This window comes from Copadichromis virginalis, linkage group LG16 (assembly GCF_057382275.1).
Source record: "Copadichromis virginalis isolate Kocher_CV1m ecotype Utaka linkage group LG16, C_Virginalis_male_GT1.1, whole genome shotgun sequence".
NCBI lineage: Eukaryota > Metazoa > Chordata > Actinopteri > Cichliformes > Cichlidae > Copadichromis > Copadichromis virginalis.
This window is the reverse complement of record NC_140633.1, coordinates 11,405,512-11,693,869: the sequence shown is the minus strand read 5'-3', so window position 1 is coordinate 11,693,869 and position 288,358 is coordinate 11,405,512. Positions and strand designations below refer to the sequence as shown.

At 41.7% G+C, this 288,358-nt stretch overlaps 20 protein-coding genes, 4 long non-coding RNA genes and 2 pseudogenes across 26 annotated transcripts; 8 read left to right on the top strand and 18 right to left on the bottom strand.

Moving 5' to 3' along the window:
* Positions 1-2,979: 2,979 nt before the first annotated feature.
* Positions 2,980-3,927, bottom strand: LOC146690321 (olfactory receptor 6N2-like). Its single transcript, XM_085434919.1, has one exon. It carries the CDS (start codon positions 3,925-3,927, stop codon positions 2,980-2,982), a length of 948 nt encoding a protein of 315 aa, XP_085291045.1.
* Positions 3,928-18,254: 14,327 nt separating this feature from the next.
* Positions 18,255-29,655, bottom strand: LOC146690320 (uncharacterized). The gene is made up of 6 exons (XM_085435073.1): positions 29,125-29,655; positions 28,305-28,430; positions 28,059-28,221; positions 27,709-27,940; positions 24,807-24,912; positions 18,255-18,581 (listed from the first exon to the last, which is right to left on the bottom strand). Exons 2-6 carry the CDS (start codon positions 28,405-28,407, stop codon positions 18,316-18,318), a joined length of 870 nt encoding a protein of 289 aa, XP_085291199.1. The 5' UTR covers positions 28,408-28,430; positions 29,125-29,655; the 3' UTR covers positions 18,255-18,315.
* A 1,670-nt stretch (positions 29,656-31,325) lies between these two features.
* LOC146690319 (olfactory receptor 6N2-like) lies at positions 31,326-32,240 on the bottom strand. Its single transcript, XM_085434918.1, has one exon. The coding sequence runs from the start codon at positions 32,235-32,237 to the stop codon at positions 31,326-31,328; it is 912 nt and encodes a 303-aa protein (XP_085291044.1). The 5' UTR covers positions 32,238-32,240.
* Positions 32,241-40,292: 8,052 nt separating this feature from the next.
* Positions 40,293-41,240, bottom strand: LOC146690318 (olfactory receptor 6N2-like). The gene has a single exon (XM_085434917.1). It carries the CDS (start codon positions 41,238-41,240, stop codon positions 40,293-40,295), a length of 948 nt encoding a protein of 315 aa, XP_085291043.1.
* A 12,892-nt stretch (positions 41,241-54,132) lies between these two features.
* Positions 54,133-55,059, bottom strand: LOC146690317 (olfactory receptor 6N2-like). The gene has a single exon (XM_085434916.1). It carries the CDS (start codon positions 55,048-55,050, stop codon positions 54,133-54,135), a length of 918 nt encoding a protein of 305 aa, XP_085291042.1. The 5' UTR covers positions 55,051-55,059.
* A 21,317-nt stretch (positions 55,060-76,376) lies between these two features.
* On the bottom strand, positions 76,377-77,294 carry LOC146690316 (olfactory receptor 6N2-like). The gene has a single exon (XM_085435009.1). The coding sequence runs from the start codon at positions 77,292-77,294 to the stop codon at positions 76,377-76,379; it is 918 nt and encodes a 305-aa protein (XP_085291135.1).
* An 11,911-nt stretch (positions 77,295-89,205) lies between these two features.
* On the bottom strand, positions 89,206-90,147 carry LOC146690315 (olfactory receptor 13C2-like). The gene has a single exon (XM_085434914.1). It carries the CDS (start codon positions 90,136-90,138, stop codon positions 89,206-89,208), a length of 933 nt encoding a protein of 310 aa, XP_085291040.1. The 5' UTR covers positions 90,139-90,147.
* Positions 90,148-93,390: 3,243 nt separating this feature from the next.
* LOC146690314 (olfactory receptor 6N2-like) lies at positions 93,391-94,937 on the top strand (annotated as a pseudogene).
* Positions 94,938-98,128: 3,191 nt separating this feature from the next.
* Positions 98,129-99,071, bottom strand: LOC146690313 (olfactory receptor 6N2-like). Its single transcript, XM_085434913.1, has one exon. The coding sequence runs from the start codon at positions 99,042-99,044 to the stop codon at positions 98,145-98,147; it is 900 nt and encodes a 299-aa protein (XP_085291039.1). The 5' UTR covers positions 99,045-99,071; the 3' UTR covers positions 98,129-98,144.
* A 10,977-nt stretch (positions 99,072-110,048) lies between these two features.
* LOC146690312 (olfactory receptor 13C2-like) lies at positions 110,049-111,000 on the top strand (annotated as a pseudogene).
* An 11,655-nt stretch (positions 111,001-122,655) lies between these two features.
* Positions 122,656-130,259, bottom strand: LOC146690311 (olfactory receptor 6N2-like). The gene is made up of 2 exons (XM_085435072.1): positions 129,341-130,259; positions 122,656-122,732 (listed from the first exon to the last, which is right to left on the bottom strand). The coding sequence occupies exons 1-2, from the start codon at positions 130,248-130,250 to the stop codon at positions 122,656-122,658; spliced, it is 987 nt and encodes a 328-aa protein (XP_085291198.1). The 5' UTR covers positions 130,251-130,259.
* Positions 130,260-141,202: 10,943 nt separating this feature from the next.
* Positions 141,203-142,126, bottom strand: LOC146690310 (olfactory receptor 6N2-like). The gene has a single exon (XM_085434911.1). The coding sequence runs from the start codon at positions 142,121-142,123 to the stop codon at positions 141,203-141,205; it is 921 nt and encodes a 306-aa protein (XP_085291037.1). The 5' UTR covers positions 142,124-142,126.
* Positions 142,127-152,138: 10,012 nt separating this feature from the next.
* On the bottom strand, positions 152,139-153,101 carry LOC146690309 (olfactory receptor 6N2-like). The gene has a single exon (XM_085435071.1). It carries the CDS (start codon positions 153,096-153,098, stop codon positions 152,139-152,141), a length of 960 nt encoding a protein of 319 aa, XP_085291197.1. The 5' UTR covers positions 153,099-153,101.
* Positions 153,102-163,117: 10,016 nt separating this feature from the next.
* LOC146690308 (olfactory receptor 6N2-like) lies at positions 163,118-164,080 on the bottom strand. The gene has a single exon (XM_085435070.1). It carries the CDS (start codon positions 164,075-164,077, stop codon positions 163,118-163,120), a length of 960 nt encoding a protein of 319 aa, XP_085291196.1. The 5' UTR covers positions 164,078-164,080.
* A 6,133-nt stretch (positions 164,081-170,213) lies between these two features.
* LOC146690307 (uncharacterized) lies at positions 170,214-170,921 on the bottom strand. Its single transcript, XR_014915792.1, has 3 exons — positions 170,746-170,921; positions 170,467-170,672; positions 170,214-170,387 (listed from the first exon to the last, which is right to left on the bottom strand). It is a non-coding gene; the product is annotated as an uncharacterized LOC146690307 (long non-coding RNA).
* A 4,485-nt stretch (positions 170,922-175,406) lies between these two features.
* On the bottom strand, positions 175,407-175,960 carry LOC146690306 (uncharacterized). Its single transcript, XR_014915614.1, has 3 exons — positions 175,902-175,960; positions 175,623-175,828; positions 175,407-175,543 (listed from the first exon to the last, which is right to left on the bottom strand). It is a non-coding gene; the product is annotated as an uncharacterized LOC146690306 (long non-coding RNA).
* A 6,043-nt stretch (positions 175,961-182,003) lies between these two features.
* On the bottom strand, positions 182,004-182,963 carry LOC146690305 (olfactory receptor 6N2-like). The gene has a single exon (XM_085435069.1). The coding sequence runs from the start codon at positions 182,961-182,963 to the stop codon at positions 182,004-182,006; it is 960 nt and encodes a 319-aa protein (XP_085291195.1).
* A 6,223-nt stretch (positions 182,964-189,186) lies between these two features.
* Positions 189,187-190,146, bottom strand: LOC146690304 (olfactory receptor 6N2-like). Its single transcript, XM_085435068.1, has one exon. It carries the CDS (start codon positions 190,144-190,146, stop codon positions 189,187-189,189), a length of 960 nt encoding a protein of 319 aa, XP_085291194.1.
* Positions 190,147-199,952: 9,806 nt separating this feature from the next.
* LOC146690303 (olfactory receptor 52D1-like) lies at positions 199,953-201,341 on the top strand. Its single transcript, XM_085434985.1, has one exon. The coding sequence runs from the start codon at positions 200,189-200,191 to the stop codon at positions 201,116-201,118; it is 930 nt and encodes a 309-aa protein (XP_085291111.1). The 5' UTR covers positions 199,953-200,188; the 3' UTR covers positions 201,119-201,341.
* Positions 201,342-211,520: 10,179 nt separating this feature from the next.
* Positions 211,521-235,205, top strand: LOC146690302 (MAGUK p55 subfamily member 4-like). Its single transcript, XM_085434910.1, has 20 exons — positions 211,521-211,542; positions 212,493-212,614; positions 212,702-212,779; positions 213,589-213,672; positions 219,374-219,505; positions 223,082-223,163; positions 223,638-223,723; positions 224,037-224,108; positions 224,362-224,558; positions 224,864-224,922; positions 225,264-225,281; positions 226,078-226,119; positions 226,234-226,254; positions 231,254-231,292; positions 231,586-231,753; positions 232,294-232,374; positions 233,810-233,903; positions 234,083-234,191; positions 234,318-234,452; positions 234,629-235,205. The coding sequence occupies exons 1-20, from the start codon at positions 211,521-211,523 to the stop codon at positions 234,812-234,814; spliced, it is 1,827 nt and encodes a 608-aa protein (XP_085291036.1). The 3' UTR covers positions 234,815-235,205.
* Positions 235,206-240,672: 5,467 nt separating this feature from the next.
* On the top strand, positions 240,673-247,331 carry LOC146690301 (CD209 antigen-like protein C). Its single transcript, XM_085434909.1, has 5 exons — positions 240,673-240,776; positions 241,572-241,673; positions 242,908-243,209; positions 244,314-244,423; positions 246,200-247,331. Exons 1-5 carry the CDS (start codon positions 240,707-240,709, stop codon positions 246,354-246,356), a joined length of 741 nt encoding a protein of 246 aa, XP_085291035.1. The 5' UTR covers positions 240,673-240,706; the 3' UTR covers positions 246,357-247,331.
* A 965-nt stretch (positions 247,332-248,296) lies between these two features.
* On the bottom strand, positions 248,297-249,611 carry LOC146690300 (uncharacterized). The gene is made up of 2 exons (XM_085434883.1): positions 249,091-249,611; positions 248,297-248,680 (listed from the first exon to the last, which is right to left on the bottom strand). The coding sequence occupies exons 1-2, from the start codon at positions 249,553-249,555 to the stop codon at positions 248,342-248,344; spliced, it is 804 nt and encodes a 267-aa protein (XP_085291009.1). The 5' UTR covers positions 249,556-249,611; the 3' UTR covers positions 248,297-248,341.
* Positions 249,612-252,332: 2,721 nt separating this feature from the next.
* On the top strand, positions 252,333-256,371 carry vtcn1 (V-set domain containing T cell activation inhibitor 1). 2 transcript variants are annotated; one of them, XM_085434951.1, is made up of 5 exons: positions 252,333-252,476; positions 253,031-253,095; positions 254,388-254,738; positions 254,980-255,231; positions 255,469-256,371. In XM_085434951.1, exons 1-5 carry the CDS (start codon positions 252,445-252,447, stop codon positions 255,585-255,587), a joined length of 819 nt encoding a protein of 272 aa, XP_085291077.1. In that variant the 5' UTR covers positions 252,333-252,444; the 3' UTR covers positions 255,588-256,371. The 2 variants fall into 2 exon arrangements, with proteins under 2 accessions (XP_085291077.1, XP_085291076.1); XM_085434950.1 differs by lacking the exon at positions 252,333-252,476 and having other exon boundaries at positions 252,842-253,095.
* Positions 256,372-257,708: 1,337 nt separating this feature from the next.
* On the top strand, positions 257,709-259,294 carry LOC146690298 (uncharacterized). 2 transcript variants are annotated; one of them, XR_014915765.1, is made up of 3 exons: positions 257,709-258,092; positions 258,770-258,851; positions 259,030-259,294. It is a non-coding gene; the product is annotated as an uncharacterized LOC146690298 (long non-coding RNA). The 2 variants fall into 2 exon arrangements; XR_014915764.1 differs by lacking the exon at positions 257,709-258,092 and having other exon boundaries at positions 258,638-258,851.
* A 43-nt stretch (positions 259,295-259,337) lies between these two features.
* Positions 259,338-261,433, bottom strand: LOC146690297 (uncharacterized). The gene is made up of 2 exons (XR_014915763.1): positions 260,777-261,433; positions 259,338-259,904 (listed from the first exon to the last, which is right to left on the bottom strand). It is a non-coding gene; the product is annotated as an uncharacterized LOC146690297 (long non-coding RNA).
* Positions 261,356-283,314, top strand: trim45 (tripartite motif containing 45). Its single transcript, XM_085435341.1, has 8 exons — positions 261,356-262,368; positions 264,224-264,512; positions 264,785-264,930; positions 266,922-267,238; positions 279,994-280,123; positions 280,679-280,793; positions 281,930-282,056; positions 282,693-283,314. The coding sequence occupies exons 1-8, from the start codon at positions 261,881-261,883 to the stop codon at positions 282,845-282,847; spliced, it is 1,767 nt and encodes a 588-aa protein (XP_085291467.1). The 5' UTR covers positions 261,356-261,880; the 3' UTR covers positions 282,848-283,314.
* Positions 283,315-288,358: the final 5,044 nt, after the last annotated feature.

The following is a 288,358-nucleotide window of genomic DNA, read 5'->3' as shown; positions in this document are numbered from 1 at the left end:
TGTGATTTCTTACATGTTCACCTTTCTCTCTCTTATTTACACACATGTATTCTGACTTTTTTCTACCGACTTTCATTCCTCTTCTAACCAGTCTATACCGCCATCTCTCCAGACTGTCTTCCAGTTATTCTCACTACACATCACAATGTCATTTGCGAACATTGTAGTTCATCCTGCCTTGCCCCATTTACCAACCTACCTATTCTTGTTAACAAGAAAGTGGCTCAGAGGTGATCCCTAGTGCAACATCCACCTTGGCTTGACCATTGTCTTGATGTTTTCCAAAAATTGTTTTCAAAATCTTTGATTAAATTAAATAGCAAAATGTTCCTTTAGAGTTCTTTGAGCGCTTTCTTTTTAGCACCACTCCTGTGGGTGGTGGCCTGTAAGCTCATCACATGCAGGAGGTGCCGTCTCCTGTAGTCCCACCACGCGCAGTAGGTGCCATAGGGGTCAGGTGCAATGTGTGCTGGGCAGCAGCCAGGGGCAGAGACCCTCAACTCTCACTCTGGCAGAGCTTCAACAGCATTCCTAGGGAGGTTGGAGACATTGAGTCCAAACGGACAATGTTCAGCACCTCCATTACTGAAGCTGCTGTACTGAGCTGCGACCACAAGGTGGTTGGTGCCTGTCGTGGTGGTAACCCCTGGACCAGATGGCAGGCACCAGAGGTAAAGGGAACCATGAGGCTGAAGAAGGAGTCCTCTTGGGCTTAGTTAGCCTGTGGGACTTCAGAGGCAGCTGATAGGTACTGACGGGCCAAGCGGAACGTGGCTTGGGCAGTGGCTGAAGCAAAACTGGGTGCGAGAGAGTTCGGAGAGGCCATGGAAACAGACTTTCAGACTGCCTTGAAGAGATTTTGGCTAACCAACAGCAGCTCAGGAGGCAAAAGCGGTGCTCTACTTGCACTGTGTAGGGGTGGAGGTGCTGACTTCGACTGAGGATATTGTCGGGCAGTGGAAGGAGTACTTCAAAGACCTCCTTAATCCCACTGAGACTTTAGGTACAAGGGGGATGCCTTGTCTATGTCCAGGAAAGAGGTCACGAAGGCAGTTAAAAAACTCCTTGGTGGAAGGCCCCTTGGGGTTACCCTGAGTTCCTGAAGGCTCTCAGTATTGTAGGGCTGTCTTGGTTCAAGGGGCCTCTGGATTGGCAAACCGGGATGGTGGTTCAAATGTTCAAGAAGGGGGACCAGAGGGCATGCTCCAACTATAGGAGGATCACACTTCTCTGCCTCCCCGGGAAAGTCTAGTCTAACTCCAGGGTGCTGGAAAGGAGAGTCGGTTCATTAGGCAAATCTCGAATGCAGGAGAAACAATGCAGTTTTTGTCCCAGTCCTGGAACCTTGGACAAGCTTAACCTCTCGAGGATACACGAGGGTGCATAGGAATCTGCCCAACCAGACTATATGTGTTTTTGGATTTGGAAAAGGCATTTTGGTATACTGTTGGAGGTGCTTAGGGAGTATGGGGTATCTGGCCCAATGCTACAGGCCATTTGATCCTTATACACCTGTTGCAAGAGCTTGGTCCCCATAGATGGCAATAACTTGCATTAATTTCTCCTGGGTGTTGCACTTCGCCAGGGCTGCCCTTTGCCCTTTTTCTGTTCATAATTTTTATGGACAGTATTTCTAGGCATAGCCAAGTGGCTCCCACTTGGGTGGTCTCAGAATCTCAATTCTGCTTTTTGCAGATGATGTGGTTCTGTTTGCTTCATCAGGTGATGGCCTCCAGCTCACACTGGAATGGTTGGCAGCCGAGTGTGGAGCGGTGGGAATAACAATCAGCACTTCCAAATCTGAGGCCATGACCCTTAGCCAGGAAAGGTTGGAGTGCCCACTATGTGCCAGGGACAAGTTCCTGCTTTAAGTGGGGGAGTTTAAGCATCTTGGGAGGGGCACAGAGTAGAGTCGCTGCTCCTTCACATTGAAAGGAACCAACTGAGGTGGTTCAGGTATCTGACAAGGATGCCTCCTAGATGCTTCCTGGGTGAGGTGTTCCAGGCATGTCCCACTGGGAGGAGGCCCTGGGGCAGACATGCTGGAGAGATTATATTTCTCGGCTGTCCAGGGAATGCCTTGCTTTTCCCCCAGACAAGCTGGGGGTGGCTGGGGACAGGAGGGTATGGGCTTCTCTTTTTAGGCTGCTGCCCCCATCACTCTGCCATCGATAAGTTGAAGAAAATGGATGGATGGTGGATTGCTTTTCCAGCCATTTTTTTGCTCACATCCTATCTTTTTTTAGGATGAGCTAATATATTGTAAAATAAGTAGTAATCTCATGTTAAGCATTTTACACGTTTGTTACTGTGATCTATGAATAATTAATCGGTGGTAAATAATCTGCAAATTATTGGATTCTTTTCTTATATGACAACTTTTTTGGAATTAGGATTGTACTTTTTCAAATGTTTTATGCACATTCAAGATAGACGGCAATAAATTACACTGGCCCATGATTTGTGACAAGGGAGGAAGATGTAGTTATTATAAAGCTATTGCAGCTATCACAGTTTTATAAAGTGTTACCACCCATTCCTTTAGTGGAAAATCTCTATTACACAGCATATATAAGAACCACCAATAATGTTATAAAAATCCAAAATAAAATATGAAAGTCTGACAAAATTAATCTGATAGTTTATTTGATTACTTATCCTCTTACCTATCTTGGAATTGGTGCACCTTTCATAAAAGAAGGCAATTTATATTTGTATTTAAATACGTCACCAAAAGCTGTTAATGTAAATTAACCATAGGTCTTAAACCCTATTCACATGAGCATTTTACTGAGCATAACAACAGACTTCAATACACTTTAATAATAATATTATGTTCAATTTATTTACAAATACAGATGAACACGGCATGGTTTATTTTTTCCTGTACTTTTCTGAATAATAGTTTGAATTACTTTATTAAATGAAAAGCATTTTCAATGATGGCAAGAAAATTATTACAAAACAAATTGTGGCACCTTAGCATTCAGAGTTAATACATGAAATGATTTTAGCATGATAGAAAAATCTTTTTAGCTGTTTAGAAATTTCCTTCATTTTGAGCCCATAAATGAATGGATTAAGCAATGGATGATAGAGCACTATTTGTAATGTCATTATTAATCGCGCAGTTTTGGGAAAATCTGATTCTACTCGAGCTATGCTTACATCATAGATACTTAAACAGGAGAAGCTAAATAAAACTAACAAATGGGGTAAACAGGTCTCCAAAGCTTTCTTCCTCACGTCTTTACAGCTTTGATAAGTGAGGATAAAAATGTTTGAGTATGTAAAAACTATGAAGAGCATAGGTAATATTACAAGATCTATTAAAGCAACTACTCCAAATACAGTAATTAATCGTGACTTGACACACTGAAGAGTGTAAACTGCATTATTACAAAATATTCCTTTTAAGTTAAAGTTACACAATGTTGCTTCAGCACTCCCAGCTGTTAAGACTGCAATGTGACAAACAGGTACAAGCCATGCTACAGCCAAGAAAATACTCACAGTGGTTTTACTCATGATAGTTTGATATTGCAGAGGTTTACAAATAGCCACATATCTGTCATAGGCCATGGCTGCCAAGAGAAAGAACTCTGAACTGCCTAAAGTGTAAAACATAAAAAACTGAAAGAGACAGGCTGAATATGTTGTGACTTGTTTTTCAGATAAAAAGTCAATCAGCAGTTTGGGGTAAACAGTTGTGCTGTAAAGAACACAGTTCAGCAGCAAAGCAGCCATGAAAGTGTACATCGGCTCATGAAGGTTTTTATGAATCCAGATTATGTACACAATAGTAGAATTACTGCAGATTATTAAACTATATAATATAAAGAAAATGAAAAAATAAACATATCTGTACTTGTTAACTTCAACATACCCATCTAGAGTTAAATATGTAGCATTTAACACCTCATCCATTAATACTTTGAAAAAAAATTATAAAACCAGCAGTGTTAATGAAGAATAACAAATAACAAAACAAAACTGCACCAATATGCAACCTATGTTGTCTTTCCTTCATTCATTTACAGGTATTTGAACTTGAAATATATCTTGGAGTACATTCATCAGTCAAATGTGCACAGTGAATCATCTTACTCTGTGAAAGGTTTTATTAGGTTGCTTTGTCCACCAGGGAATTGTACTGTGAAGGTCACAGTAAATCAAAACTGGATTATAGATGGCAGACAGTTGGTGTCGTAAGCCACCGCCTCTGTTCAAAGATGGTCGCTCATAGTGGACATAAATGGCTTCTTTCACTACTCTTTCAAACCATATGTCTTCTCTGTCCAAAAAGAGAAGACAGATAGATTTCTGTCTATGTAAGCTGCTACACTTGTTTTTCGACAATTTACCACACATGACTTTAGCATATACCAATGTTAAACATTGGAGTAGTTCTTACAGAACAAAGCATACAGTTAGGGCTGGATCAGGTAATACAACATCCTCCCTTTGTTATGCTGCAGTAGGCCTAGAATCTTGGGGGCTTTCCATAATGCACTTTTCCTTTACTCACCTCTTTTCACTCACTATGTGCTTGTACATCACTCTGCATTTAAAGAGTTATTATTAATCTCTGTCTCTCTTCTACAGAATGACTTTTGTACTGTCTTCCTCCCCTCACCCCAACCGGTAATGGGTAGATGGTTGCCCCTACGTAAGCCTGATTCTTCTTGTTTAAAGGGGGTTTATTTTCTTCCTGTCACCAGGTGCTTGCGCATAGGGGTCACCTGATTGTTTGTGTGTATTGTTGTATTGTATTATCTTTACCTTACAATATAAAGCATTATGGGGCAACTGTTAATATTGGCAAAATCTGAATTAAATGGAAATGAGACGATTCTAGGGAAGTGAGTGACCGCCTGTCAATTCTGAACTCCTTACAGGAACACAGGACAAAGTTCAGATGGGCAAGCAAAAAGTTTTGAAAGTTAACTAGGAAACAGGCAAGGAAAGCAGACTGCACAATGGAAAATGGCAGGACTTAGGAGATTAGAATCAGTAAGTCTATTTGCAGGCAACTATAGTGGTGTAAAAAGTGTTTGGCCCTTCTTGATTTCCCATTTTTTGTATTTTTGTCACACCTAAATATTTCAGGTCATCAAACCAAATGTTAATATTAGACAAAGATAACACAGATAAACAAAAAGGGAAGTTTCCTAAATATAGGTGGCCCCCTTCAAACTCGGGTCTTCTACAAGAGGCCTGGAAGCTTCAGGGTCCTGCACAATATCTTTGCTGTTCCTATGATTGCACTCCTAGGAACAGCATCTGACAGAGATCTCAGATGATGTTCCCAGGATCTGCTGGAGCCGCTCGCCTAGCTTGGGAGTCACTGCATTGAGTGCTCTGATTACTACTGGCACTACTGTTACATTCACCCTCCACATCTTCTTAAACTCTCTGAGCCCTTGGTACTTCTCAAGCTTCTTGTGTTCCTTTTTCCTAATGTTGCTGTCATTTGTTATCATTTCGACTATCACTACGCCTATTTTCTTCTGCTTTTCTACCACCTCTATGTCTGGTTGGTTAGCCATCACCATTTTGTCCGTCTGTATCTGGAAATCCCACAGGATCTTAGCTTGGTCATTCTCCAACACCCCAGGGGGCGTCTCACATTTTGACCTCGGGACTTCGACGTCATATTTGGCACAGATGTTTCTGTTTACTATGCCAGCCACTTTGTTATGGGGGTCCATATATGCCCTGCCCGGCCAAATTACATTTGGCCCGCAGGCCAGAGTTTGACACCTATGTGCTAGATTGTCTCAGGGGCATCTTTACACTTTCTGCATCTGAGGTCTTACCTTGTGCAGTAGACCCCAGCCCGATGGATCTTGTGCTCAGAACTTGTTCTTGTGCTGCCACAGCGGTGTTCTTAGCCCTCAAGCTTTTTTGTCTGGTACTGAAGGGCCAGCATTTCCTAGTCAGGACCAACAATTCAACAGTGATCTTTTACATAAACAGGCAGAGAAGAAACCTGTTATGGTGCATGGGTGTCTCTAAGAGTCACCCATGCTCTGGGCCATCTGAACCTGGGAGTAGAGGGAATGGAGGTTGCACCCTTTGATAGTGGCCCAGATTTGGGATCTTTTTGCCTCCCTCTTCAGGTAGGAGGAGAAGTGATTCATCCATGCACAGATCTGTGGTGTTAGAAATGACTGAAAGAATAATAGGCTCTGTTGGATCAGGGAAATTATTTTACTGCTATTGTTGAATAATTGTCATCAGTACCATTGCATTAATAATATAATCTGGAGTTTATATTGCATTCAGGGGTTAAACAGTGTCTCTTTCAGAAAGACTGAGTTGCAGGCTGACAGGAAGTTGTATGCAGAAGTGAAAGCAGGAAGTTATTTTGAGCAGCAGGCTAAGACGAGGCTTTAACAATGTAACAGATAGCTTTAAGAAGGCTTTAAGGTTTTATGCACACAGGTATTAAATTAACTTTGTATTTCAGGTGCAGTTATAACTATTTTATACATATTGCATATCTGTGCTTATTTGAGTTGATGTTCAGGTTCTTTAAAGGTCTTAAGCTTCATCTAGTGAGAGTGTCTAGATGATCCATGCTGAGGGAAAACTAGAACATAGAAGGAATTGCAATACATGCTTACAAAACACTTATATATCAGATCATTTTATATTAAGGTTTTAGTAGAGGTTCTTGGTTAAAACATTTATTTAGTAGAAGACATACACATAGTCTCAGTGAGCCTCTGTCCTGGTGAAAGGTCAGAAGTGCAACAGGTGAATTGAGAAAGAGCATGTGAGGTCGTGACACACACACATGAGTTAGATTTATTTAGAGGAGAGAGAGGTTACTCATGTCTGGCTGTAACTGCAAAAGTGTCTCGGTAAAAGAGGAACCGTTCCTTGTTGTCTCGGCAAGAAAGAGGAACAAGACAAGAACTGAAAGGTAGACAGGAAGGGCCAGCCATGAAAATAGAAGATGATCTTCTGGGTTAAAAGTCTGATCTATGTATAAAATGTATCTGTGACGCATGAAGGGGCGTCAGTAAATCAAACCCTGATGCTATAAAATATCTGTTCATGCTTTGATTAAGTCGAGGACTACTGGCTGTCTGCGTACAGAGTGTCTTCCCACACGTGTGTTCATTAAAATCATTGTTGGACCAAGATCCTCTGGACCAAGAGTAGTTTGTACTCTCCTTCCTCAATTTTGAACCTTAACATTTGGGGGCTTCGTCCGGTGGTTGAGGAGGGAGAATTGGAGGTTTAGATGGAGAAATTTGGTGGTCTCTGAGGTGGTCTGACGGGCAGACATGAATTCCAGTGGTCGAAGTGAGTGGGCATAAGCCGGCTTATCCAAAAGGTAAGGCACTACCTGTTGAATTATTTCCAAAGTGTGCCAAATTGGACATGATAAAATTTAAGTCTACTCACTGAAGTTACTGGTGGATGTCTGTTTTGATTTTGATGAAAAATCTCATGAGTTGAAGCAGTTAGAGTTCTGCTAAGAAGAAATGAAAGCAGTAAAGTCTGCTAAAGCAGTTAGAGTCTGCCAGGAAAAGTTTAAATACTGGGTTGAAGTCCCAAAGAAATTGAGTTAGAGTCTCAAGTAGTTTGGTAGGGAATTGGTTATTGTGTTGGTTAGAGTCCAAATTTGGTCATAAGAGTGGACCTGAGCGGTCATTTTGTGAGTTGGAGTCTCCATTGACCACTAGGTTGCACCTGCCTCAGTTATACACTTGTTTCGGGTGTTGATTGTTGTTTCAAAGTATTATAAATTATTCTAGAACGGCAGTTCGAGTCTGCTAGGAAGCGCAGAGCCCGGAGGTTACGCTCCCTCCTTGTCGTGGACGCGCGACATTGACCTGTCGGCGAACAGGGTTAGTTCAGTTTGGCTTAACTGTGGGGTACAGGGCATCCTGGAATTAAGCTAGGAGTTAGAGTCTCCTTACCGTTTGGAACGGTACCTGCGCTTTTTTGGTCAGAAGAAGTTGGACTTCGGGCGTGTAACTTTAACCTAAAACTTCAAAGTTTGGGTTGGTTGACGCTTTTAAATTGAGTTAGGGATTTTAGAAATGAGGCCAGAAACAGTTAAAGTCTTGATACTGGTTAATTGGTCGCAAAAAACTCAGGGAGTTTATCCGCTGGGCGGTTATTTTAAATTTGTCTAAATTGTGTAGGCGCTAAAGCTGACAGATCTGACAGTGGTTGTAAATGTAAGACGTCGTTGTAATATAGAATAAGAAAATTTGGTGTGAGAGATCTCTGTGTGTCGAGTCAGTAATGCACTGACTGCCTGCTGCTATTTTTAGACGGTGTGTGTGAGTGTGAAAATGCAAATGAGTAAGCAGTGAACTGTTTAAGCCACCGTTGGTTTTACAAATACTGCTGCAAACATTGTTGAGTGTGTGTTTAAAATGCCATTTATGTTTATTAGAGGACTATAAATAAAGTTTTGAGTTGCCGTAGGGGATGTATAGTAATTGACTGAAGTTGGATGTAGATATATAAATATATTGAGTGCACTGTGTATACTTAAGATTAACATATTACTTTCAGTAGTAACTTCTCTCCAGCAATAGTTGCTGGTGTGTTTTATTTTTTCAATTTCTTGTGTGAATGCGGTGACTAGAAGGTTTTGAATGATGAATAAAGGTGTGAGAGGTATTTCTTGGGTGATGTAAAGTAGGATGTTTTAAAGTTTGAAAGTGTTTTTAATTTAAGAGATGCATGAGTGATGTTATAAGAGTTTAGTTTATTTAAAAGGTGTGTGTGTGAGAGGATTATGAAATCATTGTGTGAATGATGCTACATTTTAGATCAAAAGTTAGTAGAATTACAGAGGGTTTGTAGATTGTAAATACAAAATAAGTTTGATTAGCCTGAAGAAACAGCAGAGCAGCTGCGTGCTGTGTGTGTGTAACAGGAAATGGTGTGGGTGACAGGAAGTTTGCATGCCCATATAAGGTGACGAGTGAGCACCCAGAGAGAGAAACAGATGAGTTAAACTCTAGGCAGATAAAGCGAATGGAGGTTTTGAGAAAAGAAATGAAAAGGATATTAATTGTATGTTTTAGTGTGTCAAAACAGATTACAGATAAATAAAGGTGGACTTCTCTCAACCTGGAATTTTGAGTACGGCGCCAAAACCACTAGAGTAGCATAATTGGGAGAAAACAGGCCAGATTTTGGCTTAAAATTTTACAGCTTGACCTCGCACTTGTCCCCATCCTGAGAAGAAGCTCAAAGGACAGTTAATCTCCTGATGAAGACCGACAGAACATCGTGGACTTGAGAAAAATTAATAGCAGGCAAAAGACAGTGCAACTGAAACCACATTGACGACACCAGCAGCAGCATGTAAGGAACCACGAGGTGGAAACATGTACTGTAAATTACAGGCTGGGCAGTTGAACAGTGGGATAATGAACGGTGGTAAAGCACTGGACACTGATTGTCAGATTTGTCTTGCTTGGAGTAATCTTGAAAGGGACGAGTGAAAGGATCAACAGAAAAGAAGAAACCACGTGATGAAACATGCACGGTGGACAGCAGGCTGGTAAGAACAGTGTGACATGACTGTTTAAAGGCACTGAATGTGGTATTTTGCCAGGCTGGGACTTGATCCAAAAGGAAAATACTGAAGAGAAACAGAGAAGAAACAGACTGTGTTTGCTGGAATTCAAGACAACAAAAGGACACTGAGAGAAGAGGACAGTGACCAGTGAGAGGTGAAGCCGGACGAGTTCGACTGTGAGAATACAGGGTGTAATTGGACTGAAAGTGAAGCCTGAACTCATGATGGTTTAGAGATGTCCACCGTCACAAACAAAGAGGTAAACAAGAATAGAAAACACACATAGACAAAGTGTTACATGTGAAATTATTTTTGGAAAGAATCAGAAGTGAGATAATTTTGAATTAAGAAATCAGAGAAAAGATGCATGAATTAAACCTGACTATAACATACAGAGGCAATGAAGAAAGCAGCTTACACTCACTGAACATTAACAAAATACATAGGAAAAGCAATGAAGACCTGCTTACACGTATATACATGACATAAGTTGGGATTTCTGACCAGAGAAAGGGAAACGGGTAGTTTAAGTACTTATGATAATAATGAAAATGTCTCAGTTGTGTTTCTTTAGGGGCTAAACAGACCTGGATCAATTCTCCCATGCAGCGGTCGGAAGAAACCTGTAGGTTAACTTGACTGGACATGCCAAGGCAAGTTTCTGGTTGAATTGTTTACAGCGCCATGTCTCCATAAACCTGACAAGTGGGCCCTAACTTCTGGCTGAGGAGCAGGGACGCGGTTAATAAGGTGGGAGCTTAAAATTTGGGTTAGCAAATTTGGGAAAGAAACTGACGGCTTAAGTGGAGAATTGTGCAGGAGTCTGACACACTGCAAAAGCAACATATGCAAATTCACACACACAAACAGAAAATGCATTAACCTTATAAAGACAAGACAAGCTCATGGAGTTTAATGCATAGACACTGATTAAACCTGGCTAAGAACACAAACATATGCAATGAAGAACAGCTTGCTATTTTGTATGAATGAGTTGGGAATGTTTAAACATATGTTTCTGTTGTTACAGCAACTCATTGAGAGATGACTCAGTATGCAAATTAGTTGGAGTGAGTGGTGACGTAGGAGCTTCCTGTGTGTGTGTGACTGAGGAAGTGACTTTCAGAAGAGGAAGCATAGCAGAGACGAGAAGTGCAGATTGGGGTAGGGAATTTATAGTTTAGTGATTATATGATGTCGTAAGGGGTCTTATGCTGAATTTAAGAGCATAAGGGGGTGATTTTTGTGTGCAAATTGTGTGGTTTTAATGAGACTTTCGGTGTATTGAGGAGGTGAAATTATGTGGTGGCAAAATACTTGTGTGTTTAAGGTTGTTGAGGTTGTTGTGGTAATGGGTTGATTTTGTCAGTTAGGTTTGGGTTGGTGTTTTTGTTTTTAATAGAGGGAGTTTTAGGAAACATGGACATGTCTGGGAGGGGCCCATTATTTTGTAACAGTGCACTTAAAGAAAACCTGTCAGGTGATTTTGTTTTGTTTTTATGAGCTAACAATCAGCTCTATTTTTTCATTTCTGTTTTAAGCAGGCCTGCAACAGTGAATAACGGCGCTGAAAATTCTCGGGAAGAGCAAATATAAGGCGGCTTTCCAGATTACAATTGGCTGAGGAAAAAGCTACCTGGGGACGATTCAGGTCGTAAGTCCCTGTAAAAAGGATTTTATGCGAGTCAATCCAGTCCAAAAGCATAAAGAAATATTTTCCTATGGAAAATAAAAATGACTGAGCTCATTTTGCTGAGGGTGGAGTATCTGATCGTGCGGGAAGCTCCACTATCAGCAAATACATGGTGTGACTGCATGTGAGTGAATGTGTGACTGCATGTGAGTGAGGATGAATTAATGTGGACAAACAATTGTTTTTACCAGAGAAAATTTGTTGACTGGGGTTAGATTATGGGATTATAGTATATTGTTGGGAGAATGCCAAATGTTAAAGGGGAAACATTTTAATGTAACTCAGTTACCATTAATTGAAGAAACACATGACTGATAACTGTTCTGTTTTAAGTTTATTTTTATGACATAGATTGGATCATGAGTGGGGAAAACTGAGCATTTTAAGTTTTGTATAGTATCTTGACACATGAAATGTATCAAGATAAAGGGGGGTTTAGGGTTTAATAATTTAATTGTTTAATAATTTAGGATCATTTCAGGACCTTTTGGGTTTTTGATCATTTGGATATGGTAAAACTGAAACTGTTATTTTTAAGTTAAGGTTAAAGGATTAAAAGTGAACTTGTCACGGTTTGCGGGCCAAGCCGTGTGGAGTTGTAGAAAAGGACCCAAAAGGCGGCAGCTCTGGTGCAGGTGAATATTTATTTACAACGGTGGGCATAAAACTGTACTGGTGGAAAAACAAGAAACCGGAAACCTAAACTGGGTAAGCTAATAACACGAACCAGAAACGAGGATGCAGGGAGGTCCGGGGAAATACACAAGAGACGCAGGGAGACCGAGGGGAAACAACACAGACGAACCAGCAACTACCATAACAGAAGACACAACTTAAATACACCCAGAGAACACAGGGAGATTACACACAGGTGGGGAACACAGGTGACACTGATAAACATAACGAGACAGGGCAGGAGTGAACACAACATTACGCATACTGACGAGAGACTGTCAAAGTAAAACAGGAAGTACACAGAGGTTCAGACAGGAGGAGAGAAAGCACGGGGAGAACACAGACATAACAGGCTGGGGGAAACATGGAATAAACACAAAGAGAGACGAGAGCTCATAAATACACAGAGGGGCACAAGGGGGTAAGAGTCACAAAGGGAAAAAACACTTAGGGAACACCACAACAGGACACCTCAGAAAACCTGGCCTAAATAAGGAGCGAAAATACAAGGAACCAAGAATACTGGGCCAACATGGCCCAGGACCATGACAGAACTGAATCCTGTTTAGAAGATACAATGCCGGTTTTTCAAAGCTGTGAATAAGTCTTAGAGGGAAAATTAGTGAGGGTTGAAGGAGTAGAACAGCTTTGATTTCTTTTTGATTTCTAGAAGTAGTGGTTATAATGTAGGCTTACACATACAGATATTACATAGGAGGTATTTTTAGGATAAAGGGGAGAGCTTATAAATAGAAATGATTTTTATACATATTGCATTTTTGAGATGAGTTATTGAAGTTATTGAAGGATTGCACACGCTTACAGACACAGAGTTAAGAAACACACATGACAGTATTGATTCCAGGCAAAAGGCCCTAAATTCATTTAGCTTTTGACTGAACTTAAAAGAAGGACCAAAGAGGAAGGAAAGCATATATTTTGGTTAAGTCCGATAAATTGGAATTAGAAGGTATTGTTACATTAAAAGGAGCAAAATGAAATAAAAAGGCTATACCAAAATGGGTTATAACATAGGAAATGTGAGGTTTTAAAATGAAGTTAGTGTTAACACACAGGAGTTGTTTCAAGGCAGCAGTTAGCTATGTTGAAATGTATGCAGGAGTAATTGCTTATATGCTTAAACTTAATTGATTAAAGTGGTTGTTTTCTTTTGGAGCTTTTAGTAGAATAGGCGCTTATAATGATTTTCTTGTTAAAAAGGTGACTTAAGATCAGAGTGAAGGCACTTGCAGCAGCGACAGTTTGTGTGTACAGGATGTTGATGATCAAATAAGGGAAAATAGAGCAAGCAACCGGACGTGAAAGCAGCGCTTTAAGAGTTTTAAAGTGATGAGGAACGTTGAAGAATATACATAGATACAAGTCAATAAGTTAAGAGCATAATTAGGATCATGCTTTTGATTAAAGAGTCCCAAATAGGATAAGTTAGGGAGATGCAGGAAAAGGTGTTTTGTTTCCTTTGCAGAAGATCGATCTCGGCGACCACAGGAGGGGCAAGGATCCTGGAGATCTCGAGGCCTGCTCAACCACCAGAGAGGGTCTGAGCGAGGACACAATGTATTGCGACCTCTGGTGTTCCAGAGGTCGAGAGAGGGAGTGTGGATCAGGGAAATTATTTTACTGCTATTGTTGAATAATTGTCATCAGTACCATTGCATTAATAATATAATCTGGAGTTTATATTGCATTCAGGGGTTAAACAGTGTCTCTTTCAGAAAGACTGAGTTGCAGGCTGACAGGAAGTTGTATGCAGAAGTGAAAGCAGGAAGTTATTTTGAGCAGCAGGCTAAGACGAGGCTTTAACAATGTAACAGATAGCTTTAAGAAGGCTTTAAGGTTTTATGCACACAGGTATTAAATTAACTTTGTATTTCAGGTGCAGTTATAACTATTTTATACATATTGCATATCTGTGCTTATTTGAGTTGATGTTCAGGTTCTTTAAAGGTCTTAAGCTTCATCTAGTGAGAGTGTCTAGATGATCCATGCTGAGGGAAAACTAGAACATAGAAGGAATTGCAATACATGCTTACAAAACACTTATATATCAGATCATTTTATATTAAGGTTTTAGTAGAGGTTCTTGGTTAAAACATTTATTTAGTAGAAGACATACACATAGTCTCAGTGAGCCTCTGTCCTGGTGAAAGGTCAGAAGTGCAACAGGTGAATTGAGAAAGAGCATGTGAGGTCGTGACACACACACATGAGTTAGATTTATTTAGAGGAGAGAGAGGTTACTCATGTCTGGCTGTAACTGCAAAAGTGTCTCGGTAAAAGAGGAACCGTTCCTTGTTGTCTCGGCAAGAAAGAGGAACAAGACAAGAACTGAAAGGTAGACAGGAAGGGCCAGCCATGAAAATAGAAGATGATCTTCTGGGTTAAAAGTCTGATCTATGTATAAAATGTATCTGTGACGCATGAAGGGGCGTCAGTAAATCAAACCCTGATGCTATAAAATATCTGTTCATGCTTTGATTAAGTCGAGGACTACTGGCTGTCTGCGTACAGAGTGTCTTCCCACACGTGTGTTCATTAAAATCATTGTTGGACCAAGATCCTCTGGACCAAGAGTAGTTTGTACTCTCCTTCCTCAATTTTGAACCTTAACAGGGCATCTTTACACTTTCTGCATCTGAGGTCTTACCTTGTGCAGTAGACCCCAGCCCGATGGATCTTGTGCTCAGAACTTGTTCTTGTGCTGCCACAGCGGTGTTCTTAGCCCTCAAGCTTTTTTGTCTGGTACTGAAGGGCCAGCATTTCCTAGTCAGGACCAACAATTCAACAGTGATCTTTTACATAAACAGGCAGAGAAGAAACCTGTTATGGTGCATGGGTGTCTCTAAGAGTCACCCATGCTCTGGGCCATCTGAACCTGGGAGTAGAGGGAATGGAGGTTGCACCCTTTGATAGTGGCCCAGATTTGGGATCTTTTTGCCTCCCTCTTCAGGTAGGAGGAGAAGTGATTCATCCATGCACAGATCTGTGGTGTTAGAAATGACTGAAAGAATAATAGGCTCTGTTTTGAGTTTTGTTCAAAAGTTATGCAAAAGTTATGCAGGCTTGTTGTGCAAACAAGCCTGCATAACTTAATAAATATGGAATTTGAAAAATAACAAACCTAAAAAGAAACACTAGGTACGAGATACATGAGTACCTATGATACGGTGATACTTTTGGTAAACAACCATTTGACTAACATGTCTGTCTCACCTGGCTCTTGTTCCCTCTCTGTTCTGTCCTCGTTCTCCATCTCCCTCTCTCTCCCTCTCTGTTCCTCTCTCTCCCTCTTTGTGCTGACAATCAAGCCAAACACCAACATCATTGAAACCAGATATTTACAAACTCTTCAGATAAAAACACAAACACTTTTTTAATTGTAACATAAAATCAGGCTAAATGTTTATTTTTTTTAGGTTGATAAATATAAAAAGCACATTTGTTAACTTTAAGAGTAAAGAGAGAAACTATCTGTATTTCTTAATTGTAAATGGCACCAAATTGTATTCAAAATTGAGCCACACTTATGGAGCTCCACAGTTCTTTCCCTGGTGTTTTGGTTGATATCTCTTGATTTTCCTATGTCAAAGAAACAGGCTCTGTGTTTTGCCTTATATGCATCCACGGGTGTGCCACCAGTTTACTCACATGGACTCTACTAACCTATCAGAAGCTTCTTCAGCTCAGAATGGAATCGTCTGGAGTTTTCTTATTAATTAACAATAAACTTAGTGTATACTCCTAAATTTGATGAAAGTGATAAAAAACATAGACAGCTCTCTTTATTCTGACATGTAACTAATTCAAAAGATATTTCAATATTTATTTATCCAAAACAAAACAAGTTTACTCTAAATTGATGTTGTACAGTAAAAAAATGTTCTTGTTTTATGTTTTCCATAAAGTGTATGTAAATATCTGGTTTCAACTGTGAATATCCTGCTGTGTATTGAAATTCCTCTTGTTTTGCATAGAAATATACTGAACAACATACAAAGCATAATATATAAAATAACATCTACCTGAGTGTTTTCTTTGAAAGAAGCCCCTTATGTCCATTCTTGTATTCTGAAACCAATTTATTTAGCCGTGGAGGGTAACAACTGAAAATATGAAATAAACACAAATGTAAGCTAAGACTCTCTAAAGAAACAACATTGTTGTTGTTCGGCTTTTCATTTCGCCATTTGTTGATTCACTTGAAGAACAAGTAATGTAATATGGGTCAAGTGATCAGTTTGATATCAATCTTTCGTGATACACTGTCATATTTACATTGTTTGTACAGTATGAATGATTTGCTTTGGTACCTGGTCAAACTTCAGTTCTCCTCTGTCTGCCTGGCTCCACTTCTCCAACAGCAAACTCGCAGGCAGCAGCTCCCCACAACCGAGATGACAGACCTTGCCGACCGTACATACAATACACAAACATCACATTGGGGAGACAGGTCAGGCTAGGTAGCAAGGAAAAAAACATCAAAATGCGTAACACAAAAGGATAATACAGGAATGCACAGATATTAACACACCATAGCACAATAAACACAGACAAGCAACACGGGAAAGTGTTCCAGTGTGTACATCTGATCTGGGACCGCTGCAATCTTCGACTGCGCCTCCAGCTGACCCGATGTCCACATCAGAGGGGAGGTAAGCGTTGGAGGTGGCGTTGGATCCGGGGTAGGGAGGGTGATGTGTCAGCGAGTGCTTATCAGTATCAGTATATGTATGTGTGTGCGTGTCCATAGTTCAGCTGAGACCGCGTCCTTCGCCCTGCCAGGCCCTGCCAGGCCCTGCCAGTGTGCACTATGTGCTTCAAATATTGTGTGTAGTTTTTGTTTTATACAGTTGTCAGCCAGGCATCTAACTATGAAAAAATTACACTCCAAAAGACCCTGAGCTTCTGAAAAAACAACCCGGGCTTAAGCCCAGTAAGCCACCCCGCCACTGGTTAGCACATGTGATAACTTTGACTTCAGAAGGTAAAACTTGTTCAAAATCTGTGCTTGAATCACATCTTGTTTATTTAAAATCCATTATACTAGTTTACACCATAGTCAGGTACGCTTTGAAGGCTACTCTTTAAATCTCCTATTTCTGATAATTAATACCAAACTTTTTAATACAAGGCAAGTTTAATTGCTCTCTTAGGCCAAAAGACAAAATGGCTTGTTGACCACTTTATCCTTTTGACAGTTACGTCTGTGATAGTTACAACTTAGTGACACATTGTGGAGGCCATTGAAATAATAAATTCTCTCCTTCTCTCTCTTCTCTCTGGTGTGAAGACCCAAAGGTACTGGATGTTTGTTGTGATATACTACATTAGATCAGGTTCACGGATCCTGCTAATGACAGTGATACATGGGAAAACATCCCAAAAGTCCTTCATAGTAGCTACTGTGAGATAATTAGTTGTTTAGAGACTGGCTGTAGTCAGGCCACTCCTCTGAGGCTTGGCCTGTTGTTTTACACAGTGCAGGTGGGATGCAAGCTCACTAATGATACTCATTACAGTAACCTTATATCACCTATGGACTGTCAACTTAATTTCTGTCACCTAATCCTGAAGTAAAATTGCATAAACATACAGTTGGAACTTACTTTTTTCTTCTAAGACCACACACACACACACACACGGGTCTATGTGGTATGGAGGGACTATCCTACGTCAATCCGCCCGGTGGTGGTTTAAGTGGACTACCCTTTTCAAAGGACTTAGAGCCAAGGGAGTGAGGTTAAAGTGTTCGAAAAAATCTGAAAAAAATGTGGGTCACTTCAGACCTCATACACTCCCTATAGAAGTCTAGATACACTGATACACACCAACCAGACTCTATTGTGTTTTCTGGAGACATTGTCCACTTGACAACAATGTGTTTTATGAGGTCCAAAAAAACAATATTGGGTCTTTAAAGGGACAATGATGTAATATTTAAATAGCTCATCATTACCATAAATACACATCTGACAGGACACAGGATTACTGGAACATCATTTTATTAGTGTTCTTGGATCTGAACATTAATTTTAACCATAAATAAAAAAAGAAATCTATGGACAAAAATGCCCACGCTTCCCACAGAAATATAAAAATATAGAAAACATAAAAATTAAAAACATTTAAAATGAATTTTAATAGTTTAAAGGTAAATATTAAGGGGAGAAAATATGCATTTATAATTTTTTATTTTAAATATAACCCGTCAAAAAAAAAACCCTAAATAAATTAAATGTAAAAATTATGAAATACAAACTGCTTCTGTATTTAACAAGAACTTTTTTTTTTCTTTAAACAGAACATCAGTGTTAACAACAATTGGCAATCTGACCAAGATGTAAAACCACATCTGGCTAAACAGTTATTTTAGTTCATTTTTTTTCTGCCTTTTTGCAGTTAATCCTCTGTTTCTTACAAAATCTCTTATGTTTTGAACTGTTCTTCCTGCCAACACCGGATCTTCTACCAATTTGCAATGACTGCATTCATTTTTGGTGGCTAGTTTCCCTTCGTTTATGTGGTCTTTAAAATGCCTCATCACTGCAGCAACCTCAGCCTTGGACCACATGTTTTTGGGAGCTCTTCGGGAATTGTTGTTGCACGTTGTTGTTTGATGTTTCTCAAGTACTTAAACTCATACTGTTCACAGATGACACCAACATATTTTTCAGTAGCGATGATTATACTGATCTTGTAATGACTGTAAACAGGGAGCTAAAATTAATAAAAAAATGGATGGACATAAATAAATTATCATTAAATATAAATAAAACTAAAGCAATGTTTTTTGGTAATTTAAAATATAATGTAGAATTACCAATTATCATTGAAGGTGTACCAATTGATAATGTGAGTGAAAACAAATTTTTGGGAGTTATAATTGATAACAAAATTTCATGGAAACCCCACGTCAGACACATAAAAACCAAAATTTCCAGAAGCCTCGCAGTTTTGAACAAAGTGAAACAATTCCTTGATAAAGATGCACTTCGTACTCTGTACTGTACCCTGGTTCTTCCATATCTTACATATTGTGTGGAAGTGTGGGGAAATACATATAAAAATACAACTAATCCATTAGTCACAGTACAGAAACGAGCACTGCGTATTATTCACAAGGCTGGTTATCTAGATCATACTCACAAATTCTTTCTTCAGGCAAAGTTACTTAAATTCCAGGATCTGGTTAATTACAATACATCCATAATTTTGTATAAAGCTTTTACTAAACTTTTACCGGCAAATTTACAAACTAGATTTGAAATTCGAGAAAAGGTTTATAATGTGAGAGGCTTTGGAGAATTCAAATTACCCAGAACTCGAACAACCCGTAAAGGCTTTTGTGTGTCTGTATGTGGTGTGAAAATCTGGAACAGTCTGAGTTTACAATTGAAACAATGCAAAAATATTCATAGATTTAAATTTCTCTACAAACAGTTGGTCTGGTCACAGTATACTCAATGATGGGTTTTAGTGTGCTCTGTAATGTCTGTCCTCTTACCATTGCTGATATGGATTCCAAAATAAAAAAAATAAAAATAAAGTGTGCGTATGTATGTACATATATGTACTTGTGTGTGTAGATATATATGTATGTATATGTATGTGTGTCTGTTACTTGTAGTTATTACTGCCTGTTACCTGTGGTAATGCAATTTATAATTTATATATTCTGTATTCAGTTATGAAGGCTCTAATTGTTGGTTGCGAGCTGCCGCTTAGATGCTTGTATCTGCCCGGGGCTGTTGATGGGTCTGTATGCAATGATGGGCGTAGCTGCGGGAAGTTTATTGGTTTTTTTTGTTGATGAGTGAGTATAGGGGTGGGATTTAATAAGTTTTCTTCGTCCCACTCCTTTTTCAGGCAAGTTTTGTTTTTTGTTTTGTGTATTTTATGTTCAATATAGGTATTTGTTGTGCCTGAAAATGAATAAATAAATGAAATGAAATGAAATGAAATGAATTGTGGGATTGAGCAGCATTTTTCTCTGGAAGATATATAAAGTAGTAGTAGTTAAAACAAACAAAAAACCAAACAAAAAAAACAAAAAACATTTGCTTGTTAAAAGAATGGATGCTACCCTGTATTAACTTCTGAAATGTGTTGCTACCATCAATATCAAAACGAGCTAAAATTCTCTTTGAAAATTTATCAAATTTCTAAAATGAGACAACATTTAGTGTTCCGCTGTGAATAAAAGACTAAATAAAAAGTTGAATAAAAGTCTCTTGATGCATGCTCAATCATCCAGGTAAGTAAATCCCAAAACGTTGATTCTGTTAATCTGGACGTAGCGTTTTCAGTGGGAGAAACATTTTGTCACTCATCCAAGTGACTTTTTGCCACCACTCTGCAGTTTGCCATATGTTGCAAAGTGATGAAACAATAATACGCTTAGAGAACCAACTGCACCCCTTACCTTCAGAGGGAGCAGCAGTCTCACTTGCTGCAGGCATTGTGAGTGGTCCTTCATCTGCTGATTACACAATTTGATTAAGTTTTAATATTTGTAACAAACATTTTATCCACAGAAACCAAGCTAGTGGTAACTTACCACAATCTACAGTGTCTTGGAGCTGCGCTGTGTTTGTGGAATCAGCTACTGCATGTACAGGCTCACTGGTGCCACACGCCGACATTGTGAGTGCTGTGTCATCATCATCTGATTCACTCTCACTGTCCTTTGTTTCAGCATCACTTAATGCAATTTCATCTGAGAAATTGTGGGGGGGGGGGAAAACAAAACAAAAAAACAAACAAACACAACCCCCCCAAAAACCTCACATTAACAACGAGATATGACAAAATACAGAACAAATACTGGAAATTATAGTACATAGTTTTACTATTTAAGGCCACCACTCTGCAGTTTGCCAAATGTTGCAAAGTGATGAAACAATAGACTTCAAGAACCTTAAATCATGGACATTTAACAGAATGGTCTGTGCTTTTAGGTTTTAATTCTGTTGATAAAGCATAATATTCAACTACTGCCCTAATATTTGCTCCTTTCAATACAAACCTATTTTGATCTCATCCAGTGATTTCCCCTGGATCTGGGAAAGATGTCCTTTTTCCAGTGTTAAAAGCAGTTTGGAAATCTTGGCCAGCTGTGTTGTGGGAACTGGTAATCTGTAGAATTCGCGGTGAACGCGGATATCATGACCCAGGAAATCTGCAACCTGATCAAGTTCGTTGTTTTTCAAATTAAGGACTTGTGAGAGTGTGGCAACATGTTTTCTGAGCTGTGTCGATCTTAGATACTCAGGCTGCTTTGCTCCACACTGGTGTGCATGAACACGCAAGGAGTCCATTCCTCTGTAATGACTCATTGATCGGGGTCTTGCAAAGAGGTAGATATTAGTGGCACAAATACCACAGTCAGGCCTCCTACTAACCAGTAGTGACAGAGCATCCAGCATGCTTGGTGTTAGCAGAACCGGAACATTTCTGTCCCTTTTCCCCATTATTTCTATTCTACAGAAATAGTTACAGAGTCTCTGTTCCATTTCTGAGAGCCCCATGGCAACATCTGTGTGGAGTGCTGTTTTGTCTCTTTCAAGAAAACTTTTGAGGCGCATCTTTGAAACCTCTCCAGAACGTCTTCGGTTGAACACAATGATTTGTGAGAGTGTAACTTGTGCAAGTTGGGCATAATTCTGAGCTGTGGCTTCGTTCTCCAAGCTGCAAAAGGCACTTTCTGCAGATTTTTGAAGGTAGTGATGGAGAATCCGAACATCTTCTGTAAAGGGCAATGTTGATGGCTTGTTAAACTTTGCCTCACTCAATGTGTTCAAGGCACGGTGAGACACCATCTCGGACCATTTGGAGACATACAACTTCTTGAACGCATCAGTGGACTTGATTAGGGCTTCATCCTCTGTCATGAGGGCACGACAATGGATAATGTCAGACATTTTATGCAGTGTATGTCCCAGTTTCAGCGCAAGGCTTGGAGTTTTGTATGACAGTGTCTCTTCATCAAAACCTGAAACTTTCTTTACTGCTTGCACAACTCTCTGGAAATTAGCAGGCTTAATAGCTTCTTCCATGTTATGCACTGAGAATTCTGTGCGCAGACACAACAACAAACGTCCCGCTTCACGAAGCTTCTGTCGTATATAATCATACTTTGTAGGGTCTTGTCCATGTTTATTGTAGAGGGACTGGGCAAAGTGAATAACAGTAAAGTCATTTCGCACAGCTGAGGCAATCTCATCTTGTTTCATAACAGCAAGAACCTTCCAGACTCCACTTGACACCTGCGGATAACACTGAGACTCCAGAGTTAAAGCCAGGCCGAGTACTTTGGTTCTTCCAGGTTCTTTATCCGTGTCATCTTTTGGTTTGTTCGGACATCTGCGGACATGTCTCCAAAGATCCTTGCGAACATACATCCCTTGACAATAAAAGCAATGAGCAAACTTTCCCTCTACTGCTTTAATCTTGGGTCTTCTCTTCACTTTCAGTGGTCCCACTCCACCATGCAAAACTGCAGCATTATGCTTAAAATTTCCCTTATTTCTCAATTTCTCTAACAGACTTTTACGCTCGTTTGAGTCTCTAGGCAGGGAAAATGCATGCACAACATCAGGAGCCGTTTTGTGCGTTTTCAGGTGGCGGGAAATTTTAGCTTGTGGTTTGCCACAAAAATAGCAGTAATTTCTTTTACTTAAAGTCATTTTTTCTGATTCAGTTTCGCAAAGCTCACTTTTATCTTGTGGCTTGTCCTTTGTCAAGTTGTGGATTAAATTCATTGAATCTGATTGTTCATGCGCTTTGGAGATGTCATTTTGGCATAGCAGACCTTTTGATGTGCTTGGCAATAATGAGATGTCTTCATCTGAATCTTCATCATATGACTCTGAATCTGGCACATATTCTTCTTCTGATATGCTGTGGTTGCCATCATCATCACTTGATATTTGATCCTGAACTGAATGTGGCAATCCATCCTCCCCTGAATATTCAGAAATTTCTTCTTTCTGGAATGTAAGAACAAAAGTTATTTTAATTGATCAATACTTTAGACAGGTAAAAAATAAACTGAAAAACAAAGTCAAGCCAAATATGAATGGGATACACACCTGTGTTGACTGGTGGCAATTCTGATTTGCCAATTTTGCAAGGCAAGATTTGTGCCAGACCCCTAAACAAACTGAAACACATTTTGATAGACTTAATTTAGCTTTGCAGTTCTATTTAAGTGAAGTAGTTTTTTGTCAAAGCATTGCAGTAATGTCAAATGCTGAAAAAAAAAAAAAAAAAACAAACTGTTCACACTTAAGGATATTTTAATGACTACACATACACTGCTAATCCCCCCCCCCCCCCCCAAAAAAAGGACATCCCAGATGTGAATGAAGGAATTATTCTTATTAAATACTTTGTTCTTTAGGTAGTTGAATGGCATGAAAGTGTGTAGTTGAATGTGTGTGGCCTCCAGATGCCTGTATGACTTCCCTACAATGCCTGGGGATGCTCAGGATGAGGTGGCGGATGGTCTCCTGAAGGATCTCCTCCAAGACCTGGACTAAAGCATCTGCCAACCCCTGGACAGTTTGTGGTGGATGGAGTGAGACATGATGTCCCAGATGTGCTCAATTGGATTCAGGTCTGGGGAACAGGCGGGCCAGTCCATAGCATCAATGCCTTTGTCATGGAGGAACTGCTGACATACTCCAGCCACATGAGGTCCAGTGTCGTCTCGCATTAGGTGGACCCCAGGGTCAAACGCACCAGCATGTGGTCTCACAAAGGGTCCGAGGACCTCATCTTGTTACCCAATGACAGTCAGGCTCTCTGGCAGGTACAGAAATGCCACCCCTCACCATTACTGACCCACTGCCAATATGATCATGCTGGAGGATGTTGCAGGCAGCAGAACGTTCCCCACGGCATCTCCAGACTGTCACGTGCTCAGTTTGAACCTCCTTTCAGCTGTGAGGAGCATAGGGTGCCCGTGCCGAAGTTGCCAAACTTTGTGTTTTCTGGCAAATGCCAAGCATCCTGCATGGTGTTGGGCTGCAAGCTCAATCCCCACCTGTGGACGCTGGACCCTCAAGCCACCCTCATGAAGTCAGTTTCTGACCATTTGAGCAGACAGATGCACATTTGTGGCCTGTTTGAGGTCATTTTGCAGGGCTCCTCTTGTTCCTCCTTGCACAAAGGTGGAGGTAGCGGTCCTGCTGCTGGGTTGTTGCCCTCCTATGGCCTACTCCACATCCAGGTAGCACCTCCATGCTCTGGACACTACACTAACAGACACAGCAAACCTTCTTGCCACAGCTCACATTGATGTGCTACGCTAGATGAGCTGCACTACCTGAGCCACTTGTGTGGGTTGTAGACCGTCTCATGCTACCACTAAAATGAAATCACGGCCAGCATTCAAAAGTGACCATAACATCAGCCAGAAAGCATAGGTACTGAGAAGTGGTCTGTGGTCACCACCTGCAGAACCAGTCCTTTATTATGGTGAATTGACTATAATTTCCACTTGTTGTCTACTCTATTTGCAAAACAGCATGTGAAACTGGTTGTCAGTGTTACTTCCTAAGTGAACAGTTTGATTTCACAGAAGTGTGTTCTGACTTGGAGTAACATCGCATTGTTTAAGTGTTCCCTTTATTATTTTGAGCAGTTTATGTTATGGAATGGGGAATTGAGGACAATCCCAAGTATACCATTTTTACAAGGTCCTGCACCAATGAGGTAATACTACATTTCTTTAATTAGACGTGACCACCCATTAATTAAAAAGGGAGCAGTGTTCATTTCAGCTAGTCTTAACTTGTTGAACTCTATTAATGCTTTTTACTATACACTGTACCTATTCACTAAATGTCTCACCTTTGCACTTATAGCCAAGCCACTTGAGGGAGGAAACCGGTCCCACACACTGAATGCACTTGTCCAAAGATGATATTGTTGTGCACACCAGACGATGATTGTGAAACTGTTAGCAAAATATTGCAACATTTATTTGTTTTGGACAGTTGGAAAGGTGAGGTGTTTTCAATTCAGTTGCAGATATCAACTAATAAACTTCGTCCATGTAAATCACATCACACCCAGGTGACTGCCAAACACACACACACAGCATCCATAAAGAATGATGATAGATTAAATTATTAGTTCATTAAGTGGTACACTGGATTATATTTACCCTTTCAGGCTCTGGATGTTTCAGGTCCAGATCATTGTTTGGAAAGCTGTTTGGTTGCGGCTTTAGGCAGCTCACAGTCTTCTGAATCTGGCTGGTCTCAGTCTTCGTGTGTAACAGATAGAAAATGAAGACAAAAGAACAGTAATCTGACAGTTACTAAAAATGCATCACTCAAGAGGATGAATAAACCATTTCACTATCGGCAAATAGCGTAGGGTACACATCGTGCATGAGAAACATTCATTAAAATCTGTCCTAGGTCAATGTTACCTCTTCAAAATCTTGCACTGAAGAAGAATGCATGGCTTCTGAGCCTTGCTGAGGCATTTCTTCATCAAGATCCTGCAACAAAGAAAAGATGGCACAAAGATTAGACCAAGTGCTCTTCTTGCAACTGTACTGGGCAGGCCTGTGCTTCTGTTTTTAATTTGCATGTGTGTGTGTGTGTGTGTGTGCGCGGGGGGGGCTTTCCACTCAAGAAATGTTTTCTTCTGAAAAAAATACTGGCTACAATAATTAACAACTGATTCCTTTGCAATCATCCATCCTCTTCCACTTATCCTTATCAGGATTGTGGGGTAGCAGGTTTGGGGCCTATACCAGCTACCATAGGGCAGTACAACCTGGACAGATCACCAGTCTAACATGGAAGGACAAGCATTTGCATTCACACCAAAGGGCAGTTTTGAATCACCAGTTAACCTAACCCCATAAGCTACATCTTTGGACTGTGGGAAGAAGCCAGAGTACACAGCCAGAGAGAACCCATGCACTACAGCAGTAAAAAGTGCCTAAAACAAGTTAAGAAGTTGTATAGTACTATCTATCTTAATGTTCAAGCCTGAGTTTCAAAAAATTTCAACATAGAAACAAAGCACATGCAGTCAGTTCTGCATGCTGTAGGTCAAACTGTCAAAAAATACGAGAAGACCCCTCCTAAAACCAGAGTGATGTCACCATGAAGCAAACTTTGACAGAGTCCCCCAATAACAGTGTGGTCCTCCTAAGTCACATTTGGGTGGTTAACACACACACACTCAGATGTTATCCAGACTTGCACTTTGAAACAATGAAAAGGACCTACAAGCCACGGTCCATGTAAATCACATCACACCCAGGTGACTGCCAAACACACACACACAGCATCCATAAAGAATGATGATAGATTAAATTATTAGTTCATTAAGTGGTACACTGGATTATATTTACCCTTTCAGGCTCTGGATGTTTCAGGTCCAGATCATTGTTTGGAAAGCTGTTTGGTTGCGGCTTTAGGCAGCTCACAGTCTTCTGAATCTGGCTGGTCTCAGTCTTCGTGTGTAACAGATAGAAAATGAATATACAGTGCATTTTTGAAGACGCTTTTGAAACATTAAATAAACTGTATGAGAAAGATAAGTTTCAAGCTAATGTCTTTAAAATATTCACTGTCATGTATAGAGAATTTAAGGCCCTATGATTAAGAGACAAATAGTCAGTGTGATTTCTTTATTTTTTAAGCCATTGCTAAAGGAGTAAAACAATCACCTGTAGCAGCAACGAACTGTCACTAGGGCCCATTTATCTTCGAGGGCCAAAATTTAAAATGAATCTAACTAAAGAGGCTACACAGCAAAATCTCCAGTGTTAAATTAACACTAGAGAGTGTCTATATGGGTCCACACAACACTGTTGAGTGTTAAATGAACACTTTTGACAGTGTTATATGTTTAAAAGTAACCTAGTCAGTTTTGAAGATTAACAGTGGCTAACACTGAGCAGTGCTGATTTTCTAACACTGGAATATTTCTAACATTTTGAGTTATTTTCCAGTGTTAGAAAATCAGCACTGCTCAGTGTTAGCCATTGTTAATCTTCAAAACTGACTAGGTTACTTTTAAACATATAACACTGTCAAAAGTATTAATTTAACACTCAACAGTGTTGTATTTAACACTCAGAGGTGTGGACCCTTATAGACACTCTCCAGTGTTAATTTAACACTGGAGATTTTGCTGTGTAGAATCACATTAAACATCAATCACTGTTAAAATTTAGAAACCAAAAGCCATTTTTTATTTCTGCATACCTGCTGATATTTTTTTAGTGCTTTTAGAGGGCTTTGATGTGGCAGCCATCACAATTGCCTGTTTTCCATTAGTACCTACCCCTGTTTTTCCAGTAGGTTATAGTACCATGTAGTTTTTCAGTAACTACTGCACCAAGGTTCCAAGTGAAAGTGATCAGAAAATTTGACATAGACTGAATGCCACCAGGTGGCTGGTCAATGGTGTCACTCGATAAGTTATGAGTGCGCCTCCTTCGTGAAAATCCAAGCCATCATTTTTGAAACTCTGAAATGTTTGAAATAGCGACCAAAATTAACAGCGTGATCCCTGAATTGAACACTAAAGTATAGACTGAGCAGGCATTTTGTCACCTTGACGTCCATGCTTGCTGTGGCATTTATATCACTGGATGCTCGGCTGCATTGCTATAGTGACCCCAGGCACAGTAGGTGATACTCAATTTCAGTGAAAAACTAGATGCCCTAAGTCACGTTAAGCCAATTTGAGTAGGTACAAATGTAAAAATGGCTTAGGGTATGCAATTTATCAGTTCCAAAAAGTACAATTGTAGAAATACCTTGCATCTCCAGAGCCAATCCGAGTCACCATAATTATAGTCTATTTCTTCGCCTGGACTTATGTCTCTGCTTGCAAATAAGCATAGATGGGGCTTTCCATTGATATTTAATATTTTCATCTTAGCACTTGGACTGATGTGGTTGTCGTTGACAAGTCTGCCTAATGACCCATCTTCTTGAGATGCATCCACACTGTGGGGTTAGGCAAAAAAGTATTAGCTTAACTAGTTATTTAGGAAGCTTTTTTTTTCATAAATCAAAAGCAATGTGTAATTTAATCTTAATCAAACTACACTGATATAATACGCACCACCAGAGTTTTCCATCAAACTTGAATTCAAACATGAACACCTTCAGGCTGTCATGATAAACTCTGGGTCTCCGCTCACATTCTTCTTTTGTTATGAGTTTACCTCTGTATTCCAAAAGGAAGTCTCCTTTTTGGAATGGAACAGTCGTGAAAATGCCCCGACCTGAATTGCAGAGGCATACCAAGTGAGTGACAAAAGACAAAGTGACAAACTCCAAATCTAATCCAAACTAAAGACCAACTTACCTTTGAAGGCATTTATGTAGTGGATATCAAGTCCCAGTTTGTCCCTTCCAGCAGAAACATGACAGAGTGCATCCTCCCGTGGAGGAATGCGTCTCCTTCGCATGTTCTCCTGTACGTTTTGATTGGCTGCATTACCAAAGCATATAAAGTATTACGATTATCGTCATCATTGTCATCATCATCAGTAGTAGCAGAACTAGCAGTAGTGTAGTTTACAGCATAAACACAGCTGACTTATTCATAGTCCTAATTTATGCCTTCTTTTAAAATGTTAAAGGCCTAGTACTCAAAATGGCGACATGTGACATTTCTGTAATGGCGACTGCAGAGAGTGATACAAGTACTGAGAAAGCTTAGGCATCAAAACTGTAAGAAGTTTTTTCTTCAGGCATATAAATAAATACACGACTAAATACACTTATACCCTTGCTTTTATTTTAGGGCTGTCAGCAGAATGGACAGACATTGGACAAACTGCCCGAAATTAGCTAACAGCGACATCAGGGATTTTGACTCAGACTGCGCTGGTTTAATTGTTAATCGCGTTAGTCGCGATGTCGGCATTAACACGTTTAAGCCACAATAATGCTTTAACACCGAGTAAATCCTAACACGGGTTAGCCCGCTTTATCGCGTTGACGCGGTTAGTCGTCAGCCCTATTTTATTTACTCAATGACAAACGCTGGGGCCGTTTTACTTCTTCAAAGACTCACTAACAGTCCATAAAGCATAAATTAAACCAGTTTAATACAGGCCTGTGCACCTATAATTTCATATAGTATTAAAGTCATGGTGCATTTTACATTAAAAAAGGCTTACCTTTGTGTTTTTAATCCGTCTTCGTATTGCCGTCGACATACACTTGTTAAAGGGCACGCGCGCGAAAGTTGTGGCGCCGTTTCCTGTAGGTACCGCCTATATATATAGCCTACCAATCACAATGACTTCCGGCCGTGTGTATTGAAAATGTGTATTAAATTGCAGTACCTACACACATCCACTCTAACTCGAAACGTCGCTGTGCAATACACTGGAATACACAAAAATCAGGTGAGGGGTATAGGTGGACTTTTAAGAAAATCAGAAAATCTTTTAATTATAGTTTAATAAATGAATTTACACTACAGTTTAAGCAAATACAGGTCAAAAGATAAATAATGACCTCATAAGAAGTAGAAAAAATTATTATTTAGACACTTAAAAATGCATTTACAAGTCATGTTTTAGGGGGACACATGAATACACAGCAAAAAGTCGAAATGTCCCCGGAGCCCAGGTACAGCGCAGGTCAAATGTCAATCCATACCACATAGACGCACTCACACACACACACACACACACACACACACACACACAAACCACAAGCGCACACAATATAACCTTACATAAGAATATATAACCTTTGTTTGGCTCCAAAATTTTATAGCCCTACAGGAATAAATCTAAAAAAATCATCAATTCATCAGTGGAAAAAAATAAAAAAATGAAACTAGTTGTAAACCAATTACATAAAAAGAGCACTGATCGAAAGAGCGTCCATTTAATATTGGAAAATTATTTGGTGATGAGTATATTATGAGTATTATGAGTGATAACCTTAGTGTGTGAAATTTAAATTTACTGCATTGAGGTAAAGCAGGACAACCACAGAGATGAGTTGACTGTCAGAGGCCATTAGAAAATAATTTGTAACCTTCACCAAAGCTGTTTCTGTCTTGTGATGAGCTCTGAAACATGACTGAAACTGTTCAAATAAACAATTTCTCTGACGATTAACAGTTACATATTTTACAACTATTTTTTACAATTACGACAATTTTTGAGATAACAGTAAGGTTGCCTATTAGTCTATTATTAGCTAAAACATCTAAGTGAAGAGATGGTCTTCTAAGTACTACTTCCAGCTTAGAGGTCTGTGGTACACAACCGATTAATAGTGTAATACTGAAATATATCTAACATTCATTTAGAAACTTCTTTTTATTATAGTTATTTTTAGACTGTTTTTTCCTGTATTTGATTATGTGAATTTAGAAATTCAGTAAAATATATTTACTGGCTATATTATAAAATGTATTTAATTCAAATGTTTACTTTCATGTGAGGTAATTAAAACAAAATCCTTTAAACTACTCTGAAGAGTTACAAGATTTGACCATTATATCTCCATAAAAAAAAACTGCTCATTTCGCAATAGTCACACCACATAATGAAATTCAGAATCACATAAACCTACATATAAATCAAACGGAAAATATATACTTTAGTCAGACCTACAATTTTTTGGTGATGTCAATCCATATGTTTTCAATATGCATTCTGAACCCTATTTCATTTACAGAGGGCTGCAATACAGATAAAAAAAACCTCGGCATGTTAATTCTCTCGCTTCCTTATGTACTTGTCCTCATGTCAAACTACTTCCTCCATATTTTCAGTTATCTTCATACATAGTCTCAGCTTTTGGATTTGATTGTGAGAACCAATAAATATGAAATCACAGTATAAAATTATGAACACATTTCTTTATTCAGAAATCTATATGGGAAAAGTGATATCAGACAGGTAGGATCTTGCTATTTTCTTACTTTCATTTAGAATTTTAAATAATGATCCGCTCTCTGTTGCACAAGGAAAAGGCCCAGTTTTTGAATCTCACACTATGACCACAGAAATCTGTGATATTATAATACAAAAGAGAAAAAGCTATATATTTTTGGTTTTCATTCAATCAATCATTTCAAATGTCCTTAAACTGTATATGAAGAAACAATATTATGAATAGGAGTAATGATAGTAATATTTTTTAATGAATAATCCAAAAATTACTGAACAGAATCACATGCTTTGAATAGCTGGAGAAGTTTATCAGTTTTTACACTGAAAAGAAAATGTCTCAGAAATGATAGGTCTTATTAAAGACCTACCAAAGATCAGATATCATTTAACACCTCTTAAATAAACACTAAAAAACAATTTTTAACAAAAGACTATAAAAGTCTACAATAGTTTACATTAGTTCAAGAGAACAACCTTTTGAGGTTTTTAGAGATTTCTTTCATTTTTAGTCCATATATTATTGGATTGCAAAGAGGGTTATATGTTATAAATTGCAATGTAATTATAAAACGTGCAGTTTTAGGAAACTCTGATTCCAGTCTAACTATAACCATATCATAAGTAACCAAACAAGAATAGTTAATTAGAACTAGCACATGAGGCAAACAGGTTTGTGCAGCTTTTTTTCTGACATTTCCACAACTCTGATAGGCAACTATAATTATCTTTATGTATGTAAAAAGTATAAAAAACATAGGAGAAAGGGCAACATTAAATAGAACAACCATACCATATATAGATAATTCTCTTGAATTGACACAATAAAGATGGTTGGCCGAATTGTTACAAAAAATACCTTTCAGAGTAAAGTTACAGAGTGGTGTATTTGCATTTCCTGCTATTGGCACTGCAACCTGAATAGCAGGTAAAAACCAGCACAAAAGCAGGAAAATATTGACTCTTGTTCTTCTCATTATAGAAGGATATTGCAAAGGTTTACATATAGACACATATCTGTCATAAGCCATAGCTGACAGCAGTAAGAATTCTGAACTGCTTAAAACATAAAACATGAATACTTGAAAAAGACAGGCGTGATACAAAATAATCTGTTTTTCAGATAAGAAGTCAATCAAAAGCTTCGGGTAGATGACAGTGCTCAAAACAACAGAATTCACTAACAAAGCAGCAATGAAAATGTACATAGGCTCATGAAGGCTTTTTTGAACTATGATGACCCACACAATAGTGGAATTGCTGCAAATTATTAGACCGTATACCATAAACATAATTACAAAATAAATATATCTGTATTTCTCCACTTCCACATGACCACCAAAAGTTATATATGTTATATTCATTTCAGCATTCATGAAAATCAGATATTACAAACTAAAATTTTAAACAGGCAGAATGTTTAAAACTAGTACATATAAAATATTATTATTCATAGATACCTAAACTTGGTGTGTGTTCATCTTTAGAAAGTGAACTGTTCAAATCAGACCAAATATGTGATGAAATGAAACTTCAAGCTCCATATATCTCATTCAACTCTCCACAAAGACCTATTACCATGTTCAACCTCTGGAGACATAAGCCGACAGTGGTTAGCCCTTACTTACACGGGTACATTTTCTGGCTCCTCCTCTTTTACTACATACATATGTGGGTATTTTTTTTTTTTTTTTTTTTTTTTTTTTTTTTTTTCCTAAATGACATCAGAAACAGCAGTATGCGACATTACGTGATGGCAGAGCTTCAGTTCATCCTTTGTCATTTTTTTTTTTTTTTTTTTTTTTTAATAAATAGGACAGGGGGAATGAATGAGAGAGAGAGGGGGAGAGAAAGAAAGAAAACCAAAGGGGAGAAGAGACGGTGAGAAGGGGGGGGAAGAGAGACAAAAAAAAAAAAAAAAAACTCCTGGGTCACCTGTATGGAGAAAAAAAAAAACAAACAAACTGTTACGTTTCGGTGTTGTCAGTTTTTTGTTTTTTTGCGTGACTGTCATGTATTTCCTGCTTTACTTTGAAAGTCTGTGTTATCTTAGTGTGTTCAGTTTACATTTTCCCTGTCTCGTCAGTTCTAATTTGCCCCAGCTGTGTTTCCCTCCTGTGGTCCATTCCCTAATTGCTCCTTCTATGTATTTAAGCCTTGTGTTTCAGTATGTCAGGGTCGCGATCTCCCCCCCCCCCCCCCCCCCCCGTTGTAAATAGTTCGACGTCTTGTGTTTGGTGATGTAAATAAATGTGGTATCTTGCTTTAAATCTCGTTTTGGGATTATTTTTGTGGAAGTCCGTATTAGTTTTTTCTCGTGTGTTTTTGCCTTATTTTTATTTTCCCGTGTTGCACTCCGGTTGCCTAGGCCGGGGTGTAACATATGGGGGCTCGTCCAATCGCTGAGGGGTCCGAGGACCGCTTCAGCCGTCCGCCGTCGCTGGAGGGTCTGAGGGAGGGACCGCTTCAGCCGTCTGTCTTCGCTGGAGGGTCCGAGGGCCGGTCCAGCCTTCATCCGCCTTCGCTGGAGGGTCCGAGGGACCGCCCCAGCCTTCGTCGTCTGCTGGAGGGTCCGAGGGACTGCTCCAGCCTCCATCCGCCTTCGCTGGAGGGTCCGGGGAACCGCTCCAGCCTTCTGCAGCTGGTGGGCTGCGTGTCCGTGTTTGCAGCTGGTGGGCTGCGTGTCCGTGTTTGCAGCTGGTGGGCTGCGTGTCCGTGTTTGCAGCTGGTGGGCTGCGTGTCCGTGTTTGCGGCTAGTGAGCTGCTCGTTTGTCTTCGCTGGAGGATCCGAGGGACCGCTCCAGCCTTCATCAGCTTCGTTTGTCTTCGCTGGAGGATCCGAGGGACCACTCCAGCCTTCGTTGTCTGCTGGAGGGTCAGGGGGACCGCTCCAGCCTCCATCAGTTTCATCTGCCTCCGCTGGAGGGTCCGTGGGACCGCTCCAGACTTCATCCGTCTTCGCTGGAGGGTCCGGGGGACCGCTCCAGCCTTCGTCGTCTGCTGGAGGGTCCGTGGGACCGCTCCAGCCTCCACCAGCCTTCATCCGGTTTTGATCAAACATTTCACTTGGGGTTACATGTTTGATTTTTGGGTGGGGGGAAATGTTACGTTTCGGTGTTGTCAGTTTTTTGTTTTTTTGCGTGACTGTCATGTATTTCCTGCTTTACTTTGAAAGTCTGTGTTATCTTAGTGTGTTCAGTTTACATTTTCCCTGTCTCGTCAGTTCTAATTTGCCCCAGCTGTGTTTCCCTCCTGTGGTCCATTCCCTAATTGCTCCTTCTATGTATTTAAGCCTTGTGTTTCAGTATGTCAGGGTCGCGATCTCCCCCCCCCCCCCCCCGTTGTAAATAGTTCGACGTCTTGTGTTTGGTGATGTAAATAAATGTGGTATCTTGCTTTAAATCTCGTTTTGGGATTATTTTTGTGGAAGTCCGTATTAGTTTTTTCTCGTGTGTTTTTGCCTTATTTTTATTTTCCCGTGTTGCACTCCGGTTGCCTAGGCCGGGGTGTAACAAAACAAACAAAAACAAACAGAGGAGACAGCAAACAACAAAGAGCAACATAATAATAGAGAAAACAAAGCACCATCACAATAAACTAGCTAGTCATAGATATCAGTATTTACTAAGTAATAAACGATATTGTGCAGCACGCAAGATAGACAGCGCACAGTGTGCTTTGAGGCAGCAGCCAAGAAAGCTTTAGTCCGCGTCTGTGAATACCCATGTGTGCATACCTGTGTGGATCAGCATGCTTGCATTCCAAAGGTTTCTCCATGTAATGATCTGCTAGGGAGTGTGGGGGGGCCACAGCCCCGTCCTCCAGGGTGTGAAGCGGGTATGGAGGAGATCAAAACTCCAGACATCCAGAGGCCCCCAGAACACAAGAGACCATGGAAGACCAACAGAGGGGCAGCCGCGCCACTGTCCCAGTAAGAGCTGAGGAGAGTCCCAGATGAGGGCTCGCCCAGCAGCCGCGGAGCAGAAGTCAGGGGGAGTTGCAGTGACGCGCCCGTGAGCTCCGCCGGCCCCCAGCTGCGCCTGAGTGACCGAGCCCTAGGCCGAGAGGCCGGGGGCACCCCACCTCCAAAGGGGCCCGAGCGAGCCCCAGGCCCCAGGCCCCGACAAGCGGCCGCCAAGGAGTGAGCCGGTGTGTACCCGGACGCCCACCCCCAGACACAAAGAACCACCAACACACCGACACCTGAGGGAGTCCGCCACCGGCAGGGGAAGTGGTGGTGGGTGGAGATAGGCCTCCAAACCTTGGAGGGCCTGAGGTGTCCCCAGAGAGGTGGCGTCTGATACCCAACCTGACATATAGACACAGACATACAGGCACACACAGACACAAACATCCATTCCCACCCTCATGCTCTCATATGCACTCACTCCACACTCAACCAACGTGGAGACAGACATAAAGAGACGCTGTACACACAATCACACTCCCCAAGCGTACTCTACAAACCGGGTCTAGGTACCCTTGCCCCTGGAGGGGGGAATTGCACCCAGACCCAGGTGGTGTTACCCTTTTCCCTGCGGTGGGGAGAGGCAGACCACCCCGACTCCGCAGCAGCAGGGAGGCCCCACACCCCAGACCGCAGTCGGACGGCCAACTCCTCCTACTAGCCCTCCCGCTCCAGCAGGCCGCAGAGAATGGGGGTGGGAGAAGACTCCAAACCTCCCTCCACCCGCTCATTGTAGTGTTGATGCATATGTGTTCTAAGGTGCAATTAAAACCCAGGAGGGCATGGAGCTACCTGCCAAGGAGCAGCAGGTAAGCGCATAGTCCCTCCTGCTAACCCTCAATGACTAAGTGTATTTAAAATTGAGAGGTGGGCAACGACGTCAGGGGTGAGGTATACACCCTGATGGTGATTTGGACTCCGTGATTGTGCCCATATGTGGGTATTAATTGAAAAACAAATTTTAAAGAAGAAAAAATTAGTTGACCGGCAGAAATGATAATAAAATAACAACAAATATAGTCCTATATTTAAATATGTAATTCTGTTCAGGCTAAGAGAATTTCATGTAGATCGACATCATGCACACTGCAATGCAATGTGGGGAGAAAAAATAGTTAATGCACTTTAAGATAATTTCTGTTTCTGTTTTCTTTTTTCCTATTTCCATTGTGTTTTGTGTGCTTTTACAGCGTTTTTCTTATTGCTGGTGTTTTCTTAAGTTGCAGTCCGTTTGGCCTCTCAGGGCCACCATAACAATTCCATAATTTACACAAATTTACTTTAGAGAATATAATTATTTGACAAATTTATAGAACAGTGAGGGTTCTTTTTAGAACACACCAATTTTTTCAATTATTTATTCCAATTCAAGTCTTTCAAGTCCAATAAATAGCTTGAAAGGTTACAAAGGTAAGTGATGAACTCCAAGAGGTTAAAAAAAAGGTAGGGTTTCCCAAAATCCTGTGTTGCAGAAAGTAGTGTGTTGCACAAAAAAGGTGAGAAAAAAGCAATTAACAGTGGAAGAGAGACAGACCAGCATAACACTTAAAAATTTAGGTCTTTCCTACAAAGAAATTGCAAAGAAAGTCAAGGTGTCAGTAAGTACGGTTCCCTTCACCATCAAAAGGCACTCAGAAATTTGGGGCAAACTCTGACAGGAAGAGGTCAAGCAGACCCCAAACCACAACTGAATCAGAGGACAAGTTCCCTAGAGTTAACAGCTTGCATGATAAGTGGTTCAATGGACAATAGCTTCAAGCACAGCTTAGTAGTAAGCTGTAATAGTAAGCATGTCTCCATTTCAACTGTGAAGAGAGGACTTCGAACTGCAGGTTTGACAGGACTAGCTGCAGCCAAAAAGCCATTGCTAAGACATCAGAATAAGACAAAGAGGCTTGCCTGGGCCATGAAGCAGACTACTGAAGACTGGAAGAAGGAATTATGGACTGATGAATCATAATTTGAAATACAGTACATCACGTAGGATCTTTGTCTTCTCTGGGCTACTCCATTTTGGGGCTGCCAGTGTCGATTATCTGTCTCCACCTCACTTCATTTTGAGCAAGATCCTCTGTCACACCAACCCTCCACATATCCTCCTTCACTATATCCAAGATCCTTCTCTGTGAACTTCATTTTTGTGTTCTGGCTGTTAGCTCCACATTCAACATCCCCTTTCCATCCTTTTATATCCACTATCCCTCCTCATCACATGTGCAGATCATCTCAATCTTGAATCTCTAGCTTTGCCTCCAAACTGCTTAACTTGACCTGTCCTTCTAAGATACTCATTTCTAATTTTGTTGCTCCTGGTCATTCCCAGTGGAAATCTTAGCATCTTCAACTCTACCATTTCACCTTCTGTCTTTTTTATCAGAGCCACCATCCCCAAAACATACATCAACTCTGCACTCTCTTCTCACCTGTCTTGGGTAGTGCCCATTGCTTTGAATGGTTGATCCCCTGTATTTAACTTATTTATCCTTGTAATTTCTTACATGGTCACCTTTCTCTCTCTTATTTACACACATGTATTCTGACTTTTTTCTACCGACTTTCATTCCTCTTCTAACCAGTCTATACCGCCATCTCTCCAGACTGTCTTCCAGTTATTCTCACTACACATCACAATGTCATTTGCGAACATTGTAGTTCATCCTGCCTTGCCCCATTTACCAACCTACCTATTCTTGTTAACAAGAAAGTGGCTCAGAGGTGATCCCTAGTGCAACATCCACCTTGGCTTGACCATTGTCTTGATGTTTTCCAAAAATTGTTTTCAAAATCTTTGATTAAATTAAATAGCAAAATGTTCCTTTAGAGTTCTTTGAGCGCTTTCTTTTTAGCACCACTCCTGTGGGTGGTGGCCTGTAAGCTCATCACATGCAGGAGGTGCCGTCTCCTGTAGTCCCACCACGCGCAGTAGGTGCCATAGGGGTCAGGTGCAATGTGTGCTGGGCAGCAGCCAGGGGCAGAGACCCTCAACTCTCACTCTGGCAGAGCTTCAACAGCATTCCTAGGGAGGTTGGAGACATTGAGTCCAAACGGACAATGTTCAGCACCTCCATTACTGAAGCTGCTGTACTGAGCTGCGACCACAAGGTGGTTGGTGCCTGTCGTGGTGGTAACCCCTGGACCAGATGGCAGGCACCAGAGGTAAAGGGAACCATGAGGCTGAAGAAGGAGTCCTCTTGGGCTTAGTTAGCCTGTGGGACTTCAGAGGCAGCTGATAGGTACTGACGGGCCAAGCGGAACGTGGCTTGGGCAGTGGCTGAAGCAAAACTGGGTGCGAGAGAGTTCGGAGAGGCCATGGAAACAGACTTTCAGACTGCCTTGAAGAGATTTTGGCTAACCAACAGCAGCTCAGGAGGCAAAAGCGGTGCTCTACTTGCACTGTGTAGGGGTGGAGGTGCTGACTTCGACTGAGGATATTGTCGGGCAGTGGAAGGAGTACTTCAAAGACCTCCTTAATCCCACTGAGACTTTAGGTACAAGGGGGATGCCTTGTCTATGTCCAGGAAAGAGGTCACGAAGGCAGTTAAAAAACTCCTTGGTGGAAGGCCCCTTGGGGTTACCCTGAGTTCCTGAAGGCTCTCAGTATTGTAGGGCTGTCTTGGTTCAAGGGGCCTCTGGATTGGCAAACCGGGATGGTGGTTCAAATGTTCAAGAAGGGGGACCAGAGGGCATGCTCCAACTATAGGAGGATCACACTTCTCTGCCTCCCCGGGAAAGTCTAGTCTAACTCCAGGGTGCTGGAAAGGAGAGTCGGTTCATTAGGCAAACCTCGAATGCAGGAGAAACAATGCAGTTTTTGTCCCAGTCCTGGAACCTTGGACAAGCTTAACCTCTCGAGGATACATGAGGGTGCATAGGAATCTGCCCAACCAGACTATATGTGTTTTTGGATTTGGAAAAGGCATTTTGGTATACTGTTGGAGGTGCTTAGGGAGTATGGGGTATCTGGCCCAATGCTACAGGCCATTTGATCCTTATACACCTGTTGCAAGAGCTTGGTCCCCATAGATGGCAATAACTTGCATTAATTTCTCCTGGGTGTTGCACTTCGCCAGGGCTGCCCTTTGCCCTTTTTCTGTTCATAATTTTTATGGACAGTATTTCTAGGCATAGCCAAGTGGCTCCCACTTGGGTGGTCTCAGAATCTCAATTCTGCTTTTTGCAGATGATGTGGTTCTGTTTGCTTCATCAGGTGATGGCCTCCAGCTCACACTGGAATGGTTGGCAGCCGAGTGTGGAGCGGTGGGAATAACAATCAGCACTTCCAAATCTGAGGCCATGACCCTTAGCCAGGAAAGGTTGGAGTGCCCACTATGTGCCAGGGACAAGTTCCTGCTTTAAGTGGGGGAGTTTAAGCATCTTGGGAGGAGCACAGAGTAGAGTCGCTGCTCCTTCACATTGAAAGGAACCAACTGAGGTGGTTCAGGTATCTGACAAGGATGCCTCCTAGATGCTTCCTGGGTGAGGTGTTCCAGGCATGTCCCACTGGGAGGAGGCCCTGGGGCAGACATGCTGGAGAGATTATATTTCTCGGCTGTCCAGGGAATGCCTTGCTTTTCCCCCAGACAAGCTGGGGGTGGCTGGGGACAGGAGGGTATGGGCTTCTCTTTTTAGGCTGCTGCCCCCATCACTCTGCCATCGATAAGTTGAAGAAAATGGATGGATGGTGGATTGCTTTTCCAGCCATTTTTTTGCTCACATCCTATCTTTTTTTAGGATGAGCTAATATATTGTAAAATAAGTAGTAATCTCATGTTAAGCATTTTACACGTTTGTTACTGTGATCTATGAATAATTAATCGGTGGTAAATAATCTGCAAATTATTGGATTCTTTTCTTATATGACAACTTTTTTGGAATTAGGATTGTACTTTTTCAAATGTTTTATGCACATTCAAGATAGACGGCAATAAATTACACTGGCCCATGATTTGTGACAAGGGAGGAAGATGTAGTTATTATAAAGCTATTGCAGCTATCACAGTTTTATAAAGTGTTACCACCCATTCCTTTAGTGGAAAATCTCTATTACACAGCATATATAAGAACCACCAATAATGTTATAAAAATCCAAAATAAAATATGAAAGTCTGACAAAATTAATCTGATAGTTTATTTGATTACTTATCCTCTTACCTATCTTGGAATTGGTGCACCTTTCATAAAAGAAGGCAATTTATATTTGTATTTAAATACGTCACCAAAAGCTGTTAATGTAAATTAACCATAGGTCTTAAACCCTATTCACATGAGCATTTTACTGAGCATAACAACAGACTTCAATACACTTTAATAATAATATTATGTTCAATTTATTTACAAATACAGATGAACACGGCATGGTTTATTTTTTCCTGTACTTTTCTGAATAATAGTTTGAATTACTTTATTAAATGAAAAGCATTTTCAATGATGGCAAGAAAATTATTACAAAACAAATTGTGGCACCTTAGCATTCAGAGTTAATACATGAAATGATTTTAGCATGATAGAAAAATCTTTTTAGCTGTTTAGAAATTTCCTTCATTTTGAGCCCATAAATGAATGGATTAAGCAATGGATGATAGAGCACTATTTGTAATGTCATTATTAATCGCGCAGTTTTGGGAAAATCTGATTCTACTCGAGCTATGCTTACATCATAGATACTTAAACAGGAGAAGCTAAATAAAACTAACAAATGGGGTAAACAGGTCTCCAAAGCTTTCTTCCTCACGTCTTTACAGCTTTGATAAGTGAGGATAAAAATGTTTGAGTATGTAAAAACTATGAAGAGCATAGGTAATATTACAAGATCTATTAAAGCAACTACTCCAAATACAGTAATTAATCGTGACTTGACACACTGAAGAGTGTAAACTGCATTATTACAAAATATTCCTTTTAAGTTAAAGTTACACAATGTTGCTTCAGCACTCCCAGCTGTTAAGACTGCAATGTGACAAACAGGTACAAGCCATGCTACAGCCAAGAAAATACTCACAGTGGTTTTACTCATGATAGTTTGATATTGCAGAGGTTTACAAATAGCCACATATCTGTCATAGGCCATGGCTGCCAAGAGAAAGAACTCTGAACTGCCTAAAGTGTAAAACATAAAAAACTGAAAGAGACAGGCTGAATATGTTGTGACTTGTTTTTCAGATAAAAAGTCAATCAGCAGTTTGGGGTAAACAGTTGTGCTGTAAAGAACACAGTTCAGCAGCAAAGCAGCAATGAAAGTGTACATCGGCTCATGAAGGTTTTTATGAATCCAGATTATGTACACAATAGTAGAATTACTGCAGATTATTAAACTATATAATATAAAGAAAATGAAAAAATAAACATATCTGTACTTGTTAACTTCAACATACCCATCTAGAGTTAAATATGTAGCATTTAACACCTCATCCATTAATACTTTGAAAAAAAATTATAAAACCAGCAGTGTTAATGAAGAATAACAAATAACAAAACAAAACTGCACCAATATGCAACCTATGTTGTCTTTCCTTCATTCATTTACAGGTATTTGAACTTGAAATATATCTTGGAGTACATTCATCAGTCAAATGTGCACAGTGAATCATCTTACTCTGTGAAAGGTTTTATTAGGTTGCTTTGTCCACCAGGGAATTGTACTGTGAAGGTCACAGTAAATCAAAACTGGATTATAGATGGCAGACAGTTGGTGTCGTAAGCCACCGCCTCTGTTCAAAGATGGTCGCTCATAGTGGACATAAATGGCTTCTTTCACTACTCTTTCAAACCATATGTCTTCTCTGTCCAAAAAGAGAAGACAGATAGATTTCTGTCTATGTAAGCTGCTACACTTGTTTTTCGACAATTTACCACACATGACTTTAGCATATACCAATGTTAAACATTGGAGTAGTTCTTACAGAACAAAGCATACAGTTAGGGCTGGATCAGGTAATACAACATCCTCCCTTTGTTATGCTGCAGTAGGCCTAGAATCTTGGGGGCTTTCCATAATGCACTTTTCCTTTACTCACCTCTTTTCACTCACTATGTGCTTGTACATCACTCTGCATTTAAAGAGTTATTATTAATCTCTGTCTCTCTTCTACAGAATGACTTTTGTACTGTCTTCCTCCCCTCACCCCAACCGGTAATGGGTAGATGGTTGCCCCTACGTAAGCCTGATTCTTCTTGTTTAAAGGGGGTTTATTTTCTTCCTGTCACCAGGTGCTTGCGCATAGGGGTCACCTGATTGTTTGTGTGTATTGTTGTATTGTATTATCTTTACTGTCATGGTCCTGGGTCGGTGACCCAGTGTTTTTGGTTATGTACTTTTACTTTTGATAGTTTTGTATTTTCTAGCATTTAGTGGTGTTCCCTCTGGTTGATGTCTTCCCTGCTTGTGCATTTCCTTAGTGTAGTAAGTCTCTGTGTTTAGTCCGCGTCTTTGAGTCTGTGTCATTACGTGTATCTGTTTCCTGTTTTACTTTGAAGGGCTCTGTCTTATGTCAGTGTGTTCTGTTTACGTTTCCCCTGCCTTGTCAGTTATCATGTATTCCAGGTGTGTTCCCCTCCTGTTTCCCATCCCCTGATTCCTGGCATGTGTATTTATAGTGTGTGTTACCGTGTCCTCGTTGCTGGTTCGTCTGTGTTGTTTCCCCTCGGTCTCCCTGCATGTATTTCCCCGGACCTCCCTGCACCGTCATTCCTGGTTTGTGTGTTAGTTTACCCAGTTTAGGTTTCAGTTTCATGTTCCTAGCGCCTTTGTTGTTTGCATTTTTGTTGTTAATAAACACTCACCTGCACCGGAGCTGCCGCCTTTTGGTCCTATATATATTCCACACGGCTTGCCCCCGCAAACCGTGACAGAACGAACCAGCCACCATGGACCCAGCGGCTGTAAATCCGTCCGAGGAGCTCCAGGACGACATCACGTACAATGTGGAGATCCTTCTCAGCCTATGGCTGGAACATCCCCCGGAAGAGCTTCGCCGCGCAGCAGAAGACCGGCTGCAACGGCTCTTTTCCGGCCTGCCATGGCTATTGAACTCGCTTCCTCCGACCATGCAGGCTTTTCTCCGGCTCACACCGCACCTTCTCTCGGCCACTCCTGCCTCGCTGCCCGACTCGCCGGATGTGATCTTGCCCGGCCCGTCGGAGCCGTCTGCGGGGAGGAGACGCCGATCGCCACCATCTGCTACGCCAGCTCCAGCCTGTGCTTCGTCTGCTGCAGCTCCAGCCTGTGCTTCGTCTGCTGCAGCTCCAGCCTGTGCTTCGTCTGCTGCAGCTCCAGCCTGTGCTTCGTCTGCTGCAGCCTCAGAGCCTTCGTCTGCTGCGGCCTCAGAGCCTTTGTCTGCTGCGGCCTCAGAGCCTTCGTCTGCTGCGGCCTCAGAGCCTTCGTCTGCTGCGGCCTCATCAGAGTCTTCGTCCTCGTCTGGTCCGGCTGCCTCTGCCGGTGCTTCTGCTACGCCTGGTCCAGCCTCTGCCTGTGCTCCTGTTACGCCTGGTCCTGCCTCTGCTTCAGCGTCGCCTGGTCCTGTGCCCTCCAAGCCTCGGCCGGTGCGCCTGACACTTGGGCGCCGCCGCTGCCTTCCGCGCGGCCGGCCCCCTGATCGCCATCGCCTGAGTGGCCGCCGCTGCCTTCCGCACGGCCGGCCCCCGGACCGCCATCGCCTGAGTGGCCGCCGCTGCCTTCCGCACGGCCGGCCCCCGGACCGCCATCGCCTGAGTGGCCGCCGCTGCCTTCCGCACGGCCGGCCCCCGGACCGCCATCGCCTGAGTGGCCGCCGTTGCCGTCCGCACGGCCGGCCTCCCAAACTGTATCCACGTCGCCGCCGTTGCCGTCCGCACGGTCGGCCCCCCGAACTGTTTTGGACTCCTGTGCTGTCGGCCCCCTGGCCGGCCCCCCCGAACCGTTTTGGACTCCTGTGCTGTCGGCCCCCTGGCCGGCCCCCTGAACTGTTTTGGACTCCTGTGCTGTCGGCCCCCTGGACTCTTCTGTTTTGGACTGTTTTTTTTTTTTTCCTGTGTTTTGGTGTGCTTCGTTTCTTTTGGTTTTGGGCTCGTTTTTTTGTTTTTGTCTTTTGGCCTTCTGGTGCTCCGGTTTTGTTTTGCTTCGAGCCCTCCTTCCTGGGCCCCCGCCGCCCGCCCTGGTCGGGTTGTTTTCTGTTTTTTTTTCTGGCTGTTTTTTTTTTTTCCTTGTTGGGCTGTCTGGAGCCAGCCTTTGAGGGGGGGGGTACTGTCATGGTCCTGGGTCGGTGACCCAGTGTTTTTGGTTATGTACTTTTACTTTTGATAGTTTTGTATTTTCTAGCATTTAGTGGTGTTCCCTCTGGTTGATGTCTTCCCTGCTTGTGCATTTCCTTAGTGTAGTAAGTCTCTGTGTTTAGTCCGCGTCTTTGAGTCTGTGTCATTACGTGTATCTGTTTCCTGTTTTACTTTGAAGGGCTCTGTCTTATGTCAGTGTGTTCTGTTTACGTTTCCCCTGCCTTGTCAGTTATCATGTATTCCAGGTGTGTTCCCCTCCTGTTTCCCATCCCCTGATTCCTGGCATGTGTATTTATAGTGTGTGTTACCGTGTCCTCGTTGCTGGTTCGTCTGTGTTGTTTCCCCTCGGTCTCCCTGCATGTATTTCCCCGGACCTCCCTGCACCGTCATTCCTGGTTTGTGTGTTAGTTTACCCAGTTTAGGTTTCAGTTTCATGTTCCTAGCACCTTTGTTGTTTGCATTTTTGTTGTTAATAAACACTCACCTGCACCGGAGCTGCCGCCTTTTGGTCCTATATATATTCCACACGGCTTGCCCCCGCAAACCGTGACATTTACCTTACAATATAAAGCATTATGGGGCAACTGTTAATATTGGCAAAATCTGAATTAAATGGAAATGAGACGATTCTAGGGAAGTGAGTGACCGCCTGTCAATTCTGAACTCCTTACAGGAACACAGGACAAAGTTCAGATGGGCAAGCAAAAAGTTTTGAAAGTTAACTAGGAAACAGGCAAGGAAAGCAGACTGCACAATGGAAAATGGCAGGACTTAGGAGATTAGAATCAGTAAGTCTATTTGCAGGCAACTATAGTGGTGTAAAAAGTGTTTGGCCCTTCTTGATTTCCCATTTTTTGTATTTTTGTCACACCTAAATATTTCAGGTCATCAAACCAAATGTTAATATTAGACAAAGATAACACAGATAAACAAAAAGGGAAGTTTCCTAAATATAGGTGGCCCCCTTCAAACTCGGGTCTTCTACAAGAGGCCTGGAAGCTTCAGGGTCCTGCACAATATCTTTGCTGTTCCTATGATTGCACTCCTAGGAACAGCATCTGACAGAGATCTCAGATGATGTTCCCAGGATCTGCTGGAGCCGCTCGCCTAGCTTGGGAGTCACTGCATTGAGTGCTCTGATTACTACTGGCACTACTGTTACATTCACCCTCCACATCTTCTTAAACTCTCTGAGCCCTTGGTACTTCTCAAGCTTCTTGTGTTCCTTTTTCCTAATGTTGCTGTCATTTGTTATCATTTCGACTATCACTACGCCTATTTTCTTCTGCTTTTCTACCACCTCTATGTCTGGTTGGTTAGCCATCACCATTTTGTCCGTCTGTATCTGGAAATCCCACAGGATCTTAGCTTGGTCATTCTCCAACACCCCAGGGGGCGTCTCACATTTTGACCTCGGGACTTCGACGTCATATTTGGCACAGATGTTTCTGTTTACTATGCCAGCCACTTTGTTATGGCGGTCCATATATGCCCTGCCCGGCCAAATTACATTTGGCCCGCAGGCCAGAGTTTGACACCTATGTGCTAGATTGTCTCAGGGGCATCTTTACACTTTCTGCATCTGAGGTCTTACCTTGTGCAGTAGACCCCAGCCCGATGGATCTTGTGCTCAGAACTTGTTCTTGTGCTGCCACAGCGGTGTTCTTAGCCCTCAAGCTTTTTTGTCTGGTACTGAAGGGCCAGCATTTCCTAGTCAGGACCAACAATTCAACAGTGATCTTTTACATAAACAGGCAGAGAAGAAACCTGTTATGGTGCATGGGTGTCTCTAAGAGTCACCCATGCTCTGGGCCATCTGAACCTGGGAGTAGAGGGAATGGAGGTTGCACCCTTTGATAGTGGCCCAGATTTGGGATCTTTTTGCCTCCCTCTTCAGGTAGGAGGAGAAGTGATTCATCCATGCACAGATCTGTGGTGCCTTCATGTTTACCTGCTGAGAGGCCACATTTGATAGCTAAGGGTTTGGCCCCAACTGTTAAGTATGTGGATATGAAATTTCTGTACTGCTTATTTACCCAAAGTCATTCCTGCAGTGGTGGAATTTGAGCTGCTGAGCTTTTGCTCCCCTCCTTTCAAGTGTTGTGTGGAGGAGAGGAGGATGCATTCTCTGTGTTCTACGTAACTACGCTGAGCACACTCAGAATGTGTGCTTATGTGACAAGTTGTTTGTCTGCTTCGCTAATCCAGCCAGAGATGAAGCTCTGTCTAAACAGAGGCTGCCCCACTGGATTATAGAAGCTATCTCACTGGCGTACAGCACCAGGGGTCTTGCTTTGCCCCAGGGGGGTGAGAATTCATTTCACCAGAGGAATGACAACCTCATGAACTCTTATTAAATGGGTCCCCATAGGTGATATTTGTGCTGCAGTTGGACATGACCGTACATTTTTTGTTCAGCTCTATTGTTTGGATGTTACAACTCATGCTGTCCTCTCTGCTGGTTCTACCACACTCTAAGGTGCTGGTGGTCCAACTTCCGTTTGGTGGTTGCTCTATGGGATGTGTATATATATCCTTGGGCAAGATACTAACCCCATGTTTGCCTACTGGTGGTGGTCAGAGGGCCCGGTGGCGCCAGTGTCCGGCAGCCTCGCCTCTGTCAGTACGCCCCAGGGCAGCTGTGGCTACAATGTAGCTTGCCATCGCCAGTGTGTGAATGTGTGTGTGAATGGGTGAATGACTGAATGTAGTGTGAAGCGCTTTGGGGTCCTTAGGGACTAGAAAAGCGCTATACAAATACAGGCCATTTACCATTTATATGTCCCATATATATGTGTTGCACCGAGTGAATCATCTGAAAGGGAACAAACAGTTTTCTCTATAACTTGTATTCCCTGCAGGAGAGGAACAATGTTAAACACAAGATTTCCGTGCCTTGCAGCTTGGCTCAATGAAGAGCAGCTAACTAAGAGATGGCTGTAATAACAGGGGGATATATGCAGGCATAAAGATCTGTGTGGATGTCATCACAGGTCATTTGTCTTAAAGCCGTGAATAAAAGTTTCTTTCTGAACACCTTGAGAACAGACGAAGAAAAAAGTCACCTATAATTTTCAATTTTGGTGCATTAAGTATTTACTAAAAATCGTGCACATGTTTGAATTTCAGTGGCCTTGACATGAGGGAGCACAAAGTCAGGATCAAATTTTCTAAAAGTCTTGTAATCACAATAATATAAGAACATACAAATGACTTTAAAAGTCTCTGACAAGTTTGAATCTCTGTGACCCTTGCCCTCAAGGTCAGAATTCATGTTTTTTTTTTTTACTTTTTCAAATTTATCCTGTAACGCAAACTGGTGTTCATTCTGCCCAGCACAATGCACCCACCCATAGTATTTCAGTGTTCGGTAATTTATTTAATTTCAACATTCTGTGTCACCACACGCAGCTCTCCAATCTCAGCTTCCTCCTTCTCCAGATCCTGGCACAATTACAGGGGGGCATGATCCGAAGATGATCTACCCCTGGCACTGCTGCCTGAATGTACTGCATCACCCCTACCCTGCAGCTAAGCCACAGACCATACTCCATCATGGTCTGTGGCTTAGCTAAGAGTCACCCATGCTCTGGGTGACTCTGCATGTTTCCAGTCTTAATATAGGTACATAGTAGGAGGCTAAGGGGTAGTACTGGCGACTTCCAGTATTTGTAAATATAGTGATATGAGTGCATTTATCTTAATTTAATGATCAGTCAGTAACAGTAAAATCACCAACAACAATCATTAAAACTAGAGCAGAAAGGGAAAGTATAAAAAGTCTATGCGGGTGTGATCACAGGTACGTCAGTTTGGTGTGTGGGCAAGAATTCGACCCAAGTAACTCCACCCAAATACTGCTACACAGAATACAACTGTGTGTTTGCATCTTACTTGGCAGGTGGAGTGTGTGTCGGTCAGGGTGGCGAGGTAATGGCCAAGTGAGCATCCTGGAAGGTGGGTGATTGGAGAGAGTCCAACCTGGTTTATCCAGAGAGGTGCAAGGACAGGGGGCAGACAGGTGTAAAGAATTGAGAGTCTTAACGTAGTGACCAACATCCTTAGAATGTAAGCCTTAGCTAAGTGTGATGATGGCTTCAAGAGATGACTAGAGGCACAACACAGAAACAAAGAGTATGAAGCAAAGGCAGCCTGTTAGTAATGTGAGGTTAGCTGACAAACTGGTGGAGAAGACTTGGTCCTAAATACTACTGTGCTGATCTCTATCGGGTGAGCTGAGCAGGTGGACTGATGAGGGCTCCACCCAGAGGTGGATACACTGGGAAACAGTGGAAAAACACAGGTAGCTCATCATGACACTTATCAGCCAAGGTGGAAGCTGAATCATGTATACACACATAAAATCTAGACATTAGAATAATTTAATTTACTCTGCATTTCTTATTCAACATACTAATTAGACTTATACTATGTATTTTTGAATAAAAAGATGATCTACTATTAGCAAAAGCACATACAGATAGACCCTGTTGTAGCACTCTGTATCACTTTAACATTTCACTAGCTGGGCCCACATCCTCAATTTAGGTTTAACAGCATTTTAGTAGGTAAAAGTGAATGCTTTGACATGAATTGAGCTGCGGTTCGGGGAAGGCCTCGAAGGGGACTGGCAATGGCTCCCGGGCCTGGCAGATCCCCGTGTACTAAATAGAAGCGAAGAAGTTAAAGAATAGAGAACAAGGAGGGAGGGAGGGTGGGGCACGTAAACAAGAATGATCAGCTTGCAGAACGGGGGAACCTAAATTGATGACAGCCGGAAGGAGCATGTTTGGAGGTGTGGTCCCTGTGATCAGATGTCACTGATGGAGACCACCAATTGCCCTAGTGATTTTAACAGAAAATACAAATTAAAGTTATTGTCACATCAGTATGAGCAGAGTTTTCTAAAGTGCTGTCATACATCCGTTTCTGCTTTTAAAACCCTCTACATGAGTTCTGGAAGTCTGAAAGATCTTAAGGTATTCAGCTGTATCTGCAGTTTACCTTTCGGCTCAATATGCCCCAAGGCCCTGAATGACACAACACAGCACAGCAGGTCAGTTTAAGATTTTCACACATCAGCAAGATAAATAAAAACATTCCTTTATTTCAGTTTCAGCAGGCCAGACTATATCACAATGTCCTTCAATCAGGCAATCAAAAAAGACCAAAAAGACCTTTCAAACTTCAGTGAATTAAAATAATATTTTACTCTGTTTAAAGCCTGTGTATATTTAAAATATATATTACCCTCTTTGGTTACTCTGTGTCATGGTTAATTACTGTACAGAAAATACCAGTTACATGATTGTATGATCTCTTTTGATTTTTTTGTCTTCAATTTTCTCAGTAAAACAGCTACAGCATATGTGCAGAATAGCATAGCTTTTGCACTCTTTCACTGGTTAATTTTAGGGTTATTACAAAAGTATTCAAATATTTTACAAAAATGTGCATTTGACATAAAGAGTGGACATATAGCACCACCCAGTCTTTTGTCACTGGGTGGTGCTGAGGTCTGAATCTGAGAGTAGCGCCTATATTCACAAAGAGAAAAGAATCATTACAAACAGCTGTCAAGTTTATCTCAAACCAGAAAAAATCTGATCCTTTCTTATCCCGACAGACTTCAGGTTGTAAAGTTCTGCGTTTTCAACATACACTTCTGCTGACAACTGACATAACAGTATAATATCCAGTATAATATTTAAACTTTGAGTTGTTGGTACTTTTTAAATGTAGCTAACTGACAGTGCATGTCTCCAGTCTTAATGCATTGTGGTCACCTGCATGTAAATGGAGTGGTTCTTACTTAGCAAACCACATCTCACAAAAACCTCTTGAGTGTATTTGTAACACCAAGTGCTGCTAAACAGACCAGGGAATATTTAACATAACTTTTCTAGATGTCATTATTTTATTTTGGATGCTTAGATTATTTTACTTGGCATGCAGAAACAAAATATTTCACAAAACTCAGAAACTGCTAGGGTAAGCATCATTAGCCCTTTAGATCATCCCACAGATTTTCAATGGGATTCAACTCAGGGATTTCTGCAGCCAGTCAGTGCCGGTCAATTCAATACCTGAATGCTAAAGCATTCATCATTCAGGTAGTAACTCACCAGGATTGATGTACGTTTGGATTGTTTCATGTTGGAAGACAATGCGACGACCCAGCTGTCGCCTGCTCCAGATTTTCACATTTCTTTCTTTCTTCATGATTAGTTCCACCTTGATGAGATTCCCAGTTCCAGATGCACTGAATCAACCAAACAGCATAATACTCACTCCACTTTTTTAGTGTGGGGATGGTGTTCTTTTTGGGTTGTACACCTCTCCAGTATGAATAATTTTTCTCCAGGTTGTCTTTAGCATACGTCAGACTGGCTTCAACGAGTTTTTATCGGTCCGCATGCTGGTCTGAAATAATTCTGTTATTGTGCACAAATAAAAATAATAATTTGTGCTTTCTAAAGAAAACCTTCAGGTTTAGAAATGTTTCTTTGAAAAATGTTTGCTCTTTTAAAAAAGCACTAGGAAAATTTATAAAACCTTAACTTTAAAATGGAGACATAATTGTGACCTCATCTGCTTATGAAGAGTACATTATAATTATATTCTAATACATTATAATATAGTAATAAGAATAATATATAATAGACTGCTCAATTTCTGAAATACTTTTTAATCAGAGTAAAATATCAAGTCATTTAAATTTTTTGTATATTGATCTAGTCAGTTAAGTAGCAGAGGAGGTTGTTAATCAATTTCAGCTTCTTTGATGTTAATACTGTTAGCAGTTATTAGAAGTGCAACAATGAGACAAAAGCCCTGGACTTTTCACAGATGAGAGCAGGTTCACCTTAAGTACGTATGACAGGCACGCAAGGTTCTGGAAAAACCATAGAGAATGTTATGCTGCCTGTAACATCATTCAGCATGACTGTTTTTGTGGTGGGTCAGTGATAGTCTGGGGAAGTAAATACACAGGGGTACTCACTGACCTTTACAGGTTTGGCAACAGCACACCAACTAACATTAGGTTTTGGGATCAAATCCTGGGACCCACTGTCAAACCCTACACTGTTGCAGTGGATCCTGGGTTCCTATGGGTGAACAACAGTGTCTGGCCTCATGTGGCGAGGGTATTCATGCAGTTCCCCGACGATAAAGGAATTGATATAACTGGCTGTCCCCCTCGCTCACATGACCTAAATCCAGTAGGCCTCTCTCTGGGAGATTATGTTTCAGTCCTTCCCATGCCACCAGGTTGAACCTTAGACTGTCCAGGCGTGTGAGAGGCGTGTGGCCTGGTGAGATATGGAAGGAGATCTCACCTCCTTCCCACAGGACACCAAACCTCCTCTCATTATGTGTATATGTCAACATTATCAGGCATGCATGCAAGTGGTAGTTGTATACATGCCTGAGTTACTACAATGTTCCAATGAACTTTCAAAATGGACAAAATGGATTAGTCTGCGTTCAGCCCTTTGTATATTGATAATTTTAATTTCCACCGAATGTGTTCTTTTCCTAAAACATTACCCAGTCCATATCAGTACAGAGATCCAGCATGATTTCTTTTCCTTTGTCTTTTGTTTTTGTTTTAGTAGTGTAAACACTATATTGCCAAAATAATTATCTCACCCATCCATATCATTGAATTCAGGTGTTCCAGTCACTTCCATGTCCACAGGTGTATAAAATCAAACAGCCAGGCACGGGCAGTAGCAGGAGCTCATGGAATGTCAACATGGCTGATAGAATGAAACCTGTGCAACACGTCCAGTCATGAAGTTTTGTCACTACCAAATTCTCCACAGTCAACTGTTGGCATGGTGTTGCTCTTAGGCAGCGAACCAAATTTTTGGTTATTACAATGTCCCTTTATTAAGTATTTACTTATTTTGTGACACAAAATACCTCAGTGTTGAGTAAAATGAGGAGTAGCAGATGATTTGACCTTTGACCAGGGGTAATGTGCCAAATCTGCACATGGCACAGTGCTAGCTACTGCTAAGACTAAAACCATTTTTATTCATGTTTAAATTGAATTAACTGTATTTTTTTTTTTTTAATATGTGCATGTAGAAGAATATGTGATGAATTATTTTCAGTTGTTTATAGACAGATTTACCAAAACAGCATGTTTTGGTTTGCTGCCTCAGTGCAAAATTATGCAGTTAGGCCACTTTTCCTCTAGCAATACAAATATACACAATGGTTTTAAACTCTGCTCCTTTCCACTGCTTGTTTTAGGTTTTTAGGTTTATAATATTGTCATAATATTTAATGACATTATATGACCAATGATGACAGCAGTAAGATTTACTTGATTATTTAAACTTTTTATACTTTTTTATTAGTACTTGTTTTAATGAGCCACATAGTCAAAGTAAACAGATATTATAGACACTAATTTTATTGTTGTTGTTGAAGGGTACCCAAGCTGAAGTTTAATTGCTCTCTAGGGCCAAAGACATAATAACCTGTTGACCATTTTGACAGTCTTAACTTAGCAATTAGCTGTTTAGAGACTGGCTGTAGTCAGGCCACTCCTCTGAGGCTTGGCCTGTTGTTTTACACAGCGCAGGTGGCACCAATGCATGCTCACTAATGACACTCATTACAGAATCCTTATATCACCTGTGGGCTGTCAGTTTACTTTTTATACCATCACACAGTTATTATTTTTTTCATTCTTCTAAGGAGCTCACCCACAACATTTATTAACTGCTGAAAATGCATCACAAATCCTGTCCTGTCATCATAGTTGTCCAATACTTGTAACAGCACAAGCAATAAACAGGACATACTTATATGAAAATGATTTTCAGATTTGGAGTTATTAAGTGAAATTTGTTAAGGTATAGGTGAAAAATTCCTAGCAGCAAAATGATTTGTTGACAAGGGATTTCAAAATCCAAGACTGTTTACCCCATAATCATTTTGAAAATCTTTTTTGAATCCTGGAACAATTATACAAATAAAATATCAATGAAACTCAGGCAAATGATAATAAAAAAACCCATATTAGTGTGTCTAAATGTTAGAAAGCACTTAGGCATATGTAAAAGTGCTGTTATGAATTGTGTGCCTACCACCCTAGGCAAGACCCGTGGTGCAGGGTGTGCAAAGATGCACCTGAGACAATCCAACACATAACAGGAAGGTGCAAAATGCTAGCAGGCAGGGCACACATATCATGCCATAACCAAGTGGCCGGCATATTATACAGAAATGTCTGTGCCGTGTATGGCCTGGAAGTCCCGACGTCAAAAATAAAAAGACTCCCCCTAGGGTGGTCAAGAATTAGCCAAGCTAAGATCTTGTGGGACTTCCAGAAACAGACAAAATAGTGATGGCTAACCAACTGGACATTGTGGTGGACAAGCAGCGGAAGGGGGCTGTAGTGATAGATGTGGCGGCACCGAATGACAGTAACATCAGAAAGAAGGAACACAAGAAGATGAAGAAGTACCAAAGGCTCAGAGAAGAGCTCGAGAAGATGTGGAGGGTGAAGGTAACAGTGGTTCCAGTAGTAATTAGAGCACTTGGAGATCCAAGATCTCTGTCCAGAAGAGTGCAATCCAAGGAACAGAAAGGATACTGCGCAGAATCCTCAAGCTCCCAGACCTCTGGTAGAGGACCTGAGCTATATGTATATGTAATATTTTGTTATAATTTATAGAATTTGAAAAACTTTGAAACTTTGTTTTTTCTTTCATTGATATTGATATGTCAGTTACAATACAAAAAATGCTTGTCAGCATAATAGACTGGTAGCAATTGATTCATTTTACTAAATTGTATTTATTCATTTACACAATAGTAAATTAGAATCTGTGACAAAACAGACAGGAAAATGTGAAACGCGGGCATATGAACTATTTAGACTTCAAAGATTACCAGCAACAGTTTAATAAATTGTTTATCTTTGTATAATGACCATTATGTTCGCTATCAATCTTGCATGTGAAATCAGAGCTAAAGTACTCCATTATCTGAAATGCCATTCATTTGATAATACCAATGCAGTAATACCAGTTTTATTAAACTTGACACAACAATGACTTGATATGTCTAAAAATCTCATTCATTTTGAGTCCATATATGATTGGATTTAAAAGAGGATGGAATAAAATTGACTGAAACGTCAATGTCAAGCGAAGAGTTTTCGACAGATCGGAATCCAGTCTAATTATAACTGAATCAAAAACAATAAAACATGAAAAGTTGATTAACACCAGCAAGTGGGGTAAACATGTCTTTAGAGCTTTTCTCCTTGTTTCTCTACAACAATTGTAAGATATTCTAAGAATCCTTATATATGTAAAAAGTATGAAAAGCATTGGTAGAAGGGCAATATTTATCAACGTGACCACACCATATATAGATATTGTGACTGACGGCACACACTGAAGCCTGTAAATTGAATTGTTACAAAAAATTCCTGTCAGAGTAAAACTACAGAGTTTTATATTAAAATAAAGCACAAATGACACTGCAATCTCAAAAGCAGGTATAAGCCAAGCTAAAATCAGAAACACATTTATAGTTATTCTATTCATAATAACTGGATATTGCAGGGGTTTGCATATAGACACATACCTGTCATATGCCATTGCTGCCAACAGTAAAAACTCTGACCCAGCTGAGGTGTAATACGAAAATCCTTGGAAAAGACAGAGTGGATACGATATAGTTTGTTTTTCAGACAAAACATCAGATAAGAGCTTCGGATAGATAATCATGCTGTAAAGAACAGAGTTGATTAACAAAGCTGCAATAAAAATGTACATTGGCTCATGAAGGTTTTTGTGAGTCCAAATAAGGTACACTATAGTGGAATTAAAGCAGAGTATCAGAATATATAACGTGAATATAACCACAAAATAAAGGTATCTGTATTTGTGCAATTCTGCAAACCCACCAAGAGTTAACAATGTTACATTTAATTTAACATCCATTGATTAAAAAATGTTACTGACTATAGAATTTGATTGCATAAATGGTATTCAAGAATAACAAACCAAAAGATAAGCCTTAAAGTACTGTATTAATATATTTCCTGCACCGAACTGAGAAGGTAAGTGACTGACTCTGTGGCTTTGTTTTATCAGAAAACCTTCCATCCTCTATGGGACTCATTAAGTTCTCCACTAACATGTAAACAACTTCAGGGAATCTGACGAATTGACGTTTATAGTCCTATGCCCTTCATTTTGTTTGCCCATGCATTTTTTTTTTTAAATCCGCGGAACTAGTATAGGCTTAGTATAAAAGCAAAAAAGCCACGGAAACCACTACTGCCTTTACGCTCAACATTTTCTCAAGCTCTCTTCTCAGCCTATGATAAGTCTCAAGCATATTGTGTTCCTTCATCCTCATGTTGTTAACACTTGATATAGCTATATCTATCACTACAGTCATCTCCCTCTGCTTGTCCACCACTATTGCGTCTGGTTGGATAGATATCACCAGTTTGTCTGTTATATCAGGAAGCCCCAGACTTAGCTTGGTCATTTTCAGCTACCTTGGGGGATGTATCCCATTTTGACCTCTGGATTTCCAGGACATTGCTGCACAAATGTTAATTGATATACTTCCAGCCAACCTGCACCTGCTGTTATGTACTGGATTTTTTCAGGGGCATCTTTGCACAGTCTGGGGGTTTTGCCTGGGGTAGCAGCCTCTAAGGATCTTATGCTTAGAGCTTGTTCTTGTGCTGCCATGATTCATGCCTCTGTGTTTTGTCTTTCGGTTCAGCCTTGTCCAGCCACTGGTAGGATTTCTGGATGTCAGCCATGTTTTCTATCTGCTGGTGGTCCATACTGTATGGGGATCTGTCCTTCCATGATGGTTCATCTCCTTGCTCCTCTTCTTTCTAAGGTTTGGCTGCCTGACGTATTCACTAAGCACACATGGCCATCTTCCATATGTACTCATGGATGAGCATTGACTCATCCTGGATTGTGGTTCTGATACTCACTAGTCCTCAGCTCCTTCCTTCCACTTAGCTTACAGTCTCAGCCAGCCAGAAACAAAACACCTGTATATTCTGTGAGTGTGCCGATCACAAATCGGAAAACTGCCCAAATAATGACACGCTTCAAAGAAAGGGCAAGTTAAAGAGAATGGGGAGATGTTTTGTGTGTTTGGGACAGAAACACATTGCAAGATTCTGTAAGACCAAGAATGTGTCCTGTGAGAAATGTGGACGGAGACATCACGTTGCTGTGTGCGGTGGTGAAAGGGTGGATGTACAGGCCCCATCCCAGAAGCAGTGGTCTTCTCCGTGCTCCCTCATTCAGTAAGAGTGAAACCAGGTGAACAGAACACTGTGTTCCTAAAGACTGCAAAGGTGTGGATTGAAGACCCGTCAGGCAGAAGGGTAGCTCGTTGCTTATTAGATGGAGGCAGCCAAAGAAGCTTCATACATGAAACGTTGGTGAAGAGCCTAAATTTACCAGTAATAAGGCAAGAGACATTGACACTACACACATTTGGGTCCTCCTTTCCCACAAGATCACAGCACGGCATAGTGAAAGTTATGCTACAAAATATCTGGGATCCTAGCCAGAGTATTGTAATAGAAGCTGTGGAGACCCCACAAGTGTGCTCGGCAATAATGAAGGTTCCTGGTGAACAGATCCAGCATGAGCTTAAGAAAAGAGTACTACAACTGGCTGACTTCCCAGGATCCAATGAGGAACCAGAGCTTGCTGTCCTCATAGGAGCTGACTACTATTGGCAGATCATGACAGGAAGGGTGGAGAGACTTACAGAAACATTGGTGGCACTGGAGAGCACCTTCGGATGGTCTGTTCAGGGTCCAGTCTCTGCATCAACTGTTACAGAGGCAGCCTGCATGTTCATTCCGTGTGAGGAAGAGAAACTCCTTTCCAAGCAACTGAAAGCATTCTGGGAAATAGAGTCTCTGGGTATTACAAATGAGACAACAAAGAACCCAGAAGATGATGAGGCTCTGCAGATGTTTGAGAGAACGACTATGTTTAAAGATGGACGATATCAGGTGGAGTTGCCATGGAAGCCAGAAAAGGTAGAGCTCTCAGACAACTACAGAGTTGCCAAAAAACGGCTGGAAGGTCTGAGTAAAAGATTTAAGAAGGATGTCACACTCTTCAGCAGGTATAATCAAGTGGTGGAGGACTACTTGGACCAGAACATTGCAGAGGAAGTGGCACCAAACCGCAGCACAGACTCTAATGTATTATATGCCTCACCGTGCAGTGCTGAGAGAGGACAAAGCAACTACAAAATTAAGATCGGTCTTTGATGCATCGTCCCATGAAGAAGGCTGTCTGTCGCTGAATGACTGCTTATTTACGAGGCCAAATTTGAATCCAGATCTACTCAGTGTTCTCCTTAGATTTAGGGAACACAAAGTCGCCTTTCTGGCGGACATAAAACAAGCATTCCTGCAAATACGTCTTGCAGAAAGGGACAGAGATGCAGTCAGGTTCCTGTGGTTCTCAGGTGCACCGAATGGAGAAGTGAATGACCACCTGCGCATTCTGAGGATGACGAGAGTGGTGTTTGGAGTTACGCCAAGCCCGTTTCTGCTTGCAGCGACAATTCAAAGACATCTAAAACAATATGAAACAAGCCAACCACAAGTGGTGAATACAATAAGGGAGTCACTTTACGTAGATGACTTCATTTCAAGTACACGCTCAGTGGAAGAGGCGTATCACATAACAACAAATGCCAAAGAAATACTGGTGCTGGTATGGAGCTTTGCAAATGGATGACAAACTCAGGCAGAAATGGGGCAGAAATGGGAGAAGAGCTCCACAAACTACATGATGGCACCTGAGACGAATGGAGTAGCATTAAAGGTGCTCGGATTAGTGTGGAGGCCAGAGCCTGATGATTTCACCTTAGTTCACTAGTGAGGCTTCTAACAGAGAAGAAAGGAACCAAACGAAGCGTGCTGCAGTCCTCAGCACGAATTTATGACCCACTTGGGTTTCTGAACCCCTTCACCATTAGGGTCAAGTGCATGTTCCAAGCAATGTGGGAGATGGGGCTCTCCTGATATGAAGAATTGCCACCAGATCTGGCACAAGAATGGCAACAGTGGTGTTCAGAGCTTACTCAGTTACACCAGCTCGCCATACCAAGGTGGTACCAAATCAATATGCAACAAGAAAGCAAAGAGGGCTTGGAATTACATGTGTTTTGTGATGCCAGTGAAAGGGCATACAGTGCTGTGGCCTATCTGCAAGGCAAAACACGAGAAGGAGAAACGACAATGAGCTTGGTCGCATCTAAAGCCAGGGTGGCTCCCCTAAAGAAAATGACGTTGCCACGTCTGGAACTCATGGGAGCCGTGATTGGGGCCAGATTGGCGAACAACTTGATCATCTCGCTGAAGATGGAGCAAGCCCAAATAAAAATGTGGACTGACTCCATGATCATTTTGCAATGGATTTGCAGTTCGGCACAAAGGTGGAAATCGTTTGTTGCAAACCGAGTGACTGAGATCCAGACTCTTACGAGTCCATCTTCATGGTCACACATCCCAGGGAAGGCTAATCCCGCTGACCTGCCCACAAGAGGACAATCAGTGGAGGCCCTACTACAAAACCAGCTATGGTGGAATGGCCCCAGTTTTCTTGTATCAGAAGATCGGATACATGAGTCTGAAGATGAAAACATTTCAGACGAAATGAATGTAGAACTTAAATCCAGTTATCAAATAGCCATGCAGTTTGCTGTTAATGACACTGACATCTGTGAACCAATACTGAAGCTTGAGAGTTACGGCAAACTGAAGAGAGTGCTCAGAGTGACAGCATGGATTAGGAGATTCATAGCTAATGCAAAAACAACGATGCAACCAAAGATGCGAGGTGAGCTGACAATGAGCTTCTTGATGCTGAGAAGTACTGGATTAAGGTTGCACAACATCATAGTTTTCACCAGGAGGTCCAGAGACTGAAGGTAGGAAAACCTATGATGAATGACAGTAAGATTCAGGAACTGAAACCATTCCTTGATGAAGATGAGCTGCTTAGTGTTGGAGGCAGGCTGCAGCAGTCGGACTTCACATTCAGAGAGCAGCATCCTTGGATTCTGCCAAACAAACACAGATTTTCAGAACTGCTGATACAGGACTGTCACAAAAGGGTGATGCATTCAGGAGTGAGGGACACTCTTGTACAAATAAGAGAGAGATATTGGATCATCCGGGCACGGCAGCTGGTTAAGAGCATTGTGACCAGATGCACTGTGTGTAAGAGGTTTAAGGCAAAGGCTGGGCATCAGCTAACTGCACCTTTGCCTAGGGACAGAATATCCGAGTCACCACCATTCGAAGTTGCAGGTGTGGATTTTGCTGGGCCGCTCTATGTGAAAACATAGGATTTTGTGAAAAGATCCTATATTGCCCTATTTACCTGTGCTGTGACACAAGCGGTCCATTTAGAGCTTGTGTCAGATCAGTCAACTGAGACATTTTTGCTAGCGTTGAAGAGATTCATTGCCAGGAGAGGGCTATGCAGAGTTATCTATTCTGACAATGCCAGAACATTTAAGAGAGCAGACCAAGATTTGAAGGAGCTGTGGAGTTTCTTCACTCCACTTTGAAGACATGTGTACTGTGTTGGCGGAAGTCGAAGCAACTCTGAACTCTAGGCCTCTCACCTTTGTGCACAACGAGGTAAATGAACCGCAACCACTTACTCCAGCCCACTTTTTGGTGGGCAAACGATTGACATCTCTACCACCCAAGTCAATCCCGAAGGACACACACCATCCAACACCTAACAAAGAGGACATTACTCGGAGATGGAGATAACGGCAGAAACTCATGACCAACTTCTGGAACACCTGGAGAACGGACTATCTGTTGGAGCTGAAGTCAACTCATTGCTGTGACGCTTCAAAGCCTACACCCCTAAAACTAGGGGATGTTGTGCTCATTGGGCATGACAACCTCCCCAGACAAGTGTGGAAACTTGGAAGAATTGAAGAAATGTTTCCTGGTCGAAACGGTCTTGTTAGATCTTGCTTAGTTCGCACGACAACGGGGACTCTGTTAAGAAGACCAATTCAGATGTTGTATAACCTGGAGCTTTAGATGAACAGATTGTTCATCGGGGGGGAGGATGTTGTAACTTTATTGCAGTTTATTGTTTGATAACAGCATTTTGGTTATTTTGTAAGTGATTTAAGTGTCACATGTTTAGTGAGAGCTGTTAATTATAGATTTAATTTTCTGCTAAAGGGGAGCATTTAACAGGTATTTTCATTAGAAAACTGCGTTTCCCAGAATCCTTTGTGGTAGACGAAAGTTACTCTGGGTTTTAGCTAGCAAAGAAAGTTTCGGGAAGCCATTATATGTTGCTCTGATGTCGAGAAGTTTATTTGTTGTACATTCCCCTTTTTGAAGCCTTATATAAAGACTATCGTTTCTACAACTGATGTCCGATCCATTTTTTTGGCTAAGTGGATTCGCCACAACATATTCAGCTTTTTACTCAGTGTTTGACTCTGTGTAAAATTTTTGTAATACATCTCGTATTCAGGGTTATTGTTTCCCACTGATAGTCACTTGATAGTTTTAATTTTGTTGTTTGATACTCATTTGTTTCCTGTGTTTTGTTTTGCTTCCATTACCTCATTATCCTCATTGGTCTCCTTACCTTTTTACATTCACTTCCACTGATATGTGCATTTATAGCTCTGAACTTCCTTTGCTCTCTCTTAGTGTGTGTTTGCATCCTTTTGTGTGTTCATGATTTATGTTGAAGAATTTGTTTCCTCTTACTTGATTTGTTTCTTGCTGCTCAAAGGACTCCTGCATTCAACCATTTCTGGTTTAATTGTATTCTATATCTCGTTTAAGTTCTCATTAGAGTCATTGCATTTGTGTCTTCTTCTTGCACCACCTCTGGAAGTTTATACTTGATTATACTTTTATTTTATGGAAAATAATTTGTATCTTATTGACACGTCTGTTTTCTTTGACATTTAGGCGAGTTTGTTTGATGTTTTTAATTCACTTATGAGGCAAAAGGGTGGAACTACTGAAACACTACAGGCTAAAGCAATGGCATTTTATGTAGCAAATCTCTTGTCTTTACATTCACTCCTTCTGTTAAAATAAAAACATTTAAAATGCTTGCACCCATTTGACCTCACAGCAGCAAAGGTACAAAAAATATATTTGAGCAGCTTGGGGAACTTTTTTTGACAGATATGCTAAAAAAAAAAAACTACAATTTAAATACATACATTTATTCTTTTCTACTTCCAGACAAAATCACAACAAAAATTTTTGGCACGACTTCACCTACTTCCAAGGTGCGTGAAGAGGATGAAAAAAATTACAATGCAGGAACTCCAGCAACACTTGACGGGAAGAGGAACAACTTCATTGACTGACCAACACGTTTCGGCTTGTGGCCTTCTTCACGGTCATAGTAATACATAGAAGTGTGCTTAAATTAAAAACAGGAAACAGAAAAAAATCAAATCAAACCAATCACATCTTCATGGATAAACCAGCTGACATATAACAGGTTAGTATTAGTTAATTGGTTAAGTCACGCCCAAGTAAATAATGGACTAGGTCATTAATGGTGAAGACATGGGTAAGGACACATAATCCCCACCTGTCTTAAAATAATACATGCATGACATACATAAAAAGAATATTACAAATATACAAAAAAAAAAGATTACAAAGAGAAGCATTTATTAAAAAAGAAGGCAGTGCAGCAATTAGATTAAAAAGCAAGAGGACATCATCACATGGAAAGACATTTGTGGAAAGGTCCTCATTTAGCTGACACACTCACCATGGAGCAACAACATTAGAATTACACCACGTCCTACTTGACCACAAGAGACGATGACATTCAAGGAGCATCAGCTTTCTGTTGCTTCAATCTTATAGAAGTTTTGAGGAATTCCTCACTCTTTGAACAAGACACCAATCAGGAATCAACAGATCACCTGAGGAAGTTCTACGTCGCAGATACTCAGTAACAAATGGCATGCCATCACCTTATCAAACTACATCAGCAAGGATCCCAAGAGGACTACGTATTCTCAAGCCGCCATCTTTTGGTAAGGACAATCCAGGTTTCACTACTGCATGGAATAGTGTCCTCAACTAATGCTTCTGTGCGTTGATGGCTATTACTATTAGGTATTTGAATGAGGAAAATGAAATATTACAGACTGAACAGCACCTCGAGGTGATGGCAAGAGACAAGAATGATGTACTGAAACAAATGGAGGAAATTGATCTAAGACTAGCGGAATATGAAAATGAAATAAAGGATGAGAGAGACTACAAAAAGGGATTCATATACCCGTGGTCCAAAGATACCCATAACTCAGTTATCAATGCTGCCACAACCACTGAACCACGCCAAACAACAGAAAGTTTGGTTTAAGAAAACACATCCAAGACCAAGACTTCCTTCAACTACCACAAATAAGAAAAAGCCACAGCACAAATTACCCAACCAGTCCAAATATGCTTTTTTGGACCAAACAGAGTTTCCCCCCGTGGAACCTCCATCCAGAAGAGGCCCAAATGCAAATGCACATGGCGGGGAAAAAGGAAAAGACTCACTGAACCGTCCATGGACGATCCCAATTCTGGGGAAGAAGTCAGATGTTGTCATCTTGAGTAACACTGCTTTGACCCCCGCTCAACTATCAGTGCTTGAACTTGGTCTATCTTTTGTAAAACTCTTTTTTATGTTTAGTGCTGTCCTTGCTTTTGTTATTTTCACCATCCGCAGAGACTCTTAAAGACACAGACAGGCAGAACAAAAAACAGCCACCAAGACACATTATGGCCAGGTCCGTAACACCCCCCTTGCCAAGACCAAACATCTCCCCTATAGATGTTTGGCACTTAGGAATGGAGAAAACCATGCGAAAATGTACATTTACCATTACACTCTCGGTTCCTTTTTTGTGCTGGATCTCCAAATTAAAATCCTGCACTAAGAGGGACCATCTCATGAGCCTCTGATTAGAATTTTGCATCCTAGTCAAAAACACGAGGGGGTTGTGATCGGTGCAAACAATGATAGGTGATGAACTAGAGTCGACATATACTTCGAAATGTTGTAGTGCAAGCAACAGGGAAAGAGCTTCTTTTTCAATAATACTGCATTTTTGCTGATGAATGTTGAACTTCTTTGAAAAATAACCAATTGGGTGATCGACACCATGCTTGTCCTTCTGCAACAGCACCGCACCTGCACCGCTGGTGCTGGCATCCACCTCGAGCTTAAAAGGATGTGTGAAATCAGGAGTGGCAAGTACCGGTGTGCTGCAGAGGAGAGCTTTGGCAGACTCAAAAGCATTCTGGCATGTGGGTGACCACACGAATGGTTTTGACACACTTGTGAGACTGGTGAGAGGTGCAACTACGTCTGCAAAATTTTTGCAGAAGCCACGATAATAGCCAGCCATTCCAAGGAAACGGCGAAGCTCATGTCTAATGCGAGGCACAGGGAAATCTAGGATAGCCTGAATTTTGGCCAGAAGGGGGTGCACCTGACCCTGGCCCACCTGCTTCCCTAGATAAGTCACAGTGGGTTTACCAAAGTCACATTTGGCAAGATTAAGGGTAAGGGATCCCTCTTTTTTACCTTCCAAAAATTTCAGTGAGTGTTCAAAGGTGTTCTGATCAGGTCTCTGAATAAGCTACAATGTCATCTAAGTACACTTCACAATTTTTGACACCACCTAATACAATGTGCATAATGCGTTGGATTGTGGCAGGGGCATTTCGAAGGCCAACCGGCATGACAGTGTATTGGAGAAAGTGATCAGGGGTGACAAAAGTGGAAATTTCAGATGCACATGGAGTGAGGGGGACTTTCCAATAACCCTTTAATAAATCCGGCTTGGTGACAAACTTTGCGGAGCAAACCCTATCAACACAGTCTTCCATGCGGGGAAGAGGATAGGAGTCAGGTTTGGTCACACTGTTCACTTTTCGAAAATCAGTACAAAAACGTGGGGTTTTGTCTTCCTTCGGCACAAAAAGGCATGGGGAACTCCATGCTCTCGGGAGAACTCGGGACAGCTAGACCATTTTCCAGCAAGTAGGAAACTTCTTGCTGAAAAAGTGCGTTTTGGTAGGGTTCACACGATAAGCGTGTTGTTTGATCGGAGGGTGGTCACCTACATCCATGTCATGTTCGAGGATAGTAGTGCGAGAGGGAGTGTCAGCAAACAGGGATGGGTAAGTGTCAGCAAACAGGGATAGGTAAGTGTCTATGCAGACGCTCCCTAAAACAACTTAGGTAATCTAGTACGTTCTGCTCAGGGATAGCTTTGTCGGACAGATATTGCTCTTTAAGCAGCCGCAGGGGACCACGCATTGTGTGTCCAAACACCAGCTCAGCGGGACTGAAACCCGTGGACTCCTGCACACTCTCTCTCTCACCGCTAGAAGGAGAAGTGGCAGACCCTCGTCCCACTCTCTTCCTGACTCAAGGCAGAACTTCCTCATCATGGCTTTTAATGTTTGGTGGAAACGCTCAAGCGCACCCTGTCATGAATCGCTGTGTGGCAAACAGGAATTGAACCCAAAATGCAGGCTCTTAAACTCAAATGAACTCAGGAACCACAGCTTTATTTGCTGGCCGGGAAAAGCATACAAAAGCAAACTAAACTAAACTAAACTGGAAAATGACAAACTAAACTCACAGGGAGATCCACACAGCATGAGGGACGATGCGACTCAGAGAAACACAGGGTTTAAATACACTGGGAAGTAACGAGGGGAATGAGACACAGAAGGAGGGCACAGCTGGGAGAAATCAGAACTGACGAGACAAGGAAGCAAAGCAGGACACATTCACATAAGACACAGACCTTCAAAGTGAAACAGGAAGTATAACACAGAGACGCGAACTTGTCATGGTGGAGACAGCAACTAAGAAACACAGACATAAACCATAAGGCAGAGGACTCTAATAACCAAAATATGCAGAGGGAAATACTAAGCTTGGAACACAAGAAATTAGACTTGAGGGAGTAATAAAAGACCCACCATGAGAACATAATTCACAATACAGAGTGACAGAAAACAAGAAGCTCAAACATGCAAAGACACAGACGTACACAGAACAGAGGGGGCACCGAGAAACATGAAGGGCAAGGGATTAAAACTAGAAACCATAGAATAAATCACACGAGTACAAAATACAAGAATCACAAAGAACTAAAAACGCTGGGTAAGGAGACCCAGGATCCTGACACACCCTGTGATTCGGGATGATACGCACTGGATTTTTGATGCTTGATGCAGAGTGATTTTAAGACCTGAGCAAATATTTTGGACATAAAATTAAACCCTTGGTCCGTTTGAACAGATTTAGGCAAACCGAAAGTGGAGAAAAAGTTTACTAATGCTCTGACAATGGCTTTGACTTTGATAGTGCGTAGCGGAATATCCTCGGGGAAGCGTGTACATCAGGACATCAAAGTCAAGATGTACTGATTTCCTGACTTTGTTTTTGGGAGAAGACCTACAAAATCAATGATTTTGTACGCAAATGGTTCCCCTAAAGCCGGGATCGGATGCAATGGAGCGGGAAGATTAACCTGGTTGGGTTTTCCACTGACCTGGCAAATGTGGCAAGAACGACAATACTTGGTTACATCAGTTTTTAACCCTGGCCAAAATAAGTGATACAGAATACGATGGTAACAGAGAAACTGTCATGTGCAAGACTGAGTACTTGGGGTCAAAGTTTTTGCGGTACAAAGTCCAGCCAAGATCACTAGATGAGGGAGGATGCCATTTAGGCATTAACACGTCATTTTCAATGCTGTAAACACGGGGATTCTGATCGCTGGCTAGTTTTGTGGCCAGAGTTGGGTCATTCTGTTGCGCATGGAAAAAAATCTGTTTTGTTTGCCTCAAAAGACAGGTCAGGTGTAGCAGGTGGCAGGCTATCAGACACACATTTTTCAGTTTTTTCCACAGGCAGTTCAGCTTTCTCAGGAACAGCTTCAGAACATAGAAAAGAGTCAGAGAAGTCAACATCACCGTATTTGTTAGGGGTTGTTCAAATTACAAATTGTGCAAACAAAAACAAGATATTGAAAATAAGCAGACCTCAGTGCAACGAAATGTCTTTCCAACACTGGCAAGCACAAAGACCAACTTTAACATTAAAAGGTGTAAAAACAAGTACAAGATGTTGAAAATAAGCAGACCTCAGTGCAAAAAAGTGTTTCCTACACTGAAAAGCACAAAGGAAAACTTTAACATTAAAAGGTGTTCAAACAAGTACAAGTTATTTACAATAAGACGACCTAAGTGCAGGAAAGTGTCTTTCCAACAATGAAACACGCAAAGGCTAACTTTAACATTAAAAAGTGTAAAAACAAGTACAAGACATTGAAAATAAGCAGACCTCAGTGCAACAAAGTGTGTTTCCTACACTGAAAACCACAACGGCAAACTTTAACATTAAAAAGTATAAAAACAAGTACAAGATATTGACAATAAGCAGACCTCAGTACAGCAAAGTGTCTTTCCAGCACTGACAAGGACAAAGTCCAACTTTAACATTAAAAGGTGTAAAAACAAGTAGAAGATATTTACAAGAAGAAGAATTCAGTGCAAGAAAGGGAGGTGAGGGTGTGTGTGTGTGTGTGTGTTTGTGCGGGGGGCGGGGGTTCTCACCTTCCACTTCACTGACATGCATCACCATCCAGTTCTTCATGAGAAGGGGGGGGTTGAGAGGGCGATGTACTCACCTTTACTGACACGCTTGGTATCAATCAATCAATCAATCAGTCTTTATTTATAAAACACTTTTCATACAAAAAATGTAGCACAAAGTGCTTTACATAGTTAAAAACAGCCCACCCCCCCTTCCAACTCACTCCCCACACTCTCATTAACATAAATGATGTGAATACACACATATCCCCCCCCCCCCCCCCCCCCCACACACACACACACACACACACGCACGCGCACACTTAAAGAGTAAAAATTGGGCTGGGTTCGCATGAGCCAAGTGAGGAAACACTATAACAGGGAGCCGTCTGCACCGGGAGCCGGTCACAGACCGCAGCCTCCAGGCTGGGCACACAGCAGGAGGGAGGCAAAGGAGCCCCCCAGCCAGGCTGAGAGGACCCCCAGAGACCCAGCAGCCACGGTCGATCACAAACCCGGTGCAGAGAGCCCCCTCCGAGGAAACACTGGAGATATGACACAATAGGATATACAGTGGGGCAAAAAAGTATTTAGTCAGCCACCGATTGTGCAAGTTCCCCCACCTAAAATGATGACAGAGGTCAGTAATTTGCACCAGAGGTACACTTCAACTGTGAGAGACAGAATGTGAAAAAAAATCCATGAATCCACATGGTAGGATTTGTAAAGAATTTATTCGTAAATCAGGGTGGAAAATAAGTATTTGGTCAATAACAAAAATACAACTCAATACTTTGTAACATAACCTTTGTTGGCAATAACAGAGGTCAAACGTTTAATATAGGTCTTTACCAGGTTTGCACACAGGTTAAGATACTTTAAGTGACCTATTTGGGTTTAAAAATTGTACTGATATCTGGAAGGCAAAAGAGCATCAGGCAGGAAATCTATGGAGCAGTCATCCTGATAACCTCAGCCACATCCCTCTTACTTTGTTTAAGGGTATTTTATTCACTTAGTACCACATGACTGTGGCCTTGTGTTATACCCACTCTGCTGCAGTGATGCTGCAGTCAAACACAAACATTGTGATTAGACATTCAAGAAGAGCCTCTTAAAGATACTCTGTGTCTCTTGACCTAAACACATAATCTGGTTAAATCCGATTTATGTTCATTAATGCCCCCAGTGTAAATTAAAGTAATAAATTGGTTACTGATTAATTACAGAAGTACGTTGGTGACCATAAAGATGTAAGCCTTTGACCATCGGGATAAAATGTGGTTGGAAAACTTAACAATCATTGATAAAGATTCATCAGTAGCTCGAGCAAGACCAAATTGTTCAGTTTGCCTTTTTGCTCCCCATCAGGTCACTTTCACCATGTGACAAAAACAACTCCCCACTGTACACACTCAAGCCACCAACAACTTTCTAAATCCTCGATAAAAATCTGACAGGTTGCAATGATGCTCCAAATAACTTTTTGTAAAAGAAATACACAGAAAATATTGTGAAAATTGGTTTATTTTATATCTCCTAGTTTTAACTGAAGAGATAAAAACATGTATGAAATATCACAAACTGCAGTATTGTATAAATGCTTACATCCTGCTGATGCAATGGAGACATCTTCTAGTGACGGTGTACATCCGTGTGTGTGTGAGGAGGTTCCTAAACTCACTGACATAGAAATGGATGTCCACAACTCCCTCTGTGCAGGCGGGGTCAGGACCCTCCTCACGTTGGGTGAAGAGGGGTGGTGCTGGGGCCGGTCAGATATAAAGTGCTGAGAGTGGATCTTTGGTCCTCTGTGCAGCTCTGTCCACTCTCAGCTGTTCCAGGATTGCTAAAGACACTGCCCTGCAAAGCAATAACACAAGAAAGTTGTCATTTGAACACAAAACAGATTTTCATTGTTGGTAGTTGCAGTATGTTGTTAAACACAATTTAAATCCAACATACACACATGGAAACTATAAATAAACTTAAACCTACAGTGCTGCTGACATCAAACCATGATTTATACCAACTACTGGAAGAATTTAGTCTTCAAGACAGTTTTTAGTCAATGTGAGGTGATAACTTACATAGTTCGAAAACAGCACCACTCTCCAGTTTGTCCTTTGGTCATCCATCCTTCTCATCAGGTCATGGTAAGGCTGTCGTCTGGGTGGGGTGTTGAGTGTCTGAAGTGCTGAATGCTGGGAGATGAAAAGTGTAAAGCAGCTTTATTGAATTTAAAGACAAAAAAAAAATGAATTCACAGATCACTGATTTGTTAAATTTACTTTTCTTCTCATGTGTTTTTATCTTACCTCTGATCCCTTAGCCACAGGCTATACCTTATGTAAAAAGAGACTACTGTCAGTTCACTACATCATTTTTAAACCTATTCTACTTATTTGTGTTGACATTAAGTATGGGCTGTCATGGCTAACCAATGGACACACCTGCAGCCGGAGTTCTGGCAAGCAAAAGGTGACAGTTTATTTACAAAACGGGAATCCACACACGCGCTCTCCTCTTCAGCACAATAACCGCCGCTACTCATGCTGCCACACTCAGGGATCACAGGGAAGGGTACATCACCAGCTCCGGGGAAATGTGTACACAGAGAGCACGATTAGATCCAACAGGCAAAATACACAGAGAGAGTTTGCTCAAGCTGTGATTCAATGTTCCAGCGAAGACTGCTTCGTGCCGAACACTCATACGGAGCTCCAGCAGATCAGCAACAGATGGAGGCAATCACCGCAGGTGCATGGGTCAAGAGGGAGAGCCCACAATGAGCTGCGCCCAGGCAAGCAGGAGAGATTGATTTTCAAAAACACATTTATTCACTTAATAGTGAATCATACAAAAATTCTGCTCAAACCAACACATTGCTAAATAAAAGTTCAGAGTTATTTAAAGTAAAGAGACTACCTTTATAGTCCCAAAGATTTTGAAAAACATCCAGGCCATCCATTTTGAAATAATATTTATACTCTAACATCACTCTTGCTCTTAACATACTCTTGAAGATCTCTACACAATCAATATTTCGTCCATTATAAATCTTATATTTTCTACTCAAGTAAATTACCAACTTTGCTTGACCCAAGAAAAAAATGATACATCGTCCCTTTTTCTTTTTCCTTTTGTCATATGAAAAGCCAAAAAAACCCCCACTCTTTTGTAAAAAAAAATTAAATTCTACAAAGGATTTCCAAATACCATTAAGTACTGAAAATGAATCCATTAACCTGAAACACTGTACGAAACAATGAAAAATAGTTTCTCTCATTGAACAAAAAGGACATTTATCTGAAACCCCATGATGGACACAAGAGGCAACTGGTGAAGGCAATTGTAGCTTGCCTTCACCAGTGTATGAATGTGAGAGTGAATGAATAGTGGTATTGTAAAGCGCTTTGAGGGGTCCCGAAAAGCACTATATAAATGCAATCCATTATTATTATCATTATAAGAGCATTAACCGCACTGATACCATGTAAAATTCGCCACTGTAAATCACCTGTGTTCTTAGTCAATGGTGGCTTGTACAGCATCCCCCATACAGGTGTCACATCAAAACCAACCTTAAAATGTTCTCTCCAAGGCGTATGATTTTTACCTTTTAACTTTATTCCAGGAGCTTTACCATTTTCCATACTCGACAAAGCTTCCTGCAGTTCTTGCAGAGTTGAGGCAGGCTCCAACACGATACTGTCTTGCTCTGAGACCTCTGGCAAGTTACTGAGAAACTCTTCACTAGCCACGGAATCTTCTCTAAACTCGCTGACATACAGCTTTGAAAAATAATCAGCAGCCTTTTTCTGTAATTCAGTGGGTTCAGTCAGCTCTTTCCCATCCTCAGATTGAATACAGTGAATACGACGATTCTGTCCATTGTTTTTTTCCAAACTAAAGAAGAATTCTGAGGGAGCATCCATTTCAGCAACATTTGAAAACATGAATGGACCAGGGCGGCCTGTGCTCTAAACCCTAGCACATCACCCAAAACAGCGTTTTTACTTTTGAGTGCCTGAAAATGGTCTCGATCTCCTGTGGACTCACTCAAATTTTGAAGATCCACTACATCAGTCTCTAATTTTTTATATAGATTTTACCATCTCACTTATGTGTATTGAACACAGAACTGCTGAATTTCTATTTTACCAATATCCCACCATTGCTGCAAGGAAGCAAACTGACACTTCGTAGTTCTCCATTGATAAATGAGGACCTTTCCACAAATGTTTTTCCATGTGATGATGTCCTCTTGCTTTTTAATCTAATGACTGCACTGACTTCTTTTTCATTAAATGCTTTTCTTTGTAATCTGATGTATGTCATGCATGTATTATTTTAAGACAGGTGGGGATTATGTGTCCTCACTCTGTCTTCACCATTAATGACCTATTTACTTGGGCGTGACTTAACCAATTAACCAGTACAAACCTGTTATATGTCAGCTGGTTTATCCATGAAGATGTGATTGGTTAATTGGAAATTTTTTCTGTTTACTGGTTTTAATTTAAGCACACTTCTACTATGTAGCACAGATTAACTAATTTGTCTGGACCTGTCATGGTCCTGGGTCGTTGACCCAGCGTTTTGTTTTGTGATTATTTCCCTCTGTCTAGTTATTCTGTGTCCTCCCCCCTTGTGTCCGGTTCGGGTTCTAGATTTCCTGTTTTGTTCTGAAAGTCTGTGTCTGTTGTCATTGTGTTCAGCTTGTGTCCTCCAGTCATCATGTGTATTCAGATCAGCTGTTCTTCCCTCCTGTGTGCGATTACCTGATTACCTTGTGTGTGTATATTTAGTGGGTGTCGGTCTGTGTTTGTTGTCGGCTCGTCTGCGTTCATCCATGTATCACTGCGTTAATCTACATTCATCTGCGTTCTATGGTGTTCCTGTCTCTGCGTCTCTCTGCCCCGCACCCCTTTGTATGGTCCCAGGTTTGTCACTTAGTTTCTCCCAGTTTAGGTTTCCGTTTATAATTACTCGTGCTTCATTGCCTGTTTTTGCCACTACCACCCTGTAAATAAAACGTCACTCGTATCATCAGTTTGCTGCATTTTGGGTCCTCCTTTTCCTCCACACCACACGGCTCCCTCCGCCAGCCGTGACAGGACCTGTGGATGACCTGTGTGAGGTGGTGAGAAGACCCAAACACAGGAGAAAAGGAACTACTTAGCAAAAAGCGAGCTGTTTATTTAGGCTGAACATTAAGGTACAAAAAAATCCCCCAACCAACCAACCAAACAAACAAACAAACAAATAACCTAAACTGGGAAAATACTAGGGACATGGACCCTGAGAGACACAAAAACTGATGAGAAGAGACTCGGACAAGGGTCAAGAGGCCACTGAGAAAATGTATACACAAGGGGAAGAATAGACGAGTGGAGACAGCTGGGAAACACAGCAGAAACAAATAAGATATAATGAGAGACAAGGAGTATCGAAATAAAACAGCAAGTACCACGAACATATGAACGTCACACTAGGACAGGGATTAGGGAACACTGCAACATGACAGACTAGAGAGACAAGGACAAAACACAAAAAGAGAGGAACATGGGAACAGGTAAGAGAGACAAAACACAGAGATATGAGTAAGACCTAGAGCGAGAGAAATAGAGAGAGACCGCTAGAGAGGGAGAGCGATAGACAGAGAGAGAGAGAGAAAGAGAGAGAGAGAGAGAGAAAGAGAGAGAGAATGAGGGTCACACAGAGAGGCAAAGTGAGCAAGAGAGAGCGAGAGAGCGAGAGAGTGACACAAGGAGGTACATTAAAATGGAGACAAGACACTGAGGACAAGACAGACTGAGAAAAGCTAAAGTAAACTAAATACCCTAAAATAAACCTGAATCAACAGGGATAAACTGCATAATCAGAAGAATATAAGAACAAGAAAGATTAAAGATTAAATTACCAAAAATCATCCCACAGATGTAATATTATCTACAGCTACTCTTAGTACCATTGATGTTAGGTTAGACTCTTTTTCTCTAATTGATCTTTCTGAGTTAAGTCATAATTACTTCCTCCAAACCATCAACATGTCTTTTAGACCCCATTCCTACAAAACTGCTCAAAGAAGTCCTGCCATTAATTAATTATTTGATCTTAAATATGATCAACCTATCTCTAATAATCGGCTATGTACCACAGGCCTTCAAGGTGGCTGTAGTTAAACCTTTACTCAAAAAGCCATCTCTAGACCCAGCAGTCTTAGCTAATTATAGGCCAATCTCCAACCTTCCTTTCATATCAAAAATCATTGAAAGAGTAGTTGTCAAACAGCTAACAGATCATCTGCAGAGGAATGGTTTATTTGAAGAGTTTCAGTCAGGTTTCAGAGCTCATCACAGCACAGAAACAGCTTTAGTGAAGGTTACAAATGATCTTCTTGTGGCCTCTGACAGTGGACTCATCTCTGTGCTTGTCCTGCTAGACCTCAGTGCAGCGTTCGATACTGTCGACCATAATATCCTATTAGAGCGATTAGAACATACTGTAGGTATTACAGGTACTGCACTGCAGTGGTTTGTATCATATCTATCTAATAGACTCCAATTTGTTCATGTAAATGGAGAGTCCTCTTCACACAGTGAAGTCAATTATGGAGTTCCACAGGGTTCAGTGCTAGGACCAATTCTGTTTAAATTATACATGCTTCCCTTAGGCAGCATCATTACAAGACATAGCATACATTTTCACTGCTATGCAGATGACACCCATGAAGCCATGAAGCCAGATAACACACACCAAAACTGCAGGAATGTCTTAAAGACATAAAGACCTGGATGGCCGCTAACTTTCTGCTTCTTAATTCAGATAAAACTGAAGTTATTGTACTCGGCCCTGAAAATCTTAGAAATATGGTATCTTACTCTGGATTCTTACTCTGGATGGCATTACCTTGGCCTCCAGTAATGCTGTGAGGAACCTTGGAGTCATTTTTGACCAGGACATGTCCTTCAACGCACATATTAAACAAATATGTAAGACTGCTTTCTTCCATTTGCGCAACATCTCTAAAATTAGAAATATCCTGTCTCAGAGTGACGCTGAAAAACTAGTTCATGCATTTATTACTTCCAGGCTGGACTACTGTAATTCATTATTATCAGGATGTCCAAAAAACTCACTGAAAAGCCTTCAGCTAATCCAAAATGCTGCAGCAAGAGTGCTGACAGGGACTAGAAAGAGAGAGCATATTTCTCCTGTTTTGGCTTCCCTTCATTGTCTTCCTGTTGAATACAGAATTGAATTCAAAATCCTGCTCCTCACATACAAGGTCTTAAATAATCAGGCCCCATCTTATCTTAATGACCTTGTAGTACCATATCACCCTATTAGAGCACTTCGCTCTCGCTCTGCAGGCCTACTTGTTGTTCCTAGAGTATTTAAAAGTAGAATGGGAGGGAGAGCCTTCAGTTTTCAGGCCCCTCTTCTGTGGAATCAGCTTCCAGTTTGGATTCGGGAGACAGACACTATCTCTACTTTTAAGATTAGGCTTAAAACTTTCCTTTTTGCTAAAGCATATAGTTAGGGCTGGACCAGGTGACCCTGAATCCTCCCTTAGTTATGCTGCAATAGATGTAGGCTGCCGGGGATTCCCATGATGCATTGAGTTTTTCCTTTCCAGTCACCTTTCTCACTCACTATGTGTTAATAGACCTCTCTGCATTGAATCATCCATCCATCTTCATCCGCTTTATCCGGGGCCGGGTCGCGGGGGCAGCAGCCTAAGCAAAGAGGCCCAGACCTCCCTCTCCCCAGCCACCTCCTCCAGCTTATCCGGGGGAATACCAAGGCGTTCCCAGGCCAGCCTAGAGATGCATTGTATCATATCTGTTATTAACCTCTGTCTCTCTTCCATAGCATGTCTTTATGCTGTTTTCCTTCTCCCACCCCAACCGGTCACAGCAGATGGCCGACCCTCCCTGAGCCTGGTTCTGCCGGAGGTTTCTTCCTGTTAAAAGGGAGTTTTTCCTTCCCACTGTCGCCAAAGTACTTGCTCATAGGGGGTCATATGATTGTTGGGTTTTTCTCTGTATTTATGAAGCGCCTTGAGGCGACTTTTGTTGAATTGAATTGAATTGAATTGAAAGCTAAACTAAGAAACTGTTGAGGGCTTTTTTATGAGAGAGAAGACAATATGCTCCAATTTTAAGTTTTCACAATTTATCATCGAAATATTTAGAATTTTTAATTGTTTTACATGGCGCCATGGATCTCCTTTCTCTGGCTCAGAGACAAAGGCACTGTGCCAGGGCGGTATACACTTTTATGAATCAAAGAAACTGAATGTTAACATGATTGGTCAAATGAGCTGAGAGTGGCCTTAGGTCTCATACCAGCTCATGTTTCTTCTTCTGCAGCTCTCTGGGCATCTCGCTATATGGAGACGCCCTTTTGCAGGCAACACCCTCGTTACCATGACAACCACCTCTTATGCTCTGGTCAGGCCTGTAGAGTTAAAGAAGGGGTGTAGAGTGCATGCCATAACAACAGATTTATGATCAATGCCACATTCCTGTGAGGGTTTGTGAGGAAGTGCTGTATCTGATAGTATCAGAGTAACACTCTACTTCCAAAACTTACCTACAATACACTCTATACAGTATGGAAAAAAACAGAAATTTGCAATGCCAATCATGAGGTATTAGCCCTAAAGCAAACAAACATTTGATATGTTTCTCATGTTCTATTGTGAGTAAAATATGGGTTTATGAGAATGGCAAATTATTAAATTCTGTTTTGTTTTGTTTTTTTGTTTTTTACATTTTACACAGTGTCCCCAGTTTTTGTAACTGGGATTGTACTTTTCAAGATTGTTTTTCTACATACATCTGTTTGGTTTATAACCCACAGAGAACAATAATATGTGACAAGAGATGAAGATGCAGGGCCTTAAGCAACAGTTATAAAGTGTTACTACTTATTCCATCTATGTTGCACTTGTAGCATATTGCAAATAAGAATCAGTAATAAAGTAAAAATGAAAAAATATGAAAAAGTTGAAAAACATTTATCTGAAAATGGATCATGTTGATCATCCATCTTGATTGATGAAAATATATAATTAACACCTCCATTTTTGAGAGCATTCTTTATTTACAGCATTTTTTTCTCACCTGCCTGAAACTTTTGCACAGTACTATATATATATATATATATATATATATATATATATATATATATATATATATATATATATAGAGAGAGAGAGAGAGAGAGAGAGAGAGAGAGAGAGAGAGAGAGGTAGCAATTGATTAACTAAATTAACTAAATTATTTTTTGCGCTTACAACCCACAATAGTAAAAGATAACCTGTGACAAAAAAGAAGGAAAAATGTGAAATGCAGGCATATGAGCTGCTTAGACTTCAAACATTACCAGCAAGAGTTTAAGAAATTGTTTATCTTTGTTTTATGACCATTATGTTTTTCGTCTTGTTGTCAGTAGAAGGACAGAGATCAACGTTTATATAAATGTTGAACTCTGTCCTTCTATCTTGCATGTCAAATCAGAGATAAGAAACTCTTTTAACTAACTCACATTACAATGAAATCCCATACATTTGATAATGGTGCAGTAATACCAGTGTTGTTAAACCTGACACAACAACATCTTGATGTGTTTAAAAATTTCATTCACTTTGAGTCCATATATGATTGGATTTAAAAGAGGATGGAATAAAATTGACTGAAACGTCAATGTCAAGCGTACAGTGTTTGATAGATCAGATTCCAGTCTAACTATAATTATATCAAAGAAAAAAAAACAGGAAAAGTTGATTAACACCAGCAAGTGGGGTAAACATGTCTTTAGAGCTTTTCTCCTTGTTTCTCTGCAACAACTGTAAGATATTCTTAGAATTCTGATATATGAAAAAAGTATGAAAAGCATTGGTAGAAAGGTCATATTTATCAACATGACCACACCATATATAGATATTACAACCGAGGGCACACACTGAAGCCTGTAAAATGAATTGTTACAAAAAATTGCTGTCAGAGTAAAGCTACAGAGTTTGACATTCGAATACAGCACAAATGACACTGCAATCTCAAAAGCAGGTATAAGCCAAGCTAAAATCACACATACATAAATAGTTATTCTATTCATAATAACTGGATATTGCAGGGGTTTGCATATAGACACATACCTGTCATATGCCATTGCTGCCAACAGTAAAAACTCTGACACAGCTGAGGTGTAATATGAGAATCCTTGGAAGAGACAGAGTGGATACGATATAGTCTGTTTTTCAGACAAAACATCAGATAAGAGCTTCGGATAGATAATCATGCTGTAAAGAACAGAGTTGATTAACAAAGCTGCAATAAAAATATACATTGGCTCATGAAGGTTTTTGCAAGTCCAAATAAGGTACACTATAATGGAATTAAAGCAGAGTATCAGAATATATAATGTGAATATAACCACAAAATAAAGATATCTGTATTTGTGCAATTCTGCAAACCCACCAAGAGTTAACAATGTTACATTTAATTCAACATCCATTAAATAAACAATGCTTTAAAGTACTGTAGTAATATATTTCCTGCACTGAACTAAGAAGGTAAGTAATTGACTCTGTTTTGTGGCTTTGTTTTATCAGAAAACCTTCCATCCTCTATGGGACTCATTAAGTTCTCTACTAACATGTAAACAACTTCAGGGAATCTGACGATTTGACGTTTAGTCCTATGCACTTCATTTTGTTTGCCCATCCATTTGTTTTAAATCCCTGGAACTAGTATAGGATTAGTATAAAAGCAAAGAAAAAAAAAAACACGGAAACCACGGAAACCACTACTGCCTTCACACTACATTTTCTCAAGTCTCAAGCTTATCGCGTTCAGTCATCCTCGTGTTGTTAACACTTGATATAGCTATATCTATCACTACAATCATCTCCCTCTGCTTTTCGACCACTATTATCTCTGGCTGGATAGCCATCACCAGTTTGTCTGTCTATATTAGGAATCCCCACACTTAGCTTGGTCATTTTCAGCTACCTTGGGTGATGACCTCTGGACTTCAAGGACATATGCTGCACAAATGTTAATTGGTATACTTGTCCTGCCTGCTAGCATCTTGCACTCTACTCTTATGTGCTGGAGTGTTTCAGGCCAGTCTGCCAGGGGTCTTACCCGGTGTGGTAGAACTAAGGTCATGTCCAAATTCATGGGCTGCATCCTCCTGAGGACCTTCGCGGTCTACGTGGGCCGGGTCCTCAGAAGGTCGGGTAGGCCGGAAGTAAACGGCTGGGGAAATTGGACGGTCTAGGCTTCTGATTAGCGTCACCGCTATCTCGGTGGAGTTTAATAAACTCGGCCGTCTGCTCCTTGCTATCTAAAATATAACAGGACACTGGCGGAAATTCTCGACTGTCTCATACTTCTGTTTAATCAGTTTTCTGTTTGATGTTTATTCAGCTGTGTAAAAAACAAGGAGGAAACCACCAGGGGATTAATAAAGTTTTATTCTAGCTAATCTAATCTAATACCTTTAATCTCAGCCAAACCAATTGACTCACGAACAAATAAAACACTGAAAAAAGCCCAGCAATAAAATTTTTAGGTTGTCTAAGTGACTTATATATTACGTTTAACCTGAGTAGTGAAAGTCTGCGGTGATCTGAAAATGATGTGCCGGGAGTTGTGCCGTTCTCGGCCGCATCAGTAACCCTCGAGCTCCCGGCTAGCTATCGAGCTGGTGGGTAGCAGACGTCTCCGAAAACGTCGAAGCACTTTTGCAAATATGCGATATCTTGATAAACCGAGCAGATATTTGATGTTTACACAGCTACTTTCTTGCCTGAAAATATGTTAAAAGTTTATTTTGTGACCCAGAAAGATTAGTAAGAGTAATTTTAAAACTTAGTAACGGCCGCCATTGTTGGAAACTGGAGTTTGGCTGTGATATGGTAGGCCACGAAGGACACACCCGACCCATCCTTCAAATTCGGGAAAAAGGAGGACGCGTTTGTCGGCTGCATTCGGAGGAGTCTACGAATTTGGACAGCCTTCGGCACGTCGCTGCGACATAATTGGTCTACAAATGCGGCCTCAGGAGGATGCAGCCCATGAATTTGGACACGACCTAAGTGTTTATGGATCTTTTGCTTAGAGCTTGTTCCAGTGCTGCCATGATTCATACCTCTATGTTTTGTCTTTCAGTCCAGCCTCGTCCAGCCACTGATAGGATTTCTGGATGTCAGCCATGTCTTCTATCTGCCGGTGGTACATACTGTGCAGGGATCTGTCCTTCCATGATTGTTCGTCTCCTTGCTCCTCTTCTCTCTCAGGTTTCTGCAGGTGTTGATTGCCCAGGTATTGTTCTTCTCATTCAGCTCCTTACAACTTGCCATACTCTCTGCAAATATTTGGTTGTTGCAGCTTTCCTAATTGCCTCTTTATGGTTTCCATTTGGTAAATGGTGAATGAGCTGATTCTTATATAGCACATTTCTACTTTTCTGGAGCACTCAAAGTGCTTTAATACAACATGCCACATTCAGCCATTCACACGAGCACTTTCCTCTGGATGCAACATAGAGCAACTTAGGGTTAATATCTTGCTCAGGGATTTTTGGCATGCAGACTGGGGGACCCAAATTAAAATACCAACCTTCTGATCAGTAGAGGACTTACTCTACCTCCTGAGCTACTGCCAACCAATTTTCCTGTGGGACTCCCAGGTACTTGTAGCTATCCTCGATGTCTGCAGTGTTGCCTTCTTATAGTGCAGTCCCCTCAGTTCTGACTACTGTCCCACTCTTAGTTACCATCCAACTACACTTCTCCAGTCCGAATGATATTGTGCTATCATGTCTGTAGATCCTAATGGTGTGGATAACTGAACTGATGTCTTATTCACTCCTGGCATATAACTTGATATCATTCATGTAGGTAGTAGAGGATGGTTGACAATGGCTTCATTCCATTGTCAGTATATGGAGCTAGTCTTGTTGATGAGCTTATCGAGGGGTTCAGGCTTATGCTGAACAGTAGTGGGGACAAAAAATCTACTTGGTAAATCCTGAATTTGATGGTGACTTGTACAATTAACTTAATTAAATTAATGAGATATAGGTATAAATAGTTTAGTGGGGATGTGGTCAAGTAAATAAACTGTAAGATCATGAGAGGTTCAAAGAATTAAAGACATTTGGATTTGTGGTATAAGAGAAAGAGTTTTCCAGGTCTCTTGGAAACCACACATTACTTATGTTAGGGGGAAACTGGCATGGGAAAAATAAAGCAAATCTTGAATCAGAAAACACTGCACATATTATACTGTGCTTTACTATTACCTTATATGAGCTATTGTGTAGCGGTCTGGTGAAACACATGCAAAAGTAATACACAAACAATAATTATAAAGCAGACAAGACAGGGCAATTAGATTAATAAATAATGCAGGGTACCTGTACCACGTTCCCACGCTACCTTCCTGGCGAAAACGTCATCGTCACAGGGGTAAACAAAGCAGTCAGCTGGTGAAGGTAAAGGTTTCTCTAAGGATTTGTTCTGCTGTTTTCCAACCAGGGCATGGATTATTCCCAAGATTGTTTGTGTCTTGGCATTTCCTGGATCCTCTTGATGCCTGCTTGGTGCCTGTGGTCAGCTTTGATCATGGTCCTCAGCCTCACTGCCCATGCCCTCCCAGGCTAAACCTCCGCTGTGAACATTATTGAAACCTGAGATCGCTGCGTCTGGTTTCTCAACTTACTGAACCCCGTGCTGCAGCTCCAGCTCCTGCAGCGATTGGCCTGGTAAATGCCAGATCCCTTTAAACAAAACTTTTATTCTTCTGGACTTTTTCAGTTCCCATGATCTGGATTCTCTGTGTGTGACTGAGGCGTGTTGGTGAGTCCAGTGCTCTATCTGAACTTTTAGAAAGAAAAAATACTGGGCTAATATGACATTTGTTTATACAGGGATATGCATGTTAATGTGATCCCTGTCCCTGCTTTGTATTTGCCAGTTGTGTTATCTGGGGGTCACATTTTGTAACTTTAAGGAGCACACAGGTCTCTGAGTGTCCGGCAGTCAGACGGCAACGGGAGGCGCTAAGGACACTCTTCATGTGAGAGAAAATTGGCTCACACAGATAGGTAAAGCCAAATACTGTCAATAGGGCCTGTGCAATGTTCTTAAGACAGTTAAACTTGTCTGGTAGTGATGTCCAGCAAGTGAAGATGCAAGCTCCAGGTTCACGCGCAGCTGTGGATTCTAGCTGTGTTCGTAGTTCTGCGAACTTTGTCACCCACACAGTCGAGCTTTTCAGTTCAATCAGCTGCATTTCCATGTCATCTGTGTCTAGCCATTTAAAAAGAGACAAATCCAGCTGCTCATTAAAGCTTTCTGGCTTGATAAGAAAAGAAAACATCGGTCCATACACCTGAAAGTCCAGAAAACCCGTTCAGAATTCTTTCTTGAGTCTTTGGACGTACCCGTGTATTTCCGAGGTGCTGATGCTGCGCTGAGCGGACAGCTCCCTGAGGCGTTTGAAGTAGCAGAACATGGAAGTTTCAACATTGCTGGAAAAAACTGCCAGTTTTTGAACGAAAGCTTCCCACGTGTCACGCATATCTAAAACAGTTTGTCCGGATCCCTGCAGTTTGACATTAAACTCGTTGAGGTGTCCCGTTATATCAGCGAGAAAGAAAAAATTTTCAACCCACTTCTCATCTTGGAGTTCGGAATGGCTTTGCCCCTTTTTTGCCAGGAATTTTTTTACCACATCAAAACAATCCACAAATCATTCCAGATCCTTTCTACAGCTAAGCCATCTGACAGCACAGTGGAGCGGGATGTCTTTGCATGAGCTATCCAGCTCCTCGAGCAGAGACTGGAATTGGCGGTGAGTCAAAGGAGATCGCTTAACTATAAAGTTCACGACTTTTGCCACTGTGGGCATGACGTCATGAAGATCTGAATTTGAAATCTTGGAACACAGGTTTTCTTGGTGTATTATACAGTGTAGTTTCATGATGGGATCGCCAACTTGTTCCTCAATTAAGGTAACAGCGCCCCTGTGTTTCTCAACCACAGCTGGCGCACCATCAGTTGTCACAGCAAAAATCTTTGTAATGTCAATGCCTTGCTCATCAAAACACTCCTTAAAAACTTTGGCAATATCCTCACCTCGCGTTGTTTCAGGCATCGGGGTTAAACAGAAGAGTTCCTCTTGTACTGCCACATCACAGTATCTTACCATAACAGCCAAACGTGGAATGTCATTGATATCAACGCTTTCGTCCAAAGCTACACCAAACACCTGGGCTTCTCTCAAACCAGCTGTTTGTTGGGCTCTGACATTGTCACCCATTTCCTGGATACGTCGTTCCACAGTTCTGGCTGATGCAGGTATGTCTTGTATCCTTGCTTTAATTGCATCTTTGTTTGGAAGCCCATTAAATAACACTTCTGAGCTTGAGAGAAAAGTCTCCTTAACAAATTCTCCGTCTGTAAACGGTTTTCCATGTTTAGCAATACAGTGTGCAATACGATAACTTGCTTCAGTTCCATGATGTTTTGCAGCTGTAAAAACTTTTAGAGTACTTGCTTGCTTCTCATATCTTGACACAGACGTGTAATTGATTCAACTTTCTCTGCCTCATCCTTGAAGGTTTTTTGATGTTTCGTCTCAAAATGTCGTTTAACACTGGAAGTCCGGCAAACAACACTCTCGAGGCAAAGGGCACATACAGCACGATCTTTCTGTTGCGCAAAACCCTAGTCTTCTCTCCAATTTGGCATAAAAGACCAGGGATCATCTTTTTTAGCTCGCTTCGATATAATTCACAGAACTGGCTACATCCCTCTCGTCTGTGTAATTTTTAGCCAGTTACAAGTAAAACAAGGAGGTGGGGCTGTTAGCTTAGATACTGTCATTAAGACTGTCATTAGCTGTATTGTCATTAGCTCTGTGTGAACTAATTTGTGATGTGCATTGGTGGCCCAGCCGTAGATATTTATTTTTAAATACACCTTCTCAGATTATTTCACTGCATGCTGCGCCATCACTTAACCCTTCGCGTGTCAGCTGTGGCACACGTGCCCAGGGTTGCCTGGTGTAGCTGAAGGAAGTCATCTAGCAATTGGTCATGTGGTCAGCTGTAGACTAGTGCATGTTTTTTTATTTGGCTCTCAGCTCTTATCTTCTGAGCTCTCCTGCCCCTATCTTCCCTGCTTAGCTTCTTATGTCCTTGTCTTGTCTTGTGTTTTTTCTTACTTTTCCCTGGAACACTCTCTCACAGTCTGTTCTCTAAAACCTAAAAGAGGAATTATGGATTTGATCAACTGGTCTCTGAATGCAATTGACACCCCTTCTCAACGAGAATCTGGGCTCAGGTGAGCCTGACTGCTGAAGATATCTACCTATTCGGAACCATAATAACAGGGTTCTTGTTGATCGGAGCTGGCTTGGCCCTGGCTTATCGAAGAATTAAGGAAGTGGAACCAGCTGTTCAAACCCCCAAAAGGCTGCCCACTGGGATTGAAATGATGGGACGAGGCATGAGTTTCTCAAAATGGGCTCATTGAGTGCAGCACGGAGAAGATCTTGGAGAACGCACGGCTGCCGTGAATACTCAGAACAAGACATCTGAGTGAAAAACTGGATTACATCTGGAGGGGCTAGCTCGAATAACACCTTTGAGCGCAAATTCGATCACATCTTGGCGAAGTGCACTGCGGTCATGAGTTCTCAGAACCTGCTCTTTGAGCAAAAAGAATGACAACATCACGGAACGTAAGTTTGGATAACATCATAGAAAGCTCACGGCTCTCCAACGGCAGATTGAGAGACCAGTGTTGGACTGTTAGAACAGCTTTGAAATTCATATGAGTTGATCGCACTAAAGTAAAAACCATCATCACTTCATGCGGAGACCCCTTCGGCGCCAGCTGCGGCCTCAAGGCTGGAGCTGAACAAAACACCCTGATAACGACTGTGTTTAGACTGTTCCCCCCATTCCATGCAAGGCCACCTGGGTTGGCTGGAAGACTGTTTACTTATCCTGGCGGGGCGAAGGACACTGTTTCAGCTGAACTCTGGACACACACACACACACATACACTGATATGCACACATTGATCCCCCCTCCCTGTCCAAACGCCTTCGATGCTTGTGCTTGCGCCATTAGCGTGCTGCTTGCTGTAACCCTAATTTCCTTCGGGATTAATAAAGTATTCTGATTCTGATAAACAAGCCACAATGTGAGTGTGTGTTATCGATCCACTACAAATACTACTGCAACATTTCATGCTGAGAGACAGCAAAAGTGGTGAATGTTAGCCACTTCCTCTATCTCCAGCCCATGCAGGGGCCTATCCTTCCATGATGGTTCTTCTCCTTGCTCCTCTTCTTTCTTGGGTTTCTGCTGCCTGAAGTACTCACTAAGGAATTAACAACCCTAGTCTGTAACAAAGTCAGCAAAGAAGGATGTAAAGCTATAAAACTCCACTGTATTATTCACCAACAAGTACTCTGTGCTAAACATTTAAAATATGACCATGTTATGAAACTGGTGATAAAGGCTATTAATTATATTCGCTCCAAAGCCCTGTACAACCGCCAGTTTCAACAGCTTCTACTCAACATCCAGAATACGGAGATGTTGTGTATTATAATGACGTAAGATGGCTCAGTAGGAGGTCTGCACTGCAGCGGTTCTACTCTCTTATGGAGGAAATCGGACAATTCTTTTTTTGAATTTCACAGTTCTTATTTAAACAGCTGACTTTGAATTAAATCTAACATTAAAAAATAGTTAAATTCAGTAGGAAACATTTTCATAATATAACTGGTGAAATTCAAAATATACTGACAGCTCTCCAAGCAAGACTTCAGTATTAAATAAAACAGTCTAGTTATGAAGTTGAACTTTAATCTGAGCCAAAACCGATTTACTCAGGAACAAATCAAACACTGAAATAAACCAAACATTGACATTTAGAAGTTATCAGAGTGACTTATATATCATGTTTAACCCGAGAAGCGAAAGACCGTAGGGGGGTTGGGGGGGGGGGGGGTAGGGGGGTTGGGGGGTTGAAAATGATGTGCCTTGAGTCTGCGCCTTGACCACCTGGTCAGCTGGAGTGGGACAAAAAGTCAGTCTGGGCATTTTGACTAGAGACAGGCCCACCAGGTTTTATAGGAAAAACCATAAAGCCTTTGGATGAAAACAAACGCTGTTGTGACAGTGATGTACACTGTCTTGTTGGTATATACGTATGAGTTCTAAATAGTTTACATCATATGACCACTGAAGGACATCTCTTGATTTCACCTTCGTGTTTCCCTCTCACCAGATATCCAAACCGACATCATGACAAGCAGCTTTTACGGCTGTGGCTCCAGTAAACATCAGCTGATACTAGAAAGTAATATTAAATGAATTCTAACAACAGCTGATCAAGCTTAAACGTGCTGCTGTTGTTTAGCGCATGTTTTCATGTTCATTCCGTTTAGTCTAGCTTCCCCTGTCTTGTTATGGTTATTCCTATCAGTTGTGTGTGTCCTCATGTCCCTGTCATCCCTCTGTGTATTTAGGTCAGCGTCTCTCTCAGTTTGGTCCTCCCTCATGGCTCCGTGTCTCTCCCCGTGTTTCCCTAAGTAATTAGATTAGATTAGCATTAGAATTTCCCAGTTTAGTTTAGCATTGTCTTGTATCTTTTTTCCCCGTTCAGTAATAAAGCTGTATTTTGAGTTAAGTCCCGTTTTCCATGAGTTTGTGTTTGGGTCCTCTCCTGCCAGCACACAGACGTTTCATGACAGTCAAATGAGAAGCTTGGCTCCTAGTGGTCTGCAACACTGCAAAGTAAACACAGGTTCAGCATTACTGTTGCTGAGTACAGATTTTGATACTTTTAACTTATAAAGGCAGCTTATATGGCAGAGAGCCGTGTGTCTTGATTTATCAAATAAATCATCATCAATTTGAAAATTCTGAGCACATTTTAATGACAACTAAATCACCTTCCACAAGAAATAGTTAACACAATAAAACAGACATAAAACAGACAAGTCAGCTTGCCATATATTTAGGAACTGGGTGTCTTTAAGACTTGGAATGTAAATGTAAGTGTCCAGGTGCCCAGGGCAGCTGTGGCTACAACTGTAGCTGCCTCCACCAGTGTGTGAATGTGTGTGTAAATGGGTGGATGACTGGGTGTGTAAAGCGCTTTGGGGTCCCTGGGGGGGACTAGTAAAGCGCTATACAAATACAGGCCATTTACCATTTTTACCATTTTTCTTCTTTTGGTCAACTTCTGTTGATTATTGTGCTATATAAATAAAGTAAACTTGACAGTCAACACAAAAAGGTTATTATATTCAGATATTTTTCATAATTCAAAATGGAGTAAACATGGGAATGACGGAATAGATTGCCTGAGTACAATTCAATGGCCCATCTTGGTGGAACGGAACCAAAGCTATGAGAGGGATTACAGCAGGACCCCTCGGAGCCAAGATGCTGGTGGTGGAGATTGCTTGAATGGAAAAGTGGGAGTGATAAAACTTAGATTTAGCTGGCAGCACCTGGGAATGCACAGATATGAATATTCACCTATATCTTGTCGTGGAACTTTTTAAAATAAAATGCAAACACTTGATGGGTGTCTTTGAAGTGAGTTTTATTCACGTTGCAGCAAGAGAGAGAGTCCAGTCTGAGTGTCTGTCCCACTATGCTTCAAATAAACATGTTATATATGTGTTATTGTCAGAAAAGGTGAGGATACACTAAGGAAAAATACATTTCCATTACAATCTCTACACATTAAAATATCAACAGCTATGATGACTAATTGGGTTGTTATGATACTAGAATTTCGAACTCGATACATATTAACCAGGAAAATACTTGATACCATATTTGATATTATGGGGAAGATTCTGAACCCACCCTGCAATGACAAAAGTAATGGCAAAGATGTCATATCACTAAAAAAAAAAAAAAAAAAAAGTTTTAATTTTCATCTACTTTTCCCAATTATATATTTAGTTAGATCTGACAAAAGAAGAACTTAAGATTGAGTTTAGAAGTTTCATTTGTTTTACAAATTATTTATATAATTTAATTGCAGAATGTGAAGGTAGATTTTAGAACCTATCTGTTGTAAGGGTGTTAATATTTTTCATGAAATGGTAAAATATTGAACTTTCATTTCAAAACATTTGATATGTTTTTGATGTGCTATTGTTAATAATATTGTGGGTTTATGACATACATACATACATATATACATACATACAGTGGGGCAAAAAAGTATTTAGTCAGCCACCGATTGTGCAAGTTCCCCCACTTAAAATGATGACAGAGGTCAGTAATTTGCACCAGAGGTACACTTCAACTGTGAGAGACAGAATGTGAAAAAAAAAAATCCATGAATCCACATGGTAGGATTTGTAAAGAATTTATTCGTAAATCAGGGTGGAAAATAAGTATTTGGTCAATAACAAAAACACAACTCAATACTTTGTAACATAACCTTTGTTGGCAATAACAGAGGTCAAACGTTTACTATAGGTCTTTACCAGGTTTGCACACACAGTAGCTGGTATTTTGGCCCATTCCTCCATGCAGATCTTCTCGAGAGCAGTGATGTTTTGGGGCTGTCGCCGAGCAACACGGACTTTCAACTCCCGCCACAGATCTTCTATGGGGTTGAGGTCTGGAGACTGGCTAGGCCACTCCAGGACTTTCAAATGCTTCTTACGGAGCCACTCCTTTGTTGCCCGGGCGGTGTGTTTTGGATCATTGTCATGTTGGAAGACCCAGCCTCGTTTCATCTTCAAAGTTCTCACTGATGGAAGGAGGTTTTGGCTCAAAATCTCACGATACATGGCCCCATTCATGACATTCTCCCAATCCTCTGCTGTATCATCCATGTGCTCTCTGGCAAACTTCAGACGGGCCTGGACATGCACTGGCTTCAGCAGCGGAACACGTCTGGCACTGCAGGATTTGATTCCCTGCCGTTGTAGTGTGTTACTGATGGTGACCTTTGTTACTTTGGTCCCAGCTCTCTGCAGGTCATTCACCAGGTCCCCCCGTGTGGTTCTGGGATCTTTGCTCACCGTTCTCATGATCATTTTGACCCCACGGGATGAGATCTTGCGTGGAGCCCCAGATCGAGGGAGATTATCAGTGGTCTTGTATGTCTTCCATTTTCTGATGATTGCTCCCACAGTTGATTTTTTTCACACCAAGCTGCTTGCCTATTGTAGATTCACTCTTCCCAGTCTGGTGCAGGTCTACAATACTTTTCCTGGTGTCCTTCGAAAGCTCTTTGGTCTTGGCCATGGCGGAGTTTGGAGTCTGACTGTTTGAGGCTGTGGACAGGTGTCTTTTATACAGATGATGAGTTCAAACAGGTGCCATTCATACAGGTAACGAGTGGGGGACAGAAAAGCTTCTTACAGAAGACGTTACAGGTCTGTGAGAGCCAGAGATTTTCCTTGTTTGAGGTGGCCAAATACTTATTTTCCACCCTAATTTACGAATAAATTCTTTACAAATCCTACCATGTGGATTCATGGATTTTTTTTTCACATTCTGTCTCTCACAGTTGAAGTGTACCTCTGGTGCAAATTACTGACCTCTGTCATCATTTTAAGTGGGGGAACTTGCACAATCGGTGGCTGACTAAATACTTTTTTGCCCCACTGTACATCTGTTTGGTTAATAACTCACACTGACCAATAAAATGTGACAAGTGGTGAAGATGCAGGTCCTTGGGCAACAGTTACAAAGTGTTACCACTTATTCCTTTAGTGGAGAATCTATGTTTCACTATGTTCCACTAGCATATCCTAAATAATATTTAGCAATAATGTAAAAATGAAGAAATACAAAAGTTTAAAAACATTAATCTGAAAATAGACTTAATTACCTATCATTTTACCTATGGCAGAATGGATATGTTTATGTTAAGACAACTGCATACATTTTTCATTAATTGCTTCCCAAAAGCTCCTAGGTTGTAACTTACCAAAACTCTGCAGCTCTGAAACTGTAGGTATTACGTTAAGATGAGCATTGTACTGAGTACAGCAACATACAACTTGAAAAAACTAAAAAAGAATTGTGTGAAATGAATTAAAACTAATGTCATTTATTTTGCTCATATACGTTTTCTTTAAAAAGATTGATTACTCTGTTAGACTTGTAATTATGAGAAACTAAAGAAAAACTTGTTGAGGAATAGTATATTTACAAAATAAACTTAGAACATGTTTGTCCTATTATCAGTATGGACTTAATACACCAACAGTAAATCATAGCAATAATTTATGAATAATTAAATAAGTAAAAATGACATTTTTATGTTTTACTTTTTGATTATGTTAAAAAGTGTTTTCAGTAATTTCAGCAAACTGATTACATAACAATTAAGGCACATTAGCATTGATAGTTAATACACGATGATTCTGGCATGACAAAAGAATCTTTTTAGCTGTTTAGAAATTTCCTTCATTTTGAGCCCATAAATGAATGGATTAAACAATGGATGATAGAGCACTATTTGTAATGTCATTAGTAATCGTGCAGCTTTTGGAAAATCTGATTCCACTCGAGCTATGCTTACATCATAGATACTTAAACAGGAAATACTGATTAAAACTAACAGATGGGGTAAACAGGTCTCTGCAGCTTTCTTCCTAATTTCTTTGCAACTTTGATATGAGATGATAAAAATGTTCGTATAAGTGAAAACTATGAAGAGCACAGGAAGTATTATAAGATCTATTAAAGCAACCACTCCAAATACAATAATTAATCTTGACTTTACACACAGAAGAGTGTAAACTGCATTATTACAAAATATTCCCTTTAAATTAAAGTTACACAATGTTGCTTCAGCACTCCCTATTGCTTGGATTGCAATATGAACAGCAGGTATAAGCCAAGATACGACCAGGAAAATGATCACAGTGGTTTTGTTCATGATAGTTGGATATTCAAGAGGTTTACAAATAGCCACATATCTGTCATAGGCCATGGCTGCCAAGAGAAAGAACTCTGAACTGCCTAAAGTGTAAAATATAAAAAACTGAAAGAGACAGGCTGAATATGTTATGACTTGTTTTTCAGATAAAAAGTCAATCAGAAGTTTTGGGTAAATAGTTGTGCTGTAAAGGAGACAGTTCAGCAGCAAAGCTGCAATGAAAATGTACATAGGCTCATGAAGGTTTTTATGAATCCAGATCACATACACGATGGTAGAATTACTGCATATTATTATAATGTATAATGTAAAGATAATACAAAAATAAACATATCTGTACTTGTTAACCTCAATGTATCCATCTAGAGTTACATATGTGGTATTTAACTCCTCATCCATGAATTTAAAAAAATGCTACAAAATAAATATATAGCAGCATAAAGATATCAGAACTTCAAATACAAGTACACTCATCAATCAAATGCTTATAGTGAATCATATGTATGTGGACTGAAGAAGAGTTTTATTGGTTTGCTTCAACCTTGAGGGAGCTGAACTGTGAAAGTCAGTTACATCATTGTTCAGCCTCTTTTACTTGAGGCTTTAGTAGTTAGAGCTAATGGATCATAAGTTGCAGCTAACAATGACAATGATCAGCCAACTTCTATTAATCTAGTATAGAATTTTAATAATGTAGCAAGATTTTATTGTTGAGTGTATCCTGGCTTTTTTGCACTCAGGTCCATATCTTATTTCATCAGGAGTTTTTATTTGGTTTCCAGTTTAGGTGGTGTGGTTTTATGCCTTGTGTACATTTTCAGTGAAAAAAAAACTTGGATAACTACCATACTAAATAATAATAATAATAAAAATAATAATTAAAAAAAACTTTAACAAAAACAAGGACATCAAGCTTGTGCATTACGAATGTCTTTTCATACATTATTTTATTTATAGCCTATAAATAAAGCCTATATATAGCATACATGGAAAAAATTCCCCCGCTGACCCCTGCGGGCGGTCTATCCTTCAAGCTCCGGTCCTCTACCAGAGGCTTTGGAGTTTGAGGGTCCTGCACAGTATCTTAGCTGTTCCTAGGACTGCGCTCTTCTGGACAGAGATCTCCAATGTTGTTCCTGGGATCTGGTGGACCCACTCGCCTAGTTTGGGAGTCACCGCACCTAGTGCTCCGATTACCACTGGGACCACTGTTACCTTCACCCTTCACATTTTCTCAAGCTCTTCTCTGAGCCCTTGGTATTTCTCGAGCTTCTCGTGTTCCTTCTTTCTGATGTTGCTGTCATTGGGAACCGCTACCTCTATCAGAATCAGAATCAGAATACTTTATTAATCCCGAAGGAAATTAGGAATTATCACTATGGCCGTCTCCTTCTGTTTGTCTACCACCACTATGTCCGGTTGGTTAGCCACCACCATTTTGTCCATCTGCATCTGCATCTAAGTCCCACAGGAACTTAGCTCGGTCATTCTCCACCACCCTTGTGGGCGTCTCCCATTTTGACCTCAGGACTTTAACGCCATATTTGGCACAGATGTTTGTGTATACCATGCCAACCACTTGGTTATGGTGTTCCATGTATACCCTGCGTGCTAGCATCTTGCATCCTGCTGTTATGTGATGGATTGTCTCTGGAGCATCTTTACACAGCCTGCACATGGGGTCTTGCCTGGTGTGATAGACCCCAGCCTCTATCAGTCTTGTGCTCAGAGCTTGTTCCTGTGCTGCCATGATTAGTGCCTCTGTGCTGTCTTTTAGTCCAGCTTTGTCCAGCAACTGGTAGGATTTCTGGATGTCAGCCACTTCCTCTATCCTATTGTCCCTCTATGATGGTGCCTCCTCTTTCTCGGGTTTCTGCTGAGCATGTGGTTGGTTAGGGCCATCTTCCTGATGTATTCATGGATGTTTGCTGCCTCATCCTGGACTGTGGTGCTGACACACCAGTCCTTGCTTTTGCTTAGCATACAGCCTCAGGGTGCTGGATTTGGGGTGAAACCCTCCATGCATGGTCAGAGTCTCCTGATCATGATGTCACTGGCTTCTATCTCCACCTTTGGCCAACTTATTATGCCAGCAGGGTACCTGATCAAGGGCAGGGCATAGGTGTTGATAGCCCAGATCTTGTTCTTACCATTCAGCTGACTCCTCAGGACTTGCCTGACCCTCTGCAGGTACTTGGTGGTTGCAGCTCTCCTAGCAGCCTCTTCATGGTTCCCATTTGCCTGTGAGATCTCCAGGTACTTGTAGCTGTCTTCAATGTTTGCAATGTTGCCTTCTGGTAGTTCCATCCCCTCAGTTCTGACTACCTTCCCTCTCTTTGTTATCATCCACTTTGTTCAAGACAGTCCAATGAAATCTAAAAACCATTGCATTCTTCAGTTATTCAGTTCTCACCCCACGCTGCCCAACTGAATCCAGTTCTGGGACTGATAGAGTATTACCACCCAGGAGCTCTGTGTTGGAAAATCCATGAGAAGACTTTAACAAAGACGCTCCCTTTAAATCAGTATCAGAATCAGCATACTTTATTAATCCCTTGTGAAATTATGTGGGTTACGGGTTGCTCCAGTACAGTGACATTAGAAAAAACAATAACAAAAACAAAAACAGACTAGACTATTAACAATAGAATATCTTAAGATCTAAGGAATAGCACAATATATACAAATCACCAAATAATAAATATCCAGATGTGATTGCAAATAAATATCAAGAAAATAGACGGCAACATTACAGAGTAAGAAAAGAGTGTGTGCAAAAGGATGTAACTTTTGCAGTGTTTACAGTGTATTAGACGGAGGAGTTCTACAGGGAGATGGCCACAGGCAGGAATGATTTCCTGTGTCGTTCAGTGGTTTTTGGTAATTTCAGTCTCTCACTGAACGTTGATGTGATACTACAGAACTTTAATAACTTTTATCTGAGTAGACTGAGTTTCACTTTAGTGGACCTAAGCCTCCTAGTTTTTTCTCATGAAAGACTGAATAGGTTAATCAAGTTTTGGTTGTTCTTTTTTCTTTACTTTCTTTTCTTTTTCTGGATACTGGTTCCGGGTCGCTACTCGTGCGGTCCACCGGCCAGTCAGCTGAAAAGTTTTTTCAGTCACTTTAATTTTAAAACTGTATATACTGTATATTCTGTGCATTTATTATCTCACTGTTATACCCTGTTCTTACTGTCCTTATCTTCAACGTTATGCTGCTCGGTTGTCTGTTAATTGCCCCTTGGGGATGAATAAAATCTTCTGATTCTGATTACTACCCTAAGAGATCAATTGTCAAAGCACCTTAAGTAGATGGTATAATAATTTCGAGCTTTGAAGTAAATTTTGATTCTATTACTTAATGTGCAGAAACAGAATTACAATTTAGCCACACTACTTGCATGCTGACTTGGGGTATCTTTGCCACTGTTTATTAGACACTGAACTTCTGGACTGCAAAGCCGCCTTAAAGTCAAAACAACTCTTCACAGTTTAAAAAAGGTCACATGAATGCATGTTGTGGTGGAGGGTTTGCTGAAATCCGTGGAGGGTGAAGTAGAGTGATTAAAAACATACTGCATGGTCAGAGCAGGACGCATTAGAACTGTGGATAGGATCTTGTAAATACAATTCCCAGCCAGGTAACTCAATGGACAATAAACTAAATTTAACTTACATAACACTTAATGGGTATGTAGAGGTGGAAAAGTACAGATATGTCTATTTTCTGATTATTTTTACAATATATGCTGCAGTAATTTTCTCTAATTCCACCATTATTCGTCTTATTGTGTTTCATCAAAGCCTTCATGAGCCCATGTATATTTTTATTGCAGTTTTGCTGATTAACTCTACTTTTTTTTGCACAACCATCTACCCAAAGTTTTTGCTTGATGTTTTATCTGAAAAACAGATTATATCACACACAAACACACAATGTGTCACTTTCAGTATTTTGTACTTTACACTTCAGGAGCTTCAGAATTTTTAGTGTTGGCAGCCATGGCCTATGACAGATATGTGTCTATATGCAAACCTTTGCAATATTCCGTAATCATGAAAAAAAACTACCATCTCTGTTTTCTTGGTCTTAGCGTGGCTTGTGCCTGCTTGTCAGGTTGCAGGAACAACTGTCAGGGCTCTGTGTGCGGGCAGGCAGAGATGAGGATCCAAATGCAGGACTCGAACACAGAATTGTAACTCACAAAACCTCAGCTTTATTGCTGGCAGGAAAACAAACATGAAGTGAGGATGGAACACTGAGACCAAGGACACACAGGCATAATCTGAGGGTACGACGCGACACTGGGCATGGGAAAACACAGGGCTTAAATACACAGGGTAGTAATGAGGAAATGGGCCACAGAAGGGAGACACAGCTGGGAGAGATCAGGGCTAACGAGACATGGGGAACAAAGCTGCACACACTAACATAAGACAAAGACTTTCACAATAAAACAGGAAACATGAATCACAACTCAGAGACATGGACTCAACACAGAGACAGAAAATGAAACATGGAACTGAACTATACATGAAACCACCATTCCTAAAACATGGATAATAGAAACATGAAACTCTAATAATAATAATAATAATAAACATCACAACAAGAGAATGAGAAACAATCCAAAACACCAAGATAACTGAAACACAAAGTACCAGAGAAACAAAGAATAATCCATGATGCAAAAGTGAACCAAAACATAATAAACTCGAAATACTGGGTCCAACGGACCCAGAACCGTGACAACAACATCACTAAGTGCTACTAGAAAAGTGTGTAACTTTACTCTGCAAGGGATATTTTGTAATAAGTCAATTTACAAACTTCATTGTGTGAGTTCAAGAGTTTTGGCTATTTATGGTGTGAATGTTTTGCTCAATATTGTATTTTTTCCCATGCTCTACATAGTTTTCACTTACACAAAGATACTTATAATATCTTATCAAAGCTGTAGAGAAGTCAGGAAAAAAGCTACACAGACCTGCTTATTTCACCTGCTGGTTTTATTCAACTATTCATTCTTCTGTACATGTGAAGTTATTATACTTCGACTGGAATCTGATATTTCACAGACTGTACGTTTAATAATGACTTTGCAAGTGGTTTTATATCATCCACTGTTTAATCCAATCATATATGGACTAAAAATGAAATATATTTCTAAACACCTAAAGAGATTGTTCTGCTAAGAAAAAAGTATAGTGAGATGTTTGATTTTGATCCCTGAAACAGATTTATTGTTTATTTCATCAGATATTCTTTATATTGATATATCTCCTATATAAATATTGATTTATCTCTCTTTGTACTTAACAATTTTTCTTTTATCTATTTATTTAACAATCTCTCACTTTGTGTGAGAATCAACATTTTGTTCATGTGATGAACTCTTCTGTTACAAATTGGTGAGGACTTCTACACTAACAGTCACATTTATAGCTACATGTTGACAGACTTTTCAAAATCATCTGCAATAGAAAAAAGTAAAGACAAAAAGAAAATTAATTAAGAAAGCAGCTCTTCAAGTGGGCACTGATAGGAAAAGAAACATAGCTGTTGATAATAATGCAGATTTGGGTCCTGCTGTTAAATGAAACCTTCCCCTTGTATATGTAAGTATTCTTTTGCCATGTTATCAGACTGTAGAGTGACAAATTAGTCAAACATAATAAGAGTAGCACATGGGTGTAGAATTGCTAGCTAACAACAAGCTTGTAATATAGTGTGTTTTCACCATTGTTTTTTCCTGAAATTGGCTTTATTTTGGTATTAAATCAATTTGTTCTAGAAGTAATTAGTGTTACCTTAAAACTTCACACATCACCTACAGCAAAGTGCAAAAGCAACCCAAGAGTTCCTTATGGCAAAGAAATTATGTTAATGTTAAGATATTTTAAGCTCTTGGAGAGATGGTTGAACCTTTGTGTCCTTAAAAGACCAGAAAAGTTTTCTGGTGTCGAATATATTTACTAATAAAAGCTTGAGGAGCTTAAGGGTCCTGTGCAGCATCCTTGCTGTTATTTGGACTGCACTTTTCTGGACAGAGATCTGGGATGTCCTTCACTACCCCAAGTCCTAAAATTACTATGTGAAACACTGTTTCTTTCACCCTCCACATCTTCTCACGTTCCTCTCTCAGCCCTTGGTACTTCTAAAGCTTCTCATGTTCCTTCTTCCTAGTGTTGCTATCACTTGGTAACACCACAGTACATCTATCACTACAGCTAATAGACCCCATTCCAACAGTACTGCTCAGAGAGGTCCTACCTTAAAGTATACCTCAGTCTTAAATATGGGCATACCACAGGCCTTTAAAGTGGACATGAAACACTTCATTTATAGAGGCTAATTTACATGATGGAGCCCAGCTCTCACAAACTGACACAGTGTGTGTTGCTGGATTTAGGAAAATAGTGCTTAAAACGCTAAAGAAGCTAACTAGAGTCCATGATCGTCTGGCAGCACAAATGAACAGGTCACCACCATGAGGGAGAGGTCGCCACACCACATGATCCTGCTAAGATGAACAGACATATGGCTCAATACACAGAAGGGAATAAGCAGGAATTCCAGAGAAACAACACACCAGCTACTGGTACAAGGTACCCAATACTGCAAGACCAGGCTCAGCAACTTATGCATCACCTGGATTGGCAAGAAAGCCTATGACTCGATGCCCCACACACAGATCTTGGAACGCATAGATTTGTACAAGATAAAAAGGACACTAAGAGCCTGAATCAGAAATTTGATGGGGATGTGGCGAACTTCAAGCCTATAGCACAAGTCGCCATCAAGTGCGGGATTTATCAAGGAGATGCGCTGTCCCCACTCGTGTTCTACATATGCCTGAAACCCCTGAGTCATTGACTGTAACAACATCGGAATGTAATTTGTACTGGAAAAATGTAGTTGGATGTACCTGGGAATCCCACAAACAAATAACCATGAAGAAACTGCTAGGAAAGCCAGTCTCCAGCAGTGTTGATTGCCTGTTGTCTCTGGTCCTCTGGGACTCACCCTTTGGCAGTGGGCAACCCATCTGGGCCTTCCTGATAAAAAATATCTAATATAGTAGAATAGAATAGAATAGAATAGAATAGAATAGAATAGAATAAACCTTTATTATCCCATGGATAACAGATTTTGACATAGATTGTTACACAACTGTACACACAGTAGCTTTTTCACATTTTAGTTCAAAAACCAGAACCTCAGAGATACATACTTCATCAATCTTAAAAAGTGAACATTTGATAAATGCCACAGCCAAAACTTCACCCTGGCCACTTTCTCTGGGACAATTAAAACAATCATAAAGGGAGGGCATAGTTCACCAACTAGGCAGTCCTCTCCAGAGTTTATTCACATTTCTGTTAAAAATATAAAACTATCAAGGGCTCTAACATTAAAAAGACTAAACTTAGCAAGGTGAATGGAGGTAGCAAAGAAACTGTAGGTTGTAGATGAACAACATTTAAAAAACTGGATGAGGCAAGAGATTCCCTACGCCTTGCAAAAACTGTCCTATTAGTTATTAAGGCCAAAATACCAAAAACGTCACTTGAGGGTTCAAGTCCAGCTGTATTGTATATCAGTCTATTATAATCAACAGGTATGGTTGTTCATGCCTGAGGTTTTTGTTTGTTTGTTTGTTTTTGTTTTGTGTTTTGATACTGCATTCTGTGTCAGTGAAGGGCCTGTACTATTTCTTCAATTGGTTAATACTCTGCGTAGAAGCCTGGCTGGTCCTGAAGGCCTCTATAGATTGAAATCATCTCAACAGAGACTTCAGGTTACACCCATGCCTTACAGAACAAAAATAGTAAAACTGACCAAATAAAGGATCCTTTCCAGAAAATGAAAGTGAACTACTAGCTAAACTACATTTTCTTGCACTCCAAAAGAAAACAAACTGGAAAGAAAATCCTGATATATAGTTTTCAACTGTAAAATAAAACATATTTTGAGGTGTCTGAACTGTATGTAACACAAGATTGTAATGGAATTTCATTTACACAGAGCCACAAGATAAAAAGTGACTGGCATGATAACTGTCTCATTTTTTAAGTACTCGACCTTATGTTACTCTACTTCATCCCTTTTTCATTTCTCTTGATGTTGTGTTAGTATCCATTAAGAAGGATATTCACGTTTAATTTCATTGTGAAAATCAATAGGGGCAATCACATTAGATGAAACTATTAACAAATGTATTATTAATGAGGAGAGTGATATCAAACATTCATTTTAATATTTGTTTACGTTTCATTTTGGTTTTTAAATATTGATCAATTCTCAGTTGTAGGAGGAAAACATTAAGCCAGTTTTCATAAAATTCATAAAAAATGAGTAATAAAAAAAGACTATAAATTAATAAATTGGTTTGCTTGCAATTAACTGAACAGTATTTTGAGGTGTTTAGAAATTTCTTTCATCTTTAGTCCATATATTATTGGATTACAAAGAGGGTTATATGTTACAAACTGTAATGTCATTATAAAACGTGCAGTTTTAGGAAACTCTGATTCCAGTCTAACTATAACCATATCATACGTAAGCAAACAAGAATAGTTCATTAGAACTAGCACATGAGGCAAACAGGTTTGTGCAGCTTTTTTTCTGACATTTCCACAACTCTGATAGGCAACTATAATTATCTTTATGTATGTAAAAAGTATAAAAAACATAGGAGAAAGTGCAACATTAAATAGAACAACCATACCATATATAGATAATTCTCTTGAATTGACACAATAAAGATGGTTTGACGAATTGTTACAAAAAATACCTTTCAGAGTAAAGTTACAGAGTGGTGTATTTGCATTTCCTGCTATTGGCACTGCAACCTGAATAGCAGGTAAAAACCAGCACAAAAGCAGGAAAATATTGACTCTTGTTCTTCTCATTATAGAAGGATATTGCAAAGGTTTACATATAGACACATATCTGTCATAAGCCATAGCTGACAGCAGTAAGAATTCTGAGCAACTTAAGGCATAAAACAGGAATACTTGAAAGAGACAGGCTTGATACAAAATAATCTGTTTTTCAGATAAGAAGTCAATCAAAAGCTTTGGGTAGATGACAGTGCTCAAAACAACAGAATTCACTAACAAAGCAGCAATGAAAATATACATAGGCTCATGAAGGCTTTTTTGAACTACGATAAGCCACACAATAGTGGAATTGCTGCAAATTATTAGAATATACACCATAAACATGATCACAAAATAAAGATAACGGTATTTCTCCACTTCCACGTGACCACCGAAGGTTATATATGTTAGATTCATTTCAGCATTTGTGAAGATCAGAAACTGAACTAAAATGTAAAACAGGTAGAACGAGTAACAAACAGTGTATATATAATATTTGTTTTATGTAGATTGTCTTATTGATAGCTACCTAAACTTGGTGTGTGTTCATTTTTTAAAAGTGAACAACTCAAGTTACATCAAATATATAATGAAACTTCAGTCTCTATGGATCTCATTAAACCGTCCACATGGACTTGCTACTATGTTGACCACTTTAAGAGAGTGTTAGCTGTTAGACCTTACCTACATGGGTGCACATTCTTTTTTTATCTTCCGAACCACACTTTGCACTTTGAAAAAAAAAATTCAGCGTTAGGTGCACTAAACACAACAAACCATGCGATTCTCATAAGTAAATGTATTTTAAGAAAATTCTATTGCTTATAGGAATTTATTATAGAGAGCAAAACACTTGGAAAAGGTAGTAAAAAAGTGTGGGCTCTAAATAATGGAACACTTTGGTTTTGTCAGTCTATTCTGCCACAAAGAAACTACAGCCTTTATAGAGTTTGCAATAATAGGCCCAAATTTGTTGTCGTTGCTGAGCTTTTTGGTGTGTATATTGTGGTACTGCCTTAGCGGATTCAATCATTTTCCATGCAGTAGAAGCCTCGTGAACAACCCCCTAAGCACCCTGATTTTGAATGACCAGTAGTAAAACTCGAAGTACTGCCAAACCACCAAGTAATTTGGCCTGCTGCAATGTTGACAAACGTATCCTAGGCCTTTTCCCATTCAAAATAAATTTAGACACCACAGAGTGTATATCCTTAACCCTGATGCACCCGCCAGGGGGAGAGCGGCGGGGTCGGGGGATGCGGGTCCCCCGCGGAGGGAGGGAGGAGGTTGGGGTCGCGAGATCCCCCCCGAGGGGATGGGATGGGGATGGGATGGGATAGGATGGGATGGGATGGCGGGCTCGGGGGGGGGGGGGGGGGGGGGGGGGGGGAATGCGGGTCCCCCGCCGATGGGATGGGGATGGGATGGGATAGGATGGGATGGGATGGGATGGCGGGCTCGGGGGGGGGGATGCGGGTCCCCCGCCGAGGGAGGGAGGGAGGGAGGGAGGAGGTTGGGGTCGCGAGATCCCCCACCCCCCCGAGGGGATGGGATGGGGATGGGATGGGATTGGAGAGAGAGAGAGAGAGAGAGAGAGAGAGAGAGAGAGATAAAGTCTTGTAAAAAGGTGGTCGAGAAACACCCCGGCGAAAGCAGAAGAAGACGAAGAAGAAGAAGAAGACAATGTCACGCACTAGACCGTGGGAGCCAAAGAGCACTAAGGTCGGTACAGGCGGATCGCAATCGCCAGCGGTGTCCTCCTCCTCCTCCTCCCGCTCACCATCACCGTCGCCATCGCCATCGCATTTGGCGTACGCTGCGTGGTCGGCTCCGGTGGCTCCGTTGTTGCGACCGGCCACGTTTCGCTATCGAGGGCTAGGGGTCGAGGAAGACCAAGAGCAGCGGCAGCAGCAGCAGCAGCAGCAGCAGCAGCAGCAGCTACAGGAGAACTTGGAGGAGGACGAGAGCGAGGAAGAGGAGCAAGAGGCCGAGGGGGACGACAACGACGACCCGACGGCCCGAACGCTCGCAGACGAGGAGGAGGAGAGCCACTCGGAGGATCAGGAGGACGAAAACGATGGGGTGGCAGACAATAGGTATTTCGGGGAAGAGGATCGCGGTTACGAAATGGCGTCGCAACTCTGCCAGGATGGCGGCTCGCAAGGCGAGTCGAACCGCCGAGAGGGAGAAGAAGAAGAAGAAGAAGAAGCAGGCGCCGACCCACCGGGGCGGGGGACTCGGGAGATTTGGCAAGAGGACGACGCCGGCCGCGCTGCAGGTGGCGTTCATGATCCTGGGCGCGATCGCGGCCGCGGCGCTGTCGGTGAAACTCGCGACGCTGATGTAGCCGACGATTACGACTACGACGATGACGAAGAAGACAAAGACTATGAAGAAGAAGAAGAGGAAGAAGAAGAAGAAGAAGAAGAAGACGTCCTCGCCGATGATGATGATGATGATGATGAAGAAGAAGAAGAAAAAGAAGAAGACAAAGACTATGAAGAAGAAGAAAAAGAAGAAGAAGAAGAAGAAGAAAAAGAAGAAGACAAAGACTATGAAGAAGAAGAAGAAGAAGAAAAAGAAGACATCCTCGCCAATGATGATGATGAAGAAGAAGAAGAAGAAGAAGACGTCCTCGCCGATGATGATGATGATGAAGAAGAAGAAGAAGAAGAAGAAGACGTCCTCGCTGATGATTATAACGATGACGATGAAGAAGACAAAGACTATGAAGAAGAAGAAGAAGAAGAATTAGAAGAAGAAGAATTAGAATTAGAAGAAGAAGAAGACGACGACCTCGACCCGCCGGGACGAGGCCCCACCGAAGAGGCCGTGGCGGCGGCGCGAGACGAGGCCTCCGCGTTCATGGCCTACTTCCCGCCGGAGATAGAGGACTCGGTGATCGCCATGACCAACCTGGAAGCGGGCAGGCGCAGGCCCGCCATCGACGGATTGAAGCCCATGGGCCGCGTCGAGTTCCGAGCCTACCTGGGGCTGCTCGTGCTCGCCGGCGTGTACAGGTCCCGGGGAGAGGCCTGCGAGAGCCTGTGGGACGCCGAGAGCGGCAGGTCCGTGTTCAGAGCCACGATGCCGCTCAAGACCTTTCGAGCCTACTCGAGCGCGCTGCGCTTCGACGACAGGGAGACCAGAAGGGCCGGGCGAGGCGAGGGCGAGGGCGGCGAGGGCGATAGCTGCTACGACAAACTGGCCCCCATCAGAGCCGTGTGGGACGAGTGGTGCGCGAGGTTGCCCGCCATGTACCGCCCGGGACCGGAGGTCACCGTCGACGAGAGACTGGTGCCGTTCAGAGGTACGTACGTACTATGTGGTGTGTGTGTGTGTGTGTGTGTGTGTGTGTGTGTGTGTGTGTGACTGGGGGAAGAGAGGAGGAATAGGAGCGGGAATGGCGAAAACGGGCTAGCTCGCTCTGTTGTATACTCGTGTTGGGTTCCGCGTTTGTGCTGCTTTCGCATGACTCTTTATGTCTATGAAGCTATGAAGCTATGAAGTCTATGACTCTTTATGTCTTTGTATCTATGAAGCGCCTTGAGGCGACTTTTGTTGTGATTTGGCGCTATATAAATAAAATTGAATTGAATTGAATGTCTTCTCCTTGCGTTTCTGCCCCAATCTCCCCCACACTTTCCCACATCTATCTCTCTCTCTCTCTCTCTCTCTCTCTCTCTCTCTCTCTCTCCATCCATCAGGACGGTGTCCGTTCAGACAGTACATGCCCAGCAAGCCGGCCAGGTACGGGATCAAGATATGGGTGGCGTGCGACGCGCGTTCCAGCTACGCGTGGAAGATGCAAGTCTACACCGGCAAGCCTGACAAGCGCGGCCCTCCCGAAAAGCACCTGGCCACTCGAGTGGTCGTGGACCTCACCGAGGGACTGACTCCGGGACGCAACGTCACGTGCGACAACTTTTTCACCTCGCGCGAGCTCGCCGATAGGCTCTATCGCGAGAGAGGCCACACCGTGCTGGGCACTCTGCGGTCGAACAGACCCGAGATCCCCAGAGAGCTGCGCTGCGTCAAGGGCAGGGCCGTGGGCTCCGTCGAATCCGTGGTACTCGCCGGCTCCGCGGGACGAGGGGGAGGAAGAGGAGGACGGCGAGAAGGAGGAGGAGGAGGAGGAAGAGGACGAGAAGGAGGAGGAGGAGGAGGAGGAGGGCCCGACACGATCATCCTCTCCTACGTGGCCAAGAAGAACAAGAACGTGCTGCTCCTCACCACAGCTCCTCGTTACCACCATCGCTCCGGCCCCGAGCCCCGGCCTAGCCGCCGCATCAGCAACAGCAGCAACAGCAGCGGCAGCAACAGAAGCGGCGCGAAACCGCCCTTGGTGCTGCATTACAACCGCACCAAGGGAGGAGTGGACAACCTGGACAAGGTCGTGAGCACGTACAGCTGCAGGAGAAAGACCCGCAGGTGGCCCATGGCCCTTTTCCACAACATGGTCGACGTGGCGGCCTACAACGCGTTCGTGCTGTGGAGGGAAATTCACCCCGACTGGATGCCGGGCAAGCTCAACAGACGACGGCTCTTCCTCGAGCGACTGGGCAAAGCGCTCGCGCGCCCCATGCTCGAAGCCAGGGCGGCTTTAGCGCGAGCACCGGGAGGAGGAGGAGGAGGAGGAAGAGGAGGCAGAGTCGCGGCCCGAGGCGCTACCGCCGAGGCAGCCTCTAACAACGCTACGCCACGCGACTCCTCTCCGGTCAAGAGGCGAAGGTGCCGCGTGTGTCCCAGGAGCAAAGACGTCAAGACCAAGATCCTGTGCCGCGAGTGCCGAGCGCACGTGTGTACAAACTGCGCCGTCACGTACTGTCCCAACTGCGCCGCTTCTTCTTCTTCTTCTTCCCGCGACGCCGCTCCCCGGACGCCACCGACGCCGTGATAACACAAGCGCCCCAATGGTGGTCCCCTAGCGACCCCCCCCACCCCACCCCACCCTATCATCATCATCATCATCCTGATCATCATCATCATCATCATAACACAATATATGCCCCCCCCCGGGGGGGGGGGGGTCCTAGTGACCCCAAACCTATCATCATCATCATCATCATCATCACATATGCCCCCCCCCCCCCCCGGGGGGGTCCTAGTGACCCCAAACCTATCATCATCATCATCATCACCATCACCATCATCATCACCATCATCATCATCATCATCACATATGCCCCGAGGGGGTCCTAGCGACCCCCACCCTAATCATCATAAAACACACATATCCCCCCCCCAGGGGGTTACCAAGACCCCCCATCGCCACCACCACCATCATCAGGATCATCATCATCATCATCATCACACACACACACACACACACACACACACACACACACACACACACACACACACCTCGGGGGGTCACCACGACCCACGCCCCGAGAACAGGCGGGCGCACAAGGGTTAATACATTCTTCATAAGGCAGATTATATGGTAGCAATAAAAGAATCTCTGAATCCCAACATTACAAAGGTTCAACAATCTCACCAGCAGCACATCTTAACATAAACACCATTCCTTTGCCACAAAAAAGTCTTGGGTTGCTTTTGCACTCTGCTGTAGGTGATGTGTGAAGTTTTAAGGTAACACTAAAGTACTTCTAGAAAGAAACTGTATTAATACCAAAATAAAGCCAATTTCAGGAAAAAACAATGGTGAAAACACACTGTATTACAAGCATGTTGTTAGCTAGAAATTCTACACCCATGTGCTACTCTTATGTTTTATTAATTTGTCACTCTACAGTCTGATAACATGGGAAAAGAATACTTACATATACAAGGGGAAGGTTTCATTTAACAGCAGGACCCAAATCTGCATTATTATCAACAGCTATGTTTCTTTTTTTCTTTCTCTTTTTTTTTCTTTTTTTTTTCCTGTCCCGTTTGGTTCTTTTGCCATCAGAATTATTGTCTAAAGGCAAAGAAAGATGCCCAACGGATTTACTTTACCAAATGGACCATCCCAGCCTTGCCGTAATGGTCCATTTGATTCACCTTTTATTGTTTATTTTATTTTATTTTACTTGTTAAGTATGGGACAGACTTGACCGGGGAAAAGAAAAGGGACAATGAAAGAGGGAAAGAAAAACAGCAGGGAAGAGGGACGGGGATAAAGGGCAAAAAACAATAAAATAAGCAGACAAAAAATACATAGATCAATCACCTGGATCACCTGTTGAGAAAGAAAAAAGAGAAAATAAGCAGAAGAAAAAAAAAAGAGCAACATAATAAACAACATCACGATGATCTATGGGAATGTAACAGTAAATACTAAATATTAAACATTATTGTGCAGCACGTAAGATCGACAGCGCACAGTGTGCTTTGAAGTAGGAGCCAAAAAGGGTGTAGTTTGTATGTGTGATCACCCGTGTGTACACTTGTGAGCATGAGCGCGGTTGTTTTTAAAAGGTTCCTTCATGTAATGATCTGCTAGAGGGTGTGGGGAGCCACAGCCCCATCCTCCAGGGCATGAAGCAGGTATGGAGGAGATCAAGACTCCAGACATCCAGAGGCCCCCAGAACACAAGAGACCAAGGAAGACCAACAGAGGGGCAGCCACGCCACTGTCCCAGAAAGAGCTGAGGAGAGTCCCGGATGAGGGTCACTCAGTATCCGCGGAGCAGAGGCCAGGGGGGATTGCAGTGACGTGCCCGTGAGCTCCGCCGGCAGCCAGCTGCATGTGCTACTCTTATATTTTTTATTATGTTTGACTAATTTGTCACTCTACAGTCTGATAACATGGCAAAAGAATACTTACATATACAAGGGGAAGGTTTCATTTAACAGCAGGACCCAAATCTGCATTATTATCAACAGCTATGTTTCTTTTCCTATCAGTGCCCACTTGAAGAGCTGCCTTCATTTTCTTTTTGTCTTTACTTTTTTCTATTGCAGATGATTTTGAAAAGTCTGTCAACATGTAGCTATAAATGTGACTGTTAGTGTAGAAGTCCTCACCAATTTATAAAAGAGGAGTTCATCACATCAATAAAATGTTGATTCTCACACAAAGTGAGAGATTGTTAAATAAATAAGTAAAAGTAAAATTGTTAAGTACAAAGAGATATAAATCAATATTTATAACTGAAGAATGCAATGGTTTTTAGATTTCATTGGACTGTCTTGAACAAAGTGGACATTGGCTGGGTGGCCAAGCCAGGAATGCATAGATAATCAAGCGTCTAAAACACTGTGCTGCCGAGCAGAATTTCAACAAGTTAGCATCTTGTCAGGACCATACTGTTTGTTAGTTAGAAGCATACCACTGCAACAGGCCAGACTTAGACAGTGAAGTATTAGCCGAACCTGAAGCAGCTAACTTCAGTTTGGTTTCACCTCTAGGTTCAATTGAGGAACCATCCTGCATTGTCTGAAATGTCCAACTCAGGATGCAGCTAGGATAGATGTTTTCACTGTGAAAGAGAGGACATTTTTACCCATTTGTGAACATTTTCATCATGCATTCTAGATTAATTTAGTTACTGGTCTATTAAAAAACAAATTATCATGGTCCAGGTGAGTGCTGGGTTTTTACACAATGCTGGGATCCCCCTTCGGCAGAGACTCCAATCAGCCTTCACACCTGACTGCAATCAAGTCACCGGTATTTAAGTCCAGCATTCACAACAGACCTCTGCCAGATCTATACCTAACTCATTTTAGTGCTAGGCCGTCAAGCTCTCGTTAAATCCTTTAATGTTTTGTGGTTTTGCTCATGCAGTTGGATAGTGTAGTGGTAAGATTACACACCTTCGGAAAGGGAATCGCATGTTCGATTTCCACCCAGTATAAGGGTCCTGGCTAGACCTCCCATGCTAAAACCAAGCCCTGGAATGGCACGGCTACGTCTGCAGCTCAGACACAAATATTTTACTACATGTTGTACTTTTTATGTGACAAATAAAATTTGAATTTGATTTTTGATTTCATAGTATTTTCTCTTTGCCGTAGTTACCCACTTGGTCATCATGCTTTACAGCTATACTCACAACAATACTGAACAATACTCACCTCTGTTTGGACGCTGGTTTTCTGCTATCAGGTCAGACTCCCTTCATTGTGGCGCTCCACCTGCCTGCCTCCCTGCCAGCCTGTTGGATCACGTACATTCTGGACTCTCTCTGGATCACTGCTCACCCAGACCCCTTGGACTCCCTCCTCCCATAACGTCTTCACCTGCAACTCGTAAGCCATTACAACATCGTTTAACCAACTGGCCGTGATTCACTGGATTTCCACCCAGGATCCGTTCATGGACTTTTTGAATCTAGCCAAAGTTCATAGTTTAGGTTTCACGTTTCATAGTTTTGTCTCATAGTTCATAGTTCTCAACCTCACAGTTCATAGTTCATAGCCTTCAGAATTTCTTGCAAAATTACTATTCATTGTTATCAAATTAGTCACTGTAAATAAATGTATCCACGTCAATCTTTCCTCCGTCTGTGTCTGCACTTGAGTTCACACACAAAGCCTGGCCTTTTCGTCGTAACACACTCCATGTTTTCAAGCTTACACTCTTGTGCTTTTTTTTTTTGAGGTAGTTCTGGCATAGCTTGGACTTGGACTGTTTCGGGTCATTATCTTGCTATAGGATGAATCCCTGACCAACTTGGTGCATACCAGAGGGGATTGCATTGTGCTGCAGAATGCTGTGGTAGCCGTTTTGGTTCAGGGTGCCTTTCACTCTCTATAAGTCACCAACCACGAATAAAACAGCTCCAAATCATCACACTTCCTCCTCTATGTTTGGCAGTTGATGGTACACACTCTGGAACCATCCTTTCACTGACCCAATGGCATACAAAGACTTTGCATAATGAACAGAAGATTTAAAATTTTGATTACTCAGTCCAAAATACATTCTTCCAGCCTTCAGTTGTCACCACAAGGATATACAGCAATGACATCGGAATTTTGTTCGGACTGGATAAGTGTAGTTGGATGATAATGAAGCGAGGGAACGTAGTCAGAACTGAGGGGATGGAACTACCAGAAGGCAACATTGCAAACACTGAAGACAGCTACAAGTACCTGGAGATCCCACAGGCAAATGGGAACCATGAAGAGGCTGCTAGGAGAGCTGCAACCACCAAGTACATGCAGAGGGTCAGGCAAGTCCTGAGGAGTCAGTTGAATGGTAAGAACAAGATCTGGGCTATCAACACCTATGCCCTGCCCTTGATCAGGTACCCTGCTGGCATAATAAGTTGGCCAAAGGTGGAGATAGAAGCCAGTGACATCATGACCAGGAGACTCTGACCATGCATGGAGGGTTTCACCCCAAATCCAGCACCCTGAGGCTGTATGCTAAGCGAAAGGAAGGAGGTTGGGGACTGGTGTGTCAGCACAACAGTCCAGGATGAGGCAGCAAACATTGAAGAATACATCAGGAAGATGGCCCCAACCAACCACATGCTCAGTGAATACCTCGGGCAGCAGAAACCTGAGAAAGAGGAGGCACCATCATAGAGGGACAATAGGATAGAGGAAGTGGCTGACATCCAGAAATCCAACCAGTGGCTGGACAAAGCTGGACTAAAAGACAGCACAGAGGCACTAATCATAGCAGCACAGGAACAAGCTCTGAGCACAAGACTGATAGAGGCTGGGGTCTATCACACCGGGAAAGACCCCATGTGCAGGCTGTGTAAAGATGCCCCTAAGCAATCCAGCACATAACAGCAATGTGTACGATGCTAGCAGGCAGGGCATACGTGGAACACCATAACCAAGTGGTTGGCATGGTATACAGAAACATCTGTGCCGAATATGGCCTTGAAGTCCCAAGGTCAAAATGGGAGATGCCCCCTGGGGTGGTGGAGAACGACCGAGCTAAGTTCCTGTGGGACTTCAACATACAGACGGACAAAATGGTGGTGGCTAACCAGCCGGACATAGTGGTAGTTGTCAGGTTTATATTGTTGATTGTCATTTATGCTTAGAAATATTTAACCATATATGCTTAGAGGTGAGGGGATTGTGTAGTGATAGGATGTGTGATCCTTAGTAGTCTGCAAAGACTTTGTGTGCATTCCAGAGTGTTCTGGCATGCACACTCACATCTTAGGGTCATGGGAAGAGGTCGTCTCTTCTCTTGCTGATATATGGTATAGCAAACTCATTTATATCTGTTTTAGTATAAGTGTCTTTTGTTTAGCTGGACTGCTGGACTTATAGACCAGCAAGTTTAGGGAAGTCGTTTATGGGGTCACATTCTGCCCCCCCCCCCGCACACACACATACATACCTACACACACACACACACACACACAGACGGTACTCTTTGTTCACATGTGAACCTATGTTAATGAGCCTATGCATATTCACGTAACCTTAATAAAAGAGCAGTGTTACGAGGGAGCAGAAAAGAGCAACTGGGGTCAAGCGAAGGAACAGCGTTTGTCCAGTTGGTCTTCCTCGTATACGAGAAACATAAAGGACTTTGCCTGCTTGTGTCTTGCTTTACCGTGTAGTAGAATCATCTGAACATTCCAGCAAATAGGTTTATGCTACAAACCTATCAGTGGTAGACAAGTAGAAGAAAACGGCCGTAGTGATCGATGTAGCAGTTCCAAATGACGGCAACATCATGAAGAAGGAACACAAGGAACTTGAGAATTACTAAGGGCTCAGAGTAGAGCTGGAGAAGATGTGGAGGGTGAAGGTAACAGTGTGTGTATATATATATATATATATATATATATATATATATATATATATATATATATATATATATATATGCTTTATTTATAGGCTATAAATAAAACAATGTATGAAAAGTTGGACATTTGTAATGCATTTGTAATGCATAAGCTTGTCCTTGTTTTTTTAAAGTTTTTTTAATTATTATTATTTTATGATGATTATTATTATTATTTAGTATGGTAGTTATCCAAGTTTTATTTTACACTGAAAATGTAAACAATGCATAAGACCACACCACCTAAAATGGAAACCAAATAAAAACTCCTGATGAAATAAGATATGAACCCGAGTGCAAAAAAGCCAGGATACATTTAACAATAAAATCTTGCTACCTTATTAAAATTCTATACTAGATTAATAGAAGTTGGCTGATCATTGTCATTGTTAGCTGCAACTTATGATCCATTAGCTGTAACTACTAAATCCTCAAGTAAAAGAGGCTGAAAAATGATGTAACCGACTTTCACAGTTCAGCTCCCTCAAGGTTGAAGCAAACCAATAAAACTCTTCTTCAGTCCACATACATATGATTCACTATAAGCATTTGATTGATGAGTGTACTTGTATTTGAAGTTCTGATATCTTTAAAAGAATAATACCTAACACAGGTTGCATTTTAGTGCAATTTTGATTTTATGTCGTCATATAAACTGGTTATGCTGCTATATTTGTTTTGTAGTATTTTTATTTTTTTAATTCATGGATGAGGAGTTAAATACCACATATGTAACTCTAGATGGATACATTGAGGTTAACAAGTACAGATATGTTTATTTTTGTATTATCTTTACATTATACATTATAATAATATGCAGTAATTCTACCATCGTGTATGTGATCTGGATTCATAAAAACCTTCATGAGCCTATGTACATTTTCATTGCAGCTTTGCTACTTAACTGTCTCCTTTACAGCACAAATATTTACCCAAAACTTCTGATTGACTTTTTATCTGAAAAACAAGTCATAACATATTCAGCCTGTCTCTTTCAGTTTTTTTATGTTTTACACTTTAGGCAGTTCAGAGTTCTTTCTCTTGGCAGCCATGGCTTATGACAGATATGTGGCTATTTGTAAACCTCTTGAATATCCAACTATCATGAACAAAACCACTGTGATCATTTTCCTGGTCGTATCTTGGCTTATACCTGCTGTTCATATTGCAATCCAAGCAATAGCGAGTGCTGAAGCAACATTGTGTAACTTTAATTTAAAGGGAATATTTTGTAACAATGCAGTTTACACTCTTCACTGTCAAAGATCAAGATTAATTACCGTCTTTGGTGTGGTTGCATTACTAGATCTTGTAATACTTCCTATGATCTTCATAGTTTTCACATACACAACAATATTTATTGTTTCTTATCAAAGTTGTAAAGAAATTAGGAAGAAAGCTGCAGAGACCTGTTTACCCCATCTGTTAGTTTTAATCAGTATTTCCTGTTTAAGTATCTATGATGTAGGCATAGCTCGAGTGGAATCAGATTTTCCAAAAGTTGCTCGATTACTAATGACATTACAATTATTGCTCTATCATCCATTGTTTAATCCATTCATTTATGGGCTCAAAATGAAGGAAATTTCTAAACAGTTAAAAAGATTATTTTGTCATGCCACAATCATTACGTGTATTAATGCTAATGTGCCTTAATTGTTATGTAATCAGTTTGCTGAAGTTACTCAAAACGTTTTTCATTCAACATAATCAAAAAGTAAAACATAAAAATGTCATTTTTACTCATTTAATTATTCATAAATTATTGCTATTCTTTTTCGCAGGTATAGTTCATATCGATAATAGGACAAACTTCCTCAACAAGTTTTTCTTTAGTTTCTTATAATTACAAGTCTAACAGAGTAATCAATCTTTTTAAAGAAAACATATTTAAGCAAAATAAATGACATTAGTTTTAATTCATTTCACACATTTATTTTTTTAAGTTGTATGTTGCAGTGCTCCGTACAATGCTCATCTAACCAGGATGTAATATCGACAGTTTCAGAGCTACAGAGTTTTGGTTACAACCTAGGTGCTTTGGAGAAGCCATTAATGAAAAATGTATGCAGTTGTTTTAACATAAACATATTCATTCTGCCATAGGTAAAATGATAGGTAATTAAATCAATTTTCAAATTAATGTCTTTAAACTTTTATATTTCTTCATTTTTACATTATTGCTAATTCTTATTTACGATATGCTAGTGGAACATGGGTGGGTTCAGAATCTTCCCCATAATATCAAATATGGTATCAAGAATTTCCCTGGTTAATATGTATCAAGTTTGAAATTGTAGTATTATAACAACCCAATTAGTCATCATAGCTGTTAGTTTATCAGACCGATTACCTTACCGTAATTATCTTAGAGATTCATATGATATTTTAATGTGTAGAGAGAGATAATGAAAATTAATTTTTCCTTAGTGTATTGATCACCTGTTCTGACAATAACACATATATAACAGGCTTATTTGAACCATAGTGGGACAGACACTCATCACAGCAAGACCACCCTAGAACATAATAATCTGCAAAACATATCCCTCTTTGGGTATGACTGTTATTGCTTTACTGCTTTCAAGGAGTAGATGCTGTGTATGTTCTGTCACGGTTCTGGGTCAGTTTGACCCAGTATTTTGAGTTGTTATGTTTTTGGTGTGTTTTTGCATTTTGGATTCTTTTCTTATTATGATGATAATGATGATTATGACTCTATGTTTCGGTTATTCTTGTTTAGGGATTAGTTCGTAGGTTTTTGTGTTCTCATGTTTATTGCAGGTTTAGTTCAGTGTCTAGTCTGTCTCTCTGTGTCGTGTCTGCGTGTTTGTTTAGTGGTGTTTTGTTTCCTGTTTTACTCTGAAGGTTCATGTTCCCGTCTTATGTCAGTGTTTCTAGCTTTGTTCCTCCTGTCTCATTAGGTCTTATTCCTCCCAGCTGTGTTCCCCTTCTGTCTCTAATTCCTTGATGACTGCCTCAGTGTATTTAAGCCCAGTGTGTCTTTGTGTCAGTGTCAGATCGTCTGTTATCCTCACCTCGTATTTTCGTAGTTTCCCTTATTGTGACACTGTGTTTCATAGCCTGCTTAGTTACTCTGTGTTTATAGTTTTTTCCATAGTTCCTTCACAGAGTGTCTTAGCCTTTTTAGTTTACACAGTGTTCTCTGTCTTCTTAGTTTTCCCAGTTTCAGTGTTCTCTAGTGTTTTTGTTATGCCTTCAGCCACAATAAAGGCTTGCCTTATTTTGGAAACCTAGTTCTGTCTCCACCATGTCTGCTCTTGGGTCTACCTCATTCTTCACACCGGCGCGCCCCGCCGTGACATGTTCCAAGGAAGAACCGAGGTATAAACCATCAACACTTTATATGGAAATGATAAGTTGTGCTACAAGTTATGAGAGTTGTGTGTCTGTGTACCTGACTGTATAAGGGAAGCCCAGCTCTGCTTCCGCTTTAGAGACGCTGGCTTGACTTTGGCTGACTGGACTCTCTCTCTTGCTGCAAAGTGAATAAAACTCACTTCAAAGACACTCATCAAGTGTTTGTATTTTATTTTTAAAAAACTTCCACGACAAGATATAGGTGAATATTCATATCTGTGCATTCCCAGGTGCTGCCAGCTAAATCTAAGTTTTATCACTCCCACTTTTCCATTCAAGCAATCTCCACCACCAGCATCTTGGCTCCGAGGGGTCCTGCTGAAGAATATCTGAATATAATAACCTTTTTGTGTTGACTGTCAAGTTTACTTTATTTATATAGCACAATAATTAACAGAAGTTGACCAAAAGAAAAAAGAACACTTACATTTACATTCCAAGTCTTAAAGAAACCCAGTTCCTAAATATATGGCAAGCTGACTTGTCTGTTTTATTGTGTTAACTATTTCTTGTGGAAGTGATTTAGTTGTCATTAAAATGTGCTCAGAATTTTCAAATTGATGATGATTTATTTGATAAATCAAGACACACGGCTCTCTGCCATATAAGTTAAAAGTATCAAAATCAGTACTCAGTATCAGTAATGCTGAACCTGTATTTACTTTGCAGTGTTGCAGACCACTAGGAGCCAAGCTTCTCATTTGACTGTCATGAAACGTCTGTGTGCTGGCAGGAGAGGACCCAAACACAAACTCATGGAAAACGGGACTTAACTCAAAATACAGCTTTATTACTGAATGGGGGGAAAGGCGATACAAGACAATGCTAAACTAAACTGGGAAATTCTAATGCTAATCTAATCTAATTACTCAGGGAAACACGGGGAGAGACACGCAGCCATGAGGGAGGACCAAACTGAGAGAGACGTTGACCTAAATACACAGAGGGATGACAGGGACGTGAGGACACGCACTGCCAATACGAATAACCATAACGAGACAGGGGAAGCTAGACTAAACGGAATGAACATGAAAACATGGGACCTTTACAATAAAAAAGGAAACATGATGTGTAAGTGGAGGAGAAGCAGGCTAGATGGAGCACGGGAAAACGAGGGAGAGCACAGACATGGCGGGCTCTGGAAACATGATGGATTAAAACACAAGGATGGGAAACAAGGCACAAGGACTCACACAACTAAATAAACACAGATGCACAAGGGGAGACAGAGGGCAAAGACACAAGGGGAAATCTAATAAACCTGTCATGATTTGGCTGTGTGGCAGGCAGGAATGGACCCAAACGCAAACTCAGGGGGACAGAACTTAAACTCAAAAGCACAGCTTTATTGCTGGGAAAACAGATCATACCAACAATACAAAACTAAACTAAACTGGGAAAAACTAATTATAATGTGCACCAGGAGATACAGGGAGAATCACACAGCTATGAGGGAGAACGCAACACAGAAATGAGGGAGACGCGGACATAAATACACAGAGGGTCAACGAGGAAAGTAGTAGCACATGGGGAACACAGCTGACACTGATAATCATAGCAAGACATGGCAGGAGTAACACAACACTGACTCATGCTGACGGGAGACTGTCAAAGTAAAACAGGAAGTACACAGGGGTGCAGACAGGGGGGCAGGAGAGAACACGGAGAGAGCACAGACATAACGGGCTGGGGAAAACATGGGATAAAACATAAGGAGGAGAAACAAGGCATCGGGACTCACAGATGCGTGGACACACATGGAGTAAGGTCACGAGGGGAAATCTCATAAACAAAACTGAACAACCTAGGAATCACAGAATAAATAAAGAACAGAATACAAAAACACAAAAAAACTAAGAACGCTGGGTCAAAAGGACACAGGACCATGACAAAACCATAGTGAACAGAATAACCTAGGAACCAAATAATACAGAATGATCAAAAATATATGAAAACTAAAAAAAACTGGATCAAAAGACCCAGGACCATGACATTAACCCTCTGGGGTCCAGGGTATAATTGGCCACTTTTCACTACTTTTGATTTCATCTCAATATTTCTATGGCATTATTTTAGTGCCTCTATTCTGAGCGCACCTAAAAAAAAATTGCAAGCGCAAATGTTGCATGTTGAGGAGAAAATTATTTTGCCAAACAAAATTCATTTCTGTGTACAAGAAATATATTTTAGTGTTTGCGATTGTCATTACACACAATAACAGCATTTTGTCCAAAACTCAAATGAGGCAGTGGCAGAGGAATGCAGAATGGCGGAGTTTAAAATATTAGTCTTTCTGGATCATGAAATAAACTGATGTTGCCGTATAAACTTCAAATATCTGCTCAGTTTATCAAGACATCACATATTTGCCAGAGTGCTCTAACTTTTTCGGAGATGCCTGCTACCCACCAGCTGACCCCAAAGCTGGACTGGAATCGGGCATACTGGGAATTTGCCCGTTGGGCCAATGGTAATTTTATGTTTTTATGTTTGTTTGTTTGTTTGTTTTTGTAATGGTATAAACAATGAAAGGTGGTGGATTTGCCAATTGGTCATGATGGACTCTGGGCTGGACCAATTACAATACATCCGTATTGAGATGAAAAGGAACGCAATTTGTCCTGTACTTCTGCTAGAATGAAAAACAGAAAAGCTGGAGTTATTCTGTGTCTTTACGCTGCACAGCTGCCTCTTCTTCTTTCATTCTCCCCCCTCCTACTCCTGTTGCTACTTCAATCATGAAACTAGTCAATGATCAGCTGATCAGCTTTTTTCTTTTGTTTGTTTATCGCCCACTTTGCACCAGAAAGAGGAAACCAGCGGATGTCGCGCTAAACAACAGCAGCACATTTAAGCAGCTGTTGTTAGAATTAATTTAATATTACTTTCTAGTATCAGCTGATGTTTACTGGAGCCACAGCTGTAAAAGCTGCTTGTCATGATATGGGTTTGGATATCTGGTGAGAGGGAAACACGAAGGTGAAATCAAGAGATGTCCTCAGTGGTCATCTGATGTAAACTGTTTAGAACTCATACATATATACCAACAAGACAGTGTACATCACTGTCACAAAAGCGTTTGTTTTCATCCAAAGGCTTTATGGTTTTTCCTATAATACCTTGTGGCCACTCTCTAGTCAAAATGCCCAGACCGATTTTTTGTCCCAGTCAAGCTGACCAGGTGGTCAAGGTGCGGACTCACAGTCTCTTGCTTCTACAGCCGAACATAGCAGGTGGGCTAAAACTTTGTTATCGGTAAGCTGAAGAAATTAATCTCTAACGAGTTAAAATACCATCAGACTTTATGCTGCTTCCTGCTTAATTTTTTGATGTCAATCAGTTGTTTTACAATACAGTGGAACCTGGACTTACGAATACCCCATTTAACGGAAAATTCAAGTTACGACGGCACTTAACAGCAAAATGCCCGTGTAACGAAAACCGCTGGCTCTGATTGGCTGATCCTAGAATGCCTACAATGCCCACAATGCCTTCCAAATCATGTGACAACCCCCTTGGCTTTCGTACTTGCGCTTCGCTGTTCCACTTGAACGACGTATTGTTGTTGCAGTTAGCAGTTAGCAGTTAGCAATTAGCCTATAGCCTATCGTTCACTCAAAAAGCGCGATGGGTGCTTCGACTAATTTCGTAAGTCGGGGTTCAACTGTACTCAGTATTGAATACTTGGAGGTAATTTTTAGTGTATTTCCTCTTGTACTAGTAGGCCTATGATACAAGCGGGATTAAGCACATCTATTCTAATACTCCAATTCGTGGACTGAGTCCTTGTGTTTACATGTTATTGAAATTATTTGCACTTTGTTCGGTTTCTGATAAGCGTTTGTGTATTGCTCCAACAATGACTTTATATCTGATGGATCTAATGAATGTTTACCATGAAAAGTGAATTATATGGTGACTATAATTCCTGAATGTTTGAAGCCTTGTAGATAATCTTTAACATTGCTGCAGGTTACAACTAAATTTTGAAGACTGATACTTTCAACTTTGAAACTTGATATCTTAATGTTGTTCAACATGACTGAACTGATAATGATTGAATTGATGATAGCTGATCGGAATAGTAGTTACTGCAGTGTGACACTACTTTAGTTTAATTTGTGAGAGTTATTCCTAAATTGTTCGTGACATATATTGGACCATTGTTTATAGGTCAGGTTTTTATATGGGACAAATCCAAAGACCAGGTCAGCGATTCCAGAACCCAGAGTGTTCCGGTGTTCACTGGACGGCGAGACAACCCAAGATCCTAGGAGACGATATACATACACACGCACAATCATTTGCACATTGATCGACTACAATCCTCTACTGTACAAGTAGTACGGTAGGACAAACAATCACACACACACACTCCTCATCGGATGGACTCTATTGCAATACACCCGTTTGTCATGGGCCCCACCGTTACCATTTGGACTTAAAAAAGACTAATTCTTTACTTGTGCACAATTTTATTTTATTCTATTTTTTTGCTACTTTGGGGGAATTTTTTATTTTTGAAGATCTGTTAAAACCTGTTGTAATTCTGTGTTGTTAAAAAAATAGTTGCTGGTCCGTTTGTGTATCCACCATGCTTCATCTGTGTGTTCTCCCTGCTGTCATCCGTCGTCATTCTCCACTGATCATCCTCCTTCATGATTGTAGAGTACACCCAGCACAGACACACGCACACACAGGCAGGTATAGCCAACTTCCACGTTTATTGATATATTTGTATTTTGACAGCTGACTCAGTCGCACCGTCTGACAGCTCGAGCCCAGCTGATCTCCCCTGGCCGCTCCTCCTCGTCTCACTATAAACACAGCGGAGGAGACCATCATCAGTCCATAAACAATATCAGCTGTTCTTACCGGCCTCGCGGCGCCGCCCCGTTGAGCCTTCCGCTCCACTCCTCCCCTGCAGCTGCGCCCGGGGCCACGCCTCCGCCACAATGATCATGTCCTGGTTTGTGTTCACTAGTTTAGTTGTTCTCAGTTTAGATAGCCTTCTGTTCCTTTTGCCGTTTGCCCATTTTTATTTTGTGTTTAATAAACCACCTTCACACCTTTAGTGCCTGCGTTTGGATCCTCCTTTTCTTTCTTCCACACGGCTCACTCAACTCGCCGTGACAGTACGGACCAGCCAGATATGGATCCAGCGGCATTCAACCCACCCAGCGAGCTTCAGGAGGCCGTTATCGACTCCGCTTCAAGGTTAATCAATCTGTGGGTAGAGCATGAGGAAGGAGCGTTTCTCTATGCTGTGGAAGACAAGCTGCAACAACTTATTTCCGGTTACCCCTGGTTATTGGGCTCACTGCACCCGATCGTACAGAATTTTGTTCTTCACAAGCTTCACCTTCACCCTCCCGCCGCTACCGCTTGCCCACTCGCTTCGATGGAGGACGTGCCGTCCGACCCGCCGGACAAGGAGTTTCCCGGCCCGTCGGAGCCGTCTCCAAGGAGGAAGCGACGTTTGCGCCGCCGGCGCGGCACTCCACGGCCAGATGGTTTTGCTGGGTAATACAGACGTTTTGTCCAGGGATATTCAGCCATTGTCAAGCCGTTGCATGATCTCACTGCTGGTTATTCACCTTCCCAGAGGAAACTGAGACGAACTGTAAAGCCAGAGAATTACCTCAACCCCAAAGAGCCATTTGGAAGACAATGGACGCAAATGTGTCAACAAGCTTTTGAGTCCATTATTGACAAACTTACTTCTGCCCCAGTTCTGGCATTTGCTGATCCCAGAAAACCATACACACTCCACACTGATGCCAGTGCCACAGGTCTTGGTGCGGTGCTGTATCAAGAGCAGGATGGAAAAAACAGAGTTGTAGCATATGCCAGCAGAGGTCTTTCCCGGAGTGAGTCAAAGTATCCCGCCCACAAATTGGAGTTTCTTGCTTTGAAATGGGCGGTGACTGAAAAATTCCATGACTATCTTTATGGTGCTCAGTTTACAGTTGTGACAGACAGCAACCCATTAACATACCTCTTATCATCAGCAAAACTTGACGCTACCGGTTACAGGTGGCTTTCAGCTTTGTCCACTTTCACCTTCAAATTAATCTACAGAGCAGGAAAGCAGAACTTGGATGCTGATGGTTTGTCTCGCCGACCTCATGGTGAACTGTCTGATGATCCTCTGTCACAGAAAGAACGTGAGCGAATCTGGAGATTTGCATGGCAACATCTCAATGAACCAGATTATGTCTCTATTGACCACCATACCGTCAAAGCAGTTTGTGACCGTCATCTGGTGTACAGTTCAAGCACTGATCCTGATCTTGCTCTGGTGTTATCCATGTCTGTCAATGTCAACAGTCTGCCTGACAGTTTCACGGACGACATCCAGTTCACCTCCATGGTACTCCCCCGAATCTCAACAGCTGACCTTGCAGCCAAACAACGCCTCAACCCTGTCATTCGGCATGTCATAGCTCAGGTTGAGCGAGGAGAGTCACCACCGCCATTCCTGAGGGAAGAACTTCCCGATTTACCTCTATTACTGCGAGAAGTAAATAAACTGGAGCTCTATAACACCCTTCTCGTCAGGAATAGACAAGTGGGAAGTGACTTCACATACCAGCTAGTGCTACCCGAGGAATATCGACCAGTTGTACTACACCACCTACATGATCAAATGGGTCACATGGGAATTGACAGAACACTAGACTTGGTCCGTTCCCGGTTTTATTGGCCTAAGATGACAAGTGATGTGGTCCATAAAATAAGACACTGCAAAAGATGCGTGAGACGCAAATCTCCATCTGAACGAGCCGCACCTCTGGTCAATATCAGAACCTCTCAACCCATGGAACTGGTGTGTATGGATTTTCTCTCTGTGGAACCAGATCGTGGAGTCAAAGACATACTTGTCATAACTGAACATTTCACAAAATATGCCATTGCTGTGCCAACACCAAACCAGAAAGCCAGGACTGTTGCCAAATGTTTATGGGACAACTTCCTTGTGCATTATGGTATCCCAGAACGCTTGCACAGTGACCAAGGCCCTGACTTTGAATCCAGAATCATCCGAGAGCTTTGTGAAATGGCTGGGATCCACAAAATAAGAACCACTCCATACCATCCAAGAAGCAATCCTGTTGAACGGTTTAACCGAACATTACTGGATATGATAGGAACACTCACAGCTCAACAGAAATCTCTTTGGAAAGATTTCGTAAAACCCCTGGTGCATGCATGCAATTGCACAAGAAATGATGTTACAGGTTTCTCACCATATGAGCTTATGTTTGGCCGCCAACCTCGCTTACCGGTGGACTTGGCCTTTGGACTACCCCTTGCCAAAGAAGGATCAACATCCCACACACAATATGCGGAAAAACTAAAGTCCCACCTAGAAGAAAGTTACAAGCTGGCCATCGAAAACTCAGAAAAGGTGATGAAACGTAACAAAAACAGATTTGATAAAAATGTCACTGCGTCACAGCTGAATGTTGGAGACAGAGTTCTTGTGAGGAAAGTGCGGCTAAGAGGCAAACACAAGCTTGCAGATAAATGGGAGTCATCTGTGTACATTGTAGTGAAGAAAGCCGGCACTCTTCCTGTGTATACAGTTCGACCCGAAGGCCAAGACAAGCCCCTGAGAACTTTACATCGAGACCTCCTACTGCCCTGTGGGTATTTACCACCTTCTGAAAAGGAAATGGTTACTAAGCAGAAGAGAAAAATGCCTGTCTTACCCCTGTCTCCTGTACGTGCTGATGCTAATGGCAATGATGAAGAGGAACTCATCTCATACCTACCTGTTCCTTTCTCTGCTGAACCTGTCACCTTCACAACAACCATTGACTTACCCAATACTCTGCAACCTGTTCCACTTATCAACCAGCCCGATGTCCCTGTAGTATTGGCTACAGAGGTAGAGAACGCTATTCTCTCAGAGGAACCTGTACCTGTTGAAGAGGAACAAGTTATTGCTAACGGAACTTTGGAAGCTGGCTTTGAGCCAGTTGATCTTGCAGAAACTTCTCATGATGAAGAAAGTCTGTCTTCTGATTCAGAAGCATCCAGAAATAACTTGTCACAACACTCACCTACTGAATCAGAGCCTCTGATTCCTGAGGCAGAACCACCCTTGAGGCATTCAACCCGCCCCAGGAATCCTCCTGATCGGCTGCAGTACATCAAGCCTGGTAAGCCTCTGTTAAAGAGCGTTCAGACCTTTCTGCATGGGTTAAGTTCTGTCTTCTCCTCGCTCTTCAAGACGATGAAGAAGAGGAGACGATGCCTTCACACCTCAGCAACCAGTCATTCGCTGCCAGCCTAGTCCATGTACGAGGATGTCCATGAGATTAGGGGGGGGAGAGTGTAACCACGGTAACTTCTGACCCCACTTCTGCCAGTCCCTTTATTGTGGCGGGAATAAACCCTGTATAAGTTCCGGGTAAATCAGCTGCATGTTCCCTGCTCTTCTAGCTGCTGTTGTCCCTGTGGTTGGCGTACTTGTCAGATATCGACAAATTTTACACTACAGACCAGTTGACAGCGTGCAATAACCCGGCCGATTCATTCATCTTTACACTACCTCACAATCGACTCAACGGTGAGTTATTTGTTTGTTTTGTTTTGTCACAATTAATGAAAATGCAGAGCCGCGATCGCACATCCTAAAACGCCGGTAAGCTAATGCTAGGCTAGCGACAGTAAATCAAATCAAATCAAATCAAATCACTTTTATTGTCACATCACATGTGCAGGCACACTGGCACAGCACATGCGAGTGAAATTCTTGTGTGTGAGCCCCACAAGCAACAGAGATGTGCAAACACAACAACACAAACGAGCAAAATACAAGAATGGCCAACCTGAAACTAATAAATATATGTACAATATATAATAGTGTATGCATTTCTGGATGTGTATACTAAATATTTTCCTACGTGTGTGTGTGTGTGTGGTGTGTGTGTGTGTGTGTATGCACATTTTTACAAATTAAATAGTTAAAAAAAATAAAAAATAAAAAAAATAAATAATAATAATAATAATAATAATAATAATAATAATAATAATAATAAAATATATAAAATATACAGAGTTGAATATGTGCAAAACAAGTGGCATTTATATACAGTGTGGAGTGCATAATGTTAAAGTTCCAGTAGTGAAGCTGAGGTGTCTATGACGTGTTCAGCAGTCTGATGGCCTGATGGAAAAAGCTGTCTCTCAGTCTGCTGGTACGGGACCGGATGCTGCAGAACCTCCTTCCTGATGGAAGTAGTCTGAACAGTTTATGGCTGGGGTGACTGGAGTCCTTGATGATCCTCCCCGCTTTCCTCAGGCACCGCTTCCTGTAGATGTCTTGGAGGGAGGGAAGCTCACCTCCAATTATCCGTTCAGAGCACCGCACTACTCGCTGGAGAGCTTTGCGGTTGTAGGCGGTGCTGTTGCCATACCAGGTGGTGATGCATCCAGTGAGGATGCTCTCAATGGCACAGTGATAGAAGGTCCTGAGGATGCGGGGGCTCATGCCGAATCTTTTCAGTCTCCTGAGAAAGAAGAGGCGCTGCTGCGCCTTCTTCACTGTTTTGTTTGTGTGTACTGACCACGTAAGATCCTCAGCCAGATGTACTCCAAGGAACCGGAAGCTGCTCACTCTCTCCACAGCAGCGCCGTTGATGGTGATGGGGGTGTGTACTTCTCTGCACCTCCGGAAGTCCACTATCAACTCCTTTGTCTTTGCGACGTTGAGGGTGAGATGGTTGTCTTGACACCAGTGGGTCAGGGCGCTGACCTCCTCCCTGTAAGCTGTCTCATCACTGTTGGTGATAAGACCCACCACTGTAGTGTCGTCCGCAAACTTCACAATGATGTTGGAGCTGTTAGTGGCTGTGCAGTCGTAGGTGTCGAGTGAGTACAGGAGAGGGCTCAGTACACACCCCTGTGGAGCACCAGTGTTCAGTGTGATGGGGGATGAGGTGATGCTGCCCAGTCTGACCACTTGGCGTCTGTCAGACAGGAAGCTAAGGATCCAGCTGCAGAGGGAGCTGCTCAGTCCTAGATCCTGCAGTTTTCTGTCCAGCTTCGAGGGAACGATGGTATTGAATGCTGAGCTGTAATCTACAAACAGCATCCTCACATACGTGTCTCTCTTCTCCAGGTGTGACAGGGCAGTGTGTAGTGTCAGGGCTATGGCATCATCAGTGGACCTGTTGTGGCGGTATGCAAACTGTAGAGGGTCCAGTGAGTCGGGTAGTGCAGAGCAGATGAAGTCCCTGACCAGCTTCTCGAAGCATTTGCTTACGATGGGGGTCAGGGCTACAGGTCGCCAGTCGTTCAATGAGGAGATGGTGGAGGATTTGGGTACAGGGACGATGGTGGCCATTTTGAAGCAGGCTGGGACTACAGACAGAGAGAGGGAAAGGTTGAAGATGTGTGTGAACACTCCAGCCAGCTGAGCCGCGCATGACCTGAGGACGCGGCCGGGAATCCCGTCCGGACCAGTAGCTTTGCGTGCGTTCACCTTCCTGAAGCACTTCCACACATCCTCCTCAGACACAGTGTGCGCACTGACGTCATCCGCGGTGCGCACACTGTCCGGTCTCATGGTGTTCGCTGTGTCGAATCTAGCGTAGAATACGTTTAGATCCTCACATAGAGAGGCCGTGGTCTGCGGTGTGCTGGTTTTCCCTCTAAAGTCTGTGATCGTGTTTAGTCCCTGCCACATACTCCGAGGGCTGTCAAACTGTTGCTCCACCCTGTCCCTGTACTCACGTTTGGCTGCTTTGATCGTCTTCCGGAGTTGGTAATGTGCGTGTTTGTAGTCCGATGTGTTCGCGGAGGCAAAGGCGGTGTTCCGTGCCGCGCGAACATCTCCGTTAATCCAGGGTTTTTGATTTGGGAAGGATTTGACTGTTCTGGATGGGACGACATCTTCCACGCATTTCCTGATAAATCCACAGACTGAGTCTGTGTATTCATCAATGTCTCTGGCGGCCACGTGAAACATTTCCCAGTCCGCGTGATCAAAACAGTCCCGCAGCGCAGACTCCGATTGGTCCGTCCAACAGTGCACCGCCCTCCGGGTTGGAGCTTCCTGTTTCAGCTTCTGCCTGTAGGCGGGCAGGAGCAGGATGGAGCAGTGATCTGATTGGCCGAATGGGGCGCGGGGGAGGGCTTTGTACGCATCCTGGAAAGAGGTGTAACAGTGGTCGAGTAGCCGGTTTCCACGTGTGTTGAAAAGGATGTGCAATTACTAGTTTTATTTATTGAATATTGTTGCTTTTGTTTATTCCATTATGGCCGAATGTTGACTTAACGTATCTAGAGTTGAACGAGTGATTTGAATTTTGTAGTTTTGTCCGTTTTGGATGTTTTTTGTTACTTTTCTGATGAAATGCCAAAACGGCCTATGAGATTTTGCATTGAGTTAAATTCCACTGATATTATTGAATCTGTTGCGCAACACCTGTGATTAAATGAGTTTTGTAAATATATTTGATTAACTTTGGATAATGTTTATTAGCTTTATTGCTGATATACTTTGATGGGACCCATGAGAATGTTTTTCTATAATAGTATTTTGAATGAAATTCATTATAAGAGATGATTGTTTATTGATTATTGTATGAAACATGGCATTAATTACTTGTCTTTGTTATTTATGGATTTATGTATTTTGTCACGGCAGTAGAATGCTGTTTCATTTTCTTCTGTGATAATTTATGTTTTTGACCTTGTTTAGGTCAGGTTTTTTTTTTCTCCCGCGATCAGCCCTGATCAGCGCGGGATGGCGAGCCACCCGACCACCGCTACGTTGCAGTAGGAATCGTAAACCTATGGACTGAATTAAACTGTTGACACATGACCTATCACAGGTCCATGGAACTAAACTAAATCTCATACTGGATCACACCTCATCCCACCTCCTTTTGGAACCTAATAAGCTGTTTTGTATTGTCAACATTATTTTTGTTTGTGATATATATGCATATTTTTTTAGCTTTTTGTACATCTGTCTATACATTTCTCAAAAATATATATATTTTGAGCTCTACTTTGGTTTCCTGTGCTTTATTCACACACTCAGGCTCCATAGTCGAAACTAATTCTGATAGCTCATTGTCTATGAAGCTGCAGTCAGGTGCCCTGGTCCTTTAACCGCGTTACATGGGACATATAAGCAGCCGGCTGTGGTGAGTGAAAGGGACACTTTTTTTGCTGCGTCAGGTTCTGTGACTGTGTTTTCTGGAGCTATTTTTTGTGTGTCTTCTGAAGATAACAATGATTTTTCCGTCGCACCCATCGCCACTGTTCCAAAGACTGCCTTTGCTGAGCCCGCATTCAGGGTTAATGACTGTGTTCACGCTATTGTTTCTAAACCTGGAGTTACTGAGTTTAGCACTACGAGTTTAGGGAATGACTATGTTAGGGGAGCCTTTTCGTCTGCATCGGTTCCTTACGGTAAAGCAATAAACTTCCCTGAAACAGTTTTTCCTGACCATATCCCCCCATCCACACCTTCACCACAATTCAATGTGGGGTCTGTAACACAGTTAGCAGTACAGTTATTAGTTCAGTCAGCAGCCCAGCTGCCCTCAGTTCAGTATGCAGCCCAGCTGCCCTCAGTTCAGTCAGCAGTCAGTGTCTGTCTCCACTGGAGGGCCTGAGAAGCCCTTCCAGCCTCAAGTGTCGTCTGCTGGAGGGCCCGAGAAGCCCGTCCAGCTTCATGCCTTGTCTGCTGGGGGGCCAGAGGAGCCCGTCCAGCCTCAAGTGTCGTCTGCTGGAGGGCCCGAGGAGTCTGTCTAGCCTCATGCCACGTCTGCTGGAGGACCCGAGAAGCCCGTCCAGCCTCATGCCTTGTCTGCTGGGGGTCCTGGAGGACCCAGCAAGCACATCCTCGCGTCAGCTGGAGGGTCCGGGGAAGTTTGTTCAGCCGTCACCTGCTGAATCATCCCCTGCGACTTCTACACCGTCACCGGCAGCATCCACATCTCCGCCTGCAGCATCACCGTCAACTGCAGCATCACCGTCAACTGCAACATTACCGTCAAGTGCAGCATCACCGTCTGCAGCATCACCATCGTCAGATTCCGCAGCCATCCCGCTGCCGTCAGGTTCCGCAGCCGTCGTCCCGCTGCCGTCAGGTCCAGCCTCTGTGTCTTCATCCAGCCTCGCCTTTCCTGGTCCAGCTTCAGCCTCGCCTTCGCCTGGTCCAGCTTCAGCCTCACCTTTGCCTGGTCCAGCTACAGCCTCGCCTTTGCCTGATCCAGCTTCAGCGTCTGGTCCTGCCTCGTCTGGTCCTGCGGATGCCACACCGTCATCAGTTCCAGCTCGTCCTGTTCCGCTTCACCTCTGCCGGCCGCTTTCCTGGTCTCTAGCTGAGCGTCATGGCCGTCGAGGCCAGCCTCCTGAGACAGTTTGTTGCCGTCACTGGTATCGTGGCCAGCCTCCTGAGACAGTTCGTTGCCGCCGCTGGCATCGCAGCTGACCTCCGGACCTGCTCTGTTTCCACCACTGCCTTCCGCGTGGCCGGCTTCCTGATTTGTTTTGTCTGCGCCGCCCCCATTGCCGTGTGCACGGTCGGCCCCAAGAACTGTTTGCCCGTCGCCGACGTTGCTGTCCGCACGGCCGGCCCCCTGAACTGTTTTGGCTCTTGTGCTGTCCCTCCCTCTCTGTCTTTCACTCAATAGACACGCACACCACCACCATCAACTTTGCTAAATTGCTAATGAAAAACGTTGATCAGGCAGCTGTGATTGAGTAGCAATGTCCATCCAACTATATTCACAGTTGTTGTGGTCATGATGATATTGTGAGGCCACACTGAAAAGGCTCGGATGAGCTTGCCAAAGTTCTACAAGTTGTGCCTCCATCACTTGTGTCCAGCTCACACGCTGCACTGCTGTGCTGCCCCATCTTTTCACTTTCATTACTGTGTTTGCACGTGCGCAGTGTGAGAGGCTGCGTTGACACCCTCACAACGGCCAACAGGATTTCAAACAGGTTTGATTTTCTTACGACCAAACGACTGATGATCGGGAGCTGGTCGTGAGGTGTTAATCGCTTCTCGTTACCCCACGTATACTATACGATGCACAACACATGATGAAGGCGAAACTCGGGCCGATCACCAAAATGGTTGCACGACTGAAAAATCGTCTCAAAATGAGCCAAAAATCGCACAGTGTATGCCCAGCTTTAGGGAGATTAGCCTTGATGTAGCCAACAGCCCTCTGTCATTTCTGGTAAGCCAACAAGTCCGACGTTATTCCTGCGACCCCTGTGCTCCAGATCTGTGAGCTTTGTAGCGAGTTGGTCAAGTTGTTTCTTTAGATTGATAGTCAATCGTCTGTCCTCTCGTGCAGCTGCTTGCACTGAATCCACTCGGTCTTGAGTACACTTAGCCACTGTAGCCACTCTCTCGAGTTTGCCGCTAACATCATTTACCACTTCATTGGTCTTTTGAAGCTCTGTGCATAAGTCGTGTAAAGCAGGGACTGAGACAGAGTCCATAGCTTCTCTGACTGCCGAGGCAACTATTGCATTGAGGGACTTTTGTTGTTATTGAAGTGCTAGCTTTAAGCCATTAGCAATAACCTTGTTGAGGTCATCCTTAGTAACGGAGGATTCTTTAAACTTCTTTAAGGGAGAATGAACAATCTCCTTTTTCCATGAGTCTCTGGTTAATGAAGTGTCCATAGTAGGATAGGCCTCAAAATAACTAACTTGTATGACAGGATGCGTGAAAAACTGTGACTATGTGAGCAGAGCTAGAAACTATGCTGGCGAAGGGTCACGTCACAAACTTAATTTCTTAATTGCTGAAAATGCATGACAATTTCTGTCCAGTCATACTTGTCCAATAATTTGAACATCACAATCAAAAAACAGGACATGCTCAGATGAAAATGGTTTTGCAGATTTGCAGTCATCAAGTGAAATTTTTTTAAGGTATGGGTAAAAAATTCCTAGCAGTAACATGCTTGTTGACAATAGATTTTAACCATAAGAAATTTTTTAAAAAGCACTTCGTCATGGTAAAAGTGCTGTATGAATATGTTATATATTCACAATATGTTATTTTGTGAATAAGACTTCTTGTGGAAAGTGCTTTGACTGCATAGAAGGGTGCTATAAAAGTACTAGTCCATTTATGCTTTGTTAAGGTTTTTAACTATATTACATTTATAAATAATGAGTTATGGAAAGTTCAAAAGAATTTTCATTTAAAAAAACCTATTTTTTTTAAGTATTGTAAACTTCATGTAGTTGATGGAGGTGATTTTACAATTGGTCATGCTAATTTTAATTACCTTATTTAGCTGCATAAATATATATAACTGAGAAAACAGTTATATGGCTGGTGTGGTTACACGAGGTCTGCGGTTGTGAGGCCGGTTGGATGTGCTGCCATATTCTCTGAAACGCCTGTGGAGACGGCTTATGGTTGAGAAATGAACATTCAATGCACGGGCGACAGATCTGGTTGACATTCCTGCTGTCAGCATGCCAATTGCACGCTCCCTCATTGCTTGTGGCATCTGTGGCATTTTGCTGTGAGACAAAACTGCACATTCCAGGGTGGCCTTTTGTTGTGGGCAGTCTGAGGTACACCTGTGCACTACTCATGATGTCAGATCAGCATCCTGATGTGGCACACCTGTGAGGTGGGATGGATTATCTCAATATAGCAGATGTGCCCACTACCACACATTTGGACTGATTTGTGACAACTGTTTGGGAGGGATGGTTATATTGTGTATCTGGAATGAATTTTAGGTCTCTACGTCCATCCCATGGGGAATGGGAGCAGTAACAAAGGTGTTGCGTTTATATTTTTGTTGAGTGTATATAATATATATATGGTCGCCCTTAAATATATATAACTGAGAAAACAGTAAAAAATATTTAAGGGCGACCGTGGCTCAGGGGGTTGGGAAGCGCAACTGTAAGGATAGGTTGCCGGTTCGATCCCTGGGCTCTCTGTCCTGGTCGTTGTGTCCTTGGGCAAGACACTTTACCCTACTGGTGTTGGCCAGAGGGGCCGGTGGCGCGATATGGCAGCCTCGCTTCTGTCAGTCTGCCCCAGGGCAGCTGTGGCTACAACTGTAGCTGCCTCCACCAGTGTGTGAATGTGAGAGTGAATGAATAGTGGAATTGTAATACGCTTTGGGTGCCTTGAAAAGCGCCATATAAATCCAATCCATTATTATTATTATTAAAACAGAAGACACTGTGATGAATATTCACATGCTTGTCAGCATCAAAGAGAGACTTCTACTAATTGATTCATTCTACTAAATTATTTTTATGTGAATATACAATAGTAAATACTAATCTATGACAATAAAGAAGGGAAAATGTGAAATGCAGGCATATGAGATGTTTAGAATTTAAACATTACCAGAAACAGTTTAAGAAATTGTTCGTCTTGTTTTTTATGACCATTTTGTTGTCATTAATAGAAGAACAGAAATGAACATTTACATAAATGTCATGACATTTCTATAAATTTGATCTCTTTTCCTCTGTCTAGTATGTAAAATCAGAGAAAAGGTACTCCATTATCTAGTTTGCATTACAATTTAAAATTATATGCCATACATTTGATAATAGGGCAGTAATACCAGTGTTATTAAACTTGACAACAATATTTTGATATGTTTGAAAATTTCATTCATTTTGAGTCCATATATGATTGGATTTAAAAGAGGATGGAATAAAATTGACTGAAACGTCAATGTCAAACGAATAGTTTTTGATAGATCAGAATCCAGTCGAACTATAATTATATCAAGGAAAATAAAACAGGAAAAGTTGATTAACACCAGCAGGTGGGGTAAACATGTCTTTACAGCCTTTTTCCTCACTTCTCTACAACAATGATATGATATTCTAATAATCCTGATGTATGTAAAAAGTATGAAAAGCAAAGGTAGAAGGGCAATGTTTATCAACGTGACCATACCATATATAGATATTGCGACCGAGGGCACACACTGAAGCTTGTAAAGTGAATTGTTACAAAAAATTCCTGTCAGGGTAAAGCTACAGAGTTTGACATTCGAATACAACACACCCAGCACTGAGGTTTCAAAAGCAGGTATAAGCCAAGCTAAAATCAGACATACATAAATAGTTATTCTATTCATAATAACTGGATATTGCAGGGGTTTACATATAGACACATACCTGTCATATGCCATTGCTGCCAACAGTAAAAACTCTGACCCACCTGAGGTGTAATATAAAAATCCTTGGAAAAGACAGAGTGGATATGATATAGTCTGTTTTTCAGACAAAACATCAGATAAGAGCTTTGGATAGATAATCATGCTGTAAAGAACAGAGTTGATTAACAAAGCTGCAATAAAAATATACATTGGCTCATGAAGGTTTTTGTGAGTCCAAATAAGGAAAACTATAGTGGAATTAAAGCAGAGAATCAGAATATATAACGTGGATATAACTACAAAATAAAGATACCTGTATTTGTGCAATTCTGCAAACCCACCAAAAGTTACCAATGTTAGATTTAATTCAACATCCATTGACAAAAACAAAAACGTTACTGAGTATGGAACTATATTACATAAATGGTATTCAAGAATAACAAATGAAAATGCAACTGTTACTGTATTGGAATAATATATTTTCAGCACTACACTAAGAAGGTAAGTGACTGACTATATGGCTTTGTTTTATTAGAAATCTTCCATCCTCTATGGGACTCATTAGGTTCTCCACTAACATGTAAACAACTTCAGGAAATCTGACCTATAAACATCTGATCTGATGTTTATATCACTGTGCAATTCATTGAATTTGCCCATGCATTGTTTTTAAATCATTGAACTAGTATAGGCTTACTATATACGCAAAAAGTTCGAGTGTATGAAAAAAGGCTAAAGAAACCTCTTGAAAAGGAAACATTTTCTTTTTCTGTTTTCCATATGTGAATGGACATATCTCTCTGGGTTTCCGGACAGAGATCTCGGATGTTGTATTGGTATCAGATCATTTCCCCGAGTGCCCCGATTAACATAGAAACCACTGTTGCCGTGACCCTCTACATTTTATCAAGTTATATGACTATATAACACTTTAGTTAATATAAAGCATAGAATTTAGGCACTTCAGGTAACTTCATTCTAACACTTGGGTTTCTGCTGCCTGAGGTATTCACTAAGCACACAGTCTGTCGGGGCATTTCCCTGATGTATTCGTGAATGTATGTTGTCTCATCCTGGACTATGATAATGCATGGTCAGGAGCCTTCTTGTCTTGATGTCACTGGCTTTTGCCAGCCTTTTATGCCAGCAGGATACCTGATCACAGGCAGGGTGTAGGTGTTTATAGCCCAGATCTTGTTCTTATCATTCATATGACTTCTCAGGATGTGCCTGAACCTCTGCAGGTACTTAGTGGTTGCAGCTTTCCGAGTGACCTCTTTGTGGTTCCCATTTGTCTGCGTGATCCCCAGGTACTTGTGGCTGTCCTTGATGCTTGCAATGTTGGCTTTTGGTAGTTCGATCCCCTCAGTTCTGACTACCTTCCCTCCTGTTGTTATAATCCGACTACACTTATCCAATCTGAGTACTGACATGGACTAGAAATAGAGTGCATATTTCTCTTACGGTGTGTTCACACCGAACGCAATAGACGCGACCAGAGCATCAGGTTTACATGTAAAGTCAATGGAGGAACGCCATGAAGCGTGACTGGGGGTCCCGCGAAAATTCAGAATCAGATTTGCATCGTGAAAACGCATGAGTCGCGCGAGTAGCGTGACTGACACGTTTGAAGCACGAATAAAAATACATGCGGCAGTTTGTGTGCTGCATTTTGTGCATTTGCGCGTATCCAGCTTCAAGCCGTGCCACGACAACCAATTAGGAGCCTGGTGACATGATGCTCTGACCGTAGTTCAAAGGGGCAGGTCCAGCCAAAGCCACTTATTCTTCATTCAATATGGAGGAAAGGCTCATCAACGCCGTAGCAAACCACCCGGAGCTGTACGACACCAGCTGTTTTCTCTACCGAGACAGGAATAAAAAAGGCCTAGCTTGGAGGAAGATGTGTGAAGAGATCGGGCAACCTGGTAAGTTCATTCATTTCTCTTTTGAAATTTTTAACTGACCCGTGGAAGCTGCACAAAAGCTAGCAAGCCGCCTACTGTCCTGCTATTTTCCTACTGATGTACAAATACCTTTCTGCTAACGAGATTATGTACTTATTCAGAGGACATCTGCAGGAGAAAGTGGAAGAGCCTCAGGGACACATACTCCAAGTAGAAGAGGATGGAGAAGAAGAAGAGGAGCGGGTCTGCAGCAGGATCGGGATGAGATGGAAGTTCTTTGTGGTCATGGGGTTTCTGGCAGCAGGGGAGTCCCAGTCAGAAGGTATGTTTACAATGAATTAATGTTGGCAGTTAATTTATGCATGTTGTCATATAGGAATATATGTTATTGTTAACATATATGGGCATCAGTTTCCTCATGTGCAAATGGTTACTGGACTTCCTGACCAACCACCCCCAACATGTCCAGCTGGATAACCACTGCTCATCTACAATCACAATGAACACCGGTGTACCACAAGGCTGTGTGATGAGCCTTTTCCTCTACTCCCTCTTCACCCATGACTGGAGACCTGCCGATGGTTCTAACACCATCATTAAGTTTGCAGATGACACCACGGTGATTGGCCTCATCAGTGACAACGATGAGGCCGCCTACAGGGAGGAGGTGGATCATCTGGCTGAATGATGCGACACAAGCAACCTGCTGCTTAACACTGAGAAGACCAAGGAGCTCATCGTGGACTACAGGAGGAATGCTGACCCACATCCACCCATCTACATTAAGGGGATGGCTGTGGAGCGTGTGAGCAGCTTCAAGTTCCTGGGAGTCCACATCACCGAGGATCTCATCTGGACGACTAACTGCTCCAAGCTGGTCAAGAAGGCTCACCAGCGCCTCTTCTTCTTGAGGACTCTGAGGAAGAACCACCTGTCCTCAGACATCCTGGAGAACTTCTATCGCTGCACCATCGAAAGCATCCTGACCAACTGTATAACAGTCTGGTACGGGAACTGCTCTGCCTCGGACCGGAAGGCGTTGCAGAGGGTAGTGAAAACTGCCCAGCGCATCGCCAGAGCACCACTTCCTGCCATAAAGGACATCTACAGGAAGTGGTGTCTGAAAAGGGCTGGGAAAATCATCAGAGACCCCAGTCACCCATCACAAGGACTCTTCACCCTCCTGCCCTCTGGGAGGCGCTACAGGAGCCTCCGGACTAAGACCACCAGGTACCGAAACAGCTTCTTCCCCACAGCTGTCAGACTCCTGAACTCTGCCTCCTGACATCAGGCCCACATTAAACACATGGACTGGACATACACACACCCACAACCACCTACACACACAATGGACAACTGTACCCTCATACACACAATAATAACATGGACTGAACCACCACTCTCAACCACTAGCACTTTATATAGCCTTTGTAGAAATTATCCACATATCTCACTCATCTTAACTGCACTACTGTATAATTCTGTATAAATAATCATTCTGTATAATACGATAATTTTTAATTCTACAACTGCTTATAACTTGCACAGTTCACATTTCTGTATAGCTGTATATCTCATATTTCTGTATAGTTTTTTTTTAAATTTCATATTTGTGTATAGTTTTTTCATATTTATATCCTGTTCATAGCCTGTACTTAGCTTGTACTTAGGGCTAGGCCATATTATACCGTTCACGGTAATACCGATACAATGTTAGGCAACAATAAGAAAATGAAATATCGCGATAGGATATGGGTAAAACTTTCACGGACTGCCGGGGTAGACCATGTGGAGTGAGTAGAGGACCCAAGAGGAGACAGAGGCGAGGACACAAAACTGGACTTAACAAAAAGCGAGCCTTTATTTAGGGCCGAAAACTCATGGAAAAAACAACAACAACAAAGTAACTGAGGGAAAACCTGAACATAAACTGGGAAACTATGACTCTACTGAGATTTAGACTATGACTAAACAACATAAAAACTATGACTTACTATCATTGGGAAACTGTGACAAGGGGTAGGGGAGATAACACAGACGACGCGACACTGAACACAGCAAGACTGAGGACTAAATGAGGTGATCAGAGGAAGTGGAGACATATGAGGACACAGCTGACACACATAACCTAATGACAGGACAGGGGAAGTGAAAACTAAATGCAATGAACAAAGAACAGAGGACTCTTTCAAAATAAAACAGGAAACATGATGAGACAGACCAGACAACATGGGCTTGACAACACGAGACGTGGAACACAAAGGGCAAATGAGACTAAGATCCAGGGGAAGGGGAAATGAGGAGATCCACTAAACAGAACTAAGGCTGAACAACTTAGGGGTTTAAGAGAGGTGGATGAGCTTAACCCAAATAATAAATGACAATACACAATATATAATGAACTCAAAATGCTGGGTCACAGACCCAGCCATGACAAAAACGCGCATGCGCAGTCCCTTAGTTTTCATATGCACATGGCCGAAAAAGCCAAAAGAGGCAACGGAGAATGAGAAGGGGGAAAGTGGATTTTTGAGTGAAACAGATGAACCAGAACTATTTTTTAAAAATGGTGCAACTTCACTTGTGTGGTGTTTGTCCGTCAGATACACAGAAAAGTAAATTTTTTTGTAGAACATGCATCGTTATTGCCGTATTTGTCGGACTAAGGTGCTCGTTAATCTGGGTGTAATCGGGGTTCTAAACCCCGTCCTTTCAGGTCCCAAAGTTAAACGATCACTGCAGCATCACTGACAGTTAAAAACTGTCTAAATTCTTTCGATCAGCATTGCTGCTTTACCAGGTGTAACTATGAAGTTTAACATACAGGCATCCATGAAAACAGAATTTATTACATTTAACGGAGTTAGAAGCTAGCAGGAAATTAGCGGAAGGTAGCTCGCTAGTTTCGCCAGTTACCTAAGCATGATATACCATGTTCTGACTGAGAGAATTCTGAAAAAATTCAAACATTAGCTTTCCTATCACTTCCAACATAAATGAAGACAGGAAAATAAACAGCAGCAGACGTTTGTATGGTTACTGAAGTTGGGCTAACTGGTATATAATGATGTGCTACGTATCGCTAGCGACACAGCTATGTTAGCATAATATAAACAGCGAAGCTGGAGGATGAACGCTAACATTTTTCCACTCGATAAAAGTTAACATGAAGCTTCCTGACGGTTAGAGACACATGCAATTGCATGGCAGGATGCTGTAAGCGGACCAACTTCAGTCAGGAGAACAACTGAGATAATCCATCCACAATACGAGGTTAGTCATTAATATACTGCAACAACATGGGAATGGAGCAGCTGTGATAGAATACAACATAAATGAATCAATGGTACAGAAGTGGAGGAAGCAAGAAGAATGAGTTGAATAAAGTTTGATTTATCTGACTGCTTTGTTTCGCCTAATGTGCCTTATAATCCCGTGTACCTTATGGTCCGAAAAATATGTATTTGACTTTTTTATTTGGCACACTGCAGTTTAAGGTTGCAAAGCGCCTCTTTTGAACTTCAGTGGATATTACATACATGGTTATGCTGAGGATATGTCAGCCCATTTCTACTGGAAATGCCTTTTGGTTAAACTTTCAGCAAGAAATTTGCACTGTTAAATGTTTATATGGTTTTAATGCACATAAAAAACAGCTGCTTATTTAACTGAAAATAAATGGATGGGGGTTTTTTTTGTGCTAGTAAAGTTGTGGAGTTGTATTTTGTCTCGCAGAAATTATATTGTCAGTTATATCAATATCGCAAATTTTCAAATATATATCGTGATATATTTTTTTGGCCATATGAATGAATTAATGAATGAATGAATGAATGAATGTCTTTCATATCACCCTGCTCTACTTGTACTCACTACAGCCTGTACATACTTATAGTTATAGCATATTCATAACATACCTTCATACCGTGTACATTATAACATACCATAATAGACCCATTTCTGTAATATACTTACATATCTATATTTTTGCTAATATATATTTGTAATATATCTATATCATGGCTAAAGCACTTCTGGATGGATGCAAACTGCATTTCGTTGCCTTGTACCTGTAACATGTGCAATGACAATAAAGTTGAATTCTATTCTATTCTAATATTATTTCAAATAATTCTTTTTTAATAACTATTGTATCAGTTCTACTACACAGCAAAATATTAACACACAACTTGACACATGTAGAATTTTTTTCATAGTATACTAATGAAAAAATATACAACTATATAGGAACATAGTGAAGACCAATTATTTAAGACAATAAAGAGAGGTTAGTTTATTTTGGAGGCAAGCTCCATTTATTAAGTAAATTTTAAAAAGGCAGGAATGCACTTTAGAGGTTTGTGGGTTGCTCTTAAAAGAGCCGTTCTGGGGAAGTCACTGGGACGTCAAATAGGATATTCTTTTGGCTGCCAAGACACTGCTCCCTATGCCGAGAAGTGGGCCATGAACTTCTCCCTCACCATCAGGACCTTTCGAGTATCACTAGAAATATTATAAACAGTCATCTCCATACCACAGTTTGCTAACAGTAAACACCGACGACATTCACAGATAGCACACCATATCCATGTTATCAGTGTATAAACTGATAGTTTAACATATATTAGCATAGGTATCAATAAAGGACTACTGTATTAAACACTTTTACCAGGCATATGGACAGGCGCTCTGCAGGTGGGATTGAGCACCTGTAGTTGGTGTCCAGGCGGGTGATGCTTGGACTGACGCGGGACAGCAGCTCCTCAAATTGGGCAAGGGTAAGACAGTGGTACCGCTGAAAGCGGCCATCATCCAGACAGAGCTCCTGAAGCAAATGGTGAAACTCACCAAACTGCTCACGCTTCTGGAGGACCTGATGGTCCCAGGTACGGCGAGGACGTCCTTTACGCCGCTGCTCTGCTCTCTACAGTTAATAGAGAAGGGAGACTCTCTCTTCAAACACTAGATCAACAGCTGCCATCTTGCAAACATACCATCTGGCACTACTTCCTCCCACATTTAGAATAGAATAGAATAGAATAGCCTTTATTGTCATTGTACAGAGTACAACGAAATTGGAGTGCCACTCCCTTGGTGCAAGTTTCAATAATAAATATAAATGTAAAATATAAAAAGTACAAAAAAAACAATCGTAAGTACTCAAACAATAGTATGTACAATATATACAGGATAGCAGCATTAATATAATGACAGTATGAATAGCAGCATAATATAATGACAGTGACGGTATGGAATAGGTTCAATTGTTTTTGTGCTTATTTACTACGGTGATAGCTCTGGGAAAGAAGCTATCCCTGAATCTGTTTGTCCTGGTTTTATGTGACCTGTACCGTCGGCCTGACGGTAATAGTTCAAACAGTTGGTTGCTGGGGTGAGAGTGGTCCTTGATGATATTGCCAGCTCTGCTGAGGTACCGAGAGTTTGCAGTGACCTCCAGGCTGGGCAGAGAGCAGCCAGTGATCTTCTGGGCTGTGTTGATGACCCTCTGCAGTACTTTCCTGTCTGCAGCTGAGCACCCTGCATACCATGTTGTTATGCCATACGTTAGGATGCTCTCTATGGTGGCTCTGTAAAATGTCACCAGCAGCCTCTCCTCCAGGTTGTTCCTCCTGAGCACTCTCAGAAAGTGGAGACGCTGCTGGGCCTTTTTAACCACCGCTGTAGTATTTGCAGTCCAGGAGAGGTCATCAGATATCTGCACGCCCAGAAACCTCATGGAGTGTACCCTCTCCACACAGCTCCCGTGAATGTAAAGTGGGGCCGGGTCTGCTCTGCCCTTCCTGAAGTCCAAGATAAGTTCTTTAGTTTTCGTGGTGTTCAGTTGGAGGTTGTTAACTGAACACCACTCAGTCAGTCTGTTGACCTCATCTCTGTAGTCCGACTCATCCCCCCTTGAGATGAGTCCAACCACTGTGGTGTCATCCGCGAACTTTATGATGGTGTTTGAGAGATGGGTAGGGGAGCAGTCGGATGTGTAGAGCGTAAACAGGAGGGGACTCAAAACACATCCTTGTGGAGACCCGGTGCTGAGTGTGATGGTGCTGGACCGGTGGGGGCCGAGTCTGACAGACTGTGGTCTATTTTTCAGGAAGTCCTTGATCCAGAGGCAGATGGGGGTGGAGAGTCCCAGGTGAGACAGTTTCTGGACCAGGATCTCTGGGATGATATGATTGAATGCTGAGCTGAAGTCCAGAAAGAGCATTCTCACATAGCTTCCTCGGTGCTCCAGGTGACTCAGCGCAGTGTGGAGCGCTATGGTGATAGCGTCCTCGGTGGAACGATTTGTCCTGTAGGCAAATTGGTGGGGGTCCAGAGTGGGAGGCAGACCGGCCCTGATGTGCTGACAGACCAGTCTCTCAAAGCACTTCATCACTACAGGCGTAAGTGCAACAGGCCTGTAGTCATTTGGGCTGGCCACGGCTGTCTTCTTGGCGATGGGGATGATGGTGGAGGTTTTGAGGCAGGGCGGGACGGTGTTTGATGACAAGGAAAGGTTGAAGATTTTAGTGAAGACTCCGGTCAGTTCGTCAGCACATGCTCTGAGAACCTTTCCATGTATTCCATCAGGACCTGCCGCCTTCCTGGGATTCACTGACCTTAGAACACACCTCACTTGGTGCTCCCTAAGTGTTAGTGTGCCAGTGCTGGGGGCGGGTGGAAGTGGTGTGGCAGCTGAGGGCTTGGTCGTCTCAAAGCGGGCGAAGAAACGGTTTAGATCCTCAGCCAGTGAGGCATCAGTCCTAGATGTTGCCTGGTTATTGCTTCTGTAGTTGGTAATGTGATTGATCCCCTGCCACATTTTTCTGGGGTCGTTGTCAGCAAAGTCATCTTCAATCCTCCTCCTATAGGCAGCCTTAGCTTTCCTGATGCCTCTACTCAGGTCTGCCCTGGCCGCCCTATACGCAGCCCTGTCCCCTGACTTGAAGGCAGTGTTGCGGCTTTTTAGGAGGGATTGCACTTCGCTATTCATCCAGGGTTTTTGATTTGGAAACACCCTGACCCTTTTGTTGACGGTGACATTGTCAACACAGTTCCTGATGTACGAGAGTACAGTGTCCGTGTACTCCTGGAGGTTGTGGCTGGAGAATAAATCCCATACAGTTGTTGAGAAGCAGTCCTGCAGTTGAGAAAGGGCTCCTTCAGGCCAGGTTTTTATTGTCTTTGTCTGGGGCTTTGTTTTTCTCAGCAGGGGGGTGTAGGTGGGGGTGAGGGACATGCAGAGGTGGTCAGATCCAGCCAGGTGGGGGAGGGGTGTCGCTCTGAAAGCATGCCTGATGTTTGAATAGACATGGTCCAAAGTGTGTTCTCCTCTCGTAGCAAAGTCCACGAACTGGACAAATTTAGGAAGCACAGTCTTTAGGCACGCTTTGTTAAAGTCGCCGGCGACAATAAAAACCCAATCGGGGTGGGCAAGCTGTTGTTTGTTTATGGTGTTGAGCAAGAGGCTGAGAGCTGTGCTAACGTTAGCATCCGGCGGTATATAAACAGCTATCACAATAACTACTGTAAACTCCCTCGGGATGTAAAAAGGTCTGCACGAGACTGCCAGAACCTCCAAATCAGGAGAACAGTGTGTGTGAATGATCCTGCTGTTACAACACCACTCGTTATGCACGTAAACACATAGCCCCCCTCCTCTGCTTTTACCTGAGTTGCTGTTTCTGTCATGCCGGTGTAGCGTGCGGCCTGCTAACTCGACTGCAGCGTCGGGAATCAGCGGGTGAAGCCACGTCTCCGTAATAAGAATAATTTCCGCTTCACGCGTGTGAAAATTGCATATTTTTAAGTGCGACCAGTTTGCGTTGGACGCGCTTCGAGGTGCGAATGTGAACGTGACCAGCTTGGGGCTTCTGGCGCTTTTTAGTCGTGTCTATCGCGTTCGGTGTGAACGCACCCTTATACTGCCTTCCCTTCACTGGCTTCCCGTTAATTCCAGAATTGAATTCAAAATCCTACTCCTCATATACAAGGTCTTGAATAATCAGTTCCCATCATGTTTTAATGACTTTATAGTACCATATCACCCCATTAGAGCACTTTGCTCTTGCACTGCAGGCTTCTTTTTCCCAGAGTATTATAAAGTAGAATGGGAGGCAGAGCCTTCTGTTTTCAGGCTCCTCTTCTATGGAACCAGCTTCCAGTTTGGATTTTGGGGACAGACATTATCCCAACTTTTAAGATTAGTCTTAAAACTTTTCTTTTTGCTAAAGCATATAGTTGGGGATGGATCAGGTGACCCTGAATTGTCCCTTGGTTATGCTGGAATAGGTGTAGGCAGCTGGAGGATGATGCATTGAGTATTTCTTGTTCAGTCATTTTTTTCACTCACTGTGTGTAGATAGATAGATCTCTCTGCATTGAATCATTACGTCTTATTAATCTCTGGCTCTCTTCAGCATGGCTTTTGACCTATCTTCCTCATCTCACCCCCACTGGTTGCAACAGGTGGCCGCACCTCTCTGAGCCTAGTTTTGCTGGAGGTTTCTTCATGTTAAAAGGGAGTTTTTCCTTCCCACTGTTGCCAAAGTGCTCGCTTATAGCGGCTCATATGATTGTTGGGTTTCTGTCTTCACACTCAGGCAACGGTCGTTGGGATTTGTATAAAAAACATTGAATTGAAACCAATATGAACTGTTAAAATGTATCCCAGTTTCTGTTCATTCACCCTAGTTATCCAGTTCTTGCTCACCATATGTTTTACACACATATAAATGAACAAAAGATTACTATACATTGTACAATAACTTGTCATTTTATCCAATTTCGACTTTTTTCTATCACTCACATTTACATTAAATCAGAGAATGAACCTGTTGTATATCAAGAAAGTCATTTCCTTTATACACTCACACCCAACAGTCCGGTTTGCTGTCCTCGTGGAGACATCTCATTGACATATTGCTTTCTTTCGCAACTTACCCTAACCCAGTGATTCGCAAACTGTGGTAAGTGTACCAGTGGTGGTACTTGGGCTCCCTCTAGTGGTACCCGGGAAGTCCAGATTTTGTGTGTGTGTGGGTGTGTGTGTGTGTGTGTGTGTCTGTATGTATACATATATATGTATAGATGTAATTGGCATGTGATAGATATATTGATTTGCTGTAGTAAATTACAGATTTTGGTCCCCACAAAGTAAAAACCAGTACACACAAACACACACAAAAGGCCAGCAGAATTTGACTCTATTTACTAAATCATTTTCATAACAGCGATTAATAATCTGTGATAAAGGGAAATGAAGGAAAAACCTGAAATCCAAGCATGTTTAGACTTTAAATATTACCAGCATCAGTCTAAAAAGTTAAATATCTTTGCTTTATGACCATTACATATGTCAGCACTAAGAGAATAGACTTGAACACTTACATAAATGCCATAAATAATAGTGCAGTGATTTCAGTGTTATTTAACTAGACACAATAATATCTTGAGATGTTTAGAAATTTCATTCATTTTGAGTCCATATATAATTGGATTTAAAAGAGGATGAAATAAAATCAACTCAAAGGTCAATATCAAACGGAGAGTTTTTGATAAGTCTGTTTCCAGTCGAACTATAATTATATCAAAGGAAATAAAACAAGAAAAGTGAATTAAAACCAGCAAGTGGGGTAAACATGTCTTTACAGCTTTTTTTCTCACTTCTCTACACCTTTGGTAAGATATTTTAAGAATCTTGATGTATGAAAAAAGTATGAAAAGCAAAGGTAGAAGGGCAATGTTTATCAACATGACCACACCATATATAGATATTGCTACTGACGGCACACACTGAAGCTTGTAAACTGAATTATTACAAAAAATTCCTGTCAGAGTAAAGCTACAGAGTTTGACATTAGAATACAACACACCTAACATCAAGGCTTCAAAAGCAGGTATAAGCCAAGCTAAAATCAGACATACATATATAGTTATTCTATTCATAATAACTGGATATTGCAGGGGTTTACATATAGACACATACCTGTCATATGCCATTGCTGCCAACAGTAAAAATTCTGAACCAACCGAGGTGTAATATGATAAACCTTGGAAAAGACAGAGTGGATATGATATCATCTGTTTTTCAGACAAAACATCAGATAAGAGCTTTGGATAGATAATCATGCTGTAAAGAACAGAGTTGATTAACAAAGCTGCAATAAAAATGTACATTGGCTCGTGAAGGTTTTTGTGAGTCCAGATAAGGAAAACTATAGTGGAATTAAAGCAGAGTATCAGAATATAAAGTGTAAATATGATCACAAAATAAAGATATCTGTATTTGTGCAATTCTGCAAACCCACCTAGAGTTAGCAATGTTACATTTAATTCAATATCCATTTAATGAACAAAAATGTTATTTACTATACAACTAGATGACATAAATGGTATTCATTAAAAATCAAATGAAAAGACAAGTCTTAATGTATTGTAGTAATGCTTTTCCAGCACCGAACTAAGAAGTAATTGGCTCTGTGGCTTTGTTTTATCAGACAATTTCCCATTCTCAATGGGACTCATTAAGTTCTTCAAGAACATGTAAACAATTTCACCAAACTTTATCAGTTGATATTTTTGTCTGTGTGATCTATCATCGTACAGCATACCTCATAGAGAGGTGAGTAGACTTAGTAGTGTAGATAAAATAATAATAAAATATCATTATTATTATTATTATTTGTGTATAACTTTCTATAACCAAAGTGCTTGCTGGTACAGGAGAAGCACTTCTAGTATATATTCTGAGCCCAGGCCATGAAGGACAGGTAATTAGTAAAATCTTAAAATCAATTCTAATGCAATATGTAAATTTTTCTTAGTCTTTAGAAGATGTCTAGCTGCTGTATTTTGCACGATCTACAGTCAATTTAATGCTTTCTGAATGATACCTGTTAGAAGACCATTACATTACTGTATTTTTTGGATTATAAAGGTGCACTTTAAACCCTTGATTATGTTGAATGATGAATTGAAGGCAAAAAAATACTGAATGCAATTCTAACAAGCTTGAAAGTCAATATGTGTTCAACACAGCTTAAACTCTTTTGAGCAAATTTTACTGAATGTCTTTAAATAGTCTTCAGGAATAGTTCTCCAGGCTTCTTGAAGGGTATCCTAAACCATTAATGTTGAGGTCCTGGTGCTGTAGACATCAGTCCATAACTGACAGTGTTCTGCAGTGTTGTTGTTTTTTTCGTTGTTGTTGTTTTTTAATTCCAGGTTATTGAAAGCCATTGCTAATTAGATATTTTCTAAATTATATCACATGGTGGATCAAACTCTGACATAACTTATGAAAGTGACCAACATTATTAGAGACAAGGAAACAGAAGCAGGGCTACAGAGTAGGGCTGAACGATTATGGAAAATAATCTAATTGCGATTTTTTGCCCCAATATTGCGATTGCGATGCGATATGCGATTATTTTTTAAGGTCTTTGTCTTCTGTATTTTAAACAAAGACAAGCAATACATCATATAGTATGGCCAATACTATATTACATTAATTTTAAACTGTTCTTTCCTGGAAGACAGACCTCTGTTATGATGACATGAGGTGATGCATGAATTGATGACTGACATTTTTATTTAACTTCTTCAATCACAACAGTATATTTGAACATACACAATAGTTTATTTTTAGCTTACAAACATCTGAGCATAAAGTGCTGACAAGGAACCCTGGTGTAAACATTAAAATGAAAGTCAGTACAATGTGCAGATTGCAGAAATATACATAAAAAAAATCAGTGGCTTTACCACACTCAGTTTTTCGACATCTGTGAACTACTAGACAGTCATTCAATTAAAAAATAATATTAAATAAATAAAACTATCCATCCATCCATCCATTTTCATCCGCTTTGTCCGGGGCCGGGTCGCGGGGGCAGCAGCCTAAGCAAAGAGGCCCAGACCTCCCTCTCCCCAGCCACCTCCTCCAGCTTATCCGGGGGAATACCAAGGCGTTCCCAGGCCAGCCGAGAGATATAATCTCTCCAGCGTGTCCTGGGTCTGCCCGGGGGCCTCCTCCCGGTGGGACATGCCTGGAACACCTCACCCAGGAGGCGCCCAGGGGGCATCCTTGTCAGATGCCCGAACCACCTCAGCTGGCTCCTTTCGATGTGGAGCAGCAGCTGCTCTACTCTGAGCCCCTCCCGGATGGCCGAACTTCTCACCCTATCTCTAAGGGAGAGGCCAGCCACCCTTCGGAGGAAGCTCATTTCTGCCGCTTGTATCCGCGATCTCGTTCTTTCGGTCACTACCCACAGCTCGTGGCCATAGGTGAGGGTAGGGACGTAGATCGACCGGTAAATTGACCGGTAAATAAAACTAATAAATAAAAAATACACACATCTTACTGATCTCTGCAGTCAGTAACATTACACATAAAGTGCAAACATAATAGCAATTGTATAAACACACACACAAACACGCCTTTAAAGTTTAAAGGCGTGAAATTGGACGGTCTAGTTCTGATTAGCGTCACCGCTGTCTCGGTGGAGTTTAATAAACTCGGCCGTCTGCTTCTTGCTATCTAAAATATAACCAGACACTGGTGTAAATTCTCGACTGTCTCATACTTCTGTTTAATAAGTTTTCTGTTTGACGTTTAGTCAGCTGTGTGAAAACCAAGGAGGAACCCACCCGGGGGATTAATAAAGTTTTATTTTATCTAATCTAATAACTTTAATCTCAGCCAAACCGATTTACTCACGAACAAACAAAACACTGAAAAAAGCCCAACAATAACATTTTTAGGTTGTCTAAGTGACTTATATATTACGTTTAACCCGAGCAGCGAAACTCCGCGGTGATCTGAAAATGATGTGCCGGGAGTTGTGCCGTTCTCGGCCGCATCAGTAACCCTCGAGCTCCCGGCTAGCTGTCGAGCTGGTGGGTAGCAGACGCCTCTGAAAACGTCGAAGCACTTTTGCAAATATGGGATATCTTGATAAACCGAGCAGATATTTGATGTTTACACAACTACTTTCTCGCCTGAAAATATGTTAAAAGTTTATTTTGTGACCCAGAAAGATTAGTATGAGTAATTTTAAAACTTAGTAGCGGCCGCCATTGCTGGAAACTGGAGTTTGGCTGGGCCGCGCTATGAATTCTGGGATATGGTAGTAATTTGGACAGCCTTCGGCGCGTCGCTGTGACGTAATCGGTCTACAAATGCGGCCTCAGGAGGATGCAGCCCATGAATTTGGACATGTCCAGAGTATAATCGCAGCCTTTGCGGTTAGAAAATTGCACTTGATCATGTCGCGATATTATCGCAAATGCGATATATCGTTCAGCCCTACTACAGAGTCAGAATACAAACAGACTAAAGAAGTCTCTCCAGAAAAAAAAGAACCACTGCCCAGTATTTACATCATACCCTGAAGTATACCTTGAAGAACCTGGAGAGGTTAATTCTCAAACATCTCACAACTCTGGTGAGTAAACTGCTGGATCCCCTGCTGGTCACTTACTATCCTAGTATTGGGGTGAATGATGCAGTCATGTACCTCCTGCACAGATCACTGTCACACCTGGAGAGTACTGGAAGCACTGTGAGATTCATGTTTTTTTTTTCTCCCTTCCTAACGGCCACCTCCAGAAATTCTCTGATGATACAGTCATTGATGGATGTCTGAGGGGAACGATCTAGAGTATAGGAAAATCATCACCGACTTCATCATCTGGTGTGAATTCAACCAACCACCATCCATCGCACCAGTGAACATCCATAGTTTGGATATTGATGTGGTCGACACATACAAATTCCTGGGTGATCCAACATATCACCCTAATTTAATTTAGCCTTCTGTTTATTTTACTTTATACCTCGTGTATTTATATTTATTCAGTCGGATCTGTTTCCAGCCCTTTTTAAACTACTTTAAACCACTTTGATCTCTAATTTTCACTTGGTGAGGGATTATTATGTTCTTCCTAGTCTGAACTGCTCTCTTCACCTGAGCTGCTATCCTGTTCTGAGTCACTGTCTTCTTTGTTTCTTACAGTCACGTGCAAAATGTCCCTTTTTTCCACACTCCCAGCATGCAGCGCTAAAATTACTGTTTGGTGTGTATCTAAGTCTGCCTTTACCTCTTGCTCTTCCAATATGCATTCCTCTCCCTTTCTTTTGGATTATTCCTGCTCCAGCTTATTGTTTTTCTAAACATTTCTCATCAGGTGTTAATTTTACTTGTTTATTTCCCATTTTCAAAGATTTTGCTGGGCCGTCACTGGCACGCTTGACTTCAGAGTGGTTGCTGATACTCCCTTCTACTTCACTTCTAAAAAATGAAGCGGTATCAGTTTTATGAGATAAAACTCAACCGTTGTCCTTTGTCACCAGTACGTGAGCCTCAAGCAAAGAAAACAAAAAATGGAAGTAGTTCAGCAGCATATTGTGCTGTAAAATCAACTTACTTCCAGACAAATACACATAGACATTTGCGCCCTTCTACAATTTGTTACGAAGTAATTACGACTACCTCTAAAACCTAAGTCTAATTTGGTTCGTTACGGCATAATTGCGGCTACTTCTAACCTATTTTACGCGTTTCATTAAACCTTTGCGGTGGTTTTATATACCAAAATAATGTTTCTCACCCTCAGATGTCTCACTGGTGGTTCGGATCGTCAGACTGAATCCCACCGCCGTGGACCAGACTATAAACACCTGCCCGCACCCGAATTCACGTCCCGGGGCTTTCTTCCTCGTCTAAGAGGAAAACCTTTTGGTGGCAGTGGTTATTATTATATTCACATGCTTCCATCTTCCATCAGTGGTCAGTGACAACTCGTACTTTTCGACTCTCCTTCTTCTCCCTCCTCGCGCTCACAGAAACATAACAGGTATTGCAGTCCATTCTCCCTGCAGCACAGACTACACTGCCCATGAGGCTACTTTCTTCTGCAACACTCTGCCTATTGCCTTCATAATAAATTATTTTGAATAATAATTTTTAAAAATATTTCTTCAAGTCATTAGGCGGCCGCAAGTACAGGTGACATGGGGCGCGAGATTCAGACACAGGCATTAGAGCCTCTTAATGCGTGCTTTCTTTGGGTTTCCACTGGCGTGGAATTACCAAAAATAGAGAGGGCATAGCCTAATATATGAAACAGGGAAAGACCGCCGTGTAATCCATTTATTTCAATAAGGTAACTGTATTCTGAATACCACCTTTTAAAACGGTAACTGTAATGGAATACAGTTACTCATATTTTGTATCTTAAATATGTAACGCCCGTACAATTATTCCATTACGCCCCATCACTGCCGGCAGGGTGCAGGTGTTGAGTGGCCAGATGTTGTTCTTCCCATTCAACTGACTATTCAAAACTTGCTCTAGCTTGAAGTTGGCCTTTAGTGTTGTTCTGTCATGGTTGGCTGTGTGGCAGGCAGGCAGGAGTGGTGAACCCAAAATGCAGGACTCTTAGGAAACGAGGTTTAAACTGAAAATGCAGCTTTATTGCTGGAACAAAACTTCAACATAAAATAAAACTCACAAAAGCAAACAAAACTCTAACTGAGGTGCAGGAGGCCTGGAAGTCATGAACACACAGCAAGTTGAGGGTACGACAAGACAGGGAGCACAGGAAAACACAGGGCTTAAATACACAGGGGAGTAATTAGGAAATGGACAACAGGAGGGAGACACAGCTGGGAGAAATTAGGCTAACGAGACAGGAGAGAGGTAAAACTAAACACATTGACATGAGACATGAACTTTCAGAATAAAACAGGAAACTAACAGACACAGAGAACCAGACAGGACACTGAACTTGGCAGGCAGACTCACGAGCAGACACAGTGACACCATGGACAGACAGAGGGAACACAGGCAGGCATGAAACAAACACACTAACACATAGCAAACCTAAACAAAAGACAAGGCAGAATAAACAAGAATATAGAAGAATATAAAGAAACACAAAACACCGAGTCCTCAGACTCAGGACCATGACATGTTCGCCACATCCCCACTGAATTGAAGGCTCTTAGCATTCTATGCATTCCATTGAGTCAACGGCTTTCATTTTCATTTTTCTCCTTGTGTGATTAAGTCTTACCTGTAGGCCATTCTGTGGATACAGTGATGTTAAGGATCTCTGCCTGTAAAATCTCCTCAAACACATGCATAGCAAAGTAGAATATTACCAAGCTCTCAGAGCTTCGCGATTAATAATCAATACTCTTTTGATGTATTTGTTTCGCAACTACTTTCTTCTCCTTTCCCCGTTTGCCACTGATGAACTGATAACACTATCGGAGTTATTACTGTACAACTGTGACATTTAAGAAATCAAAATATTCATATTTTCATTCATTCTTGTGTGTGTGTGTGTGTGTGTGTGTGTGTGTACATGCGCACTCGCATATGCCTTAGAAGAATGAAAAAAGGTACTTCAAACTGTATGATGCAATTTACTTCATAATATCAACATGGCCCCTTAAGGCGAATTCATGACTTTAACATTTGGCTACACAAAGCTGCCCCCTGGTGAGTAAGGAGCCGGCTCGCGTTGTTCACTTCAAAGAGTTGGCTCTAAGAGCCATTTTTGTGCCATTTCGTTCGCGACCGACACGTCACTAATTTGTATTCAGCCAATCTTGATATCTGATCACTCAGATCACTGCAGCGTTGACCTGCCCCACACTAAGACTAGGGCCTCAACATAGTCAAAATGAACATACTGTCATGTCTTAATTTCCTTTTATTCATGTTGCCACTTCTCCCTCCTCTGTCTTGCTTTAAGAATATACACTCTGTGGTGTCTAAATTTATTTGGAATGGGAAAAGGCCATCAACATTGCTACAGTTTTACTACTGGTCATTCAAAATCAGGGTGCTTAGGGGGTTGTTACTACCAGAGATGGGCAGTAACGCGTTACTGTAATCCGATAACTTTTTTCAAGTAACGAGTAAAGTAAGGGATTACTATTGCAAAAACGGTAATTAGATTACCGTTACTTTCCCGTAGGAATGCTGCGTTACTGCGTTACTAAAACCGTGATTTTTTTGCGAGAATGTCTCATGACAGTGACGTAAGCGAGTGGACGTTCGTGACAACAGCTGTGTGCAGATCAATGGATAATATATCGAGTGTGGGAGAGAGTATGAGCATGCAGCGTTTAAAGCGTGGAAGTACTGACCTTACTTTAAGTTTGATTCCATAAAAAGTGACAAAAACATTAGTGTCCGTTGTGCGTGGGAAGAAAACTTCTTTTTACAGCGAAAAAAACCTCTAAACTTCCAAGCAAGCACCAAGTGCGCTACGACGTAATGGGAAACTCACAGAGAAACTCGCGGATTCTTCCACTGACCGCTGCGGCACACCTGCACCAGGGTAAACCTCCGCCTACCCTACTCCTGCTTTACAGGTGAAAATAGAGCAACAGGACCGCTGAGTCTCTGACTTTATTTATTTTCTGCTGTGTTTTACTTGCATCTATTTGAAAGAGTGAGTGTAAACACACAAAAATATTTTATGTGCTGGAATGTGCAGAAAATAGGTTTAAATATTAAACAAATTTCTTCCAGTCAGAGAATGTTGCATATAATTAAATTTTTGCTTGATGCATAAAGTTAAAAGATTAAAACTAATAAAACAAGTTTTAAAAAGAGACTTTTCCATTTGATTACATTTTGTATGATGGATTATGTAGAAAAAGTAGAATTGGACTGAAAGATCTATCGCTTTATCACCTATTCAGGTTGTAAATCGTGTTTTTAAAAAGTAACTAAGTAATTAATTACTTTTGAAAATAAGTAATCAGTAAAGTAATGGGATTACTGTTTGGGGGAAGTAATCAGTAATTAGTTACTGATTACTTTTTTCAAGTAACATGACCAACACTGGTGAGGAGTAATCCGAAGCGAACACAGCAGCCGCCCTGCACAGCGCTACCCTTCCAGCGCGTCACACAGACCCGCCGTGTTCCCCCGCAGGAAACAAGCATCGAAGGCGTTTGGAAAGGGAGGGGGATAAGTGTGTGTGTGTGTCCATAGTTCGCCCTGCCAGGCTAAGTAAACAGTCTACCAGCCAACCCAGGTGGCCTTGTATGGAGTGGGAAGGAACAGACTAAACACAGTCGTTATCAGGGTGTTTTTGTTCGGCTCCAGCCTTGCAGCTGGCGCCAAAGGGGCTATCCGCATGAAGTGATGGTGCTTTTTACTTTAGTGCGAACAGCTCATATGAATTTCAAAGCAGTTCTACAGTCCAACACTGGTCTCTCAATCTCCTGTTGGAGAGCCGCGAGCTTCGCCATACTTGCGTTCTTTGATGTTGTCATTTCTTGTGCTCATGATGTTGGTTTTGATATCTGTTGAGAGGGAAACATGAAGATGAAACCAGAAGATGTCCTTAAGTTGTCATGTGATGTAAACTGTTTAGAACTCATACATATATACCAACAAGACAGTGTACATCACTGTCACAACAGCATTTGTTGTCATCCAAAGGTTTTATGGTTTTTCCTATAATACCTTGTGGCCACTCTCTAGTCAAAATGCCCTGACCGATTTTTTGTCCCAGTCCAGCTGACCAGGTGGTCAAGGTGCGGCCTCATGGTCTCTTGCTTCTACAGCCGAACAGAGCAGGCGGGCTAAAACTTTGTTATCGGTAAGCTGAAGAAATTAATCTCTAACGAGTTAAAATGCCATCCAAACTGATAATGTTCACAAAGTATAATTTTGTACTTGTCGTAGAGGACAGAGTGAAACCAGAAGGTTTACTGAGCTGTGGCTTCATGTAAATGCTGAGCATCCACTCGACGGCGGTAAGCTAAATGTGGCTAATCAGACACGTGATGTGCGGAGTGTGGGTACAGTTGTTGGGTGTCTCTGAAACGCACTGTTGATATGCTAGTTAGATCGTTAACCAAGTCATTAACATGTGAAAAGCTGTAAATGGTTAAAACAGCTGAAAATAAGTTTATGAGAGATAATTGTAAGCAGACTTTATGCTGCTTCCTGCTTAATTTTTTGATGTCAATCATTTGTTTTACAATACAGTGGAACCCCGACTTAGGAATACCCCATTTAACGAAAAATTCAAGTTACGACGGCACTTAACGGCAATATTTCTGCCCGTGTTATGGCAAAATGCCCGTGTAACAAAATCCACTGTCTCTGATTGGCTGAGCCCAGAATGCCTACAATGCCCACAATGCCTTCCAAATCATGTGACAACCCCCTTGGCTTTCGTACTTGAGCTTCGCTGTTCCACTTGAACGACGTATTGTTGTTGCAGTTAGCAATTAGCCTATAGCCTACCATTCACTCAAAAGGCGCGATGGGTGCTTCGACTTACGAAAATTTTCGACTTCTGAAAGACCCTCGGGAACGAATTAATTTCGTAAGTCGGGGTTCAACTGTACTCAGTATTGAATACTTGGAGGTAATTTTTAGTGTATTTCCACTTGTACTAGTAGGCCTATGATACAAGCGGGATTAAGCACATCTATTCTAATACTCCTATTCGTGGACTGAGTCCTTGTGTTTACATGTTATTGAAATTATTTGCACTTTGTTCGGTTTCTGATAAGCGTTTGTGTATTGCTCCAACAATGACTTTATATCTGATGGATCTAATGAATGTTTACCATGAAAAGTGAATTATATGGTGACTATAATTCCTGAATGTTTGAAGCCCTGTAGATCATCTTTAACATTGCTGCAGGTTACAACTTCAGGTCTCAAAGTCAAATGAACACTGCAGCATCACTGAGAGTTAAAAACTGTATAAATTATTTCACCTTTAATAAAATGGGTGTTCTGTTTTACAAAGTGTAACAATTACATTTAACATCCAGGTATTCATGAAAACAGAATTTAGTAAATTTAACAGAGTTAGAAATTAGCATTGAATTTACACATTACACTATACAATACACTATATTATGTTTATAAATAATGAGTTATGGAAAGTTCAAAAGAATTTTTCATTAAAAAAAACTATATATATATATATATAACTGAGAAAACAGAAGACACTGTGATGAATATTCACATGCTTGTCAGCATCAAAGAGAGACTTCTACTAATTGATTCATTCTACTAAATTATTTTTATGTGAATATACAATAGTAAATAATAATCTATGACAATATAGAAGGGAAAATGTGAAATGCAGGCATATGAGATGTTTAGAATTTAAACATTACCAGAAACAGTTTAAGAAATTGTTTGTCTTTGTTTTATGACCATTATGTTGTCATCAATAGAAGAACAGAAATCAACATTTACATAAATGTCATGACATTTCTATAAATTTGATCTCTTTTCCTCTGTCTAGTATGTAAAATCGGAGAAAAGGTACTCCATTGTCTAGTTTGCATTACAATTTAAAATTATATGCCATACATTTGATAATAGGGCAGTAATACCAGTGTTATTAAACTTGACAACAATATTTTGATATGTTTGAAAATTTCATTCATTTTGAGTCCATATATGATTGGATTTAAAAGAGGATGGAATACAATTGACTGAAACGTCAATGTCAAACGAAGAGTTTTGGATAGATCAGAATCCAGTCGAACTATAATTATATCAAAGAAAATAAAACAGGAAAAGTTGGTTAACACCAGCAGGTGGGGTAAACATGTCTTTACAGCTTTTTTCCTCACTTCTCTACAACAATGGTAAGATATTCTAAGAATCCTGATGTATGTAAAAAGTATGAAAAGCAAAGGTAGAAGGGCAATGCTTATCAACATGACCACACCATATATAGATATTGCGACCGAGGGCACACACTGAAGCTTGTAAAGTGAATTATTACAAAAAATTCCTGTCAGAGAAAAGCTACAGAGTTTGACATTCGAATACAACACACCCATCACTGAGGTTTCAAAAGCAGGTATAAGCCAAGCTAAAATCAGACATACATAAATAGTTATTCTATTCATAATAACTGGATATTGCAGGGGTTTACATATAGACACATACCTGTCATATGCCATTGCTGCCAACAGTAAAAAGTCTGAACCAACCGAGGTGTAATATGATAAACCTTGGAAAAGACAGAGTGGATATGATATCATCTGTTTTTCAGACAAAACATCAGATAAGAGCTTTGGATAGATAATCATGCTGTAAAGAACAGAGTTGATTAACAAAGCTGCAATAAAAATGTACATTGGCTCGTGAAGGTTTTTGTGAGTCCAGATAAGGAAAACTATAGTGGAATTAAAGCAGAGTATCAGAATATAAAGTGTAAATATGATCACAAAATAAAGATATCTGTATTTGTGCAATTCTGCAAACCCACCTAGAGTTAGCAATGTTACATTTAATTCAATATCCATTTAATGAACAAAAATGTTATTTACTATACAACTAGATGACATAAATGGTATTCATTAAAAATCAAATGAAAAGACAAGTCTTAATGTATTGTAGTAATGCTTTTCCAGCACCGAACTAAGAAGTAATTGGCTCTGTGGCTTTGTTTTATCAGACAATTTCCCATTCTCAATGGGACTCATTAAGTTCTTCAAGAACATGTAAACAACTTCACCAAACTTTATCAGTTGATATTTTTGTCTGTGTGATCTATCATCGTACAGCATACCTCATAGAGAGGTGAGTAGACTTAGTAGTGTAGATAAAATAATAATAAAATATCATTATTATTATTATTATTTGTGTATAACTTTCTATAACCAAAGTGCTTGCTGGTACAGGAGAAGCACTTCTAGTATATATTCTGAGCCCAGGCCATGAAGGACAGGTAATTAGTAAAATCTTAAAATCAATTCTAATGCAATATGTAAATTTTTCTTAGTCTTTAGAAGATGTCTAGCTGCTGTATTTTGCACGATCTACAGTCAATTTAATGCTTTCTGAATGATACCTGTTAGAAGACCATTACATTACTGTATTTTTTGGATTATAAAGGTGCACTTTAAACCCTTGATTATGTTGAATGATGAATTGAAGGCAAAAAAATACTGAATGCAATTCTAACAAGCTTGAAAGTCAATATGTGTTCAACACAGCTTAAACTCTTTTGAGCAAATTTTACTGAATGTCTTTAAATAGTCTTCAGGAATAGTTCTCCAGGCTTCTTGAAGGGTATCCTAAACCATTAATGTTGAGGTCCTGGTGCTGTAGACATCAGTCCATAACTGACAGTGTTCTGCAGTGTTGTTGTTTTTTTCGTTGTTGTTGTTTTTTAATTCCAGGTTATTGAAAGCCATTGCTAATTAGATATTTTCTAAATTATATCACATGGTGGATCAAACTCTGACATAACTTATGAAAGTGACCAACATTATTAGAGACAAGGAAACAGAAGCAGGGCTACAGAGTAGGGCTGAACGATTATGGAAAATAATCTAATTGCGATTTTTTGCCCCAATATTGCGATTGCGATGCGATATGCGATTATTTTTTAAGGTCTTTGTCTTCTGTATTTTAAACAAAGACAAGCAATACATCATATAGTATGGCCAATACTATATTACATTAATTTTAAACTGTTCTTTCCTGGAAGACAGACCTCTGTTATGATGACATGAGGTGATGCATGAATTGATGACTGACATTTTTATTTAACTTCTTCAATCACAACAGTATATTTGAACATACACAATAGTTTATTTTTAGCTTACAAACATCTGAGCATAAAGTGCTGACAAGGAACCCTGGTGTAAACATTAAAATGAAAGTCAGTACAATGTGCAGATTGCAGAAATATACATAAAAAAAATCAGTGGCTTTACCACACTCAGTTTTTCGACATCTGTGAACTACTAGACAGTCATTCAATTAAAAAATAATATTAAATAAATAAAACTATCCATCCATCCATCCATTTTCATCCGCTTTGTCCGGGGCCGGGTCGCGGGGGCAGCAGCCTAAGCAAAGAGGCCCAGACCTCCCTCTCCCCAGCCACCTCCTCCAGCTTATCCGGGGGAATACCAAGGCGTTCCCAGGCCAGCCGAGAGATATAATCTCTCCAGCGTGTCCTGGGTCTGCCCGGGGGCCTCCTCCCGGTGGGACATGCCTGGAACACCTCACCCAGGAGGCGCCCAGGGGGCATCCTTGTCAGATGCCCGAACCACCTCAGCTGGCTCCTTTCGATGTGGAGCAGCAGCTGCTCTACTCTGAGCCCCTCCCGGATGGCCGAACTTCTCACCCTATCTCTAAGGGAGAGGCCAGCCACCCTTCGGAGGAAGCTCATTTCTGCCGCTTGTATCCGCGATCTCGTTCTTTCGGTCACTACCCACAGCTCGTGGCCATAGGTGAGGGTAGGGACGTAGATCGACCGGTAAATTGACCGGTAAATAAAACTAATAAATAAAAAATACACACATCTTACTGATCTCTGCAGTCAGTAACATTACACATAAAGTGCAAACATAATAGCAATTGTATAAACACACACACAAACACGCCTTTAAAGTTTAAAGGCGTGAAATTGGACGGTCTAGTTCTGATTAGCGTCACCGCTGTCTCGGTGGAGTTTAATAAACTCGGCCGTCTGCTTCTTGCTATCTAAAATATAACCAGACACTGGTGTAAATTCTCGACTGTCTCATACTTCTGTTTAATAAGTTTTCTGTTTGACGTTTAGTCAGCTGTGTGAAAACCAAGGAGGAACCCACCCGGGGGATTAATAAAGTTTTATTTTATCTAATCTAATAACTTTAATCTCAGCCAAACCGATTTACTCACGAACAAACAAAACACTGAAAAAAGCCCAACAATAACATTTTTAGGTTGTCTAAGTGACTTATATATTACGTTTAACCCGAGCAGCGAAACTCCGCGGTGATCTGAAAATGATGTGCCGGGAGTTGTGCCGTTCTCGGCCGCATCAGTAACCCTCGAGCTCCCGGCTAGCTGTCGAGCTGGTGGGTAGCAGACGCCTCTGAAAACGTCGAAGCACTTTTGCAAATATGGGATATCTTGATAAACCGAGCAGATATTTGATGTTTACACAACTACTTTCTCGCCTGAAAATATGTTAAAAGTTTATTTTGTGACCCAGAAAGATTAGTATGAGTAATTTTAAAACTTAGTAGCGGCCGCCATTGCTGGAAACTGGAGTTTGGCTGGGCCGCGCTATGAATTCTGGGATATGGTAGTAATTTGGACAGCCTTCGGCGCGTCGCTGTGACGTAATCGGTCTACAAATGCGGCCTCAGGAGGATGCAGCCCATGAATTTGGACATGTCCAGAGTATAATCGCAGCCTTTGCGGTTAGAAAATTGCACTTGATCATGTCGCGATATTATCGCAAATGCGATATATCGTTCAGCCCTACTACAGAGTCAGAATACAAACAGACTAAAGAAGTCTCTCCAGAAAAAAAAGAACCACTGCCCAGTATTTACATCATACCCTGAAGTATACCTTGAAGAACCTGGAGAGGTTAATTCTCAAACATCTCACAACTCTGGTGAGTAAACTGCTGGATCCCCTGCTGGTCACTTACTATCCTAGTATTGGGGTGAATGATGCAGTCATGTACCTCCTGCACAGATCACTGTCACACCTGGAGAGTACTGGAAGCACTGTGAGATTCATGTTTTTTTTTTCTCCCTTCCTAACGGCCACCTCCAGAAATTCTCTGATGATACAGTCATTGATGGATGTCTGAGGGGAACGATCTAGAGTATAGGAAAATCATCACCGACTTCATCATCTGGTGTGAATTCAACCAACCACCATCCATCGCACCAGTGAACATCCATAGTTTGGATATTGATGTGGTCGACACATACAAATTCCTGGGTGATCCAACATATCACCCTAATTTAATTTAGCCTTCTGTTTATTTTACTTTATACCTCGTGTATTTATATTTATTCAGTCGGATCTGTTTCCAGCCCTTTTTAAACTACTTTAAACCACTTTGATCTCTAATTTTCACTTGGTGAGGGATTATTATGTTCTTCCTAGTCTGAACTGCTCTCTTCACCTGAGCTGCTATCCTGTTCTGAGTCACTGTCTTCTTTGTTTCTTACAGTCACGTGCAAAATGTCCCTTTTTTCCACACTCCCAGCATGCAGCGCTAAAATTACTGTTTGGTGTGTATCTAAGTCTGCCTTTACCTCTTGCTCTTCCAATATGCATTCCTCTCCCTTTCTTTTGGATTATTCCTGCTCCAGCTTATTGTTTTTCTAAACATTTCTCATCAGGTGTTAATTTTACTTGTTTATTTCCCATTTTCAAAGATTTTGCTGGGCCGTCACTGGCACGCTTGACTTCAGAGTGGTTGCTGATACTCCCTTCTACTTCACTTCTAAAAAATGAAGCGGTATCAGTTTTATGAGATAAAACTCAACCGTTGTCCTTTGTCACCAGTACGTGAGCCTCAAGCAAAGAAAACAAAAAATGGAAGTAGTTCAGCAGCATATTGTGCTGTAAAATCAACTTACTTCCAGACAAATACACATAGACATTTGCGCCCTTCTACAATTTGTTACGAAGTAATTACGACTACCTCTAAAACCTAAGTCTAATTTGGTTCGTTACGGCGTAATTGCGGCTATTTCTAACCTATTTTACGCGTTTCATTAAACCTTTGCGGTGGTTTTATATACCAAAATAATGTTTCTCACCCTCAGATGTCTCACTGGTGGTTCGGATCGTCAGACTGAATCCCACCGCCGTGGACCAGACTATAAACACCTGCCCGCACCCGAATTCACGTCCCGGGGCTTTCTTCCTCGTCTAAGAGGAAAACCTTTTGGTGGCAGTGGTTATTATTATATTCACATGCTTCCATCTTCCATCAGTGGTCAGTGACAACTCGTACTTTTCGACTCTCCTTCTTCTCCCTCCTCGCGCTCACAGAAACATAACAGGTATTGCAGTCCATTCTCCCTGCAGCACAGACTACACTGCCCATGAGGCTACTTTCTTCTGCAACACTCTGCCTATTGCCTTCATAATAAATTATTTTGAATAATAATTTTTAAAAATATTTCTTCAAGTTATTAGGCGGCCGCAAGTACAGGTGACATGGGGCGCGAGATTCAGACACAGGCATTAGAGCCTCTTAATGCGTGCTTTCTTTGGGTTTCCACTGGCGTGGAATTACCAAAAATAGAGAGGGCATAGCCTAATATATGAAACAGGGAAAGACCGCCGTGTAATCCATTTATTTCAATAAGGTAACTGTATTCTGAATACCACCTTTTAAAACGGTAACTGTAATGGAATACAGTTACTCATATTTTGTATCTTAAATATGTAACGCCCGTACAATTATTCCATTACGCCCCATCACTGCCGGCAGGGTGCAGGTGTTGAGTGGCCAGATGTTGTTCTTCCCATTCAACTGACTATTCAAAACTTGCTCTAGCTTGAAGTTGGCCTTTAGTGTTGTTCTGTCATGGTTGGCTGTGTGGCAGGCAGGCAGGAGTGGTGAACCCAAAATGCAGGACTCTTAGGAAACGAGGTTTAAACTGAAAATGCAGCTTTATTGCTGGAACAAAACTTCAACATAAAATAAAACTCACAAAAGCAAACAAAACTCTAACTGAGGTGCAGGAGGCCTGGAAGTCATGAACACACAGCAAGTTGAGGGTACGACAAGACAGGGAGCACAGGAAAACACAGGGCTTAAATACACAGGGGAGTAATTAGGAAATGGACAACAGGAGGGAGACACAGCTGGGAGAAATTAGGCTAACGAGACAGGAGAGAGGTAAAACTAAACACATTGACATGAGACATGAACTTTCAGAATAAAACAGGAAACTAACAGACACAGAGAACCAGACAGGACACTGAACTTGGCAGGCAGACTCACGAGCAGACACAGTGACACCATGGACAGACAGAGGGAACACAGGCAGGCATGAAACAAACACACTAACACATAGCAAACCTAAACAAAAGACAAGGCAGAATAAACAAGAATATAGAAGAATATAAAGAAACACAAAACACCGAGTCCTCAGACTCAGGACCATGACATGTTCGCCACATCCCCACTGAATTGAAGGCTCTTAGCATTCTATGCATTCCATTGAGTCAACGGCTTTCATTTTCATTTTTCTCCTTGTGTGATTAAGTCTTACCTGTAGGCCATTCTGTGGATACAGTGACGTTAAGGATCTCTGCCTGTAAAATCTCCTCAAACACATGCATAGCAAAGTAGAATATTACCAAGCTCTCAGAGCTTCGCGATTAATAATCAATACTCTTTTGATGTATTTGTTTCGCAACTACTTTCTTCTCCTTTCCCCGTTTGCCACTGATGAACTGATAACACTATCGGAGTTATTACTGTACAACTGTGACATTTAAGAAATCAAAATATTCATATTTTCATTCATTCTTGTGTGTGTGTGTGTGTGTGTGTGTGTGTACATGCGCACTCGCATATGCCTTAGAAGAATGAAAAAAGGTACTTCAAACTGTATGATGCAATTTACTTCATAATATCAACATGGCCCCTTAAGGCGAATTCATGACTTTAACATTTGGCTACACAAAGCTGCCCCCTGGTGAGTAAGGAGCCGGCTCGCGTTGTTCACTTCAAAGAGTTGGCTCTAAGAGCCATTTTTGTGCCATTTCATTCGCGACCGACACGTCACTAATTTGTATTCAGCCAATCTTGATATCTGATCACTCAGATCACTGCAGCGTTGACCTGCCCCACACTAAGACTAGGGCCTCAACATAGTCAAAATGAACATACTGTCATGTCTTAATTTCCTTTTATTCATGTTGCCACTTCTCCCTCCTCTGTCTTGCTTTAAGAATATACACTCTGTGGTGTCTAAATTTATTTGGAATGGGAAAAGGCCATCAACATTGCTACAGTTTTACTACTGGTCATTCAAAATCAGGGTGCTTAGGGGGTTGTTACTACCAGAGATGGGCAGTAACGCGTTACTGTAATCCGATAACTTTTTTCAAGTAACGAGTAAAGTAAGGGATTACTATTGCAAAAACGGTAATTAGATTACCGTTACTTTCCCGTAGGAATGCTGCGTTACTGCGTTACTAAAACCGTGATTTTTTTGCGAGAATGTCTCATGACAGTGACGTAAGCGAGTGGACGTTCGTGACAACAGCTGTGTGCAGATCAATGGATAATATATCGAGTGTGGGAGAGAGTATGAGCATGCAGCGTTTAAAGCGTGGAAGTACTGACCTTACTTTAAGTTTGATTCCATAAAAAGTGACAAAAACATTAGTGTCCGTTGTGCGTGGGAAGAAAACTTCTTTTTACAGCGAAAAAAACCTCTAAACTTCCAAGCAAGCACCAAGTGCGCTACGACGTAATGGGAAACTCACAGAGAAACTCGCGGATTCTTCCACTGACCGCTGCGGCACACCTGCACCAGGGTAAACCTCCGCCTACCCTACTCCTGCTTTACAGGTGAAAATAGAGCAACAGGACCGCTGAGTCTCTGACTTTATTTATTTTCTGCTGTGTTTTACTTGCATCTATTTGAAAGAGTGAGTGTAAACACACAAAAATATTTTATGTGCTGGAATGTGCAGAAAATAGGTTTAAATATTAAACAAATTTCTTCCAGTCAGAGAATGTTGCATATAATTAAATTTTTGCTTGATGCATAAAGTTAAAAGATTAAAACTAATAAAACAAGTTTTAAAAAGAGACTTTTCCATTTGATTACATTTTGTATGATGGATTATGTAGAAAAAGTAGAATTGGACTGAAAGATCTATCGCTTTATCACCTATTCAGGTTGTAAATCGTGTTTTTAAAAAGTAACTAAGTAATTAATTACTTTTGAAAATAAGTAATCAGTAAAGTAATGGGATTACTGTTTTGGGGAAGTAATCAGTAATTAGTTACTGATTACTTTTTTCAAGTAACATGACCAACACTGGTGAGGAGTAATCCGAAGCGAACACAGCAGCCGCCCTGCACAGCGCTACCCTTCCAGCGCGTCACACAGACCCGCCGTGTTCCCCCGCAGGAAACAAGCATCGAAGGCGTTTGGAAAGGGAGGGGGATAAGTGTGTGTGTGTGTCCATAGTTCGCCCTGCCAGGCTAAGTAAACAGTCTACCAGCCAACCCAGGTGGCCTTGTATGGAGTGGGAAGGAACAGACTAAACACAGTCGTTATCAGGGTGTTTTTGTTCGGCTCCAGCCTTGCAGCTGGCGCCAAAGGGGCTATCCGCATGAAGTGATGGTGCTTTTTACTTTAGTGCGAACAGCTCATATGAATTTCAAAGCAGTTCTACAGTCCAACACTGGTCTCTCAATCTCCTGTTGGAGAGCCGCGAGCTTCGCCATACTTGCGTTCTTTGATGTTGTCATTTCTTGTGCTCATGATGTTGGTTTTGATATCTGTTGAGAGGGAAACATGAAGATGAAACCAGAAGATGTCCTTAAGTTGTCATGTGATGTAAACTGTTTAGAACTCATACATATATACCAACAAGACAGTGTACATCACTGTCACAACAGCATTTGTTGTCATCCAAAGGTTTTATGGTTTTTCCTATAATACCTTGTGGCCACTCTCTAGTCAAAATGCCCTGACCGATTTTTTGTCCCAGTCCAGCTGACCAGGTGGTCAAGGTGCGGCCTCATGGTCTCTTGCTTCTACAGCCGAACAGAGCAGGCGGGCTAAAACTTTGTTATCGGTAAGCTGAAGAAATTAATCTCTAACGAGTTAAAATGCCATCCAAACTGATAATGTTCACAAAGTATAATTTTGTACTTGTCGTAGAGGACAGCGTGAAACCAGAAGGTTTACTGAGCTGTGGCTTCATGTAAATGCTGAGCATCCACTCGACGGCGGTAAGCTAAATGTGGCTAATCAGACACGTGATGTGCGGAGTGTGGGTACAGTTGTTGGGTGTCTCTGAAACGCACTGTTGATATGCTAGTTAGATCGTTAACCAAGTCATTAACATGTGAAAAGCTGTAAATGGTTAAAACAGCTGAAAATAAGTTTATGAGAGATAATTGTAAGCAGACTTTATGCTGCTTCCTGCTTAATTTTTTGATGTCAATCATTTGTTTTACAATACAGTGGAACCCCGACTTAGGAATACCCCATTTAACGAAAAATTCAAGTTACGACGGCACTTAACGGCAATATTTCTGCCCGTGTTATGGCAAAATGCCCGTGTAACAAAATCCACTGTCTCTGATTGGCTGAGCCCAGAATGCCTACAATGCCCACAATGCCTTCCAAATCATGTGACAACCCCCTTGGCTTTCGTACTTGAGCTTCGCTGTTCCACTTGAACGACGTATTGTTGTTGCAGTTAGCAATTAGCCTATAGCCTACCATTCACTCAAAAGGCGCGATGGGTGCTTCGACTTACGAAAATTTTCGACTTCTGAAAGACCCTCGGGAACGACTTAATTTCGTAAGTCGGGGTTCAACTGTACTCAGTATTGAATACTTGGAGGTAATTTTTAGTGTATTTCCACTTGTACTAGTAGGCCTATGATACAAGCGGGATTAAGCACATCTATTCTAATACTCCTATTCGTGGACTGAGTCCTTGTGTTTACATGTTATTGAAATTATTTGCACTTTGTTCGGTTTCTGATAAGCGTTTGTGTATTGCTCCAACAATGACTTTATATCTGATGGATCTAATGAATGTTTACCATGAAAAGTGAATTATATGGTGACTATAATTCCTGAATGTTTGAAGCCCTGTAGATCATCTTTAACATTGCTGCAGGTTACAACTTCAGGTCTCAAAGTCAAATGAACACTGCAGCATCACTGAGAGTTAAAAACTGTATAAATTATTTCACCTTTAATAAAATGGGTGTTCTGTTTTACAAAGTGTAACAATTACATTTAACATCCAGGTATTCATGAAAACAGAATTTAGTAAATTTAACAGAGTTAGAAATTAGCATTGAATTTACACATTACACTATACAATACACTATATTATGTTTATAAATAATGAGTTATGGAAAGTTCAAAAGAATTTTTCATTAAAAAAAACTATATATATATATATATATATATAACTGAGAAAACAGAAGACACTGTGATGAATATTCACATGCTTGTCAGCATCAAAGAGAGACTTCTACTAATTGATTCATTCTACTAAATTATTTTTATGTGAATATACAATAGTAAATAATAATCTATGACAATATAGAAGGGGAAATGTGAAATGCAGGCATATGAGATGTTTAGAATTTAAACATTACCAGAAACAGTTTAAGAAATTGTTTGTCTTTGTTTTATGACCATTATGTTGTCATCAATAGAAGAACAGAAATGAACATTTACATAAATGTCATGACATTTCTATAAATTTGATCTCTTTTCCTCTGTCTAGTATGTAAAATCGGAGAAAAGGTACTCCATTGTCTAGTTTGCATTACAATTTAAAATTATATGCCATACATTTGATAATAGGGCAGTAATACCAGTGTTATTAAACTTGACAACAATATTTTGATATGTTTGAAAATTTCATTCATTTTGAGTCCATATATGATTGGATTTAAAAGAGGATGGAATACAATTGACTGAAACGTCAATGTCAAACGAAGAGTTTTGGATAGATCAGAATCCAGTCGAACTATAATTATATCAAAGAAAATAAAACAGGAAAAGTTGGTTAACACCAGCAGGTGGGGTAAACATGTCTTTACAGCTTTTTTCCTCACTTCTCTACAACAATGGTAAGATATTCTAATAATCCTGATGTATGTAAAAAGTATGAAAAGCAAAGGTAGAAGGGCAATTCTTATCAACATGATCACACCATATATAGATATTGCGACCGAGGGCACACACTGAAGCTTGTAAAGTGAATTATTACAAAAAATTCCTGTCAGAGAAAAGCTACAGAGTTTGACATTCGAATACAACACACCCATCACTGAGGTTTCAAAAGCAGGTATAAGCCAAGCTAAAATCAGACATACATAAATAGTTATTCTATTCATAATAACTGGATATTGCAGGGGTTTACATATAGACACATACCTGTCATATGCCATTGCTGCCAACAGTAAAAATTCTGAACCAACCAAGGTGTAATATGATAAACCTTGGAAAAGACAGAGTGGATATGATATCATCTGTTTTTCAGACAAAACATCAGATAAGAGCTTTGGATAGATAATCATGCTGTAAAGAACAGAGTTGATTAACAAAGCTGCAATAAAAATGTACATTGGCTCGTGAAGGTTTTTGTGAGTCCAGATAAGGAAAACTATAGTGGAATTAAAGCAGAGTATCAGAATATAAAGTGTAAATATGATCACAAAATAAAGATACCTGTATTTGTGCAATTCTGCAAACCCACCTAGAGTTAACAATGTTAGATTTAATTCAACATCCATTCAATTAACAAAAATGTTATTTACTATACAACTAGATGACATAAATGGTATTCATTAAAAAACAAATGAAAAGACAAGTCTTAATGTATTTGTTACAACCCACTCTGTTAGGCGTCAGGGGAGGAGTAACATAAACAAGCCCCCCACACAAACTGAGTAAAGTAAAAAGTTTTAATTTCAAACTTTAAACAGAAAACCGACAGGGCTGTTCAACAGACCACTGGGCATATAATTATTACATAAAGAACAAACGAAACAGTCACGCGTAAAAGCTAAGGGTTAACTAAAGCAGGCTGGCAGCACACAAAATAAAAGCTAAGGCTAACTAAGGCAAGCCAGCATCACAAAACTCTAATGAAACTAAGTTCAGCTGTATATCAGGTTTAAACAAAGAGCAACACAGCAAAGAGGTTTAACAAACAAGATTCACATGCAGAGCAGACGAGAAGGACACTGCATATTCACTTCAGAGCAGCAGTTCCCCCTAGTGTGAAGGATCTTCAGCCTTTTATACTCCCAGGTGCAGACAATCAGCCAGTCAATTGGTCATGGAGGGGTCATGGGATCGCCAGGCAGCAAATCGTCCGCGAGGTCTGGCACACTGTGATCTGCATAAAAGAAGGCTGGCACAGGACTCCCAGCAGCCAGTCATCCACGAGTCCTGGCACACTTAGATTTGCATAAGCACAAAAGGGTAGTCTCACTCTCTCCAAGGCCCAGGGCCGTAACACCACTCCCCTTAAAATACAAGACTACGTTTTGTATATACAGATTTCAATATTCATGACAGACAACAAAACAAGTCATACTCACAACCGGGAGAGGCCATCAGCTAGTACATTTTCTGATCCTTTTATATGCCAAATCTCCAAATTGTACTCTTGCAGCAGCAAGCATCGCCAAATAAACAGGGGTACTCATGGACCAAATTAGCTATGTCTTCTTGTTGCTCGGAATGATTTTAACACTTCAGAGTAAGGCAAGCGGGGCTTAGAACCACTGGAGTCATTCAGTTTTAAACCATCAGCCTCGTCTGTGCTTTCTACCTCTGAGTGACTGAAGACGGCCACAGGAGCACAGCTCCCAGTGGGTTTTGGTTAGGGTCGGGAGTGGTATAACTTTAACATGATTATATGGCAAACACAGGTTTTGCGTCTTCGATTCGGCGTGCTGATTATGTAATCAGTTTCTCCTACTTGTTCGTGTACCTCATAAGGCCCCTCATACTCAGCAGAAAGAGATGATCCGGGGACAGGGAAGAGGACAAGTACTTCATCTCCTGTCTGGAATTGTCGTTTGACAGCAGCCTTATCATAAGCGTGTTTCATTTTTCCTCGTGAAACAGTGAGGTGCTGCTTAGCCAGAGCATTAGCCTGACTCAAACGCTCACAGAAATCCTGCACATATTTGGTCACTCCCACTCTAGGGCTCCCTTCCTGGATCAAATTTCTCTTTCATTGATTTAAGCGGGCCACGAGGCGTGTGGCCAAACACTAGTTCAGAGGGACTGAACCCGAGTGACTCTTGGACAGCTTCGCGAGCAGCAAACAACACAAAGGGAATCCCTTCATCCCAATCCACTTTGGCCTCTAAGCAATACTTGCGGAGCATGGCTTTTAAGGTTTGATGCCACCGCTCTAAAGCTCCTTGGGATTCTGGGTGATAGGCAGAAGACACAACCTGTTTGATTTGTAGGTTTTTAGCTACTTGCTTGAATAATTTAGATTGAAAGTTAGAACCTTGATCTTTTATGACAACTTTAGGCAGTCCGAATGTAGAAAAAACTTAGTAAGGGCTCTCACAACAGACCTTGCCGTAATTTGTGCAGTGGAATAGCCTCAGGGAAACGTGTAGCAGCACACATAATGGTGAGTAAATATTGGTTTCCTGACGTTGTTCTTGGTAGTGGACCTACTTAGTCTACTATGACGTGATCAAATGGTTGATCGACTACTTGGATGGGACATAATGGTGCAGGGGGTATAACCTGATTTGGTTTACCCTCAAGTTGACACATATGGCAACTACGGCAGAAAGCAGCCACATCACGTTTCATGCCAGGCCAGAAGAAGTGTTTTAATAGTAACTGATACGTTTTTTTGATGCCTAAATGTCCTGACCACTGGCTTTCACGAGCAAGCGCCAGGATCTTTGACCGATACAGCGTGGGTATGACAATCTGCTTAACCTTACTCCAGTCCACACTCCTAGCACCCAATGGAAACCATTGACGTATTAGCACAGCTTGTTCTATGAAAAAGGCTTGTTGCTCATTCTTAGCTTGCTCAGCACTTACCACATGCTTAAAACATCGCTGCAACGATTCATCAGCCAACTGGGCCGCCGACAGATTTTCTCTGGTTAAAGGCAGTGGTATTTCTTTTACAGATGGACTAGGCTCCTCAGGGTTTACCAAGTCTGGGGAAGACAAAACATTGTTGTCGTCAGGTAACGTGGCACCCTCCTCAGAAAATGAGGACATCAACACAGAATCAGCGAGGGTAACGTCACCATCTTTACGGGCTTGGGCACGAGTAACCACACAGGCTGGGTACAGCTTTGGGGTCACAGAAATATCTGGGGCATTAGAACTGAAGGGCTTATCCAGCACCTCCAGACTAGGACGCACTAATTCGCCCGTAATATCATTTCCTAGCAACATGGCCACCCCCTCTATTGGTAAGGACGGACATACTGCGACAGGGAAAAATCCCGTAACGAGTTCTGATTTGATATAGACCTGGTGAACGGGTCTGGGAGCATAACCCATCTCTATTCCACGCAGCACAACATTAAAGCCGCATGCACTGTCTGCTGAGAAAGGTAAAGCACTAGAAAGGATTAAGGTCTGAGACCCTTCGGTGTCTCTCAGTATGCGCTTCGAGTAATGAACCGTTTTTCAATACAAGCCTCAGTGCTTCAGAAAGCTTCATTTGGCCATCACTACCGACAGGGCTGTTCAACAGACCACTGGGCATATAATTATTACATAAAGAACAAACGAAACAGTCACGCGTAAAAGCTAAGGGTTAACTAAAGCAGGCTGGCAGTACACACAATAAAAGCTAAGGGTAACTAAGGCAAGCCAGCATCACAAAACTCTAATGAAACTAAGTTCAGCTGTATATCAGGTTTAAACAAAGAGCAACACAGCAAAGAGGTTTAACAAACAAGATTCACATGCAGAGCAGACGAGAAGGACACTGCATGTTCACTTCAAAGCAGCAGTTCCCCCTAGTGTGAAGGATCTTCAGCCTTTTATACTCCCAGGTGCAGACAATCAGCCAGTCAATTGGTCATGGAGGGGTCATGGGATCGCCAGGCAGCAAATCGTCCGCGAGGTCTGGCACACTGTGATCTGCATAATCAGAATCAGAATCAGCTTTATTTGTCACAAGCAGGTTGCCCTGCAGTGAAATGGGACCCCCCGACCTTACACACATAACACAGACATCACATGGGGTTACAAGTCGGAGATTGGTAGCGTTACAGAAAAGAACACTGAAATGTACACAACAACGGGAGGGTACAAGAGGAAAACAAGAGACCTCCACTCATGCTGTGCTTCCATGGTAGGACAGCACGAGAACAGGAAACAAAAAAAACTCTGCAGAAAAAAAAGCACATGAATGGCCACAGCACAACATTATGAAAGACATGACAAGCCACAGGGTTGGGTAGGGGATATCATAACACAATAAACACAGTGTGCACATCTGATCTGGGACTGCTGCAATCTTTCGACTGCGCCGCCAGCTGACCCGATGTCCAAATCATGGGGGAGGTAAGCATCGAAGGCGCTGGAAGGGGAGGGGGGATGGGTGAGTGCTTATCAGTGTAAGTGTATGTGTGTGCGTGTCCATAGTTCAGCAGAGACAGTGTCCTTCGCCCTATCAGGCTAAGTAAACAGTCCTCCAGCCAATCCAGGTGTCCTTGCATGGGATGGGAAGAATAGTCATCACACAGTCGTTATCAGGGAGTGATTGTTCGGCTCCAGCCTTGGGCCTGCAGCTGGCGCCGTGGTGGTGTCCGCATTTTGATGTTGATTTTGTTGATTTTTTCATGCGAGCAGCCCAGGAGAATGTCAAGTTGCTCTTTAACACTCTGACGCTGGTCTCTCAATCTCCCGTTGGAGAGTCGCGAGCCTCCCCATGATGGTATCAAACTTCTGTTCCATGGTGTTATCATTCTTTTGATTCTGAGACCCCACAACTGCAGTGATCCGTTCCGCGATGTGTTCCAACTTTCGCTCAAGGGTCTCATTTTGAGCAGGCCTCTCTCTGATGTATCCCCCCATACGCTCAATGGTGTTGTTTTGAGCCTTCACAGCAGCTGTAAGCGTCTCCAAGGTGTTAACCATGCTGCGTTCATTGTGAGAGGTCGCGCCTCGTCCCATCGTTTCAATTCCAGCGGGCAGCCTTGGGGGGGTTTGAACAGCCGGTTCTGCTCTCTTATTTCTCCGATAAACCAGGGCCAAGCCAGCTCCGATCAGCAAGAACCCTGTTATCATGGTTCCGAATAGGTAGATATCTTCAGCGTCCTTGATCGACAGGCACATGACCCTCCAGTTCTGCCACCCGTCCATCGTGTATCCGGCAGGGAAAGTCCCTCCAGGGTACTCAGGCTCTCCCGAGCCCAGACTTCTCGTTGAGAAAAGGGTGTCAATAGCATTCAGAGACCAGTTGATCAAATCCATAATTCTCTTTTAGGTTTAGAGAACGACAGTGAGCGACTGTTCCAGGGAAAGTAATGCACACGAGACAAGACAAGGACACAGAGGCTAAGCAGGGAAGATAGGGGTAAGAAGGCTGGCACAGGACTCCCAGCAGCCAGTCATCCACGAGTCCTGGCACACTTAGATTTGCACAAGCACAAAAGGGTAGTCTCACTCTCTCCGAGACCCAGGGCCGTAACAGTATTGTAGTAATACTTTTCCAGCACCGAACTAAGAAGTAATTGGCTCTGTGGCTTTGTTTTATCAGACAACTTCCCATTCTCAATGGGACTCATTAAGTTCTTCAAGAACATGTAAACAACTTCACCAAACTTTATCAGTTGATATTTTTGTCTGTATGATCTGTCATCATACATCATACCTCATACAGAGGTGGGTAGACTTAGTAGTGTAGATAAAATAATAATAAAATATCATTATTATTATTATTATTATTATTATTATTATTATTATTTGTATATAACTTTCCATAACCAAAGTGCTTGCTGGTACAGGAGAAGCACTTCTAGTATATATTCTGAGCCCAGGCCATGAAGGACAGGTAATTAGTAAAATCTTAAAATCAATTCTAATGCAATATGCTAATTTTTCTTAGTCTTTAGAAGATGTCTAGCTGCTGTATTTTGCACGATCTACAGTCAATTTAATGCTTTCTGAATGATACCTGTTAGAAGACCATTACATTACTGTATTTTTTGGATTATAAAGGTGCACTTTAAATCCTCTAATTTTCACAAAAATCAACAGTGCACCTTATGTATGAATTCTGGCTATGCATACTGACCTTGAACCAATTTTATGTGGTACACAGTGCTCAAAAATCTGTGAAAAAATGTCTTAGCACGGGTCCAAAACTCTGTCTGCTTCAGGTCTCAAAGTCAAATGAACACTGCAGCATCACTGAGAGTCAAAAACTGTCTAAATTATTTCACCTTTAATAAAATGGGTGTTCTGAGCCCCGGCTTGGACAGTCTCAGTCGTTGTGTCCTTGGGCAAGACACTTCACCCGTTGCCTACTGGTGGTGGTCAGAGGGCCCGGTGGCGCCAGTGTTTGGCAGCCTCGCCTCTGTCAGTGCGCCCCAGGGTGGCTGTGGCTACAATGTAGCTTGCCGTCACCAGTGTGTGAATGTGTGTGTGAATGGGTGGATGACTGGATATGTAAAGCGCTTTTGGGGTCCTTAGGGACTAGTAAAGCGCTTTAAGATGGCGGCGCGCACAGACGCAGCGGCCCGGAGCTCCTACACTTTTGCACTTTTGGTGGTACTGTGTATTATTTCACACAGTCTGGGGTTACTTCAATACAACAGAGATGATCTACTACAACTAAGCCGTGGATGTCACGGCGACGGATGGCCGGTACTGAATAGGACTCAGGTGCAGAAACCCAGAGTGGAGACAGTAGATGATTTAATAGTTTATTACGGTTAAGTGCAAGGGGAACAAAAAAAGGGAAACGTGGCAAAGACAGAAAATGACGAGACGTGGAGCCTTGGTGTGGCGTGCCCAGGGGAACGTGGCTAGGGCGAGGGAACGAGGCCTGAGAAGTGGAACGGAGCTGAGTGGGGAACAGTCACACTGAGGGGAGAGGATATAGAAGTTAGGCGGGTAGTGAAGGCAGCTCAGAAGTGGCCAGTATAAGAGCAGCAATTCTTACTTGCAGTTAGGGACCTGGAGTGTTTGAGAGGGGGATGATGAAGATCCAGGGGAGGCTGAGTGGCGTGGAAAGGCTGACCTGAGATCCGGGGCTCCAGATGGAGTGTGATGGCAGGAGGGCAGGCAGGTGAGGCACAGAGGGATTTCCAAAATGATCACTAGGTATTCCAAGTCCGGAGGTGGAGTGAGCCAGGGTGGGTACAGCAACTGTAGCACAAAAGAGTCTTTGTTAGTAAGATGAATCACAGCGAGAATTTGAAACACAAGACCTGTTACCAACATGGGTTGATGACGAACTGGCAGTGAGTGAACATCGATGTGTGGTTTAAATCCCTCTGGTTTGATAGCCTGCAATAGGCTCCAGGTGTGCAGGAGCTGGAGTTGGCCCTGCCCAGGGGCGGATCCCAGGTCAGTTCAGGAGCCTAATGGAAACTCCAGCCACCCACCGTAGACCATGACAGTACCCCCCCCCCCTCAAGGGACGCCACCCGGCGGCCGACCGGTCCCCAGCCCGCGACGTGACCTGAAAAAATCAGAGACAAGAGCAGGATCAAGGATAAACGAGCGAGGAACCCAGGCACGTTCCTCAGGCCCATACCCCTCCCAGTCCACCAAAAACTGGCGACCCCGACCACGGCGACGGACGTCAACGATCCGCTGAACCGTATAGGCCGGATGACCATCGATGAGCCGGGCGGGCGGAGGGGGGTCGGAAGGCGGGCACAGCACACTGGACAGCACAGGCCTGACTTGGGAAACATGAAAAACCGGGTGAATCCGCAGACTGGGAGGAAGCTCGAGCTTCACAGCAGAGGGCGAGATGACCGAGTGGATGACATACGGCCCAATAAACCGAGGAGCCAGCTTGCGGGAGGAAACTTTAAGGGGAACATCCTTAGCCGACAGCCACACCTTCTGCCCTGGAGCGTACCGAGGAGCTGGCGACCGTAGACGATCTGCATAGCGGCAGTGGCGGGCAGCAGCTTTCTTCAGTGCCTCCTGGGTCCGAGTCCAGACGCGGCGGCAGCGCTGGAGATGGTGCTGGACGGAAGGCACAGCCAAATCAGCCTCTTCCTCAGGGAAGAGGGGAGGCTGATAGCCCAGGGACGCTTCAAATGGAGAGAGACCAGTGGATGCGGAAACATGAGAATTGTGCGCATACTCCACCCATGGGAGATGTGCTGACCAGGTAGCCGGGTTATGGGAAACCATGCAGCGGAGCATGGACTCCAGCTCTTGGTTGAGCCTCTCAGTCTGCCCGTTGGTTTGAGGGTGGTAACCAGAACTGAGGTTGGCTCGAGCACCCAGGGCAGAGCAGAAAGATTCCCAAACCTGGGATGTAAACTGAGGTCCCCTGTCAGAAGTGACCTCGGCAGGAATCCCGTGGAGTTTGAAGACGTGGTCAACCATCAGTCTTGCAGTTTCCGTGGCAGTGGGTAGTTTCTCCAGGGCAACGAAGTGAGCTGCTTTTGAAAACCTGTCGATCACAGAGAGTATCACTGTTTTACCTGCTGACCTAGGCAGTCCAGTGACAAAGTCCAGGGAAATGTGGGACCAAGGACGAGAAGGTACGGCTAGAGGTTGTAGAAGACCGGATGGTCGCTGATTTCGGGTCTTGTTCCTGGCGCACACGTCACAGGCAGAGACGTAGTCCCGCACATCATGTTCCAGAGTTGCCCACCAGAAGTGACGACGTAGTAGTGCGATGGTGCGGCCGATTCCAGGATGGCAGGAAAACCGTGAGGTATGAGCCCACTTAATTACAGCCGAACGGGTTGCTGTGGGAATGAAGCGGCGGCCCGGAGGACCTGTGCCAGGGTCTGGTTCATCCAGTAAAGCACGCTGGATGGATTCCTCTATGTCCCAGGATAAAAACGCTACGCGGCAGGAGGCAGGAAGCACAGGAGCTGGTTCGGTGGGTTCAGCGTCTGGGTCGTAAAGACGAGACAGGGCATCAGCCTTGGCGTTCTTGGAACCTGGACGGAAAGAGATGGCAAACTTGAAGCGATCAAAGAACAGAGACCAACGGGCCTGGCGGGCGTTTAGACGCTTAGCTGTTTTGAGGTAAGTAAGGTTTTTATGATCTGTGAAGATGGTGAATGGGTGTTCAGCTCCTTCCAATAGGTGACGCCACTCTTCCAGGGCTAACTTAATAGCCAGCAACTCTCTGTCTCCTACATCATAGTTGCGTTCAGCTGACGAGAGTCGACGTGAAAAAAAGGCACATGGGTGTAACTTGGCCTTGGAACCTGAATGCTGTGAAAGGACCGCTCCGACGCCGACGTCGGACGCGTCTACCTCTAGAACAAATGGCTTGGAGTGATCTGGGTGACACAATACTGGAGCTGAAGTAAATAGGCGCTTGAGCCTACTGAATGCTACCTCAGCTTCAGGTGTCCAGATGAACTGTCTTTTGGTGGATGTGAGTGTAGTGAGAGGAGTGGCTACCTGGCTGTAGTTGCGAATAAACCTCCGGTAGAAATTGGCAAAGCCGAGGAAACGTTGTAGGTGCTTGCGTGACGTGGGCGTGGGCCACTCCAGGATCGTGCGGATCTTGGCTGGATCAGTCTTCACCTGCCCTCCTGCGAGTATATAGCCAAGAAAAGTGACAGATTGTGCATGAAACTCACATTTCTCGGCTTTGACGTAAAGTCGGTTTTCCAGGAGGCGTTGGAGGACTGCTCGGACGTGGACATGGTGTTCCTGGGGGGTCTTGGAGAAAATGAGTATGTCATCAAGATAAACAAAGACAAACTGGTTCAGGAAATCACGGAGCACGTCGTTGACCAGGTTCTGAAAGACAGCGGGGGCATTGGTTAACCCAAACGGCATGACGAAATACTCAAAATGACCTAGGGGCGTATTAAAAGCCGTTTTCCATTCGTCCCCCTCCCTGATGCGGACAAGGTGGTAGGCATTGCGGAGATCCAGTTTGGTGAATACGGTGACTTCATGGAGGGATTCGAAGGCTGAGCTGATAAGGGGTAAAGGATATTTGTTTTTAATGGTGATGTCGTTTAACCCTCTGTAGTCTATGCATGGACGGAGTGATTTATCCTTCTTTTCCACAAAAAAGAAGCCGGCGGCCACTGGAGAGGAGGATGGGCGGATGATACCTGCAGCTAATGACTCGTGGATGTACTTTTCCATGGACTCTCTTTCTGGTCTGGAGATGTTGAATAGCCGGCTAGAGGGAAGCGGAGCACCAGGTAGAAGGTCGATAGCGCAGTCATAAGGCCTGTGGGGTGGTAAGGACGACGCTTTGTCTTTACTGAAAACTTCCTGGAGGTCATGGTACTCAGGTGGGACGAGTGTGAGGTCAACCGGATCAACGCCCGAGGTGTTAGTGTCAGGGGCACCCGGCGATAGGGCAGACTTGAGGCAGTGGGCTAGACAAAAAGGGCTCCAACTAGCGATTTTACTTCCAGACCAGTCTATATGAGGGTTGTGTTTCTGTAGCCAGGGGTAGCCTAGGATGAGTGGTGAATCAGGAGAAGAGAAGGTGAATAAGGTAATGGCTTCATGGTGGTTTCCAGAGGTGACGAGGGTTACGGGGCCAGCCTGATGGGTTATCTGAGACAATATTTGATCGTTTAATGCGGTAACAGGGATGGGAGGATCGAGAGTCTTGAGTGGCAAATGAAGGCGTCTAGCGAGAGCTAAATCTATTAAATTTTGCTCTGCTCCGGAATCAACGAGAGCATGGAGGGGGTGAGAAACCTTATTTAGACACAGGGTGACTGGTAGAATTAACCGGGGTTTGGAACTGAAAGAGGATCCGCCCACCAGTATCCCCGAAATTACCGGCGGGCGGAGCCTTTTGGCCGAACCGAACACTGCGCTAACCTATGCTCCACTGAGCCACAGTAAAAACACGCGCCCGACCGAAGCCGTCGTTCTCGCTCCTCTGGTGTGAGACGAGAGCGGCCGATTAGCATAGGCTCCGGAGCGGCGTCCGTTTCCACGGAAACGGGAGCGGATGTTGACACCGGACGTGACGGTGGAGGAAGTGAAAACGTACGAGGCGCAGGTTTACGATGTTTCTGGTTCTTTTCTGCCTCCCTTTCCCTCAGGCGATTATCTATCCGAAGGGAAAGGGAGACCAAGTCTTCAAAGGATTTGGGCTCATCGCGGGAAGCGAGCTGGTCTTTGAGCTCGTCGTTTAAGGCGCGACGGAACACTCCCCGAAGGGCATGATCGGGCCAATTGGCCTCGGCGGCTGCGGTACGGAAGTCGATAATGAACTCAGCGACACTCCGGCTCCCCTGTTGCAATCCGAGCAACCTTTCATCAGAACTACCCTCCGATACTGGGTGAGTAAAGGTCTTTTTAAACTCGCACAGAAAATCATCAAACGAGCAGGTTGGGAGCGGGTGAGCCGACAGGTACGCCTCGGCCCATAACAGCGCCTTGCCCTGTAGCTTAGCCACCAGATATGCTACCCGAGCTGATTCGCTAGTAAATGAACGGGGTGAATGCATGAACGCGAGAGAACATTTCAGTAGAAAGGCCGTACAGCGGCCCCGCTCCCCAGAGTACGGCTCGGGTTCTGGGAATGCAGCATCGCGAAACACGGAGCCCGAAGGGGTCGGAGCTGGGGAAGACTGGGGAGGTTCTGCCACGGGCGCAGGGGACGCGGAGGATGGGCCTGGAGGAGGGGAAAGAGCCGACTGAATCTCCTGCAGGGAAGCTAATATCCTAGCCTGGGTCTCGCCTATGGCTTGACACCGGGTGTCGAGAACCTGCAACGCTTGCTCATGAGCCCCTAAAATGGCTCCCTGCTTGGAGACTGCTGCACGTACTGGGTCTGCTGAGTCCATTTGTTGGCCAGTTCGTACTGTCACGGCGACGGATGGCCGGTACTGAATAGGACTCAGGTGCAGAAACCCAGAGCGGAGACAGTAGATGATTTAATGGTTTATTACGGTTATGTGCAAGGGGAACAAAAAAAGGGAAACGTGGCAAAGACAGAAAATGACGAGACGTGGAGCCTTGGTGTGGCGTGCCCAGGGGAACGTGGCTAGGGCGAGGGAACGAGGCCTGAGAAGTGGAACGGAGCTGAGTGGGGAACAGTCACACTGAGGGGAGAGGATATAGAAGTTAGGCGGGTAGTGAAGGCAGCTCAGAAGTGGCCAGTATAAGAGCAGCAATTCTTACTTGCAGTTAGGGACCTGGAGTGTTTGAGAGGGGGATGATGAAGATCCAGGGGAGGCTGAGTGGCGTGGAAAGGCTGACCTGAGATCCGGGGCTCCAGATGGAGTGTGATGGCAGGAGGGCAGGCAGGTGAGGCACAGAGGGATTTCCAAAATGATCACTAGGTATTCCAAGTCCGGAGGTGGAGTGAGCCAGGGTGGGTACAGCAACTGTAGCACAAAAGAGTCTTTGTTAGTAAGATGAATCACAGCGAGAATTTGAAACACAAGACCTGTTACCAACATGGGTTGATGACGAACTGGCAGTGAGTGAACATCGATGTGTGGTTTAAATCCCTCTGGTTTGATAGCCTGCAATAGGCTCCAGGTGTGCAGGAGCTGGAGTTGGCCCTGCCCAGGGGCGGATCCCAGGTCAGTTCAGGAGCCTAATGGAAACTCCAGCCACCCACCGTAGACCATGACAGTGGAGATCTTCAACTAACATCCGAGTATCTCATCCCCCCGGAGATCGTTAAGCAACCCCCGGGGCTACCCGCAACAGCAAGCCGCAGGAGGAGACGTTGCGAGCGGAGGCAGAAGAGAGGCAAGCGGGGAGGCCTGTGGGCACGGCTAAAGACTAGTCCGTTTAAACCACCACTCCCGATCATATTCCTCTCCAACGCCCGTTCAATCCGTTACAAACTGGATGAAATACGACTGCAGATCGCCACTCGACGGACTTTTAATAACTGTTCGTGCATGATTTTCACTGAAACCTGGCTGGACAGCGCCATTCCCGATGCGGCTATCGATCTAGCAGGCCGCACCGCCTATCGAGCCGACAGGTCTGCGGACTCGGGTAAGAAGACTGGCGGGGGGCTGTGCATCTATATTAACAACCTTTGGTGCACGAACGTCACGGTAACGGAAAAACTGTGCAGTACAGAGGTAGAACTGTTGGTGTTAAAGTGCCGTCCATTCTATCTCCCTCGGGAATTTTCTGCCGTTTACATCTGCGCTGTTTACATTCCACCAGATGCTAATGCTAAGCTAGCGTTAGCACAATTGAGCAGCAGCATCAATAACAGCCTGGTAGCACACCCGGACAGTGACTTTATTGCGGCTGGGGATTTTAACCACGCGGACCTGAAATCTGTACTTCACAATTTCCACCGTAATGTGAAGTGTGCTACCAGAGGAGATAGAACGTTGGACCAGGTGTACACCAACATGGCGAATGCGTACAGAGCCCAGGCTTATCCCCACCTGGGTCTGTCAGACCATCTCTCCCTTCTGCTACACCCAATATACACACAAAAGATCAAGAGCACTGGGATTACAACCAAAACCGTGAGAACATGGCCGCAGGACGCTATTCCGATGCTTCAGGACTGTTTCCACTGCACAGACTGGGATGTATTCAAGGTGCAGGACACTGACAATCGTGTCGCATTGGACAGTTACACCTCCACTGTCTTGGACTACATCTGTTTCTGTGTGGACAATGTAACAACTTGGAAACGATTCCGTGTGTTCCCTAATAATCCACCCTGGATGACACACGGAGTTCAACAACTTATTCGAACGAGGAACAACGCTTTCAAATCCGGGGACCAGGAGGCATACAGTGCTGCCAGGGCCAACCTGAGAAGAGGCATCAAGACTGCCAAGCAGCAGCACAGGAGGCGTATCGAGGCCAGGTTTGAGAACAACACAAACCCAAGGCAGGTCTGGGAGGGCATCAGGGCTATCACGGACTACAAAAGAAGAACACCATCACCCTCAGCCGACAGTTCTACTCTGGCTGAGGATCTAAATCTCTTTTATGCCCGTTTTGACAGGGAGAACACCGACCCTGTCCTGTCCCCTCTCCCCTCAACCGACCCTGCTCCGGTCCTGAGCACTCATGAGCTGAGGCGTGTGTTCCGGAGCATTAACACCAGGAAGGCAGCCGGGCCGGATGGAGTGCTGGGCCGGGTGCTAAAAGACTGTGCTGCGGACCTGGCGGACGTCTTCACCTCTATATATAACACCTCGTTGTCCTGTTCACTGGTACCATCCTGTTTCAAAGCAGCAACCATCGTTCCCATCCCAAAACAGTCAAATGTCACATGTCTGAACGATTTCAGACCTGTGGCACTCACCCCCATTCCCGCCAAATGCCTGGAGAGACTGGTCATTAAACACATCAGAGCTGCTTTTCCACCATCCCTGGACTCGCACCAGTTTGCATACAGGGAGAACCGGTCAACCGAGGATGCGATCGCCACAGTGCTGCACACATTACTGAAGCACTTGGAACACAGGAACACCTATGCACGGCTCCTCTTTGTAGACTACAGCTCGGCTTTTAATACCATCCGGCCATACAAACTCCGTCCCAAACTCCACCAACTGGGACTTAACTCCTCTCTGTGCAACTGGATTGTGGACTTCCTCACTAACCGTAGACAGAGTGTCAGAGTGGGTAAGAACACCTCTTCCACCCTTGTGGTCAACACCGGTGCCCCTCAGGGGTGTGTTCTGAGCCCTCTGCTATACACTCTCTTCACCCATGACTGTATTTCCTCCTGCGCGTCCAATCTCATTGTTAAGTTTGCAGATGACACTACAGTGCTCGGACTTATATCCAACAATGATGAGACAAACTATAGGACAGAGGTGCAACAACTAGAGTCATGGTGCCACGACAATAACTTGGTCTTAAACACCAAAAAGACCAAGGAGATCATTGTAGATTTCCGGAAGAGGGGCCATAACAACCATCTGCCTCTCTTCATTGGCAGTGAGGCGGTGGAGAGGGTGAGCAGTTTTAAATTCTTGGGGGTAACTGTGACCGAGGACCTGTCCTGGGGCAACCATATCACCTCAGTTGTACGGAAGGCCCAACAGCGCCTCTACTACCTGAGGAGACTGCGGAGCGCACACATTCCCAGATCTCTGATGTTGAACTTCTACAACTGTGCCATCAGCAGCGTTCTGACGTATGGATTTCTAGTGTGGTTCCCCAGCTGCACCAAGGCCGATCAGCAAGCACTCCAGCGGGTGGTGAAAGAAGCTGGCAGAATTATTGGAACAAGTCTGCCAGAGATCAGTAATATCTTCCCCACTCGCTGTCTGAGGAGGGTGCACAGTATCCTGCGGGACCAACATCACCCTGCGCGCCACCTTTTCCATCTGCTGCCCTCAGGGAGAAGGTACAGGTCTATACAGGCCAGAACATCCAGACTGGCCAACAGCCTGTATCCACAGGCTGTGAGGCTCCTGAACTCTCTGCCCCCCTCTCACGGACAATAACCATATCCAACTTCTTAATAGCAATGAACTGGTCTGCATTGGTGCATCATATCTTTATTCTCTTCCCCCTCCTGCCCCCCCCCCCCCCCCCCTCTTTCTTAAATAGATAACTATCATATCTGATATCATATCTCACAGTACAATAATATTGAATGGGTTGCATTGTTGTATTTTGTCATGTTTCTCAGGTCTTTGTCTGAATTTCTACGAACATTATTGCTAAGGATTGTCTTATTGCATTGGAGTCACACTGGGTTAAATATGTACACTTGGGTTTTAAAGGGTTTTTATTATTTTCTTCTTTTTTTGGGTTGTATGGAAGCCCCAAACGCAATTTCATTGTTCTTGACAATGACAATAAATAAATAAATACTAAAATACTAAATACTATATAAATACAGGCCATTTACCATTTTACCATTTCTGTTTTACAAAGTGTCACAATTACATTTAGCATCCAGGTCTTCATGAAAACAGAATTTAGTAAATTTAACAGAGTTAGAAATTAGCATTGAATTTACACATTACACTATACAATACACTATATTATGTTTATAAATAATGAGTTATGGAAAGTTCAAAAGAATTTGACTGCCTGCTCAACCATTTGGTTTAGCATATTTTGAGAGACTATATATAATGAACTGGAGTACTTAGCTTAACTCAACCTTATTGAGCCATCTCTACCACTTGGTTGAGTTATGTTATCCTAAAAAAAAAACACTAGATGGCACTGTGTCAGGATATGGCAGGCCTCATCTGCCACCCTCCAACCAGGAAATCAGAAAGCAAAAAATCACTCTGGACACATGGACTGTTTTGGCTAAAAATTTTAAAGGTAAGTACATTTTTCTTCAGTATAAACATCTCAGAGTCTTTACTGAACATGATTATGTCATTTGATACCAGAAAATAGCTGTAATAAATCCATAATATTTTTTTAAAAACATGCTCAACCAAACGGTTGATTTGTCAATTGATGGTAAGAGTAGCAAAACTTAGCTAATGTTTAGAACTGTTGTTTTAACATATGAAATTGACTATTTACTATTGAATATAAATAATTTAATGATCTATACATGTAAATATGACATGTTTAAATTTGGATTTGCATTGGCACTGTTCGACCAAATCGCACAGGTGGAGCCACTTTGATGACAGACAAAGAGCTGATGAAGAGAGGGCGTGGAGCTTTTGACTACAGGTCTGCTGAAGGTGTGATCGCAGTTAAATGGTTTGACAACAAATGTGTGAACCTGCTAAGTAATGCTTCTGGGATCATGCCACTTTCAACTGTCAAACGCTGGAGCAAAGAGTCCAAGGCGAAAGTTATGATCCCATGCCCATCACTCATCCCTGCATACAATGAGCATATGGGAGTGATAGATCTCTCTGACATGCTGGTACACCTGTACAAGACCCCAGCCAAGTCTACAAGATGGTACCTGCCACTCTTTGGTTACATGCTTGATCTGTCCATTGCAAATTCCTGGCTGGTCTACAAGAGGGAATGTGGACAACTAAACCAGAAACCAATCACACTCAAAAGATTCTGCCTGGCAGTTGCGCATAGCTTGAAACAAGTCAACAAGCCAGCATCCAAAGTTGGCCGACCATCATCCAGCTCTTCACCACCACCAAAGAAACCACAGCCAGATGTGCGATATGACTGCTTTGGGCATTGGCCACTTCACTGTGACAAGCGAGGCCGATGCAATTACTGTCCAAAGGGTGTCTCAAGATGGAAATGCCAAAAATCCAATGTTTTCTTGTGCTTGAATGCCAGTCAGGAATGCTTTGCAGTGTACCACCAGAAGATCTAATCATCAAGGGGTATTGGTGAAGTTGCATGAACGGCAAAAGAAAAGAGCCAGAACTGTTTCAGTGTGTTCTCAAATTTTTCAGTGCAAAATGGCAATGGTATATAATATACCACCAGAATTTTCTGGAAGATAAAATAAAAAATGTTAGTGCTGTTCCAACACTACAGTGAAAAGTTTATGTTAACAACAGGTCAAAAGTGAATTTGTATGTTTATGAATTTTCGGTAATTGCAGATCAAGTTTTTGATCAAATTTACAATATTTTTGTGTTTTATACATTTTGTGGTTTGTTATTATAACGCCCACTGTTGAAATGGAATCCAACAATGTTTGATGTTTTACTACCACAATAAAGTGGGTCAAACACAAAATTGGGTAGTTATTGTTTTGCAAAATGAGTATAACCTTTACTTTTTTCTACTAGTTATGTCTGTAGAACTTTATGTAGTTGTACCATAGAGAGACATCTCAACCGTTTGGTAGAGGGTAATATTTAAAAAACTATAAGGTGTGTATAATTTTTTTTTTTAATTGTGATCATTATTGACCTAAAGGAATAGAAAATATGAACAAATAATTTTTTCATTGTATTTTTCTTGGTGAGGCAGTCAAAGGGTTAAAAAAAATTATTGTAAACTATTGTAAACTTCATGTAGCTGATGGAGGTGACTTTGCAATTGGTCATGTGGTCAGCCGTCGACCATCACAAGCCACAACGTGAGCGTGTGTCAGTGACTGTCTATCCTTTCTCTACAAATACCTACCACATTACATGAAGAGATACACCAAATGGATAGATGGACAAATTAAAGGCTTCAAAATGTTCTGATGATAGGATCAACAGAAAAATCAAATTTTTTACCCAGAGAAGTGTAAATTTTAATTAGCTTATTTAGCTGCATAAATATATATAACTGAGAAAATAGAAGACACTGTGATGAATATTCACATGTTTGTCAGCGTCAAAGAGAGACTACTAATTGATTCATTCTGCTAAATTATTTTTATGTGAATATACAATAGTAAATAATAATCTATGACAATATAGAAGGGAAAATGTGAAATGCAGGCATATAAGCTGTTTAGAATTTAAACATTACCAGAAACAGTTTAAGAAATTGTTTGTCTTTGTTTTATGACCATTATGTTGTCATCAATAGAAGAACAGAAATCAAAATTAACATAAATGTCATGACATTTCTATAAATTTGATCTCTTTTCCTCTGTCTAGTATGTAAAATCGGAGAAAAGGTACTCCATTATCTAGTTTGCATTACAATTTCAAATTATATGCCATACATTTGATAATAGGGCAGTAATACCAGTGTTATTAAACTTGACAACAATATTTTGATATGTTTGAAAATTTCATTCATTTTGAGTCCATATATGATTGGATTTAAAAGAGGATGGAATAAAATTGACTGAAACGTCAATGTCAAACGAAGAGTTTTGGATAGATCAGAATCCAGTCGAACTATAATTATATCAAAGAAAATAAAACAGGAAAAGTTGATTAACACCAGCAGGTGGGGTAAACATGTCTTTACAGCTTTTTTCCTCACTTCTCTACAACAATGATATGATATTCTAAGAATCCTGATGTATGTAAAAAGTATGAAAAGCAAAGGTAGAAGGGCAATGTTTATCAACATGACCATACTATATATAGATATTGCGACCGAGGGCACACACTGAAGCTTGTAAACTGAAGTGTTACAAAAAATTCCTGTCAGGGTAAAGCTACAGAGTTTGACATTCGAATACAACACACCCAGCACTGAGGTTTCAAAAGCAGGTATAAGCCAAGCTAAAATCAGACATACATATATAGTTATTCTATTCATAATAACTGGATATTGCAGGGGTTTACATATAGACACATACCTGTCATATGCCATTGCTGCCAACAGTAAAAATTCTGAACCAACCGAGGTGCAATATGATAAACCTTGGAAAAGACAGAGTGGATATGATATCATCTGTTTTTCAGACAAAACATCAGATAAGAGCTTTGGATAGATAATCATGCTGTAAAGAACAGAGTTGATTAACAAAGCTGCAATAAATATGTACATTGGCTCGTGAAGGTTTTCGTGAGTCCAGATAAGGAAAACTATAGTGGAATTAAAGCAGAGTATCAGAATATAAAGTGTAAATATGATCACAAAATAAAGATATCTGTATTTGTGCAATTCTGCAAACCCACCTAGAGTTAACAATGTTACATTTAATTCAACATCCATTCAATGAGAAAAAATGTTATTTACTATACAACTAGATGACATAAATGGTATTCATTAAAAAACAAATGAAAAGACAAGTCTTAATGTATTGTAGTAATGCTTTTCCAGCACCGAACTAAGAAGTAATTGGCTCTGTGGCTTTGTTTTATCAGACAACTTCCCATTCTCAATGGGACTCATTAAGTTCTTCAAGAACATGTAAACAATTTCACCAAACTTTATCAGTTGATATTTTTGTCTGTATGATCTGTCATCATACATCATACCAAGGTTATTATTGTTAACAAAAACTAACGTAATAATGAAAACTAGAAGTGAAAAAACATTTTCGTTAACGGAAATAAAAATAAAAACAAAAAAAGGAAAACTAACTAAAACTGTAATGAGTGTTCACAAAACTAACTAAAAGTAACTGAATTTATAGCAAAAGTGTGTTTAGTTTTCATTGATGTGTGCGTGTCATACAATAGTCAAGGGTGAAAATGAAGTTTAGTTTCCAGATTTTTTCCTTGCTGTCTAATTATGCCAGCAGGTGGCAGTACGTTACTCTAGTCGTCTGTGTTGCTGCTCCGTCCACGCGCAGAATCATGTCAGGAAAAGTCGGGAGAAAGCGCCAGAGTCCAATTTGGGATTACTTTGAATATGACTGTGTTTTGGATAAAGCAAGTGTCTTGTAGTGGAAAGAGACAAATCATGATATCAGATTATAATATATGATATCAGATTGTGAACCACAGTGCAATGTGGAAAGAAAACAATAATTAATGCATTTTAGGAGAATTATATTTCTTACATTTTTTACTGTGGAGAGGGGAACACTTGAAAAAGTTAGCAGAAAAGTGTGGGCTTTTGCCACAAAAGAATGGCAAAGCAACAATCCACTCAACTTTGTCACAGATGTCTGAAGTTACAAAGAACCGTGGTTATCTTTGAGATTTCCATTTCATGTTATTCCCTTCTGACTGCTAGTGGCATTGAACAATGTGAAAGACTCATAACAGCAACTTATCTGTCAGACAGTGGCGTGGGCCCTGTGGTCACATGAACCTGGCAGAACATATAGAAGTTGTTGTCTGGGATGCTGCTGCACAGATTTTCTCCAGTGGAAAAACTGTTATTGTTGCATGACCACACCACAATAGTGACAGATAACAACTGAAAGGGAAGGTGTACCTGGAACTTCTTACATGGGCTTTATTGTGTCAACAGCTCAGTGGGAATTTCACTCTCTGGACAAAGCCTTTTCCCTGTTCTTCACATTACAAAAAACTAAGAGCCGCTCTTTGCATCTGAGTCTAAAAGACTCAGTGCAGTCAAATTCCGTCCAGCAACAAAACTTGCAAACCACAAAAATCTTTGATAACTTTCTCAAAAATTTGATATAGTATAACAATTACCAGTGATCAACTAACTGAATTGATTTGTTAGACTTACTAAGACATATTTTGAAAAACTAAATTCTGAAACTAATATTGCAATGCCCTGGCGTAGCGATCCCCAGCTTCCAAGAATAGCAACTGGGATATGTAACGTCACTTCTCTGGTGGGGAAGGAGCCTGAATTAGTGCATAAGACTGAGAGATACTGATCAGATATAGTTGAGCTCACCTCAATGCATGGCTTGGGCTCTGGAACCATTCTCCTGGAGAGGAGCTGGACTCTGTCTCAGTCTGGAGTTGCCCTCAGTGAGAGGTGGCGGGTTTCAGAGATGGCACGATACCACTTTTTTTTATGTCCAATACTGATATCATAATTTTGGATATCAGCCGATACTGATATGAATACGATGCAGTGTATTTTATAATCAATAAAACGTCAAAATATTTCTTTATTCAGCAATACTGATCAGTCTAATAAACTTAAACCTACACCATCCGCTCTAATCTGGTATTTTAAAGAGTACTTAGCAGAAATATTAAACACCCAGCAAAAGCCACCCCCACCCTCCGCCTCATAATGCTTATTATCGTGCGATTGTGGCTCAAGATTTAGGAGTTCGTATTGTAATCGGAAGGTTGCCAGTTCGAGCCCTGGCTTGAACAGTCTTGGTCGTTGTGTCCTTGGGCAAGACACTTCACCCGTTGCCTACGGGTGGTGGTCAGAGGGCCCGGTGGCGCCAGTGTCCGGCAGCCTCTCAATCTTATATAAACAAAAGTGTCCAACACAATCTGAGTGCTTGTGGGCAAGAGTTTGTGTGCAAGTGGGTTGGGGGATTCAGTGAAAGGGCAATGGTAGAGCTCCAGCGAAGCCCCCATGATCCTCTCTGCTGCTTTCTTTCTCTAGAAGGTTTTGATCATGGGGGTTGAAGTTCTTGCTCTCCTCAGTTTGTGGAGAAAGTAGAGTCGCTGCTGGGCGTTACTAACCAGTGATGCTGTGTTTTTTGGCTAGGAGAGATCTTTTGAGATGTGCACATCTAGGAACTTTGTGCCGCTAACCCTCTCCACAGCAGCACCATTCATGGTTAGTGGGGTGTGCAAGGTGTGAGTTTTAGTTGTGTCACTTGCAAATTTGATGAATAGGTTGGAGCTGTGTGATGGTGTGCAGTCATGGGTCACCAGAGTGAAAACAAGGGTCTCAACACACGTGTTCAGCATTCTAGTGCATGAGGTGTTGCTGTCGACCTGTACTGTCTCCTGTCTTCCTGTCAGAAAATTTAGTAGCCAGTTAAAGAGTGAGGTGCTGATCCCCAGCAGATCCAGTTAGTGAATGACTTGCTGGAGAATGATTATGTTGAATGATGAATTGAAGGCAAAAAAATACTGAATACAATTCTAACAAGCTTGAAAGTCAATATGTGTTCAACACAGCTTGAACTCTTTTGAGCAATTTTTACTGAATTTCTTTAAATAGTCTTCAGGAATAGTTCTCCAGGCTTCTTGAAGGGCATCCTAAACCAGTAAGATTGAGGTCCTGGTGCTGTGGACATCAGTCCATGACTGACAGTGTTAAGCAGTGTTGTTGTTTTTTTCGTTGTTGTTGTTTTTTAAATCCAGGTTATTGAAAGCCATTGCTAATTAGATATTTTCTAAATTATATAACATGGTGGATCAAACTCTGACATAACTTATGAAAGTGACCAACATTATTAGAGACAAGGAAACAGAAGCAGGGCTACAGAGTCAGAATACAAACAGACTAAAGAAGTCTCTCCATAAACAACCACTGCCCAGTATTTACATCATAAGTGCCAGAATGCTCAGAAATCAAACAAATAAGTTGGAATTTGTTTGATTCCAACTCATCCCCAGCAGATCCAGTTTGGAAGTCGAGGTATACCATCAGCTCGACTTCCTTCTTTTCTTGTGGCGTTCGTGTCGCATATATATGATGTCAGGGGACATTTGGCGACATCGCTTTTATGACCCCACTCGGTGGTACTCAATTTAAATTTAAACAAGCTGAGTCAAGTTGAGTTGCCTTGAGCTGATCCGAGTACTGTATGTACTGATTGAAAAGGGGTATTACTGTGATCTCTTTACACAAGAAAACATAGAGAACTACACAACCACTCTCCTGTTTTATATAAAGAACTGTCTGAATAGTGTCACTATTGATATTCTCCTGATAGAAGATTCACCATGGGCGTCTGTACCATGGGCTTGCTTACAAATCCAGGTCTTATGGAAATGTGGAAATTCTTAAAGGGAGATAGTATGTTAATCGTGTAGTATACCCTGAAGAACCTGGAGAGGTTAATTCTCAAACATCTCACAACTCTGGTGAGTAAACTGCTGGATCCCCTGCTGGTCGCTTACTATCCTAGTATTGGGGTGAATGATGCAGTCATGTACCTCCTGCACAGATCACTGTCACACCTGGAGAGTACTGGAAGCACTGTGAGAGTCATGTTTTTGTTTCTCCCTTCCTAACTGCCACCTCCAGAAATTCTCTGATGATACAGTCATTGATGGATGTCTGGACACATGGACTGTTTTGGCTAAAAATTTTAAAGGTAAGTACATTTTTCTTCAGTATAAACATCTCAGAGTCTTTACTGAACATGATTATGTCATTTGATACCAGAAAATAGCTGTAATAAATCCATAATATTTTTTTAAAAACATGCTCAACCAAACGGTTGATTTGTCAATTGATGGTAAGAGTAGCAAAACTTAGCTAATGTTTAGAACTGTTGTTTTAACATATGAAATTGACTATTTACTATTGAATATAAATAATTTAATGATCTATACATGTAAATATGACATGTTTAAATTTGGATTTGCATTGGCACTGTTCGACCAAATCGCACAGGTGGAGCCACTTTGATGACAGACAAAGAGCTGATGAAGAGAGGGCGTGGAGCTTTTGACTACAGGTCTGCTGAAGGTGTGATCGCAGTTAAATGGTTTGACAACAAATGTGTGAACCTGCTAAGTAATGCTTCTGGGATCATGCCACTTTCAACTGTCAAACGCTGGAGCAAAGAGTCCAAGGCGAAAGTTATGATCCCATGCCCATCACTCATCCCTGCATACAATGAGCATATGGGAGTGATAGATCTCTCTGACATGCTGGTACACCTGTACAAGACCCCAGCCAAGTCTACAAGATGGTACCTGCCACTCTTTGGTTACATGCTTGATCTGTCCATTGCAAATTCCTGGCTGGTCTACAAGAGGGAATGTGGACAACTAAACCAGAAACCAATCACACTCAAAAGATTCTGCCTGGCAGTTGCGCATAGCTTGAAACAAGTCAACAAGCCAGCATCCAAAGTTGGCCGACCATCATCCAGCTCTTCACCACCACCAAAGAAACCACAGCCAGATGTGCGATATGACTGCTTTGGGCATTGGCCACTTCACTGTGACAAGCGAGGCCGATGCAATTACTGTCCAAAGGGTGTCTCAAGATGGAAATGCCAAAAATCCAATGTTTTCTTGTGCTTGAATGCCAGTCAGGAATGCTTTGCAGTGTACCACCAGAAGATCTAATCATCAAGGGGTATTGGTGAAGTTGCATGAACGGCAAAAGAAAAGAGCCAGAACTGTTTCAGTGTGTTCTCAAATTTTTCAGTGCAAAATGGCAATGGTATATAATATACCACCAGAATTTTCTGGAAGATAAAATAAAAAATGTTAGTGCTGTTCCAACACTACAGTGAAAAGTTTATGTTAACAACAGGTCAAAAGTGAATTTGTATGTTTATGAATTTTCGGTAATTGCAGATCAAGTTTTTGATCAAATTTACAATATTTTTGTGTTTTATACATTTTGTGGTTTGTTATTATAACGCCCACTGTTGAAATGGAATCCAACAATGTTTGATGTTTTACTACCACAATAAAGTGGGTCAAACACAAAATTGGGTAGTTATTGTTTTGCAAAATGAGTATAACCTTTACTTTTTTCTACTAGTTATGTCTGTAGAACTTTATGTAGTTGTACCATAGAGAGACATCTCAACCGTTTGGTAGAGGGTAATATTTAAAAAACTATAAGGTGTGTATAATTTTTTTTTTTAATTGTGATCATTATTGACCTAAAGGAATAGAAAATATGAACAAATAATTTTTTCATTGTATTTTTCTTGGTGAGGCAGTCAAAGGGTTAAAAAAAATTATTGTAAACTATTGTAAACTTCATGTAGCTGATGGAGGTGACTTTGCAATTGGTCATGTGGTCAGCCGTCGACCATCACAAGCCACAACGTGAGCGTGTGTCAGTGACTGTCTATCCTTTCTCTACAAATACCTACCACATTACATGAAGAGATACACCAAATGGATAGATGGACAAATTAAAGGCTTCAAAATGTTCTGATGATAGGATCAACAGAAAAATCAAATTTTTTACCCAGAGAAGTGTAAATTTTAATTAGCTTATTTAGCTGCATAAATATATATAACTGAGAAAATAGAAGACACTGTGATGAATATTCACATGTTTGTCAGCGTCAAAGAGAGACTACTAATTGATTCATTCTGCTAAATTATTTTTATGTGAATATACAATAGTAAATAATAATCTATGACAATATAGAAGGGAAAATGTGAAATGCAGGCATATAAGCTGTTTAGAATTTAAACATTACCAGAAACAGTTTAAGAAATTGTTTGTCTTTGTTTTATGACCATTATGTTGTCATCAATAGAAGAACAGAAATCAAAATTAACATAAATGTCATGACATTTCTATAAATTTGATCTCTTTTCCTCTGTCTAGTATGTAAAATCGGAGAAAAGGTACTCCATTATCTAGTTTGCATTACAATTTCAAATTATATGCCATACATTTGATAATAGGGCAGTAATACCAGTGTTATTAAACTTGACAACAATATTTTGATATGTTTGAAAATTTCATTCATTTTGAGTCCATATATGATTGGATTTAAAAGAGGATGGAATAAAATTGACTGAAACGTCAATGTCAAACGAAGAGTTTTGGATAGATCAGAATCCAGTCGAACTATAATTATATCAAAGAAAATAAAACAGGAAAAGTTGATTAACACCAGCAGGTGGGGTAAACATGTCTTTACAGCTTTTTTCCTCACTTCTCTACAACAATGATATGATATTCTAAGAATCCTGATGTATGTAAAAAGTATGAAAAGCAAAGGTAGAAGGGCAATGTTTATCAACATGACCATACTATATATAGATATTGCGACCGAGGGCACACACTGAAGCTTGTAAACTGAAGTGTTACAAAAAATTCCTGTCAGGGTAAAGCTACAGAGTTTGACATTCGAATACAACACACCCAGCACTGAGGTTTCAAAAGCAGGTATAAGCCAAGCTAAAATCAGACATACATATATAGTTATTCTATTCATAATAACTGGATATTGCAGGGGTTTACATATAGACACATACCTGTCATATGCCATTGCTGCCAACAGTAAAAATTCTGAACCAACCGAGGTGCAATATGATAAACCTTGGAAAAGACAGAGTGGATATGATATCATCTGTTTTTCAGACAAAACATCAGATAAGAGCTTTGGATAGATAATCATGCTGTAAAGAACAGAGTTGATTAACAAAGCTGCAATAAATATGTACATTGGCTCGTGAAGGTTTTCGTGAGTCCAGATAAGGAAAACTATAGTGGAATTAAAGCAGAGTATCAGAATATAAAGTGTAAATATGATCACAAAATAAAGATATCTGTATTTGTGCAATTCTGCAAACCCACCTAGAGTTAACAATGTTACATTTAATTCAACATCCATTCAATGAGAAAAAATGTTATTTACTATACAACTAGATGACATAAATGGTATTCATTAAAAAACAAATGAAAAGACAAGTCTTAATGTATTGTAGTAATGCTTTTCCAGCACCGAACTAAGAAGTAATTGGCTCTGTGGCTTTGTTTTATCAGACAACTTCCCATTCTCAATGGGACTCATTAAGTTCTTCAAGAACATGTAAACAATTTCACCAAACTTTATCAGTTGATATTTTTGTCTGTATGATCTGTCATCATACATCATACCAAGGTTATTATTGTTAACAAAAACTAACGTAATAATGAAAACTAGAAGTGAAAAAACATTTTCGTTAACGGAAATAAAAATAAAAACAAAAAAAGGAAAACTAACTAAAACTGTAATGAGTGTTCACAAAACTAACTAAAAGTAACTGAATTTATAGCAAAAGTGTGTTTAGTTTTCATTGATGTGTGCGTGTCATACAATAGTCAAGGGTGAAAATGAAGTTTAGTTTCCAGATTTTTTCCTTGCTGTCTAATTATGCCAGCAGGTGGCAGTACGTTACTCTAGTCGTCTGTGTTGCTGCTCCGTCCACGCGCAGAATCATGTCAGGAAAAGTCGGGAGAAAGCGCCAGAGTCCAATTTGGGATTACTTTGAATATGACTGTGTTTTGGATAAAGCAAGTGTCTTGTAGTGGAAAGAGACAAATCATGATATCAGATTATAATATATGATATCAGATTGTGAACCACAGTGCAATGTGGAAAGAAAACAATAATTAATGCATTTTAGGAGAATTATATTTCTTACATTTTTTACTGTGGAGAGGGGAACACTTGAAAAAGTTAGCAGAAAAGTGTGGGCTTTTGCCACAAAAGAATGGCAAAGCAACAATCCACTCAACTTTGTCACAGATGTCTGAAGTTACAAAGAACCGTGGTTATCTTTGAGATTTCCATTTCATGTTATTCCCTTCTGACTGCTAGTGGCATTGAACAATGTGAAAGACTCATAACAGCAACTTATCTGTCAGACAGTGGCGTGGGCCCTGTGGTCACATGAACCTGGCAGAACATATAGAAGTTGTTGTCTGGGATGCTGCTGCACAGATTTTCTCCAGTGGAAAAACTGTTATTGTTGCATGACCACACCACAATAGTGACAGATAACAACTGAAAGGGAAGGTGTACCTGGAACTTCTTACATGGGCTTTATTGTGTCAACAGCTCAGTGGGAATTTCACTCTCTGGACAAAGCCTTTTCCCTGTTCTTCACATTACAAAAAACTAAGAGCCGCTCTTTGCATCTGAGTCTAAAAGACTCAGTGCAGTCAAATTCCGTCCAGCAACAAAACTTGCAAACCACAAAAATCTTTGATAACTTTCTCAAAAATTTGATATAGTATAACAATTACCAGTGATCAACTAACTGAATTGATTTGTTAGACTTACTAAGACATATTTTGAAAAACTAAATTCTGAAACTAATATTGCAATGCCCTGGCGTAGCGATCCCCAGCTTCCAAGAATAGCAACTGGGATATGTAACGTCACTTCTCTGGTGGGGAAGGAGCCTGAATTAGTGCATAAGACTGAGAGATACTGATCAGATATAGTTGAGCTCACCTCAATGCATGGCTTGGGCTCTGGAACCATTCTCCTGGAGAGGAGCTGGACTCTGTCTCAGTCTGGAGTTGCCCTCAGTGAGAGGTGGCGGGTTTCAGAGATGGCACGATACCACTTTTTTTTATGTCCAATACTGATATCATAATTTTGGATATCAGCCGATACTGATATGAATACGATGCAGTGTATTTTATAATCAATAAAACGTTTTAGGTTTTTTTTTTATATCTTGCTGCATTTTGTGAAAGTTCATACTCAAGTTTTAAAAAGCAAAACACTAAAGCTATTAAAAAATACACTGCACCCAAAATATTTCTTTATTCAGCAATACTGATCAGTCTAATAAACTTAAACCTACACCATCCGCTCTAATCTGGTATTTTAAAGAGTACTTAGCAGAAATATTAAACACCCAGCAAAAGCCACCCCCACCCTCCGCCTCATAATGCTTATTATCGTGCGATTGTGGCTCAAGATTTAGGAGTTTGTCTTGTAATCGGAAGGTTGCCAGTTCGAGCCCTGGCTTGAACAGTCTTGGTCGTTGTGTCCTTGGGCAAGACACTTCACCCGTTGCCTACGGGTGGCGCCAGTGTCCGGCAGCCTCTCAATCTTATATAAACAAAAGTGTCCAACACAATCTGAGTGCTTGTGGGCAAGAGTTTGTGTGCAAGTGGGTCGGGGGATTCAGTGAAAGGGCAATGGTAGAGCTCCAGCGAAGCCCCCATGATCCTCTCTGCTGCTTTCTTTCTCTAGAAGGTTTTGATCATGGGGGTTGAAGTTCTTGCTCTCCTCAGTTTGTGGAGAAAGTAGAGTCGCTGCTGGGCGTTACTAACCAGTGATGCTGTGTTTTTTGGCTAGGAGAGATCTTTTGAGATGTGCACACCTAGGAACTTTGTGCCGCTAACCCTCTCCACAGCAGCACCATTCATGGTTAGTGGGGTGTGCAAGGTGTGAGTTTTAGTTGTGTCACTTGCAAATTTGATGAATAGGTTGGAGCTGTGTGATGGTGTGCAGTCATGGGTCACCAGAGTGAAAACAAGGGTCTCAACACACGTGTTCAGCATTCTAGTGCATGAGGTGTTGCTGTCGACCTGTACTGTCTCCTGTCTTCCTGTCAGAAAATTTAGTAGCCAGTTAAAGAGTGAGGTGCTGATCCCCAGGAGATCCAGTTAGTGAATGACTTCCTGGAGAATGATTATGTTGAATGATGAATTGAAGGCAAAAAAATACTGAATACAATTCTAACAAGCTTGAAAGTCAATATGTGTTCAACACAGCTTGAACTCTTTTGAGCAATTTTTACTGAATTTCTTTAAATAGTCTTCAGGAATAGTTCTCCAGGCTTCTTGAAGGGCATCCTAAACCAGTAAGATTGAGGTCCTGGTGCTGTGGACATCAGTCCATGACTGACAGTGTTAAGCAGTGTTGTTGTTTTTTTCGTTGTTGTTGTTTTTTAAATCCAGGTTATTGAAAGCCATTGCTAATTAGATATTTTCTAAATTATATAACATGGTGGATCAAACTCTGACATAACTTATGAAAGTGACCAACATTATTAGAGACAAGGAAACAGAAGCAGGGCTACAGAGTCAGAATACAAACAGACTAAAGAAGTCTCTCCATAAACAACCACTGCCCAGTATTTACATCATAAGTGCCAGAATGCTCAGAAATCAAACAAATAAGTTGGAATTTGTTTGATTCCAACTCATCCCCAGCAGATCCAGTTTGGAAGTCGAGGTATACCATCAGCTCGACTTCCTTCTTTTCTTGTGGCGTTCGTGTCGCATATATATGATGTCAGGGGACATTTGGCGACATCGCTTTTATGACCCCACTCGGTGGTACTCAATTTAAATTTAAACAAGCTGAGTCAAGTTGAGTTGCCTTGAGCTGATCCGAGTACTGTATGTACTGATTGAAAAGGGGTATTACTGTGATCTCTTTACACAAGAAAACATAGAGAACTACACAACCACTCTCCTGTTTTATATAAAGAACTGTCTGAATAGTGTCACTATTGATATTCTCCTGATAGAAGATTCACCATGGGCGTCTGTACCATGGGCTTGCTTACAAATCCAGGTCTTATGGAAATGTGGAAATTCTTAAAGGGAGATAGTATGTTAATCGTGTAGTATACCCTGAAGAACCTGGAGAGGTTAATTCTCAAACATCTCACAACTCTGGTGAGTAAACTGCTGGATCCCCTGCTGGTCGCTTACTATCCTAGTATTGGGGTGAATGATGCAGTCATGTACCTCCTGCACAGATCACTGTCACACCTGGAGAGTACTGGAAGCACTGTGAGAGTCATGTTTTTGTTTCTCCCTTCCTAACTGCCACCTCCAGAAATTCTCTGATGATACAGTCATTGATGGATGTCTGAGGGGAACGATCTAGAGTATAGGAAGATCATCACCGACTTCATCATCTGGTGTAAACTCAACCAACCACCATCCATCGCACCAGTGAACATCCATAGTTTGGATATTGATGTGGTCGACACATACAAATTCCTGGGTGTTCACCTTAACAAGTTCCATCTGCTGGGCAAGCTGAGGTATTTTGAGTTATGCAGGACATTGCTGAGGACCGTTTATGACACTTTGAAGGCTTCTGCTACCTTTTATTTTGTTATCTGCCCTGGAGGTGGTAGCACAGAGAGGGACAGGAAACAGACTGATAGACTGGTAAAGAGCGCCACCTCTGTCCTGACCACTCCCATAGATCTCATAGAGGAGGTGGGTGAAAGGAGAAGCCAAGCTTTGCCCATTGTGCACACTCAGCCCATGCATGAGACTGTGGAGGCCCAGAGCACCTCCTTTATCAGTAGGCTGTTACGGACACAGAAAAATATAAAGAGATAAGGAGAATCTTGGAGTATTTTATTGTATAAAGTAACCATCTGTACATAGTATAGTACTTGGTCTTTTTTATGTTTCTTATTCTTTTTTTCTATTATATTGTTTTCTAGTATATCTGTAATTCAGGGAACATTATGTTGCACATTATCAGGGAATACAGTTTCCATTAAAGGGTGTACAGTTGTCCCTCACTATAACGTGGGACAACTGTTTTTGCAGTGTAATTATCCTCTGCACAGCTTTCCTGTTCTCAGTAGTGGCCCCTTTGTACCAAACACCCAGGGAGTAGGAGACCACGCACTCTGCTGAGGGGTGGTAGAAGGCCAGCAGCAGCTTCTGGTTCAGGTTATTCTTCCTCTGGTCCTGGCAGAATAGGACCAGAGGCATTGAGGCATTTGGGATGTTTTGATGGAGCCAGGATGGAGCCAGGATCCAGGATTCAGTTACAATCAGTAAACGACACTCATAGACAAATCTGTTATAGTAGGTTGTGATTGTAGCTCCTCCATTTTCTTTGTGAAGGATCTTGCATTGGTCAGGAAGATGAATAGATACATAACATGCAGGGGCCTGTCCGTCAATGATGGTCCTTCTCCTTGCTCCTCTTCTTTCTTGGGTTTCTGCTCCCTGAGGTATTCAATAAGCAGCTGTGAGTTGTGGACATTAAATCAGGAGAAGGAGCTTTCTTGTCTTGATGTTAGTGGCTTCTAGTTCCTTTTTTGGCTAGCTTATTATCCCAGCAGGGTATTTGATCACCAGCAGACAGTGTTGGGAAGGTTACTTTAAAAATGTATTCCACTACAAATTACAGAATACATGGCCCAAAATGTATTTTGTAACGTATTCCGTTACGTTACTCAACGAGAGTAACGTATTCTGAATACTTTGGATTACTTAATATATTATCATGCTTTTTACAACTACACGAATGTACTATTGCTGTGTGATTTATTACTAATACTGAAGGTTACTCGCCATATCAATACCAACTAGATTTTCAAATCTCAATATAAAATGAGTAAAATTAGGTAAGGCTGCACTTTTTGCAGCAATCTAGTATATAAAACTATTCCGCGCATATATAAAACAGGTCAGCAGCTCCAAACCGTAGTAAAGGGACCTCTGGCTAATATGTCGGGTTCCATGTCGGGGTCATAGCCAAAAACCTTTTGGTGGCAGTGGTTATTATTATATTCACATCTCCATCTCCCGTTTCTGGTCGGTGACAACTCGTACTTTTCGACTCTCCTTCTTCTCCCTCCCTCGCTCACAGAAACATAACAGGTATGGCAGTCCATTCTCCCTGCAGCATGGACTACACTGCCCATGAGACTACCTTCTTTAGGGCTATGTCTGCAACACTCTGCCTATTGCCTTCATATTAAATTATTTTGAATAATAATTTTTAAAAATATTTCTTCAAGTCATTAGGCGGCCGCAAGTACAGGTGACATGGGGCGCGAGATTCAGAGGCATTAGAGCCTCTTAATGCGTGCTTTCTTTGGGTTTCCACTGGCGTGGAATTACCAAAAATAGAGAGGGCATAGCCTAATATATGAAACAGGGAAAGACCGCCGTGTAATCCATTTATTTCAATAAGGTAACTGTATTCTGAATACCACCTTTTTAAACGGTAACTGTAATGGAATACAGTTACTCATATTTTGTATCTTAAATACGTAACGCCGGTACATGTATTCCATTACTCCCCAACACTGCCGGCAGGGTGCAGGTGTTGATTGGCCAGATGTTGTTCTTCCCATTCAACTGACTATTCAGAACTTGCTCTAGCTTGAAGTTGGCCTTTAGTGTTGTTTGCCACATCCCCACTGAATTGAAGGCTCTTAGCATTCTATGTATTCCACGATCCACGAGTAGGTCATTGTGTCAACGGCTTTCATTTTCATTTTTCTCCTTGTGTGATTAAGTCTTACCTGTAGGCCATTCTGTGGATACAGTGATGTTAAGGATCTCTGCCTGTAAAATCTCCTCAAACACATGCATAGCAAAGTAGAATATTACCAAGCTCTCAGAGCTTCGCGATTAATAATCAATACTCTTTTGATGTATTTGTTTCGCAACTACTTTCTTCTCCTTTCCCCGTTTGCCACTGATGAACTGATAACACTATCGGAGTTATTACTGTACAACTGTGACATTTAGGAAATCAAAATATTCATATTTTCATTCATTCTTGTGTGTGTGTGTGTGTGTGTGTGTGTGTGTGTGTGTGTGTGTGTGTGTGTGTGTGTGTGTGTGTGTGTGTACATGCGCACTCGCCTTAGGAGAATGAAAAAAGTTACTTCAAACTGTATGATGCAATTTACTTATAATACTTACTTACTCATAATAATATTATTTACTTCATAATATCAACATGCCCCCTTAAGGCGACTTCATGACTTTAACATTTGGCTACACAAAGCTGCCCCCTGGTGATGTAAGCATACCTTAATGAGTCATTAATGACCTATACTGTGCCTTTGCATCTATCTCACTTGCACTGTGGAAAACAACAGGCCAGGCCTCAGAGGAGTGGCCTGACTACAGCCAGTCTCTAAACCTCTAATTATGACCCAGTGGCAACAGTGAGCTCATGGGATGTTCTCCCATTTACCTCTGTAATTACAGGGATCCAGTGGTATTGATCTAATGTGTTATTTTATAATAACCATTCAGTACACCTTTGGGTTTTTATAACAGAGAATTTGTGGTGGTCAACAGGTCATTATGTCTTTTGCCTCTAGAGAGCAATTAAAATGCAGCTTGGTATTAACTCTCACAAATACAAGCTCTTCAACAACAACAATAAACGTACTGTTTATAATAGTAGTTTTCTCTTTCATAAAACAAGTAATGATGCAAATGCACCAAAAGTTTAAGGAGTCAAGTAAATGTTTCTGATTTTCAGAAGAGAGTGAATCTTATATTTTAAATGTAGACTTTCCACAGGTCTACAGCCAACATCTCTTTCAGAATTAATAAATCATTCTTCTTACAGGTTGTGTATAAATTACATTCAGCGTTTCATGTTTTTTATGACTTTCAGTCTCATGAACCTTGCAGTTCCTTTCTAGAGGGCTGGTGCTGGTAGGGTAACCTCATACTAAAGATCAGTAAAACTGAAAAATATTATGTTAACTTAACCAGAAAGTATCAGGGGAGAAGATGTGAGTTTTGTCACATCATTATGATAGTCAAAAAAGTCTGAACGAGTCTTGACCACTTCATGTATGCCCAAAGAGATTTTAAAATGTGAATCAGGATCCAGTATTCTCAGGAAATTGCAGTAATTTCACTGTAGTTTTATCGTAAATAAACACATGTGGTTTATACTGTATAGTAAAATTATTATTTTGCTGGACTCCCTTAAAACAGCCATGTATTATGGTGAGCTGTGTGACAGGCAGGGGTTGGACCCAAACGCAAGTCTCGGACACAAAAACGTAACTGAAAGCGACAGCTTTATTGTTGAAAAAACAAACTAAAACAAAAAGAGGTGAACACTAAGGACACTAACAAAAGATACTAGAACTAACAACTGGACGTGACATAACATGACATAACATGACATGGCATGACATGCCGGGAGAACACACAACTAACAGAAGAAAACACAGAGTCTTCACACACTCCCGTTCTCTGTTACCTGGTGGGGGGGGGGGGGGGGGGGGAGTTTGCTGTCCGATTGAGTCTGGAATGTGGGGCCTCCCTGCTGCTGCGGAGTCGGGGAGGTCTGCTTCTCTCCACCCCAGGGAAGAGGGTAACACCACCTGAGTCTGGGTGCAGTTTCCCCCTCTAGGGGCAAGGGTACCTAGACCTGGGGTATAAAGTACGCTTGGGGAGTGTGATTGTGTGTACAGTGTCTGTTTATGTCTGTCTCCACGTTGGGTGAGTGCTGAGTAATTGCATATGAGAGCATGAGGGTGGGAATGGATGGTTGTATCTGTGTGTGCCTGTTTGTCTGTGTCTAAATGTCAGGTTGGGTATCAGACGCCAGCTCTCTAGGGACATCTCAGGCCCTCCATGGTATGGAGGCCTATCTCCCTCCACCACTCCCCCTGCCAGTGGCAGACACCCTCAGTCATCGGTGCATTGGTGGTTCTTTGTGTCTGGGGATGGGGGTCCAGGTACGCACTGGCTCACTCCTGGTGGCTGCTTGTCAGGGCCTGGAGCCTGGGGCTTGTTCGGGCCCCTTCGGGGGGTGGGATGCCCTCGGCAGAAAATACAGCTAACAGGGAGAATGCAACAATGAACAGAGGGAGACCGAAGACTTAAATACACATGCAGGATAACAAAGGGATGGGAGACAGGCAGGAACACAGTTGGGACTAATCAGACCAGAAAACATAGGGAAGAAGTTAAACTAAATACAATGAACACAGGACAAAGGACTACGAAAATAAAACAGGAACCAAGAGACACACTCTAAGATGCGGAATGACTAAATACAAAGAACAGGGGGGAGCGAGAGACACGACAGGGAAACAGATCAATTAACACAGAAACAGAACTTAACATGCACAAGAGAGAGACTACATAAGCAACAGGGACACAGTGGAGGCACAGCACACTACCATGACTAAAACTAAACACAAGGATATGAATAAAGCCAGGAAACTGGATGAACGTCCCAGGACCGCGACAAATACTAAACAAAACAAGAACCAAAACCAGGGAGATGAACTACATTTTAGAATAATGTATAAACCATAATCTCAAAAAGAAGAAAACGGAAACGACACCATGGAAGAATCCTAATATAATAAATAATAAAATATTAATTCGTCCTGTAGGCCCATCACTCTACAGGAGGAATTAACAGATACTGTTCATAATTTTTATGGGTGTAATTTCTAGGCGTAACCAAGTGGTGAAAGGCTTCCGCTTGGGTGGTCTCAGAACCTTGTCACTTCTATTTACATATGATGTGGTTCTGCTGGCTCTAGGTGGTGGCCTTCAGCTTCCACTGGAGCGATTTGCAACCAAGTGTGAAGTAGTGGGAATGAGAATTAGCATGTCCAAGTCTAAGGCCATGGTCCTCAGCCAGAAAAGGTTGGAAAGCCCAGTCTGGGTCAGTGCCAAGTTGCTGCCCCAAGTGGAGGAGTTTAAGTATCTCGGGGTCTTGTTCACAAGAGAGAGTCGAAGGGATCGGGAGATTGACAGATGATTTGGTGCTTTGGTTGCAGTAATGCTCTGCTGGTCCGTCGTGGTGAAGAGAAAGCTAAGCGTAAAAGCGAAGCTCTCGATTTACCAGTTGATCTACATCCCTACCCTCACCTATGGTCACAAATTTTGGGAAAATGACCAAAAGAACATGATTGTGGAATGAGCTTTCTCTGAAGTGTGGCTGGCCTCTCCCTTAGCAATCTGCAGTCTACAAACAAGCCTATGATCAGAATCCCCAGTGTGTCAGCTAGGATATTAATATGTGGTTCTGAAAGGAGACATAGTTTCAGGAATGCAGCCGCAACACACGACAAATGATCCACTTTAACTTTTTAGGTGGTAGCTCGGAATAGTATTACGTTGTGGCAAGTTAAGAAGCAGAGTTTTTAATTGACATTATGGATAATGCTTCTACAGTGAGAATTTTTAATCTGTTAGCATTCAATGAGACAGCTAATTACAGAGCTGCTTTCTTTTCTGCCACTCTAGTGTGTTACTTTGCAATTGTATTTCTTAATGTCACAGTCATCATGATTATTGTCTTAGATGAAAGCTTACATGAACCTATGTATATTTTAGTATGTGTGTGTTGCATTAATGGGCTTTATGGAAGCACAGGTTTCTACCCCAAGTTCCTCATTGACCTCCTTTCATCTTCACAGGTCATCTCTTATAGTGAATGTCTTTGTCAGGCATTTGTAATGTACTCTTTTGTTTGCAGTGACACATCTATTCTTGCAGTCATGGCTTATGACAGGTATTTGGCCATATGCCAACCACTTCAATACCACTCTGTTATGACAAAAAAGAAGCTCTCCAAACTAGTATGCTTCTCTTGGTTAACACCTTTCTGCATTTTCTCCATTAACATTATGCTGACAGACAGGCTGATATTCTGTGGTACAGACATTCAGAGACTCTTCTGTGTTAATTGGCTGATTGTTAAAGTTGCCTGCCCTGGCATGGACACTCTTGTCAATAGTGCCTTTGCATATGCTACGCTTTCAATTTACATATTTCACTGGATTTTTATTGTTTGGACTTACATCTATCTTGTTAAATCATGTGTGCAATCAAAAAAGGACAAGGCAAAGTTTATGCAGACATGTGTGCCCCATTTGATCTCTTTGGTTACTTTTTTTGTAATTGTGATTTCTGATTTGATGCACATGCGATTTGCATCAAATGATGTACCTCAAAGTTTTCAAAACTTTGTCGCTATAGCTGTTCTCTTTATTCCTCCAGTTATGAATCCTTTACTTTATGGATTCAAACTATCAAAGATCCGTAACAGAATTCTTGTTACACTTCATATCAAAAGATGTTGACTTTTTCTTTTAATCATTATCAGTTACTTGTGATAAGTGGAAGCTATGGAGGCTTTATTAAAACATTTTTCTTAAATTGTAAATAGACCACTGTTTAGTATTACATGACACTGGTAACAGCCTTTGTAAGTCCATTGTATATAGCTTAGTTTAAGATTCTGACTTGACTTAAATTACATGAAAAAAAGAGGTTCAGAGTAAGTGTGTGTGATTTCAGAAAACTTATGCAAAAAAACAAAGCCATACCCTGCGTGTACCACCCTTTATCATTGAGTTATCTTAATATAGGTCACATTTAATCTTTATGCCATAATGTACCTTACATATCATATATATTTTCATAATTTGTGAACAATTGCTTTTAAATTTAAATTTTATTTTGCAAAACATGCCCACTTTAACTTTTTTCCTTGTTGTCCTTTATTGTTTGGTCATTTTGATTTCATTGATTAAAGTTAATTACAAAGAGTTTGTACCTCTATGAAACCTGAAGAGCTGAAAATCTTAAGACAGAAACCAAACTGTTAGCAGAATAAACAATTTGGTTTTAGTGTTTAGAAAATGTGTTTGTGGGTCTTTTATAGTGCAGAAGGTTTTGATTTTCTTTTCCCTTTTTCATTTATTTTGTCTACTTTTATTGTCTTGAATGTTTCTTTTTTTATTATTATTTTATAAAAGGGAGAAAGAAAGAGAGGTAGGGAAAGAAAAACAGCAGGGAAGAGGAACGGTGATAAAGGGCAAAAAACAACAAAACAAACAGACAAAAAATACATATATCAATCACCTGGATCACCTGTTGAGAAAGAAAAAAGAGAAAACAAGCAACAAAAAAAAGAGCAATATAATAAACAACATCATCGTGATAATCTATGTGAATATAACAGTAAATACTAAATAATGAATATTATTGTGCAGCACGTGGGATCGACAGCGCACACAGTGTGCTTTGAGGCCCGTGAGCTCCGCCGGCAGCCAGCTGTGCCAGAGTGACCGAGCCCCAGGCCCAGAGGCCGAGGGCACCCCACCCCCCGAAGGGGCCCGAGCGAGCCCCAGGCTTCAGGCCCTGCCAAGCCAGGAGTGAGCCCGTGCGTACCTGGACGCCCATTCCCGGACACAAAGAACCACCAATTCATCGAAGTCTGAGGGCGTCTGCCACTGGCAGGGGGAGTGGTGGGGGGAGATAGGCCTCCATACCGTGGAGGGCCTGAGATGTCCCTAGAGAGCTGGCGTCTGATACCCAACCTGACATAAAGACACAGACATACAGGCACACACAGATACAAACATCCATTCCCACCCTCATGCTCTCATATGCGATTACTCAGCACTCACCCAACGTGGAGACAGACATAAATAGACACTGTACACACAATCACACTCCCCAAGCGTACTCTAAGCCCTGGGTCTACGTACCCTTGTCCCTAGAGGGGGAAACTGCACCCAGACCCAGGTAGTGTTACCCTCTTCCCTGGGGTGGAGAGAAGCAGACCGCCCCGACAGCAGCAGGGAGGCCCCACATTCCAGACCCCAATCAAACGGTCAACTCCTCCCAGCCTCCCCGTCCCAACAGGCAACAGAGAACGGGGATGTGAGAAGACTCCAAACCTCCCTCCGCCTGCCTGCTCATATGTAGTGTTGATGCATGTGTGTTCTAAGGTGCATTTAAAACCCAGGAGGGCATGGAGCTACCTGCCAGAGAGCAGCAGGTAAGCGCATAGCCCCTCCTGATAGCCCTCAATATATACGTGTATTTAAAAATTGAAAGGTGGGCAACGACGCCAGGGGTGAGGTTGTACATCCTGATGGTCTTCTGGATGCCCACCCCCAAGGTCCTATATGTATGTGTAATGAGAGTGTGAGTAATGTGAATGTCTAAGTTGTGGGATAAAATTGAGGCACAGGCAGCCAGAAGGGGACAGAGGGGGGGATGCCTCCCCTGCACCCTGGTGACATACCTGTTGTGGGTTCGAAAATGTTGAGCAATGGAACAAACCAACAGAGGCCCAGAAAAGTTCAGTCAAACAATGATTTATTGAGTACACGCGTGGGAAGATGTATACTGCCACACCAGCATCGATCTTCCCCGAAAAGGTCTATTCACAATGGTTTCATTCATCAGGGTTACGCCCCTTCATGTGTCACAAATGAACATAATATGCATCAGTTATAGTAAATGGTCAATCTTAAACCCCTAAAATTAGACAAAGAAGTTCCTTTTTCTATCACACCTTCCATACAAGGCAATAAGTTGCAAGCCTAAATGGTCCCTGAGGGCTTGTCCTTTTCTTGACTTGTCTTCTGTCACCTGTTACTAGGCAAGCTAAAAGGCAGTTAGAAGCAAAATGTATCTCAGGCCTTTGGCCTGGAATCAATACTTTCATGTGTGCTTGTAAGCGTGCATGCTTTGAACCTTCTATTGCTCCAAGTCACTTACACCATTGATCGCCTGGACAGTCACGCCACGCGAAGCTTAAGAACTTTAATAGACCGAACATCAACTCTCTAGAAGCACAATCCTGCAATGTGTGTATAAAATGATTATAACTGCACCTGTAATGAAAATGTTAATATGTGATTATGATAACACCTGTAATACAAGTTTTAACATAATGCCAACAGCTTCAATAAATGCTTTGATGAAATGATGATGGTTATGAATAGTAGCAGTAAAATATTTCCCTCATCTCCACACACCTTTACCCCAAGGCCCTGCATGTGTGGGTGATTGTGGTGGAGCGGGAAGAGGGAAGCAGCTGGAGATGGGGAGGGAAGGAAGGGAGGCCCCTCCCTGGGGCCAGCTCCCCGGCTGACCCAGTAGACACCCCCATACCCTGGAACCCACCTGGGCAAGGGGGCCCAGGCCCATCTGGACCATCCGTCTTGAATGTTTCTAGCTAATAATGACTATTTTAAAAATACATAAGCAATACATTTTCAGGAAATAACAAAAGTAATATCTTTGTCCACTATAAAAATATTGTGGAGATTCACAAGCATTCATGCAAAATGAAAATAATTATAAGGCAATGTAAATAAAACAGAATGCAATGATTTGTAAGTCTAATAACCCCATATTTTATTCAAAATAAGATACAGGCTTATTAGACACCCCCCCCCCCCCCCCCCCCCAAAATTAACCCTATATTTTTATTGGGGTGGGGCTATCCCAGCTGTCTTAAGGCAAGATGCAGTGCTAACAAATAGACACAGACAACCATTCACACCCACACCTAATTTTGAGTTTCCAATTAACCTAACCCCACTAACTGCATGTCTTGGGACTGTGGAAGGAAGCCGGAATACCCGGAGAGGACCCTCATAAACACGGGAAGAACATGCAAACTCCATACAGAATGACCCCGGCCTGATGTTGGAATTGAAGTCAGGAAATTCTAGCTGTGAGGCAACAGTGCTAACCAAAATTTCATGAAAAATATTAGCTCATTTTGAATTTGATGGCAGCAACAAGTCTCAAGGAATTTGGGACAGGGCCATATTCACTACTGTGTAGCATTCCCTTTCTATAAACATCTGAAAACAGAGTTTTCAAAACCATCAAAAGCAAGAAAACACATAAGTTAGCTACTAAACAATGGAGTAAGTGTCATGGTCCTGGGTCGGTGACCCAGCGCTTTTAGTTTATCATTTTCTAGATGATTGTTTAAGTTCTGTGTTATTTTCGATCTGCCTCTGAGTCTGCGTCTGTATCTGTCTGTCTATGGTGTCTCCCCATCTGTTTGTGAATCTGTCTGTTTAGTTCAATGTCTTGTCTGGTTCCATGTATCTGAGTTTCCTGTTTTATTGTGAAGGTCTGCGTCGTATGTGAGTGTGATCAGTTTACGTTTCCCCTGTCCCGTCAGCCCAGATTCCTCCCAGCTGTGTTGCCCTCCTGTCTCTCATCCCCTGATTACTGGTGTGTGTATTTAAGCCCTGTGTGTTCTCCTGCCTGTTGCCGGTTCGTCTGTGTTCCTCCGTGTCAGTCTGTGTAACTCTGTGTCAGTCTGTGTCAGTCTGTTACCCTGTGTTCCACGGTGTCCTGTTCCTCGTCTGCGTCTCTCTGCTATTCATCATCCGTTGTCATATGCTCCCAGGTCTGTTATTTTAGTTCTCCCAGTTTAGGTGTCTTTAGTTGTTTGTTATGCCCCACTGTTTGTTTGCCACTACACCTCTGTAAATAAAACCACCGGTATCTCATCCACTGCCTGCATCTTGGGTCCTCCTTCTAAATCCACACGGCTCGCCTCGGCAGCCGTGACAGTACGAACCGGCCAACATGGACCCAGCAGCATTCGCACCTACCCAGGAGTTTCGGGAGGAGGTAACCGACACGGTCGCAAGGTTGGTAAACCTGTGGCTCGAGCAGGAGGAAGAAGAGTTCCACCGCGCTGTAGAAGCCAGGCTACAGCAGCTACTCTCTGCACACTCCTGGCTGCTAGACTCGCTTCACCCGCTGGCACGGGACTTCCTCCTTCATGAGCTGCACCTTCGCCCTCCAGCCGCTACCGCTTCCCAACCCAGCCTGGCGGTGAAGATTTTGCCCGGCCTGGCGGTGAAGATTTTGCCCGGCCTGGCGGTGAAGATTTTGCCCGGCCCGCCGGAGGTTTTGCCCGGCCCGCCGGAGGTTTTTCCCGGCCTGCCGGAGGTTTTGCCCGGCCCGCCGGAGGTTTTGCCCGGCCCGCCGGAGGTTTCGCCCGGGAGGAAGCGACGATCGCGCCGTCGGCGCGTCGCCCCACAGCCGGAGAGTAGGACTTCGGAACTGCCAGCTGTGGTGAGTGGAAAAGACACTCCATCTGTTTCGCCAGCTCGAATGACTGTTTATTCCGGGGCTGTGTTTGTTGAGCTCAGTTAGCCGCCCGGCCGGAAGCCCAGTCGCCACCTCCGCCACATTCAGCCTCACAATCCATAGCTCAATTACAGTCACAGCCAGACTTATTACAAACCCTGTTACAATCCATGGCCCAGTCAGTAGCCCAGTTAGCAGAAGAATCATTAGCTTTATCCTCAGTTCAGCCTCCTGTTCAGCAGTCACCAGCCCTGCATCCTGTGTCAGTTGCTCCACCACCTGTTCAGCCATCACCTTCACCTACTCCTCCTGTACAGCAAGCCATGTCAGTCCAACCCATAACGGACAGTTCAACAACTCCGTACTCTAAGCAGAGAGACAAACCCAAGAACAATGTCAACATTCCTCAAAGGCTGGCCAGTTCTGAGACTGAGATGCACTCCAGGGCCTCCCCAGAGGCTGGGTTTCAGCCCCCATCAGACTCTGGACCCCTGGAGTTTAAGAAGCCAGCTGAGGACTGCACAGAGCTGTCGCTGTCTGAGCAGGGTCAATGCTCTGCGCAGCTGCAGGCCGCTATGTGTTTGCCAGAGGCCCGTGTGCCTGCTGGTCCTGTTCTGTCCCTGCCAGAGGCCCATGTGCCTGCTGGTCCTGTTCTGTCCCTGCCAGAGGCCCGTGTGCCTGCTGGTCCTGTTGCGTTCCTGCCAGAGGCCCGTGTGCCTGCTGGTCCTGTTCTGTGTGTGCCAGGGGCTCCAGTGCCCACTGGTTCTGAGACTGTTTTTGCTGGGGGGCCCGAGGAGCCCGTCCAGCCATCTGCCTCGTCAGCTGGGGGGCCCGAGGAGCCGGTCCAGCTTCCTTTCTCGTCAGCTGGGGGGCCCGAGGAGCCCATCCAGCCACCAGCTGCTCCACCAGCAGCCTCATCCACGCTTGCAGCAGCAGTTTCATCCATGCCGCCACCTGCTGCAGCGCCTCCGTCTGCATCCTCCACGCCGTTGCCTGGCCCGGCCTCTGCTGCATCCTCCACGCCGTCGCCTGGTCCGGATTCAGCATCCTCAGCGTCGCCTGGTCCAGCGCATGCTTCGGCTTCATCCGCTTCACCTGGTCCAGCCACTGCTTCATCCTCGCCTGGTCCAGCCTCCGTGTCTTCATCCTCGCCTGGTCCAGCCTCCGTGTCTTCATCCTCGCCTGGTCCAGCCTCCGCATCACCTGCAGTGGCCTCCTCTTCAGCTTCCTCATCAGCTGCTTTGCCTGGTCCAGCTTCAGCATCCTCATCAGCTGCTTTGCCTGGTCCAGCTTCAGCATCCTCATCAGCTGCTTTGCCTGGTCCGGCCTCCGCTTCTGCTTCAGCCTCGCCTGGTCCGGCCTCTGCTTCTGCTTCAGCCTCGCCTGGTCCGGCCTCTGCTTCTGCTTCAGCCTCGCCTGGTCCGGCCTCTGCTTCTGCTTCAGCCTTGCCTGGTCCAGCCTCCGCATCCTCATCAGCCTCGCCTGGTCCAGCCTCAGCTTGCGCCTCGTCTGGTCCAGCCTCAGCTTGCGCCTCGTCTGGTCCAGCCTCAGTTTGCGCCTCGCCTGGTCCAGCCTCAGCTTGCGCCTCGCCTGGTCCAGCCTCAGCTTGCGCCTCGCCTGGGGCTGCAGGGGCCACGCAGCCTTCAGGTCCCCTACTACCACCTCCACATCGTCGGTCATCTGCCAGGCCGCTTGTTGGGCTTCTCCGCCACCGTGGACGCCCTCCTGAACGCCGCCACTGCCTTCCGCGTGGCCGGCCTCCGGACTTGTTTCCACGCCGCCGTTGCCGTCCGCACGGTCGGCCCCCAGAACCGTTTCCACGCTGCCGTTGCCGTCCGCACGGTCGGCCCTCAGAACTGTTTCCACGCCGCCGTTGCCGTCCGCACGGTCGGCCCCCAGAACTGTTTCCACGCCACTGCCTACTGCGTGGCCGGCATCCGGACCTGCCCCGTTGCCATTCGCATGGTCGGCCTCCTGAACTTGACCATCTGGGCCTTTTTGGACTCTGTCCCTCCGTCCTGGGCCCCCTCCGCCCGCCCTGGTCGGGTTGTTTTCTGTTTTGTTTTGGTCCGTTTTTTCGTTTGCTGGGCTGTCTGGTGCCAGCCCTTGAGGGGGGGGTACTGTCATGGTCCTGGGTCGGTGACCCAGCGCTTTTAGTTTATCATTTTCTAGATGATTGTTTAAGTTCTGTGTTATTTTCGATCTGCCTCTGAGTCTGCGTCTGTATCTGTCTGTCTATGGTGTCTCCCCATCTGTTTGTGAATCTGTCTGTTTAGTTCAATGTCTTGTCTGGTTCCATGTATCTGAGTTTCCTGTTTTATTGTGAAGGTCCGCGTCGTATGTGAGTGTGATCAGTTTACGTTTCCCCTGTCCCGTCAGCCCAGATTCCTCCCAGCTGTGTTGCCCTCCTGTCTCTCATCCCCTGATTACTGGTGTGTGTATTTAAGCCCTGTGTGTTCTCCTGCCTGTTGCCGGTTCGTCTGTGTTCCTCCGTGTCAGTCTGTGTAACTCTGTGTCAGTCTGTTACCCTGTGTTCCACGGTGTCCTGTTCCTCGTCTGCGTCTCTCTGCTATTCATCATCCGTTGTCATATGCTCCCAGGTCTGTTATTTTAGTTCTCCCAGTTTAGGTGTCTTTAGTTGTTTGTTATGCCCCACTGTTTGTTTGCCACTACACCTCTGTAAATAAAACCACCGGTATCTCATCCACTGCCTGCATCTTGGGTCCTCCTTCTAAATCCACACGGCTCGCCTCGGCAGCCGTGACAGTAAGTTGAGAAGGTTAAATGATCAAACTTTTCACAGAGTAAGCATAAACAGTCACACATCCACCTAACAGCATGCAAAGCAAAAAGTTCCTCTGGTACGGGAATGCTTTTCTCCTTGGACTTAAGCACTCCGGCCTAATTGCTAAATAGAATCAGCTGTAAAGAAGGGCAGCGTCTAAGACTGGAAAGACAGCAAGACCACACCCACTGAGTCAAAATCACAGAGGCCCTTATATGGCCCTAATAATCTCCCTTTATCCTAGTCATGACACGAAATCTATATTCCTAATTTATCACTTAATTTATCACTTGATCACGTATTGTTATGTGAATTTTGCAAAGAACTGTAGCTGGTCAGATATTGAGAAAGAATTGCTGGAAAAACATGGTACTACTTTTCCATGTTTTCTTGCATCTGTTTTTGTTATATGTCCTCTCTCTCTTTCTTTGTGTTTTTGTCTACCACTGATCCTTCAGAAAGCAGAATAATCCTGGAGGAGGTGACCCAGTGACCATTACCCTGCAATAACCCCCAACACACACATACACAAAGCAGACACAGGCTGGCCTCACCCAGATGTTGCAGTGGGATTTAATGCACCAGAAGTACTGTTATTCTTTGCTGCCACTCTGATTCTGGTTGGCTTGCTGACCTGCTGTTTGTATGTGCCAACAGTTATTGTGAGAATCAAGACCAATGTTCCGCTTATGAGGACATTAAAGATAAAGGATCATTTTGTTGATCTTCACATCGTGACAAACCTGCCGCTTGTCACGGCTATTTGAGGCTTTGGGCTCTGTCTTAGGCTTTGATTTGGAATTAAGGGAAGATTAAGATAAAGGGCAGGGTAATGCATTATGCCACAAAGGGTTCTCACAAAGACAGCTATACAAACATGTGTGATTATACTGTGTGTGTGTGTGGGGGGGGGGGGGGCTAAAAGCAGTGAAGAGTTAAGAAGCTTTGTGATTTGATGACTTACTTAAAGTGAATGAGAGAGTGAGTTGATGAGGATGGCTGAAGAATACAACGAGAAAGCAGGAACTAGAATAAAAGTGGACATGGGAACACTGACAGGGTTAGCAATAAAAACTTCAAGCTGATAACGAAATGTTTTTTTAAAATATTGCAAAAGTCAGCAAACAGGGAAGAGAGAAGGGGGAGCAGGAGACAGCGCAAGGGAGTGAGAGAGGGAGATTGGTGGTTGGTGGATTAAGTCGGGTCAGAGAGGATTAGTGTCAGTTCAGGTTTGGTAGTAAACTCACATTCATGTTGTTGGCGTTGACTGCTTCTGACACACTCGCCCTACTGGTTCCTTTCAACTGAGAAATCCCACACTGAACAATTGGACCACAGGAAGGGAATGTGAGTTTACCTTTTTTGACACTTCTGACTCTTGTAGTGCAATTGATTAAAAAAAAAATCAGACTAAGCATATACAGCCTTCCTGCTTGCTCTATGGGGCTTTACTTACAGCTGATGAGCAAATAAGCTGAGTGCCTATTTGCTCACTGTACTTTTTATATGCCTTTTTGTGTTTGCTTAGTAGCACAGCATTTGAAATACCAAGAACTTGAGGGATGAGGGATGAAGGATTTACGCACATACAGAATAATCACAAAGAAATACTAATAAATGCTGCCATCCACTATGGGACCCTCCTGGCGATAATGTAGACACAATAAAATATTGCATATTTTATAGCATAGCAACAAAGTTCTCCCTGGTGTATATAGGTCTGGATTCAATTTATTTTTTAAATGATAATATTTATCTTACATGATTGATAAGCGACACCAACAGAAATAGTCTAAAAGAAGTTCCATGAAACTGTGTAACGAGTTTCACAGAACCCAAGGTTTCGTGACTAATGGAAGCTCTTCCCGGACAGTGTAAGTGGAAACGGAAGTTGAGCCGAGATAAGCAGCTGAAGAATAGCCGTAACCTGAAATTAGTCCACATTTAGTAACCTGCTGCTGTAACAGGAAGTTCTAAAGTAGGATAAGCTGCATTTAAAACATTCACTTCATTCATTGTTTCCCTCTCTGCTGTTCAAAGGAACATAATTTTTAAACATTGCTCTGCAATTTTGATCATTTGTTGTTCTTTTTTTAAAAATAAATTTTAACATTAACATTTTATTTGTAAAATATTCATTTTATGTATTTATTCAAAGTAACCCCTAATAACGACCAAAACTACACAATAAAAAAAAAAAAAAAAACAATCACAGCATGATTTAAGTTAGTTATTTGGACACCATTTGAGGTAGAATGTGTATTACAACATGGTATAAAGATACACCTATTTTCTACAGCCATAACATTTAATCATAATAGTAAGACTTTGCTATGATCTCTCAAAAGTTACAGACTCTTAACTTTGAAGTACAATTAACTTAAAAACTACTCATTTTATCCAGCTGCAGTCAAATTGTCCAGGGCATCAAGATCTGTTGTTGATCAATTTTGAATGAAAATCATGGTTATCAGCCATAACTTCCAAACTCTGAAGATTATATCCATACCAAGTAGTAATTTTGAGTGTTTTCATGCCTTGAAAACATGAAGATCAACCTGATATTCTGCCTAAGGTGAAATGCTTTTGGAATGAAAATGTAAATGTGTCATCTTTCTTTGTCTGTTGTAATAAAACAAGATGATAGTTACACACAACATGAATTGAATTATGTTTAATAATGACATGGGTACTAACTAAAGATTGTTAAATTATCTAGATTTGTTTTATTTTTAATATGTAAAAAATGAGGTTGTTACATAAATCTGTTTTTTATTTCTTTCTCCATATCTTTTCAGTGGAATAACCCTTTCATTCTCTTCTGAACAATTACCATGAAACAAGCAATGGAGGATGGTGAGAAGCACATACACGTATACAGACAAATTCAGTAGACTTGAATTCATGTGTCTCAGTCATGAGTAGGTGCTTACTTGAAAAGACTTATTATAAAAGAAGGGTCAGGGCTTCTCTATAATGTTAATCCTGTCTGGTTCTGTCGGCTTTTCACCTTCTGCTCAGGAGAAATGTGAAACCTCAAACATCTGCTGTGATATTAAAGACAATTATATTAAAGACATTCATTGGAATCTGTCAGTCACAGTGTAATTAATCATGCAGTACCCCAGTTTTAATGCCCCAATTCTAACTATTTCTGACAATACCAAGTGAAAGATAAAGAGACAGTTAAGCAAACACTGGAACAATACAGTAATCAAACCAAATTTGGACAATATGAGAGCACTTTTATTTTTCAATTACTAAAAAACTTTCTCCACTGCTATTATTGTACCAATGTGAAATAAAGTAATATGGAAATGTGGTTTTACTCTAAGCACTCGAACCACATTTTAATGTCAACATTTCAGACAATGCAAATTTGTTCCCCAAGCTAACCAACTTGAATTAGCTATGTATGGATCACTTCAGCATCTGTATTGGATAGCAGTATCTCCAGTTTGTTTAAGCAAATATTTTATTTGTACGATTATTTATCTTCTGTGCTGCCTTGACTACACTCTAAAGCCTCACTCTATCCGCCTTAGTGCAGCTGCCGTACCATACTGTGATATATGTCAGCAGGCTCTCAATGAAGTGGTAGAAGGTCAGCAGCTGGTTGGAGTCCAGTTTGCACTTCCTGAACTGCTGCATAGGCATAAGTGCCATATGATTGTGTGTGTAATTTGATGAATTAGTTGCAAGTGCTTTGAGCGCTCAGCTGTGTAGAAAGGTGGTGCATAACTACCAGTCCATTTACCAAGAATTCCCTGTGTCTTCCCTAATTCCCTATGTCATCATTTGTTCAGGTGTCAGTGTGGTACTATCCAGTGTGGTGAAGGATGTTGACCAAGCTGTTAGCAGGAACATTAATGGTGCTCAGCTTTTGCATGAACTACTGAGTGCACCGTGGCTTTGTGCCCTGCTGAAGGTACATGATTCAAAGGTCCTGAGTAAAAGACACACACCTACCATCTGTCTGCAAACTAAAAGTTATCATTTGGTGCTTTGTCTCCAGATTTATGAGTGCCTGTTAAAGTTCCAGAGACTGACACCAAGCCCCGTTTTGCCTTATGCTGCAGGACTCTCACATGAGGTGTGTATATATACAACACAACAAACAAGCAGCCATAGACGAAATATTTAGATCCCTAAATATCAGTCATTAGTGTTCTGTAAAATATCACCTTATCACAGCTGATTCAATTGGAATTTTAATTCTGCATCTTGCAAAAGGTAACAAAATTAAAACTAAGTAAGCCTGATAATGTAATCAATACAGAAACCAACCAGAACATGTCTGCTTTCTGTAAATAATACAAAGCACAACAGGAGACACCCTCTCTACATTTACATTTAGATTTAAACCTTTCCTTTTTGAAAAAGTTTTTAGAGGATGTGGATCAAGTGACCAGATGACTGTGATAAGTCATTTTAACCTCCTAGGACCTGGCGTCCACATATTAGGACATCACACTTTGGGTTATTTAGACCAAAATACTCAATTTTGCTCTACAAGGGCCTGATATCCACTTATGAGGACATTATGCTGCTACTGTTCTTACGAAATTTTAAATGGATATCCTCATATGTGGCTCTCATTTTTCTTAGAAACAAAAATAGGGTAAAACAAAAAACTGGTAATCCTTTGTTTTTACATTCATCGGGTCCCAATATGCCCAAATATCAAAGAGAAATTAAAATGCATGCTCTGGAAGAGTTCGGGTCGTAGGTGGTTAAAGTCATTAAAATTATGTCTGGATCTAAAGTTTCTTCTGGAAATATTTCCATAGAAATCAGTGTTTTTAGGTCTCTTGCTTTCCTTTTACATATGTCTGGTATTCTGTCTTTCCAGTATAATGTAATTTAACATCTGATTCAGGAATCTTCTTAATTTTTCATTAGGTCATAACTGCAATACTGACAGCTCAAAAGCCTTCAGCTCCAGCTAGAGAGTTGTGCAGCCTCCTGAGCTCACCTCATATCCAGGTACATACACACACACACATATATATATACATATATATATATATATATATTAGGGGTGCAATGATACACAAAATTCATGGTTTGGTTTGATACTTTGGTGTCACAGTTCGATATTTCTTGATACAAAAAAAAATGTTCATGCTTTTTTAATTTGTCATTTATTAAAATTATAAATATATATTTTAACTCAAAAGTACAGTTTTTAAATTTAATGCTGCTGAAACAACAAAGTAATAAAAAAAATAAATCTATCTGATCGAGAAATCACTCATCTTTGGAAAAGAGAGTTTATTACAGAGAAATGGCTCTTTCCAAAATAAAAGCGATTCTATACACTTCTTCTGGGGTATACTTTCAGCAGCATATTAAACATATCAGGTCCCCATAAGGAGAATCATGTGCTAACGGCTGTCTAAATGACTCGGGTAAAGTTTGTAGCATGCGTGCTTGTTGTTTTTGTCTGCTTCCACTTGTCTTTGCACTAGGATGATGTCGGTGTAAATGTGCAGTCATATTCATTGTGTTCCTACTAGTGCTGTCAGCGTTAATCTCGTTGAAATGACCTTAACGCCACAACACACCAAATCTCCGTTAACGAGCTACCGCGGATCGCCCCGTGCGTGGGGCTGGACAACCAACACATTAACGAGCTAACTGCGCTAACGCAGTAGTTCCCACCCATGTAATTGAGCATTGCGTGGCACATCCGACATACTATTTTACTTTTGTCCATGACGCGCTTACCTTCAGGGTCATACGTCACATGAAAACCAAAATAGTTCCAAACGCCAGATCTGAATGAGGGTGGGGAAGGTTAAATTTGCTATGTTGCAATGAGAGCTTAACTTGTGTCTCGCGAGCTTGCCCTGGGCTCAGTGAATCTGCGTTCGACTACTCCGCCTAGGCTGCACTGCTGAGTGCAGATCCACTGAGCGCTCAACACAGACAGCATCGTCAGAAGAAAAGTTGATAAAATAAATTAAAAATTTTGTATTGTTCGATACATATGCGTACCGAACCGAAAGCACTGTATCGAACGGTTCAATATCGATACGAGTATTGTTGCACCCCTAATATATATATATATATATACCAGCCAACTAACGGAGTTGCAGAAAGGTGCGACGAATAAGGTGCCTAAGAAATACAGCAAGCTGTCCATACCTGAGGCCTTGGAAACTGCCAAGCAAAGACTCACAGCCTTGGCCAGCCGCTTGAGGAGGTACACCAGAGAGATAGAAGGCAGGAGAATAAACCAGCTGTTCTCCACAGAACCAGCAAAGGTGTACTCTCAGTGGCAAGGGAACAATAAGAGAACAGCACCACCAAGGCTGGAGACGGAGCAATACTGGAAGAGCATATGGGAGAAGGATGCAACCCATAACGGCAATGCTCAGTGGCTAGAGGATTTGAGGGCAGACCACAGCGACCTCCCTGAACAGGGTCCAGTAACCATCACAGTGGCAGATATCCAAGAAAGGGTCTCCAGTATGAAGAGTTGGACAGCACCAGGGCCCGACATGGTTCACGCCTACTGGCTGAAGAAGCTAACTGCACTCCACGAGCGTCTGGCAGCACAAATGAACCAGCTGCTAGTTAACGAGAGACACCCGGAATGGCTAACTGAAGGCCGGACGGTCCTGATCCCCAAGGACCCCAAGAAGGGACCGGTCCCCTCCAACTACCGACCAATAACCTGCCTCAGTACTACATGGAAGCTCCTGTCAGGCATCATATCGGCTAAGATGAACAGGCACATGGGTCAATACATGAGCGGGACACAGAAAGGAATTGGCAAGAATACCAGAGGCGCAAAACACCAGCTACTGGTAGACAGAACAATCAGCCGAGACTGCAAGACCAGACTGACCAACCTGTGCACTGCCTGGATTGATTACAAGAAGGCCTATGACTCAATGCCCCACAGCTGGATACTGGAATGCCTAGAATTGTACAAGATCAATGGGACCCTAAGAGCCTTCATCAGGAACTCAATGGGGATGTGGCGTACAACACTAGAGGCCAACTCCAAGCCCATAGCACAAGTCACCATCAAGTGCGGGATCTACCAAGGAGATGCTCTGTCCCCACTGCTGTTCTGCATAGGCCTGAACCCCCTCAGTGAGATCATTAACAAGACTGGCTACGGATACCGACTACGGAACGGAGCAGTTGTCAGCCACCTCCTGTACATGGATGACATCAAGCTGTATGCCAAGAGTGAACGAGACATCGATTCACTGATCCACACCACCAGGCTATACAGCAATGACATTGGAATGTCGTTCGGACTGGAGAAGTGTAGTCGGATGGTAACAAAGAGAGGGAAGGTAGTCAGAACTGAGGGGATTGAACTACCAGAAGGCAACATTGCAGACATAGAGGACAGTTACAAGTACCTGGGGATCCCGCAGGCGAATGGGAACCATGAAGAGGCCGCTAGAAAAGCTGCAACCACCAAGTACCTGCAGAGGGTCAGGCAAGTCCTGAGGAGTCAGCTGAATGGTAATAACAAGATCCGGGCCATCAACACGTACGCCCTGCCCGTGATCAGGTACCCTGCTGGGGTAATAGGCTGGCCAAAGGAGGAGATAGAAGCCACTGACATAAAGACAAGAAAGCTCCTTACCATGCATGGAGGGTTTCACCCCAAGTCCAGCACCCTGAGGCTGTACGCTAAGCGGAAGGAAGGGGGCCGGGGACTGGTGAGTGTCAGCACCACAGTCCAGGATGAGACAACGAACATCCAAGAATACATTGGGAAGATGGCCCCAACTGACCGAGTGCTCAGTGAATACCTCAGGCAGCAGAAACCCAAGAAAGAGGAGGGAGACGAGGAACCATCATGGAAGGACAGAGCCCTGCACGGTATGTACCACCGGCAGATAGAGGAGGTGGCTGATATCCAGAAATCCTACCAGTGGCTGGACAAAGCTGGACTGAAAGACAGCACAGAGGCACTAATCATGGCAGCACAAGAACAAGCTCTGAGCACAAGATCCATAGAGGCTGGGGTCTATCACACCAGGCAAGACCCCAGGTGCAGGCTGTGTAAAGATGCCCCAGAGACAATCCAGCACATAACAGCAGGGTGCAAGATGCTAGCAGGCAAGGCATACATGGAACGCCATAACCAAGTGGCCGGCATAGTGTACAGGAACATCTGTGCGGAGTATAACCTGGAAGTCCCGAGGTCAAAATGGGAGATGCCCCCAAGGGTGGTGGAGAATGACCGAGCTAAGATCCTGTGGGACTTCCAGATACAGACGGACAAAATGGTGGTGGCTAACCAACCGGACATAGTGGTGGTAGACAAACAGAAGAAGACGGCCGTAGTGATCGATGTAGCGGTTCCGAATGACAGCAATATCAGGAAGAAGGAACACGAGAAGCTCGAGAAATACCAAGGGCTCAGAGAAGAGCTCGAGAGGATGTGGAGGGTGAAGGTAACGGTGGTCCCCGTGGTAATCGGAGCACTAGGTGCGGTGACTCCCAAGATAGGCGAGTGGCTCCAGCAGATCCCGGGAACAACATCGGAGATCTCTGTCCAGAAGAGCGCAGTCCTGGGAACAGCTAAGATACTGCGCAGGACCCTCAAGCTCCCAGGCCTCTGGTAGAGGCCTTATAGTCTGATTTGTCATAACTTCTCCGTTTTGTGGTAAGCTTTTCTTTGGCTGTCACTTCTTCACCCTGACCTGTCTTATTTGGCTCAGCAGAACTGAAATGCTTTTACACGCTCACTCACATAAGCTCAGCGATTCTCTGCGCGATCAACCTCTCACATGTTTAAGCTGCGGGAGATTTCACTTGTCATGTTTGCATAGTAAGCTAACGATTAATAAGACGATGTCAGAGGAATTGGTGCACAAATTATCATCACTCACAGATCAGTGCTGTCGCTCTCTATACACAGTTCGCACGATTGCAAAGTGAAAGCAAAAAAACAAGCGCAAATTCAAACGCAACTTCAATATGTCACATATTGACAGTGACTCACCGATGCCAATGACATAATTACCCAGCTACATTTCTGAAAGAATGCAAAAGCATTGACATATATTTTTCCTACAATAGCCCGACGGGCAGGGAAGAGATAGATTTTGGTAGCCCGACTGAAAAAATCGCTAGCTCCGGGACGTCGGGCTAGCGATATTGCAAGCCCTGTATCTGATTGAGGAATCACTCATCTTTGGAAAAGAGAGTTTATTACAGAGAAATGGCTCTTTCCAAAATAAAAGCTATACTATCCGCTTCTTCTGGGCTATATTCTCAGCAGCATAAGGAGAATCATGTGCTAACAGCTGTCTAAATGACTCGGCTAAAGTTAGTAGCATGCTTGTTGTTTTTGTCTTTGCACTAGGATGATGTCGGCGTAAATGTGCAGTCATATTCGTTGTGTTCCCACTAGTGCTTTCAGGTTAATCTCGTTGAAATGACCTTAACGCCACAACACGGCAAATCTCCGTTAACGAGCTACCGCCGATCGCTCCGTGCATGGGGCTAGACGGCAAACACGTTAACGAGCTAACTGCGCTAACACACTAGTTCACACCAATGTAATTGAGCATTGCATGGCACATCCAACATACTGTTTTACTTTAGTCCATGACTCGCTTACCTTCAGGGTCATACGTCACATGAAAACCAAAATAATTCCAAACGCCAGATCTGAATGAGGTTCAATTTGCCTGTTGCAAGTAGAGCTTAACTTCTGTCTCGCTAGCTTGCCCTGCTCTCTTCCTTCTGACGATGCTGTCTGTGTTGAGCGCTCAGTGGATCTGCGCTCGACAGTGCAGCCTAGGCGGAGTAGTCGAACACAGATTCACTGAGCGCTCAACACAGACAGCATCGTCAGAAGGAAAATTGATAAAATAAATTACAAATGTTGTATTGTTCGATACATATGCGTACCGAACCGAAAGCACTGTATCGAACGGTTCAATATCGATACGAATATCGTTGCACCCCTAATATATATATATATATAGATTCGTTTTATAGATTCATTTTAGAATCCATGTTCATCATGGCATGCCTTTCTTAACCTCTGGGGGGTCCTAGAAAAATGCATACACTATTGGGCTTAGAGCCACAAATCGACCACGCCATGAAAAGTGCCATAAAATATCTATATATTAATATTTTTTTCCACTTTAAATTAGCCAATCTTTTAGACCTACTTCTCCTTGAAATATTCATATCAAGTTTTAATTACATTTCGCGGATTTTAACCCTTTATATCCCGGTTTCGTCACATGGCCGCACTGTTTTTTTAGCCCCAAAAAACAAAGAAATCAAATATTTCCCAAAAGATACAATTCCAAGGCCCGGACTCCCGAGTACCACCAACATTCGGAAGATGGCCCATTATTTGGTTGTAATGACCGTGGAATGGGAAATAGCGTTTATAATGGGTTTCAATGGGGCACAAATCGACCACTAGGACCAATAGTGTAAGTTTATCTGTAGCTCAGCCACTGAAGCTAATTTAAGGGAGTCAGACTGGAATTTTGAAATATATGTAACCAGACTTTTTTTTTGGAAAAGTTGGCTATATTCCGTTCAACACAGTGCAAATGGCGTGTATACGAACAATGAAAAATGGCACAAATCGACCCAAGACCACCCAGAGGTTAACTTATAACTTATATTTGAAGTTTCTGGTTACCCATTACTGATTATCTATCTCTCTGTATATCAGGCTCTCTTGTCATCTCATGACAGTGTTGCACAGTCAGACTATGAGCCTGTCTTACCCCCTCTGCCTGATGAAATACCAGAGGATGAGGAGGCAATGAGGATTGTGTGTCTTGTAAAGAACAACCAGCCTCTGGTAAGACATAAGCATTTTCCTCATAAATGTAAACTTTTGCTCAGAAATACAGTTTCGTTCGTGTCAGCTATAGAAACCTATAAATATACATAAATGTGTTTTTGTCATTTTTTGTCCTTGTTTTTTGTTTTAGATAAGCTAAGGTAGCTTAGCTTTCTATTTACATGGCGTTATTAGTCTCAATATCTATGTCGTCCAAAACTCTCTGAAAGAAAAATGACAAAAAACATTGCTTATAAGCACAATCCAGAGAGTGATTACATTTTCAAACAAACCAAACAAATTAGTAATATATTCCTGTAAGATAGGGATGCAGAAATGATCACTTTTGTTAAACAGAATCTATGAAGTCAACAAGATGGCTTGTTGACTTCATAGATTCGATGACAAATCTGAAGGTAGCCTTGCAAGGTGCCCTCAGATTAGTCATAAAGTAGTTAAGTCTTAAATTGCTTAAATATAAATTACATTATGTTAACTTTAAAATGTTCTAATAAACCCTAAAAACTCAAAGTTTCTCATCTTTCATTCATTAAGAGTGGAGAAGAGTGTAGAAGGAGTGTAGGAGAAATTCACAGCCGCTGGAGCAGCCTGCACCGCTTTACATTGGAACGCCTCATCCCTGCAAGAAGAGCTCAGTCAGGGGAGGAGCTCAGAGTGCCCGAAAGTGAAGCAAAGCTTACCCTTGTTCATAAAGACGGCAGGTCCCACCCCTTTCTCCCTCGCTATGAATCCACAGGAAGTTGCTATTTGTGTTCACCAACTGTAAAACTTGGGAACAAAGGACTCAATCAGTCAGCTCCCTCTGTTTTGAACCCTGCTACCTGCACTGGTAAGAGGAGGAAGAACAGATGATGACAGTCCATACAATCACCAATCATCTGACCATTTTCATTTGATCATTCTTTGTCTGTATTTAAGCCATCAAATATAAAAAACAATGGCAACATATCATAGAAACGCAGGCCATCCATCAGTACCTTCACTAATCATAATCGAGGATTCATTCTTTCTTGTATCTAATCATTCTAGTATTTGGTACTTTCTGGGCAAATATTTTCATATGTCTAGCAATGGCAATGAAAGGCAACAACCACTTCATCTATCTTGGTGTCATTCCTCAGTGCAACTAAGTGTTCATTTCTTCATGAACCTGCCATCATCTGGCAGTCTATAAGTCTTTTGGGCTTTCCTGCCATTACATTTCTTTTCAGACATAGTTTGCTAATGTCTTTCTGTTCTCTTGAACTGCAAATTTATTTGGTGGTTCATTTTCAGAGGAACTCAAACCCAATGGGAAAGATGGTGCTTCAACCAGAGAGAGCAGTGATGACTACGCATACCCACCTCCTCCAATCCCAGCTTACAGTTTTAGCCTTCCCAACTCTCCTGTGTTGTACAAAAAAAATTCTACAGGAGGACAGTCAAAAAATATCCCCACACCTGGAAGGACCTCCTCTTGTCGTGGCATGAACCCTCTTAGATCTCGCACTGCTCCTTCTAGTCCTGCAGCTAGAAGGAGTACTCAGGAACAAGGGGTGAGCACTATCTCCAGAAGAGATGGTTGTCAAACCACTCAAACCAGACCTCATAACACACATCAGGAAGAGTCTTTAAATCATCCATTAATGTTCCACTACGCTACAGCTCCTCGTCACAATGAATGCCAGAACATATCAAAACGTAAACAAAATGCGCAGCAGCAGCAATCAAGACACCATAATCAGCCTGCTGAACTCAAGAAACAGTGCAGTGTGGAAGAGCTTAGGTCCACTGTTCAGATGGTGGCCAGCAGTATTGAACACAATAGTCAGGATGTACGCCAACTTGGTGAGAGGATGGTGGCAGCATCAGAGATGATCACAGACAGCGTGGAAGAGAACGCCCAGGCACTTAACCTGCTTGCCGAGGTGGTGGACAAGCTTCAGGGGCTAATCGTAACCAAAAAACACCTCGAGTCATCTCCTTCACAGACAAAGACACAACAATATCCACCCTCACCTCCTCCAAGGGTCTCCTCATTATCTCCAAAACTTGTCCGCAAATCTCCAATACCATACCCAGGCCCACTCTCACCATCTTCTTCCACTACTTTCTCCTCTTCTTCATCCACAAGTTCTTGTGCAGATGACTTTACAACATCTAGGAGTCCAACACAAATTAATGGTGGATCCAAAAGGATGGTGGCAGCTCCTCAGAGGGCAGGTAGGGGTGGTAATAATGGACAAGTGAGGTTCAACACTGGAACCATTTCAAGAGCTCCTCTGGAGGACCAACAAGACTGTAAGAGTACAGGCTGCTTAAAAACAAAGAAGAAGAAGAAGAAAGAGTAACTAGACTAAAAACAAACCTTTTCATCTCTTTCCAGCATTTGTACTGGAAAAGCTGTGACAGTGACAAAAATACCTAATGTTTTAGTCTAAAAAGAAATATCAGCTACAACAACATATGGACTTTTTTTTTTTAATTTGAAGACTTTTTCGATTTTTCAAACAATCACTCAAAGGAACAAAAGCAAACAATATAAAGGTACAAAGCAATTTCTTTCTGTCTTATTTTCGTCATCTAGTCCAACTATTCTTAAAAAGTATGACAGCTTTCTTTTTTTTTCATCAGCTCTGATTTATTATTTTGGGTTCTTGACTATGATGGTCTGAATATATACATTGAGCAAAAAAGGAGGAAAGTGTTTAGGGTTAAATTTATTTTTAATAATATTTGTTATGGATTATTTTGTACATGTCGAACTGCATTCATCTTGACTTATTGTTTGTATATTTACGTGGTATCTATTGCACATCAAATACAGCAATAAAACCCTGTGGAAACACCTAAGAAGTTTTACATTATTCCACATATAGAAACATCAAAATTAATTTTCATGAGCACTGTTTTAGCGCCTGGTTGGAGCTTATGTAATTGGTATTTTTTTAAATAATTTAGCATTTTCATTTCCCAAAACTATGGTAGCAAATTTGCAGGACTACTAAAGTTATCCTTAATTTTCATGAGCCCTTGCTACCAGTTTGCTTCTAGCAATGGCCTGTAGTGGACATGGTATTGTGTTGATAGTGTTTACCTTTAGAGTCCCCATGATATTTTGATGTAATGCAAAATGAGTTAATATCAAATGCCCAAGCATTAAAATATAAAGAAAAAAACCCTTTAGTTATCTATTTAACTTTGATCTACCACCAGCACTAAACTGTGTGGCTTTGAGTTGAATGTATGTTCAGCTGCTGGGTGTATTATGTTAGTGTGTATATTGATATTCCTCACAAAATGGCACAAAAATGGAAGGCCTTATAAAAAAAATAATAATAATAACTGGCGTACAAGAAGAGCTTTTACTTAATTTGCTGATTTTTTAATGAGGATCTCATGAAGAGAAAATGTGTTTAAACAAAGTATTTATTATTTACTTTTAAAATCGTGTACTTTTAAAAATTAATTTAGTCAAAATTTTCCATTTGCTAATCTTAGAAAACATTTTGCCTTTGCCTTAAGATCTCTTGTCACTATTTTTGCTTGCTTTTTACTTTGTTGTTAAATTTTGAACAACTCTCTATCTGTTAGGGTGCAACTATAAGAAAGGATGAGGCGACGGGAGATATCTCTATTGCCCGGGTGATTCATGGAGGATTGGCTGACCGCAGTGGTATACAAGTATTTTAAGTGTGTGTGTGTGTGTGTGTGTGTGTGTGTGTGTGTGTGTGTGTGTGTGTGTGTGTGTGTGTGTGTGTGTGTGTGTGTTACATGTTTAGACAGCTTTGTGAGGACAGAAAATTGACATGCCACTATACTTATACAGTCGCTTATAACAAAATGTCCGTCCGAGTTTGAAGGTGAATGTGGTTTTAGTGTCAGGGTTACAATTAGGTTATGGTTAGGTTTAGGCTGAGGGTTAAAGAAAGCAGTATGTCAATGAGATGTCCTCACTAAGATATGAAAATGTGTGCGTGTGTGTGTGTGTGTGTGTGTGTGTGTGTGTGTGTGTGTGTGTGTGTGTGTGTGTGTGTGTGTGTGTGTGTGTGTTGCATGTGCATTTTTGCTTATGTCTGTGTGTGAGAGATGAAAACATCACGCCTAGCAATAATATGTCTTAATAAATATGGGTTTTTGCCTGTATCAGGACTTCTACATCCTGGAGACCTATTAGTGGAGGTAAATGGAAACCCAGTGGTGGGCCTGGAACCAGAACAGGTCATCCATATACTGGTATGCTATCAGCATCTGCTAAAAATAAGAAAAACATTATTTAAAAGAAAATACTATTATCAATGCTATTGTATACATTTTAGAAATATTAAAGGCAGTTTTTACCACCTCATTCAAAAGCCATTTAAAGTAAAAAAAAAAAAAAGAAAAGAAAAGAAAAAAAAAGAAAACGAAAATGTTAAACACAAGCTTTATAGTATTAATAATATGTATAAATGATAGTATGACAACATGCTTGGTGAAAGCGTGTACATTTGATTATTAAAAATAATTCTCACCATGTATACTTCTTGTGTATGACTTTCCCTGTCAGGCCAATTCCCAAGGCACTATCCTGTTTAAAATCATTCCAAATCCATCTCAGGCCATCCTCAGCCAGACACCAGTAAGAAACACACACTTTATCACTTTACCTCCAGTATCACTTTATTAAAAGCACATTTTGTTGACATTAAACTTACTTATGAGCAGGAAAATCCCTGTATAATTACTGACATGATTCACTGATTGTTATTTTCCAGGCTGGTGTTCCAGGTTTAAAAACATGATTTCCCTCAGTACATCTGTGAATGTTTCACTTTTTGATTAATTTATTTTTTAATCTGCAATAAAACAAAGTTTATCTGTCTGTCTTCCAGGTATGTATGAGGGCAATGGTAGACTACTGCCCTCTGCAGGATTTTTCCATCCCATGTCCAGATGCAGGAATGGCATTCAGCAGAGGAGACCTTCTTCAGGTGGTTGACCAGTCAGATGGACAGTGGTGGCAAGCCAGGAAACTGCCATGTGCTACATCCTGCGCTGGTCTGATTCCCTCGGCCAGCATGCTGAAGAGGTGAGACGCACTCACATACTGTGAAGATGTGACGAACTTACAGGCCGCAGCCAGAGGAAGCGGTTAGTTTATAGATCTGACATTATGAGAGTAAGAAAACATTTATAACATAATTCTAAGTAACTTTAAAGGGCTACATCACTTTTATTCTGCACATTTAACTGATGGCAAAGCCTTAACACTGTTAGGTAAAGTTAGCTTATAATAATGTCAGAAAGAATATATCTTTGCAGTTTGGCTCCATGATTTTAGCTTAAGACTCTAATACATTGGTTGCATTTAACAATTTATTTCTCTTTCTACAGTAAACAGAGGGAACAATGGTGGTGTCAGCCTTTACAGGTTCATACCTGCATCAGACCACGTGAGGAATCATGGTTGTTATTATTAAACATGTGCTTATTTAATGGTTTATATATTATATGTACATTTATTGCAGAGTTGTTTGTAACTTGGATATTTCTCAGTAATGCCTAAAGTTTTACAAACCAGTGTGATTACATGAAGCACTTTTAATGTATTTTTTAGTCTTTAAAATATTTGAAAGATAAGTCAGTCACTACAAAAATAATTTGTTATTTTAAGTCGGTGTGTGCATAAAAGTTTTTTTTTCTCACCTGTGTGTAAATCTCTACCTGCTGTGACATAAAATGAGCAATGCTTTTAACGGCTGTTTATTTTTTCTGTTAACCCTGCTGCCCTTAGTGACCCTGACTGCTAACGGTGGGTGTGACATGTGAAACATCATCCATAATAGTCATTTAATGTCGTAGTTTAGTTCATTTTATTTTTCTGAGTGTGCTTGTTTGTTAGCTTGTTTTGATGACACCTTTTTTTATTATTATTATTCAGCACTAATTACTGTTATCTGCACTAACCTGTCAGTCAATTCCTAACACAGAGAGGTGTCGCTTAGGCTAATAACAAACCACCAATAACAAAAACAAGAAACCACAGAAGACTTTTTTTTAAATCATTGAATAAAACTATAATAATTGAGGTCTCTGAGACTATTAACAGAAACAATAATCTATACTACTGGTATACAATATCTCCCAAACATCACTTGTTCGTCATGTTAGGGAATATCTTGTAGTCAAAACCAGCTATCCATGCATGCATACTTATCCAGAGTCAATCACAGCTTTCATAGGATGAGAATTCTATGAGAAATCTATCCACAGGTCACCAATCTACCAAAGAGAGAAATACAACCATTCGCACACATGAATCACCAATTGAACTACAGTGTTAATTAAGCTGCTTCTGCAGCTGCTTATTTCATCTTCTGAGAGATCTCAAAGGTAGAAACAAGAGCTAAGATCATGCCAGGCTGCTCCTTTCACAGTAACTGAAGTGTGTTATGTTGTGTTACAGTCTGTCACATTAACACTTTCAACCAAACATAGTTTTTTGTGCCTTTCAGCCATACAGTATGTTGTCTTTGTTGGTGTATTTAAACCCAGCTACATGTATGTGAAAATAAGCTTTAACTAACTTTTCTGTTATTTTGTTCCAGAGGAAAATCCTGCAAATTCTGATGAGAAACATGCAATAACAGGTGAACATAATAAATACATATTCATATATATTTTAAATATTTAGTTTTTATATACGAAAGCTATGCATTATTCAACAACCCATTGAATGTCACTATTTTTTTTTTTTTTTTCAGATCTGGAGGAAATAAATTTTGGTAGGTAAGTCTGTCCAGTGATGAATGTGTAAAAAGTGCAACCTTTTGATTGCATGACACTCATTGCTGTTCCTTTCTATTTCTTAGTGGGGGTTTTTCTCATATTTATGTCTATTGAGTTTCTCATCAATACTTTAGAGTGACAGACAACCAAACAACAAATTCTTTACACATGAAGTTGAAAAGATAAATTATTTAAAACAAACAAACAAAAAAATATATGTATAATATAAAAAAAAAAATCCCCACTCGCCCCTGTGGGCAGTCAATCCTTCAAGCTCAGGTCCTCTACCAGAGGCCTGGGAGCTTGAGGGTCCTGCGCAGTATCTTAGCTGTTCCCAGGACTGCGCTCTTCTGGACAGAGATCTCCGATGTTGTTCCCGGGATCTGCTGGAGCCACTCGCCTAGCTTGGGAGTCACCGCACCTAGTGCTCCGATTACCACGGGGACCACCGTCACCTTCACCCTCCACATCTTCTTGAGCTCTTCTCTGAGCCCTTGGTATTTCTCGAGCTTCTCGTGTTCCTTCTTCCTGATGTTGCTGTCATTCGGAACCGCTACATCGATCACTATGGCCGTCTTCTCATGTTTGTCTACCACCACTATGTCTGTATCTGGAAGTCCCACAGGATCTTAGCTTGGTCATTCTCCATCACCCTTGGGGGCATCTCCCATTTTGACCTCGGGACTTCCAGGTTATACTCGGCACAGATGTTCCTGTACACTATGCCGGCCACTTGGTTATGGCGTTCCATGTATGCCTTGCCTGCTAGCATCTTACACCCTGCTGTTATGTGCTGGATTGTCTCTGGAGCATCTTTACACAGCCTGCACCTGGGGTCTTGCCTGGTGTGATAGACCCCAGCCTCAATGGATCTTGCGCTTAGTGCTTGTTCCTGTGCTGCCATGATTAGTGCCTCTGTGCTGTCTTTCAGTCCAGCTTTGTCCAGCCACTGGTAGGATTTCTGGATATCAGCCACCTTCTCTACCTGCCGGTGGTACATACCGTGCAGGGGCCTGTCATTCCATGATGGTTCCTCGCCTTCCTCCACTTTCTTGGGTTTCTGCTGCCTGAGGTATTCATTGAGCACTCGGTCAGTTGGGGCCATCTTCGTGATGTATTCGTGGATGTTCCTTGTCTCATCCTGGACTGTGGTGCTGACACTCACCAGTCCCCGGCCCCCTTCCTTCCGCTTAGCGTACAGCCTCAGGGTGCTGGACTTGGGGTGAAACCCTCCATGCATGGTAAGGAGCTTTCTTGTCTTGATGTTAGTGGCTTCTATCTCCACCTTTGGCCAACTTATTATGCCAGCAGGGTACCTGATCACGGGCAGGGCGTAGGTGTTGATAGCCCGGATCTTGTTCTTACCATTCAGCTGATTCCTCAGGACTTGCCTGACCCTCTGCATGTACTTGGTGGTTGCAGCTTTCCTAGCGGCCTCTTCATGGTTCCCATTCACCTGTGGGATCCCCAGGTACTTGTAACTGTCCTCTATGTCGGCAATGTTGCCTTCTGGTAGTTTGATCCCCTCCATTCTGACTACCTTCCCTCTCTTTGTTACCATCCGACTACACTTCTCCAGCCGAACGACATTCCGATGTCATTGCTGTATATCCTGGTGGTGTGGATCAGTGAATCAATGTCTCGTTCACTCTTGGCATACAGCTTGATGTCATCCATGTACAGGAGGTGGCTGACAACTGCTCCATTCCGTAGTCGGTATCCATAGCCAGTCTTGTCATTTATCTCTCTGAGGGGGTTCAGGCCTATGCAGAACAGCAGTGGGGACAGAGCATCTCTTTGGTAGATCCCGCACTTGATGGTGACTTGTGCTATGGGCTTGAGGTTGGCCTCCAGTGTTGTCCGCCACATCCCCATTGAGTTCCTGATGAAGGCTCTCAGGGTCCGGTTAATCTTATATAGTTCTAGGCCTTCCAGGATCCAGGTGTGGGGCATTGAGTCATAGGCCTTCTTGTAATCAATCCAGGCAGGACAGGTTGGTCAGTCTGGTCCTGCAGTCTCAGCTGACTGCTTGGTCTGCCAGTAGCTGTTGTTTTGTGCCTCTGGTATTCTTGTCCATCCCTTTCTGTGCCCCGCTTATGTGTTGACCCATGTGCCTGTTCATCTTAGCCACTATGATGCCTGACAGGAGCTTCCACATGGTGCTGAGGCAGGTTATTGGTCGGTAGTTGGAGGGGACCGGTGCCTTCTGGGGGTCCTTGAGGATCAGGACTGTCCAGCCTTCAGTTAGCCATTCCGGGTGTCTCTCGTCAACTAGCAGCTGGTTCATTTGTGCTGCCAGGCGCTTGTGGAGTGCAGTCAGCTTCTTCAGCCAGTAGGCGTGAACCATGTCAGGGCCTGGTGCTGTCCAACTCTTAATACTGGAGACCCTTTCTTGGATATCTGCCACTGTGATGGTTACTGGACCCTGTTCGGGGAGGTCGCTGTGGTCTGCCTTCAGATCCACTAGCCACTGAGCATTGCCGTTATGGGTTGCGTCCTTCTTCTATATGCTCTTCCAGTATTGCTCCATCTCCAGACTTGGTGGTGCTGTTCTCTTATTGTTCCCTTGCCACTGAGAGTACACCTTTGCTGGTTCTGTGGAGAAGAGAGATGGACCGATCCGATAGTATCGGTATCAGTCCGATACTGACCTAAATTACTGGATCGGATATCGGAGAGAAATAAAAAATGTAATCCGATCCATTAAATATCAGAAAAGCACCTCACAAAACTTGCAACACGGCGTAACTCGACTCATAACCGTAGCATGTCGGAGCAGAGTGTTCACGTGATAGAGCGGCTATGTGTATTTGTAGCCTCGCTACAAAACCAGAATTTCATCTCCGATGAAGTGATCCCAGAGAGAAGTAAAGCAAGTGTGTAAGTTCGTCTCTGAATGTTTGTAAAGCATTCCAGTGTTAAGCTTAACAACTGATATATGGAGCGACTGCCTTTTAATGAATAATTATCTGAATCTTACACCCAAAGTTGTAATCTTGTGTAAAATATATAGAAGTCCATTACTGTATATAGTAACTATTAAGTCTAATATACCCTAATAAGCTATACTACCTTTTCCTTTGGGAAGATACCATTTGTGCAGTCTGCAATTCTGTAGAAGAAAGATGTTGAATCTATTTAATTATTCTTGAAAAATAATTGATTTCTGTGCATTTTTTTTCTAACCTGCATCAAATTAAAGTTGATTACGTCGATTAAGCATCATGAGATGGAGGGTGGGGGGTGGTTCCCTATTTTTTTTGCTGGGAGTTTGCAACCCTATTAGTTAGGTTGCTTAATATTTCTGCTAAGTACTCTTTAAAATACCAGAATAGGGAGGATGGAGTAGGTTTAAGTTTATTAGATTGATCAGTATTGCTGAACTATGAAATATTTTGTTGTATTTTTTACATACAGGTATAACAGAATAGCTTTAGTGTTGTTGTTTATTTAAACTTGAGTATGAACTTATACAAAATGCAGCAAGATATTAAAAAAACAGTTTTATTGATTAAAAAACACTATATCAGATTCATATCGGTATCGGCAGATATCAAAATTTATGATATCGGTATCGGACATAAAAAAGTGGTATCGTGTCATCTCTAGTGGAGAACAGCTGGTTTATTCTCCTGCCTTCTATCTCTCTGGTGTACCTCCTCAAGTGGCTGGCCAAGGCTGTGAGTCTTTGCTTGGCAGTTTCCAAGGCCTCCGGTATGGACAGTTTCCTGTTCTTCTTAGGCACCTTCCTCATTGCGCCTTTCTGCATCTCCGATAGTTGGCTAACCTCCCTCCGTGCTACTTTGATCTTAGCCTCTAGCCTCCTTCTCCATGGAGGGTACTGCCTTGTGGCTGTTCAACTTGTAGCCAAGCATCTCGCTGATCACTGCTGCCATATTGTAGATCAGCTTGTTAGTGTCGGTAATCATGGCTGTAGGTATCGTCCGTAGTGCTGCATTAACATCATCTAGCAGACCTTCTGAGGGTACTTCACGTAATCTTGGTAACCGGCTATGGGGGGTCCAGGTTTCAAGCTTGGCCATGATCCTATCTTTCAGGTCAGTTCATCTCGCACTCAACGATCCTTCTCCTATCGCACTTGGGGCATGGTACCCAATCTCGAGTGGCCCCCTGACCTGGCGTCCTGGTTCCCCCTTGCCGTAGCATTTATGTTGTACCTCATCAATCTCTAGCTGTGAGAGCAGTCCCTTCTTTCGAATGTTGGAACACTGAGCTACAAGTTGTTTCGCCGTCATTGTGGATGTTGGGTATCGAAGAATCCATAGGTCCCTCATCCTATTCATCTAACCCCTTCCGCCAGGGTTACTTGCGTAGTAGCATTCCAACAACGCCTTGTTTTTGTCTCTTGCCCACCGATGCCTTCTTGTTCCAGTAGCCCACTTCTCGTCAGGGTGGCCTGGTTCCTCAACACCTGACGCGGACCTTGTTGAACTTGTACTACTGGAACTTATTGAGGACGCGGCCAGGAATCCCGTCCGGACCAGTAGCTTTGCGTGCGTTCACCCTCCTGAAGCACTTCTGCACATCCTCCTCAGACATAGTGTTCGCACGAACATCTCCAGGGTTTTTGATTTGGGAAGGATTTAACTGTTCTGGATGGGACGACATCTTCCACGCATTTTCTGATGAATCCGCAGACTGAATCTGTGTACTCATCAATATCATTAGCAGCCACGTGAAACATTTCCCAGTCCGCATGATCAAAACAGTCCCACAGCGTAGACTCTTTTTGTATATGTACTTGTTTATTCCGAGTCATAATTCGATAAAATTATTTTAATGAAAATTTTAAATGGCGGTAATTTAGGTGCATTTTTAATATGACCATGAAAATTAAGGTCAGGCTTACAAACAAAAAATAAAATGTAGTAAATACATATAAAAATAAATGCTTACTTGTTTCTGTACTTAATAAAAAGAAGAAATGTACTGCCTGGTGATAAATCTAGGAGTTTGAATGTTTCTTTCCTTCAGATGAAGCTGAATCTGATGTTACTGATGGAATCTACCTGGGTAAGACATATATGCTATTCAGATAATTAGGTAGTATTTAAGTAGTCATTAAGTGGGTAGCACTGATAATAAAATCTATACTGAAGGATGGATTTAATAAGACAAGTTATTATTTAATAATAAATTCCTACAATCTAATGAAATCATATCTATAGAAAATATATATTATCAATAATAAATCATTTTACTGCTGTCTCTAAACTTTGGTAACGTTCACCTTATAAGGAGAAGTGTGTGTGAGAAGTGTGTCAAGTTTATTAAGTGAAACTAAAAGTGCTCTTTAACCTCACCAGCTGGTTTCCGTCGAAGTTTCCGTGTCTGGAAGAGGACTTCCTACAGGAAGCGACGACAGTCGTGCACCACCTGCTCCCCCAACACCAATGCTTTGTCCACCCCCTATGAGGAAGTGGTTTTGTACCAGCGCCCTCCTCAGGAGAACCACCGCCTCATCATCCTCGTTGGTGAGATGAATAACTGCATTAATAACACATGAATGCTTCCATGAGAAATCAATCACTGCCTCCCAGCTGACCCTGAAATTATGGAATGTCGGTAAAGTGTTTCAAATAGACCTCCCACCTCATGTCAAAAGACAACTGCAGCACAAAATTGCTGAACAGAATAAAGATTAACAAAATCTGAGATTATCAATTGATCTTGAGACCCTCTGTAATAGAAGCCTCTCTGTATGCTTAGATTTTTCACTGGTTTCTTGAATACTGAATTGCTGGCATAACTACAGTAGTCCTTTGAATTAAGTACTTATCTAATTATAATACATACAATAAATAATGCTTTACTTTATGTACTGTTCAACACACTGGTCTCATCCTTGTATCAGGAGAATGTTTGAAATCGTTTCACTTCTACTGTAACAGCACCTGCTGTTTTCTCCTTGTTTGAAAAAGTTTATTCTCCAGCATTCTTGTCCGTCTCTGTATGTATATCTTTGGAAGTCTGAAGGAGATTCCTACCAGTTCATTATTTGTTCTTCTGCACAGGTGCTTCAGGAGTTGGAGTAAATGAACTTAGGAAGAGACTCATCAAACTGAATCCTTCGACATTCCAGGGACCAGTGCCTCGTATGTGCCTTTTACTTAACACGTGTGAGGTTTTCCTAATGAAATCAAATGAACCTGTTCTTCTCATTTTAAATGACAATAAAAAGAGGGCTCTACATTTAAAAAAAAAGAAATATATGTTTTTGTTTTGTTTGTTTTTAAACATCTGGAATATTATCATGGACTGTGTGTGAGGATGGTTGTGAGATTTGAAGTCACCTGTTGGTTTGCAGTTGAGCCCAGTTTGGTATAATTACTTATGAGAAGTGTCTTGTGACTTCCAGATAAGAAGCATGACTTACTGGCTTTGACACTCTTGAAAAAAAAATATTTAGCTCAATAGCGGAGGAGGTAGTAAAGTCATGAAAGTGATTTTACCTGCTTTACATAATTATTAGGGGTGCAACGATACACAAAATTCACGGTTCGGTATTTTTTCGATACAAAAAAATGTTCATGCTTTTTTAATTTGTCATTTATTAAAATTATAAATATATATTTTAACTCAAATGTACAGTTTTTAAATTTAATGTTACTGGAACAACAAAGGGATAAAATAATAAATCTATCTGATCGAGAAATCACTCATCTTTGGAAAAGAGAGTTTATTACAGAGGAATGGCTCTTTCCAAAATAAAAGCTATACTATACGCTTCTTCTGGGCTATATTCTCAGCAGCATATTAAACATATCAGGTCCCCATAAGGAGAATCATGTGCTAACTTCTGTCTAAATGACTCGGGTAAAGTTTGTAGCATGCGTGCTTGTTGTTTTTGTCTGCTTCCACTTGTCTTTGCACTAGGATGATGTCGGAGTAAATGTGCAGTCATATTCATTGTGTTCCCACTAGTGCTGTCAGCGTTAATCTGAAATGACGTTAACGTCACAACACGCCAAATCTCCGTTAACGAGCTACCGCGGATCGCCCCGTGCGTGGGGCTGGACGGCGTCAACACGTTAACAAGCAAACTGCACTAACGCAGTGGTTCCCACCCATGTAATTGAGCATTGCGTGGCACATCCGACATACTGTTTTACTTTTGTCCATGACGCGCTTACCTTCAGGGTCATACGTCACATGAAGACCAAAATAGTTCCAAACGCCAGATATGAATGAGGGTGGGGGAGGTTAAATTTGCCATGTTGCAACGAGCTTAACTTCTGTCTTGCTAGCTTGTGCAGCGCTCAGTGGATCTGCGCTCGACAGTGCAACCTAGGCGGAGTAGTCTAACGCAGATCCACTGAGCTCTCAACACAGACAGCATCGTCAGAAGAAAAGTTGATAAAATAAATTAAATAATTTTGTATTGTTCGATACATATGCGTACCGAACTGAAAGCACTGTATCGAACGGTTCAATATCGATACGAGTATCGTTGCACCCCTAATATTTATACTGCTGTTTTCACTGTGACTAATTATTAATATAAACGTTCTGATTGGTCTGTTCTTCTAGACACCACTCGCTCAATCAGAGCAGGGGAGCAGAACGGTAGAGAGTACCACTTTGTTACCAAAGAACTGTTTGAGTACATGGTCTGCAACCACAGGCAAGATTTTATTCCTTTACTATAAATTTTGCTAATGTTCTTGGTGTTGATTGTCATGATTTTTGGGGCTTTTTGTTCAAATTTTAGGGAATTATATAAGTTTATTATTTATTTAACTATAATTGTATGCTGTTTTTGCACGTGTGGATGTATGAATGTGTGTGTGTACATGTGTTCAGATTTTTGGAATATGGGGAGAGTAAAGGTCAGCTGTATGGAATTAGCACTGATGCCATTGATGAGGTGCTAAAACGAGGGCGGATGTGTATCATTGACGCCGAGCCCCATGTGAGTCTCATGTAACACAGATTCACTTATTTCATGTATTCTGAACAGTCTCTAAGTTTTCTGTGAAGCTTTTTGTTTGCATATGATTGAAAAAGCTTTGGTGTTAATATAGTATTTTATTTCCAGAGCATCCAGCTGTTGCGAACAAAGAAATTTAAACCCTATGTAATTTTCATCAAACCACCCAGCCCAGACAGACTCAGGGAAACTCGCAGAGATGCTCGAATCATCACCAATTATGCCATCAACAGAGTTTTCTCAGTAAGAGCATAAAAAAAAAAATTATATGTGTGTGTGAGTGAGTGAGAGAGAGAGAGAGAGAGAGAGAGAGAGAGAGAGAGAGAGAGAGAGAGAGAGAGAGAGCAGCTGCTTATGAAAAAGAAAAGCAAAAGCATGAATGTTATTTAAAACTGACAATAATAATAATGTCGTTTTAGGAGGAAGACTTTGCAGAGCTTGAAGAGACATCAAAGCCGATTGAAGCAAAGTACAAGCAGTTTTTTGACAGTGTCCTGGTGAACGATGACCTACAGGACGCTTGCATAGAGCTCTGTTCCATCATTCAGCAGGCACAGGATGAACCACAGTGGATACCTGTAAGCTGGGGAAGAGCAGAGGATTAGCACAGGGGAAGAATAAAATACTAAAGAGATACAAAATGACAACGTGAAAGTGAAATAAGAAGAAACAGGCAGAAATAAGTATTTAAAGACACGGTGAAATCCTCAGAGCAGAACATAAGGATAATACATTTATAAGGGATGAACAGATAATCAGTCATATGATTATGATGTGACACTATCCATGATGTCATATCTTTGCAATTTGGGAACAAAACACTTTATTTGTATCCAGTGGTTGGTAACCCTAGCAACAGTTTGTTGTTTCATGTTACATGCTGTTACATGGTGTTGAACACTACACTTTAATTATATTTCATATAATCACTCCCACTTTTGATGCTGTTTTTTTCAGTGACAGCTGTTCAATGTATTTACTTTCAGTCTTTCAGTCTTTGCCTCTCTGTGCTGTAGTGATATCTTATTGGTATGTTGTGGTTTAGAGGCTAAGTAGGCTGCATTTTTAATTTGAAATGTACAGTGGGCAAAAAAGTATGTAGTCAGCCACCGATTGTGCAAGTTCCTCCACTTAAAATGATGACAGAGGTCAGTAATTTGCACCAGAGGTACACTTCAACTGTGAGAGACAGAATGTGAAAAAAAAATCCATGAATCCACATGGTAGGATTTGTAAAGAATTTATTCGTAAATCAGGGTGGAAAATAAGTATTTGGTCACCTCAAACAAGGAAAATCTCTGGCTCTCACAGACCTGTAACGTCTTCTGTAAGAAGCTTTTCTGTCCCCCACTCGTTACCTGTATGAATGGCACCTGTTTGAACTCATCATCTGTATAAAAGACACCTGTCCACAGCCTCAAACAGTCAGACTCCAAACTCCGCCATGGCCAAGACCAAAGAGCTTTCGAAGGACACCAGGAAAAGTATTGTAGACCTGCACCAGACTGGGAAGAGTGAATCTACAATAGGCAAGCAGCTTGGTGTGAAAAAATCAACTGTGGGAGCAATCATCAGAAAATGGAAGACATACAAGACCACTGATAATCTACCTCGATCTGGGGCTCCACGCAAGATCTCATCCCGTGGGGTCAAGATGATCATGAGAACGGTGAGCAAAGATCCCAGAACCACACGGGGGGACCTGGTGAATGACCTGCAGAGAGCTGGGACCAAAGTAACAAAGGTCACCATCAGTAACACACTACAACGGCAGGGAATCAAATCCCGCAGTGCCAGACGTGTTCCGCTGCTGAAGCCAGTGCATGTCCAGGCCCGTCTGAAGTTTGCCAGAGAGCACATGGATGATACAGCAGAGGATTGGGAGAATGTCATGTGGTCAGATGAAACCAAAGTAGAACTTTTTGGTATAAACTCAACTCGTCGTGTTTGGAGGAAGAAGAATACTGAGTTGCATCCCAAGAACACCATACCTACTGTGAAGCATGGGGGTGGAAACATCATGCTATGGGGCTGTTTTTCTGCCAAGGGGACAGGACGACTGATCCGTGTTAAGGACAGAATGAATGGGGCCATGTATCGTGAGATTTTGAGCCAAAACCTCCTTCCATCAGTGAGAACTTTGAAGATGAAACGAGGCTGGGTCTTCCAACACGACAATGATCCAAAACACACCGCCCGGGCAACAAAGGAGTGGCTCCGTAAGAAGCATTTGAAAGTCCTGGAGTGGCCTAGCCAGTCTCCAGACCTCAACCCCATAGAAAATCTGTGGCGGAAGTTGAAAGTCCGTGTTGCTCGGCGACAGCCCCAAAACATCACTGCTCTCGAGAAGATCTGCATGGAGGAATGGGCCAAAATACCAGCTACTGTGTGTGCAAACCTGGTAAAGACCTATAGTAAACGTTTGACCTCTGTTATTGCCAACAAAGGTTATGTTACAAAGTACTGAGTTGTATTTTTGTTATTGACCAAATACTTATTTTCCACCCTGATTTACGAATAAATTCTTTACAAATCCTACCATGTGGATTCATGGATTTTTTTTTCACATTCTGTCTCTCACAGTTGAAGTGTACCTCTGGTGCAAATTACTGACCTCTGTCATCATTTTAGGTGGGGGAACTTGCACAATCGGTGGCTGACTAAATACTTTTTTGCCCCACTGTATGTCATATGGAATGTAATTAAGTACTGTCATATAAAGGTACTTGCACTTTACTTGAGCATTTCCAAATTGGTCACCTTTGTGCTTTTGCTTCACAACATTTCAAAGATATACACCACAACATTCACTTAAAGTCTTTGGTATTTGTGTTAATATAATATTCAGATTTTACATATCAAACAAGTCAGTTAAAAGTTTAAAGTGTTACCAGCAGGAGCAGCTACAGCAGTTAAATGATATCTGAACATTAATTCAGCAGTAGTTACATATTCTTGTCCTGTAGGCAAATTCAGTATCTTGTTGGCTTTTTTGTAAAAAATAATGGTGACCACCAGTGCTACCGCTCAGCCTCTTGGTAGACACAACTATGGTATCAATTTCAAAATCCTACGCCGCCTTGTTCTCAAGTTATCGCATTCACAAACTTAGGCGTCTATGCTGCCTGCCTGCCCAGCGGCATGACTGAGAATGTTGAAAAGACAAAATTTCCATTTCTTCAGCTCAATAAGAAATAAAGAATATCTAAGACAACAAAAGGAATACACAATGAGAATATCTCAAAGATACATTCATGTGAAGATAAGTGACATACATCCATATTACACAGTACCCAGTATGTGCTGGTAGTAGTATCCACACAAACTCCACTAATTCAGCAGTCTGTCATGTTTCACTGACTGGTACAAAAACATAGCAGAACGATTACACTCTTGTGTAACAGTTGCCAAGGAATCCTTTTCATCAAATTCTAATGATTTAAAGGTGTAATGCAGTTAGTAAAATGGCATTCATTTGTGATTAGCCTTTTCCTTCTTGAATAAATATAAAACAAGACCTTGAGAAAAATATTTTTCTTGACTGATTTTATTTGTAGCTCTTTGGTCAAGAAAATAACTTCCTTTTGCTATGAATGTAGAACGTCTTATTAACACAGTACATATGTTTCATCACAGCAATTGTATTTTAATGGCATTGCATTTACATGTATATGATACAATAAAGTAATTAAAACCAAAATGTTACAAATAATAGTAATAGTGAAAAAAATTGTTGTACTGTCATGTAAGTTGCACACTGCTGTTACATTAACATCAAACTGGTCCTATTCCTTCACCTAAAAGTTACCAAAACTTAAAATTAAATCAACGGGGAACTAACTGCTTTTGATCTTCATTGTGTTAAAACATCTTTGCAGACAGTTAAGATGTTTAATTACCTGACCTTCATAGAAGCAAAATATAAAGTATTCACTGTACCTGTATGATGGACGTGACTGAAACTGATAGCTTACATTTCTCCTGTGATGTTTTGCATAACGTCCAGGTTTTTCCACTTTGGAAAATTTGCAGCACAAGGGGATAACACATCTTTTTGTCCAGTGTGTTAACTGTTTTCGAGAAGCTTTTATTATTTGCCATGTTTAAACAACAGAACAACCCAGGTTGTTCATTGTTGGTCTTAAAGGCACAGTTTTATCATTGTTTAAATATCTATCAGAGAGGTCCTTTTCTGTTACTATTGGACAATACTCCACTTCCTTTGCCCCAATTTGTTGTGGTGTGCCTCAGGGGTCTGTTTTGGGTCCAACTCTGTTCTTGTCACAGTCTGGCAAGGGCAGACTGTATGAATTGATGAGAAGGACCCAAAACGCAGACCCCAAGGAACAGGGAACAAAACTTGAATGTTAACAAAAAGCAAGCTGTTTAATGAGGCTGGTAAAAGGTACAAACAAAAGGCAAGGCAAACTGAAGAAAAATTAACACAAACCTAAACTGGGAAATCTAAACAGCAATATGAAAAAACCTGGACATGAAACCTGGTGTAAGGAACATGGCGTGAACAACAGACGACCTGACAAGGAATGAACAGAAACACACAGACTAAATACACACAAGGGTGATCAGGGGAAGTGGAAACACATGGGGAAACAGCTGACACTAGTCTGACATAACGAGACAAAGGAAGCAAAGCTGACTACACTGAAATAGGACACAGACCTTCAAAATATAACTGGAAACATGTGACGCAGACAAGACAATATAAACTTGACAACATAAGACACGCAGCATGAAACACATGAAGGGCAAAGGGAAACTTAAATACAGCGGTAGAAAACACAAAGGGAAACTAATAAACAACTTAGCTACCCTAAAGAACTCAAACATATCATCCAAATAAACTAAAACTCAAAACGCTGGGTCAGACCCAGGAAAGTGACACTTCTCCTAATACATGCTACATTTGGGATTTATTTTTAGAAAATGCAACATCCCCTTTCACTGTTATGCTGATGCCACCCAAATTTACTTCCCCTTCAAACTGGGTGTTTCTGTTCCACTGTAATGTTAAAGACTGGTTAGCACAAAATTTTCTCATCCTAAATGTAAATGAGACTGAAGTTATTGTTTTTGGAAGTCATTCGACTTTGGATAAGTTAACTGTTACCCTCAGTTCACTTGCTTGTCATCAGTCTCACACTGTAAGAAATCTTGGGAGTGTTTTTAGATAGCTTTTATTAATTAGAGAGGCAAGTGTCCACAGTTCAAACCAGTTTTTATCTGTTATGTGAAGCTTTATCTTCCTCGAAAACACCTAGAAACACTTATTCATGCCTTCATCACCTCTAGACTGGACTACTGCAATTCTCTCTATTTTGGTCTTCGCCACTCATGTCTTGCAGTTAGTCCAAAATACTGCTGCTCATCATTTAATAGATGTTAGAATGTATGAATGTATCACTCCAGTTTCAGCAAATTTACACTGGCTCCCTGTCAAATACCATATTAGTTTTAAGATTTTTTTTACTTAACTTTTAAAGTTTTAAATAATATGGCACCCAGCTATTTAAGCAAACTCCTCAACATTTATAACCCCAAAAGAGCACTGAGAGCTCTTAATATAACCGAGGTCTCGATTGAATCCTATTCAGTCTTTTAAATTGCGTCTTAAAACTCCCCTTTTTTCCATTTTAAACCTCTTATAGTCCCACACGATGGAAATGTTGTAGTCCTCTGCATTTAATCCCTTCACTCAGTGAAGCAGTGGGCAGCTACCAACCCAGCGCCTGGGGAGCAGTGTGTAGGGACGGTACCTTGCTCAAGGGTACCTCAGGGTAGCTTGGATTCGGTGGATTCGAGTCCCCGACCTTCCGATCAAGGGGCGACCACTCTACCTGAACTATCCCCACCCCCCACAATGTTGGCTTTTAACTCAAGTTAATAACCTCAGACCTGTTTTTTAATGTTAATACAATGTCCTCTCATTTATCTGTATTTGTTTCTCTATTTTCTTCTCTTGTTCCTAACTGATTGTGAAGCACTTAGGTCAACTCTCTTGCTTTTAAATGTGCTATAAAAATAAAGTTTGAATTGAATTGAATTGAAGTTCATTGGACACAAGGCCAATTTGAATGTGATTGATTGGTGATTTCAGTGCATCTTTGTGAGATTAATGTATATGCAGATTGCCTGCTCACTTTCATTATACTTTTCTGATCTACACAGTGGGTAATTAGCAACTTCAAGGGACAAGATCTAGACCTTCTGCTGAGTTTTGAATTTTGTTGTATATCTGTCTTTTCATGTAACATTAGTCATTCAGACTATTCCAGGAAACTTCAACCTTCAAACTTAAACTGTGTTATAGAAATGTTATTAGAAGTGACACTTCTGGGTTCAACACATACAGAATGACTTCCGATAAAACTTCTGTAAAAGACAAGAAGGAACTAAGCTAAAAACTTCCTCATTTATGCTTCAAGTAACGTGTACTGCAGAGCCGACTCTCTAAAAGAAAGCTGACTATCTCAGGAGAGATGGAGGAAATCTATGTCAATGTTCAACATGGCAAGTCAGTCAACAGAAGCTCTTCAACAATTCAAACAGGTAAGAATTTCCAGTTTGATGGAGATTGTCAAAGGACTGAAATCCCCCAAACCTCATCCATCTAGGACTTGAAGTAATGTGATGAATAGGAACTCAGCGGGGTAACCATGTACATAGTTAAAAACAAGTTGTAAGTGTTGTGAAACTGGAGTCTCTGGAGCGGTCTCAGCAATATAATATTTCAGAGTGTTCCAGGCGGTTAATTATGGCCAAACAACTGTGATCTAAAAATTGGAGCCACAAGTCTTTTCTTTGCTGCTAATTTTTTGTTGAATTATGGACTTTGGAGGAACTATGAGACCATAGTGGTATTTAGTGGCAGTTATCCCATTTCATCTATTATGATTAGTCTTGGTGATTTATAGAAATTGGCTTTCGTGATTTAAATGAATATCTTACCTGCATTTAAAGTCTGAATTGTGTTGTTAAACGGTAAAGGTTAAAATATGTGTATGGCTATTACAGCTTTTATTGCTTCTAAGAGGTTGCTCTAGCCCACAAGCTGACCGTCGCTTAGGGCGTTTATTTCTTGGTCTGCTACTTTAGGGCAACAAGGTGAGTGACTGACTGTACTTGACTAACAGAGTTGCTTAATCAGAGTATGTTATCAGAGACAGTGGTATCATTATCTAGATGTAGGCAGTTAGGATGTCTCCTTTAATTAGTTTCTAGTAATTCTAACTCAGAGCCTTAAGACGGACAACCAGTCCAGACTTACTGTACCGCAGTAACTGAGTATATGTTGCATATGTTGCATTATGTGAAAGACATCTCTGACTTTTTTTTTCTTATCAGGTCCAAAGAGCTCTGATGGGAAGTTTCACAAAGCTGTTATTCTTACTTTGGGGCTGCTGAGTGTTTCCCTGTTGGTTGGGCTCATTGGCCTTGGTCTGCACTGTGAGTTTTGTTCACATTTAGCTTTATTCAGTTCATTTTTATATTCTGTATTCCGTATTCATACGGGCAGTTTATGCCAAGCCTTCAGTGCTCGTTTAGTTCGCTCATCTATGAGAACACAGTCATCAGTTATCATCGAATTATTTATAACGTCATTACATCACTGTATATAATTAGAAAATAATAAGAAAAAATGGCTGTTCATGAATACAAAACAAATAAAAATAACAACAGATATTTATTGTTCTTCTACACTAGCTTCATTGTCATTGTATGAGAGAAAATAACAAATTATAGGCACTGTTAGAATAGCTGTTTTTATTTACAGACACGGAAGTCAATGGATTCCAGTGACTCCAAAGTGCCACTGCATTAAACATTGTTTGGCCAAATGTATTTCTAAACAGTGTACATGTAATGTACACATGTACACATCAAATAATTTCAGTCGCTGAAAGGACCAAGCTGCAGGCACCCCGTTATTCCAATATTAACTGACACCATCTTTCTTAGGTGGCAACTATGGTGTCATTTTTGTGCCTCTATTCTAACTGCACGTAAAAAAAAAACTTTGCAAGCGCAAATGTTGCATTTTGTGGAGTAAATTATTTTTGAGCGAAGAAAAGTGTAGCTTAAACTAGATTAAAACCAACAGTGGTCTTAAAAAATTATATATTTTAAAATGAAATAATTAAACATACTAACCGAAAATGCATTTGGCAGCATTCTGGACCATGTTTCCGGAATGCAATAGCTAGCAAGCTGATTGGAGACCGTAACAGCCTATCAGAATTTTCACATCCACGTCAGTGATTGGTTGGTTGGTACACCTAGAATGGTGTACAGAGAGTTGAGCGTGCACCGAGCAGAGATGTTGTGAGCATGAACGTCACACTGAGAACAGCCAGCAACTGAGCAAGAGGGGCTGTTATTGTGTGTGTGTATGCATAATAGCAAACACTGAAATACATTTCTTGCACGCAGCAATGAATTTTGTTTGCTCCAATTAAACGTTTCTTCACTCAAAATAATTTTCTCCTCAAAATGCAACATTTGCACTTGCATATTTTTTGATTTTTTTTTAACCTGCACTCATAGAACAGAGGCACAATAATAATGCCATAGGTAACATATGTTGTAACAAAGCCTGTCAGTATTGACCAACTCAGTTGTTAGTTTTGTCCTTAACATAATAAACATAAATATGTCATTTTGTAAATGTATTTATTTCCAGATCACAGTGAAGCTGCACATTTCTCTTTTCTCAAAAACAACCTGACTGAGCATCTCCAGGCCTCTATTAATGCGATGTCGTTCATGACCAGAGAGAGAGACCTGCTGAATTCAAGCATCACTGAGTTAAAGAAAGAACTAATTTTAACCAGACAGAGAGAGAAAACTTGTCCAGCAGGATGGAGGATATTTAGTAGTTCTTGTTATTTCCTCTCCAATGACTCTGGTTCATGGACAAGAGCCAGACAGGACTGCAAAGACAAAGGAGCAGATCTAGTTGTCATTGACTGCAACAAGGAGCAGGTACTTCCCTAACAGTTGACCAGACTGCTTAGTTAATGATATGACCATAATCATAATAATGTGTAAGTAAATAAACGCAGTAACTACAGATCGAATTGCGTCCAATGATCTTTAAGAATGACATTCTTAAAATTGTTTTAGCTGAATGGAAAGCCATGTGTGTGGGTTTGTTTGTTTGCTTTTAACTGGAAAGTTTCTGGTGTTTTTAGTGTTTATTGAGTCATACTCAGCATGTATCTTCTTCCATCATGGTGGGGTGAGTTGATGCCAAATAGTAGGATTTTGGAGAAAGAGAAGGAAGTTAGTCAGAACTGAGGAGACTGCACTGCCAGAAGGCTACATTGGAGATACTGAGGACAGCTAGAAGTACCTTAGAATTATACAAATGGCAACCATGAAGAGGCCGCTAGAAAAGCCACAACCAAATACCAGCAGAGTGTCAAGTCCTAAGGTGTCAATTGAATGGCAAGAACAAGATCTGCTGAATCACCACGTACAACCTGCCAGTCATCATATACTCTACTGGAATAACCAGCTCGCCAAAGGAGAAGATAGAAGTCCCTGACATCAAGACAAGAAAGCTCTTTACCATGTATGGAGGGTTTCACCCCACGTCCTGCACCCTGACATTTTATGTGAAGCTAAAGGAAGGAGGATAAGGATTAGTGATTGTCAGAAGCATCATCCAGAATGAAACAACAAAAATGGGTATATCAGGAAGCTGGCCACAATGAATTTGTGCTTGGCGAATACCTCAGGCATTAGAAACCTGAGAAAAAAAGATGAGCAAGAACATCATGGAAGGACAGTATGTACTACGGGCAGATAGAAGAAGTGGCTGATATCAAAAAATCCTACCAGTGGCTGGACAAAGTTGGATAGAAAGACAGCACGGAGGCTCTAATCATGGTAGCACATGAACAAGCCCTGTGCATAAGACTGAAGGTGGGGGTCTATGGTGGTCTAAGTCTCAAGGTCAAAATGGGGTACAATACCCCTAATGTAATTTAATGTATAATAGCTTAATTTTCTGTTTAATGATTTTATAATAATGATTCAATTTTTAAAATATCATTTGTATCTTTTTTTTATCATTAAAAACAGACTTTTCTCTCCAAGTTAACAAAGTCAGAAACATGGAGCTGGATTGGTTTGATGGATGGGAGCAATGAGGGAACCTGGAAATGGGTTGATGGATCTTCTCTCACTCTAAGGTTACAGGCCCTTCTTCATTTTATTCCTTTCTTTTCCCTTTCTTAAATATAATTTTTACCATGTATTAAATGAGAAAGAAATCAAATTTTAAAAATAATTTGTGTAGAAATTTACTGATGTAAAAAAAATGTTTGTTTTTGTTGTTGTTTGTTTTTCTTTAAAAATGTTTACAAAGTATGCAAATCACCACATATCACTGTTTCTTTTCACTTTTTTTATCACTTTTGCATTTGAAGAGTATCCCATTTTGAACAAAAGAAAAGGATTAGGTAGTTTGCATTACTTGTTGTGCAGATCATAAGATATCACAAGCAATGCTGGCTGCTCAGCATGCAAAGAATGTTCTGTATTTATTTGTCACACATACAAGTGTTTATGGTTTTAGAGAATGAATCTGTCAAGAATCACATTTGATTTTTAAGCCCCACCCACATTTTATCGCGCATGTATTCTACGTATTAACTTTACACTTTGAAACTACCTCTGTACATTAGCTGTTTGCCAGAGATGCGGTTCTCAGTTGGTTGCTTTTACAGTTTGCTCATTTACTTTTTATTTGCTACACTGATCTGTGCATGTGTATAATCACCTACAGATCATGAACATCACAGTTCTGCTTGGCTTCTACTCTGGTCTTCCATCAGTCTTGCATCAAAGAGCATGGATTTATCCATGGTGTGCTTTTGCAAATAACCGCAAAATTCTGCTGATCGAGGTCCAGGCTTTGATAATGGGACGCTGAAATGCGCATGACAACAGAAAGTTTAAATGGATTCTCATTGCTGTTTCCACAGACAATACTCAACTGTTGCCACAAGGTGGCAGTAATTTACATGATAAAGGCAAATAGCATGATCTTCTGTCCCTTTATGGGAGAGACTTGATATATTTTAATGGGGCGGCATTCAAGCAGGCCAAGAACTGCATCTGAGTTAAAACATACCAATGAAAAAACGTACCATGGCATACGCAGATGAACCACAACAGACAAGCGATAGACAGGAATCCCAAAATATTTATATTTGATCCTGGAATTCTTGACAGTATTTTGACACATACCAGCAAGCATACATGGTGAACAGGCCAGTGTTTTTGCCACTCTAAACTGTTCTAGACTAAACCTTAAAATCACTGTCAAAAAAAAATTTAATAATAACTTTAAAAAGTATACACTTGTCGAACTCCAGGCCTCGAGGGCCGGTGTCCTGCAGGTTTTAGATATCACCCTGAGTCAACACACCTGAATCAAACGATTCATTCGTTACCAGGCCTCTGGAGAGCTTCAAGACATGTTGAGGAGGTAATTTAGCCATTTAAGTCAGCTGTGTTGGATTAAGGACACATCTGAAACCTGCAGGACACCGGCCCTCGACGCCTGGAGTTCGACACGTGTGCACTAGAACAAAAATGACATTAACCAAACTAAACCACCATACTACACGTGAGCATATTACTACCACTTATGCCACTTAAAGCCTTTATTGTATCATACACCATACATAGAACTTTGAGGTTAAATAATGACTTGCGATGTCTCTGTTCATTAAGACTAAATCATTTAGATTTGCTAAACCCATAAAGCAGAGGAGGTGCCTTACACACACAAAAAACCAAAGATTTGTTTTGCGCAGTACAAATATCAGTGTTACTGGAGTTGTCATTTTTAGGCTCAGTACAGAAAAAAATGTAAATGTGTACAAAAATGGGAATCATGGAAAGACTTCTAATATTAGAGATTAACAGTGTCACCATTGTCTTGTTCTGAAACCTGTTAGGTACTGGGAGGCTGAGCAGCCTGATAACGGTGGTGGTGATCCAAAGTGGGGTGAAGAAGACTGTGCACATATTAGAACTGGCAAGGATACAGAAGAAAACTGGAACGACCGCTCATGTGATGCTACTCTGAGGTGGATCTGTGAGAAACTGGCTTAGCACTGAGCTATATGTTTACATGCTTTTGAAAGGCATAGTGCCAGTTCCATCTCATCAAGAATATTTATTAAAAAGGTTTATTTGAAATGTTCAGAGTACCTGAAACCAGTTATGCCATGGTTACTAGACACTGTCTGTATTTATGTAGATTTAAATGGAAGAAGAGCTGTACAGTAACTCCAGAGGTAGAGGTAGAGAGTCACTGTAATTTCAAGAAATAAAATCTTTACTCCTAGTAGAAAAGCCATAGTTCATGAAAAGCTATGACTATTTAAGAGTTAGTTAAAAAGGAAAGAAAAAAAAGGTTAAATTCCAAACATAAAAACAGATAGACTGTATATAAAAGATAGTTGCACAATGCAGGTTAAAAAGGAAGCCAGGGTGGAAATGTCATATACCTGTCTTTTTTTCTACTGACCAGCAGAGGGCAACCTTGTAGCTGTCTAGAACTCGACTTCTCGCTTGATTTAAAACCTCAGTATATATTTTTCTAATGACTTTATGGTCTCATTCAGTAGTATTATGACTTTATCATGTTTAGTTTGGAAAGTGCCATTTAAAAAATACCATGCCATATAAATAAAAACGTGCTTGTGGATGAAACTCTATCAAATGATATACAAGTTAATATTCTATCAATACCATACTAAACCTGTACCCGTGAAGCACACATAAACACATACTGTGTTGTTATCCACAAATCTCTGAGGAAAGTTTCCAGCACATTTTTAAATCTATGCAACAAAGAAGTAAGGCAGTTCTGGATGGAAAAAATTCTAATTCTAGTTTTGATGCCTTCAGTGAGAATCTACAATGTAAAATAAAGCCAAAAAAACATTAAATGAGTGGGTGTGTCCAAAATTTTGATTGGTAGTGTATGATGACTGCAGAATCTTCCTCATCTGAGGTGCAGGAGCATTGCAGCAGCCAATCCCTAGGGATCCCCTAAGGATCAATAAAGTATTCTGATTCTGATTGTGATTATTTTGTGGCGACCCCATGCAATTACATCTCCATATTGTCACCCTACATTTGTAAGTGTCACATTCACGATGGTGGAATCTCCAGCAAAGTGCCCTCTGCAGTCCCAGTCTGCCAATACCAGGCTCTCCTTCTGCATGCAAGTTTCATCCAGAAAAGACGACAGCAGGAATACTCACTGACTGGAATGTCCTCAAGAGTAAAATTATGTTTAATTGGAACATGAACATTATTTCTTAATACACCTCCTTTATTATTGGACTACTTTTCATGGCTGAATTGTAGTTCCTTTTATCTAAAAACAAAAACAAAAAACCAATGTTAAGTACATTATGCTCAAAAGAATCATATCAATCAATCAATCTTTATTTATAAAGCACTTTTCATACAGCAATGTAGCACAAAGTGCTTTACATGGTTAAAAGCAGCCCACCCCACCCCGCCCTCCAACTCACTCCCCACACTCTTATTAACATAAACAATCATGGATACATACACACACATCCCCCCCCCCCCCCCCCAACACACACACACACACTTAAAATGTAAAATTGGGCTGCACAGACATGAGCCAGTTGATGCACATTTTAATTCCAGTGAAAAATACTATGTATTCCATTTTTGTTTACATTTAAGTTTATTGCTTGAACTGTTCTTTCCTTGCCATGTGTTTTCTTAATGTTGAACAATATTTTCTGACACAAATAAATAGAAAACGATCATATGTATAATTTTCTTGTCATATTCTCTCAAAATTAGTGTAGTAAACTATTGCAAAGAAAGTAGAAAGAAAGTAAAATTATTTAGGAAATATATAGGAAAAACTTATCAAAAGGTTATAACACAGATTTTCGTTTGTAAAACGTCTTCTAAATTAACAGGTAAATAGATAACTGACTAAATAAAATGTCCACATGAAATGTACATATGAGATACAGACTTTTATAGATGTAAAGGTTCTAACAAATGACAGTTTAAAATATTGCTACAGTGTCTCCAGCTGTTTATTGTTCCTCATCTTCCATCAAGTAGAAACCAGGGATGGAAATTTTCTCCCAGGCTTCAGAAGCAGCAGTGTTTGCATCGTCATTATCATCATTGTTTCCTGACAGCTTAATAGCTTCAAGGTAGGGCTTACAGATGTTTTCTGCTTTTTCTGTTGCCATTTTTTTTAGTTTGTCGTTTAGGTGAATACTGACTTCCTCTGCTAGAAGGTCTTCAAATACTACACTGTAGTAAGGCTGACAGCGTGGCCTTGTTTTAAAACAGCTGCAAGACAGTCTTTTAATTTCACAGGTCGTCCAGACAAATAAAAAACCACAGATGAGAAAAAGACCATAATCCTGGAAAAGAAAAAAAAGATACAGTTTGAAAACAATTCACATACTTGTTTTAAATGTAGGTTTGTTCTTTTAGTCAAGTTCAAGTTTATTTCAACTCTTTTTGCTTTTCTTAACATTCAGCTTCCAATAACCTGGCAGTACATAAAGGTCTTTTGAGCATGGACAGTTGTTAAAGGGATGTTTTCTTTCTCTATTGTCAGTCAGACACACAGCTTTTGAATTTTGCGCAAGCATCCACTTGATGCACACTAAGTAAAACATTGTGATACTTTCCTTACATGGAGGTAGAACTAAAATGCTTTTAAATGTAACAAAATTTCATTGTCTTACATTTTTTAACATGTGAATTTTAGTTTAAAAATGATGTTAGTCAAATTGATGTTGCATGATTGTTGTGTGTTGTTACTTACAAGTGATTGAGTCATATAGTCTCCTATAATCCGTTGCTCCTCATAGGTCAGATTTTGTTTGCATGGAATTCCAGTCTGGTTCTTGTTGAAGTTTGTCTTTAGGCAAACGAACCAGTCTCCATCAAAAAGAACAGCAGATATCCATACAGCCGCCAAACTGATCCACTTAATGAAAACCTTATAGACATAGCTGCCAACACACATAGCACATCTCGAGAGAGAGTGACACCAGTAAAAAATCTTTCTTTGGTGAAAAGGTTCAACAATGATGACAATAAAGGCGAGGATCAAAGGCGGCAGAGCCATGTACAGTACACCATTTGGATGCAGGCCCGGTTCACACGAGCATAAAAAATGCATGTTAAAAATGTACTGAAGGATGTAGAAGATGACTATGAGCACCAAAACACCCACAGAATTTCTGATTACTTGAAGAAGTTTGTAAGTAAACTCCGGAAATGCCATCCTGGATGAAATTAGTATCGGATGTCTTAAGTTAGTAAGTTAGATTTTTGAAATGTTCCTCCTCCAATGGCTGAGTGAAAATGAAAAATAATTCTGAAGCATAAAGCATATAGTACCATTATATTGCCTTTAAATACATTATGTGCCCATGGTTTACCACAATGAGGCTGTTTTAAGTACTTTCAGAATGATGCAAATCTTGGTTTTCACTTCTCAAATACATTTTTAGGGTTTTCCAGACAGATTCTATTCACTAATGAACAACATCACGGAGGGAAATTTCAGGAAATACACAGTAAAGTTATTCAAACAACATAGTGATATGGTTAATAAGATATCAGGTTAAAGTTGGTTAACTGTGACCAGTAATAAAAATGACCTAACTTAAGGAATGTGTTGTGTCTACACCAACAACTTGTCTCATAACAGCAATTGTAAATTGTATCATAAGGCACTTTGTTACTGGCAGCTTGTTGTAAAAACACATTTATTCACATGTTTTTAGTTTAATCTATAAAACAAGCAGTTTAACTGGCATAAAACAGTATTTTTGCAATATGATGAAAACTTATAACTAAGAAATGGTAGGTATTAAAAAAAAACTATCTACAGCAGCTGGACAGTATCTGAAAGTCATGTTCTAGAGAAATAGAAAAATAATCAGCAAATACCTGACACAGGATGTGAGAGATACACCTTGCACTTTGCCAAGGTAAGAAGGAAAAACTCCCTTTTTAAAGCCACGGCCAGTTGGGTGGGAAGAGAAAAGCAGAGAAAGACAGGACAAAGGATACACATGGGAGAGAACCACAGTTTAAATTTAGTTTTTAGAGGTATAAACCAAAAAGAGAGGTGTGAAGAAGAAGCCCTCAGAGCCTTTAGGAAACCTTGGCCTATAGCAGTGAAACTAAGGGAGGATTTAGGGTCACTTGATCAAGCGCTAACTATATGCTTTATCAAAAAGGAAAGTTTTGAGCCTAATCTAAACTGTAGAGAGAGTGTCTGTCTCCTGAATTCAACCTGAATCTTTTTCCGCAGGAAAGGAGCCTGGAAGCTGAAGGTTGTGCCTCCCATTCTACTTTTAAAAACTCTAGAAACCACAAGTAAGCTCACAGTCTGAGAGCAAAATGCTTGGAATAATACAGTACTATTTAAGAAATCAAGTGTCCTGGTTATTCAAGACCTTGCATGTAAGGATGTGGATTTTAAATTCAACTCTGGAATTAAGCAGGAGCCAGTGAAGAGAAGGGAGAATTATGCTCTCTCTTTCAAGTCCCTGTCAGTACTTTCACTGCAGCGTTCTTGACTAACTGAATGCTTTTCAAAGAACTTTTAGACAATGATGAATCACAGTCGTCCAGCCTAATAAATGCACCAAGTAACACCATGCATGACAATACAATAACATCTAGAAAGCACCTGGTAGGAAAAGACTTCATTTTTCAGCATGACTGTGATACCAAACACACTGTCAATACAGTAAAAGCATAGCTAGATAGAAAAATTCCCAATGGAGCACTATCAGTCATTGATTGGCCTCCCAAGTGCCTCCAATAAAGAGCTTTGACTATCTTTCCAGAATCATGGAGCACTAGTCCTGAAGACATCTGAAAATTACAAGAATGCTTGCATAAGTTGAGGCTGTGTTGAAGAACAAAGGTGGACATACTAACTGTTAGCTTTCAAGCTTGTTAGAACTGAGGTAAGGGCAAAAAAAGATTTGCTTTAAGGGTTTGTGGCTTGTGTGCTATAATTTCATGTATGTTTGTGTAATTTGATCATTTTGAGCATTCATTTTTATAGCAAAATAACATTTTACATAATGCGCACCTTTCTAACGCTAATCGTTAACAAGGATTGTCAAGAAAGTAGGATTTTGGTTGCAGTTATCTACTACAAAATGCTTGCACCAAGAATATATGTGTTTGTTGTTTGCTACAAAGCAAAAACTAAGCCTTTCATTTTGTTTTATGGCTTAACAGTTTAAAAACTCTAGATTTCACAGTTGCATGCTCACATCTCTTGCAAAACTAAAATAAAAACTGAAAAAGAAAATGTTTCTTGTTTCATAAGATCATATGATGTGACATACATGTGCGTAAGTTTCAGTTTGATGTACACATTTGAGGTTGGCAGAATTTCTCAGTGGTCAAGAGGACTCTGTAATGTCTTCACTTGTCACACAAGTGTTGCACGCCACATTTCTTTCGTTACTGTAGTTCAGTCCAAGCAGATATTAGTATGAATAAGGCTAATCGTCTGTTTTGAAATGCCAAAAATATCACCAGAGATTCTCATCATCTATTTTTTCTGTTGTTATTTTAGTGAACAATGTTTTGTCCTTTTCATAAATAAACAAGTGTTACGAATGTTCTCTTTTTCCTCGACAGATCAAATTTTGTCCACCTTGAGTAAATTTGCCAAGCCCAGGGTGCTACTCTTTTTCCTTGTATGCATATTATGCTTTTACCGTGATAAAACCAGCAGCAGTCGGTACTGCATGCTGTAAATATATACATGAAAAACATATTCTATGTCATAACTACTGTGAAAATGTTTTTCTGAATGTAATCCCTTCACTTTGTAAAAGCTTAACTAACATCACAAAAATAATCTCTTTCTCTTGTAAATCAGTCACATGAACTTTTATTTTGATAAGATAAACGAGCTGGATGATGACCTGTCAACCAAAATGAAGAACACACCTTAAAAGTAATATTTACTTATGGTGTTGTATTGTATTTTCTAAGTGCTCTGAGAGAGGCTGAGCAGACAGTTCTGTGCAGGCTGCTGACAGACAGCAGCAGAAATATATTACTTGGATAAAAAAGTGGATAAAGAATAAATAATTGCCTTTTTTCTTGGTCTCAAGAGATTTCATCAGGAGCCATGGCCACGCTCGGACAAATCATCTTCTACAGGTGCGACCATGAGGAATATTTAGTGTTGTCATTCAACTTTGAAAATATTTAGGTGTCTCCAGTGGTAACCGAGTATGTTTGCTTTTACTGCATCAGTAGAGAAAGAAAACATCTCACTTTTGATGTTATTTGACAGCTGTAGTTGCTGATTACTTCTAAAGTTTCAGATTATAATACAACAACATGTTATTAAAGATTAAACTTATGCTTCACAACTAGTTTAAATATGTGATCCCTAACAAAATAAAAGTTGCTGACAGTCTGTCAAAGAGAAATTTCTCCTTTAAATTTCTGTCAGGACAAAATATTAACATTTTTGAACCACAAAGAAAACACTTACAGAAGAATTGAAAACAATCTCCAGCTTTCTTATTGCAATGGGGTTTTTTGTCCTGATCATCACGAGACCCAAAAGACACAACGCATGGAGCCCAAACCCTACAGTTCCAGGAAGAATAATAGAAGCTATTTGAAGAACTGCTATGAAACTAATCTTTAAAAACTAATACTATGTGTTTTGTTACAATTGCACTTGTGTTTTTCTTTTTGTACAGCATGCTCGTCATCATCGTCATACTTAGTTTCTTCATCATCCTCTTCTTCTCTCTGGCCTTCTCAAGTAAGACCCACAGATCTGTTTGGATCCTCTTGTCATTAGTGATGGCTCGGTGAGGCCTGGGGTGATACATGGGTGTGCTCACCACGTGCTGTGTTTGTCTAAACTAAAATACAGTTAATCCATGTGGACGGCAACACGGCACAGCACAGCATCGAGTGTTTAACTGTGAATATTCATTTGTATCTGCACGTGTGATGATCTCTAAATATTTGTGAGGCTGACTTTCCACTTGACAGAAATAATGTTGATAGCCAAGTAACACATATACTCTATATTCATGTTTCATTTCCTTGAGAAAATGTTTATGTGTGTTTAGGTATGCTCGACTGGTGCTGGTTTAACATGGTATTAAGGGAATATTGACTTTAAATATCATTTGATAGTTTCATTCATAACCATGGTGCGCCTGAGTTTTTACTGTGGAATCCTGTCCTATATGAACCTGTGAAATTGGTATTTTGGCCATCATCTTGTTGATGTCTTGAAAGTGGGCGTGACTATATTTTAGAAGAATGTGTGAAGCTGATATCTAGCTAGCATTCAAGCTAGATTAATTGGCATGTTAGTTTTATTAAGTTACAAATTTATTAAATATGTGCAATGTTATTACCTGAAAAAAGGACTTCTTTTTTTAATTTAACTGAATGCCAAAAAAGATCTGATTGTGAACCAAAGGACACGCCATGCTCATACAGTAGTGAGTCATCAGTCACAGAGTAAAAAGCATACCGCACTTTGAGTGGGTTATTTTTATAAATGGCACGATAATTTCCAAGCTAAACATGATAAAGTCATAATACTACTGACTGAGACCATAAAGGCATTAGGAAAATATTTACTGAGGTTATAAATCAAGTGAGAAGTAGATTTCTTTTCCTGACAGCTACAATGGTTGCCCTCTGCTGGTCAGTAGAAAGAAGACAGGTATAGGACATTTCCACCCTGGCTTTGTTTTTCAGACCTGTATGCTAGAAGCATCTTTTATATACAGTCTATCTATCTGTGTCTTTAGAATTTAATCACCTTTACTAACTCAGACCCCTAAATAGTCATAGCTTTGCTTGAACTATCTCTTGAAATCACAGTCTCTATCTCTCTCTCTCTCAGGATATGTGAATGTGAAAAATGTGAACTTGTCCTTAAAATCTTCCTGCTAAAAGTTTTATAACTGCCAAAAGCAAACAACACTTTCACTAAATATCATTTAAATCGGTTATTAAGTTGTCAACAAATTGGAACTGATTCAAATGTGCTAGTCTATAATATGTGTATAAAATGTCCACATCCCACAGAGCCCCAGTCCAATGTGATAAGCAGCAGTACAAAGCCTGTCGCCAACCTTGGTGAGGATCAGCTGCTCAGCTGCTATCTTGACACACAAACTTCCCAAGACAAAGTGACAGTGACCTGGAAGAAGACGGACCTGAACGGCCTGGTTTACTTTTATCAGAATGGAGCTCCGGATCTGACGAATCAGGCGTCACAGTTCAGTGGGAGAACTCAGCTCTTCCCTCAGGCTGTAGTCACAGGCAATGCCTCTCTGCTGCTGAGGAATGTGAGACGCAGTGATGAGGGGAAGTACACATGCAGCATCAGCTCCTCTAAAGGTGGAGGAGAGGTCAGCATTCAACTCAGAACAGCAGGTAGGATGACTCACTCTTCAAGATTAATTGTGTGTTTATCTAAACATTCTTTATTGGCATTCATTAGCAGCATGGTTTGCAACACATTGGAATAAGATGGTATAAGGGTATTTCTAGTTTTTGTAATGCTGGGAATTTTAACCAACGTGCTGTTCTGAGTAATGTGAGTACTGAGTGAAGCTTCACTCTTGATTGCAATATTAATTCAAGATTTTTTTTCTTCCCTCTTTTATTACATCAGCTTTTTCAGCGCCCACTTTCACCTTCTCAAATGGCACCCTGTCTGCTGAGGCAGTCAGTTGGTTCCCTAAGCCAAGCGTTTCATGGTTAAACCAAACTGAGAACATCCTGAATGGAAGCTCCACTTTCACAGAAAACTCTGAGGGGATATTCAGCATCTTCAGCACACTGCTGTCGGTCCAAGTCAGTGACACCTACAGCTTCAGGATTGAAAACAACTTGGTGATGTCTCTTTCTGAGGCAACTATATCAGGTAGTCTATATACTTTTACATTGACCTGATACCAAACACATTTGTACTAAAGGACTAAAATTCATCCTTTGGCCTATCTTTTATTTATGGAGGTGTAACACTAAGTCAGAGGAATATTTCTTCAATTTAAATCAAATCTACCAGAAAATAAAAGCAAATATATGTATTAATAAATATATAGCTAGGCAAATAACATTATAGGTTTAAAAAAAACTAATTATTTTTCATATTTTTCAGGCTCAGACGTTTCATGGAGGACTTATTTCACCTTCAGTGCTGCTTCATTCCGTCCAGTTGGATCACTTTATCTCATTATTATGACCAGTTTCCTCTGCATCTATTATGTGACCTTTTGACACACTAATGTACACAAAAAAACACAACAGATATAGACAGATACTTCCCCTGGCTGCATATGTGTGTGCGTGTGCTGCATTTAAGGTCAGGATATGTCCAAAGTAAAGACTGATATTCACAAAAGTGGTCCTCTTTGAAGATTGTGTAGCTTTACTTTAATGTAATTTATTACTGCGTGTGTTACAGTTGTGTAGTGCCATTTAACTCTGTGCTGGATGTTTTTAATAGTTTATCTATTAACTTTTAATATTATTTTTTACATCCTCTAATGCATTTACAGTGTGTGAACTGAGAGTTCCATTTAAATTATGTCAGTAAAATTCAGCTATCTTGACTTTGAAATTTTACTTTAATGCAGACATGTAACATAATGAAATACAGAAATATAGAAACAAAACAAGAAAAACATTGAAACATTTACATTTTAGCACATTTTCTGTGACAGTTTTAATGTCTAATTCTAGAAGCACTCACTTTATTTCTTTAGAAAGCTCTACCTCTAGTTGCCTTACACCTTTCATTTAAATCTAAAAACTACAGACAGTGTCCAGTAACCGTGGCAGAACTGTTCAGGTAATCTGAACCTTTCAAATAAACCTTAAACACCTCAGTCTACAGAAATCTGTAGATTCCTCTTGGATTTTGTGCGGATGATGTTTGCAGCCGTTTATTCATACTCGATTTATACTGTTGTTCTATTTCCATCATCTGATGTTTTTATAAATGCTTATTGCTCTAATTCCTCTCAACAAATATATTTTCACCCAATGAGACTCTGATTAATGACGGAATTTAAAAAAATTAAATAATTAAAGTTTTATTTTTGAAAAATACTTTTTGTGATGTCAAGGGTGACAGTGTTGCTTTAAAATGTTTTTTTTTTTTAACTTAAAACCTTTGAAAGTAAATCCTGGGGAATTGATGATTGTGTCCTCCTGTCTGTAGTGACACTAACTTTGCCTGATTAGAAGTCTGCATTTGGGTCCTTTCCACATCCACAGCACAAAAGCTTTATCCCTGGTGGTAGGTGTCAGTTTAATTTCTCTGGTCTGCAGAGGTCCTCCATCAAATGTGTTTTCTGCATCAATTTATGATGAAAAACCTGTTACATAAAGGAAAACACAAAGCTAAAAAATCAGCCAATAGTTCAACATAATGCAGTGAGTCACATCCCGTATTGTTTTTCAAGTATTTGGTATTGTCAGCTTTTTTCTTTTAGTATTATCTTATTATTATAGTATCATCTATGTATCTGCCTGGTGTCCGGCTGGTTTTGTGCCTTTTGTTACCTGCTTAAATGTGCATATGTCACCTATTTCCATTATTTTAGTTGAGTTATCTGCTCCTGGATTTTATTTCGACTTTACTGTGTTTCAGCAAGATCTCATGTGCAAAACTTTTTCACACATCCACGTTTCACACCGATTTTTAGGAATCGCGTACATCTCCACTAGATTATTGAGGCTGACTGAAAAGGAGAAGTGTGAGCAACACTTCCTTAAGATTAGTTTGTCATCTAGAAACAGCACTTCGAAACTGGAACAAACTTGGCTCACACATTGTTCACAATCTCTCCTCCCTTTTCCTCCTTTGCGTTAAATGTGGCTTCTTCTTCTTCTTTTCTAAGTAATTATGCTTCTTTAATGTTTTTCTTCGGGTGAACTGAATCAGTTGTTAGAAATCCTGGTGCCGTGCTGTAAACACAGCCAGCTATTTTTGGTGTTGATGCCATTGTCCCAAAAGGTGATTTCGTATGTTCCACAGATTATAGGACGACGGGTCATTTACAACAGTTTAAAGCAGCGGTCCCCAACCTTTTTTGCGCCACGGACCGGTCTAATGTCCGACAGTATTTTCACGGACCGGTCATTAAGGTGTCGCGGATAAAAACAACAAAAAATGATACAACCAAGACAAAAACTGTGATATTTTGTAAATAATAAATGCGAATTCACTGTGTAATTGTGTAACTATTTTAGCAGCGTCCTCCTGAAATGCGACAACAACATTCACACCGAACGCGATAGAGGCAGGCAGAGCGTCAGGCTTACATGTAAAGTCAATGGAAAGGCGCGCTGACCCGCGATTGCGGCTCCCGCGAAAATTCGGAAGCAGATTTGCGTCGCGAAAACGCCAAAACGCCTGAAACGCGCGTGAGTGTAGCGCGTTTCAGGCGTTTGACTCGCGAAAAAAACCACGCGCGTGAGTTTATGTGTTGCATTTTGTGCATACACGCGTTTCGCGTCCCCCCGCTCGAGTTGGAAAAATCTGAACTCCAGCGTCAAATCGCGCCGCGACAACCAATCAGGAGCCTGGTGACGTGGCTGTTACCTAGTTCAAAGGGGCAGATCCAGCCAAAGCCCTTTATTCTTCAATAGAAGGAAGGCTAATCAGTGCCGTAGCAAACAACCCGTAGCTGTACGACACCAGCTGCTTTCTGGACCGAGACAGGAATATAAAGGACCGAGCTTGTAGGAAGATATGTAAAGAGATCGGGCAACCTGGTAAGTTCATTCATTTTTCTTAAGTTTTCTCTAAAGTTTTCACTGACCCGGGGAAGCCGCACAAAAGCTAGCAAGCCACCGCTATTTTCCCACTGACGTACAAATACCGTTCTGCTTTTAGGCATGTTGTCATTTAAGAATATATTTTATTGTTTATTAATAAACAGCACACAGTGGTCCCGCTGTTCATCCGTCACTGCCTCTTTTTTTTTCTTTTCATTTTCTTTTTTTTGCACCGGACAGCATTGCATTCTGCAGCCTGATTGACAAATCTGCTCCGTGTCGTGTCTCCTGCGCTTGCCAAATTTATCATGTTTGGTTTTGATAACCATCACGTCCAATAGAAAAAACAGCACAAAAACACCCATAACTATGAGCCTCATTCGGAAATACACACCTGCACCGCGAGGGAAAAAGGCGCACGAAAGTGGCGGGCAGATGAAGACAAACGGCGGCATAATAATACTTTTACGTTTTGCAATCCACAAAGGTTTGCACTTTGAGAATCAATTGTGAGAACTGTGAGTAATGTTCATGTGTGTGTGTGGAAAACAGTGTATAAAGTGCGTGGCCAGGGGCTAGTTATTCTGAGAACCCCTGCTGCAATAAATGAGGGACCACTGTCTACTCTACGATTATTATTTTCAACCTGTTAACATTTAATACTGTATTGATAGAACCAACTGATTCTGCAGCAGAGCATCCCCTGTTGCTTCTCCTGGCTGCCCAGTCCCTGAGCTCCTGCTGCTGCACCCACAGGTATGTACAGCAAGCACTGATACCTTTTTAGTCGGTGGGTTCCCTTGTGATCACCTTTACTAAATATCTACAACCAATCTGATTATATCCTGTTATTGGTTTGTTTGTTTTTTTCAATGTTGAAATTAAAATCTGGTAGCAGCCTTCTCATTTCTTTGTGTTTTGTGCTGTTTTACAGGCCCACAGGGGAGGACGGCTCCGAGGCAGATGAGGGACGGGTCCCAGGACGGTCCATCGGCGGTGGAGCTGGCCATCCTGGTGTCCCTGAAGAGTCCACACCAGTCTCCAATGGAGCATTTCCTCCTCAGCCTTGTTCCTGCTCTGGAGAGCAGCTGGTCCTTTTTATTCCTGTCTCTCTGTAAATTCTTATATTTTATATATTTATGTTTAATGTTTTTCTGTTTGAGAATTCTAATATTATTTCAAATAAATTTTTATAATGACTAATGTCTCAGTTCTACTACACAGCAAATGTTGGCACACAACTTGACACATGTAGAATTTATTTCATATTATACTAATGACAAAATATACTAATACAGTGGGATGCAAAAGTTTGGGCAACCTTGTTAATAGACATTATTTTCCTGTATAAATTGTTGGTTGTTACAATAAAAAATGTCAGTTAAATATCATACAGGAGACACACACAGTGATATTTGAGAAGTGAAAAGAAGTTTACTGGATTTACAGAAAGTGTGCAATAATTGTTTAAACAAAATCAAGCAGGTGCATCAATTTGGGCACCACAAAAAAGAAATGAAATGAATATTTAGTGTATATCAATGTGTGTGTCTCCTATATGATATATGGGGTGCTTTTGTCTGGACGTGCTTCTCATCCAGAGCTGCACAGCACAGAGGGAAGTTCCAGCGCTCCTGGAATCCCTCTGTGATGGACCGCCAGTCTCCAGGTGAAGGCACAGCCATGAAGTCGTCCACTAGACAGTCCCAGGTGGCCGTCGCTGCCTGGGGGGGTGATCTGGCTCACCGTGGACACACCGACTCTGTAACTGAACGCTTGGTGCTGAAGGAGTCCCCGGTGACAAGGAACCTGGACAAAATTGTTCAAAATCAGTATTATGTGTACTGCAGTTACAAAATACATTATTCAAATTCCAAAATACTTTTGTGATGTCAGATTTAAATCACAAAACTTAAATCTTACATAAAACATTTTGTAATTATAAGGATAATAACAAAATGTATATTAGATCATATCTAAAACAGTTGTGTTTTATTTTAACTTTAACATATCATAATTTGATTGGTAGCAACTTTTACCCCTACAGTGAGCCAATCACTCATAATTCCTAAACATGTCAATCAGGTAGGAATGAAGTGAGACATTAATAGAAATAAAGAGTTGTATGTTGACATGTAGCCCTTTCCTTGCTTAAATCATTAATATTTTTGAAAAATTAATCTGTGATAAGACAGCTTATCAAGATAGAACCATGTAACTAAAGATGAACCAAACTGTTCAGTTTTATCTAACTCTGTTTTAATAAAAGGCTGGTGACGCCTGTTATAGTCTGACAGCTGCAGGGATTATATACAAATATTCAACTATACCAGAATCAAACCAGGTCTAAATAAAAAGGAGTGAGTATCACTACAAAGGTTAACTCAGTGGTCCTAATGCTACAGTTTGATATCAGCAAACACCGAGCGCATACATTGATGTGACACCACAGCCATGCTATCATCGCAAACACTGATAACAGCATAAATCGAATTAAATCGGGGCTTGATGAGAGCTTCTGAGTATCACTAGAAATATTATAAAGAGTCGTCTCTGTACCACAGTTTGCTTTCAGTAAACACCGACAGCATTCACTGTTAGCATAGCACATCCATGTTAGCAGTGTGTAACTGGATGGTTTAGCATATTAGCACAGGTATCAATAAAACACTTTTACTAACCTCAGGCAGACGGACAGGCGCTCTGCAGGTGGGATTGAGCGCCTGTAATTGGTGTTTAGGCGGGCGATGCTGGGACCAACGAGGGAAAGCAGGTCCTCAAACTGGCCGACGGTGATAGCGCTGGAATCGGCCGTCATCCAGGCGCAGCTCCTGGAGCAAATGGTGAAACTCACCAAACTGCTCACACCTCTGGAGGACCTGATGGACCCAGGTACGGCGAGGATGTCCTTTACGCCGCTGCTCTGCTCTCCACAGTAAATAGAGAAGGGAGACTCTCTCTTCAAGCGCTAGCTCGACACCTGCCATCTTGCAAAGATACCTGTCTGGCAAAACTTCCTCCCACATCCCTCCCACATTTCCGGTTCACGCGCGTTAAAATATGATATTTTGGGGCGCGATGGATTTTTCTTGGACACGCGTAGAGGTGCGAATGTGCACGCGTCAAGTTAGGGGCGTTTGGGGCTTTTTTCTCGCGCCCATCGCGTTCGGCGTGAACACACCGTAACGTCCTCCTCTCTCCCCCTTAATGCTCTCTGGTCGCTATGGTAACGTAAATATTTCTTTTCAAAATAAGACACAACTACAACACGGGAAAAGACCCAGGCAAACCGAGTTAACGATAAAAACCCTGAAAAACGTAAATTTCACACCCGAGCATCAACTCTCGCGGCCCGGTACCAAACGACTCGCGGACCGGTACCGGTCCGTGGCCCGGGGGACCGCTGGTTTAAATGCAGGCAGTGAGTGGATATATCTTCCACCGTCCTGCCGGTAGATGGGGGCAGTCAAAGTCCCACACTGTGCTGAAGACTTCGGTAAAGTTTTGGACCACCCCGGATAGCCCGGGAGAGGTTTCCTATTGGTCTGCCAATGAGAGAGGTGTCAAATGTCCCATGGAGCAGTAAACTTCTCATGATCAAAAGTGGAGCTTTCGAATGGCCTTTTAATTAATGAATGGGGTGGATTGCCGCAGTGCAGAAAACGTGTGATTTATTATGCAGAAAGGGGATTATACAGAAGTTTCCTTCAGCTCTGACAACTTTTTCGAACTCGCTGGGGTTTTTCCCCCTTTATTCTTGCTCCAGAAATCACCCAAACTGAACAATGTCGCAGTCTGAGCAGAAAGAAACGTCGGAGCAGGGAGCACAGAGCTCTGGACGCGAGCAGAGCGACGTGTTGGTGAATCCCAGAGCGGTGTGTAAGGTGTGTAAGCGCCTGTACCGGGACCCTAAAATCCTGCCGTGTCTGCACACGTTCTGCTCTGACTGCGTCGCTCAGCTGGAGCCGTTTTCGGTGTCTTCACGTATACAACAGGATGTTCCGGAGGGCGGTAAGCGGGACAAACCACTGGAGGCAGACCGACCCGCCGTCACTATCACGGTGCTCTGCCCTGACTGTGACTCAGAGGTAGACCTCCCTCCGTCCGGGCACGTCGGGCTGAGTACCGACCACTTAGCGCTGGACGAAGTATTCGTGGAGACCCTGGAAACGGACGGCCCGCTGGGATGCGACCTGTGCGGAGAAGGAGGTGCTGGGAGCCGCTGCGAGGTGTGCTCCGTCAACCTGTGCGAGTTCTGCTGCCAAGCGCATAGGTACAGTTAGCTCCGAGGCTAGTTTTTAATTCTGTTTTGCTATTATGCCTTGGCTCAGTTTTCTTTATCCCTTCGTACACCCCACATGCTGTTTTTTGTTTATTTGTTTTTTGCTGTCTAATGTATTAAATTAGGTTTTTACCGTGTTTAAAATTTTTAATCTATTACTTCTACTGCTTGATAAAATGTTTGGTTTTCGTTTGAGTCTGTTCCACAGACTGTAAATGGAAGATGGCTATTGCAAAAACGTCATCCATTCCTTTTTGAGATTTCCAAGTGTCAGGCTGTTCATCTTAGGCTACTGTGGCCCTGAGAGGTCAAAAAGCACACTCTGCTGTTTGGTGACAAAAATTTGCAAATTATGCAGCATGTTTTATTCATTAAGACCTGGATCCTTTCTCAATTCTCAAGTACGCGAGTCCGGACTTGCCAAGAACACGATCATGGACACACGATTTGTACAACTGGAACACCAGCGTACTTGATGATGTCTCAGGTCAGGAGTTTTTGCTGCCGTCCCCTCTTAATTTAACTGTGATTAATATGTTATGAAGCTTAACTTAAATCTCAGCCAAACCGATCTACCCAGGAACAAATAAAACACTGAAATAAACCAAACATTAACAATTAGAAATGATCTAAGTGACTTATATATCATGTTTAACCTCAGTAGCGAAATCACTTTTAATAAAAATTGTGTACATGTATGCCTTAATAAAAACAAACAGGTGAGATGTTAGAAGGCTTTTATTTTTATTTTAGTGGACACTCAAAAATTACAATAGACAGCTGCTGGGGTTTGGAAGAGAACTGAACAAATATTTAAAATATAATCTGATCATTTTGAAGCAGCCTTCAGAATCTCCACGTATTAACATGCTGTTCTTCCCGGTGAAAATGTTTCCTCCTGAATTGAAATATATCTCTGTAAACGATGTGCCAGGAGTCCACTGTTCTCACCAGCTCTTGTGATCCTCAACCTCCCGGTCTGCTATGGAGCTGGTTGGTAACAGACGTCTCCGAAATCGGATCACGTTTGGAAATATTTGATAGCTTGATAAATCGAGCAGATCTTTGAAGTTTACACAGCTTCATTCTCGCTTGAAAATAACTTAAAAGTTTATTTTGTGACCCAGAAAGAGTAATATTTAAAAGTTTTTAGCTGCGCTCCTCTGCCATTGCTGCATTTGGGTTTTGGACTAAATGCATTCTGGGATATTTAGCTGTACCCAGTACACACAAGTCACCACCGATGCATGCTCGATAAAACAGGCAGAGCGAGAACACATCCGGAAATTTTTTGCGTTTTCGGCTTGATGCGTACTTTGAATTGGAACAGTACTTGGTCTCCGACTGATGACGTATCACGAGTTAACAAGAACGCAAGTACGCATATCGAGACAGGCCCCTGGAGTTACTGGCTGAGACCATAAACTTTGTATATATTAGGAACTGATGGTGGTTTTCTCAGATACTTTTATTCAACTGGATATTTTGTTTATTTGTTTGTTTGTCTTTTGTGTTTGTCCTAACAGTGGCAAAACACTAATGGTTAGGCGTGACTTATTAAAGGCTGTTTTGTGCTACTCTCTGCACCGCAGTCAGTTACAGTGGAAATTTGAGGGTTTTTTTAAAATATATATTCTGCTTTGAAGAGACTGAGGTTTAAATTGTATTTTACTCTGTTCTTCTTCATCACTAACTGATCTTGTTTACGTATGTCTTCAAGATGGATTCTGAGCCATTCTGTGCACTAACACACTAACACTGTCTGCACAGACAGTAGCAGACATCCTGGGAAATCCAGATCTGTGTTCTGACTTAAAGATGTGCTCATATGTCTGTGTGTCCTCAGACGGCAGAAGCGAACAGCATCTCACTCCATTCAGGCTTTGGAGGAGCTGAAGGCTTGTGGTCGTCTGGTCCGGCCTGTCCTCTGCACCCTGCACCCGGGACAGGAGCTGCGGCTTTTCTGTCAGACCTGCGACCTGCCCATCTGCCTGGAGTGTGCCGCCACGCTGCACCGCGACCACCGCTGCTGCCCCACACGTGATGTTATCAATCGCCATGGGGACCGTATCAGAGAGCTGGTTAACGTGCACCTTCGACCCCGACTCGAGCGACTGGAGGAGTCACTGCAGAAGGTGAAGACTGCCATTTTATTGGGAAGATATACAGACTTTTGAGCCAGTGTCCCAATACCTTCTGTCGTTGCCAGCGCTTCATGTTTACAACAAGTGGCATGAAATTTGGGTAGCTCACAGTTAAACAAAGGGCACCGCCGCTGTCACCTCAGAGGAGAAAAAAAGCCACATACTCGTTCTGAAAACCTGTTCTAGCACAGTTTGTTAAGCTTATTATTTTAAATACCCAGTATCTGCTTTTAGAACTATAATATACATTTCCACTGGCACAGGTGGAAGCATCTCAGGAGACTTTGCAGGCACGAGTTGAGGCCACAGCCAGTGAGGTGAGGGCATTCGCACGAGGTTACGCCAGTGCAGTGGAAGCCCACTGTCTGTCTCTGCTGCGGCGTCTGGAGGAGCTCCGAGTCCAACGGAGGTATGAAAACATGCATACTGACCAGCTTAAACTTAGCGGGGATTTGACGATTCTCTAGATCCTGGGTTTCCCACATTACATTAGATCAGTGGTTCCCGAACTTTTTTTGCTAGGCCCCCCTTTGTTTTACAAAAATGCCCCCCCGCACGCACAAACACAAACACATCCTCCAACCACACACACCCATATTTTGCTCCATTGCGGTTTATTTCACACCTCAAACATTTAGTAAACAATTAAGCAAATACAAGTAAACTGCAATAAATTACAGGTAGTAATAAAATAAACTACTAACTCTTTTACGCTGCGTCCGCACCTACACGGGTATTTTTGAAAACGCAGCTGTTTCGTCCACACGGAAACGGCGTTTCAAATCACCGAAAACTGAGATTTTTAAAACTCCTTTTTTGCGTTTCCGTGTGGACGAGGAATACAGAGTTCGTCACGCAGCGTCAAAGGGATGTGCCTTTTTTCACGTCACGCTGTGCGCCACGTTATTGTTTACATGAGAGGAATTGCAGAAACAAAATACTGTTAATCTGACTATCTGCAGGTTTTACACGCTTACATACACACACAGTTACTGACCCTCCGTTTACAAAGGCAGAGGCGTCACGGTGTGATTATTTTACATGTAGTTGTTTTTTCCTGTGTAATAATATTCAACATTGCTATCAATACATTTTTCAAAAAATGGGAATAAATCGTGGCAGGATCAGCCTGATATTATTTGTATCCCACTATAACTTTACCGTATACAGAGCTAACATCTCCAAAATGTCAGGAGTAGTTAGTCATTACGACAAGTATTTGTGAACTAAAAATTAAGAATGTGAGATCCTGTTTGTCTGTGATTTGAAGAGCCCAGCGCTGCTCCCTACAAAGGAAAGACCAATTCTGCAGGGAGACCTACCTCGGCACTTGTGCAGGTGAAACCAAAGGGCAGACATGCTTCACCATATTTTCTAGTCTTTGGCTTAGAATGAAGTTGGTTTGGAAACATATTCAGCGATGCTTCCTCTCCTGATAGCAGTGTCCAAGCGTCCCCCCCAGGGGGCGGGCCCCACACTTTGGGAAGGTCCGCATTAGATTATGAATAAAACATGAAATTTTGGTGTTTTTCCAGTGGCATTCGCTACCTCATAGTTTTTAGAAAACACAGTTCTCATCAGAATACTGTGCTTTAACCACCGTAGCGCCACATGGCTAGTTGAGAAAGCAAAATGCATAGATGGCTAATTAGCATATCATTACCTTTCCCAAAGCTATTTCTCAAGAGGAGACAGGAGCTTATTGCCACAGCAGGACACAATGCTGTTCATGAATCAATTTCCTCGCACTGCCTAAAGATGAATGAACCACCCCAGGACTGAATAGTTTACCGAGTAGTTACTGATTATGATATAGAGTCGCCAAAGTTGTGGTTAAGATTAACAGGTTATTACAGTTTTGTTTTGTTCTTAGTATTACAACCTCATCAGTGTTTAGATTATAAAGTCAGACCCAGAAAATAAAACCCAGGAAATCTTCTGCTAAGTGTTCGTGGATCCATTTCGACACATTTTTGTGCCAGTATATATAAAAAGTCAATAAGCTGAGCGGCTGCAGTTTCACTGGCAGTGTGTTTGATATCGATGCTGTTGTCTTATTGTCTAATGTCCAAATGCTCTTTTTAGCTGATTCCAAGTGGATGTTGTCTTCACTGGACTTAAAAGTGTTTCTCATTTTGTGAAGCTGTTGACGTACTGTAACCCCAGCGCGTTTGAAATCTCCTGAAACAGAGCTAATTCTGTGTGTTTTGAACTGATCATAACCTTTTAATCACACAAAAATGAACCAGAATTAAACAAGCATAAGCAATCCATTTATTTCTTGAATATTGTAATACAGTAATTATTCACTGCCATGCCACAGAAACCACAGAGAGTCTACCAAGATTACTGTGAGGAAATGCTTTCAACTTTTGCTTGTCTAACTTCTCTGTTTACCAGGAACCACCTCCACTTACAGGGGGTGCAGCTTCAGCAGGCTCTGCTGGACATCCGAGGCAGTGTGGAGTTCGCAGAGCGGCTCCTGAGTTGTGGGTCTGACGCTGAGATCCTCAGTGCCAAAGGAGTGACCTTGAGAAGACTCACCAGCCTGGCAGAGAGGGGTTATGACCCCCACCCAGCAACCGTTGCCCCTGACGATGGCAGCAGTATATCCTTCATGCCCAGGGAACCCGCAGGGGAGGTGGAGGGCTACCCTGTGGTCGGGGTAATCAACTCTAAGACGGTGGATGTCAGCAGGTGCACCATTGAAGGAGAAGGTAAAAGACAGTTTCAACCATGTGTACAGAAGGTTAGGAATCCATACTTGCTTCAATAACACTCTTAAATAAATCACAGCAAACTATTTTCAGGGTCATGTGTACATATTGTATTTTTTATTTTTTTTTTAGTGTTTTTACCGGCGATAAAACCAATTGTTAGTCTGTGCTATGGACAAGTTTGACACCTTTTCTCCACAAATTTAAGCCGATATCACTTTAGCCCCTCCTATTTTTATAAATTCTGCACTGAGCTTTGAGGTCTCCGATATCACTGAAATGCAGCCAGATGTTGCTTATTTTACATTTGCACTCATTTCTTCACTTTTTTCGACACCCTGTGTACCTGGCCTGTACCACTACCACTTGCTGTGTTCAGAACATCTGCCCCGCTTCGTTATTTCACATAATGGTATGATCCTTGTCTGCCTGCATATTATTGGCCGCATTGTGTCCCCATCAAAATAAAGTCTGACCCCTGCCTGCATAGATTCTTAGTAGGGCTGAATAATCGGCTCCCACATACTGACGGGCCATTAATATACATATATACATATGAATTTATCTTGCAGGCCGGATATAATTGTATCATGGGCCAGATGTTTGACACCCCTGCCTTAAACCATATCAGCAACTTTCAAGACTCAAAGATGCAGCATACACAGAAGTGCCAGAAAAGTGCAGTTCCTCAAATTGCCACTTGAGGCTGGCTCCAAAAATCACTCACTTTCCATAGACCTCCATGTTAAATTCCCCATCTTTAGAGCAGAAGTAAACATGTTGACAGCGTGCCACAAAAACTTGTTTTGGTCTCTGTGGCAAATTTTTGTACTTCATGACAACCACGCAGGTGAATTTTTATGCAAGTCACCCATTTTAATTGTGTTAAAGGTAAAATTTGTGCCTTACTGGACTGTTTTGAGTTATAGTTGGGTGACATTTCGTGTCATTCCGAATTCAGTTTTTTTTTTTAAAAAAGACAGTAAATCTGATTAAAGCATGTTTTAGGTGGACAGATCCCACATAATGTCTCAGTAAATTACAAACACCATGCTAACCAGACTACCTCCTGGGCTGCCCTCTTACCCAAATACATTCATGCCAAGTTTAAAGAAACAGACAAAATGTCAAACTGAAGGTTTTAAAACGTTAATCTACAAACAAGTCATCATAGTGACTGTGTCCGTCTTTTATATACAGTCTTTGCCTAAAATGACTCATTGCATCATCATTATGACCATTGTTTTATTATTGTAAGTCTGTTATGTACAGGTCTTGGGTCATCTTCCATTTAGATTTTCCTAGGAAAATTGGAAATGGGTACAGTGATTTATTGAAACACATACAAATACCCCCTGAAAATACAGTATGTAAGGCAAAAATAGAATTTGTACAATTCTCACAAGCTTGAAATTCAGTAACGCTGAGGTTCAGGCTGTGGGGAGCCCCATCCATGACTGATAGTGATGCATTATATGTTTTTCTATGCAGGTATGCATACTGCATTTGCACTGTTTGTGTCATTGCTACACAATGACACCATTCCCAATCAGACGCTTTCCCAGTTGTACTGCATTGGGGATCAGAAATGTGATGATACTTTTCTGTGTTCATAATTCCATTCATTTCCACAAGTTTCCAAAAGCCACTGGCTGAACTGCAGTCATAAACCTGTAAGCACATCCTGTTTTAGCTTTCCCCCGACCTCCTCTGTACATAGCGACGACCATTTGAACCAATAATCTCTCGTTTAGATTCATCGCTTCATCAGATCTGATTTTCAGTCCAGTTCTTACATTAGCCTTTTTCCCCGTTTCCTTCCTTAAAAATGGCTTCTTGACAGCCACTCTTCCACTGAGTCCACATCAGGACTTTTGCACAGTATTGTAAGTTTAGCTTTGAGTTTGCTAAAAGCTAACTCGACTCTTTTACCAATGACTTTTTCTTTGTTCTAACATGAAAACAGCTTTAGGCATTTCTGTTTTTATATTCAAGGAACCAGATGACCTGAAGCTGAGAGTCACATGAACTGAGTAATATTTTAAAAGAGTGTGTAACAGTGACAAAAGCAAATTCATTTAAACTCAGAACTCTTGTTTTTCTAGCCACATCAGTTTAGAGACCGAAGGTTGGTGTGAGGCAGAGACGACAGTACAGACTCATGCAGCACATAAAGACTGTTGTTTTGTCTCTGGGGACTTTGGCTTAAAGGCAGAAATTCCTTCTGGAGTGAAGGAATGTTTAGGTGACTGAAGAGGCCTGCAGGCAGTGCACAAACATAACAGGGACACATGCAGTGTTGGAGGAACGGGGATCAGCAAGAGTACAGGGCAGCTTTTGAGCGACAGAATATTTACGACTTTCCTTTTGTGTTAAAATGTTTTATAATAGAGGAGAAGCATGCACACGGGGAAGGTTTGCTTGCTTTTCCTTTTGTTTAAATGATTGCTTCTACTGCTGTCCTTAGTAAGTTAACAGTTAATCAGAAAACTAATGTGAGGAGACAGAAATATGCCCAAAGGTTCTCCTTGTGACAGTCTGTGTGATCTAAATCACCTCATTTGTTATTGTAGAAATAATCATTTGCGCATCAGTTGATTATGCAAACTGCAGCCCTTATTCATTGCTCAGAAAAGCACCCAGGTACTGCCACAGTTCCCATCCTTCCACCACACATATGCAGACGCAGCAAGCAGGAGATTTGTAGCAGCGTTTCTCTCTCTGTCCCAGAGCTCGGATTAAAGCAGTGTTTACTTGTGATAAATGGGAAACCAAAGCAAATTTGGACTTCTTTGTTGAGTCTCGTTGGTATCCAAGAGCCGCTGCCAATGTTTGCCAAAGAGTCAGTCTGCCATGTGATGTCAGGCAGTCTGTTTGTGTGGGGGCTTGCTTGGGTCTGTATTAAAGTCGTGTGTACTGCATTAGATGTAGAGCCGTACACAGCTCTCTGGTCCCTGCAGCAACCTCTTCATTTATCCAGCTTTACTTTGGGCTGACTTCGGTTGCTAAAGCTTCTACGTTTTTTTCCTCCAGATTGAGGATCAATGCATCAGATAAACCAGCTTTTTCCAGCTTTAAGTTGTTTATTCTTCCCAAATTGACTGCAATCAGTTTAACACAGTGTGACACTCTCAATTTAGGGGTTCAGATTTCAGTCTTGAGTATAGGAAAGTGGACATCCCAGAGGCTTACCAACGATTATCCCCTCTTTGTGCGAAAAGAAGATTTGAAGTGTTGAAATGGACTGCAAGACTGAGCAGCACAGGTGAATTGTGGGTGAGAAGTAGGGCTGGGCCATATTATACCGTTCACGGTAATACCGGTATAATGTTAGGCAACGATAGGAAAATGACATATCGCGATAGAATGGGAGTAAAACGCGCATGCGCGGTGCCTTTGTTTTCATACGCACATGGCCGATTGTTGAGTGAAACAGATGAACCAGAATTGGTTTGTAAAAACGGTGCAACTTCCGTGATGTGGAACTGGTTTGGTGTTTGTCTGTCAGATACACAACAAAGCACATTTTTTGCAGAACATGCAAGCGGCCGTTGTTATTGTCATATTTGTCGGACTAAGATGCTCTTAAATCTGGGAGTAATCTGGGTCCTAAACTCAGTATTCTTCAGGTCAAACAACACTGCAGCATCACTTAGAGTTAAAAACTGTCTAAATTCTTTCATCTTTAATAAAACGATCAGCATTGCTGCTTTACCAGGTGTAACTATAAAGTTTAACTTCCAGGCATCCATGAAAACAAAAGTTATTACATTTAACGGAGTTAGAAGTTAGCAGGAAGCTAGCGGAAGTTAGCTCGCTAGTTTCGCTAGTTACCTAAGCATGATATAGCATGTTCTGACTGAGAGATTTCTGAAAAAAATCAAACGTACAGCTCTGCTATCACTTCCAACATAAATGAAGACAGGAAACTAAACAGCAGTGACGTTTGTAGGGTTACTGAAGTTGGGCTAGCTGGTATATAATGATGTGCTACGTGATCGCTAGCGACACAGCTATGTTAGCATAACATAAACAGTGAAGCTGGAGGACAAACACTAACACTTTTCCACTTATAAAAGTTAACGTGAAGGTTCTTCATGGTTAGAGACAAATGCAATCGCATGGCAGGATGCTGTAAACGGACCAAACTTCAGTCAGGAGAACAACTGAGATAATCCATCCACAATGCGAGGTTAGTCATTAATATACTGCAACAACATGGGAACAGAGCAGCTGCCAGAGAATTCAACATTAATGAATCAATGGTACAGAAGTGGAGGAAGCAAGAAGAATGAGTTTAATAAAGTTTGATTTATCTGACTGCTTTGTTTCGCTTAATGTGCCTTATAATCCCGTGCACCTTATGGTCTGAAAAATGCGTACTGCACACTGCAGTTTAATGTTGCAAAGCACCTCTTTTTAACTTCAGTGGATATTATACATGGTTATGCTCAGGATATGTCAGCCCATTTCTACTGGAAATGCCTTTTGGTTAAACTTTCAGCAAGGAATTTGCATTTGCACTGTTACATTTTTATAAAGCTTTAATGTACATAAAAACCAGCTTCTTGTTTAAGTGAAAATAAATGGAAGGTTGTCTTTTTGCGCTAGTAATGTTGTGGAGTTGTATTTTGTCTCGCATCAATTATATCGTCGGTTATATCGTTATCGCAAATTTTCAAATATATATCGTGATAAATATTTTTGGCCATATCGCCCTGCTCTAGTGAGAAGAGCTGTGTCTTTAGTGGTGACAGCTGCTAGTACTCAGCTTAGCAAGAAGACGAACAGAGATTCACAGATAATGCAACCGTATGTTCAATCAATTTACTGTCAAGACGCACCTAACTTACCCCTCTGTCCGCTCAGCGCCAATGCCACTTTATATGTGCTGAAGAGAGTGCTGAAAGGTTGGATGAAACAACCCTCTCAGCACTCCCTATTTATTTTTATTTGTATTAAATCTTTTAATATTGGTGTACATCAGAAATAATTATATGTTGATAATGATAAAAATCTGTAATAGACCAGTATCAGCTCATATTAGCTAAGCTATATGTAACTTAGGCTCCACTGAAATGCAGTGTTTAGGTTAAAAGTACTATATAAATACAGGCCATTTTACCATTTAAAATGGGAAGATGTTATTTAAAAAAATAACTGCAAAAATCTAACGTAAAGACATTTAAATATATTGCATGCAGATAAAAACTCTGGCGCCCAAGAAGAGGTTTTCACCTTTCACCAAGGAATCAGTAAGCTAAGTGTACTCTTACTGTTTCCATAGGAATAAAGAAGGTCCATACTAACCAGGGGCTGCTAATCTAATCCACTAATCATCAGGAAGAAAAGCAGCAGTTTGGGCAATTTACTAGTCCGAAGTGCTGGGTATTTCTGGGAAGGGTTATAAATGTATTTCCAAAGAGTTCAAAGTCAATCATTTTGCAGTGAGAAACATTATTGACAAGTGGAAAACATTCAAGACAGTTCCAGGTTTTTCCAGGATGTTCGTGCATTGCTTGGAGAAATTGAAAAATAACCTGAGTGCTACATCTCAGTCCTCAGCTAACGTGTCAAAATTCATAAAAGTACAATTAGAAAAAGACTAAACAAATATGATTTTATTGGAAGGTTTGCAAAGTTTCATCAGAAAAGACCACAAGACTTCTGGAACTGCACAATGGTGGAGGGGTGTTGATCTGCGCTTCCTTGACCTTGCAGGCAGTCAGAAGCTAATGAATCATGCAGTGTTCTTACTTTTTGCATAGAGTCTTATGAAAACTGTATATTCCCTGTATATGCAGACCAGTCATGCTCCCATTGTGTATTCACCCCCAAAGGCCCAGTTTGAGCCAGGAAAAACCCTGACACTGTGTATTCATGAATTCTCTTTGTCATTTTCGTTAGTTAAAGCAATTTAAAAGGTGTCCATTGAAGTCTTTAAATAATTGGGTTTTCCTGACCAGCATAATAACACAAATATTTAAAATGTCTTGATAATAAATATACTTTTGGTCGTCAGCTTCAGCCCCACTGCTGCACACGCTGGGCGTACAGGCCCAAGTGCCAGAGGGGGCACGTAAACATGCATGTGATCATCATGATCCAAATGATGAATAATTCCATCTTGAGATTAGGCATAATTGCAAAAGTCATCTGTACACAATACAATGTATACAAACATGAAAAGTAACCATGAGATCACTCTCACACAACTCTGTCATGTTAGTCAGATTCACCCTGGGTCCACCTCGAGCAGCTTTCTGCGAGTGAAATTAGAAGAATATAAATGTTGTGTCTGAGCATCAAGTTCAGAGAGCACACGTGTCTTCTTGGTGTGGCTCATATATAGCAGAAATTTAAAATCAGGACCTTTCAACTTCAGCAGGAGTCCCGTAACGCAATAGTGCTGCACCGTTATTAACGACAGCTCGGCCCCTTAACCAGTACTCCCATTCATCATCAGTGAAGGAGCCGCTGGAGTTAGTTCCATTAGCATCCAAACAGCTCTCCCTGCAGCTGCTGGAAAACACTGAATAATAACAAATGAAAACACAGCGTGGGATCATTTGTTATCAAACTGCTAATGGACTCTGACGAGCAGGCGCAAAGCGGCATTAATCATTGGAGTGAACACAGGTGATGCTCGCTGTAACACGACAGAAACAGCTGATGAATATCTTGAACGAGACAGCGGAACAAGTTAATGAAATGCTAAATAATGACGCAGAGGTGTTTGAGAAATTCGACAATGCTGAAGTCCAGCTGCACCTGAAGTCCCCTCCACATGCAGTTCGTTCATCTGGACACTGACCTGCGTAAGCGCTGAGCGGAGGGCTGTATTGAAATTGTGATCGTGCATCTGTGTGACTGAAACCTGTAGAGGCACAAGACAAATGTCCAGGTGTCTCAATGTCGTAGTGTGTCTGAATGATAAAGTGCCTCATTTATTCTTTGTAGGGTTTTTTTGTCCTTCTTTGTACTGTTACCAACTTTTCTCTACCTTGAAACATCTTTTCTGGGTGTTTGTGTGTCTGTGTGCTCTTGCCATTTGTGAAATCTCTGCATATGAAGAGGTTGTGTCCATGTATTTAACCTTTACACATCATAAATAAACCGATAAACAAGATGCCTCCAAACTCCCAGGTTAAAATGCTCCAACGTACCAGCATGAAAAAGCATGTTTACAGAGTGATAGGTTGTGTAAACCATCATATAAATTGTATGGTTGGTGATTTTCTTTATAGTTCATTCATTTGGACACCGGGATAGTTTGGGCCATTGACAGGTGTGCTGACACAGGCGCTGTAGCTCAAATGTTGCCTCCTAGGCTTCATGCTACAGTCACACTAGGGAAAACAGTAGTTGGAGACTGAAGCGCAGCTAAATTTATTGCTTTGCACTTCAAAGCAACCATTTCAAAGGCAGCTCACCATCAGCTGCTGTCTTCAAAGCAGCAGTGGTGCATCAAGACGGCAATAAAATGGCAAGAAGACAGAGTCAGAGTCTACTCTCTGTCAGGTTTTGATTGAATGGGGTCTATTTGTCAACTACATGCAATCTATCTGGGATCAAATGGCAATCAACTGTAATAAATCACAAATCTTTTGCCACCTGTTGCAAAACTGTTCCTGTGAACATGAAGAGAAGTTTGCATTAAACAAAATTCACATTAACTTACATTTAGTCCACTCAGAAGCTCGTAGATTTGAAGTGTGAAATTTAAAATTTCCTTGATAAATAGTGACGTAATTGCTTCAGGACAGCACTTCAGTGGCAAAATTCTAAATGTGACTATGGTGCTCGGTGTCCTTGCTTTTATATAGGACTAGAACCAGATTAGAACCAGTTGAGTCCGCTAGTGCAAAGAGATGCAGACAAGTTGTGCTCATCATCAGCCCAGAGTGACTGTTTGATCACAGAGTGGTGTCAGTCAGTCTGCCATTCTAGATTCAACGGCAGTTACTGCAGAGCATCGTTACCTCCCACCAGGTAACCAGCTTCTGATCACAAGTCATCGGCTTTATCTGTTTTATCAATTTGTAGTTGGTCACTGAATAAAAATAAAACAATTAAATGACATCACCATTATTAACCACCTTTCCTGGAAGGGCTGTTCTGTATAACGATATATATCGGATGACGATATGAAAACGTCTATCGTTTCATTTTACACTATCATTTGTTTCGTGGTGTCGCAAAATAAACTGTTTATGGCAAAAAAAAAATTCATCATTTTGATGGTCACTGTGTAGAATTTCTTAAGTTCTATCTTCCTCTTATATTTAATATAACCACAATACAGACAGACAAGCAACTCTTTTTATGCGTTGCCATTAGCAACAACGACGGTAAAACCATTGTTTGACTCTGCCGTCCACTTGTTTATTTTCTACATAAACCTTTCACAATAAAACTGAAGATCCTGTTGAGAGTTTTCAAAATAAACTGAATCACATGAAATAGTTTGTAAGAGTGTTTACGGACAAGAAGCTAAAAAGAGCTGTCAGGTGTAATAAATAGAAAGAAAATTGCGGCCATTTCAACTTTAGTAACACGACGCCCAGCTGAAAACACTTCACGCGAGTCGAGTTACCCAAGATTCATAGAATTTACAGAAAATGTAAAATTTTTGTGATATATATCATTGTCAGGACGATAAATGTCTTATATCGGGATATGAGATTTTGGTCATATCGCACAGCCCTGTTTCCTAGTCACAACCAGACTGCCATTCTGTTTTTATTCTAGTGTGGCTGAGCCAGCAGTGAGCCCCTAAACCTGACCTCTGCACTGTGCTTGTGGTGATTCTTAGTAGAAATCTATAAAAATATGACCGCTGTGACGTACAGCCTTAGCTGATAACTTCGAGCACCATTCTTTCCTCTAAATACGATAACTTTTAGGTCTAAAAATATAGAAATATATATACACATAATTTCCAGCGGTAACAACAGTGAACAGGCTTCAGAATGCTGAGTCCAAAACCAGTGTGTTATGTTACAGTGGTAATCTTTTATATAAAGTTTGTGGAAGATCCCTACATCAACTTATGACTGCGTACTTTTGTCCTGGTGCTCTTTTCACTAATGGGCTACATCTCTGAGCTGTAATTAAGGTAAATGATAATGACACAGGCAACTTTGTGGCAGTTTGGGACGGCCATGTTTTTTCAGCAACCTCAGGACTCAGCCTTCTGTTGACCCGTGGTACACTTTTAGTCAAGCGGTAGTTTTTTGTTACTCAGCGCAGTCTTCGGGATTCAAATTAAAGATGGCGCCGGTGAGGTCGGCTGCCGTCACGACTGCTCCGACCACTTTTTCTTTGTCTTTGTTTTTTAAGTTAGTTTTCAGCGTTTCTAAATCGGCAAAATCATCACCATTGGGTACATTAGGTATGACAGTGACACTCTGTTTCTATTGGTATACAATGTACTCACAATTCGAAGTTTTTAACTCCGGATCCGAGCTGGCCGAGTGAGATCTCGAGGGAGAACAAAGGGAAGCGGCGGCGGCCTAGAGGGAAGCGAGCCGGCGTCAGGAACAGGCTGAGAGCTCGTGCACACCGCACACCTCTGCCTAGCATCCTGCTCGCCAACGTCCAGTCACTGGAGAACAAGCTTGACGACCTCAGGGCCAGGATAAAGTTCCAGAGAGACATTCGGGACTGCAATCTCCTCTGCTTCACCGAGACATGGCTGAACCCAGCGGTGCCGGACCACGCCATCCAGCCGGCCGAGTTCTTCTCGGTTCACCGCATGGACAGGACACGGGACTCGGGGAAGTCAAGGGGAGGCGGCGTGTGTTTAATGGTGAACAACAACTGGTGCAACAGTGCGAACGTTGTTCCTCTCACACGCTCCTGCACACCAAATCTGGAACTACTGTCCATCATGTGTCGTCCTTTTTATCTACCTCGGGAATTTACATCGGTCATTGTAAGTGCCGTTTATATTCCACCACAAGCGGACACGGTCACCGCCTTATGCGAGCTGCATGAGGCACTCACACAGCACCAGACACAACACCGGGACGCTGCGCTTATTGTGACGGGGGACTTTAATAGCGCCAACCTCAAACGCGCAGCGCCGAACTTTTATCAACACATCACCTGCCCCACCAGGGGTGAAAGGACACTGGACCACTGCTACACTACGGTCAAGGACGGCTACAAGGCACAATCCCGCCCCCCGTTTGGCAAATCTGATCACGCCGCCATCTTCCTCATGCCAAAATACAAACAAAGGCTGAAACAGGAAGTTCCGGTTCAGAGGAAGGTCGCGCGCTGGACGGATCAATCGGTGGCCGCGTTACAGGACGCACTCGATGACGCAGACTGGGGCATGTTCAGAAACAGCTCCGACGATGACGTCAACGTGTTTACGGAAGCGGTTGTGGGATTCATTGGGAAACTAGCGGATGATACCGTGGAGACAAAGACTATCACAACGTTTCCCAACCAGAAGCCGTGGGTGGATAAAACCATCCGCGACGCTCTGAGATCCCGCACCGCTGCCTACAACACGGGACTCATGACGGGGGACATGGACCCGTACAAAGCCGCGTCATATAACGTGCGGAGGGCGGTGAAAGAGGCGAAGCAGCGCTACGGGAGGAAACTAGAGTCACAACTCCAACAGAGTGACTCTAGGAGCCTGTGGCGGGGACTAAGGACAATAACGGACTATAAAGCACCAACAACCGGTATGACGAACGCGGCCGTGACTCTGGCAGACGAGCTGAACACTTTCTATGCTCGCTTCGAGGCTGCAGCTAAGGTCTCCAACAATGCTAGTGTTAGCGGCGCTAACGGCTGCAGACAGGAAGATACTGCCAGCACCGGAAACGTGCTCGTCATGAAGTAAGGAGAGCCTTCAAGAGAGTGAACACCAGGAAAGCAGCAGGACCAGACGGCATCCCAGGTCGTATCCTAAGAGACTGCGCATACCAGCTAGCTCCTGTGTTCACTGAGATATTCAACATCTCTTTATCTCAGTCGGTGATCCCCACATGCTTCAAAGAGTCCATCATTGTTCCTGTCCCGAAGAAACCCCACCCTGCTTCTCTCAATGACTATCGCCCTGTAGCCCTCACCTCAGTAGTGATGAAGTGCTTTGAACGCCTGGTCAGAGACTTCATCATTTCTTCACTACCAGACACACTGGACCCACTACAGTTCGCTTACCGTCCAAATCGTTCCACAGACGATGCCATCTCTCATCTCCTCCACACATCACTCACTCACTTGGACACTAGAAGGGGGAATTATGTTAAAATGCTCTTCATAGACTACAGCTCTGCATTTAACACCATAATTCCCTCCACACTCACCACCAAGCTGGAGCATCTGGGACTCAGCTCATCTATGTGTCAGTGGATCTCCAACTTCCTAACTGGCAGACCACAGGCAGTAAGGATGGGCGGACATGTCTCAGCCTCCACCACTCTCAGCACTGGAGCCCCCCAGGGGTGTGTTCTGAGCCCCCTGCTGTACTCTTTGTACACATATGACTGTGTGGCCACTACCAGCTCCACCACCATCATCAAGTTTGCTGACGACACCGTCGTGGTGGGCCTGATCTCTGATAACAACGAGACGGCCTACCTGAAGGAGATTAGGAATCTGGAGAACTGGTGCCAGAGGAACAACCTCCTTCTAAACGTCAGTAAGACAAAGGAGCTGATAGTGGACTTCAGCACTAAGCAGGAGAGGAACTACCAGACCCCCGTCATCAACGAGTGCCCAGTGGAGAGAGTGGACAGCTTCAAATACCTCGGAGTTCACATCACGCAGGACCTGTCATGGTCCTGTCACATCAACACCGTGGTGAAAAAGGCCCGACAGCGTCTCTACCACCTCAGACGCTTGAGAGACTTCCAACTGCCCTCCAAGGTGCTCAGGAACTTTTACTCGTGCACCATAGAGAGCATCCTGGCGGGAAACATCTTAACCTGGTTCGGGAACAGCACCATGCAGGACAGACGAGCTCTACAGAGGGTTGTGCGGTCAGCTGAGCGCACCATCCGCTCCGAGCTCCCTGACCTGCACTCAATCTACAGCAGGCGGTGCTGGACCAAGGCCAGGAAGATCGTGAAGGACCTCAGCCATCCCAACAACAGACTGTTCTCTCTGTTGAGTTCAGGAAAGCGATTCCGCTCCCTGAAGACCAACACAGAGAGACTGAGGAGGAGCTTCTTCCCGCAGGCGATACGGTCTCTCAATCACACCACCACACAGTACTGACCCACACATACAGTTCTTACACACACACTGGACTTTCTGGACTTTGGTTTTGCACAACACTGGTCACTATATTCTTCATTTCCGGTTAATACTTGTACAGCTGCTGTTATTGTGTATATATTTATTTATATTTCTTCATACATTCTTATATAGTTCTATATTGTGTATTTTGTTGTACAGTTATTTTATTTTCAACTTTAATTTATATATTTTATCTTATTCTTCCCAGTTAAATTTACCCTTCATTCTAATTTGTGTTGTACAGTTATTTCATTTTTAACCTTAATTTATATTTTATTCCTTCCTAGTTAAATTTACCCTTTTTAATTTTTCATATTTATTTCCTATCTTATTCATAGCCTTTTCCTTTTTTGTTCTCTTTAGGTCACGAGCAGTTGTCCAAGCATTTCACTACATATCGTACTGTGTATGACTGTGTACGTGACAAATAAAATTTGAATTTGAATTTGATTTGAATTTGATTCTAACCTTTAACCCTGTGTTGGTCACAGGCCTGCAGGAAGGCACGGAGGGCCAGTTGGGCCACTTCACCCTGGTGTGCCGAGACTCAGCTGGAGAACAGTTGGCGCGAGGTGGAGAGCACGTCCTCGTGAGCGTCGTTCACACAGAGAAGAAAAACTGGTGAGTGGGGGGACAGCGTGTGGCGTGCCTGGTCAGCATTTTAACTCTGAGCATTTCTGACTCAGCAAATCATACAGAAGACACATTTAGTTAAAAAATTGACCTGCTTAGAACAGGTCATCAGAGTACTCTAAGCCTGAGTGCTGTGCTATTTTTGTTACTTGGGTTGAAAGAGGCACACTCTTATTGACCTCCGTAACATCACATGAATCATTTTTATTCACATTCACGATCAAACAGTGTGTAACTTTGAAAACAAGGGCAGCAATATCAGGAAGGCTAGTAGCTGTTTAGTATCTGCCAGCACAGCCGTCTGATCCATGAATGTCTTTGAGTTATTATTTGGATGTCTGAAATAAGTTAACCTTCAGACTGAGAGGCTGATATACATCAGAGTATGACTCAAAGCTCGGACAGGTCATCCATGCTCTCAGAATGAGCAGATTCAGAATCCAGCACTGATGTTTTGAGAGCAGTTTACATCTATGAGCTATCAGTTGCGGTTTTAAAGTGATATTTTATATTATTAATAAAATGTTTTTTATTTTCCATCAGTAAAGTGGAGACGACTGTGACTGACAACAGTGACGGGTCCTACAGTGTGTCATACACACCACAGCAGCCAGGAGCGTACTCTGTGTGGGTTTGTGTCAAAGCCCAACATGTCAAGGTATTTTAAACTAAAGTGTCGAGACTGTAAGTTTTAATTTGGTTTGTTTCTCTTACGCCCCGTCTAAGGGGCCAGGATACAAAATGAGATGGGGACAACAAACTTACCCAAGACTCAAGCAGCCACAGTTTTTTCACAGTTTCATAATTAAGGCCATCTTCAGTTGATACATGGGTACACACTTTCACTTCCTGGGGTTTGCCTACAAGTTTACACTATAACAAAAGAGGCTAAAACTGCTTTAGCCAACACAGTGCGGTTGCTGTACACTTGAAAACATCATGAATTAACTTCAGTTTCATGAAATGATGTGATCAGTTTTAGATATTTAGAGATCTCCAACTCAGACGCTCTCATACAGAGATGCAGGCCATCACCTCCTTTATATAAAGGGATTACCCAAAGATGTTCACTAGATATACCTGACACAGGTTCCACACAGACACCAGCAGCAAGGATGCCAGCAACCTCCACGACCTTCTGGTTCGGCCTCGTGGGCAACCCTTATTCTGCTGTGGCCTCCTCAGGCTGCCTTGCAGCTTCCTTCTGTGAAGGTCGGACGTCTTTGTCCACCAACTCTGCACACAGAGAGGCCTTCAGCTCTGCTTTACAAGCACTACAGAGCATTTGAATGTCACAAAAAATAGCCACTGTAAGTAAATCTGCCCCCAAAATATCTATGGAAAGAATTACCCCACACACTAAAGAAAACAAAAAACACACACACAAAATAACCGCCAAGCAAGAAAACCCGAGGACAAGCCCCCGTCTCATCTAGGAAACCATCTAGGAAAGCCACTCCATTCGCAGCCAGGCACCTGCAGAGTCTAATTAGTTTCCTCTTCTTTATATAATATTTACATGTTGAAACAAAAATATAATCGCTGTCGAAACAGTTTGAAAACAGTAGCTGCGTTTCACAGCTGAGATATGAATTATTGAAATAATAAGCTGACTGCTAGACGGAGCCGTGGCCTTGCTAGCAGTGCACAGCTCGTCACTTCAGGGCTCTACATCCTCCTGACAAATCAAGTTATTATGCACAACGTTGTCCTTATTAAGCAAGAAGAATCCCTGTAACGGCTCTTGTGCCAACCGACACTGGTTGACTGCCTCTGTGCTGTCTGTCTCTGCAGGGCTCTCCATTTGTTCTGAATGTGAAGAGGAAGTTCAGGCGTCACAGAGGGACGTTTCACTGCTGCTCCTTCTGCTCCAGCGGAGGAGCCAAAGAGGCTCGCTGTGGCTGCCCGGGAACCATGCCAGGTACGCAGCAGATAACTTTCATATGTCCTGTCTGAAGGAGCAGGTGTACAGTGAACAAACTTCGGGGTACACTGTGCTGTTGACTAGAACACACAGATGAAGAACAAAATTAAGTTAAGATTTTCACAGAATCTCGGCACCATCATCTGTGCACTTTGTGTTTTTAAGCTAAACCAGCTTTCCTTACACTCTCTGTGTTCTATTATATTTCAGGTTATTTGATTCATAAAAGAAGCAGGTGTTTGAAATATAGTTCCTTAGCATCACACATGTCTTTTGTGTGTAATTTGAGTTAAATAGAGACAGTTGCTGTTACTGAAATGTTTCCCGTCACTATGGAAATCATTGTTTCTCTCTGCATTTACTTACACTCTGAAATATGTTCAAAGCCACTGTGGTAAATGTAGGTAAACGTAGACCTATTACAGACTGATAAACTGGAAAAACAAATTTTCATATGAGCTGGCGATAATTAAAGTACAGATGTAATCATTCTATCCACACCTGCTATAATTCAGCTCCAAAATCTCTGTCTAAAGGAGCCTGTAAGCAACGAATGAGGAAAAAGCTTAAATCAGTCTTTTGTATTTTGTCTCTCATCATTTCATCTGCCATCGAATGTCCGTCTGACTGCAGGAGGATTTAAAGGCTGCGGTCATGGTCATAAAGGACATCCCGGGAAGCCTCACTGGTCTTGCTGTGGCAGCACCACGGAGCAGTCGGAGTGTTTGCCCCAGAGCGTGCTGGCTGCCGTTTCCCCTCGCAGCCACCTGCGAACTGTGGAGCTCTGAGGCGACGCAGAGCCGAGACCTGTCAGGACGATGCGGTTTCATAAAAAGATGGCAGAAATGGAAAGGTTAGAGCTGCGGGGAAGTAACCTTGAGGTTGTCGGCGTAAACCTTGGACCAACTTGAAAAGGTCAGACAAGGGAAGTGAAAGTAACCTAGTGAGGCAGGACATCAGAGTCACTGCATGTCGGGCTTAATGTGATACAGTATCCAGCCAGCTGCTAGAGACTAACAAGGGACACAGACAGTCCTCTGTGTAGTCCACATTGTAAAAGTGCCTTTATGTGTCGGCTTATCATGCTCACGCTGGAGGAGAAAGGAGAAAGAAGAAGCATCGATCACAGCAGGACAGAAATGTGCTTAAAGCCTTTCTGAAAGGAAGCGGAGCAACAGCTGACAGTTTACAAGTTTTTAACCTTTTAATCAGCTCGGAAGTTCTGAGGTGCTGAAATAAATTTTTGATTCATGATTTTAATGGTCAGTAAAAAAAAACAGCCAGAATCAACAGATTGTGGAATATTTTATGTCTTTTTATATCAAACAGTCAGAGGAAGTAATCCTAAATATACTTTCATAAATATAGCCATGGTACACCACCACTCCCTACATGGCACCTTGCCTGTGTAGACAGCAAAAAATGACTGTAATGCTATTTTTCCCCCAAAAAAATTTGATGGATTTTTCTTTATAGTTCCTTTGTTCTTTCAGTTCTGAAATAATGTAACTATTATTGTAACTGTTATGAGGTATAAGGTAGTGGAACAACAGTCTATGTGTCAAGAAATGATTTTATGCATCTCCTTACAGTGCTGTTACAAATATGGACACATGTTAAATAATGAGATCAATGTTTTAACAGCTGATCATGTGCACCAAAGCTCAAGCTTCAGGGTTTTTTATTACTCTTGTTTCTGCATTATGTCAGTGACAGCAGATACCCCTATGGATGTGGCTCTGGCTGCGAGCACAGCAGCCCCGCCCACCTGCTGTTCAAACCTGCTGTTTACAAGGGGTAGCCAATCAGAAGAAAAGCTAGCTTGAAGGGCGAGGGAAAGGAGCTAAAACAGCTCATTTCAGACAGGGATTAATTTTGAATAACGGGAATATTTGTCATATAAATATTGACTAATTACTTGAGTTCCAAGTAGTTGTGTATTATAACAATACCTACTGTGTCTTCATTAGTAACAACTTAGTCATAATTGTGCCTTTTACTGGATTATTTGTATGTAATAGTCACAAAACAGGTGATTACACATAGCATTACTAATAATTCATAACCATTTCCTACAAATTTACATATTACAGCCTACTCAAGTTCTAAGTATTAAATCAGGTAGATAAATACATTTTTGTTAAAAAATGATAATAAAACATTATGTGTAGCTACAAGGAAATCATTATATGCACAACTACTGCCAAGTACTGCAAAAATATGTTTGCTCGACAACATTTGATTCAATGATTAATTTGTAAGCTAATCCATAAGGTAAGGAAGGCCGTTGCATGGAAACCATCCAAAGTGTAAATTCATTCGCTGTTCCAAATGCAAACATCTGATTGTTTTTGCAAGCCACAGCATCTGTCCTGTCCTGTGTGCATGTGAACAATTTTATATTCAATGGCTGTTAGTGCTACCGGAACAACGAAGAAACTTATTAAAATATTCACACAAAAGGTTTTTTCCTCAAGTGTCTTTAGGAATTCATCTCCTGCAAGCTTCAAGCCTTTATCTGGAAAGCACTGTGACCATGAAGGTGCAGACAGACACTGCTTAGAATACAGACTTGTTTTTCTTCTGAGCGTTATAATGAGCAACTTTTTCTGTATTCAGAATGCAACATGCATGTTGCACTTGAGTGGAAGGAACATGATGATTTTTACGTAGCATGTGCTCAATATGAAGTTGTAAAAATGAAATTTACAACTAATTTTTCTACTTGTGGGCCAATATCTGCAGAATGACAGAGAAGCTGTCACACACTGAGATCTGGAAGTGTTTCCATCAGACTCTGACTTACACAATACTGGATGTATTAGCAGGTAACTTGTCCTGGTGCTGTATTATTATTATTACTTTTTTTTTTTTAAACTTGTTTACACCTAATAAAGAGGTTTTTTGTCACTTCTTATATCATGCTTCAGTTATTTTTTGAAAATTACATATAGAATCATTTAGGAATGAATATGTTGTTTTGCATATAATACATCTGTATTTAATTTAGAGGGCTACTGCTTCTTAGGTCACTTTTTTGTTTTGTGGTCAGTGCAGCAGATTGTAAAGGCAAAGGCTGATAACAGGGGAGGGTGGGCAGTGGATGGCAGTGATTCAGCAACAACCTTCTGGTCTGGACAGAATGCATGCATTCAAGCAGCAATGGGCTATTTTTGGCGAAAATGTGGTGCTTTTGGGATTGTGTGGTCTGGTTGTGCCCTAAAGTGGCCCATGTGGTAAATGGTTAATATGGACCTGGTGCAACAAATAAAAAGACAAATATATGCCTACATTTAATTTATCAAAGGTAGACAGTTTATCATAAAACATATGTGGCCACTTTTAGAAAAGCTGTGGCTCAGTAAGCTTTGAGTAATCTGGATGGGACCCTGAAGTGGCCGTAGTCTAACACAGCAAATGTAGTCCACTACTGTGCGCTGGTTAATTAGGTTGTGAGTCTAATGTGGCCCACATTTGAAATAGTAAGTATGGCCCAATTATTGTTGTAAAGGATTGTAAATATTGTGGCACTTTCCAGATGAAAACTGAAATGTGGCCTGAAAACATAATACTTGGTAATCTGTGTGAACCTTATGTTTATAGTGAGGGCCAGGTCTGCGCCATGTTCCTTCATTATTAACATTTAATCTTTGTGAGTCATTTTAGAAAAATTCTTTGTCTTAATCTGTTACCTGGTGTCCTGTTTACGTATAGGGGCATGGAAAGGATCACATTCACCTCTTTTTTTTTTTTTTTTTTTTTTTAATCCAATTTTTTGCCTTTTTTCTTTTTTTAAAAAAGTATTTCCTTCTTTGGAATAAATTAAAGCTACAGATTATAATTCCAAAGGTACTGGAGGTTGATTATCTTATGATCCTCTGAGGTTGGTTGTTTCCCCTTGGTCTCAAACTCGAGCTGTTCTCATACAAGGTGAATGTGTTAACCACTACACTGTGGAATATGATTTATTCCTATAAGAATAGAAATGAAGACTTAGTTTGCACAAAGTCTCTTAGAAACTTTAACTTTGCCCTCTCTGACTTTGTAAATACTTCATAGAAATACCTCTTTCCACCACTAGATTGCAGCAGAGAGTTGTTTTTTTGCTCTGGTCTTCCAGAACTAATTCTCCTGATCCTCTGCGTCTGACATCAAGTTTTCCACACTTTATTCCTACAAATCATTCATAATCAGCATTTTCACAAGCCGTCTTTACCGCAGAGCTGATGAATACTGCATTATCGTTGGAAAATGTCTAAAGCGCTTTTAGACTGACTCTCTTTCTATGAAAGTTTGATGAATGGGGATCTGTTCCACTAAAAGCCACTTCACAGGAAGTTACATCAGCGATGTCAGCAGTGACACTGCTTAATTAAACACAGTGATCAGTTGGTTAACAGCAACTTGGAAACGAACGATCCCCTGATGTTCATCCTAACGCTCAGGAAGAGAAGCCATGGCTGGAAATGTTAGGACACTGCAGGTAAGGACACATCCACACACACATTAGATGAGGGCAGCTTTGGGTTAAGGATGATAAAGTGCTTCAAACCTGTCGTCATTATTGATTCCTCTCCTTCTCAGCCTCTGTACTTTCAGTGGACCCAATCTAAAAGAACTTGAGCGTACTCACACCAAATTAGAACAATGACAGTAAAAGGCAGGATACTCACCAGTCCTCTGAAGCACATTGAGAAGGACTTGTGCCAGACCTCATAAACCACCTTCACCCATCATTGAGCTCTCAAGTAATGTACCTTGTAATTGAGAGACTCAGTGACCACGGTACAATATTGTCTCACAGCTGAGAGACATCTTTTCTCATATTTAATCTCTTACCTTTTGTGCCTTTTATGTTCTCACACTTTGCCAGTTACTCTAACCCTGAGAGATAGAGAGATTCAAAGTTCAGCTCTAAATTCAGAGCCTGAATCAGGTTTTCAGCATCCAAGTGATTGAGGAGTGATTGCAATTTTAAAAAAAAACAATAAGTTAACATATCATGTATTTTACATAACATCAGGTGTCAATATGTAGGATTTTTGTGGCCATATGCTACGTATCATTAAATCATTTTACATGACACAATGATACAATGAGCTTGATAATTCAGAAGGGGCTCAGAGTACAAGCACTCCTCCATATTGAAAGGAGCCAGCTGAGGTGGTTAGGAGTGATTAGGATGCCTCCAAACTGTGGTGTTCATTATGTTTTACCAGGAGAGAGCCCCGGGGCAGACACAGGACACGCTGGAGGGATGTTTCTTGGTTTGCTTGGAAACACTTTGGTATTCCCCCAGATGAGTTGGAGGAGGTGGTTGGGCATCCTACTGCTGCTCCCACCAACTGAACTTGAATAAGAAACAGGACATTTTCCATGACTGTTAAAATAAAGATTCAATTATTTGTAATATAATTGCGGCAGAGGCGTGGTCCCTGGCTCAGCTGTAGGGGAGGGGTAGTGCAGTGAGCCCAACGGGTATGTCCCTGATATATAGCAAAGCCGGAGCCCAGCTAGTAGGAGTGTGTGCTGGAGATCAGCTGGAAAACTGGTGGACCGGAGGCCGAATGATATAAACGGCACATGTGTGATATTCCAATAAACACTCCTCAAACATGAACAACATACCAGTGTGTCGGGTCAGGCTTTACAGTACTAAACTTGTATTTCCCCGAGTCAAAGAGAGAAATGCAGAAAATCCGACCTCCAGCTGATCAATGGATATAGTCACTCTTCTACACAAAGAAACAATTTGCATCTGTCCTGTTCAAGTATGGGACATGCAATTTGTTGTATCACCAGCCTCTAAGCTTCAGATCATGGACTGATATCCTAACATTTTGGTTTACAGTTCTCATCTAAACATTCCACGTGCGTGTTTGCCAAACAAACAAACAAACAAACCCTTTTCTCTCATCGATTACCCCACAAATGTAGGCCAAGCTGAAGATTGAAAGTATCTCCTCAACCTCCCTGGACAGGAGATTAAGCAGATACAAACTGTTGTTTAGTTTTGTTTGCATTCTGATGCAAATTTTACTTGAGCTTCTGTGCAAATGCAAATAATGCAATAAAGAAATAGGTCAGATATATTTGGGATCAGTTCATTATGTTCCTTTTGCAGATTGCCATATGGTACCAACTGTTTATTTACATTTGTAGCTGAACCCTTTGTAAAAGTTTTCTTTAGAGACCAGAATTGGTGTCAGTGGTGCAGTCATCCTCTCATTTCACAATCTGGGAAAATGACACACAGTGTTTGAAGACAAGAAGAAAAAAAGAGAAACTCGGGTTCAGGA

What these genes read in the sequence shown, in the direction of transcription:
- LOC146690321 (XM_085434919.1), bottom strand. Translation starts at nt 3,927, where the DNA reads ATGGATGAGGTGTTAAATGCTACATATTTAACTCTAGATGGGTATGTT.
- LOC146690320 (XM_085435073.1), bottom strand. Translation starts at nt 28,407, where the DNA reads ATGCGAAGGAGACGCATTCCTCCACGGGAGGATGCACTCTGTCATGTT. An exon ending in TTTGATGGAAAACTCTGGTG is followed by an intron (nt 27,941 to 28,058) that starts GTGCGTATTATA and finishes CTAACCCCACAG; the next exon opens with TGTGGATGCATCTCAAGAAG. An exon ending in TTTTGGAACTGATAAATTGC is followed by an intron (nt 24,913 to 27,708) that starts ATACCCTAAGCC and finishes TTTTGCTAACAG; the next exon opens with TTTCACAATCATCGTCTGGT.
- LOC146690319 (XM_085434918.1), bottom strand. Translation starts at nt 32,237, where the DNA reads ATGAATGCTGAAATGAATATAACATATATAACTTTTGGTGGTCATGTG.
- LOC146690318 (XM_085434917.1), bottom strand. Translation starts at nt 41,240, where the DNA reads ATGGATGAGGTGTTAAATGCTACATATTTAACTCTAGATGGGTATGTT.
- LOC146690317 (XM_085434916.1), bottom strand. Translation starts at nt 55,050, where the DNA reads ATGGATGTTAAATTAAATGTAACATTGTTAACTCTTGGTGGGTTTGCA.
- LOC146690316 (XM_085435009.1), bottom strand. Translation starts at nt 77,294, where the DNA reads ATGGATGTTGAATTAAATGTAACATTGTTAACTCTTGGTGGGTTTGCA.
- LOC146690315 (XM_085434914.1), bottom strand. Translation starts at nt 90,138, where the DNA reads ATGGATGAGGAGTTAAATACCACATATGTAACTCTAGATGGATACATT.
- LOC146690313 (XM_085434913.1), bottom strand. Translation starts at nt 99,044, where the DNA reads ATGAATCTAACATATATAACCTTCGGTGGTCACGTGGAAGTGGAGAAA.
- LOC146690311 (XM_085435072.1), bottom strand. Translation starts at nt 130,250, where the DNA reads ATGGATGTTGAATTAAATCTAACATTGGTAACTTTTGGTGGGTTTGCA. An exon ending in TATCAAAATATTGTTGTCAA is followed by an intron (nt 122,733 to 129,340) that starts GTTTAATAACAC and finishes CTCCCTCTGCAG; the next exon opens with CTGGATCCTTAGCTTCCTGT.
- LOC146690310 (XM_085434911.1), bottom strand. Translation starts at nt 142,123, where the DNA reads ATGGATATTGAATTAAATGTAACATTGCTAACTCTAGGTGGGTTTGCA.
- LOC146690309 (XM_085435071.1), bottom strand. Translation starts at nt 153,098, where the DNA reads ATGGATATTGAATTAAATGTAACATTGCTAACTCTAGGTGGGTTTGCA.
- LOC146690308 (XM_085435070.1), bottom strand. Translation starts at nt 164,077, where the DNA reads ATGGATGTTGAATTAAATCTAACATTGTTAACTCTAGGTGGGTTTGCA.
- LOC146690305 (XM_085435069.1), bottom strand. Translation starts at nt 182,963, where the DNA reads ATGGATGTTGAATTAAATGTAACATTGTTAACTCTAGGTGGGTTTGCA.
- LOC146690304 (XM_085435068.1), bottom strand. Translation starts at nt 190,146, where the DNA reads ATGGATGTTGAATTAAATGTAACATTGTTAACTCTAGGTGGGTTTGCA.
- LOC146690303 (XM_085434985.1), top strand. Translation starts at nt 200,189, where the DNA reads ATGGATAATGCTTCTACAGTGAGAATTTTTAATCTGTTAGCATTCAAT.
- LOC146690302 (XM_085434910.1), top strand. Translation starts at nt 211,521, where the DNA reads ATGAAACAAGCAATGGAGGATG. An exon ending in GAAACAAGCAATGGAGGATG is followed by an intron (nt 211,543 to 212,492) that starts GTGAGAAGCACA and finishes TCATTTGTTCAG; the next exon opens with GTGTCAGTGTGGTACTATCC. An exon ending in TCGGCCAGCATGCTGAAGAG is followed by an intron (nt 224,559 to 224,863) that starts GTGAGACGCACT and finishes CTCTTTCTACAG; the next exon opens with TAAACAGAGGGAACAATGGT.
- LOC146690301 (XM_085434909.1), top strand. Translation starts at nt 240,707, where the DNA reads ATGGAGGAAATCTATGTCAATGTTCAACATGGCAAGTCAGTCAACAGA. An exon ending in CATTGGCCTTGGTCTGCACT is followed by an intron (nt 241,674 to 242,907) that starts GTGAGTTTTGTT and finishes ATTTATTTCCAG; the next exon opens with ATCACAGTGAAGCTGCACAT. An exon ending in TTGACTGCAACAAGGAGCAG is followed by an intron (nt 243,210 to 244,313) that starts GTACTTCCCTAA and finishes CATTAAAAACAG; the next exon opens with ACTTTTCTCTCCAAGTTAAC.
- LOC146690300 (XM_085434883.1), bottom strand. Translation starts at nt 249,555, where the DNA reads ATGGCATTTCCGGAGTTTACTTACAAACTTCTTCAAGTAATCAGAAAT. An exon ending in ACTATATGACTCAATCACTT is followed by an intron (nt 248,681 to 249,090) that starts GTAAGTAACAAC and finishes TTTCTTTTCCAG; the next exon opens with GATTATGGTCTTTTTCTCAT.
- vtcn1 (XM_085434950.1), top strand. Translation starts at nt 252,987, where the DNA reads ATGTGTTTTGTTACAATTGCACTTGTGTTTTTCTTTTTGTACAGCATG. An exon ending in CTTCTCTCTGGCCTTCTCAA is followed by an intron (nt 253,096 to 254,387) that starts GTAAGACCCACA and finishes CACATCCCACAG; the next exon opens with AGCCCCAGTCCAATGTGATA. An exon ending in TTCTGAGGCAACTATATCAG is followed by an intron (nt 255,232 to 255,468) that starts GTAGTCTATATA and finishes CATATTTTTCAG; the next exon opens with GCTCAGACGTTTCATGGAGG.
- trim45 (XM_085435341.1), top strand. Translation starts at nt 261,881, where the DNA reads ATGTCGCAGTCTGAGCAGAAAGAAACGTCGGAGCAGGGAGCACAGAGC. An exon ending in CACACAGAGAAGAAAAACTG is followed by an intron (nt 280,124 to 280,678) that starts GTGAGTGGGGGG and finishes ATTTTCCATCAG; the next exon opens with TAAAGTGGAGACGACTGTGA. An exon ending in TCAAAGCCCAACATGTCAAG is followed by an intron (nt 280,794 to 281,929) that starts GTATTTTAAACT and finishes CTGTCTCTGCAG; the next exon opens with GGCTCTCCATTTGTTCTGAA.